Below are 236,133 nucleotides of genomic sequence, written 5' to 3' on the forward strand. Positions count from 1 at the left end.
AACAACAGCAACAAAAAATCCATTTCTGTACTCTCACCAGGATGAGTGCATCATCTGTTGTGTAGCATTACAACTACAAACTTCATACACAAGTCATGATAATAAACTGTGCTTCGACCTACTCTCCTTCCTGCTTTCTGTGCTTTGAGGGTTTTCAGCTTTGACTTGCTTTGTTCTAAAGTGCTTTCTTTCGTGGTGTCCCACAAGACTGTTCATTAGTTGGAATTGGTGGCATCCACCTTGTCTGACCAGGGAAGTGAGCCACCAGAAATGACAATGCATCACTGAACAAAGTCTCAGGGTAAAAAAGCACCACAAAAACAACACCTTGTCACACAATAAAACAATGAAAAAATTCACAGCCCTGCATGGACAAAAATGAGCCCTTGTAATTGAGGAGGTAATTGGTGCAGAGAGATGGGAGAACAGGCTTGTCTTTGAAAAATGATTGTGAGAGAAAGTAACAGGACCAGAGCAAAATATATATATTTTATTTTCCCAGTGAAGTATTGCTTATTCACTGCAGTTTGTTTCTCTAGGCAATAGAAAGAGAATGTAAAAAGGTTGCAGAAATACTCTGGTAGGATGTTTATGGACCTGTAGATGTTTCTAATAGATGAAATCCTGAATGTGCAGCACAGATGGAAAGTGATAAATGATTAAGATGTTATAGGATATAAATAATACTATGATGTTGTGTGTAGAGATATCAGCAAACGTATCTTCCAGCTTGATAAGCATCTTGTTTATGGATTGTCACAAATTGCACCGGTGCTGGTCCCTGCCCAAAGCATAAGTAGGTACATTTACCTTAGCGCACTGAGGGCTCCACCCGCCCTGACTGCCCAGCCTCCGAGGGCAGATCCAGCCCCACACAGAGCTAAATGCATTAGTGAGCATAGTGTCAGAAGGCTTGAGCATGAGCACACAGATATTGCTGGTAACACTGTCCCAGCCACTTACAGTAACTTATAAGTTATCTGCCAAAAGTGATTTAACCCCAGAATTTTGTTTTGCTCTGGTACCCTGGTAACTCCAGAAGAGTTATCTGCTGTTGTGGGTGTTACTTCAAAATTTTGTTCCTTGTTCTTAAGTCTAACAAACACAATAGTTTGAGATGAGTGATGGGGAAAAAAGAGAGCAGCATCCACACCATGCAAAACTTCACAGTCTAGCAAGATTTTTTTTTTTTTTGGTCCCAACTTCTTGCAAGCAGAGAGCTTTGCTAGAAGGGTCCTGCCCAGGCAGTCACATTTTCCAGTTCTGCCTGGCTGGGCCCAACTGTGGTCAAAATCGTTCAGGTGTGGGTTAGGTTTGCCTGGTGAAAGCTTAGTTGGGTTTGGCTTTTTGTCTCCATCTTTCCAAGTTAATGCCTGCCTTCTGCATCATTTTCTGCACAAGCAACACAGCTCCCTCAGGAGCTATGCTGATGCTTCCCTATCTATGCTTTGTATTTCTGAGAGATTCTGGTGAAGTTAATGCTGTCTCAAGCAAGAGAACATCAATTTGAATGATCACTAAGATATCTGTAATGTAAGGTAACATAAGGGACAATCTGCTCCAAAGTAGTCTTTATTGCTTATTCTTCAAATCCAGACACTTCCCAGTCTCATAGTCCCAAAGTGTTATATGCTAAGCAAATAGCTTTCTTCTGAAAAACCAACTTCCAGTATACAATTACCATAATTAGTATAGGTATTATACACTTCTATGGAGTAAGAACTTCATCTAATCAAAATTATCCCATAAACTGTATAAAGATAAACTCTTTAACAGCATTAAATGCAGACTGCATTCAAGAAAAGGTTTCTGAATGCATTATCTACACTATAAAATTACAAATAGCACCAGTCTGAATAACAGTCTCCTTTCACCCACATTTCATATCCACAACCAAGACAGTTAAAATGGGCAAAGAGAAAAGAAAGTTTAAACTTAGCATCCTAAATGTCCGATTTACAGCTGGGAGATGTTAAGAGACTCTTCTCTAACACCCCCCAGCAATCTTCCACGCTCTCAAAAGTACTCTGTCACCTCAAGGAAGCAGCCTGAGCAGCATCAGGTCTTCCTTGCAGCAACAAATAGACCAGAATGTCTCTCTCTTCACCTTTGGAGTTCTTTAACTAGAAAGTGTGTACAGTAGTGGAAAGCATAGTTGTGATGCATGGAAAACATATGTGGTGTTCCTTTAATAGAGTAGTAGTCCATCTGAGTATTTACTGTGCAGATCTTTTTTTTAGGGGTTATTTATTCATGAGGCTTTTACTGCATTAGAAATGAATAAACAAAATTAAAAATGAACTAGACAACTGAAGCTGAAGGCTGTCTTCTGAGCTCATATCCCTGAATACCTCCCCTTGCCCTCCTCCTCAGTTTCTAAAAAGAAAACTGTGAGGGCACGAACTTAAAAGCTCTGTAAAATGAGAGTAGAGTTAAGCACATGACCTTTGGGATTAGGTTCTATAGGTTGTGCCATTAGTCTATTTACATGAAGCCACAAAATGGAAGCAAACAGGGAAGATTTTTCATCCAAATTCAGGCTCATATAGAAAACAGGCTGAAAATGTTATATAAATTATTTGAGTGGCACATGCTAAATTGGATGGTAGAGGAGAGTAATATGAAAGAATGGTGTGCAAATTTGCTTCCTCTTGACAGTGGCTGGAATTTAGAGAAAAAAAAAGCCAGCGAGGAAATAAGATGTTCAGTTAGTCCAGGAGATCTAATAATAGATTTGAAAAAGCCATTTTCCTGTGATTTGAACACAATGCAAGGAAGACTAAGTGCAGGTACCATTTAGAAATCAGAAACACAATAGAATTAAGATGTTTCCTATGCAGCACTAGCAAGCGTCTGTTGAATTTAAATAATGACATGGAAATCAATCACTGCCCATTCCTGTAGTGACAGTTAGCAGCAGCTGTTAAATCAATTGAGCTGGTTTGAGGTAATTTATTGGGTTCTTATGTTTTTTCAGCTAAAGAAAGAAAAAGTGCAGTGAAGATGAAAAAGAGTCTTTTCAGAAACTGTTGCCAAGAAAGAGGAAAACAAAAACAAGTGCATGCTTTAGTTATCAAGATAATGTCCTCCAGAATAAAAATAAAATGATATACCATTAAAATAATATGTGCTCACATAATAGGCATATACAGATGATTTGAAAACCACAAGGCCACTTTACCTTAAACTCATCATTGTGAATATGCAGATGTTCTCTAAATAATACAACTAATTGATATTTAGAAAATTTCCTTTAAGTGAGTTCTCTTAATTCAGTGAAGCAAATATTGATTACCTAAATGCTTTTTGATTTATAGTATGATGGCAGAACACCTCAATCATGTATTCTTCCTGTCCCTTCATCCATCGTGAATTAAGTTTCTAGAGTCCCCTTATGAGTTATGATTAATAATCTATAAATACAATTTACACACATGAGGGTATTAGTGTTTCTGTGAGGAACCCACCTTCATACCCAACTCTAGTAACTATGTGCATATGAAACATCTGCCTCATGATCACTCCAAACTCTGGTAGTCACCTCTCTTTAGTCCCCAGGGCAAAGAAATCCCACTCCGTGGCAGGCCCAACACAATGCCAACTGGGCACTTGGCTGTCACTGGTGCTGCTTTGCCTGCTTCTCTTCCAATATGGCTATTTATACAGGTCTACCTCTAGTCAGCTGTGGACCTTCAAAACAGCTGAACAAATGTATATATCTTTGAGACTTTTTCAAATTTCAGTGATATTTTTTCCAGTTTCAGACTGAATAGTTACTGGTATTTGGGGGAGGAGGGTTACATCAGTAGGCAAACACAGCAGCTTTTATATGCTTAGACAAAAAAAGATAAAATGTTCTGTAATTAATAATATGTGAGGTTGAACAAAACTCTTTGGGTTTTGTTCAATGCTTCTGGCTTCCTTTTTTGATCATTTTCATTTCAAACCCCTGGATACAGACAGTAAGTTTTCCTAAAGAAAATAATGGATTTAGGTGCATCATTTTTCTTAATGTCCAACTCAAAGTATATGAGGGGATCTAAATTTCAGAGCATTGTTATTCCAGTGTTTACAGAAAATCAGGACCAGTTTATGTCTTGATAACTACATGTATGTTTTGCTCAACAAGAACAACAACAACAAAAATTGAACAGCAAAATGTGAAATCAAATATGCTTCTGGGCATAGGTGAATAATTTAAATTACAAGACTACAACGGTCAAACAAGCACTGTGAAGTTTCCAAATGGACAGGTTTGCTTGTTATCAACAGTTTCCAATGACATGTTAAAAAAGACAAATAACTTGTCTTCAGTTTATTTAGTTTTAGCATATTGATGTGTGTCCAGGCTTTTGGTTCTGTAGCTTTGCAGTTATTTAGTTAGTAAATATAGACTGCTTCAGCTTTGATTACAAAGAACTTCAGCAGGTCACCCAAGTCACCACCTGGTTCCTTCATTATTTATGATGTCCCTTCCAGAGGCAATGGCAAACAAACGTCTTCTGTGCTGTAACTTGAAAATTGCCCTAAAGTTGTATTACAAGTTCTAATATCTCAGCAACTTTACAGAGTGTACCCTTCCTGTTTTCAGCAACATCTTGATCCCCTCTGTAGCAGCATAGCATAGGGAGAAAAATGATTCCTACAGTAGGCAGCTCTTTGGACCTGTAGACCAACATCTAAAATGATCTAAAATGCCTTACCAAGACCTACAGGCTGCCACTGGACATCTCAGAGCAGTGGTGTAGCTTGGTCCCAAAGCTGCCCTCTTAGGGGGTGACTACCACTCTTTATCCAGGGGGAGGTCTGCCTGAGGAAGTGGTCTGCCTGAGACTACTCTCAGAGTTATGTAGAGTTAAGTTTTCAGCTCTAGTAATTTTCGAAGATGTGCTGTCAAAAAAGAGTATTCATTAGAACAGGAATTATACAACAAACTCTAACACAGTAGAGGATCACTGATCCTTTACAGGGATTTAAAGTACAGCTGAACTGTCATCAGTACCAACATGGTACTGCAGGGGTTATGAGGTACTTCAGAGAAGTACTTGAGCCAGAGTTAATCACAGCAGGATGAACTGCTGGGGTCTGGAATCCAAAAGCTCTGGGAAACCTGTATCAGTCATGAAAAAGGGAATTATATGAGGAGGATACGCAGGAGAGCAAAAATCGAAGTATGGTGTTTGAAGCTGTGTGACCTAATGCATGAACCAAATACAATCCATTACTCATAAGTGGACTGGAGAAATAAAGGAAATATCACCTAGTTAGAGAATGGGTAGCAAAAGGCAAATAGCTGATAGAAATGCAAGCCAGAAAACATTTGAATATACATAGTGAAACCATCATTCACAGTCAGTGCATTCAAGCATCACCTGGGCCTCATCCATGTCATCACCAATAGTGGTGTTATACTTGACATTTCTTATCCTACCTTAATGAAGACAATTTTGTGATAAATCCAATGTTAAGTATAGCTGCATAACTGGGCAAGAGTAAAAACGTCTGATTCTGGAGTAACTGGGATATGAAGCACCGTAAGGACCAATCAATTACAGCTCATGGCTAAGGAGACAGGTACCCCAGGTGAGGAGCAAGGACTTGGCATCCCTGAAATGGCAGTGGGCCTGTGAGACAGTGCAGGCACTTGACCAGAAAGAAATGGCAGAGAAAAAGCAATTAATGTGTCACCAAACCACAGCAGCACACTGTCAGGGAAGTGAAAGGAAAGAGAGTTATTACAATGATCCTAATAGATCTTGAAGTAATGAAATGCTTCCAGAAATGCTTTGCCTAGCTGGAAAGTCAAAGTGATAAAGTCTGTATGGAAATCCTGTTATCTAGGCAATTCCTCATGAGGGCTATAAATAAAAGAAGTACTTAAAAGAAACATATGTACTCAGATACTGTTCTTGTTTGTTTTTGACAGCAAAGAAGATGTCAGGACATGTAAACACTTAATAAGAACTGCTTTGTATTTTCTCTGAACAAGCATCTTATTTTGCAGTTGTGGTGCTTTAATGTATCAATTTTTTGAACAAATGAATCAAGCAGTTTGCAAATAATAAAGTTTGTACATCATACTTGGGTATCAGTTTCTTTATTCTGTAAGTTATGCTTAAAGTCACCTAATACAACTATGTATTAAAAATAAACACAGTATTGCCTAATATTTTGTCATGTTTCCTTCACTGAACCATTAGGTTCAGCCTAAAGCATGGGAAGCATGTAAACTGCACAGATATAAATATGTTGGCTACAGACAGCCATATGGATTTCATAAAAAAGCATAGCTGCTCCCCTTTCCTTTTCCTGGCAGGAGGTATTTTTCTACTGCTGCTTACAGGATATGGTGCATTTCTGATACCTCTTTCTCTCTGGTTCATCATAATATGAATCCAAAACATGTTTTCTTCAGCCTGTTAATCAATTCATTTGCTCTTCTCAATCCATAGTGTTCATACACTATGTTTTATGTAATGCAGGCAAGACCAATACAACCTCAGAGGAAAGCCATGACACCTCAGTCCATTTGAATCCACTCACATCTCTGTAGCTCACTCTGAGACACCCCTTTTCTTCTAAACTTTCTTCCTCTCTGTTCATTTACACCCATGTATAGTGAGAATGGATAACAGCAACCTGTCTGATGTCAGTGATTTTCAGGCATATTTTTCATCCGTTCTGAACAAATGTAAATGCATAAAGAAGGTAGGTGCAAGGTGGAAAATGAGATCATTTCAGTTAAAGGTCATCATAAACCCCAACCTATCTTTAAGGTTTTCCATTCTTACGTTTATTTGCTATTGCAAAGACTTCAAAAACAGGTACTTATGGAAGATGATAATGTCTCTTGTACACAGTGCTACGTAAGTGGGAATAGACTGTAAATGGCAAAAGCAACTGCCTGGGATAATCAGCCTAAGTCAGTGTACCAGTTTTGAACCATTCATTTTATTTATTTATTTATTTATTTATTATTTTTTGAGCATTAGATAGGTTCTTAAAAATGTGTCAGAGATTTCTTACACATGGTTTGATTGCTAAAATGACATTTGCAAAACCTCCATTGTTTCTTTAGTCAAGTGTAAAATGATCCTGTTTTGGGAAGACGGCTAGCCTTTTCTGTCTCTGACATTTGTGATTTTTAATGAGACTTTTTTCTTATCCCTTTTTTGTTATACGAAATATCTGGAAGGGAAATATGTGGTGAAATGAAAGACACAAATATCAGCTGGTAAATACAGAGCTGTTTTCTTCAGTGCTGACCATAGTTACTAGGGAATTTTCAGAAATTAGTACTCTGAGTGAACTTTTGCTCTTCTTGAGTTACTTTTTCCTTTTGTGACTTAATTTTTCAGTGTAAGCACTTACTGACCCACAGGTCCAGCCTGAAAGTCTGGGTGGCAGAAGGAACAGGAATGCCATTTTATCACTTGCACTGCAAAGACCTTCTTTCCATGTGCAGATTTTACCATTTTTTGTGGCACCAGATTGGATTCCTGCAGGTGGCTTTACGCAGAACTGTCCTTGAAAATCACTGAAAATTTCCAGCCTGCAGATGCTTTAACTGTCAGGCTTCTCACAAACAGAGCACTAAATTGTTCTCCATAGAGTACAGGGACTTCCAGATAAACTGTGTGCTCCATTTGTTAGTAGTCTAGCTCAGCAGATGCCTCTAGCTAACCCGAATTAACCCCATATTGCAAAGGTAGTTTCTCTCCCTTGATACTCACACAATGTAAGTCCCTATCTAGTGAGTCCTGCCAGAGAGATTCAGACTGACATTTCCAAATGTAGTGAGAGATTTGTATATTTTAAAAGGGGAGTCTGAAGCTCAGAAATGGTGGACCTCTGACTTTGGAATGCATTTTTCTCTTTGGCCTGTTGTAACACAAGCTTGCTGATATGCAGGACCCAGAACAGATTTATCTATTTGCTCAGGTTGTTTCTTAGTGGATTATTTCAGGGAAATCAGAGGATTTCAAGGCAAGAGAGCTTAATCAAAACTAATTAAGCCAGATAGAATTGGTGTGTGTAAGAATTTATTGTAAATATTGCTCAGCATTTTGGTCTAGAGGGCACCATAAGTACATTTTTGCAGTTAAGAAATAAATAAATACAGAGATGGCTTGGAACATTATCCAGGACTGAGTATCCAGCTTCCTTTGTGCTGGGGACGTTCATCTGGCTTCTCGTTCATTCATCGTGAGCATGTCCACAAGGACCAGAAGGACAAAATTCTTGAGATACCTGCACAACAGGGAGACCTAGGGCAGTCATGCAGCCTTTGGGGCATGTAGCTTTTCTTGTGGTGAAGGGAAAGGGGGTGCTTTTGGCTATCACATTTCATTGTTTGGATGGCACGTGTTCACGCTGAGAAACAATTTGAGAGGTGAGCTTCAGGAAAACCCAGGCCTCTTCCCTTCGAGAGCATGGTGGTGTGATCCCTCTCCTTGACAGTCTTCATGAAGAACTTTGGCTGAGAGGTGGTTTTTTTTTTTGTTTGTTTGTTTGTTTTGTTTTTGTTTTGTTTTGGTTTTTTTTTTTTTTTTTGATATGACCTTTTAAAGCAACCAATCATTTACTTAAAAATGCAAAAAGAATTGTTTTTGGTTTATTAACATTTCTGCTAGCCAGAGATTGAAACTGCTGAACGTACGAATAAATCTGGTCTGCTCATCACATCACGAAGCCTATAATCCTTAGAGTCTCAAAAATCTGCAAGACGTCTCCAAGTGCTGAGTTTTGCACTGATTTGGATCTCACACTTATTTGAAAGATGTTTGAAATCATAACCTCCTGACTAAATCTCTGAGGAGGTATTTTGGTTATTTTAAAAGGATGTGAAATCTTCTAAGCCCGTGAAATGTGCTCAGGATGCTGTGACTTGAGACAGGGGATAAGCAGGAGTTGGACGACTAGCAATGGAAGCTTTCATATATCTGGGAATCCTTGTGGTTGAGGGGTGTGTATGCCTGTCAAAAAAAAAAAAAAGAGCAGGGGACAGTAGCCCAATAAAAGTGCAGGTCTGTGTGGATGCTGTTTCTAGATTCTAAATATCACAGAAGTGAGACCTAAATTTCATGGGTTAATCCTACTTAATTTTAATGGATCTACTGGTACAAGGAACAGCTGAGCAATCAGACCTTTATGAAGCTCTGTATATACTGACATCGATCCTTTAATGTTCACTTCCTAGCAATTGAAGCAAATAAGGGTAAGTAATCAAACTGTTTAAAATGCCATTTCTTTGCATCTTAACAGAAAGGGTGACTTCATAGCTTAAATATAAGAAAGAGGGTAAAAATGGTGCTGTAGCTGGCACTTTTTTTTTTTTTTTTTAAAGTGGAACCAATGAGAAGCATTAGCTTTGCTAAGAGAAGAGGAGAAAACATGCTGAATATATTAGGAAGATTAAAATCCTTGTTTCTACAGAACGAGCCTGCCTGATGATTCTATGACTCTAAATCCTTGTTCACAAGCAAACACGATACTGAGATGAAATACTACAACAGAGGGATACCTGTGCATGTTTTGCATACATACTCTGTATATATAGTAGGTGGCTTGTGTAAATCATGAAAGGAAAGCCTTTGAGTGAGCAGAATGGAAAGGATTACTGAGAATTTATGACATAGCTAGTGTATATGTGTTAACTGACTTCAAACAGGAAAATATGAAAATTCCTCTTGTTTTCAAGGCAGAATAAAACCACATAATTTTAGAGGCACTGATCCTTGCAGAGTAGCTTTAAGTCTGCCCAGTAACGTTGCTGTAGAGTCTGCACAATTAAACAGTCAATCTGAATTGGTAGAAAGCAGAGGAGGGAGGACCAAAATGGGGTCTCAGCAAGCCAAGTTACCAAGTCCTTGCTACCCCAAACTAGTTGCCTTTCAAAATGTTTTCTACAATATGCTGGCCTTTCTCTTTACAGCTGACCAGAACTTTTCCTATAGATTCTCTGATGCAAAACACCCATGTTGCTAAAAAAGAAACGTTTAACAGGATTATGCCTGTTGCAGACAAAAATATATCTTTTGGAGAAATACTGGAAAAGAGCTTCCATTTTAAGCTGGTGATTGATTTCATTTGAAGTAAAAATAATGACACTCTGTGCTACGTAGTATAAAATGTTTAAACTGAAGCAAGAACAAAACACTTTTGATGCTATCAAAATAGAATATTTCAATCAACCTCCAAGTGATTTTCAAATTGTGTTTCATAGGAGACTGGAAATTGTTCACTTTTCCTCTGTTTCATGAACGAATAATATTCCACACCAGGTAGTTTTCCACAGAAAGTGAGTACTGCTTACAGCCCCTGCTCTGTTACTGCCCTGATCCTTCTCTCATCTGATGGCAGCTCATAGGTCTGCAAAAAATGCAGTGCCCCAAGGATGGTTACTGTATGGTGAATGTCCCGTGTGTTCAGAAATGTGGGGGGACAGTGAGATGAAGGGCACAGGCTGTTTGTGAGGGCAGAAGTGCTGGATCTGTGGGTAGTGACAGGGTCAGGGTGGCACAGGGTGACACCATGCAGACCAGAGCACCAACACCAGAAGGACAATACAGCCTGCTCTGCTAGTCTTCTGGGGACCCTGGGGCACACCAGGCTGCCTGCGAGGGTGGTGCCAGCAAGAAGAGGCAGACTGAGGCCCCTGCGGTCCCACTGCCCTGTTTGGGATCTGGGGAGCACTTCCCAAAGCCTCCACACACCCCAGGTGTCCTCACAGGAGCCCCAGACCCCCTCAGCTCCCCTCCCTGCTCCCACCCCACACAGCTCCGTGCCCCCAGGCCTGGTGCTGGTCGAGCTGCCCTGGGCTGGGACTGGGGGCCCTGTGGGAGCCTTGTGCTGAGTCTTCTGCAATGAGCGTTCCTCATGGATCAACACACGAGGCAGGCAAATAACTAGCTGCGTGACAGGAGAGAAAGCACAAATATTGACACAGGGAGAAGACACCCCTGAGGCAGCCTTCGCTGCAAACCCTTCGCTGAATGAGCAATAGTTAAATGTTTGTCCTTGCCTCTTTCTTTCAAAAGTAGGACAAATATCTATAGAGTTCCCAGCGGGGAGGTAATCTAACTTTAACTTTCGTACAGTCAAGTAAAACACCCGAGACCCGCGTGAGGGATGCAAGCAGGTCGTCTGAATTATGATTATTCAATCTGGTATTATTTTAATCTGACATGCCTCTCACGTGCTTCATTTAGCTTCATCTTGACCTGAAAACTGTAATCTCAATGCCTTTATCCTTACAGGTGATTTATCCCGATGCAATACCTTTTTGTATACATATATATGCATATAAATGTGTGTGTAAATATACGTGTGTTTGTTTGAATAGCGAAACAGTGCCTGAGAGGCAGCTCAGCACATTTTGCCATCTCGGGTCCCCCGAGCGTGGTCGGGGTCGCCTTCGAGGCCCCGTCCCTCGCCTTTGCTCTTTTTAACTGTGGCCAGCGGGTAATAAATAAAGAGCCTGGGGGGGGGGGGAGGAGAGACAGACCCCCCCTTGCAGCGGCTGCGTGCTCCGGGTGACGCTCCCTTGCTCGCTTGCGAGGCGAACGGGGGAAGAAATTAAGGAGGGGGAGAAAATGCCTGAGCCTTCCGTGTGAGATAATGGATGAGCCCGGGATGACCTGTTTTTTTCCTTGCGGTGGAGCGGCGCTGAAGACAGAGGGCACCAGCGCCCAGCCCACAGCCGTCGCCCCGCCGCCAGCGCGCCAGCTCGGGGCGCCCGGGGAGCCGCCGGTGCCTGCTCGGGGCGCCCGGGGAGCGGCCGCCCCACCGGGACAGGTACGGCCCGGCCCGGCACGGCCCGCACCGGCACCGGGCGGCGGCGGGGGGCTGCGGGCGGGGGGCTGCAGGCGGGGGAAGCCTCACCCCAAAGGGGCTGCCCGCCCGGCTGGACGAGCACCGGGACGGACAGGCTGCGTGCACCGGGGGGTGTGTGTCGGGGTGGCGGGGGTGTCGGGGTGTCCGTGTGTCCGTGTGTCGGTATGTCCGCGTGTCGGGGTGTCGGTGTGTCGGTATGTCCGTGTGTCGGGGTGTCGGGGTGTCCGTGTGTCGGGGTGTCAGGGTGTCGGTGCATGCGGGGGGACCGCGGCAGCAGAGGGGCAGAAGTTTGGGGGAAGCACCCAGGGGTGCTCGCGGCCGGGATGCGGGGCAGGGGCGGGGGCACCGGGAGCCGGGCGCTGTCCCGGGTGCTGACGGCGCCGCCGAGCAACAGGGACCCGGCCCGGCCGCGCTCCCCGCTCCCCGCTGCCGGCTCCCGGTGCCGGTGCCGGTCTCGCCGCCCGTCCCTCTCGAGGTCTCCGCTCGCCGCCGCCGGTCTCGCCGCCTCTCCCGGCCCGGAGCCTGGCTGCGAGGCAGGCGTGCCGGTAAAGCGCAGCGGGACTTTGCCCGCCGTTGCCGTAGTAACTAGCATGGATTTTCCCCCCCACCTCCCCATGGCATGTGTGTGTGTGTGTGTGTGTGTCCCCGGCTGCATTACGGGTTCGCCCCTTCCGCACGGAAAAGTTCAGGTAAACTGCAAAGGGGCTCCCTCCCGCTCCTTCCCTCCGCTGACCTTTAAATGACATTTCCCGGCGGCGGCGGGGCAGATTCCTCGGCTCTCTTCCCACCCCCTTGTCTCCCCTGGGAGAGGACCCCCCGAGCCGGGGAAAGACCCCTCCGGGGAGCCCCAAGGCGAGGAGGGCAGCGCCGCCTCCTGCCGCCAGGGCCGAGCGAGGCCGGGTGCCCGGGGAAACTTCCGAACTTGGGGGGAGCGGGGCAGAACCGGCAGGGGGGGGCTCGAAACGGGAGCATTGGCTGCAAACAGGAATGGGATCTCCCAGCCCCACGCGTGCTGGTGTGCCCGATGGCGTGCCGAGGGAAATAGGCTCACGCTTTGTTTCCATCTCCCTCCGGAAAGTTGCTCCCGGGAGCCTCGGATGAAGCGGGTTGAGCCGGGCGTCTGGGAGAGTGGCGGAGCGGGGATGTGCCGCCGGGCTGGGGTTTGAGAGCGCCCCCCGCTAGCGTGTTTTGTCCCCCGTTTCTGTGCCACCAGGTTGGAAGTCCCTAGGCTGACGGCTGCCTGGCGCTGCGAGAGAGACCTCGCTGTGATGCTGCTCGGAGCGAGCCGGGAGCCGGCGGGGGCGAGCGGATGCCATTTCCTACACGCCCTTAAGCCATGTGCAGGCAAAGAGAGCCCTTGAAATTCGTCGCCTGGGTCTGGACGACGTCGTGCAACAAAATGATCGGCGTGCTGCTGGTCTTCGTCCCCGCGCTGCTGCTGGAGGCGGAGGTGCTGCCCCGGGGCACGGGGCGCAGGGCGCTGCTCTCGGCCGCCTCCTCGCAGCGCTCGGTGGCCCGCATGGACGGCGATGTCATCATCGGAGCCCTCTTCTCCGTCCACCACCAGCCCCCGGCCGAGAAAGTGCCCGAGAGGAAGTGCGGGGAAATCCGCGAGCAGTACGGCATCCAGCGGGTGGAAGCCATGTTCCACACTTTGGATAAGATCAACGCCGACCCGGTCCTGCTGCCCAACATCACCCTGGGCAGCGAGATCCGGGACTCGTGCTGGCACTCCTCGGTGGCCCTGGAGCAGAGCATCGAGTTCATACGGGACTCCCTCATCTCCATCAGGGACGACAGGGACGGCGGCAGCCGCTGCCTTTCGGACTCGCAGCCCCAGCCCCAGAGCAGACTGAAAAAACCCATCGCGGGGGTCATCGGCCCGGGCTCCAGCTCGGTGGCCATCCAGGTGCAGAACCTGCTGCAGCTCTTCGACATCCCGCAGATCGCCTACTCGGCCACCAGCATCGACCTGAGCGACAAAACCCTCTACAAGTACTTCCTGCGGGTGGTCCCCTCCGACACGCTGCAAGCCCGGGCCATGCTCGACATCGTCAAGCGCTACAACTGGACCTACGTGTCCGCCGTCCACACGGAAGGTAGGTACGGGGCGGCCCCCCAGCTCCCCTCTGGGAGACACGCGAGACAGGGTCCCAAGTGGGCGAAAGCCGGGGTCGCGCAGCCCCACGCCCGCGGGAGGGTCCCCGGGGATCGGCGGCTCCGGGGCTGGGGGCGGCTCCAGCAGCCCCCAAACGAGGGTCCCAGCAGCCCCCAGCGGCGCTGCCCCCGTCCTGCCGCCGGCACCCAACAGGTCGCGGCCGCTCCGGGCGGCGAGAGGGGCGCCGAGGTTGAGGATGCTCGGAAAGGAGCCCGGGGGTTGCAGCCAGGCGAGCTGCACCGACGTAAAGTGAGGAATTCGACTTTTGGGGAAAGGCGAGCTCTCCTGATGTCTTTCTGTGGCATTTCTGTAGTCCAGCTATCGCCCTAAAAGGGGATTTTTTAAGTATGGATTTTTTAAACTTCAAAACTGGGGGTATTGCTGTTGCAATTGTGCACCTATTCGCTTTATCTGAGTGTATCTCTTTCCTGGGTTTGATTAACGATTCCCTCCTCTGCTTTCTGAGCTGACTCCACACCTTCTATCCTCACAGAGATGGCAAAGTAAGGAGTGCTAAGAACATACCCTGTTATGAATAAACAAGAGTCTCCACTAAGAGTTGTGTATACAACATGCAAAGGTGAAATGGATTAAACTGGACCCTTAAAAGGCAAAGTGCAGCAGTTCTGAAATGCCTATGCAAGAGAAGGAAGCAATGACCTGACATTTGCAGTTCATTTTCTGCCCTGTCACAGATGAGGAAAGGAACTGCTATAGAGTTGCATATATGAGCTGTTAAGGTTCCCTATTGCTGACAGATAGGATTAGATCTTGTGGCAGGCCAGGGTGAAGAATAAACATCAAAGGGGTAAATTCTTTGTGGATGTAAATTGCCACATCTCCCTTCAGTGCGCTTCCTGGGAGCTTTGCTAATTCACATTGTCTGAGGATCTGCCTTAAGGGATCTGCTCTTTCTTTCTCTCTCTGTAGATGTAACTATCATTAACACTAGTGGGATTTCTCTCTTTTGGAAAAGACAATAGATTATGAAAGTTATTTCTTCATTTTTTTTTAAGATCATTATACGTAGCAATTCTATTCACTGCTTGTGAGAAATTTTAATTCAATATCTGTTTTTACAAATAAGCTCCCAAGAGATGAAAAATGCTTGCTGCAAGATATTTTTGTAGGATTTAGAGTGATACTTTTGAAGATAGTGGATCAGTTCTACCCCACAAGGTAACAGTCTTCTCTTAGGAAGTGTCATCAGGATTTTGCAGATTATGCAGCTCAAGTTTCTCTCTCTCCCCCTCTCTCTCTCTTTTTGGTCTCTTAAAAAAAGCTGTATCTGCCATACCTTTATTGTTAGAGTCAAGATACTGATTCCACTGGTAATATATTTAATAAACTTCAACTTTTTTGTTCCTTTCAGGGAGATGTCATTAACCCCTGTTGCAATTGCTGTTGGGTGGATTTCAAGGACTTTTTTTTTTTTTCCCCCCATGTGAAGTGAAATTAGTACACATGAAAATCAGCGTGAATTATTCAATTTCTGTTGCCTGAATTTCTGTGCATGCACTGTGAGATTGCTGCTTGGTGGTGTGCTAAAGGTGGGCTCATGCTTCACAGATACCACAGAGCCACTCTGAATAGTAGCCTGTTTGCATCGGAGCTGCTCCAGCCATGCTATGTTTGGAAATACAGGAATAAAGTGTAGTTGGAAACATTCCTCCTCCACACTTACTCACAGGCCTCCATACTGTGAGCTGCAAAATGTGTTGGGAGGGATTCCAGGGTACCATGGGTTTGGAGCATCCAACCAGTCTCTCCACTCAGTCCCTCGTTCTCATGGGGTGGACAATCCTCAGCTCTTGTAGCCACCCAACCACAAGGGGATGCAATGAGACCACAAACTTTCCTACCTGTGTCAGCCAGCAGTGCTCCTCAGTCAACACTGACCCACGGCAGGGTCACAGAAATAATCCAGAGGTGATGAGCTCTTTCTCAGGCAGTCTGAACCATTCAACTCTTCCAGTCCCCTTCCTCTGATCCAACACTCTGGCTAGAGTTATCCGAATGCCCAGAACAAAACTAGTCTATAGAAATATGCTTCTAATGAAAGTCAGAAATAAATAGCACACTATTTGGTGCGTACATTTCTTAACATGGAGCCTACACATGCCACAAGAATCAGGACAGTAAAGTCACCCAATCTGTAGCATGATGTCTTTCAAGTAGTCCTCAGTATCCTTTGCATTTGGCGTGAAGGTTCATTCTTTTTGTGTTAATGCCATTATTGGTGACCACATTTAACAATATACACAATCTCCACATACTGTTACATGACATTGCATGGAGGTATACCATACCATTTCTTTTTCTTTTCACCATTGTTTATTAAGATACATAAACATTGCACTTGGTTAGAAACTTCTCAGTTAGTGAATAAAATCTGTTTTCAAAGGCCCACATAACTCCTTTTAGATTTAAACTTGGCACATAGAGCTCCACATTGGAGAAAAAAACAAAGTCAAGTTACTATGCTTGGTTGTTGTGTATCTCAGCTGAGCAGAGTTACACATCATGAGAGTGCATTTACTTCAGAGTAGGCAGCAGTCATGAAATGATGTGAGAAATCTGTGCGTCTGCCTGTGGAAGGCTGTGTGACAGAGTAGCTGCAAGGCATTTCCAAGACTACTATTTTTTTTAAGGAATCTTCAAAGGTCCTTCAGTATTGGAGCTATTGGCATGGGTACATCTTCTCAGCTCTTAGGCTTGGAAGGCATCCTTATCTAGAAATGCAGATAAGTGTATGTCTAATGCCAAGCCAAGGCATCCTGTGGAAATCAAAGGGATTAAAAGCACCTGCATGGAGCTAGGCACAATCCTAGGGGTGCTCCTGAATTCAGGTTGTATTCACACATAGCGGGTGTGATCAGGGCAGAAGGAGTCTTGCTTGCTAAGTGTTACTTGCTACATGAAATACCTTCAGAGACAGGTATTATTTTCACCTCACTGGACAGCCACTGTTTCTACATGTGGTAGAACTGGGAAGAATGATGGGGGCTACCTTCTTCCTTGGCCAGAGAACAGCCCCTCAGCTGTCCTGGGACAAGGCCAGAAATGCTGAGCAGAGATGGTGAACACCACCTCTGTGCTGTGTGACTCTGAAGGCACAGAAGGTAGCAGGGCTGTCTCCAGAAAGCAGAGAGCAGCTATGAGATTACGGTGCATTACACCACAATCCAAAACCACAAGACGCCTACACATTGGCTGGTAACCAGCACACAGTCTCCAGCAATTCCCTCACCTTTATTCCCTCACCTTTAAAGCAGGCAAGATGAGGGCGTAAGAAGTCCTTTTATCATCTCATTTTCCAAGGAGATCACCTCTGAAGAAACAAATAGAAATACTTCATGCCCGTGCCTCACTTTTCATTTCAATCATGGCATACATGTTGGCCTTATAAAATGTATGTAAGATTTTTTTAATTTTGCGAATGCAAAATACAGATTTGCAGAATAGATCTGTTTGACCACCATTGTCTATTTATGGACTATTCTTGCACTTTAGTGTACAAATACCCCTTTACAAATAAAATTTTAATTCTAGCAGATTGACATGTGGACTTTGTAGAAATATCTTTGTAAATGGACCATTAAAGTTAATTGCACCAAATTCTTATTATTTATAGATTAATTTTACTGTTAACACTGAGATGTTTCTGGTCATGATCAAATTTGCCAGATATGTATTACAAGGCTGTTCCTTTTGCTTGAGTAAAAGGCTTGAAATGAACTATGATGAAACAGATGGCACAACTGTAAAGGCTTTCAGCTCAAAGTAGACAGTAGGGTATTTAGTCATCTTCGTAATGATTTTTGATAATCTGACTGCCACACACTGCATTGTAGTAACATATAGGGAACTCATATGCATGGTCATATATGCTGGAATGAGAACGGCAGGATGTAAGCCTTGCACTTAATTGCAGTTTTCACAGGAAATAATTTCTTTTGGTAGGACTCACTAAAGTAGCTTTAGATGTGCTAGAAAATAATACTCCGGTTTAAAGATAAGTGGGGCAATATCCACCAGATGGTTCAAAGGAATAATTTTCATATAATAGGGCTGTGTTTAATTTCTCACAAGCTGTTCTTGCAGTTATTCCTAGCAATGGTACATTATTAATTCCATAGCATTACTGGCTGATTGATACTTTCTGATAAAATTATGGTCAGGCAATAGTGAACAGCAACTCCAATTCATATGCTTGAAATTTCAGAGTTTACAAGTGTTTCTATCAACAGCTATAAAAATTCTCTTAACCTCATAAAGTGTTGTGAACTGTGCCTGAGATGTGTGGTCACAAATGAATACCCCAATCTATTTCTTTCTCTGTTTAACTTGCTTCACCTACCTTCATCAGAAGCTTCAGGATAAGGAAAAAATGAGAGAGAAATGTCCTGAAGGGGATAGAAATTAATTTAAAAGCAAGTGGGGACTAGAGTATTCCCTGTATTGGACAAATTTATTGTATTTATTAGAAAGTGCTGGGAGAATCGTTTACATTGATTGATGTTGACAAAATTACTGCAGGTGGCAAATGTCATAGAGGAGCAAGAGAAATTTGTTCTGGAAAATATATTGCTTTGCAGTACTCTTAAATTCACAAATAATCGAACTTTTCAACTGCACAACTGGCAGCTGCATGAGTTAAATCACCTCAGAAGAATCATCTAACTTCGATGCCCGCCTTCTAGCAATATTATTAGAGTTCATATTTATCGGTAGATACCATATGTTCATTTGTGCTTCTATTTTTTTTTTTCATTATCTCCTTGTTTTCATATTTTTATGTCCCACATTTCTTGGAAACTCCTGCAGGGTACTTGTCACAGTGAATATTGTTTTAAGAAAATGAACTGTATTTTCTCAAAAGGCCACATAAAAATACCTCTATAGTATTGCTTTGAACTGTAGTTCATAATATGAAGGTGTTTGTTCTTAGGTTTCTCAGACAGAAAAACAAAAACTGTGTGATGTGTAATATGACTAGGAGTAGTGTCACCCATTGAGAAAGATTTTTCAGGGGTCTGATGAACCAGTGAGTTGGTAACTGTTGGAGACCAGAAGCATTGCACCTGCCACACAAAATCCAGAAAAGTAATGGTCAAAGTCATTATAACTGGTGCTCACTGGACCACATGAAACAAACCATCAATTTCAGTATATTTTCTGTGTGGCAGGTGTTCTCAGCATAAGCCACCATCACCCATGACACTAATTAACACCTGTGCTGACAGTCTGATCAAGAAGGCCTGAGACTGATCGGACATGAACTAGAACAGTTTTTCACTGAAGGAAACCATCCCTCCATCTCTTTGCTAAGCAATAACGCCAAAGGTGGGTGGGAAGATAAGCACAACAAATGAAAGCCATCCAGTGTATCACCAGATTGGTTTTGCTGGCTAACTTGTCAGACTGGATCTTTTCCCAAATCTGATATTGCATTTTTATTACTATTAATGTATAACTTAAAAAGGTTCTTTAAAAATAAACTGTCATTGGCTGAGGAGTCCGTTAACACATAGGGAAATATTAAAACTGCTGTACTGGTCCTTCAGTAGAGGGTGAATATTTAAAGGAGCAGGAGCAGGGAATGCACAGAGCACACTTTAACAGCTCCTGTTTGTAGGAACTTCCCAAATACCAGATTACCAGCCACCAATGGACCTTTCCTTTGTGAATTAGTCTCATCCTTTTTTTTGCACCTATTTATATTGCAGTCTCCCTAGTGTCATAACAGAGAACTCTATAACTTAATCGTATGTTGTATGAACAAGTGTTTCCTGTTATTCAGTTAAACCTTTTCCTTAACGCCTGCATTACATTCATATATTTGTACAAAATTTATCATAGTTTGTTAATCCTGATCATTATCCTGTTCTAATTTCAATAGGAAGTGTGAGCCAACAGAGCTGTATGCAGTGTTTGAGGCAGAGGTGCACTATGGTTAAACTCACTCATGACGTAATGTTTTGTATTGCTCTCAGACTTTTCCTGAGAAACTTCTAGCTGTCCATTACCTTTTTAGCTACCACAATGCACTGAACAGATGCCATCAGAAAAAACTTTAAGATTACCACAAAGACTTTCTCTTACATGGTAAAGCCTATATTAGAGGCCATCATATTCAGGAGTTTACTCATGTGCATTACTCTCCATATGTTAACACACAAGATATTTCCTACAGTTTTGTTCCTATCTGTTGGCCAATTATTAATCCATATCAGCACCTTCTGTCTTATTCTATATTACCTCTGCTTCTGTGAGAGTCAGGGACCTCATCAAAAGCTTTCTTAAATTGCAAGTGCTTTGTAAGTTTTGTATCATTCAATGGTTATCTGCTCCAGCAAACGAGACCAGTAATCTTCTGAGGCACGTATTTTCTCTGTAAAAGCTGTTTCGGTTCTTCCTGAATATGGCATAATTATTTATGTATGCATTAATACATTTTTTGTTATGGTTCTTACCAATTAGCTTTGGGCAGAAATGTCCCAAGTCTGTTGTTCATTGTTACCCCCCATGCCTATAAATGCTCTATAAATTCCATTAAATAATTAAAGCTGATATGTGAAAATATAAAATTACTTTTTCCACCTTATCATTGCCATCTGTTTTGGTATCAAGGCCAGTTTAATGGGTGGCAATGCATCACAGCAGAATTATGCTTTGAAAATTAGCTGGTATTGGCAATTTGTCAAATCCATGTTATGGATTTGTTATGAAATATTGACACTCTGAGACAACTGTTCAGACTTGTCTACAAAAGGAATGACCTTTCTATGAGAACCATCCTATCCCCCTTCACAGACAGTGCAGATCCAGAGAATTAATTTAACTTTTCTGCTATGGTTTTATCTTCCATGACTGCTCTTTTTATATATCTGATTATCACTGAATATCAGGCAAGTTTCCCATTTCTGGAATATTTACAGAATGGTGGATTATTATATTCTACATCTTTATGTCTCAAAATTGTTTCATATTGTTTTATTGTGGTTTTATATTTTATTTGACAAGGTATGCTCTGTTTTCTTTTCCTCATTAGTACACAAATTCCACTTTTTATTATTTTATTTTATTTTATTTTATTTTATTTTATTTTATTTTATTTTATTTTATTTTATTTTATTTTATTTTATTTTATTTTATTTTATTTTATTTTATTTTATTTTAATAGCTTTAGGAAATTTACTTTTCTGTTCTATCATGCTGGCTTTTTTCATCCTTTCAGAACTTTTTTTTTTTTTTTTTTTTGAGTGGTGGCTTATAAAAGTGCTCTTAGCCTCTTACATCTTAGTCTCTTATATTTCTAAGTATTTTCCATGTAATTTCATAGTATTTTATTTTTCTCTTTTTAACTTCCCTGAAATTAGGTTTCTCCTTTTTTATAATTTATTTTGTTTTCAATCAATCACAGAATTTTCTAGGTTGGAAGAGACCTCAAGATCATCGAGTCCAACCTCTGACCTAAAACTAACAGTCCCCACTAAACCATATCCCTAAGCTCTACATCTAAACGTCTTTTGAAGACTTCCAGGGATGGTGACTCCACCACCTCCCTGGGCAGCCCGTTCCAATGCCTCACAACCCTTTCAGTAAAGAAATTCTTCCTAACATCTAACCTAAAACTCCCCTGGCGTAACTTTAGCCCATTCCCCCTCGTCCTGTAAACACTACCGTAACTGATTTTTATTTCACTCACAGCTCTTTCAAAATATTAATAGAGACAGACTTACACTTTTTTTTTTTTTTTTTTTTTTTTTTAATACAGTTAGGTCTTAATAAGGCTTTGTATACTTCTCAAGACTAAATCAAGACTTGCTTACTCTTTTGTGAGTTCAGTGAGCAGATGAGTCAACACACACATTAAAAGTAAATCAATACACAACATGTAAGATTTGCCTTCATTTTCCATTAGCTAACCTACAGTTTTGCAGTACTGCATACGGATCCAGGGTGTGTTAATAGTGTTTTGTGACACGTGAGGTGCTTTTTAATGAAAAGTACTGTTTATCACAAGCTGTCCTTTCCTCTTGCTACCTGCCACTATCTGGATGGCTTGTGTCTATCAAGAACTGGCATGACAGATGTTTCATTTTACTGAAAAGTCATGATGTTTGTTATACAGTGCAGTGGTCCTCGTTTTGAACAATTTCCATTTGTATTCTCTGTTGAATGTTTTTGAACAAATGAATTACTTAAAGAATATCTGCATTATATTAACAGACAACAATGATTTATAAATCCCTTTGAAACGTGATAGAAATGTTGTAAGGAAAGGCATTTGACAGTTCTGCTAGACAAAGCAGAATACATTGTGTCCTGTGCTGGTGCAGAGAGTAAGTGCAACTTTAGGGCTCTTGATCCACTGCTCATTGAAGTTGGCTGATGGTCCTCTATTTGAGTTCAGTGGATCCTGAATGGGGCTTAACATCGCTATCATATATTATCTTTTCATGTTATGGAAGTGTCATTCCTCAGAGAGCACTAAAAATCCCCAGGGCTTGTGAATCCTCCAGTCAGAAGCATCTCATAGTTAAAGGAATGTAGTGTAAAACTGTGTGAAGACAAACAATTTACTGAATTTGCATAGATATTAAAAGACATTCATATACATATTTTTTTTTCCTTCCAACTGGAAGAAGGCTGAATCTAGTTCACTTTTAAATACAAATTCTCCAGTAAATTTAACTATTCTTTCTCTCTGCACATTGTTAGTGGGACAAACTTTCATTTTCTTAAATGCAGTCACAATTTGCAGTTGTTTGACTATCAACTTTCATCCTTATTCCTCAAACGTTTTTGTCAGACAAAACTCATCCAGGCAACAACAATAAGAACAAGGCATGAAAACTGCTGAAGTGATAGTCATTGGAAATCTGAATAGATATTCATAAATACTTCCTTAAAACATCTGGCTAGGCTCAACTGAACATTGAATGTTTGGTCCAATGTAGAGTAGAATATGAAAGATAATTATCATTAATTATGAGGAATTGAGGAAACATTTCATGCTTATTTATATATCTTACCCATATGGTGCTTGGTGGAGAGGCTTGAGTGCAAGGAAATTTGGCATATAGGCCACAGTAGCGATTTTGTTAAGTGCTGGATATTGAAAGATGGTAATTCTCCTAGTGAGAATGTATTTCTCTGACTGCAGGCTCCACATGTATAAATCTCTGTCTCTTGCCTGAGCAGCAAAAAAATGAAATATTGACAGCTCTGTAAAGGAATGCTATATTATCAGCATTGCTAAAGCTGGTAGGATGATGTGAGAGACTGGAAAGTTGAAATCCACTAATACTGAACTGGGTAGAATGGGTTACAGCCCTGGGCCAAAAATATTCTTTCAGAGAATGCCTTTATTTGCCAGGCCACAATTCCCTGGGAGCATGAACTCATATTCAGGATCAGATTAAAAAATCCATGTCTATGTGAAGTGAAGTGCTGTGCTGGGACAGTCAAATCACTATGCTGGAACAAAAGCGTTCAAGATTTTAAAAAGGGGAAGGAGCCAGGCAGGAGCCTTGGCAGCCTGGGTATCACTCAGCCACAGCTTACCAGTCAGTAGGTCCTTCAGCCTAAGCCATGTGCCTTTTCATTAGTCGTTTCTTGTTCCCTTCCTCTTTAAGACGCTAGGATCGTGGTCATCAAGTGTCACTGAATTACCTTGTAAATACAGCATTAGTCTTTCTCTTTTATGTGGATATCTGGCTGTGTCAAACCAATCTTTGTTCACTGCCAGATTTGGCCAGGAGTCCAACATCCAACTGCTTAGCTTGTGTGTGTTAAGTGACAGCACCAGTGTCAGTCACCCAGTGCAGAACCAGATTTCTTCCACCTTCCCAAGTGGCCGCCAACCCAAGTAGAGTTACAGAAATGATGGGAAGATTTTCCAGGATCTCCTTCTGGATTTGTCACTGACCTCAGAAAGAGACGGCTGATATTCTCTTAAATCTATCCCTAAACATGCCCATAATGATGTCCTCCAATGTTGGCATCCTGTGAAAAGGTAGGATGTAGTAAGTGTGAATCCGCAGCATAAGGAGAATGATGTCAAAAACTGATGTTATGAAGTTGAGAGAGGCAATGAATATTGATTTAATTATATTACAGAAAAGGCAAAAATGGATAGTGTTGAGTTGTGCCAAAAATCCCAAAGCAAAACTCAAGTGAGCTATCCCAGACAACTCTGGGTACCAAGACAGCGATCTTCAGAAAATAATAAGATGGTGATTCAGGATTCCAATGACAAAAATATATATATAATTAAATTATAGCCCATCAGTGTGACTCTGCAGAAAATAGGTATCACACCAACCTGATCTTGTTCTTTGATGAAAGTGCAGACTTGGTAACTAAAGGTAACTGTGCAGGTGGAGTATCTTGGATTTTTGGAATTAGTATCAAAGGATATTTTGATTAAAAACACACTATGAAATATCAGCAAAACAGACCACATAAATTAAAACTTAGCACATTGACCACAGTAAGTGGAGAGTGACCCCATCAAATGGGGTTATTTAAACTGCATTGCACAGAGATCAGCAGTGTCTAATGCCTCGCTGTCTTCATCAATGATGTAAAAAGCATAATTGCTGATAAGATATACAAGTTTGTGGGAAGATAAGTACTGGGGAGAAAAGGAAAGATTCATATCTCTTGGGAAGCTAGGCCCAGTCTAAGAAAAGACATGCTAATACAGTCAAATGCCAACCACATATGCAGGATTAAGGCACATGTGCCACTTGCACAGGAAAAGAATTGTGCCTCTGAAAGGAGTCTTAAATACAGTGTATGGTTACAGAGAAGCTGCATCAAAAATAAGACAAAACAACTTCAAGATTCAAAAAGCTAATATCATTCTTGAGAGAGAGGGAATTTGACCTCAATCTAAGGATTATTTTTATTAACCTTGCTATTCTCTGTTCAGTTCTGTTATCAATATTTTAGGAAGAAATAAAGTTAAATATTGGAAAGAGATAAGGATAAAATTCTCTAAATGATATGAGGGCTGAAAGAATGCCTTATAGAAGGAAACTAAAACCATTTATTCTATGATTTGCAAAAAAAAAAAAAAAAAAAAAAAAAAAGCAGCCTATTTTACCCCCCAAAATGTTTAATTTCCTCCAAACAAACAAAACCAGTAGGAACGAAAGGCTCTGTATCCTAATGGTTAAATGCATAGCAAGTGCCAAACGCTGGTAGGTGAACAACTTCAATTAGAAACAAGACAAACACTTGTGCTTTTGAAGATGATTAACCACTGTGACAAATGATTGAGGAAAATGATACATTTACAGTCTTCCAATGTTGTCTAACCAAAATGTGCTGCAGATGTTCGAGACCAGTTTTACTCAAATGCAAATCACTGGACAGAGCACAGTTCACGCAGAGTATAGCTGGTCAGGTATGATGAGCTGATGGTTCTTTCTAACACTAAATCCTATGCATTTATTGATACTTCTGATTATGTAAGCAGAGAGGAGAAACATTTAATTTAAAGAGTTCCTTAACATTCATGTGTTCACTAATTGTCTCAGCTGCCTTGGAAAATTAAAAGAATTCTGTGCTGTTAGTATTGATCCTATGGGAAAATAAATTTAGGACTAAACAACACCTTTAGTCAAAGTTAGTCCAGTGATCCAATTTCCATCCTTTATTTTGAGTCAATATTTGTTCATTTACGAGCAATTGGTGCTTTGTTATACATTTTACCCTCAGTTTACAGAGCCCTTTAGTTCTTACTGTTTTTGTTTGCTTGGTGGAAATTTCAGTTTTCATGCAAATTTTATACTGCCCTGTTCTCTTACCTATGACAGAATATTTCCCTTGTGAGAGAAAAAAACCAGCACGTTTTCTAAAAGGATGCAGTGACGTTTTTCTCATGGTCTCATGAATTCGAACACCACATTGAATCTAAAATGATATAATTCATCTGACAGCACATGCAAAGTAACACAGCAAAACAAAACACCATGGATGAAAACAAGAAACTGGTAGCTAGGACAATTAACATTTTTACCCAGCAGTTTTTCTAGAAAGGAATGCCGTAGTGAATTTTGTGAATATGTCCTGTAATTTTAACAGACAATACATAGGCATTATGCCTTCTGTTATTCCAGGATGTAAGTAGCATGTTATAGATGCTATCCCTTCATGCAAGGAGCATCTTAATGTGCTCTTACAAGGCAATTTCAAGTATAGTCATGCTTGAAATCTTAATGAGTTTGTCGTACCCACTTCTGTCTATTCTACTGAGTCCAAATGTATGTTAAAAAATGTATTCAACTTTTGTCATAGCTATGGTGTTGCCCGTAAAGTATGAAGCAGAAATGTGCTGGTGCCACAAATATCCTAAGACACATCACTGCTTTTTATAGTTCATATCCTGAGGACATATGAATAATAAAATGCTCTTTAAAATTCTGGCTATACATCTGTATTTACATTCAGACCTATGATTCTGCCTTAATGAAGTCAATGGGAGATTAGCTATTGACTGAAATTTAGCCATGCATCTGACTCTATGAGGAGAAACTTTAAGGTGCAAAACACTCTTGCTTGATCCAAAAAGGCATGTGAACACTGACTCAACTCCAAGTGCTTGAATTATGGAAGACAAGAATTAACCATATACTTACAGGACATGTTTTCTGAGTATTGGTCATATCACAGAAGTGTCCAGCGCTTTACAAACTTAGGCACTGGGTGCTTTATCTCACATTAAAGACAAGCTTTCTACAGATACAATTACTATTTAGAAACCTTGTTAATGTCTGTGTAGTAGGTTAGGCTAGAGGGAAACCAAATGGCCTCAGAATTCTGTGTTTCAGAGAATAATGAAAACAAATCTCTCTTCTTCAGTATTGTTCTTTCTTTCCAGGTTTTTATTGAAAAAACAAAGCAAAACAAACAAAGAAAAATATTATGTTAATTTAAACAGCCAGGTGTAAGCATCCCTGAACCATACAGAATTGATGTTCTATCATTAGTCATTAGGAAATATGTTTTCTTCTAACTAGGGAAAAAAATCCATCTGAGCTGACATACAAGCTTAGTTTTCAGGCAGGCAGAGGCAAAGAATTTGAGAATGGTTTAGTTTTCATTACAGTTAGATCATAATTAGCCTCATTATCATAAGATATTTTAAACTAAAAGTAGAAAAGTGCTTCAACCTGATTCCACTGTTGTAAATGGATTTGCCACTGATTTCTGTAGGAATTGGTTTGGGGTATAATTATTACACAATTCCAATGCAAATGTATGTCCCTATATATATTTGAGGGAAAACACTAAGAAAAAGAGGAAAACTAAGGGAAAGCCTGTATATCTGACTAATAGAAACAATATTTCATCAATCTGCCTTCCTCTTATGTAGAAGTATTCCCGGGTTGCATTATAAAAAATGTAAATCTTTACAAAGAATTTCTTCATGGCAATGCACATTTGAATTTCAGTCTCAGGTAAAATTGGTTTTATGCTGCTACTAATTATCTTTGTGGTGACAAAGGCTGTTGTTGCTTAGAATAAACGGAAAGGGTGTTTGATATATTGTAATCAAGAGCAGCAATAGACAAAGGCATACATTTTAATCAACAAGAGGGTGGGGATGATGCACACCTGCAAACACAGATGTTTTACCCTTAATTTCTACAACAGTAATTTTACTCAGAGCATATAAGTTATGCATCAAGGAGTTCTGCTTCACTGCTAATTAGGGAATAGATCTGGTAGAAAAGAAGGATCCAAGTATACTCAGTTATACGAGAGAAACAAAAAAGCGTGGACATTTTGCCCTAATCCTAATTCACCTTGAAAGGGTGATTGGCTCTGCTGTAGAGTCAGTGAATACATTCATTCATGTATTAATTGTGCAAAAAAGTGCTTTGGACTAGTGAAAATGAATTATTGCAGTATTAAAAATGTTTTATTCTGGGGTACTTTAAAAAAAAAAAAAAAGATAGGGAGGAAGGGAAACATTATCTCAGATCAGCCTAACTGGAGGAGATTCTGGGTCATTTTTTCCTCTGAGAAGACTGGAATATCATTCTGTGAAGCTTTACTGTCAAATATTACACTGCCGTGTTCTGCAAGATGTTTTAATGTGTACATTGGTCCATGTGCTGGGTTGACCCTTGACAGCAACCAGTCACGCACACAGCCACTCACTCACTCTTCTTCATCCCATGCCAACAGGACAGGAGGAGAAAATAAGAAGGAAAAAAATGAGAAAACTCTTGGGTCAAGATGAAGACAACTTAATAGATGCAAGAAAGTGAACAAACAAACAAACAAAAATAAACAAGCAAAACAAAGGAAATCTCTCACCACCTCAGGCAGTCAGACTTATGCCTTGCCAGTCTCCAAACTATAACCATCTTCTACCTTATTCAATGACCCGAACCCTCTTCTACCTCAGTTTGTATTGCTGAGCATGATAGCATGTAATATAATATGGAATATCCATTTCAGTGATTTCAGTGATTATGTCACTTTCCTGAGAGAAAGTCAAAAGTGAAGTGTATTGTCCACTTTGATGAGTGCTCTAAACTCTGAACTGCTTGACTTAAACTTTTATGTCTGCAGAGCCCTCATTGAATTTGTAATGTTGGCATACTGAAGCTTTCAAAACTAACCTGTTAGAGTTAGTAGCATCAACCTTACAGAATGTAGCTAGTCAAGTACTGAGAAGTGTAATATTTAATCTGGATTTACCACATAGAGCACTCTGTTGAACAGATCCCAGCTTGGATGTAGTAATCTGGATATTCATGTTAACAACTGTGCTGAGAAGTTATAGGTACATGTTATAGCTAAGGACATATTACATTTGCATCGAGAACTTCAAGTGTTTTGAAATAGGATACATATTTTAGGAATGCAGAGTAAAGGCAGAGGTCCAACTTTGGTGCCATTTGAGGTTTTGAAGATACAGTCCAACTCAAACTCATGCAATTATTCCCACATTTGCACAGAATTCCCACATGATATAATGAAGTGTGTATACTTAACCCATTTTAAAATCCAGCCTGGTAGGCTCCTTAATACCAATGCTTCTCTTGGAATGTTGTCCTAGAATTTCATTCTACCTACGGTTAAAAGCTGCTTAATGCTTTGTGTTCTTGTTTTGATCTGGATTGAATCCTGGAATAGCTTACTTTAAGTAACATCTTCCTCTCTTGCATTGTCTTGATGGGTACTCATTAAATCTTCACCAGTTTTCAATATCTTTTAGTACTGGATATTATTGCAGAAGCAGTCATACTGCTGCCAAATAGAATGAAGGTAGTATGATCTCTCTGTTGTTACAGTATTGTATTGTTTACATACATGAAAACAAAACAAAACAAAAACAAAACAAACAAACAAACAAAAAAACCCAACACAATTATCTCTCCATATATTTAGTCAGAGCATTATGTTTAGTGCTTATATATTATAATTCCCAAGCCAGTAATTTTGTCCCATGATGGGATGCAATATCTTTTGTGTACAGAATTTTAAGTTCCTGGGAGTTTATATGTATGTGTATTTATCTGCATAATTTTTTGGTCAAGCCTAGTTTAATGAATGACCTAGATCATGATGTATTAGTAACTTGTCTCCCAATCTTTGTAATTTGGGAGTGTTATTGATAATGTGCTTAAACTTTTTTTTTTTTTTCCTCCAGGTCACTGATTAATGTTAACAAGTAAAATCTAAGAACAGACTCTTGTGGGACACAATAAAAAGACAACCAGTCTATGAGTGTTCCTTCAATGCTAGTATATGTTGAAACTTAACATACAGACTTCAATCTATTTTATGCATGCAACATTGATTCCTATCATTTCAGGTCCATAGAAAATATGTAATGTAAAATAAAGTTAGATGTCCTGCATTATTACTTTTAATAGCCAAACTTGCAAATCCATGGATTAAAGATATTTTAGATAACCGAATTTGAAAAATCTGGTTTCCACATATACAAAATTGGCACCTCTTACATTATCATGTTCCCATTCTTATTTATTTTTATTTTTTATCACTGAAGTTCTGCATCAGCTGCTGAGTTATTTTGTCCAGAATGGATGTCAGGCTGACAGATCAGTAGTTACTCAGGTTAACTCACTTTTTCTTTTGAAGTATTGCACAACACTGCCTTTGTTGCAATCCTCTAGCACTTTAAGACTTCCAATAGCTATTGAGTGTCATTTCTAGTAGTTCAGAGAACTCATCAGCCTCTTCTTTCAGAAGTTATCTGAACATACGCATCTTAAAATGCCTGCTTTTTGGAGCTTCCACTTCATTTCCTTCTGAGCTGGGAAAGCAAATTATCTATTCATCATCACCATCAACACCATCATCATCTTTTGGTATGTATACACTGTCTGTGTCTTTCACAAAATACAGAACATAAAAACTTGCCAAATGCTTCTTCCTGTTCTGCAGAGTCCCTTCCAGCAGTGACACAACATCATAATCCTTTATCAGCATTCCCCCTTCCCTTCCCTTCCCTTCCCTTCCCTTCCCTTCCCTTCCCTTCCCTTCCCTTCCCTTCCCTTCCCTTCCCTTCCCTTCCCTTCCCTTCCCTTCCCTTCCCTTCCCTTCCCTTCCCTTCCCTTCCCTTCCCTTCCCTTCCCTTCCCTTCCCTTCCCTTCCCTTCCCTTCCCTTCCCTTCCCTTCCCTTCCCTTCCCTTCCCTTCCCTTCCCGTCCCGTCCCGTCCCGTCCCGTCCCGTCCCGTCCCGTCCCGTCCCGTCCCGTCCCGTCCCGTCCCGTCCCGTGTCCCTTCCTTTCAAGTCCCTTCCCTTCCCGTCCCTTCCCTTCCACAGAATCACAGAATTGTCTAGGTTGGAAGAGACCTCAAGATCATCAGGTCCAACCTCCCCTCCCCTTTTTTTGCCAGAAGAAGGCAAATGTCTCATGGCATCAACCAGAAAGGTTGCCCAGCCAACATTTGAGCCACTTCAATCACTAAGTGAAAAAAACAATGGGTGTTGCATTGAAGAAAAATATCTTTTGTTTCTCAGTGATAATAAGTACAGTAAACATCATGAAGGAAAGTGCTTATTCCCCATGTAGTATTATAATGAACCACAACTCCTGGAAAAAAAGGCAAATGGTCCTTTGTGATTAAATCAAAATTCTTCACAGCACACCATTAAGAAAAGACAATATAGTTCATCTTCTTTCTGTTGAATATACCCACATGAACATACTGAAATGCTTCAGATGTTTTTATTTACATATTGTTTTTTTGTTCATTAATATCTGCTAACATGGCTATCCACTCAAAATAAAGGTATTATTTAATAGGGGAGAAAAAAAAGCAACTAATCTACTTAAAATTAAGTAATCAAGATGAAAATAGCTTGCAGAGATCTCATGAAATGTTAAGAAAACCAGAATTATTTCTGCTTCTGACTTTCTTTAGATTTGCTAGATGAGAGAACAGGCATCATGTCAGAAGAGCAGCAGTGCTTCAGAAGGAGCATTTATCAAGTGCTAACAAGAGGATGAAGGAAAATTGAAAATGCATTACAATCTTATTCTTCATTAAAAGTGAAGTACTAAATTTTCCACTAATTCGTTTTGACAGATGATATTCTGACAGAGTTGACACCTATAACAAAATGTGACTAAAGTGGATGCAATTCAGGAAGCAACGCTTTAATTTTTTTTTCCTAGCTCTATGATGTCAGTGACATATATAATTCACATTTGGGTTTCTTTTCTTAAATCAATTTATTTTTTATCATTTTTTATAGGATAGATATCTACCTACAAAAGCGGTGAAAACAGTAGCTTCTTAGATTACACACAAAATTAAGTAATTAATTTGATTAACATTGCCAGAGAAAATAGAAATGTCTAACCTCTTTTCCTAGGCAATGTGTGAGGTGACATTTTAAAGCATGACTTTTGTTAACAGCCTTTTCTGTCTCAAGTTGGAGTCTTTGATTGGAGATACAAACATCTTATTATAAATGTTGATGAGATTTAACAAGATAGATTGCTATGAGGGGAACACTTGCAAGCCAGTTTCTTGTAAAACTTCAGTTACAGCTGTCTTTGAGATGCAGGGTTGAAAGCAAGGTTGGCAGATGTGTTCCAGCAAGATATTTCAGAGGTATTCCAGCAAAGTATTTTAGATCTAATTATCAGTCATGATGTTTTTTTTTGCTGGTTACTGATAAACTCTAATCTCTGCTGCAGCCAAGAAGTGCCCAGAAAGACTCATTGTACCAAAAAGATTTATGTCCTGATCAAGGTTCTGCCATTCCTGAGATTTTCTTTAGATGTTATGATGAAGCATCTCCAATAGTTATGAACTGAAAGTGTTTCCAAAGAAAGCATCAAACACAACTACTCTCAGCAAGCAGTACAGGGCAAAAAGCTGAACAGCCACTGCATCAGTTAGGGACCAATGAATGCCTTTATGAAGAGAGGTGATTCTCTTTGGGCATGTGTATTAGCAGTGTGCCACCACCAAAGATAGTCCTAGTTCCAATAAGTATTTGGCTACTCAGTTGTCTTTCTGAACATGTTTCCCCCTCCCCGCTGACATCTGAATGTATGAGTAATGATCTTAGTGAGCAGAGGACAGAAAGGAAAAAGAGTCATCAGATATGGTTCTTTTCACTACAGACCGCTATGCAAAAACATATTTATTTCAGAAAATCATAGAATCATAGAATATCCCAAGTTGGAAGGGACCCATAAGGATCATCAAGTCCTGTATATTAACTCAGTAAATTAATGATCTTCACAGAATCACAGAATCTCTAGGTTGGAAGAGACCTCAAGATCATCGAGTCCAACCTCTGACCTAACACTAACAGTCCCCACTAAACCATATCCCTAAGCTCTACATCTAAACATCTTTTGAAGACTTCCAGGGATGGTGACTCCACCACCTCCCTGGGCAGCCCGTTCCAGTGCCTAACAACCCTTTCAGTAAAGAAATTCTTCCTAACATCTAACCTAAAACTCCCCTGGCGTAACTTTAGCCCATTCCCCCTCGTCCTGTCACCAGGCACATGGGAGAACAGGCCAACCCCCACCTCGCTACAGCCTCCTTTAATGTATCTTCCTGTTTTTCCTTTTCTTTTTTTTATTTAAGTAAGCTGTCTGGTGTTTTCTTAAAAAACACTACCTTTAAATAGTACCTATAATAAAAAAGTTAAATTTACCTCTGGAAGAATCTAGTGGTTTACATTTTTTGTCAGATCCTGTTTTTATTATTATTATTATTATTATTATTATTATTATTATTATTATTATTATTATTATTATTATTATTATTATTATTATTTTATTTATCACCTCATTTCTTTCTAGCATGTCTTATTGGTTTGATATGCCTTCTTTGTAAGCTAAGGAAGATGCAATAAGATGGCTCAGAAATATTGCTATTCTATATTGTAAAAATACTCAGAGGTATTATGTAAACTAGTAACCCTCGATTTTATCAGCAATCATTTGCTTGAACCTCTGTTTTTGAAAATAAAATCCATAGAAATTCAGTTTCACAGAGTAGATTTTGTTCCTCACTGTATCATTTAATGTGCTTTCCAATGGCATATAAAAAGTCAAATTATAAAGCTGAAAACTGAGGTCTGCCTAAAGCATCTCCTTTTCATAATATGTTAATATGCATAACCATATGCTTTTCTGATTATATTAAAACCTGGACAGATGTATATGATAAGATTGTAGTTCCTTTGAAAATACCATAGCAATGCGGGAGATGTTTTTAAGGATAAAACTAATCTTAGACAGAAAATCTCATGCACATAAAATACAAAACTTAACCTAACCACTCTTATAAAGGAGATGAGACCACTGAAGAATATAACAAATGTTCGGAAGATATACATATTTATACAAATTCTGTCCATGATTTTGATATTCATTGTTGCCAAAGGTTTTGCAGGAAGGAGCTTGCTCACAGTTGTGCCAGTAATTCCTGTCAACAGGCTGATATTTCACGAGCAGCCTTCTGCATTTGTACTCACCCTCTCAAATGCAACAAAAACACATCAAAACCCTCTTTTGTGGGGTTGTTGTGGTGATGGAGGAGAAACCATTGCATCAAAAGGATAGAGTGAGGGTCAGATGGTTCTTGATGGGCACATTTCCTCTCTCTCCATACAGAAGAGTAACAGCATAGAATTAGTTGCTTTGCATTGCTTGTGGAAGTTGTGCACACTGTATACGTGATAGACTTTCTTATCTCCTTATTCTTCTGTGTAAGCATCCTAGAGGGTTATGAGCTGAATCCATAAGGGAAATATGCTGAAATCTGTGACCACAGTTTGTGTATAGTTTTCTTTATCAAGAGCTGTTAATATTTTACGTCTATGCAACCAGAAACAGTCTTGAACTGGATCCTGATGGCACCAAAGGAAATGAGCAGTGGCTAATTTCAGTATAACCTTCTGAGGCTCCAAACAGTTTCAAGGAAGATAAAGAAAGATTTGCATTCAGACTGCATTTTAAATAAAAACAGTTAGCTTTTCTATTGAATTCTATGGTGGAATTCATAGTAGCATTTTAGAAACAGTAGAAATCCTGCTGCTAATGTAATAGCTAAACAGTTTCTACATAGTTCCTTAGTATGAAAATGAGCTTTACTCAGTCCCTGAGTGTCTCTGCTCTTATATAATACAGGTTCACAGATGCCCTGAACTTCCCTATTCCAATCATCTGTGTTTTTGTTTCTATATAGAATCACATACTTAGAGAAACATCATAGGAGGTCTAATAGGAGAGTGTTCTTCAAAACAGCCTCTTTAAGGCAAATCTCATTTAATTAAAATTGCCCTGTAGGATCACTGCATTATGATCAGCTACTCAAATAGGAAAGTGCATGCAAACCACACAAACTACTCAGTTGCATGAAAAATAGTAATAAGAAAGAGAAAAATTAAAATCAATAAAAGGGACATATCAGTGCCAGACAAAATGGAATGAAATATGAAGAATCATCTTCTTTCTATAAAATGTGGGAAGCATACTTTTGTTCTCTTGGTGAAATCTTGATACTGTACTAAGAACCATAAAATCTAACTTAAATATCTTGCTTTTTTAAAATATCTTGCTTACTTTGGAGAAGAGGAGGTTATGTGAGACTCATACAAAGGACTACCAGGTCTTCACTTTAGTGCTGGATATACTTTGATGAGCAGAAAAGGAGTGTATGTGGCTCTTCAGTGGTATACAGAATTTGCAGTGATGATTTTTTTCTCTGAGACTTATTCTGCTTGTCCATATATCTATCACTATTATGAAACCTTCATGAGCTTTTTGTCATAAACAACCTGGTTGTTTATTTTGTTCTTTTAACAAAGAAAGAACGATAGAAAAAGAGAAAGATAGAAAGAAAGAGAAAGAAAATTGTCCAGTGTAATTAGCAACTAAAAATTTGTTTATTTTGGAACTCACATGTGTTTTGGTATCAGCTTCAATTTAGTCGATTATATTTGGATTAGATACAAGAGGCAGATGATATCTGGCCTGAAAACATTCTATGTGTCTGAGGAATTTGGTATCTTTTCACTCTGTGTTGCTTACATCTTGTCACAGAACATTATGTTATTTTATACCAGAGGCATGTTAACGATGCTGGGTTATACAATGTCAAAATAGAGTTTGAAGTCTCTATTTTTTTTGGGTCACATACCCGTGGTGTCCAGTCAGGACCTTGGGGACTGATTTTCTAATATTTGCAATTGTAGAAGCACATCCATTGAGATTCTGTATTCCTTTTTGTTAAAAGTAGGTCTTTCATTGCTAGATGAAAACACATAGAGTGTTTTAGTACCATGCTTGCACAGATTAGATCCACCAGACTCACTGTCACAAGAACAAGAAGCCTCTGCATGGACAGTTATTGATTCCACCAAGGCAGACACGTATGACACCCTGAAAAGCCCCATTGCCCCCCTACATCCTTGATGGAGACTCTTGTCAAAGATATCCCTCATGTGGGGCTGCCCTCCTTCACAGTGCCAGAGCAATGGCCTGGTCTTGCTGAGGAGTCTCACCAGAAAGAAGACAGGCGGGTACCATGTCTGCAGGCAGATTTCTTCTCATTCCCACGGCTGTGAGAGCTGTAGAGGCTGCACTGAAGCAGCCTGTCAGCTTTTACAGACAGCTGGCTCCTCTGCCAGAGCCTTGCTTCATGCTGCCAGTGGGGTGCCAGCGCTGAGGCTGGTAACAGCCCAGATCTGCTTTGCGGTCTGCCATCTCACTGCCTGCCCTGACAGTGGTTAATTACAGTCTTCCTGGAGAGCTCACATGCAGCGAGGGGTATGTGAATAGCTTGCCCTGCCCTCAGCAGCTGCTGTGCTTGGATGTGTTCAGCTTGTGCTTGGCATCAGCCTCTCTCCTCACATTTCTACCAGCCACCAGAGGCTCATCCTCACCAGGAACCTGCTGTCCAGGTTCACCCGCCTACCCAAGCCCTCCTTCTCTCCCCATTTTCCTCTCAGCTGAGTCACCATGCCAATTAACCAGATGAGGCCTAGCTGAGACACCCACCCCACTAGCAGCTGCCTCCAGGAAACAAGGCAGTAGGGCTGACAGGCTGCTGCCACACAAGCCTGAAGCCCATCTCGGGGCTCTGCCTTATCTCCAGGGCCTGGCAGTGGCGTCTCTGCCAGCCCTGTTCTCTAGTGCTTAGTTTCTCTGAGTGCTTCAGCCCCCATGGGTGTGATTTGGGAAAAGATGTGGCAGTGCGAGCACACAGGGCTATACCCTCCCTCCGTGGTGCCCACCACCCAGTGCAAGACTAAGGGGACTGCAGTCAGCTCATGGGACTTCAGCGGAGGGCTTCTTCATCTAGTGTCTCCTTCTGGGAACTTTTACCTGGAGGGTGAGCAGATGAAACTGTGCTTGAGTTATGTGTTTGGGTTCATGTTGTTTTAAACTGGAGTGAGGAGGCTGCGAGGGCCTTCTGGATAACAGCACTCCTTGTTGAGTACCAAGATGTCGTACCTCAAGAGCTGTCTGTAAGCCAAAGTGCTGTGAGTGTGGAGAAAGCAAATTCATGTTGTGTAGGGGAAAAAAAACAAACAAACAACTTTAATGTTTTGTTCATGCATTGTCTTCTGCCTTAAAACCTGGGAAAGAGTCTTTCCTTTCTCCCTCCAACCAGCTGTCTTATTGGTCTGCATAGCAGTGTTACATACATCTCTGTGAGACAGACAATGTGAGAAGGCATTCATAAGGCGTGCTGCAAAGGCCTCATCCCAGAAGCCTCTCCCCATCCAATTTGCAGAATAGAAGGTGCTGGAGGTGATCTGGGAGTGTCCTTGTGACCAGGTGCAGATGCCAGAGGACTTGTGTGGTCCAAGGTGTCCCTGCTGAAGCACAGTCTGATGAAGCCACTTGTATACAGGACCACTGCACTTCTAGGTTGGTATGCAAAGCTCTGGCAGGCAGCCTGTAGTTCCTGGCTGCCAGATTTGCATAACAGTCAGGTCATTTCATTATTTTTTCCAAGTTTTTCTTGGATCACTATTCTTTAAAACCTTTCCTTAGCATCTAGGGAAACTTGAATGAGAAATATCAGGGAAAGAAAGAGACTATGAATGAGGTAGGTATTTCTGATGTGAAAATAGTAAGTGTGAAAGCAGAAGAGGAGGAATAAAAACTATTTTTTCCTTTTTCGGGGGGGTAGGGGGGGTGGGTGGAGAGAGGTAAGGGGCACAACTAATAGGTTACAAGAAATCTATCAATAAAAATGCAGGAAAAGCCCTACCTCATACTTACTGAATTAAATAAGACAAGTATTTCATAAATCCACATTTAATCTCTCTTAATCTTTAATTTACATGTTTCTTGACTTTTTATTATCAATAGTAGTGTGCAAATAGAACAGCTAAGAGGCAGGATAAGGGCATAAAATAAAAGGTATCTGATTGTTCTGGAGCACCTGCTGAGGTGGCATCTCTCTTGTCTGTCTTCATGAAATTTGTGTATCTTTGTATTTTTTTCCAGCACAAAAAAGATTTCATTCTTCTCGTAAGACAGGAAAAAGCCAGGAGGGACTTGGCAATGTTGTTTTTTCTTCATTCACCTAGGGAATCAGTTCAAACAATTGCTTGGTACTTGCCTTAGTAAAAAAAAAAAGTCATGGGATAGCAGGTGTGTCTGGCTTCAAGAACTTCATGAATGACACATTTCTTTCAGCATTCAGAAATCAGAAATTGTGAATAACTGAAATGCTGTGTTGTTTTTTTCTTCCTCCCTCCCCCTCCCCCCCCCCACCCAAAGAGGTGTGTGCTAAAGAGTGAGATGCATTCTTGCAAGTGTCATAGGACTTCAGTGATGTTGATGCATCAAATCGTTATGCTGCTCACCTAGGATTTTCTTTCCCAGTTGAAATATTTTCCAGTACGGGAGAACTGGCACTGAAGGTTTTAAATTTACTTTGAAATTCCTGAATATTTATGTTTGTTATTCTGATCCTAATTAGCAATAACATGGTGATAAAGAGACAGAGATAAAAGCAAACCAGTCAAGAATGCAAGGCTGTCAGTCATAGAGTTTGTTGTTAATTTTCTGACAGTTGTGACAGTTTTGTTCTTTTAGGACTTGTCTAACTCAGTGCCTACGCTCAATCCCAGTTTATGCTTCCGTAGCTTAATGGCAATTCAGAGAAGAGAAGATGAACTGTTCATTTTTGCATTTAATTCACAAGTAGTATTTTAAGTTTCTATAATATTTCACATTTTCGGCTTTATAACTTTGTCCTAATTGCATTTAGCCAGTTTTTCTATCTCACAAGTGTGCCCTTCTGAAGCTCAGTCTTTTAAATTCACCACAGTGGGAGCTACACAAAGTAAACTAATAATTCTCTCCTTGTGGTTGTACATTCATTCCCTGTATGGGCTGCCTAGATTCTCAGCATTATTCACCTTTTCACCTGCAGATACTACAGTAGCCTGTAGAGAAAGATATTTCAAACATTTCATCAACCAGCATCAGAAACGCCTTTTAACATTGTGGAATTTAAACATTTACATTGTGTTAATCCTTGAGGTTATTAACTCAGTTGGAAATGTTGGCATCAATATCTTACCTCAGCTTTATTGATGGAAGAACTATTCAAAATTAGGATTTTATTTTTTTGTTTGTTTGTTTTCAATTTATTTCTGTTAGGCACAAATCTTACAAACACTTCTGCTATGTATTCGACTGTTCTGCTGTAAGTCTTTTAAAGCATTACTGTGAGTACTGGAATCACCATATGTGACAGTGTTTGCAGAACATGGATTTCAGCTTAGAGGTAATTGGAAATATTTTGACTAAATGTTTTATTTGGCGGGGGGTTGTTGCTGAAAAATATTTATGAAGTTAAATACAATCTTTTTGAAAATGTTGATTCTCTAAAAATGAAACACTTCTGTTTAGATAATTTTTATTTTTGCTTATGCAGTTCTCTTTTCCTAGGCCTTGTTCTTAAGTTATTAAAAATGTGGTTTTGCTCCTTATTTCTAGATTTCAGACTCAGCATCTAAACCTTTTTATGTTTCTTTGTTTCTTTTTGTATAAATCTAAGAGGCAGAATTACTAAATAAGTTATTCTGGGTTTCTTCCAGCTGTGCTGATATTTATTACAGATGATTAGTCATAGTAATCAAAGTCAAAAGTAGTCTTTGAGTGAGAGTAGATAGTTCAGATAATATTAGAAAATTATATTTATTTTCATCAAATTCTTTAATGGACATAATAGGCAAAGCAGTAACTTTCTTTCATAAGTGAGTTTAAATTAAAACACAATTATTTCTAAAATTACATAATCGTCTTCTGAATAATTATGTTACAGTATCAAGGGATTTGATTAAGCATGCATCAAAAAAGTCTTTCTTCTCATTTGCAATAAACCCCAGAAGTTTATTCCATCTACATGAACAATTTCTCTGGTGATGGATAAACTGTGATTAGGTACAGCTTCTTACACACAACACTAAGATTTATCACTTACATAGTATTCCAAAATTGACATAATTAACATCAGGAGGCGTGGCTCCCATAAACAGAAAATATAGGTGTTTAAAATAATATATAAGCCAAAATTGCTCTAAATCATAGAATATCCTGAGTTGGAAGGGACCCATAAGGATCAAGAAGTCCAACTCCTGGCACAGCACAAGTCTACCCAAAAGTTTAGACCATGTGACTAAGTGCACAGTCCAATTGCTTCTTAAATTCAGACAGGCTTGGTGCAGTGAATATTTACATATGGTATTATAGATGAGGTCAGTAGCTTTTTGGATATATTTTTTTCAATGTTAACAGACAGTAAGTAATAAAATTGAATAGTTTGTACCTCTTAAAAATTAATAATTTTTAATTAATAAACTGATTTCTCTGTGCCCTCAGATTCAGAAACTAGACAGCCAGTAGAAATGTCTCTTTATTTTATTTTTATTTATTTTTATTTTATTTTTAGTTTTCCATTAATTTTTTTATGTCCAAAGCTTCATTCATAGTAGGGTACATGTGTAATTTTTGATTGCTCAGGGTTGCCATCAGTATTTTAAATCTTGTGCTTGAAATGTAAGCTAAACTAATTGCATAATTGCCAAAGCATGAACAGAACTAAGCATTAATTTCATTCTTTCATTTTGAAACATCTGCTCATATTTAAAAATAAAATAAGAGAGAGAATACGGTTCTCCTACTTTGATGTGCCTTTTGAGTATTCTTTCCAGAAGTATTTTTGCAAATAACTTTACCAACTGTAATAATTACAGAGAGCTTTGAATAAACAATAGATTATTCATAGGAGAATGTTCTCACTGGAACTTATTCTGTGTTTACTTTCTTCTGTCTTATCAAGAAAGAGAAAACATCTGTGACCACTGTCCAATCATTGCCAAAGAACAGCCCTAACTAATGGTTAATGTTAGGGGTCGTTGGATTATTTTCAGTAAATTCTAAAGAAAACTGGAAGCTACTGATAACTCATGAACGACAACAAAAGAATAGGTTCAGTGAGTAAATTTTTTTTTACAAGTATTGTATATCAGGCAAGGATTTATCTGAAAAAGATCCATTAGAATATAAATAAATCTCTAAAGCTCCTTGTTATAAATGAAATAAATAAGCACTAGGAGTATCCTTTGAATAAATTTAGGGAAAAAAATAAAAACTCGGGGCATTTTTCTTGTTTTGGAAATGTTATTTAGCACTACTCTTACCACATCAAGACTGACTTCACCTGTGTTTCTATTTCTGACAAGAATATCAATTAGTTGTTCAAGATGATGCACGTGCCTCATACAAGATGAAGGTTTAAATATAACCATTTCATCTGACAGCAATGTTTTACCTATGTTTGGGTTTACTTTATGGAAATAATACATAGCTACGGTGAGCTGTTGGCAGAATGTGCATACTTTGTAATTAATGACAGAAGGTAACCTAGCATTTAATAAAATAATGGGAGTTTTCTTATCTGAAATATAGTTTTATTTCTCTGAAAAACTGAACTATGATAGGAATGCTGTATTATTTTATGGCTACAGCAATCATCAAACGCCAACCTCTCATTTACTGTTTTTATTTTCTCCCTTGTATTCAGTTTTATTTGAGTTCAGAAAATGAAAAGACTAGTCTTGACTCAACAGCTCCCTTTCTGCATTTCTACAAGGGCCTGAAGTTTGGAGGAAAATAGGCCATAAGCACAGATGGCAGAGTATTGTAGAGCACCAGAGATGACTCAGTTCATTCATTTAATGCATCTTTCTGGCTTTCATCGGGCTGGAGTACTGTTGGTTTGAAACCTATGGTAAGCACAGGAAACTTTGCCAAGGTACTTTAAAAGAATGTGGAGTGTTTACACCACTACATCAATTTCTGATAATGAGTTCCCCTCTGTCACTGAAAAGAGAGTGAGGCCTCCACACAATGCAAAATCTCTCAGGTGCTGTCAAAGAAAAATGAGCATGGAAACATGAGGGAAAGTCTGACTTCCACAGATTCATGAGTTGGCCTGGGATGCATACTGGTGGTAAGGAGGTCCCCAATACCCATTGCTAAAAGCAACTTTAGAACCAAGCAGCTGGGACATGAAATGAGTGAAAGGCACTCAGGGAGTAGTGGGCAATCCAGCTGGTCTCCAAACACCATTGTACTTAGAGAAATTGAAAGAGCTACTTTGGCATTATTTGTTGAAAAATTTGTTTCTTTGCTGATTTATTTGCGAGCTAGTTAGAATAAATAAGAGGTAGGATTTTCCTTTTAATCTTTGAGTGTTAGAGTGGGGTTTTAGGTTTACTGACTTTTTTTTTTTTTTTTTTTCTCTTTTGTTACTTTCTCCACTGTTCTGTTCTGACTGATATCAGAACTGGAGCTCATATCCATGCAGTGTTCTTATTGTAAAGTGGCTGATCCCTTAGGGTTTCTAAAGTACTCTCGTAGCCTAACTCTTCTGCTTTGAAGTTTCCTCTTAAAAACATGTGAGCTGAAATATACTCAGTGAAGAAAGTGGTGTTGAAAAAGCTATCTGAACTCTGAAAAGAAACTGTGGTAAAGGGCTTTAGGCATTGAAGTCAACATTAAGTGTAGAACGTTCCCTGAAAACGAAAGACAAATTCTATTTGGAATAACTGATAACTCATAAAATGTAGCCCCTTTGACAACAGTGTGATTTTAGCATTGAAAAAGATTTTCTAGGGAAAAATGTTTTAGTGTTTTATTTCTACCCTTTCCACAGTGACAGGGAAATCAGAGGGGGGCTGTGTTGGCACAATTGTCCTGGAAGCCCTGTGCCAACAGGGCTGCTTTTGCTTCCCCAGAAGAAGGTATTACTCTTGTTGTGAGTATAATACTTACACATCGGAAGTACAGAAATAAGATAGGTGGGCAGATCCATTCTTCAGCATCTCATTTTTTTGCCAATCTATTGCACTGATAGAATGGCTTTAGACTTAGGCTTTTATTTTTAACTCTGTAGATCAAAAGTGTCAAAAAATGGGTCTAAAGGGTTGAATTTCTACAGCTTAGAAACGGAGTGCTTATCAGCTGAGCCACATTAGCCAATGGTGTATACGTTCCCAGCCTATTGCAAACATGCTAATTTAAATCTGATTGTTGGCCTTTTTAATTTTAGTTTGCAATGGACTAGAAGTATGCACACGCTTATTTAATATGGTTTGACTGATAAGAAACATTAAAATGAGACAACTCAATCGTTTCTCATTAACTGACCCTATTCAAAGATACCCTGATGGTGAAAGGAAATAGTGGATTTTGTAGGGGAGAAAACTGACACTTAAAAAAAAAAACTTTATTTTAAATCTGTTAAGTGGTCTAAAACCTTCCAGGCATGTATTTGGAAACTGTACAGTTATTGTTATATTTAACATTGCCTCTAGATTTTTTTTTTTTTTTTTTTTTTTTGAAACAGCTATTGGAATATATTGGGAATATATTTCTGTAGCACAAATATGAGTGGTTCATGTTGCCTTATGCTGCCTCACAGATAATTGCTATCCTTGAATGAAATCAGCCATTGAAGGAAATGGGATGCTCTGTTTCGGTTATAACCCAATATAGAATATAGCCCCTTGGAAATGCAGCACTTTGTCACATGGCTCAGGTGGATCCATACTCTGTGCATCCCTCAGAAAGACAATATCCAGGATTCTCATAAACATCTGATTGTTAAGGCTACATTTCCGCTTCATTTCATACATGGAAAAAAAAAAAAACGTCTCTCTTGACAAAGAGAATGGAAGTAAAATTGCCAGACAACTCTAATAAAAAGGACAGTATAAACCTTTTAGATGAAGCTCCTGGGCTCAGCTCCCCACACTGCTGAAGTGCTAATACAAGTAAATAGTGTAACTTCCTTTGGCAGCTGTGACTTGAATGTCTCACAGGAGCATTTTATGAAGCTAAATTTTTGAATTATTTTAGGGGGCTTTGAAACAAAGAGTTATACAAGTTGATTGTTAAGTGAAAATGTCTTTTTTCTTTTCATTAGGCTGACATCTTTGATTTCTACTACAGCTTCATCTTCATATTTTTGTTATTTAACTGCATAAAACACAGAGATTTAGAATAATTCTCACTATGCATAGCTCTCACCAGCATCTTCAGGTACTTGGATCCTTCATCTGGAATAGCCTTATGTAGGATTCTTAGAGTGGTGAAGCAAAGCTGTCTGTCACTGAGAGGACAGTGCTCTTAGTACAATTGTAGTCATGATAGGGTTAGAATTTGCCTTTACAGTGCCATATGGACTCTACTTGAAGCATGAAAGGAGAATATCTCATTCTCTGAACAGGATACAAGTTGAATAGAACTTTTATTTTTTATTATTATTATATGAGGGGTTTTAAAACAAAACAGCAAATATTTTTAAAAAGTTAGCAAGGTACCATGGGGCTTAAAATATGTTCCTGGCACAGCTAGCATTTGGTTACAGTTCAGAATGAAACTTGGTTGTTTGTGGCCTTAAGATAATAAATACGTAGTCATTTCCCAATTTATTCTAGTAACAAAAAGGCAGTTATGAATGAGATTGAATTTTCGATTGCTCTTTCAAAGGAAAAATGACCCTCAGTCCATGGTGGTGTTGCAATTGTTGATCCTGTTGAAACTCTTCACTGACTGCCATCTTGTGCAGATTTTTTTCATTACATGTTTCCCTTCTCAGCTGTTGCATATGTTGATTGAAATTGATGTACCCAGCAAGCTGGTACAGATGGATATATTCTTGGCTGTTGCACAGAATTAATTAGTGTTTTCTGTTTTGTATATACCCTTACAGTGTGCTTTCCCCGGTAGCTGAGTGCACTGAACAATGCATCTAACATCTACCACATGTTCATTCTCTTCCTGGTCATTTCCCCTGGAGGAGGAAGGTGTGCAGTGTGCTGTCTTGCTTGGGGAGTGCAGGAAACAGGCTTCAAAAGGACCTGTTTCATCAAGTTTCATCTCCGTCTGTTGCAGACATCTACATTATGTAATGCTCTTGTGAGCTTACCAGCTCCATTCTAAAATAAGATGTCTTTCCTTGTACTGCTATTGGAAAGCTGTTTCACAACTTCAGAGAAAGGTTAGAAAGTTTTCGTTTCCAGCCTCAATTTTTTTTTTGCTTTGTTTTTGCTTTTTTGATCTTCTGTGTGCGTGGTTCTTGATCTTAATGAGCTTTTATACCTTTTAGGTTCTTAATTGCCTTTATTGAATGTATAGGCAACACTACTTCCTATTAGCCTAATTTTTGTACGCTGTTTTACTGTTAGTGCAGATGTGGCTGTGTGTTTGGGATGATTGTTATTCCATCAAATTAAAGCTGGAAAAAAGCATTCTAAGTGGATTTAATTTTGTATTTGTTGAAATCATTAGCTTCGGTTAGAACAGAGTTAGTGTTGTATTGATGTATGAGAAAATCCCATCCTACCCTTACATTTAGGGCATTATTAAATTAGGTAGGAAACTTATTATATTTGTTTTGTAATACACATTGCCTAAATATCTAAGAAGATTCAGTTTACTCCAGTGGCTCAGCTTAGGTAAGATTTTACTTTAGGAATAATCCCACTGACTTCAAATGAGTTTACTTGTTGCATGAAGTTCCACATGAAACTGGAGAGGGGGGGGGGGAGGGGAGGGATCCAATGATCTCTTGAGGTCCCTTCCAACCCCTACAGTACTGTGATTCTGTGAAACTGGGCATTATATTCCAATTTCTTTCCAAAGTATGAGGTGCTTGCTAATGCAAGTCGGCAGCAAGGCTGTCCTGCTGCAGCCTGGGGCCCGAGATAGGTCATAAAAACATTGTAGCTCAAACTGCCCAGCCTCAGGTCCTGCAGTAAATTCCTTGGTGACTGTGAGTTATGTCCTACAAATATATGGAAATACCTTGACAGTGTCTCCTCTGAGCATCCATCCCAGTGTGACAACCCCTGTGAGAGGCAATGGTGCTTCCCCAGGTACAGGGGCATGGGACAGGGCTGAGCACTGTGGGGCTGCTTGCTGGTGCATTCCCACCAGGCACAGCCCTTCCTCTCCTTTCCCCACAGCCGTGCAGGGCCATGGCTTTGCTCCCGTTCTGGAGTACGTCTGGTTCACAGGCAGCAGAGCAGACAGACCTGCGTGCTGTATCTGTCATTGAGTCACAGATTGGAAAAGAGGCCATGCCGCTGAGCTGCAAATTTGTGAGGAACTAGGTTAGCTCAGTGCAAAAGACTTTGAAACTTGCATTTTGTGCTTGAAAATAGATGTGGAAGGTTTGGCTATATCCTAGTACAATTATGACTATATGAAACTGCACAGTTTGTTGGACCTGCTGTAAAGAATCCAAATTTCTGGAAAAACTGTACTATCCTTGTTTGATTTATACAGAATGCCTGATCTATCTCTTGATGAATTTTCTGTCCTGTAGCTGTGCATTTTGGGGTGTTGTACATTTTTTCTGGTGAATGAATTTAGGCTGATTCAGAAGTGCTCCTCATTGCAATTTGCTATTTGAAACTGTCTCTGCAAAGAGGGGAGTTGCATCTCTTCAGTTACCACAGGTTTGGAAAGGTCTGTGTCTGGAAGTATTGAACATATTTGATGTTACTCCCTCAAGAAACCGAGCAAGTATTACAAATGTGGATAGTGAAAAAATTGGGCTTCTCTTTTTGAATGATCTCTTGTTGCTGTTAATAGACAATTTATTGTAATCCATCTGCTCTTCTTCTCTGATTGATGTTCATCATAAATCTTGTGCTCATGGCAGGCATAAAATATTCAAAGAAAATTTGAGATTTCACCTGTCTCCATAGCTGAAGGCAGTTTGAGTTTTACAAAGTTGTTTTAGGGATTCAAAAATATATGAAAAGAGAAGGAAAAAAAAAAAAAGAATTTTAGAATCAACTTGTGTATTATCTGAACCACAAAGTCAAAATTTTTCTGTATTAGAAAGAGCTGTTTTGGAAGTCCTTACAGATAGTCTCCTATTACAAGAGAAACATCAGGCCTAAATTTTAACTGTCATGAACACTGGTCAGTCAGATTGGTGCAAACGGCTTTTAAAATGTAACCAGATCAGGTTGTTTTATGTTTGCAATCATTTTTCATTCATTTTTACTACTGGGGAATACATGTGGTATGTAACAGATTAGAATGAAATAATTTTATTTTTTCTCTTTATTGTGACGGTTTTCCTGTAGTAGAACAGCTGTGATAATTGCAAGAAAAATGTTAATAGAATGTTAAATGTACTGTCTAAACTCTTTGTCCACTTTTCTACCTCTCCACACCTTATTTGTCTTTAATATCCACTGGTAAATCAATATAAGAAACCTTCAGTCTCCAGATCACTTAAGACCTGCTGATCCACAAGTATATCATTATTTCACCGAACTCTGAGCATGTTCACTTTGGAGGACCTCCTTTACTTTTTGTAGTTGATTTCCCACCCTTAATTGGGCAAATGCCTGATTTAATACCTTTTTTCCTTTTTCTTTAAAAACAGGAAATTATGGGGAAAGTGGAATGGAGGCCTTCAAAGAGCTGGCTGCCCAAGAGGGTCTCTGCATTGCTCATTCTGACAAAATCTACAGCAACGCTGGGGAAAAGAGCTTTGATCGTCTGCTCCGCAAACTACGAGAAAGGTTACCCAAGGCTAGAGTGGTGGTTTGCTTCTGTGAGGGAATGACAGTGAGGGGGATCCTCATTGCCATGAGACGCCTGGGAGTGCTTGGGGAGTTTCTGCTAATTGGAAGGTAAGGCTTTGAGTGGATTTCATCGCAGCTCTTCTCCATCTCATCCTGCAGGCAGTCCTTTGTTTCAGAACTCTGGAATACAGGCTACTCATAATTTTCGTATTTACTTTTCTAATGAATGAAAAGAAGTGGCAAGATGGTAGAGCAGATCTTGGTAAAAGGATATGAAGATGCCTGGCAACTTAATTGGTGTTGTTAACTTTTGCTGAAGTAAATGTTAATTATTATCTGTTTTTTATAGACATAAGATATTAGCATTTTTATGCTTCCACATGCTCTGGAGAAATATTTCATCTGCAGATTTTAGAAGCAAAATATGGGATGAAGAATTCTGATTTCAGAATGTGAGCTGGAAATGTGATACATGATAGCATTTCATGTGGTTTTACTAAGGAGGTACTGACTATCTTTTGGTAATTTGAGAAAACATAAATTTTCAAATGTTTTTGATTACTTGAACTTTTTTCACAGCCTTAAGGTTAGAAACTGGCATTTGGTGTTGTATACTTTATTCTGAGCTTTGCTGTTTAGAGCTAGGGCACTGAGATTACAAGGATTTCTTTATTTTTTAAAATATCAATCTTGTTGATGGCCAACTCAGTATATATGTTTGCACTTACAATACTGAACAATGCTGATGTGTATTGGACAGGCAAAGACTGACTTATTTCCTCTAGAATTTATCAGTTCTTTATTAGATATCCACTGGAATATGGTTATTTTATTTCTATCATATGTGATCTATCCACATTGCAAAAATCAAGGTACAAGTCAGAGAATCCTCAAAATAAGAGTTATCACAAAAATGGCAATGTCTTTATGTCTGGTTTTCCATTTCAGTGAATCTTGTTTTGATGATGAGGGCTGACATTTTCTGTCTTGTCTGTTAGATTGATAATGTCTTTTTTAATCCTTCTATTCACTCTTTGTATTTCTCTTATCTATTGTTTAAACACCATTCCTTCAAGGTCTTTGACAGTCTTAACTACTCAGCTTCTGTTTTCTTATTCTGTTGTCATTCTGATCTATCAAACTTTTTTGTCCCTTTCTCTCTCTGAAGTTTTTGTCTGTCAGTCTTGTGGCTGCAATGTCGTCCTTTAGCCCTGTATTATAATATTGCTCTTTTCTTGCATCACTCCTCAAAAATCACAATTGTGATTCCCATAAATCAGATAGCTAACTTTACCTAAGTAATCATCTGAAAGCAATCAATGGTTCTCCTTTCATTGTTCTTTTTTCATTACATTTTTTGATTCTAATCTGTTTAAAGCAGAGATTGTGTCTCTAGAAGAGTGTGTAGACAAGATGTAGCACATTTGGAAAGCCTTCAGCATTAAAATGAAAGCAGTATGGAAAATGATATTCTCTTTTAGATTTGTGCATGTGCTTTTCATCTGCATCATTCAATATGCAATGAATAAAGGAACCTTTCAGGACTGTTTCAGTGAGTTGAAGAACCTGACTATAATAAAATTAGTCTGGATCATGGCATCCCTGGTCATTCTGTAAACACCCTGGCAGCTTTAGACAGTGTACTGTATTCACGTGTTGTTGCTTTGTAGTGGTGTCTTATTATTCACCTGATTTTGGTGCTTTTCTCTGGCTCTACAAAAGAGACAAAGGAAATAAGTCTCTTACTTCAAGCACCCAAACTCAGTATGATGGTAGTACAAACATCAGTTTTTTATTAGGTCATTTACTTTATCCCCCTTATTTATGGATAATATATATTAATTATAAATATTATTATATTTATTAATTATAAATATTATTATAACATTTTAGCTTCAAAATTTGACTAAAAGCTTTTACAAAACATTATGATGCTCTGGTTTAATTGTTTTTCTTAGAATCTGCCCAAAAACATTGCTCTGCACTTTGTCAGAACCTCTCAACTATTAAATGTTAATAATAGAATTTCACAAATATGTTTTTCAGATAGGCTTCAACATAGTCTTATTTTATGCTGGTAATAGAGTATGGGAGAATCATTTTTAGGACTGGGTCAGATCTGCCTTTTTAGGTGATCTGGTTGTAAAACAGACTGGCTGTGCACAGTCCGGATAGTGCTCAACAGATGGTTGAAATAAAAAATATTATAGGGCTTGCACATGTTTTCTAAATGCTTGCAGAACTAAAAGAAAAGACATTTTCTTTGAATTGTTCTGATTAAGACATTAAAAAAATGGCAAATCTAGCAAACTTATTCACAAGTAAGTTGCAGTGAAACTGCAGTGCTATGAATTTGGTCATCTGTACACAAACAGGAACTGAGGCATGTATTAACATTGCTCTGACATGCTGTTTAGTCATTCTCACTCAAGTACCCAGCTAAGCAAAAAACCAAAAGCCTTTTAAGAGCATTCTTTTTATTGAGGGAAATGGGACTGAATGTGAAATCAAGACTTTTTGCAATAGTGAGCTAAACAAAGCCTTTAATTTGCCCACAGGTTCATTATCAGCTACACTATATCAACTCCATAATCTACTCTGACTCACTGTAAAGAGGAAGCCTTTACAAAAGGACACCTGGCTAAATAGTGCTCTTCCTGCTGTATCTTCAGTATTGCTATTGGTGAAAGCAGACAGGCATTGACAAACTCAACTAAATCCAAGGTATCAGAAAGGGAGCTGAGAACTAAATTTGACTTTAGTTTAAATTGGGAATGATACATTGGGAATTATAGAGGGTTACACTGAACTGGGACTGGTTTGTCAGATGTGGGGGAATTTTCCAGGATGTGTTGACTATTCTCAGGCATGGAGTTAGGAGCCTATTTGTGCCGTATCTAAGCAATTGTTCCTAAATTCAGATCAAAGGTCTGAGTAGAAGTTCAGTCTACTTTGCCACTGGAAAACACAGTCTGTTGTAAAGGGAATTTCTATTTCTGAATCTGGAAGGAAGCAAGGGTAAAACATGACCGGAGAAGGGATTATAATCCCACTTGAGGGAGAATAGCAGATGATTCTGAAACTAATACAGTGTCCAAATGTAGTGAAGAATCTAGAAAGAAAACTATTAAGCTATAAAATTAAGGACAAGAAAGCTGAAAAAACAACAGGTTGATAATATACAGGAAAGGAAGTAAAAAAAAACACAAATGGCTTTATTTAAAAACGGTGATTGCAACAGTATTGCTGTAATCAAAGGCAAAAATTCTATTAAGAAATTAAGCCCTCTCTTAAGGAAAATTCAGGTGATATGTCTTTTAACAGAGACTAGTTTTTATATGAAGTGACTACATAGAAAGATGCTCAACATTATGCTCAACATTATGTTTACATAGACCACTGGCTTCTATATTACTTAATAAGCATAAATTAGGCCTTGTGAGAATCTTTCAAGATGGATGAATCTGTACATCCTCTGAAATGATGCATCAAGTCAAAGCATGTAACTGACTTGCCAGCATCTGTGAGTAATGCAAAGCAAATGAAAGATGCAAACAAAATCCCAGAGTTCAATAGTTACTCTGTGATCAATGAAGAATTGACATGTTAGATAAACAGTTGGAAATCAAAATGCACTTTTGTAATTTCAAAATTTCTTAGACTCCTACACAAAATAGTTTGTGTAAATGTATGAGGAGTTTTAGGAAGAAAGAGAGACATTAGTGTACCTGCATTTTCAATATAACACCAAGTAGTGGAATATATATTGCTTTGTTTCCGTAGGCTTTCCGATGTTTTATGGTATTCATTTGTATTGCTCTATAGGCTGTTGTAGAACCATGAATTTTAAGTGCTGGTAGGGTGATGTCTTATGAAGATTTAAACGTTTGGCAGTGAAGATATGGTTGGCATCTCTGCTGTGAACTTAGTACATTTTCAGAGGGAAAAGTGAGTTCTTTTTCTACCTAATAAAGCTCTTTTAGCATAGGGTGACAAAGTTTTCAAGGTGGATGGTGTGATGAAATTTTCCTTGACTGCCCTCCCTTCATAAGGCAGTATTAATGATGGTATTTCTGGCATTTAACTGCACATTTTCTGAAATGTTGCTGAGGTTTTCAAGTTTAGCAGGGGAGAAAACAATTTCATGGTCACATATGACACCAGTGACCAGGGAAAATTTTCTGTTAGGACACAGAAATGGAGACTCTAACAACTAAGTCTTTGAAGTTTGGTCTCTGCATTTCATTAAATATGGAGACACTCAGAAACAACCAACAGTTTTCTGGTTTCTTGTGGAAGTGAATGCATCCTCAAGAAAATGTAATTTAGGAGATCTCACTAATTGCTATGCTGGACCCAATTCAATTTTACTTTGCAAGGCAAAACACCAGTGCAAAACTTATGAATGAATTGCTTTTGGTGCTGGCCAGATCAGATACAGCCTAGGTAATACTGGCCTATTATTAAATTTCTGTGATTGATAACAAAGTCCCGTTGACATGGCAGCATGCCCTGGTAGGATTTAAGAGATTTCTTAAGCTGGTTTCACTTATTTCTTCCCAGTGGGCATGATGGGCAGCTTCTCCTTCCCACAAAAGTCTTGAGGGCTCTATTCCGTCACCACTCCTGTTCATCAGCCCCCTGACAGCTTCGGGGAATATAATGAAATGACGTAGGTGGGTCTGGTGGGGATGTAGTTAACTTCACAGCAGCGTGTATGGTGCTGTGCTTTCATTTGTGGCTAAAACAGTGTGGATAACACCAATGTTTTGACTCTTGAGCAGTGTTTGTGCAGCATCAAGTAGTTCTCTCTTCCTCCCAAGCCCTCTCAGGTAGCAGGCTGGGAGTGGGCAATGCACTGGGAGGGGATGCAGCTGACCCAAACTGACCAAAGGAATAATCTATTCTGTATGACGAAGTGTTCAGCAGTACAAGCTCAGTGAAAAGAGAATGTAGGGGGGACATTTGCGGTTATGATGCTTCTGAAGCAACTTTTATGTGTGTTGATGCTTTACTTTTCAGCAAGTGACTGGACATCTGCCTGTCTATGGAGAGGAATTAATTCCTCTTTTCACTTTGCTTATACACTCAGCTTTTACTTGCCTTCTTAAACTCTCATTATTTTTATCCACAAATTTTTATTTTCCCTCTGTCTTGTGGGCGAGGGGATTTAGGTTGGCTGGGTGTTTGGCTGTTGGCCAGGGTCATCCCACCACAGTCATTTTTGGTGCCTAATGTGTGGCCTGAGATAACAACAGCTTTGATCCGATTGTGTGCTGTAGCTGTTGTGGCTGTTAATTGGCAGGATTCTGTGCTGGTCATGGAGTTTGCTTGTTTTACTGTATATTAAAAGCTAGAGGCTAGTGGTCACTTCTGGATTTTGCTGTTCTCTGGGCTGCTTATCACTCTATTTTGTTGTGCCTGTGACCATGTTGATAAAAAAAAAAAAAAAAGGCCATGCATTTGTGCTGGCATATGGCCCAGGCATGGATCATGTTCTTTTGCTGGATGAGCTATCTTGAGAATGAGGGATTACACCTCCCTTCTTGTTTCTGGCATTGGTGTCCCTAGCTCTGTTGCATGGGCTTCTGAGGTTTTTGTAGATCTGTACAAAGCTGTTTAGTCCCATTATCTTACTTTTGTTGGCTTTTCATTGGATATGTGGAACCTGATTTCATCAACCTGATATAAGAGTGAACAACTTGTTGGTGAGGCACATAGAAATGTGTCATTCGGAGCACAATCCCTGGGTGACAAGGTGTATGGGAGGATTTGACCAGGTATGCAGGGCAGTTATTGCCTTTGATAGTCTGCAATTTTATGGCTGAAGAGACATGTAATGCCATTGAAATTGGGAACCATTTGACAGACAGATGACTTGCCTACTCCATTGGGACCTACCAATTCATAGCACTGATTTGGGGCTTGGCCTGTGATTATTGAGCCTCCTTCCACCTCCATCACAAGAGCAGGGGAAGAAGGGCCTCAGCATCTGAAGACACCTCAGGTTAAGAGAAGGACACAAAACCTACCTACAGTAATCACTCCAGGAGTCAAAAAGAAAAAGTGGAAGCAGAGATTGACAGGTCCATACATTAGCAAGGGAAAAGGAGGAAGCGTCGAATTAGGAAGCTGGTCCTTTGGCAAGAAAATGGGAGGAGGAAGTGACAGAAGTCACCTAACAGTCAAAAAGCACCTGAGTGACCCTGAGTGAACTTTGGGATATGCAGAAAGATTACATTTGTTAGCCAGGTGAATGGATTGCTGCCTGGCTGCTTTGATATTGGGATACTGGGTATGACAATCAGAAATCAAAAGGTAAGCTTGCTATGGAATGGCAAGATGGACAAAAAAAAATGGTAGAGAGGCAACAATCCACAGCTTCTGGATGTATTTCTTGTCAAGTGTGATGGCGAAGTATCCCCTCATGGATCGTCATATAAATTAGTGATGGTAACAAATTGATTTAATTTGATCCAAGTTTTGTACATTTTGCCTGTGGTGGTAACAGTTAAACAATCTCCCTGTCTTTATCTTGACCGGTGAGTTTTTTTTTATATTCTATTTTCTACCCCAGTGCTGTTGAGAAGGGGAAGTTGACAAGTGGCTGTGAGTGGGCATTTAGCTGCTAGCCAAGGCTAACCCACCACAGATGACATGGACTGCACTGCCAGCAATGTAATGACAGGCAGTTCTTCTTTCTTTCTTTCGGTTCGAACATCAGAAATATCATAAAGATCATGAAGTATCATCAGTATCACCTTCTATATCTAGCCAAAAAGACTACTTGACTCTTCCCCAGAGATGAGTTTCTGGTGCTAGTGATTCATGCACTACCTACAAAGTGTCTGAGAATATACTACTGCTAGATTGGAAAGTTTTTCATAAAGATGACCATCTGAGTGTGCTACTGTTCGTTAAAGTTAGACTAGCTGAAAGAAACATTCTGTACTCTAATGCAGTGTCTTCATTTACTGCAGGGGCTGCCCCAAGTTTATGAAAAATCAGTGAGAAGGGTCGACCTTACCCGAAGGAGTTGAAATGTTTTGCAGGGCCAATGTTTTTAAATCCATTTCCCCCCAGAATATTGTCTCTTTTTAAGTATGTAAGTGATTAAAAAGAAATAAGTTATGGCTAACATTATGATGGCAATGGGGGAAAAATGCCTTGTGCAAGCCTAGCTTCTCTAGGATAGGTTTGAACCTTGTAAATCTGGTGAAAATAGATATAACAGTGTTGCTAATGCTAGTGCTTTCTGTCAACTTGCCATGAGTGGAAATGTGGTGTTAAGAAAATGGAGTAATCCAGCATAACAAAATGCATGTAATCCAAACCACTGGAATGCAATATGCTGTGGTGTTTTTTTTTTTTTTTTTTTTTTTTTTTTTTTTTTTTTTGAGGGAGAAAACTAGTAGTGGTTCAAAAGCTTAAAGCAAAGAAAACATGGCTGTTGCTTAGTGATGATGATATTGAATTAAGTATAAGTCTAAGTTTTAATTAGAAGACAATTAAGTACCTTGAAGTGTGGCACAAAATGCAAAGCTTAAAATTGACAATGGGAAAACTTGTGGGGAAAAAATTCTTGTTTCCAGATTTCTGGTAAAAACTTAGATGATTCCATAGCACTTCATGTTTCTTGCTTAGCAAAGGAAAGCTAAGACCAGGTTCAGTGGTTCCAGATGATTTTGGGATGGATTCCTCAGAAAGAGTTATCTATGCTAGTAACAAAATGCCAAGAAAGAACATCTCTGGTAGTAAATATATTTACCTTTACATTTTCTGAAAAATCTTCCAGTGCTGGAAAAGTGCAACAGCTCAACGTCTGCATTTTGTGTATGAATTAGTATGGACATTAGAATCATTGAGTTAATACGTATACATTGTGCTCTGTGTTGTTGATGGTTTATTTATAAGATAATGCATGTTTTACCAAACAGCTGTAGAAACCAATAGCTGGGTTGTTGTTGCTCACCTGGAAGAATATTTTGTAATTTTATGTGAATGAATGACACAGAATGATGTTACATCAAGGATCTTTGCATAATTTTCTAGAGGCCAAATGTTTTTCAGGCATGCCTCTGTAAGACTAGAATTCCTTATAAACGTTTAGGAAACTAAGCAGTTATATTTCTACTTGCAACAATTAAAACAAGATCCTAATGCCGTGACCTATGGAATTTCTGCAATTTACTTTCAGAGTTGTTTCAGTGCTCAGATAGAAATGTTTCTGACAGAGAAGGCAGAATAAAGAGCAGGCTACAATGTTGTGGGGAAAGACCACATATTTTCTGGTTTATTTTTATTTTTATTTATTTATTTGTCTATTGTTTTTTATGAATGCCCTCAGCCTAATGGCCTTGCAGGACAAACCTTCGTGCCTTTCCAAGGCTAGAAAACATGCCCAGCATTCAGCACTCAGAGAAGTGGAATTCCTGTGAATTCAGTCTAGTCATAACTCATTGGTATGAACTTACAAACTGGAAGTTTCAGATCATTCACATGTTGTAATCTTGCTGAGCAAAAAAGTGATTTTAAAGCTGAAATTAAACTGGAATGAAGGCTCACAGTGATAGATCCTTAGTCTCTTGTTTTTCTGCTGAAATTTTCGTCCAAGACAAATTCCTTCAATTTCTGTGATATGGTAATTCTTCAGGACCCAAAATGATGTCAAGAACTCACTTCAGAGTGAAAGCTGGCTCTTTCATGTTACTATTGCCTCTTCAGCACCACCAGTCTGTTTTGATGTAGGACTGAAACACTCCAGTTCTACTGAGTGGCCAACTCTTGCCCACAACCCACTTCAGTCATTATTCTCTGCATCTTAGTTCAGTTATTTGTATCTCAGAGAGGGAGGTAAAAAAAAAAAAAAAAAAAAAAAAAAAAAGAATTTTGTTTCAAAGCCTTGCAAATTCACTGCTGTCTGATAACTGACCTGGCACTTATTTTAACTGGCTTTAAGCCGTATGCATTATTCACTATGAGCTATTTGTGGGTAAGCTTTGGTACCTAGGGCTCATGCAGTTATTTTCCATGCTGGTGATTTGGCTGTATTTATCAGTGCTGTGGGGAGTAAGTGTAAGTTTTTCTCCTGTCCTTCTTTGCCTAAAGGACTTCAGGGATTCAATACAAGTCCAATTTAGCTAGAAAAACAACAACAACAAAAACCCTACTGTTATTTAGTTTGGCAGAAATGGAATGTGTTATACTTCTGCTTTAAATAAATTGCTTTAATACTATTTTTATATACTTTTTTAAATATACTTTTTTAATACTTTTTTTTTTTAACTTCTGTTTAATAAAAGTGAATTCTTTGATTTCTGATGAAGGCATCACAAGGAAGAGGCTGATTATCAGCTCTTTCATGTTAACATGAGGATTAGGAAGCCTTCATAATAGATCAGATTTAAATACTTCATATGCAGGAGTAACAACCTGTATGTGACTCCGGTTACAGTTTCAGCTGATTTCTCACAGAAGACTGAATCATTGTAAACTGCTATTTCTTATGGAAAATCTCTACATTTTCTCTGCTTTTCCCCTAATAAATCTCTGAATATGTGCTTTTACTCTGCCTCTTTATTGCTTTATGTTCTTTGCAAAAAAGAAAGACCTCCCCCCCAAAAAAAATATATATATATATATAAAAGAAAACAAAAAAAAAAGTAACTCTGCAGCTATGTAAGACCTTTTCCAACTGTTCTTGATGGGACCTTGTATCACTGTTGCCATGAGAAAAATATAGCATGAAGCCTTTACCATTTTAAGCACTATTGTCTTTACAGACCTGAAATGCTATATGGGTGGCTGGTCTCACACATTACTATAACATTTTAAAATGATTTTTTAGGATAGGCAATGGTATAAAGGGAAAGGCTAGACGGTTGTTCTGATTTTGCAGGCTGGCAGTTGATCATTTTCAGAGCTGCAAACTGAGTAAATGTGAGGACTCACTCAGAGGTATTATAATGTAAGCAAACAAATGAGATACTGCACGTTATTGAAAGTACCATTGCTAAGGCCAATGCCAAGGCTAGAACACCTAGAGTACAAAATTAGATGCGTTAATCTGCATGCATTTCAAATGAATTTGTCTCAGCAGTGTGATTACAATGTATGTTAAATGAACCCAGAAAGGGAATGGAGAGTTTAAAGCCTTCACAAGAAGCTTGCCACCATTTCTCTGGTAATCATGAGAACAGAAATAAAGGATGACAGAGCACAATAAAGTCTCTCTGGAGTTCTGTTGTTGAAATATGACCGATTTCTTTTTTCTGTTTGCCAGTGTGCTTTTTTGGAAAATTTTTTAGATGGGAAGCATAAACTTAAGTAATTGCACAAGCTACTACTCTAGCAGTGGTAAGAGTTGCAATCATAGAGAGAGGCAGACAGAATTGAAAAGTAGGAAAGATAAAAGGCTTAGAAAGGAGAAGAGGTGGTGATAAGATGAGAGAAAGAAAACACACAATGTAGGTAAGAAGGCAAATAGAATGTGCAAGTGGGAGAGGATAAATTACAGCATTCTGTAAGTAATGAGGAGATGGTGAGTGGTAGGGTTTTGGTTTCAGGCAAGGATTGTCAATGCTAATCAAACCTGAGATGTGTTAGATAAGTGAAACATGCTGAGTCTCTATAAATTACACTTCCGAGTAAGGGAAGCAGAATCATGACTCCAAACTGGAGAAAGCAGTGTGCTGTTAGCCCATCAGAATTCAATACAGGAACGCTGCTGTTGTTACTAGAGCTCTCTAGCACCAAGGGATGAATTCTGTTTTCATGATGCTGTGAATCATGAACAACTGTCTGGTCAGCAGTGCTGCTAAGGTGGGTGTGAATTGAGAATAACTTTCTGATACATAGTGCTCGCTTGTTAAGAGAGAAAATTGTCCATGTCTGCTAGGACTGTGTTTTTATCAGAGGTGAATATTCAGTGTTTCTGATTCAAAGGAAGATCTTTCACTTCCATTTTTTCTCCTTTGTGACAAAACATCTCCTGTGTATTTGCTGACTGGCTGATTTGTCTCAAGCCAGATGACTGACATACCTTATAATTTTCATCCTTGGTATGGAAATTAGAGATGACATGCTTGTTTGTTAATACCTGATTCTTGTTTAGAGCATCCCAAGCTATTTACTTCCACAAAAACTCAGTGGCGTCTGTGAGTTCCACACATTAGTCTGAATATAAGAGTATGTCCTCAGTGTACTTTACATTTGTTGGCTTTAAATTTAATCATGTCTTCCTAATGGGAAAGAGAACAGGAGTCTACTTGGATTTATTTTCATCGTTTGTTAGACATAACATCATGTTTGTCCTCGCATATCTTTGTGAGTAAATGCACTGTTTCAAAGGTTCTGCTAGGAAAGTGGAAAGGAAAATGTCTGTATTCTGTGGTACAGTCTTTCAGACTGTATGGGTGCACTGAGTAAAGCTTCAGTTTCTTTGACAGAACTCCAAAAACAGATACTGCAAAGTGACAGAGAACTACCTTATGTCATCCTCCTCCTTTCCCTGGCTTGAGCCAAGGAGAGATATAGTACAGAATCTACTCCTTCATCTTTTAAAAACTCAAGTTTTCCTTATTCCAGAATACTTCTGTTAGAGAAAACTATTTTTGAGTCAGTAGTAATATCCAGAGCTCTATGTAGTCTGACTTTGAGACCACGGTTCCCTGCAGAACTAGGCTTTACAATCTTAGAGTCACTGTTTCATTGCCAAGTATTTTACCAGATTCAAATTTACTTCTCTTGTTAACCCCAAATCACTTTCATGTGTCCCCAGGCAAGGAAAGCTTCATGTATCTGCCTTTTACCTGCCCAGATTCTCCAATGCTCCTGGCAGCCTCTAAAATAAACTTCATGCATTGTTAATGCCTAAGTCTGCAGCATGTTAAAAAGCTGAAATAGTGGAGATGTTGTTAGAATAAATTGAATTTAACATAAAAATAAGACATGAACTGTTGTATTGACTGCATTATCCCACGAATGTAACTTAATATAAAGCTCTGTGATTCATTTAAATGAAATTGCCACAATTTTTTAGTCTGGGAAGCAGGAGTCTCTCTGTGTAACTGAAATCCCCCCAGAAGGTAGGTAGAGATTTACATCCTTCTTGAAGGAGCCAGAGTCTATTGACTATTATGGAGTACAACGGGAGCTAAATGATGAGGGCAAACGTACAGTGGGACAAACTGCTGTATAGTACTCTAGGTATCTGCTTATCTTGGTTTTAAAATATAGGATCTCAATTTATGTGGCAGTGGGATAGTAGTCAAAGGAAAAGATGCCACACAACTAGGGTCCTTTAAAGGTCTACATCTCCAGTTTTGTTTGCTTGCTGTTTTTTTTTTTTTTTTGTTTGTTTTTTTTTTTTTTTGTCAAAGAGCTGTAGGAATGATGCATTTGATCTTTTTGAAAGTCTAGTGGCTGAACTAAACACTTTGGAGGTGATGCTTATAACAGTAAGTTGAAACAACTTTAAATGAATTTAATATTTTGTTTCCTTTTCCCAGCAGGAAGAATAATCTTATTCTTTGCCAACCTGAAACATTTTTGTTAAATCCAAAACAATGTTGTGTCAATTTCAAAACAAATATGCTATTTCAAAATAGAAAGTCAGAATGTTCCTATTTTGAAAATATTGAAACTATTTCTTCCAGAGAATGTCAAAATAAATTGTCATAATATTTAACCCTCCATGATTTCCAAATTGGTGAATAATTTTGATCTCCCCTCAAGTGTAATTTCTAGCAGATGTATTATTCATCCATTTCTTTGTAGTTTCAATAATGCTTTTGAAATCCCTGCTGATAGTGACTCCACATACCAAAATCTCCCACCATTTTCTGTAGTCTGAGACTCCATCGTGTTCCTGTGGATAATGATAGTAATATAAACCTTAAAATTTTTGCTTTATGAACTACTGCAACACAATGTAATTACACAGACTCAAGTCCTTATGAGTATGGGACACTGTGACACACTTCCTCAGCAGCGCAGGTTACCATGGGCACATCGAATCCATTGATCTATTTGCATTGACTTCCCACAGAATAGTGACTTGGCTTCAAAATCCTTACTGAAGGTCAGTTTCTCTTTATCCTTAAGGAACTTGATGATCTGTGACAAAGCTATCTACAAGGCATCCAGACCCTTTTGGGGTAAAACCAGTGGCCAGTGCCTTCACCCAAATGGCAGAAAAGTTTTTTCTGTAACAGTGTGAAGCAGTTTTGTGCAAAATGCAGCATGTCTGTCCGAGAATGGCCTTAAGATGTAGAGTGTAACATATATAACTTCAGTGTTGGCTTCTCTCATAAATATTGATAAAAATAGTGAATGCCCCCCTAAACAAACAACTCCATAGAAAGATTATATGTGTATATATATATATATGCACAGTACTCTATTGGAGACTGAATAGACTCAGAGGAGGTTGCTCAGGCCCACAGTCCTCCTGTTGGAGGTTCAGCTCTTTCCTGTACTACCTGATAAAGCAGTGCCTGTGAGCTCCCTACAGCTGTTGGAGCTGCTCCCTGAGGGCAGCTGTCTGTCTGTCCTTCCCTCTGTCTTCCTATTGCCACTCCACTGGTTACCAGGGAAACACGTATCCAAAGTTAAGCAAGAGAAAACCAGACTTCCAATTCCTACATCTGACATGGGGATTTGAAGATATTTATAGAATGGGGAAGAAAGAGGCTTCCCATGAAAGATTTCTGCCTGTCAGGGCAGGGAGGAATCCTGTGTCGACAGCAGCAGGTATGCTGCTGAGGAGGGAGGGAAGGTCCTCAGTGAGGAGGCAACAACCTAATTTCTCCCACCCTCTGTTACCAGAAGGGTCCCTTTTAAACCAGGTGTGAGCTGGAGATCATGTTTTGGTGTAGTTTTACTTGTTCTCTGTCACTTCAGTCTTCTGGGAAATGTGGTTGTTCGTCCCACGTGGACTTCCTATTTCTGTCCTTGCATTTCTTATTGGGGCTGTACAGGTTGGAGTAGGGGCAATGTTCTTGTTCTGAATAGCTTTTTTTTTTTTTTTTTTTTTTAAAAAAAAAGGCACTTAAACAACATGTCCAATTTTTGATTTTGCTGAATATTCCCATGCCCTATTTTACTTCCTTTTGTTGTCTGTTTGTATACTCTGTTGACTTGGTCTTTTTCACGTTGTTTTCTGACTCAGTGCTCTTTCACTAACCTATTTTTTCCCCAAGATTCTTTTATTTTACATCATATAAAACTCTTGTGTTACAGCTGCCTGCTTTTAACTCCATGGCTTCACTCCACTTCACAAAATCCAGATTATTAAGCCTGCATCCTGCATGCTAAACTTTCATGTTGATTCACACTTCAGTTCTGATATTATTACAGCCACTGCAGTGCAGAAACCTGTGAAGACTGTTGATAGACAGTGTCCTAGTTGTGTAATTCTTGCTTTCTTATGCCAGTGATGTTAAAATGATGTCAGACTGTATCCAGACTGAAATAGGATACAGAGCACTTTCATGGAGGTGCTGGTACTATGAACTTGTTCTTGCGTAGTCTTTGGCCCTTGGAAGGCTGGATGTACCAGTAACTGAATTTTGAATCCTCAAATGAAAATTGATTCTGTTTGCAGTTGTTTCAAAACAGCCTGTACATCATACTGACTTCTAAATTGCTGATATATATATATATATATATATATATATATATATATATATATATATATATATATATTTAAAAAGTAGAATAAAATGCTGAGGGATACTTCTCTGTGCAATGAAGATGCCAGCACCATTGGAAATACTTATTTCAAAAATATTGAAGCTGGAGAAAAAAACAACAAAAAAATACCTTTAAACCTGATCAAGGTTAAGGAGATGATATTGCTACTGACCAGAAAAACTCTCAGCTGTGCACTTGAAATTCCACAGAATAAAATTTTGGAAAATGTTTGTCTGGTTACTGTTGGGGGAAAAAAAAAGTGAGACCTTGATGGTGATTTAACTGAGATATTACAGAGCACACATGGTCTGTGTTTAATGCTGATTTTTTGAAAGGGTTTGTAAAGGCTAAGGTAAATAGAGAGCTTCAAGAAGTTGTGTGGTAATGATGAAAAGCATACACTTACAGTTTAACCTTATATTCTGGACTACTAATTAAGTTATTACAAGTATAAAATGTTAGCAATAAGATTGTTATAGTTTAAGAAGCAGCCTACAATAACAGTGGCTTAGCAAAGAGTGAGTAAAGGTTATGGCCAAAATACCTCTAGATTAGCTTTAATCATTCTAATTAAAGATGACTTGAAAACAAAGAAGGGCAGAAAAATTCAGAAACAAAAAACAAGCTGAGACATATCAGTCACAAAGGTCAGGAAATAAGTTTGATCAGAAAGCTAGCAGATGTGTTTGTAACAATTGTATGACATAAAATGAATTCTTGGTAGACATAGGTTTGTTAATTTATATATTCAAGGATAACTAAGTATTCATACAACAAAGTAGTCATGGAAGAGAGTGATGCAGTTTTATGTCAATGTTAAAAAGCGAAGAGGCTTCTGAAAACAGTATTCACTAGGTTATATTAGTAGAATTTGACTTTGGTCTAATCTTTTTCTTTCTCTTACAGTGTCTATATAATCATGTATTTCATACTGTTAAAATGTGTGATATACTTGTCACGACGACAAAAGTTATCTAATTGCTCTTTATTTATTCACCATTTACTGTGTTTAAGGTTTTATTTAAATTTCATTTTGTCTTATGATTTAAGAACTGAGTTTTCTGAGAGGTAAGTTCACTGAACTTTCAGCTTCTCTTCGTTTCTAGCATGTATCTTGTGGCTAAAAAATGTGATGATGTTTTCAGAGGAGAAGGGGATGTCTGTACATCAAAACATTTTTTTAGCAAGTGTATAAATTTATGTTAGAACAGCCAGTGCAGCCATGTTCTTCCTTGTCATTTTTTCCAGCCTTATACTTCATATTATCTACATTTTTATGTCTCTTCATAAAATGAGCTTAATGTTGGAAAAGATAAATATGTACAATTCACATACCTTCTTTGTCATATCTACAGTAGCACACACGCTCTTTATTGGTACGGAAACAGAGTTATAATGCTGAGACATTTTTGTCCTGATTAATGTTAAATTTAGTTGTGAGATGGGAGTATTTTGTTTCCAAAGGCATAAGAGTCTCAAGGTGATTAAGTTGTACTTGACAAACCCTGGGGAGGAGAAAAACTTTGAAACTGGGACTTACAGGAAAAGAAAAGCCTGAATTTGTCTCCAGTGAGTTTTTTGCTTGGCACAGTTAGGGTGAGGAGAGCTGGCCCAAGGGTGCTGGTTCAGACATGGGACTGTAGCTAAGGCCAACAGCATTGGAGGCTCTTCTGTCCTTGCAGAAGCTCAGGAGAGGGATCTCTGAGAGCTCTTTAAATCTCCGGGGCCTTGACAACTGCTTTGATACCTCTAGACTCCTTTTTTGTTTATGGTTTCCACTGAGTGTCACAGAACAACCAACTTCTCTTATGTACTAAAAGCTAGAGAGCTCCTTCAGCTTGCAAACCTATGGATATAGAACTTGTCACTGACATGGTGTGTTCAGCTTCCTTACAATTCAGTTTTCCTTGAAAAATTTTAGGCTTTTAATACTAGCTTCTAAAGTTTAGTGCTGGAAGTTTTTCAGAGCTAATGATTGCTATAAGTAACCTTGGGGCTATTTTAGACAGACAAGAAGACCTAATTTACATTTAGGTTTAAAGAGCGGGAGAGTATCATACAGGTTGGAAAAGACTTCTAAGATCATCAAGTCCAACCTTTAACTTAGCACTGCAAAGTCCGCCATTAAGTCATGTCTCTAAGTTCTATTTCTACACTTTTTCTGAAGACCTCCAGGGATGGCGACTCAACTACTTCCCTGGGCAGCTTGTTCCAACACTTCACAACCCTTTCAGTGAAGATTTTTTTTCCTAATATCCAACCAAAACCTCCCCTGGATCAACTTAAGGCCATTTCCTCTTATCATTTGGTGCCTGGGAGTTGAGACCAATCCCCACCTCGCTACAACCTCCTTTGATGTATCTTTAGAGTACAGTAAGGTCTACCCTGAGCCTCCTTTTCTCCAGGCTAAACAACCCCAGCTCCCTCAGCTGCTCCTTATAAGACTTGTTCTCTAGACTCTTCACCAGCTTTGTTGCCCTTTGGATATGCTTGAAGATTGAGTTCGTATTCGTGGTAATAGAAATGTAATTTGGCTTCATGTTGACAATCAACTGTGGTATGAAAACACATTTCAAATTACTTAACAAAACAGCGTCCTAACTTTTCAATTTAAAATATGACTAATTTCCTGAATCTATTGTTTGTATTAGAAAATTAGATGCACTTTTCATTTACACCAGCATGAAGACTGTATATTTGATGCAATTAATATAACTAGATGAAAGGCAGATATACTCTGATACAAAGGCAGATGTGAATCAGTGACTTTCTGTCATAAAAGGATGTAATTAAGTAATCTTCTGCTCTGACCTACAGGAGAAACTGAACCTTGGCTGCAACAAACAAGTAAATAGCAGCCCTTTATTTTGAGGAACAAAGGGTGATATTTACAGCAAAAGACAGCATATCATCAGAGTGATTATCTCTGTAGTTAGCAGCAACTGCTTCCGGTTTGTCCTTCAGAATTACAATTTCACCAAGCAAAATCTGGAAAACATTGCTGTTGTTTTCTTTCCTTTTTTTTTTTTTTTTTTCTTTTCTTTTTTTTTTTGTTTTCTTTTTGGGTACAGAAAGACTTTCACAGACAATGTATTAAAGTGTATTTCAAGCTGCCACTTGCATAAAAGCTGTCGATGCCATTTTAATTATCAGTGACTTGGCACTGTTGTCCAGGTACAACCTGTCCAGGTCCCACATCCCCAGGCAAGGTCCCCTTGCCCTGGGTTGGTATTCTCTGCAGGGTTCTCTCTGGTGTCAAAAAAGACATGTTTTTTGACTCCAGAGTCAAAAGGCATGTTTGCTAGGCACATATGGCTGGCTCACAAATACTTCAGAATAATTCTGTTCTACTTTGAGAAGGAAAGCCATCAGTTTTCCTTCCTTCACTTTCCATCTAACCCATGTCATGCTGGTCAGGATTTTAGCAGTGCAGGAAAGATTTCAGAACTGCTCAGCATTCCTAAACAAGGCTAGACTTTTCTCCGTGTGCTTAGTTCTTTTGAAAGTCTACCGTAACTCTTACACCGGGAACTGCTCTGCTCTGAGCAGGAAGATTAATAGTTATCAGAAAGGCCCAGAAGTAACCTGGTGCCTGGATACAGAGCACCAGGAACATTGTCCTAAAAGAAGCTGGGAACTATCTTGGCTACTATTATTGAATCTTTCAAGACTTCTGATCTACTGATGAGCAAGAATTTCTTTTCTCCTCTCTCTTCCTCCTCGGTTTGTCTCACACCAGACACCTCCCTTCTCTTCTGGAAATTAGTGCAAGAAAGAAAATCTTGCTAAGCACTTTCTTGATTACCAGCTGACACTCTCCATACTTGCATCAAAATGAAAAACCCTGTTCATCAACACATTGTGGCTGTAATATTTGATACAAGATTCTTACTGGCAGCTAATTTCATGCAGGTTTTGTTGTTGTTTTTGTTTTTAAAGTGTTATGAAGTTAGTCAAACTGAAAATAGTCAAATAACACCTCTCTATTGGGTATGTGTTAATTTATAAGGTGAATTAACACTTATTTTCAACTTCTTTTTTTCCTACATGCCAAGAAGAGTAGCAGGGAGAAAACCAGAGAGCGTACACTAATTAACATGTTCTAATAATGGAGCGAGCCTGTCAAGAATCTCAGGCACCGAGGTTTAGATAACTATCAGTTTCTTCCACAATTGTGATTATTACAGATGAGTTGTTCCCTAAATTTTCTTTTTCACCAGACCATCATGTATAAGCAGGACTTGATGCAAAGTTTGCTGAACCCAGATGATGTATTTGATGTGTCAGTGGATGTGGTGAAGGAGGGACTGCAGCGCTGTCCTGGGAGCACAGCTGCAGACTTGTTCTCCTGGTTGGTTATGACATGGTAAGGACTACTTACCGTGTTTCATAGACCAAAGTTAAGGAACAGCTACTGGCTATCCTGGATAATGCATGCTTGCTTCATAAAGAATCTTACTGCCTTGCAGTCTGGCAAGTGTTTCACTTATGGCAGCATAGACCATTCAACTATGCAATAGGGAACAAGTGCAATCAAATGTACTTTACAAAAAAAAAATACATTAGAACACACTTATTAGAGACTGGTCTTTATGGACATGTTCATGCTCTGTGGCTTCTACTTGTTTAAGAGGTGACTGACAAACAGGGGTAGTATTTTCTTTATATGAAACCAAGTCATGAGACACTTTGAATCCTGAATTTTGTGGTAAGGTGCCGCTGCATTACTAGGGAATGCTTTTTGAATCACTGCTTCACATTTCTGGCGTAGCTGACTTTCACAAAATCTAGGGTCATTAAAATTGGACATGAAAAATCATGAAGTAGGGGTTACCAAGAGAACAGAAAAGCATATTGAATTTCATACTGATCCCTGTCAGCACAAACACCTGCTCTTTGCTTTTTTTTTTTTTTTTCCCAGCACCTTTTAAAGCAGTAACCTTCAATGATTCTAATTTTCTAATTGTACCAGGATATGAGCTACAATACTGGCCCATATTTTCCAGGAAAAATTAGGATTGTACTGCTACTTCTATTTGACTAGTGTTATGGATTGCAGACTAGGAGCTGTATGTTATTTTCAGCTTAGAGAAGGGAGATAGTCATCTTTAGCTGAGGCTTGATATGAAGAAAACGCTGAGTTATTATTATTTCTGCTTTGTGGCCCTGCATAAATCACCCCTGTAAATGCCAGGTCTTTTTGCAGTCTGTGAAATGGGTCTAGTATTGCCTTCTTGTCTTTTCATATCCACAGGAATGATGAGAGAATTAATGTATTAATGATTTACTGTTGCTTTACAGATTAGAAGAGCTCTGTGTAATCAGGTGTTACCTATGAATACTGATTGCTCCTGTATATTTCTCTTGGTTGTCCTGAAGTAAAAACATGCTGAAAGTCAAATGACAATTTGGTTATATAAGGGAGATCACGGGGGATAAATGTGTGCTATCTAATCAAAATATATTAATTCCTTTTTCAAACTATTTCTGGAAAAAAGAAAAAAAGTGAAGATAGTTGTCACATGGGATACTAAAGGGAATCAGCAAGAAATCTTTCCTTTATGTACAAAACAGATATAGTGTAACACCTGACAAAGTAATGCTCAAAATTAAAGAGGACAACCACCTTTGGCTTTCTGTATGCTGACATCAATTGACGTCAGCTATGTCTGTGGTTCAACGGTACTCTTTTTCATTAAAAAATGGATTCACATCAGGAAACCTTCAGTAGCAGTCGCTGATATGGTGATCTACTCAACAAGTTTCTACTTCTCTACAGTAAGACTGAATATGACTGCTGAAAGAAAGCTTCACATCCCAATTCTGTAAACTATCTGGTTCTAATGGATATTGATTTTTTAAAGAAATTATTTGAAAGCACTAAGTTTACTTTGTCACCCACAACAATGTTCAAAGGTTTCCCAATCATATATTTTAAAATAAAAATATCTTTTTCATGAAAGGAAAAAAAATAAGGAGGGAGGAAAAAATATAGATATGCTACTTGTTTCTGAACTGAAGTGAGTGTCTCACATTAGCAAGAAATGTACCATTAGTCAGTAATAAGAAATACTCTGTGTGAAATAAAAAGGATATGACTCTTGAAGAAGGTGAGAGAGATACAAACAGAAACATAAACATTTGTAATTTATTTGTCTGTAAGAATAAAAAAGTATAATTAAGAAAACAGTTGACTGTGTCCTGGAGAAGCTTTAGAATCTGGGGCATTTCATTACCTAGACTTACTTAACATAAAATTCCCCTTCACAAGAAAAAAACTCAGAAATACTCTTGCATGCTTTTAAAATAATATATAGGATATTGTACGTATTTGCTTTACAGTTCTGCCAGCAAATGATACTACCGCTGCTCAACTGCTTTTTCCCTCAGCTGGAAATTATCACTACCACCATCCCCACACTGATATTCTCTTTAAAGGATTCGTCCAGTGCTTCATGCAAGCTCATATAGTGTAGGTTTGTGGAGAGAGATCTGCTGAATCTGAATACACTGAGAACAAAATCGATTGGCCCATCACCACAACTTTGCAGGCCTGCAGATTTACTGATGGAGCTGATAATTTGAATGCTTCCTGCTCTGTTTCATTGAAAGAATGTGGGTTTAGCTCCAGCAGAGTCTGTGACTAGCAGCAACTCCTTTTAACTCCTGTGGGTCAGGAAGGAGTGGTTAATAGAGTGGTTAATAGCATCTAGGAGAAGGTGGCAGACTGGAGGAAGAAGGGGTAGGTAATCTATTGACACAGGTATTTGCAGTGCCCATCCCTCTGTGCAGACACTGCCATTGCTTTGCTAGCAGTAGGTTAGCTCATGTTCAGATGAACCTTTCAAATGGAAGACATTGAGGGTAGGTTTTCTTTTACATTATGGAAAATCAAATGTAGTTACAAAATTTTAGCTAGAAAAGTGAATGTGAAAGGGAATTAATTCAGCTGAAATTCACTCTCTTTCTTGACCTAGCTTCTACAGATGAAAAAAGCTGGCTGATCAGGCCATCTGCCTGCCTACCAGGCAGCCTAGAATAAGTATTGAGCCTCCTGGCAGTTCCAAAGAGATTTGGCAGAGAAGTGGAGTTCGTCAGGATTTAAGTCCCTACCAGCCTGACCACAACCAGTATCCGTGCAGAGGGGAAATGCTGAAGCAGTGCCCTCACTGGAGGGAAGAACACAGTGGGAGCTCAGATAGCCACTTGTGCCCTCTAGCTCTCCAAGGATACCTTGTCCCTGGCCAGGCAGGTAGCATGGATGGGGCTTGGAAGCAGCACACAGTGCTGACCCCACTCCTTCCCAGCCAGTAGCCATGGGAGGAGCTGAAGAAACAAAGAAAGGGCTTAGTAAAGGTGGACCAGAGGTACTTCTGTTGAGTATGAGGTCACAGAAAAAAAGGAAGTAGCAGAAAATCTGCAGGTATTCCTTGGGGGAGCTGTCTAGGATTGCAGAACCCTGATAGGTAGGGAATTGATGCTCTGTTAGTTGTGATGCTTGTGGAACTGATTTGTTTCTGAAATAAATTTGTATAAATGAGTTAGTACTGCATATCCATTAAGAAAAGAGTTTTTCACTGCATAATCTGAAAAAAAAACACCACATGGAATTCTGGCATAAAGAGGATATAAGAAAAGATAAAATGGTATTGTTCTTTTAATGTAATGCAATTAGCATTGCAAATGGAGTTTGCTATTCCTTCAGCTTTCCAACATTTCATTTGCACTCCAAAAAAGTGGATACTGAGCTTGGTTGTAAACACTCTTAACCCTTCAAAAAATTGGAAAATTCTTTCTTTTTACAGTTATTAGTTAAATAGCTTAGCAAAGGCCACTAAACCTGAAGGAAACTCATTGGTGTATACACAGACTAAAATTAAGCACAGTCACAGTTTTGGCCAAAGTGAAGGTAGAGATGGATTATTTAGTTCACAGTAGAAAATGTGACCTTGGACACAATAAATGAGATTTGCTGACTGTTCAGAAATGGTATCTGCCCACTCTAGCATAAGTTTAAAATATGATTTAATAAAGCCAGTGGTTGATTACTCTCAAGAGGGCTTGCATCACAGAATTCCAGTTAAGGATTTGGCTAAATTGCAGAGCATAGTACAGAAGCAGAGTTTACCAGAAAGCTTGCTGTAGTGACTCTCCCTCCACTCCTTCTCTCTATTATGGATACTATACAGTTAGTGGAACTAAATGCCTTAGAGGAAAGTAAGTACTGAAAACAATGAAATGCCTGTTGTTGGTTTGCTTGCTTGTTTTCTCTGAAGATGTGTTGCTTTCACGTACTGCTTTCTCTTGCCAAGTGTCACAAACTATACCTTTTGCCAGTTTTCTTGGAGTGTTTACGTTACTGGAGTACTCTACACAGCAAATTCACATTATCTGCTTGATCTAATATGCTTTAGTAATGTATCAGTGAGGTGAAACATTTGCAGTGAATGAAAATGAGATAGACAGTTACTGGTGATATATGATGATCATGAGGTTACCTTTTGTGGCATTGATAATGCTTTCATTAAGAGTAGGTGGATAAGGACATGTAAAAAGCTACACCAGGGGTGTTTAGTTACTTCTGTAAAGAGGGTAGAAGATAGTTCTGGGATCCCTTTTACCAGCGTACTTGGACATGATAGATGCAGTTCACAGATTTAATTATCTGGCCATGCTCTGTCACAGTAGGTGGAACTCAGATGCTGGATTTTACTCTTACAGGTGCTTTCTCATTCACTGAGAAGAAAGGATAGTGACACAGCCTTTTGGACCATCCTTAAAAATGGTACAGTGTAGCTTCATTTAAGTGGGGTGCTGAATGCTCTCTGCTCATAGATGATGAATGTTTTTGGCTAAGGTCATCATGTGGGGAACATCAGATAGATGCCTGGGTGCCTTATACCAGTTTTTAATATTGTGCAGGGAGAATGAGCACATCTGCCTAAGCATCTGTCTGTATGTGCTCTTAGTACAGCTATAAGCAATAAAATGACTATTGCTCTTTAATGTAAGAGGGCTAAATCATACCTTTGGCAACATTTCTTCTAGCGAAGCATGTTCAGAACATGCATAGGCAAACTAGGCAGACAAAGTGGTACAAGAAGGAGCCAGCTCCCACGTGTCATGTATTTCAGAGAACGTCTAGATGAATCTTTTGCTTTATCATATCAAAAGGATTTTGGAAGTGAGGCTATAACTGAAGTTAATTTGAGATGAGGGCTGGTTTTCATAAATGCCTTTTTTGCTTGATACTTAAAATTACATCTTTGCATCTACAAGGTGCCTGTTTGTGCTGTATCTGATTTTATTTTATTTTTTTCATTCTACTGTCAAATTCCCCTGCTGTGAAACTTCAGAAACTGCACCAAAGGAAAGAGAAGGAAAAAAAAAAACACCACCACCAATACACAAGTTATGTTCACAAATGTGTATGATCAACTTATGTTATATGAGACTGGTCAGGAAACTGTTTTCCTAGTTGCTTTGGAGGGAATGGTAATCATTTACAATCATTATTTTAAAATATCTTTCTTTGGTATTTATTGTTTGGAAAATATGTAACAAGGAGCATCTGTCCTTAAAACTAATCAAATAACAGAGGCTTTAAGATGTATTTTTGTGGCATATCTCACACTACCAATTCTACCTTTGAACTATGAATGTTTTTGTTGCCATACCAACAGTTCGCTTGAAATTTCAAATATGCTAGACATAGATGTCTCAAATGTGAAGGACTTTTCCTTTGAATATTTTTGGCTTCCTGTTCCCTTTTCAGATCACCTTCTGTGAAGGTCTATATTATAAAGGACAATACCATAATGTGAAAATAAACTGTTTCTTTCAGATAGTGTGAATAGAATACGGAACAATTTGATATCAGGAAGTGGAACCTTTCACCGTGCACTCTTGCTCCTCCCCCCCCCCCCCCAAAAAAAAAAAAAAAAATTGTATTGAAACAGAAAGCTTTCATATAACTTTGAGCAAGTTATTCTTACCTTGCCACCTATAGGTTTCCTTCCCATAGGGAATACATCTTCCCTGAATCTTTCCTTCAGTCATACAGCATATAATGGAAAAGATGCTTCTTTGCTCACCAACTCGGTGGATATACAAATCATTGCTTCACTTTTTGGTTCCCATAGCATCTATGCAATATTCATAAAAGTTTTATTAAAAGACAAAGATTAAAATGGGATTGTTTTTAAAATTTAATGTGTAAACAGTGAAGATAGAGATGAACATAGATGGAAGGTGATGCAAACAGCAGAAAGGAAGCAATCACATACAGAAGTAGTCACATGATGGTATCAACAACATATAGTGATCAACATAAGAAAAGCCTTGCATGAGAAGTTGTGATCTTGCCTGTCACACTGTAGAATGAAAAATTTCCTATCACCCAGGTGACATCGTGCAGTGAAATGTGTTGGGTTTGTGGTGACCACGTAGGATTAAATAGAAGATTAGAACAGTGATGATCCTTAAAGATTTCTGAAGGCAGGGTTCAAAATCCTTTTGTAGATGTTTCCTTTGGGATTTGTTTGTTGGATTGTTTGGCTGAGCAGACAGGTCAGGAAGAACTAGGGAGAGACTAGGCATATACACATTATACATATGTGGCTTGTTACTCTGGGGTATAATACAGACAATTAAGCATATAAATATACTCTCCTGTGTATGTATATCTGTAAGCAGATAAAAGTCTTACCTTGTTTTCTGTATAACTCATAACTTCGGTAGACTTAACTTCAAGCATGTTATTCTGTCAGCTTTATCACATACGGTGTTCAAAGGTAGATTCCAGATCCATTTTTACTACAGGGAAAAACAAAAACAAAAAACTGTTGCTGATTTTTTTTTTCTCTGACCTAGAGACCATCAGCTAAGTTTACCTGTGTCCTTGATGATGACATACATAATGCTGTAGCTTAGTAAATGTGGTGATATTACAGGTTGTAAAGGGCCATAGGCTTCCTGCTAGGCTAAAGCACAAGGTTTTGCCAGATTTGCCTTGGCCTTCCTGGTGATATGTTTTAGCTTGCAGTTAAATCGAATTATCCAGTTATTTAATGACCAGGTGACTATTACCTACTTTGTTTAGCTTTTGTTTCGTTCTCTATGGTTGTGCAGTTGCAATGCTTCTTGTTATTTTTGCAGCTAACAGATAATTATTTGTTCTATGTGGAATGAAGTGCCTGTAAGTGTAGAATAAACTGCAGTGCAGAGCAGAAAAGCCACGGGGTGACAGCAGAGATCTTAAAGCACAGGCAGAGGTTGGTACTGGAGGCTCCAGAACTACAACTGGGAATTAACAAACCTGTAACTTGGAAGGGAGTGGGAAACACATAGCTATGGTGGACACCATATATCTCTTGGCACCCTCTGCACCTCAACATCCTTTTAACACTCTATTAAAAGGAAAAGCTAAGTGCCATGAGGAAGGTCACATCCCAAAGCATCACTGCATCAGAGTAGATCTTTGAGCTGTGTTGGATCTGAGTGGCTTCACTTGAGCTCCCTGCAGGCACAGGTGCTCTTATGCACGATTCACTGCTGGTTCAGTTAAGTAACCTCTGTCATAAATAAATTACCCACACAACCCTGTATAAATAAAAGATTTCAGTGTTAAATAAAACATGTGAACAATTAGAAAAATGGAAATGCTGGGATTAGGATGGTTATAATTAAAGTAGAGAGGAAACATGTTTTGCAAAAGGGTTTTGAATGGTGAATTATTTTTATTATTTATTATCTGCTGTTCTACTATACCGCTCCATCCTATTCATTTTGGGAGGCACCACTGCTTAAGTACCATAGCAGATACATGGATACACAGGCGCGGCATCACTGTAATTACATCAGAGTTAGTATTTTCTCTAAATCTTTTGTAGGCACTTGGAAAACATTTTTTGAAATCCTAGTGGACAAAATTTCTCATCTTCTGTGTATACACAGAAGTGGTTATATTGTTATATTCATAGTAGAAAAATCTGACAGAATATCAGACTTTATTCACAATAATGCAATAATAAAATGCAGTTTTTCCCTTAGTCATCTAGATGAACACTTCATTACTGAAGTGGTCATGATGACTTCAGTAGAAACGTTCATGTAATTGTTCAGTGAAAGAATAACAAATTATAACCAACAGAATTTAATATAGGATATATTTCTTTGCACAGTTTTATAAATGCTTATATAATCTCCTTAAGCAAGGGAAGTAATTACCTGATGCTTTTTGCAGAACAGCTTAAAGCTTGAGAGTCCTTAATAAACCATTGAACATTATTACTCTGGCATGCAAATCATACTGTAATAAGTTTTTTTTTTCTTTTTTTTTTTTTCTTTTTTCCATTTTAAAATGTTGATAAGCTGCTTTCTAGTAACAGTGATTAAAAGAAATGTGAAGTTGCTTGTTCAGTCCCAAGCGTGAGTGTCTATACTTGGTAATAAAAAGGAAATACAGCCTTTCCTTGAAACCTTTGTGAGCTAAGTAATGATAGTACAGGTATGCTAGGATGGCTGTTTTTTTTAATTGCTGAAAGTTTCCTGTGGGTTTAGGATTCATTTCTGGAACAGACAAATGCCAGTGTCTGTACTGGAATTCTACTTTTTCCTCAGAAAATAAATGTACTTTGGCAAGTCTGTTTAACATTTATTTTAGGAAAATAGTAAGTTTGAATAGTGTCAAGGCATAAAGGTTTGAAACATATAGTGCTTGATTTTCTTCCTTTTTAAACTAGTTTGAGCTGTGGAGGCAAATGAATGTTCCTAGGGTTGAAATGAGTTGGCCAGAGCTGTTATGGTGTGGATAAGGACAACAAGGCTCTCCAGTAGCTTGTTCATTGCATGATAAATTTCTTTAACAGTCCAGTTAGGCCCTCTTTTCGTTAAAGCCATCCACACTAAGTTTCCTCCTGTGTAGGAGGCTGCTTTTTCATGCACTTATACACAAGTTTTGCTTTTCCAAGTGAGAACACAATGCATTACTTTACCATTGCCCTCTTTATTGTGTTTATTTCAATATGGAAGGATTAAAATATTTTTTAAATATATGGTGGAGATGTACCTACAGATTGACATCTAAACTAAAGCAGCTCTGTGTAGGTGTCTGCCACTTGACTAAGTTCCCATTGTAGTTACTGGAGAACAAGTCGATACAGCCTAGAAACAGGTTCAGTCTCCCTAAAGCAGACATGTACTGCCTGGCTGTCTAAACCACTGCCTAGTCCGTGTTGTCTCCGTTTGATTGAATTTGCTTTGTTTGCAGTGACAGCTTTTGACACCTGCCTCACACACAGGCATATGAGTAAACATGCCTCCATGTACACTCATAAATTAGGCCTTCATACTGTGAGTCTGAATCCCAACCAGCATGTCTATTTTGAAAATTGTAGCAGTCAGTACAATGTAAGGAATTAAGTTTGCACTGTTTTTGATGAAAAGTGTTTTTGAAAGATTTTTCAAGAGGCTGATGGGGTGAAATGACAATTTTACACATTCTATGAAATCATGGACTCTTAGGTTTTCTTTTCAAAGCAACTATAAAAATGTAAATTACTGTTTACTACAAAATATCTAAACCAAAATTAAACATTATTTTATTGAAAAGAGAAAATTCAAAATGTTTTGTGTTTTTAAATTTAAAACCTACGTAGTTCAAAAGTAAACTGGGAAATCACCTGTATAATTGCCTCCTCTCACAGCTATGATTAGCATTGCTATGGTGAACCATGCAAGCATAAAAGTATGCTTTCATTTTTGAACATGTCTTACAAAGGGTCAATCCAGGTTTTCTCTCGAACTGCAAATACCAAATGTTGTATACTCCCAAAGTGTGTCATGCTCAGGGAATATAGCCTTGAAGAATATGCAATGTGAGCTTTGCAGAAATTCAGGGTATGGTGGCAGAGTCAAATTCACAAATGGTCTCTGAGGTACTTCCAATTTCATGGGAGATTTAAATAGGAGGATGTCTGTCTGAATGCTCACTTTTGGGCTTGGCATTTTTTTTTTGTTTTTTTTTACATTACAATGATAATGTAATAAACACAGCTAGTAACATCTAATGATGCAGTGGAGAGGTATAAGATAAGAACCATGACTTGGACTTTCCTGTTTAAGCCAGAGTGAGGATGCTTACATGTGAGATTGTTCTGCTTGCTTTGGGTACAATTCTTCCACAGCTGGAACTGTGGTCTGTTTATAGGGTTGAACTGCAAGAGAAACTTATCATTTAGCATCCGTCTTATCAAATCCACACTTCTTAGGATATAGATAACTTACTCTTCACTATTTCTATTCTCCAAAAAGTAAAAGGTATTAGACGTTAACGCTGTGACTGACAAGCCATTTATTAAAACCAAAAACAAGCACATCTCTAAAGCTTTTCAACTGCCTGGCCTGTGAAAAATCCAGTTGTGTTTCTATGGCAACCTCAGTGGACCAGTAATGATGTCATCATTCAACAACCAGCTAAAATGCAAATCACCTTATTGCAAATACTGGGTACAAACAAACATTGAATCATCTAATTGCTAGTATGAATAGTGCTCCCACCTTCCTTAACAATTTACTACACGGAAGAAAAGGGCTCATACCTGACTGGTCAAAATAGTAACCACACACAGTAATTTGGAAGAGGGGGAAATGTCTTCGTTGTCAAACTGTGTTCTTTTCAAGTATGTGCAATATAGAGAATTACTTTTTGTGTGTGTGTGTGTGTGTGTGTGTTTGTAGTCAACTTGAAAAACTTCCTGGGTTGCTATATATGTGAATTCTGGGAAGTATTCGTATCTTTAGCCAAAAAGGCCTATGAAAATAATTACTCAAACTAAATCATTTGCCACAGCAGCACCTGCCTGGCTTTTTAGAGTGGAGCTTTCCAAATGATGTGCAAGCACAGCACTGGACACAAGAGTTGATGCTTTATACTCTCCTTTGCCAGATACCCTTTAAGATCTCAGTTTATCCTCACATTTTGGAAAGAGATATTTTGCTTATGGAAGGTGAAACTATAATTCTCCTCTTATTATTGCCAAGTGGACAAGTGGAAAGAATCAGTCAAAATTTAGAACAACGTTTAACATGCTTTATTAACTTGGTAGCAAGATGATTGAACACTTTTCTGCTAAGTTTGTGTAGAAGAGCTGTGTAAGACTTTTATTAGGAATGCTTTCTTCTCTTCCTAAGTTATGGGTTTCATCTTTAATTTTCTCTCTCACCATTGGGTACAATTTCCAGCCACTTCTCATGCAACTGAGACTGGGCTAGAAATCTTTAAGCCTCTTCTTCTAAACAGACACTTCAAAAAAAAAGTTTAAATCTTTCTGGTAGATGTTCACTGCCATATACCTACACTTCTGTATCTGACATTATCATTCTTTTCTCAGCTCTTCCTATAAGTCTGGTAAGAAAAATCTTGGCATTTATGATCAAACCTGCTTGACTCTTCCTTTTGTGCTTTCATTTTGAGTAAATTAATTTGCTGATTAATCACTAGTACCCTCAGTATGCTCAGTGACTATAAATATTTGAAGAGATATGTGGCCCTTGGACAGACTTTTACTTCTCTGTCAAAGAATTCTGTTCCTTTCACAGTAGGGAAGGGTAAACACAAGCTCCTTAGTTGTCTTGCTGTGTTTTTGTTGAGTATCCCAGAGAAGGAGCTTCAGAGAGGCTGAAGTGTATAATGGTACATAGCTTTGCCTCTCACCACAGCAAGATATCTGTTCCCCTACTTTTTCTTCTTCCTTCTTTTCATTTTCAGTCTAAATTTCCTGATCTTGCTTTTTGTCTATTCTTGCCTTTGATCTCTCCTTTGAATTTGCTTCATCTCCATATCTCTTTGCTTGTGTTCTCATCCTAGTTGTAAGTCAGCAATTTTGTTCTGATGCAGCTTGGCTTTTCAGCATCTGTCTCTAGACCTGCCTTGGTTTCTTACTCTTAATACTGAATACAGCTACCCCACCTACACCCTAATCACCCTAATATTGTGATTCTGGACTTTTTTTCTATGACTACTTCAACCATAATAATTCCAATTATTGCATTAGTCTGGGAAGAGAATATAACCAAGAATGGAAAAGTGCAAATATAATGATGTGATCTTTGATATAAAGGGCTTATTAAAAGAGAAAAAATGATATAATAGAGAAAGCGACCAGAAGAATGGAGATGACACACAGATGTTATAGCTGTAAAATTTGGTTGCTTATCAAGGTCATGGAACAGTGGGAAGTATTTTTTTCCTGTATCCAGAAAATGTTATAATTTGCTGTATGCACTTGTCAAGCCATAAATGGGCCATTGTGAACACACATGAGTGGCAAAGGCAGCACACTTGCAGGAGGATAGTTAGAGTGAGCCTTGGGGAAAAAGCAGAGAAGAGGCTGTGGAAAAGTAAGTGTGGAGAAATCTGGTGGAGGGGAAAGAACTAGGTAATATGGCAAGGGACAGAAATGAAAATTGGCATAAGGAAAGTTAATGTAGAGGAACTAGAGAAAATTGATTAAATCAACTGACTAGAAAGGTTCTGTTGTATAGTTTTGATTGAATGGAGCAAACAAAAAGAAAAGCAACAGTCAGATCAAGACATGAGCTCTGCAAGCATACACAAACTCTACATTTAAGAATGTTATTGAAGCAGAAAAGTAAAGGGGAGAGTTGAAAATGAATACAGATTGGGAACTGGGGCTGCAAAGAAAGGGCTACTGGGGTCAAGAGTGATAGGAGGAATGAAGGGGAGCAGAAGGCTAGAAATCAATGCACTACATTTTGTTTAAACTTCTGGGGAAGTGTACAATTGAATTTCTAAGGAAACTGAGGTGTGGAAATGAATTGAAAGAATTATGTTGGGATCTAAGTGGTAGATTGGTAAATTATTGACATTGTTACAGGAGATGTGTAAAGAATGGAAGTAAAAAAGGAAATGAAAGAACAAAAGGAGAAATCCATGAGATAATCAGACAAAGAAGGAATCCCCACACTGCTGATTTTCACTTCCTTTTCATTCACTGCCTTCAGAAGGTTTAACTGTGTCTCATCAGCACTTGGTCATGCTCTCTGAGCAACAGCTACTGCTTATCAACTTCTGTTGCTGATACATGTTTATACTACTTTTAGCTGGCATCACAGTGCTATGGAAATCAAATTGGACTAACAATGTATTTGCAAATAGGTCCATTGCCTGCTCTTTCGTATTGGAGAATGAAGGGCAGGCAGGACAGGGCCTGGGTATGCTCACAGAGGCTCTTATGGTCAGTAACATTTTTTCATTTTATGACAACCCTCATGTCCTGCTGCTTCTTTTTTTTTTTTCTTTCTTTTTTTTTTTTTTTTTTTTTTTCTGTCCTTACTTTATACATGCTCCTGAGGATAACCTCAGGATCATGTTAGCAATAATACTGGTTGTATAGAAGAAAGAATACCACTACTTTTCTTCCCACACACTTTCTTAGGAATGTGAGCTTGGCCTAGGCTGAGCATGAGTTCTGTTAGTTACTAGATCTCATCACAAAATGTTTTTTATGAATGACTACTGTGGAAAACAAAGTTATCTGACAAGCATAGACCCAGTTCTTATCAGAAAACTTTGTGGATTGCTATTTTACACGTTTCAGTGACCCAGTGCTTTGATGATATATACCATCCTTTACAAAGAACAGAGCTCCTGTGGCAGAGCCTCCCTTCCTTACCTGCCAGGTAAAGTTTCCAAAGAGGTCCTAATTCATTTCAGGAAATGGGCATCCATGGATAACAGGTTTGTTTTGTTCTTAAACCAGCCTAAGAGGAGCTTGTGCTGTCCACAGGACAAACTTTTCTAGACATAAGCACTAAAATGGGAAAAATAACAAGGATTTTAAACTCAGAATGGTAGTGACTCTCAATCATATCATGTATATTTAGACTGATAGTCAACAATTTCATGTCTCAAAACAGAATTTTATATTCTTGTTTAACCTCATTTTGCAGTAGTGAAGACTGCCATTTTTTGTCATATTTTTCTGCTCATTAAAATCATGCATTGTACATTGAAGACCCAAGCAACCCATTGATATATGTTATAATTTTCTCAGTGTGTTAAAGAACCAGACACCTTCTAAATATTTAAAATCCAAACTGTAGCCTTACTTTTAAGTCTTACAGAATCACAAAAACTGCTGTTTACAGCATGTTGCAGACTGAAGCTCTGAGAGAAATATATTTAGTGTCATCTTTTACAGTATGTCTTATGTCTTTTACATCATCTCACTTTTTTTTTTTTTTTTTTTTTTAAAATATGAAACTGGGTGTTTTCCCTGTGTGAAATTCATCACACTTGTTTTTACCTTAAGCTGAAGATAGGTAACAGGCATATCCTTCTTAGTGCTGACATTTTAATTTAGTCCTCATAATTGCTTCAGCAAGTAGGGCAAATATTTCTCCTCTGGACAAGTATCAGACTCAGATGTTGGGAGAACAGGGAGCTTCAGGAGGAAGCTCATCATATCTTCTATATTAGATAGACAAGATATAAATTGTCCATACCGGCTTTACAATTTAAGCTCAGGCTATTATCTTACCTTAAGCAGATGCTTTATGTTTTTCTCTCTGTGAGATATCAGGGAGGTATACTATTATATATCCTCCCTCATTGCTGATACTATGCTCAAGATGAGTCTCTCTCTCTCATTGAAAGGCATATTACACTAAAAATCCCAGACTAAAAGTCTTCATGGATCTGAGCACAAACTCAGACAAGAAAAGTTTTCTGTGTTCCATTCTGAAGGTGAATTGATCATCTAGAGATTGGGCTTTTTGACCTCTGCCAAATTTTCTGTGTTTTCCAAATATTTTAGAAGCACATTGTTGTGCTTCTAAATCAGAGCAGGGTTTACCCAACTGGTAAAGTGAGAATGGTCTATGCTAATTGCTTCAGGTAATGAGTTTTCAGTATTTTGGGTTATATCACTTGTAGAAATACTTCTATGCAATTGTACTTTTGTGGACTGCGTTGCTTGAAGATACTGTTTTTCAGGTACATTTTCTTATTTTGTTCTCTGGTAAAATCTTGAGTAATCAAAAGCCACACAAGCCCATAGTGTGGCATTTCACATGTATTCCTAAATCAAAAAAAGCTAATTATTATGGCTTTGGTGACTCGTAATCTCCAGTGAAATCCTTAAATTCTTGCTTGTTCCAGAAATTCTCTTAGAATGAAAAATCACATGAAGTGAAAGCTCAGAACTTACACCATTACAGAACAGGATATAATAGAAGTGAAGATGAATACCATATTGAACAACAGCGACAAAAACTCAGAGAAAGTTGTGAAGAGGTAATAAGTTTCTACCATGTTTAAAACTGTACAAGAGAATTAAGAATAAAGGGTGTTTCAAAAACAAATGAACAAAACTGATAATGCAACAAAATTAATAAAAGGATGGTAGCGATAACCATATGATACATCATAATAGATTCAAAACTTCTTTCTTTTTCCAGGAAAATTATTAGAATTTTGGATATTTTCTTTTCTGTGTGTATTCATATGCTAAACATCAGCGTTTCTTAAAGCAGTGAGAGACCAGGCACGATTGTTGCCTGACACTTTATATTTTCAGATGCTATATTGCCATTAGTTATGTGAGATTGCCTTCTGACTACGAAACACAAGTTATAAATTTCTTCCGTATCATTTATTTATATGATGTTCCTTCTCATTAATTCAAATTTTTTCCTTTTATAATAATCATGGATTATCTTTCTAAGAGAAAAAAAAAATCTTATAAGGTCCCACATAACTTTAAAAGACAGCTATTTTTGTGAAGTTTAGAGTATATTCCACCAAGAATGATATAGCTTTGTTGCAGTTTGAAGAGCTGTAGATCTTATCATAGAACTTAGAGTTGAAAAATCTCTGTAAATCATGCAGTCCATTTTGTGGCTAGTGCAAGGAAATGTTGCTCACAGCACATTTTTATTATTTGCCAAACCTGGCTGAAGTATTGCAAGCAGCGGCTTTGCTGTTTTCTGCCATTTCCTTTGATCTGTTCCACAGCCAGATGAATTGAACTGTCCAATGCTCATGATACACATCTCGGACTTAATTTTAGCCAGTTCCTTTCCACTGCTCAGTATTGCCACAGGTTTTTAACTGAAATTATTGTTTAGAATATATGTGTATGTATGCATTAGGTACGTTCTTGAAACTTTCCAAACTGTAGCTATCTCTTAGTCTAGCTGTGTTCATATGTAATTATTTATTCTTTTATCATTAGTTATTTGCTTGTTTATTTTTCCATCTCTTTACATTATCCTCCAGTTCTCTGGTCTTTCTGATGATATGGTTAAATGCAGAGATCTGGGGATGGACCTCGTTAGAAATGAAGTCGTAGACTTATTATTTCCTGCTCATTAAACATTACATCCTTCTGCATTTAGTGCATTAATCCACTGGTAAATGACCCATTCTGTCTGTCTTACATCATACTCAGTTCATACTCAGTAAACTGTTTATCATTATTCTTTGGGTACTGTTCTTTATATTTCTACACATGACACATTCAATAGGTGTATGTATATGTTTACAGGAAATAATAAAGTATGGAGAGAAATACCTTCCTCATCTCTAGAATACGTTTTTCAGCATACTTTTCAATCATGTCTTCATCAGGAATGTGAGATTGGCAAAACTGATCAGATGTCACCTGTCAAAATAGTTTAAATAAACGATAGTTTCCCTTTCTCGACAACACACAAACAAAGCCCCTCCCAAAACCTCTTAATTTTGAAGAGATTGCTGTACTACCTTTAAATAGTCTTCAGTAAATATTCAAACCTGTTAGTGCAGAAGCTTTACTGAGCGTATAATGTTCCTGTATGTCAATGACATTTATTCTAATCTAGCATAATTTGATAGTTATATGAGCCTCAACATAGTGTCAGTCAATGCCTGTTCTGTATTCTCATGTAAATGCTCCTGTCAACAGGAAAAAACCTTGAAAAGAGAAGCAGCAGCATCATGTTCTTGAATGGCTCATCCTGACAGGGCAAAAAATACAGTTAAGAAAAACCTGTGTGGTCTTTTTTTAGTATTACCTTAACAGAACTTCTAACAATTAGCTTTACAATGGGGAACTGAAAGGGGAGAAATTCTGCTTGTCTGAGCCATTCAGCAGCTTTTTATTCCAGAGTGGAACAGAAAATGAGCAGCAGCTGTTTTCAGCGAAAGATGCTTCAGGTTGATCAAAGGCCCATGCTTTGCCTAGTATTTAATTTTCATTTAAATTCTTCTACAGACAGTTTCCTAATTTAGTTATTTTCACTCAGTCATACTGTTGTCCACTTGAGCAGTCTATGCTTTGTTGTTTATTCCTATTTTGCTAAGCATTGTACATGCTGTAAAAATTTCAGATGGGTAGGAGAGGAAGAAGAGGTGTTTGTATTTCATCCTGCTTGCTGCACTCTGGGCTGTGCTGAAATTCTGCAAATTCTGTGCTGAAATTCTCTGTGAGAGCCAAGCTTAGAGTTGAGAGGTGTCTGGATGTTCCCAAAGTCTGGGAGAACCAAATGGGATTGGGGTGTGTCTTCAGAGGGGAGAGCAAAGTTTCAAAAGGGAAGGAAGGGACCTTATTATGTAAAGGCTGGAAAGGGTCCCTGTAGTTTCTGCTTCTGATCCAGAAAGGAGGACTGCAAAAAGAACAGGCATCCACAAAAGAGAAAGTAATCAGAGAAGCTTCCTTTCAGGGCTGTCACAATTGGTCCAGAAGTTAGAAGTTTCCTCCTTTGCAGGGGCTATACCACTGTGACAGCGTCCTCCTTTGGTCTGATGAAACATCAGCCTGGAAGGCTGGAAACAGCTTCTTCTGGCTTATTTTTTCAAGATGAAGGAAAAAGGACTGGCTGCATTTCAAAGGGTCTGATTAGCTGAGGGGTGTGTCAGCCTTCTTTCCCTCTCTATCCCTGCAATCAGTATTTTGGAACCATACATACTGTAGATTATTGCTCAAGCATTGTGTTGACTCAAGCATCTTTCTTCATTATATGTATTTTTTCATTATCAACAGATAATGTCTCTTACTAACTTTTACTTAAACTGAAGTACAAATCCATGTTCAATATAGACTGTTACTGGAAAGATAATAAATACAGCTGCCTGCTTACAGACAGGGAAGATACCTCAATAAAAAATACCTAATTTAAAGTCTGAATGTCATCCAAAACTCAAAACAGTATCAAGACCTAAGATCTTTAAGCCTTGGATGGAATCAGTGAAACTGTACAGAATGTGTTTGCTAATAGATGTGCCTCCTATGGTAAGAAGGTTAAATTAACTGCAATTACTTAATAAATTTATATGAATGTTAATATGTTGGAGCTGGCACATAGCGCACATTGAGGTAATCTTTTAATTTCAAGGATGGTATTTTATAATTCTACTGCATCAGGTTAGCTGCAATCCTTAGAAATATGGAAGCCCCAGATATTGGCTGGTGGTGCCACTTGAGAAAAGAGTGTAGTTTTTGAGCAGAAATAAAACACCGTCCAATGAAAATATTTACAAAACAAAAACAAAGTACAAAGACCAGCAACTTTACCCCTATGTTACTGAAGAATAAGTTATTACCATTTTGTAATATTTTCTTTAATCTCAAAACACTTCTGGCTTAACAGGAAAGCAATGCGAAACAAAACAAAACAAACATACAAAAAAAAAAATATCTAAAGTAACTCATCAAGTCAGATTTATCATTTCAGGCAAGAGGAAAATTGAATTTCTGAAATTTTCTGTCCAAACACTTTCATCTTGCGCTCTGCACTTTTGCTTTGGGGACATGCTAACAGCAAAAGACGCACAAAAAAAGCCCCCCTGCCAGTGATTGGTTTGTGACATCCGAATGACCACTGCATCCAAGAGCTCGGTACTTAGGTCACTTGCTTTGTGTGTGGCAGATGCAGATTATTCTTTACCTGCTTGCATATTGAATCTTATACCCAGGCACATTTTCCACCTCCTAAAAATATGCCCTAAATCCCATGGTGTAGAGAGTTCCATAATTTATCTGATTTTCTCACTCTGCTTAACTGAATATGTAATTGTAATGTTCAACATGGAATACCTTTAATTAAGAATTTTGTGTCTTGTTTGTAAGAGGAAAACAAACAAACAAACAAACAGTAAAATAGAGTGCATAAGGAGTCCAGGAAAGAGAGATGGAAAGCTGAGAATCTTTCTTGCCCCTCACTCTATTAGCCCAGTTCCAGGAAACAGCCTCTGTTGCATGCTCTCATTTTTAGCTTCTTTTACAGACTTTGGTCTAGCTGAAGCTTCTAGCTGAAGCAGTTGAAGCTTCTAGCTGAAGCAATTGAATGTGCACATTGGCTTCACCAATGGCTTGATACACACCTGGAGAGAACAGCATTTAAGATATCCTTAGACTGAGAAACAACATGAACCTGGGTTTCTGTCACTACTTGCGTAAGTGGCTTTACCAGTAGGTTGATGCGGAAAGGTGGATGTTGTCCCTGCTCAGACCTAGTCCTGACCTCTAAAAGTGGTGCTGTGGGTCCTGCCCACCTGAGGAAGCCTGAAACAGGAGTCCTCTGAGAGGACCAGCCTGCCCATTCCTGGTCAGGATGAGTCAAGGAGCCTCCAACTGCCCAGCAGAGGTGTTCACACCTCTGTTTGACTGTATACAGTGTCTAACCTGTGCACTTAAAATTGCTCTGATTTTTTTCCTCTCCCTGCATAACAGAATTTGAATGACCAGATAAGTGCTCTGAATTTGGCCCACATTATAAAGTACATGTGTTATAAAGAGCTGAGCAGTCTGAAGAGATACATATTTACTGTAATTCCAGCACTGGGAAGGAACTCTGTAACTTGCTGGAGCCAATTCTGGCAGCCTGAAATACAAATTGCTTTCTGAAAAAGTAACTACTGCACATATTATGTTTTGCCTAATGTTATTGACAGTTTTATGAGGAAAAAAACTGTCTGGAGACTAAGGTGCCTGCCATCTGATTGACTGACACTAGGATCACAGCGATGAAGCACTGCTGGCTTTATTGGAGTCAGTTATGACTTGCACAGAAGGAAAAGCAGTTTATTACTTCTCACCACAGTCCCTCATGCACCTCTCTTGCATATTGCTTTAGATTAAAACAAAATTGAATTGAAACGTCCTTGTAACTTTACCACTGCTGTGTTTAGAGGGCTGGCAGCTAGCCAGCTGCTCAGTTGCCCATCTGATGCGTATGCACTGCTACATTTTGCTAATGTCTGGTATAATCATTAAGTCCTTACAAGACACCCCAACAAATTAAAAGTTGGCAATGATGATTGCAGATTCCGCACTATTAACAGGGGCAGCAAAGAGCTGTTCTAGTAATATTACTTCTGGTTGTCACTGGTGGGGCACTGAAGAGGTTGTGAAGGACCAAAGCTATATAACTTCATGCAGCTACCTTTCCTGTTATTTCTTGTAGTCATGTGAAACATTTTTTCTGAGAAAAGAATTATAGAAAATATACCTCTGAATGACAAGCCACAACAAAAACAAAAACAAAACAACAACAAAACACAACAAAACAAAAATCCCACCCTCCTGGAATAAAAGTACATGTTTGATGTCACTTTAATAGTGCTGTTGGACTTCCTTTACATTTTTCATAAAATAGGCAAATCTCTAAGGTCATTGATTTAAGAACTTTTTCTAGTGTATATCAGAGAACATGTTCTTTCTTCTACTGTTGGAACCAGATCAGGAAAGACATTTAATATAATCCTTTTTCTGAGGTGAGAACATCTTAATTCCCCTCTGCAGGAGTAAATTTTATCCTAAAATGTCATCTCAAAATCTGGTTTGAGAATATAATACATGGGAATCAGGCTCTGGTTTGGTGTTCATCAGACACGACAGAATATTTAGGATAGATAGCATCTAGATAGATAGATAGATAGCCTCTAGAAGTGCATTCTTACACAGGAAAAGTTATTGGAAAAAGGATAAATGAAGATAAATCCTCATGCAGTCAAAGTGACCTATGCTGCAGTGGCCCAGCTTTAGAATTGAGAATGATACAGGTCCGTCGCTTGAATACAAATTTTCTCTGGTGCAACACAATCAGTATACTTTGTAATGTAAAGTATTCAGACAGGCCTAATTGATGAGTCTTGGCCTTTGTATCGACTTCTACCTATGCCTCCATTATTACACATTTTTTCTTGCTAGGTAGCAGATATTAAAATTCACCGTGTGCAAAGCTTTCTAGGTAGATTAAATGAAATCTGCAAACTCTAGTCATACAGTGTTTTCAAGTGACTCAATCTTTCAGAAGACTAGCTGAGCTAGTTGTTGCATTTTGACTTGGGAACTCTCACCGTCTGCAGGGTATTCTTAACAAAAAGCTGATTGTTATTAACCTCCAGTCATCTGTCAGTATTACAAGAATATTAAGCTGCTGTATATTCCATCTTCTTGCTAGTTTATTTAAGAGCTGTAGCCCACAAATTTAAAGCTTTCTAACATACATATTAATTTTATCAGCAATTCTCCGCCTTGCTATCTGTTGTGCAGAAACATTCAGATAGCTGATTGTTGCTTGCTTGTTCAGAGTAGACAAAACAAACAAACACATATACATCCTTGTGTTGAAGACCACTTGAAGTCATGTATGTACCTAGAGTGCTTTCTTTAGAAAAGTTAAACTCTTTTGTCTGAACTGGACCTCTACCCTACAACAATATTTGTCCAAAATAATTGTGTTTTCTTTATGAACTGCACATTCTGTCATGCCACACTGCAATCCAAACTGAGTATTTCAAGCAAATCTGCAAATATCTTATTTTAATATCTTCATGGTCTCTTCAGCATGCCTCTTTTCTGTAAATTATCTGTCTTTTTACACAATGAAGTGATAACCCATAGTAGTGCTATTAAGATGTAATATAATGCTCATTGAGCAATGAGAAGTCATGCAAAATTCAGCTAAGGCATTTTCAAGATGTCATTTACTTGCTAAGGAGGAAAAGGGAGGCAGATGGAAATTGTGGAGCCTACAGACATGCAACATGTTTGTCTTGAGCAGTCATTGATAATTTGTTTTTGTGGGCTTCAATTTCAAGTGGCATTTGTTGGGCATAACCTGAGCACAAGGAATATGAGAAAGAATCAGGCTTCACACATTCTCCAGCATCATTGCAGCAGTGATCAAAGTATGACACAATAGCAGGGTCTTTCTCGTGACCAACAACAGAATTCATTTTTCAGTTGTTCAAATAATCGTGATGCTGTTAGGCCTGGTACAAACCATGAGTGGTAGAGCTGTACCACTGCCAGTCTCCTCTAGGGTTCAGCAAATTATAAGCTGAATAGGAAAGCATGGTTTCAGTCATTGCAAAATTAATTTAGGCTTGATTCAAGTTTTGTGAGCTAAATTTGATCGATAATTTCAGGTTGACTGAAATGTTTGGGGAGTTAGCTACCATTCAAGAGCCAGCCAGGGAGAACTGAGAAGGCTTCTTGTAACCCAGTCGTTAGATCAGTCACCTAAGGCTAACCAGGCTACCTCTACACATGTCAGAGAGAGACAAGACATGTCAGAGCCAGAAAGGGGTGTAAACCAAATTTCCCACTTTTCTTGTACTGGGGCATTGTGCTCTTTTCAGGGATGAAGTCCAGCCGTGCTTATGAAATCCAAGCAGAAACTTGCATGTTTTGTCTTACAGGCAATGAGATGGCCTGCCCTCTTGCTTTCTCCCAATGAAGTTGTTTCACTTCATGTAAACTATAAAAAAACATGATATCTTGCCACAATTACCAGGCTTTATGGCAAATCTCATTTACTCAGTGAGCATTTACTTGTAATGTTCAACTGCACATTAGAAACAGCATGAATTAACACAAAAAGAAAAAAAGACCAGCATGGTGATGAAGTTTCTTTCTGCACATGGAAGCATCCCAAATATCACATCAGATTCCTGCTGTGCATTGGGTGGGGGGTGATATTCTGAATTGTAGCCTTGCTATGGCAAGTAAGGAAGTAAAGTAAACATATAAAAGGATCTTGGTAATATTACCTATACCCTCTTTTGCATGCAATATTTTGCTTTTACCAAGAAGATTCAGAAACGAGTAATGTTTTACTCTTTTTAAGTTTTATTATATTCCTGCAAATATATATATATTATTTGCATATTTTTTTTTTTCTTCTTGATGTCGAGTACAATTAGAACAGATCCTTGTCAGTTATTGCTTGCAAAAGTAAGAAGTGCAGTGAGCTCTAAGGAATTAATATTTATAGAAAAGGCCAAAGAAGGAGTAAAGACAAAAGATCACTTTAGTGGAAGTATTTTAAAAAATACTTGTATTTTAGTGTTTTTCCACTATTTTTTAGAATATCACATATGCCAAAACCCATGTACAGTCTTTGGATTATTTTGATGAGAAGTCAGAGAGTTATCCATCTATTACATTTTAAATCAAGTTAGGAGCTCCTATTGCTGCTGTCAGATGATGGCTTGAGGCAGGCAACATAGGTGGATACTGGGATTTGATGTACAACTGGTAGCTGCTGCTCCATTAAATGCATTACTTCCATACTGGTTGTATCTGTTGTGACAGGGTTAGGGCCATCTCCACCACAAGGCTTGGAGGAGAGAAGAGTCAATGCTTTAGATCTCTTACGCTTGGGGTATTTTTATGACATAGAAACAGATGTGTAGATAGGCATGGATAGAAGGATGTGTGAAAGCCTGGGAAAGCTTTCTGGATGAGGGGTGTCCTCCTTGGAGAGCCCGGGGCTGTCCTGCCTCTCGTAATGCTGCTGCAGGGAGTACCTGTGTCAGGCCTGCGTACGCTGTGCCGGAGGACGCTCCTGTCTACAATGGCCTCATCCTAACTCTGCTGCTGCATCCAGCCCATGAGCCCTGTGGGCCCAGTGTTAGAGCAATGCTGAGCATGCTGCTAATTCATTGTTTTTTCTAAATTGGGGAAATTAACCATTGAGTGGAGGCATTGAGGACTGGGGGGAGCTGCAGCTTTTCCAGAAGCAGTTCCTAGCAAGCATGTTAAAAAAAAAAGAATTTTGAACAGATCTGACCAATGATCTCTCAATATATCATCTCTCAATATATCAGCTTGCATGTAATATATTTTTTCTGACTTGCTGTGAGATATCAGTTTCACTTGACTGCACTTCTTGTAAAAACAACTTCTTTGCTGCAGGTTCTCTGTTGGAAATCATATCATGGTAACAAGGAAGACCTTGCACATCACTACCATGTGTGCATAATGGAGCCTTTTACACTATTATTTGGTGAAGTAATTACCTTATTCCTTTTTTCTTTTTCTGAGACTTTTTTTTTTTTTTTTTCTTTCTTTCTTGTATGTTTTTGTTTTAAAAGGAAAGAAATAACAGCTTGTCTCTTTGAGAGCAAATAACACTCGTTATAGCAGTTGCCAAGCAACCCCTGTTTACAGTTTTGGTGGGTGCTGCATTTGTACGAAGCTCTAAACAGCAACGAGCCCTCCCCTTCCAGCCCCCAAAATAAAGTTGAAATACCGGAGATACAGAAGACTAGTTATTGTAGTTCTCAATAAATTTTTGGTACCACAGAGTGTCTCTCTTACAGTGCTACACATTGTGGAGCAGCCTGTTAATGCCATGGAACAACAAGTTCAGTCCAACGAAGGAGGATTATTTTCTCTTCATAAATTCACTTGTTTACGACAAGTTGGAGAGTGGAAGCAGCAAAACTACTGATTTTTTTTTTTTTCCAGTCAAATGCACAGAAGATAAAAATTGCATGCCAGTGCCCAAGAAATGCTGTGAATCATGACTGCTTCTGGGAGCTGTAAGTGCTGGTAGGCTCTGAGCAGTTTTCAGCACTTGAGCTTGTATCTCTGGGTCACGTATTTTTCCCCATCACCAAACCCAAGCACCTTGTGCACTCTGGGATGCTTCAAAGGAGCTGGCTGGGTGCTGTCGATGGTAGAGAATGCTTCTTCCATAGAGTTGGATGTTTTTGGCATGGGAAGCCTTTCAGAAGAGCTCTAGACAAAAACATAAATATGTGAGATGTAAATAATGTGAGAAAAGAGCTTGACTATGGCACTTCCAGGAGAACCCGTGTACTCCAGCACAAAAATTCTTGATGTAGATGTGAGTGTATGTGGACAGTTCTTGTATCCAGTCTTGTAATTGTGGTGACTCAACCCTACGTATTGCAAAGACATCAGAATATGAGAAGCAAATGTTAGTCTGTGAGATTTTGCCTTTCCAAAGGGCAGAGCAGGACAAAATTCATTTATTTTCTGCCTATGTGTATTCCATTGGCTGATGAGCACTCTTTGACGTACTTTTCAGCTGTTTAATAACCTGGCTTAGTAAAATTCCCACCCTGCACGTCTTCATTGCCAAATCATTGTGAATCTTGCAGACTTAAATTTTGAAATTTAATGTCAGACGGAGCACAGCCCCTAGAGCTCATTTCTCACCTGTGCTCAGTGTTCATTAGGCTTTTTTTTTTTTCCCTCCCCTCATTTATTTATTTATTTATTTATTTATTTATTTTGATCCTGTAGTTCTGAAAGCAACATAACCTTACAGGACAACTTAGGCTGTGTCTAAGCTGGTGGCCTACACCTGCTAAGGTCCATGCTCATCCCCACTATTGAGCAGGACACGAGCTGCACATTGACCCGAGCCCAAGAGCTTGAAGGCACTCCTGGATCTTGCAGTTCAGGTGGAGCTTTAAGTGTCCCAGATTTATGCTCTGATCTGCAGTTTTTCTGCTGTTCCTTGCAGAGTGAAACAAGCCTGTACAGAGCCTATAGAGTCTTCTTTGAACCCACTACCTGAATCTGAACTTTTTGTGTAGCTATATTGAACGTCTTTAGAATTTTGTTATTGAGTGTAATTTTCCTTCTCTGTTTTCTCTATTTAAACTGCTGTGTACTGCTTCTGTGTATGACTAAAAGCTGTCTACTGCATCTACTTAAAGTATATTTCAGCTGGGAGGGAGCTTATTACAGGTCCTGGCAAGTTTTTAGCCATTCTGGACTGATTTAACAATGAGCTATTCAACAAGGATGGTTGTCAAGGCCTTGAGTCTTCAAATTAGTAGAAAGAAAACAATGAAATATAAGGACCGTAGAGGAGTAAAAGGATCTAGTTTCCTTTGGCTGCACAGTGCTTTCTATTGATGTCAGCAGTGCTATGTTGAAAAATTCCTTTCTTAATTTCATTTTACTGTCAGCCCCCTCTGCTTTCCTTTCCACAAGAGGAAGCCACACAGAATGGCACAATTCTTTGTTGGATTGCACTTGTCCCATCTCTCAGCACTGAAACTGAGGGACTTGCCTGGCATATTTTAAGACTAACAAAACTTTAGGCCAGAGGGACCAGATGGACGTTGCTCATTGCTTTTCTTTCTTTTGAGACAGGTTTTTGTCTGTAGAATACAAGAAGCAAAAGCTCATTACTGTCTTGGTGCCTCCTTTTGTTTCAGTCATAAGATTTTTTGCAGTCATTTCAAGGTGAACTGCACTTTGCACAAAGCCCTCATTGATGCCTTCTCCAAATGACTTCTCTGAGTGGCTTGCTAGTACTTCTGGAGTAGTTCCTAATCTAAACATGACAAATAACAACAAGAAGATCATCCAGATGTGAGCCTGAGAGACTATTCAAGCTTACTTGACAATCTGGTGGAGGGGTTTCTTGGAGCACTCAGAAAGCACTGTGCTGACACGCCTCCTGCTGTCAGTGCAAAAGCAACTTAAGAGACTGAGGAGTCATTCCATATTGTTTATAGCATCTGTAGGTTTAGACTGCTTTCTGCTTAGCGAAAAAGGACATGAAATAGTATTCAAAGGCTGAATTTGTATTGCATGAATAAGTTTTTGTCTAATAATTTATTTCAGAAAAGTTTAGTCAAATATTCATGGATAAAGAGGGGAGTAGGAGTAACAAGAAACTCAAGACCTACCACAGAATCAAACTCATACTGGCTAAGGTTGGCAGGGGCCTCTGGAGATCCTCTGGTCCTACCCTTTTCTCGAGCAGGGACACCCAGAGCAGGCTGTCCAGCACCACATCCAAGTGGCTTTTGAAGATCTTCAAGAAGGGTGATGCCATAGCCTCTCTGTGGCAATACTCAGTCACTCCTATAGAGAACAACTCAGTGATAAGTTTGTTAAAAACTTCACAGTTGCACCATTGAAAATGATATGCATCTTGTTAATGCAAAGGTTTGGAAATACTGACAGTCTCTCAGAATTTATTGTATCAATTATTTAGTTTCTTCCTATGTGTTAGAACAATACTTATGAAAAATAAACACAAGTCTTCTGGGAAGTTAATTCACATAGATAAGGCAAATAAATTCATATTAGTTGTTTGACAAATATTTCTTCTGTGCCTATATAAACTATCTATTCAATACTGATGCATTCACAGAAAGGTCAAAATAATTTTATTTATTTATTTTTTTTTAAAAAAAAAGACTTTCAATGTTGCTAGTTTTATGTCTAAAATAATTTGTGGATATGGAGCTTCAGCTGTCTTTCTGAGAATTAAATCTGCCATTTATATCTAAGTTTCCAGCCACTGGTACTGATTTTAACATGGTTAAGGTTTTCTACAGTTGTGGTAGGGCTGCCACAGGAGGAAGCAGGCTGCCCCAAGCAAGGGAGGATTCCTGTTCCCTGAGTGGTGCCAGTGCACAGCTAGGTACTGCCTCAGGCCCTTGCATGGGAGAAGAGAGCCTGGACTTTGTATGGCTTCACTTCTGCTATTAATGCTGTTTAAGAGAAACCAAGGTTTTTCCCTCTGCTGCAAGTGTAATATTGGCTAGAAAACCTGGTCTCTTAATGACTTCTCAGCTGTACCTGCAGACTGCAAAACTGGTAATTAACTCTGTTCAAGCTTGCAGGGGAAAGGTATTCATCTTGTGTAATGATAGGGACTGTGTCCTTTGCAACGTCTGCATGCTGTTCCCTATTTTGCAAACATCGAAGCACATTGTCTTATGTATAAATACGTTCAGTAACCTCAAAAAATATGATTTTGTCTTCAACATTGCAACAATATTATGTACAGATTTTACACAAAGCTACCTGTCTGTTCTGGAGAAGGGGAAAAGAGCAATTGCAGACACCCACACAGCAACAGATGAGGAGACTCTGGTGGGGTCTGCTTCTGGCTGCTGGTCAGCATGTATGGTATGGGGTCTCTTGTCTCACCCAGATACAGTTGTTGCCCTAGTTCATTCCAACACAAGCAAGAGAAACAAGAAGATAACCTGCATTCAGCATTAACTAGTTATGGGCCGTAGCTGCTTTTAAATGAGTTTATCCGGCTATTTCTACTGTTTCACATTCTACGTTAGTGTTGTAACAGTAGCAGGCAAGTTGTAGTACTGTTTATTACTCACTGCTGCAATTACAACTACAGCTGACATACCACTGAAACACAATCAAAATGCTAACATTATAAATGACTTTATAGAACTAAAAAGACACATTGAAATGCTGATAGCAATTTTAGAAGTCCACAGAACTATTTCACTGGGAAGTTTGTGGCAAGAAAAGAGATGAAAATGGTCTTTGCTATGTGTTGTGACTGATGCAGCTGATTTTTGTAGAGACTTCAACTATCATTACATAGAGGAGTATAACTGCTTTTGACATTCTGAACAAAGAACTTTATTTATTTATTTATTTATTTATTTATACTCTGATTACATGGCTGTTTCATTCAATTTTTAACTGAATCATATTAAAATCAAAGACTCTTTCATTTTGAGTGGTTTGCAGATTATTTGTTTTGAAAAATTCTTGTATTTTTTGGTCTGTCTTTCCAAAGCTCATTCTATTTCACAAACTGATGCAGCATCCTTATCCCCTGGCTACAATCCAATTGTATTAAAAATATATAAACCACAAAATAAATATTGTGGTATTTTATGTATCTTCCACTTCCCTTATCAACAGAAATAATGATGTTTTCTTTCAACCTCTAGGTTTGGAGGTGCATATTTTATTTTAAATAAATTACATGGGTATATTTATTCTACCAACCTTTCAGAAAGTGTTCAAGTTAAAAATTGAAAAGAGATTTATTTTTATTCAGTATTTAACTAATTGTAGGCAATGGTTTCAAGTTAGCACTTCTGATCTTACTGTGTTTTCTGCCTCAGATATTCAGCTCTCAGAACGCTTACTCTAATTTAAAACCAGAGCAAATCACCATTGAATCAGCTTAAAGAATCATATTTTATGAGTTTCTTAGCTATTTGTATGCACATTTGTCTAAATTAATTTTGGGGCTAGCTAGACAGTGAAAATTGGTGGGTCATCTTTCCATTTGTTTCTAGCAAATTTGTCAATGTAATAGAAAGTGTGGTCATGCTGAATTCCTGTGAAAACCACCATAGAAATGCTCTATTAGACTAATGCTTTCAATAAATATCTTGAATAGTAAAGACATAAATATATTAGGTCAAATATCATCTAATATTTTTTTTAACCAAATGCAACATTATTAGCAGTATGAGTCACAGTATCAATAAATATTACATATTACTAGCTGCAGAAAAGAAACACAATGTGCTGGCGTATACACACAATGCCCCAGCCGAGACATCTACCCACAATCAGTAAAGCATTTAAGTCAAATTGATTCTGGAGGGGCTTGAGTCCATGCCTAAAGGTAAGTGCTCTGATGAACAAGTACGGATTTAAGTGTGGTCTTAAATATTCTGCTGAACAGAGACCTGAACTTGTAATGTAATAATGATCTATTGAATTGGCCTGTAGAGAAACCACTGAAATCAGCGAGTCTGTGCAGGACCATAAAGGTTTGTGTGGATTTTTTTTTGCAGGATTAGACCAATATCAGTAGTAGTAGTATCTTTAAAACTCCTCAGTTAGGTGTAAATACATATATGCCTTAGTACTCGTACTTAGAAATGTTAAATGTTTTATATTTGCTGTAGGAATAAATAGCTATACTTGGAGCAAATGTTGTAATGAGAATTCCTTAGAAATATGCACACATAGAATCATAGAATCATAGAATATCCTGAGTTGGAAGGGACCCTTAAGGATCATCAAGTCCAACTCTTGACACCGCACAGGTCTACCCAAAAGTTCAGACCATGTGACTAAGTGCACAGTCCAATCTCTTCTTAAATTCAGTCAGGCTCGGTGCAGTGACCACTTCCCTGGGGAGCCCGTTCCAGTGTGCAACCACCCTCTCTGTGAAGAACCCCCTCCTTATGTCAAGCCTAAATTTCCCCTGCCTCAGCTTAACCCCGTTCCCGCGGGTCCTGTCGCTGGTGTTAATGGAGAAAAGGTCTCCTGCCTCTCGACACCCCCTTACGAGGAAGTTGTAGACTGTTGTATTCCTACTACAAACACACACTCCCATAGCAGGAAAATATTTGTGAGAAAGTGTGTTATTTATTTAGATCTTGCTTTCTAGAGTAGTTTTTGGAAATGGAGTAACACTGCCCTCATCACGAGGTCAAACCCTAACTCTTCTTGCCATCTGGTCCCACCTCAAACCATTTGGCAGCTGCCCAGCCCCTCCTCTGTCTGGCACTCCACACAAGTGTCTCCTGAAACACACCGACCCCAACCTGCAGGTTTATTTCATTGTCCTCTTCAAAGATGCCTCACTGAAAACAGTTACTCATTTTCCTCTTCTACTTTTTATTCCTCCCTCCTCTGTATATGCACATATACAAATATGCGGGCAGGAACCAGAAACACAACGTACTCAGCGTATTCCATTGAGATGCCCTCCTCTGAAGTGTTGTAATGACCTCTATATTTCTGATATGCAAACCCAATGACACATTTATAATCTACGCGCATATACACATAAACCACAATCTTTATCGATAACCTTTAACTAAGAGATTTATTAATAAAAGCCTTATCTCTAAGGGAGTGATACATACATTCTCAGGCACAGTTGCACAGAAAACTCGATTGTTTCTTCCAAATCTACTGAAGAAGAAGGGGCAAACTTAGCTGCTCTTGAAATGAGACATTTACATTTAAACTGGTTGAGTGCAACTGGGCAGTAGTTGAGGCTTCCCGTTTTTCTGTACATGCTAATATTTTCTGACTCTTAAATTTGTTGCTGTAGGGTAGGTACCAGTTGCAGCTGTGGCATGTTGTGATTCAGCAGAGATCCCTGTTTTTAATATCCTGCTTTTAGTTTTTGCATTCAACAACTGCTAAAAGAGGGAAAATCTGGTGTATCGCGAACTGTATTGTTTACAATTGTATAACTATTATTGGTAGTTTTTTTTATTATTATTATTATTATTATTTTACCCTTCTTTTTCAAATTTCCTTGCTGTTGCTTCTTTTACTTCATTCCATGCACTTTACCAGCAGCTCCATAATGTGGATGTCACTTTCTATTCATTAGTTCTAGGTTGCTTCTGGTTTCTCAAGCTGATCCAGACCTCTCTGAGATCACCAGAAAAAAACATACGCACTTTGAATCAAGTTCAACATTTTCATGTTCTTGAGCATTTGCCCCTGATTAGATACTACTGTTGCATTATGATTTCTCCAACTATACATTGTTGCTAGTTAATTTAAAAAAAATCTTGACTTGTATAAATTAGGGAAGAATGTACATCCAAAAGAGATATCTAATATTCCCTTGGTGAGAAAGGTCTAGAATATGGCTATTTAAGCCACATTATTTATAGACTCCAGCATTTCAGTGATTAATACTTTAAAAAGGCTAATAGAAAGTCTCAGTTCTTTGTGGAGCAGTCAGAAAGGGCATAATTATTCTTCTTAAAATATTGCAGAACTTTACCCAGGTGTATTATTTGTTTTTTGGTACATAGCACTTTCAAACCTTGTGCAAGGTGTGTTTTGTAGGTGCACTGTTTTTTTATTATAAGTTTTGTTATTGTTCATTATTGCATATTCCTCACATATTATAGTGTGCCAGCATACAGAGTGAGAGTATTTCAAGGGAGAAGCAATCTCTTTCACAACTGTAGAATCATCTCAGTATTAAGAATGTCCAAACTGAAACAGGAGATATTACAGGCTTCTTTCTCTTTCATCCGCAGAAAGTAATTTCTAGTTTTTCATGTGAGAAATATTTGCAAGGCTAAGTCCTTCTTGGAGAACTCTCTAATGGTTCCTGGGACTTCATTTTCAATTTATTCTTTCCCCATATAAAGAAAGGAATAACTAGCAATAAATATCTCTCTGTACTGGTATTGTCCAGAAACCATTTTCATCAGCTGGACAATTCTATACACTTATCCCATTTGATAAATTGATTCTGGCTCACAAAGACCACTGCAGAGAGTACAACAGTGCTACGTGTTTTAGTCATTTGATTGCTGAGTGGTTCACAGAGTTCACAGAGAAGAGAGTTCATATACTTGGGATCGTCCTGAAAGCTAATTTTGTGGGATGGCTATTGCAGTGGGTGATCTCCAATTTTACCCATTGTAATTTACTGTTGAGAGAACCCATGCTGTCTCAATTATGCTGAAATCCAGATCCCTTGCCAGATATCAGCAGTACCCTCTCAATTGATTCTCACCCTGACATTTTGAAAACAGTGCCCAAGGTTTTAGCTCTTTGACTCCTGGTGATTTTAATGGAAGTACAATAGCTTAATTTTTCTTTATTTTCCACGTGTTATTTTGAAAACCCATCCCTACAGACTGAGTGGTAAACATAGGAGGAAACCAATTTGCTAGACAATAGGATATATTCAAATTACCAGTTCTTGTGACTCTTGTTATCAAGAGTGGATTTATGCCCATTATCATGAGAAAAAGAGAAGGTCAGTGAGAGAAAAAAAAAAAAATCAAAACATAAGCTCTGTTCTGAGTGGTACATAAGCAGTTCATCCTTGCAATCATATCCTTCCCTGACTTTTATCCATTCTAAATGTTTCCTAAAACTAAAAAATATGCATATTTTCACTGTTAAGGATTGAATGTGTCATCAGATACTGTCCACATTTTGGTTTAGGAAAAAGTTAAGGAGGTGCTGAAGCTGCTGCTTGGATGCTGAAATAGTACAAGCCACCATTTAGCATACTGAAACTACTTGGATTTTTTAAACTTTGGTTTACAGTGAGCAGAAGAAAGCAATAAATTGTGTGTGTGTGTTGCTATTTTTAATGAGTTAGACTGTTCACTTACAGATCTCACCTGAGCATCAGTTTCTTTATCATAGCCATAAGCAGTAAGTCAAAGGTGTTCATTTATCAGCTGTAATTTCCTGTTGGATCCCTTCCTTAAATATCTAAGTATTGATGAAAGAAGCTGGAATTTGATTTTCTTCTCACAATATTACTGTGAGTTAAGGCCAGCAGCTTTAAATTTGTGCTGAGGAGGCGGAAGAACATAGCAACAAAGTCATGCAAACAGCCTCTAGTAGTCAAACCACACAAATGGAAAAATATTTCTGGACATTGCCACTTAATACATATTTAATACGAATTTGCAAAATTAGCATGCAAATTTATCAGCCTAATCGTAATATCTATTTTGCAGTCATTTACTAAAGTGATCATTTCACTCATTCCTTAAAAAAAGATACTCATTTAGGACACACAAAGCAGCAGAAAATGCTGGTAAAGCCTCAGCAGACATTGTACAGAAAAATCTGAAAGCAAATTTGCTAATCTCAGTGAGTATTCCAGTGCCTATGTCCTATTAAAAAGAAGAATCTGCTCATTAACCTCTGTGGTAGTCAGACTTGATCTGAAAACAATAGGCCCCCACTGCATTATCAGCTCTGAGCTGATAAAAAAAGACTTTAACCTACATCAAGGATTGAAATGGATTTTCTTTTTTCTTCCTTACTGTGCACTGAAGAAAATGGCTGTTTAATTTTTTAATGAGAATCAAGATTCAACAATGAAAAGGAAGTCAAAAGAAAAAAACAAATAAAACTCAATGCTATTCTTTTCCTAATTGCTATACCCTGAGCAATACTTTCTTTCCTCCGTCTTTCTCACATGTATAATTAGAATCAACATTTTTCTAAACTGTGTAGATTTTGAGGAAAAAAAACAACAGTCTTTCTTGAGAATTTTATTGTCTAACTCAGAACATGAAACTAAACCTCCTGAGTTTAAGACCTGAGATTTACTTCTACATAGCACTATTTTCCCATTTCATTTTGCATATTTTTTCCAAGCTAATGCTTTCCTGTCCTCAGTGGCAGTGAACTTTTCCTTCACACTGTACTGTTGAGAGTTTTGAAGATATCTTCTGGTATGAACAATAAATAAATAAATAATAAAAAAGGATTAGATCTGAGAATAGTGGATGCCCTTAGACTGATAATAGGGAACAATAAACATCCACCTTGTAATGGCAGAGAAGAAATATTATGTCACTGACATAAAGCATAAAGAGCATACTAGACTATGTTAGAACCTGCATTTATCATAGAATCATAGAATCATAGAATATCCTGAGTTGGAAGGGACCCTTAAGGATCATCAAGTCCAACTCTTGACACCGCACAGGTCTACCCAAGTTCAGACCATGTGACTAAGTGCACAGTCCAATCTCTTCTTAAATTCAGTCAGGCTCGGTGCAGTGACCACTTCCCTGGGGAGCCTGTTCCAGTGTGCAACCACTCTCTCTGTGAAGAACCCCCTCCTGATGTCAAGCCTAAACTTCCCCTGCCTCAGCTTAACCCCGTTCCCGCGGGTCCTGTCACTGGTGTTAATGGAGAAAAGGTCTCCTGCCTCTCGACACCCCCTTACGAGGAAGTTGTAGACTGCGATGAGGTCTCCCCTCAGCCTCCTCTTCTCCAGGCTGAACAGGCCCAGTGCCCTCAGCCGTTCCTCGTACGTCTTCCCCTCCAGGCCTTTCACCATCTTCGTAGCCCTCCTCTGGACACTCTCCAACAGTTTCATGTCCTTTTTATACTGTGGTGCCCAGAACTGCACACAGTACTCGAGGTGAGGCCGCACCAGCGCAGAGTAGAGCGGGACAATCACCTCCCTCGATCTACTAGCGATGCCGTGCTTGATGCACCCCAGGACACGGTTGGCCCTCCTGGCTGCCAGGGCACACTGCTGGCTCATATTCAACTTGTTGTCTACCACGACCCCCAGATCCCTCTCTTCTAGGCTGCTCTCCAGCGTCTCATCGCCCAGTCTGTACGTGCAGCCAGGGTTTCCCCGTCCCAGGTGCAGGACCCGGCACTTGCTCTTATTGAACTTCATGCAGTTGGCAATCGCCCAGCTCTCCAACCTATCCAGATCCCTCTGCAAGGCCTTTCCACCCTCATTCGAGTCCACAACTCCTCCAAGTTTGGTGTCATCAGCAAACTTGCTCAAAATGCCTTCTATTCCTACATCCAGATCGTTTATAAAAATATTGAAAAGTACCGGCCCTAAAATGGAGCCTTGAGGGACCCCACTGGTGACCGCCCGCCAGCCTGACGCAGCCCCATTCACCATAACCCTTTGGGCCCTGCCCGTTAGCCAATTGCTCACCCATCGTATGATGTTTTTATTTAGGTAGGATCTGTCTTCCTAGAGGGACTGTATTTCACTTCTAGGCAGGCAGTGTATTCAAGGCTAGGAAGAATCCTTAGGAGGCCCCATATGGCCATGCTACTAAGACCATATTAGTGCATTTATAGAAGTGTATTAATACTCAGTTAATAATGCTAGCATGGAGCAATCTCTGACAATCAAATGCCCCATGGTTAATAAAAAACAAAGCAAAAACAAACCTAACATTATCTCCTTGCTGGCCTGTGAGCAGATGCTATCCAAAAAGATAGGGATTAACTACCACCTACACCTTCCCCCAGGCATATCAGTACCTGTCAGGACCTCTGGAGGCATCTCATTCATGCAAAAAAGAGATTATTATTTGATCCTGATAGACATTTTTACAGTTCACGTGCTTTCCATTTTAATTTTTCTAAACTGTCAAAACTGATGTTGTTCACCAAATGATTATATTTACAGATCAAATGGATTCCCCATGGAATATGGGGCAAAATCTACATATTCAATGCCATACACTTATTTATGCTGGTCTGCATATACTTGGCCTGATTCCTTGTTATGAGGATCATTCCTTATTTTGTAAAAATAATGAAAACAAGAAAAGGATTTTGAACATAACTGTGCAGGAATGGAAAGATGCATGAATCATCAAAGCAGTGTTCAAATCCTTAATTTTTTTCTTGCTTGATACGGTTTCAGAAGGGGAGATAACATACAGCTAGTTAAGTGCTATTATATAGTGTTGTTGGAAAATGCTTCCTTAAAAAGAAAGGAAATAATTGGTAGAAAAGGACATCCATAATGTGCACACAGGCACACACACAGATGCACCCACGGGGAATTAATTTAAAAGTTTATTCCTGAAGTTATGACGTTAATCACCTTGAAGTTAAGAAGTGCCAGCATTAAGGCTGTCTACACATGTGCAATGAAGCAATACTGAATTACTTAACCACAAGGTTCTTTTTCCATAAGAGGCTGCCTTATTCAGTACATGCTGCAGACCTCTGCTGGGGACAGGCAAGGCTATGTCAGAAGGCAAGTGCTGTTGGGAATAACTCTGCCTCAGGGGACATGGAGGAAAATATCAGGTATGTAGTAAATAAAAAAGAGGAAAATAGGACAAGGACGGAGAGTCTGTTGCTTTCAACAGTTCAGTGACAGTATTAAAGATAAGGGTCATCACTTTTCCATATGATGCTGACCAAGTAATTTAGAATAAGATTTTAGTAGGTGGCCACGCACCGAACTCTTAGAATGAGATTTTTGAAAAGTGCTGAGTGCATTCAATTATAATCAAAATCAATGGAAAACACATACAGAACTTTTTTTTTTAAATACACTATTCTATGTAGTTTGAAAGATCATGTCCTAGGTGTCTATACCAGATGCCTGAATTACTTTGTACTTACTGTCTTACTGTCTCATGTTTTAACTCAGCTTCTATTAAGAAGTGATAACTGAACCCTCTCCTCTTGCAAGGGTGTTGTGAAGATAAATTCACTGTTAAGAAATTCCTCATATTCTGTAGTTACACAATGGGAAAAATGCATAGGTAGTATTGGAAGGCCCTTTTTATAGTGAAGCTGGCATTTTGGGGGAATCAAAAACAAAAATTTGTGAAGATTTGATGAATACTCTCGACACAACTGACAAATGCTTTTTTTTTTTTTTTTTCTCCAATGCCCAACTGCTGGAAAAGTCATCATTTTGTCTTCAGAGCAGCATTTCAGTTGTGCACCCTGAAATGGGCAGTGATGTCTTTAAGAGTTTATAACTCGTTATCTAATGGATGCATTGATATTGCTGTTCTTTTAAAAATTCTTTTCATGGGAGAAGGGGATTTAATTCTTATGTGTTAGTAAACCAACAAACCCCAGAAGCAGCAATGCCACCCCACATAAAAATAACATGGATGCTTGTGGAGGTCACTGTTGGAACTAGAAGCCTATTGATGTGGCACAGAAATCCAGCCCTGATCGTAGAGCTTCTTCTTCCCATGAGATTCAGGCAGGTCTGACCTCAGAGCTGGCCCTGTTTTGAGCAGCGTACCCCCAGTAGCATTTTTGCAGTGTACCCCCTTGAAAATTTCAAGGTGAAGTTTGCAAGAGTTTTTCAGAAGGTCATAAGAGAATTTTTGCAAAGCCAAAACTATCTGTTTCCCCAGCCATTATCCTAGAAACTACAAAACTGTTCTGGATGACGTTTTAAAAAGTATTTAAAAAAGGAGAGCTGGAGGAAAACAGCAGGAAAGGAGAGTTTCCATCCACACAGGTATTTTTGCAAGTTACAAATTACTGTAAACAAAATCTTACCCTAGGAAGTAACAGGCAATTTTAGTAATAAGCGGAGAAATCAGCCCAAGTTTTAGTAAACATTCAGGATGTGCAAGCTGAGCAAAAGGATTTGCTGGAAGCCGTTTCCAGTGGGATTAAAAAGTGTAAGATAATTCAAGCAATCTGCATGCTTTAATGGTTGTCATTTTGGTAGGTCTGAGTCCAGATGTGTTGGTCAGTTGGTTTATTTACCAATTTTCATTCAATCTCCTTACTTGGACTGCTTGTAGATTTTTCATTTAAGGTTGCTCAAAATGAGATCTTGTTGAATGGGAAAAGTTACTGGTGCCTGATCCAGAGGGAAAATGAGCTCGGCATTTATGAGAGAGGTGTCGGGAATGAGAGCCTGAATACAAACCAACAGGTTGAGTAAAGCTTGGCTCCCAATACCAGTACAAATGCTCATGTGATTAGGTGAAATTGCCAGGAGATGCAGACAGGAAAACCTCTGAAGTGTGTAACCATAAGAACTTTATCATGAATACAGCTTGATAAATTCAGCAAATGTTGTTATGCTTCTCTGTTCCACTAGTTAGCCACCTTCCCACACACACTGGTTACAGCAGATCTAGGTATGTATACACATACAACACTGCATGAATCCCCAGGGACACTTACCCTGGCAGGCATACTGGAGAGGGAAGACTTCTTTCATAAGCTTTTATTGAAATGAACATTGAAGACAATAAAGAACATCAAATGACCTGAAGCATAAAAGATGTGGGATTTTTTTTTTTTCTGTAAATTGAAAATACGTCATTATGTTAAAAAGCAGACAAGACTCTTTTACTTTGGATTCTTCTTTCCCTCAGTAGGTAATGTGATGGAAAGTTTCTTGTTCTCCACTGCTGCTAGGTGGCATTTTTTATATGTCTGTAGACCATTCCTTTTATAATCCAGTGTCATTATGGTTTATTTGCATCTTTTGTATTTCATGGGCTTGAAATGGTTGGATGCATCTCAAGTTCTGAGATCCCTGTTTTACTTTGCAGCTTGCCAGAAAGGTTATGTCCTTCTATTTAGCTCCTGTATTTTCTGTATTCTGCTACCAGATTCAGCTATGCAGCATTAAAAATAGCAATTAACGTCACAACTTCTCTGCTCTGTCACATTAAGACTTATTATGATGTATTTGGATGGTGAGCTTTCATTGTGCTAAACTATGTGTGTCCCACAATTTTGTAAATTTATAACAGAAATAAGATTACACATCTCTGACTATATATGAGGATTTTTCTCTAGAGCTCTTCTCTATGCATGATTTCATATGTTACTGCTGTAATCATATTTTGCTGACTGTGAATCTACCAGTTCAGGTTTACTATTCTCTGTGATATGAAGGGTTGCAGAACCAAACTGAAATACCCAGTGGTTAAAAACGACATTGTGAGCCAGTTAAGAGCTCTGTTTTTTCAAAGGTTAGACTCAGAAAAATCTGTTTTTACGTGGTCTTTGTGATCATGTTTATAAAATACTGTTTATAAAAAGTGACAGTATTTGAAAATCTTAGTGGCACTTTACTGTCCTAACACATTACCACCATTTAAAAATCTTTACCTTGATTTGATGTGAAATATCATACTGAGCATATGCTAGAAAAAGACCTCTAGTAGTTATGCTCCAAAAAAGCTGACTGGATTTTATCACCTCAGACCTGAGGACACCTGCTTTGTGTTGTTTGCAGAGATATCTCTTTCTCAGCTGTTTTGTGTTACCTTCTGTTAGCTTCTTGGATCTGGAGAGTTGTTTTTTATTTGCTTGTTTGTTTCTCTAAAAAAGAAATTTAGAGGATACATTTGCTATTGATTTTTGAGTAGGGATTGGTAAAATAGTTCAGCTTAAATATTGATTACACATTTTTGTCCTTACAAAGTTGGAAATATTTTTAAGTTTTAAATGATGCATTATTTGCATGTCTCTGCAATACTGCTTATAATCAGAACATGTCTGAAAAAGAACTGTAACTTTGCTATATTTTTAATCAAATTTATAAAAGGATGTTCTGGGAAAGTTCAGTTTCCTCTGATAAGATTTTGAGACCCTGTCTACAAGATTTGCATTACTGTGGTAAACTTTAATCCAAGGAAATACATGTGACTATTTTTTATCATACACCTACCAGAGATTTTAATGAACCGCTATGTATATCATTTGTGTTCTACCTGGTCCTTAGCACTGTCAAATAGGGCTTTATTTTTAACTATAAATTAATGCAGCCTTGAAAATTGTAGCAATTCCCTTTATTACTCAACAAAGTTCTTACTAACAGCTTTTCAGAAAAGAGTTTGGTGTAAACGTGTTCTGGAATAAATGAAGGGAGGAAGTAGAAGGAACAATGACGCTGTCTCTATCCAGATCTCACACATTTACTTTCTGGGAATTTAGTTCCATTTAAAGATGAAAACATAAATAATCATATAGTGCCCTAACACCTTTGAAAAACTGTATGGGTGCTCTACATGTTTTCAATTCATTTAGTCAAACATGTATAACCAGTAACATGCACATATTCAGTACTTACTCCAGGCTATTTTAATGTTAATGTCAAGAAGGCTCTTCTTCTCGAGTAAGCTTTCTATTCAATTTCACATTTCAGTGGCTAGATTAAGTACATATGCTGTGCTTCATAACCTAATGTGATGCTTCCTAGGACTGGGCAGGACACACTAGATCATTACACATTGTAATGTTCTCTCCTCTCAGTGGTTGTGTTTTTACTTCCTTTCTGTGGACTTCCTGCTGAGAAGACATAAAGTAACTGTGTTTTAAGTCCTTTAATTCCAGACTTAATGATGAGATGATTATAATATGCAGCCTTCTCCAGGTTAAAACTGCGAGGCCTCCTTGACACCACAATTAGGATTTTGGTGAGTCTTCAAACTCCTGCCGACCTCTGGAAACACTTTCAGTTTAATGATAGGAGCATAGACACCACTGAGATAGCAAAGTTAGCACTGTTCCTTGAAAAGCAGCAGAACTGGATTAAGCAAGCTGTTTCAGGTACAGACTCCACAGGCTACAGAAGATCCAGCTGAAAGAGGGACCAGGGTTGAGCATTTGCTGACCAGATTGTCATACTCCGGAAGAAAATCAAAAACTAGGAGAAGCACATGTATCTATGTAAAGTCTGAAAGTAGAACTAACTCTAAATACAGTTGTTTCTGAATTTCTTTTAGTTTTAATCCACTATCAGATTTATTTATTATTTTATTTTTAATTTGTCCCCTTTCATATGATGCTACAGCCTTTATTGGATCTTAAATGGGCCAAACTATCTTTGAATTCTATTTCATATTTCATAATTCTATTTCATAACCTTATTTCATATGGGAATAAAAATTTCCCTTAATTTACTGTGTTTGTTATCTAGCTTTAAATATAGTATCACATTATAGATATTCTACCTGTTGCTGCTGCCCTTTCACATCTGAAGCTTATTAAATGGATTATGACTTATTCTGTAACTTTCCTCAGTCATATATTTTCAGATCCTTAGTCCTGTACATGCTCAGTTATAGTTACATGCTGTCTTCCTAATCTTCAGCTTCCTATGCTAAAATCTTAGTAATTCATCCTACAGGTCACTTTCAGAAAAGTGGGACACTTATTCCTGTAAGGTTATCCTGCTATTTTCAACCTCTGGGAAATGTTTTTTTTTTTTTTTTTTTTTTTTAAATACTGATCTTTTCTTTTATGAAGACTGGGTGAGGATTTTTTATTTTTTATTTTTTTGACATTTACTCATTCTGACACTGCCCAATAAAGCTTTTTCTACCTCTCTTCCTTTTTGTATGTCTAGCTGCTATTTTTCATGATGCCACAAGTAACATGGGTAGATTCTTTTCTTGGCTTAAGGTTACAGTCTTCCATATTCTCAGGTCTTTCTCTATTTATCATCTCACTTTTTACTCTTTTCTTCTTTGAGACTTAATATACTTCTTCAGGATAGTAAAAGACATTTTCTCAAGAGAGCATGATTGTATATCTGCTCTTCTACACATTTTTGCATGAACACAATATCCCCCGATAACCTACGCATATATTCTCCACAAAGGAAATGTCATGTTTATGGGAAAAGGTGTTTTTAAATGCCTGATCAGGCCAAAAGGACACACTAACAGTAGCCATCAACAGTAGCCCATCTCAGTTTATTGTCTTTGAATACCAGCTTGCTGTACTGTGTTATGTCTTGGCTCTGGGCTATCATGAGCAGAGGCAGACCAGAGAGCAGGTTAATCCTGAGTGCAGCTGAATGCTAGGGACTAATACCATCCCGGTGTATTGCTTCACTGTCATCTCAAGAAGCTTTTGAAAGTCTAAATTAAAAAAAAAACAACAAAAGTCCAATTATGAAGATAGATGTAAATCCTGGTGAAACTTTTTACACTACATTGTCCTGTGTCCCGATTGGTTTCAATGGCTCTAGGGTAACTGTAGTCTTAGCGAGGTGAGAATTCACTTTCCATGTTGGACACAGAGTTCACAGAGTTAAAATGGTTCTACAGATAATGAGAAGTTTCAATTTCCTAGTATTTTTGAATGAGAACCAACTGCATAATTATTGCAGATTTTTTTTTTTTTTTAATCCAACCAGCTTCACATTTCCACAGCTGTCTTATACCATCCAGTAATATCACATCAGTGTAGCTCGAGGTACCCCAAGAAATCTTTGTTGTACTCTGGTATTGGGGAAGTTATTGATGTGGCTACAATTGTTCTGGCTGCTGGGGAGCCAGACATCTACTTGCAACTATGGCTCTGCAACTGTAGCTGTATTCAAAATTATACTCTTCTATTACAAGTAGCAAGCATATTCACTCTTGGTGTTTTTGATGTCCTATATACATAAAGCAAAAGACATTCAGACCAGCTTTGTCTGCCATTGTATTTTTGATTAAGCTCTTGATTTTTCTGTTAAACAAAACCTTAACTAATGATAGATCATTTTAGAGATGTTGTTCATACACTCATCAGCAGTAAGCATATATCTGTCAAAGAGCTGCTTGGGAAAACCTTTTACCTACATTAATATTGTTTTCCACTAGACCATTCAGTTTAGGGTGTTTGGGAATTGATATGTTATGTGTTGAAATCCATAATCCTCTGTGACTGTTCCATCCATTGAGCAGTGGACCATGATGAGATAAAACAATTTCTAGGATTCTGTGTCTGACAAATACAGATTTAATGATTTAATGCTTCCCCTGATAATTTTTGATACAAATTTCTCCATGTAGCCTTATGGTACCACAAATAATAATCCAACTGTATAGTTTCTGAGGTGGACTTTATTTACCATTCCCATATGCGTAATACTCCATTATGAACTAATCCATCACTAGGTAATATCTATCAGTATTGTTCCTGGTATACGCTATATTAGCAAATATACTGAAGACGCTCCCCTCAATCCCCGCCCCCTTCTGTTTTGCAGTTATAACTAGTGCCACCCTTGCTATGGGCACAAATGTTATGTGACTAGTTCCTGCAATTGATACATTTCCATAAGTGAATATGTGAAACTTCTTACACCTACTCTTTTTCTCTCTGCTAATGCATAGGGACATTGCAATTTGGTGAATGTCTGGTATTCTGCGTATTCTGTAGGAATCCTATCATTTAACTGTTTTCCAAAGTATCTGAAAAAGGTCTGTGTACTGGTAACAAAATACTTGAAGATAGGAACTTTATTAATGCTGTAAGATTTGAAAGTCTCTGTCCAACTTGACATTTGAGTTCCATTGTATGGTCTTCTTTACAAGCACTTGACAACTACTAATAAAGACTGTCAAGTTTCATACAATTTTTTTTTTTTTTTTCACAGATTCTACCATCCCTCCCATTTTGCATGCTCCTTTGCCTTTCAATTTTTGAAGTCTGGAATAGCCTGGAGTTGACACTCTTCTTTGTACCATCTTCTTTAGCCCTTCTTGCAAACATTTTCTAGAACCTGAAGGTTTACATTTGTTCTATACTTTGGGTATTATTCCACAGTCCTGTCAAATGCACTTTTTTGTCTGTTATGATGTTCTGCTGCTGTTTTTTCACGTCAGAACATCATCAATACATTTCATTAGATAGATTCAATTACTTTAGATAATATGTAGTGAAAATTCTCAGGACTATATTTAAGTCCAATGGAAGCTTTGAAAGTACCACATCCTGCATAGTGTATTGAAAGTGGCTTGCCTTGAACTCCTCTTATCCATGGAGATTTGTAAGAGCAAGGCAGATATATTTAATGTAGTTAAAAGATTAACACGTCATTCAGGGAAAAAAGTTTAATAACCTATTTAGTTATCTTAGATCTAAACACAAACTGAGTAATGCAGACTTTCTTTCAATATTAATAGTAGATGTTCAACAATATTAATAGTAGATGTTCAATGGTCTTTTCTATTCTCTTCACTTGTTAACTAAACAGTCGAGTCTGTCTTTGAGTTTGTCTCATGACTAGAAGACTATTTCTGGCTTAGAGGTTTCTAAATGAACAGGATCAAGGACCAATATACACATGCTGATAAGGATAACTGGTCTTCTACGTTACCATTTCTTGGTTCTTTCACCACATACAGCCTCTGCTGGCTGCAACATATTTTAAAATATAAAATTGGTTTTAGACCAAAATATTTGTTCCCACTGATCTTATAGTTGAATCAGTTTAATTTTGACTCTCAGTTAAAGACCATACAGTTTCTCTTTTTAGCTTCCCATTATAATCTCTCAGTTTTACTGGATTTCCTACTAGGTATTTTGGTTTCTTATTCTGTTTTTTTTTTTTTTTTTTTTTTTTTTTTTGTTTTGTTTTGTTTTGTTTTGTTTTTTCCTTTTTTTTTTTCTTTTTTTCCTCCCTTTCTCTTTTTTTCCCCCACTTTCTCTTTTTATAACCTTTTCATACAATGCCTGAAGTTTATTGGGTTTATTACCAATTCCAACTCTTTCTCCTGTTACAAACACTGGCCCACAGACACCATCCCATTAAAAAGTCCCTACAAGCACCTTCCAGTAGTCCTTACAAGTAGTTTCCCAAGTACTTTGGGGGCAAGAGCAAATATCTGACAAGGAGCAGGACTGGGAATGTCATGAGGAAGCCTTGGGGTCCACACACTTAAGAACAGCCCATCCAAAAGCCACACCAGATAACCAGTACATGTGGCAATACATACATTCAAAAGACACTGTAGGCAAAATCTGTAATATTTTGGAGTTCACTGATTTAGACTCCTGATATACACACATCTACCTAGCAGCCAACCTTGTTACAGCTGGAGATGTCAGGATGCAGGTGTAACCAGGGCCCTATGCTCACTTGTCCTAATAATGTTTCTACCACACATGGCTGCTGCTCACTTGGGTCTGACACGTACTTTTTTTTTTTGGTATAAGGATATACAAAACTTTGTATACTTTTGCTAAGTATAAAATGTATACTTTTGCTAAGTATAAAAGATCTATACCATCCACAGCCAGCTACGTATAAGGACACAAGCTCTTCACTAGAGAAAGGTAAACAGGAATGGATCTTGTTTGGGTAATTCCTTTGCCCAAGACCGTATCCCCTGCCACTACCCAGTGCCATTTTCTCCCCTTCTCTTCATTTCTGAGTTTCTCTGCTTAAATGCCATAGAGAGGCAAGATAAGCTGGAACCCCACAACTCAGCCAGCCCAGTCTGATTTCTGTCTTTCTCAGGAAAGAAACAGAGAAAGGGTATGGGTTCCTCCTGAGCACAGCGCTATCCTAATAATTTTTTTTTCAGCTCAGTGACCAAAGTTCTGAAGAGAAAATATTCAAAGCCAGTCACTTCATTTTTCAAAGCTATTTAACACTAGCAAAGAACTGATTTCACTCAATCCACAGGAATCCACAGGCAGCCATTTCCCAGTTCCCATGCACAGTACCTCTTCAAGCAAAGTGCCCGCATAGGAACATTCAGTCCAGAGCTTTTTTGCCTTCCCTTACTCCTTTCCCTGTGAGCCCACACATCTCTTCATGCATGGATGAATTTAATGTAAATTTTGAGTAGAAGGGTTTATTTAACCGAGAAGGTTAAAAGTCTGTAGCTTTGGCTGGAGCATGGTGTGTGTTGGAAATGGACTAGCTGCCAGAAATCATGTCCTGTAGTTCCTCCTTTGGTCTCCTAGGCAAGAGCAGGTCCATTTGTGCCTGGTGTAAGCCGAGCAGCATGTGTGCTGGCGACTCTTCCAGGGCATGTACTGGGTGAGCTCCAGGAGGAGCAGAGCTGAGTGAAGAGGGAAGGCCAGCAACATCTCTGTGCAGGTGGGGGATATAGGGGCTGTTCTGAAATGAGTGGCAATAGTAAGTAGGTAACACATTTTCATTTTTTTTTAAATTAAATATAGGTGCATAGAAATATGTAGTCCAAACGCATAAAAAATACACAGAAACAGGAATACAAAAATTCTTAGATCCTCTCAAGACCAATACTTAATCTGCTCCTAGAGCTGTTGTACTCATCTTTCCCACCCCGTCAAGTACTAAGTAATATACATGTCTGAAGATTAAATATGTATTAGAAGCGTTGCTTCTGATTTGCATTATTTCAAATTAAATACTGAAATTTCAAAGACAGAGATTTTTTCTATTCTCAGAAATTGCAGTATAAATTACAAGAGCAATTATTTCAAAATGTATATAAGAAATGCATATCAACAAGGTACTACGTGTTCTGCAGAATAAGACTTGTTCAGCCTAGCTATTTGAGCATTCTTGTTTTCTGCCAAGTGGAAGGATATGACAGTAAGCCAAACAAGAACAATGAGCAAAGAAAGGAAATTGCAACACATATAGAAGGAGATAGCTACTGTGTTAAGAGAAATCAGAGAGGCTTATAAAATTACAATGAGGAAAAATAAAAAGCAGGAAGGAAATAAACTCATGAATAAAGATAGAAAATAATGAGTTTAAAATGACTAAACTAGCTGCTGTTTAAATTTTTCTCAAGAGAAATGAAGATGAGGCACACAGGCATCTAAAAGTATTGAAGGGCATTTCAAATATAGCTGTTGATGTAAGGGAAAAAAATGAAATATAGAAATGAACAAATAGGCAAATGTCAAGGATGTAAACTGTTAGGCAGGAGAAGGAGAGATGAAAATTTACGTTTTGTGTATAAAAACATTAAAAAACATATAGTGAAGGAGATAATTTGAGGATAGAATACATATAAAGATAGCATGAGAAGAATTTTAAATGCATTTCTACATGAATGTGAGGCTTGAAATCAACAAAAATCTTTCAGCATAAACTTTACATCATGCAGCATTTTTTGAAGAGTAAAAATGATCACTAACAATATTTTCTTCTCCTTTTGTGTTCCTGCATACTCCTTAGATGTCAGATCTCACATGCACTCTTGGTTCCAAAGAATTTTTCTGAAACAAGAAAAAAACTGTGATGAGTCTGTAGGACCAGTCTGAGAAGCCAAGTTGCTTTGCTCTATGAAGATGCAAATCTAAGTTAAATTTAGAATGAATTTATATTATGAGTACAGGTCAGCAGATATATCTTCCATGAATATTTTCTACTATTTGTGAATAGATTTTCTGGAAAATAGACTTGAACAAACTGTGGAATAAAACACTCTAGTTTTTCCTAGCCCTAGTGTTGTGTGTCTGCACTTTGCTTATTAAGTATGCCTCTTTGCTCTTGGTAGGAGGAGCAGAGCTACTTTGTATGTGTGATTTATAGATTATTTTATATTTCTATTCAGGTCTAGTTCCTGAAAGCATGGAACAGTGTAAGAAACTTGATTTCTATTTAACTTAAAATAATTGTTTAACTCATATGTTTTCAAAGAAAGCTTCAAAGAATGAAATATGTAAATCATGAGGTTCTAAAAAGTCTCTGAAAATATTGTATATTTTAATATCTCCTAATTTGTGAACACCTTGCAATTTTATAGTCTACTCATCAAATATTTAGGTTAATGGCAATGCAAAAATCACAGGGACAATATACTTGAATAAGATGTGAAGAGTTGACAATAAACAGGCTTTATATCCTATTCTGTATACAACATTTATAAGGATGAATCAGTGTGTCTTTGGGTACTGTACATTGGATCAGAGACAGAAGTTATTGTTGTGTCACAGGTAGGAAATACCCTTATCTCAATTTCTGAGGCAGTAAAAAAGAGGATTTTTTCCTGATTTCATATGGATTTAATAAATGAGAAAATAGAATATTTGCAAAACAGCTAACAACCAATGCGATGGATGGTTTATGTTGATGAGATGGTCTGGGAGAAGGATAAAGGAGCAACAGTATCCCTTTCCATCACTGTTAAACCGCCTTTTATGTTTCAAATACAGCTTATGTTTCAATACAACAAACAACAGGTTTGGTTAATTATACCCTGGGATTTTACTAAAAAATATAAGAAGAGAGAAAAACAAATCTGTCCCTATTGAGCTTCATTATTTTATTTTCTTTTAAGAAAAAAAAAAAAAATCTACAGAAAAGGCTGTCAAATTAACATTGGTATGTGCTTCTCTAAGGATTTCCTGAATATACAATTTTAAAAGGTTATCTTATTAAACCAATTCCCATCAGACACTTCCCTGTCAAACCTTCCCTGCAAAATAATCCTTGCTATTTTTCTGGCCATTGATTAGACAGGCACATAACAAAGAAATGCCTCTTCTTTCTTTGGATATTAGAAAATGTGTTCCCAAGCCTGAATTCATTGATGCCTGTAGATTTTGAGTCCTGAGGTAGAGACTTCCCCAAAAGGGCAATGAAAACATAGCTAGCAAATATTGCTTTCATTATCTGCTAATGTCATTGCTTTTTCCCCAGACCCTTTCTTATTTTCCTGTTTTCTTGCCTAGCAGAATTACTTGGCACACATATATAATATATATACATGACTATAATATGACAGAAGGGTGTCTTTTTTTGGGAATGGTATTTCAGTTCCATTTTGATGACATAGTTCCAATTTTCCTTCTATTCTCTGTGCAAAAAATATGGTTTCCAAGTCCTAACTGAGTTCTCAGTGAAAGTGTTATGATGTTCTATCACTCATATTTTAGAGAGTTCAAGCATCTTCTAGAGTAGTGGATCAAATTCTAATTTTGTTAAACAGATGTATTTACATTGTTTAAATTTAGAATGCAAATGTGTATTTATTATAAGACCAATCTTAGCAATAGGCAAATGTAAAATTAATAAATTTGTTGGAGTTCGTGCATCTTGTAGTGCAGTTAATGTTACTGTATCAAATGAAATAAATAACATTCTTGTAGTGATCTCATTCTTTATACTTAGTCAGTCTTCCAGGAACAGTTCTATTCTTCCTGTGCCAAAACTACATAGTTATCATTAATACAATGCCACTCCTTCACAGATACTCTTTCACAGATAATTCTTTTTAAGTGATATGGCATATTTCAACTTTATTGTATTTCAGTGGGGACTAAAACATAGTTTCCAACATGCAGTCATTGGCTGTGCATATAGAGATGTCATATAAAAAATAGTAACTAATAAAAAATGTTCTTTTCTTCATACTTGGTGAAGTTTTATGTTTCTCAATCACTTACATTATGGCAATATCCAGGGGGGTTCTTCAAAGGAAGCCCCATTAGCTGGACAATGTGAAATGTTGGAGGTTGTGCAGTGCAGAAAAGATGAGTAAATGGGGAGATAACAGACAAGCAGATGGGAAAGAGAAAAGAATGGGGTGAGAAGGGGTTGCTTGGCCACAGCAGGAGTCATGATGCAGAAGACAGCCAGCCTGATATCACAGCATGGGAAAGTGTCCTTCTAAGTGAGAAGGCAAGTTTCCTCAAGTGTCACATGAGGAAAACTGACTGGCAAATAGAGTTAATTCCCATTCATGTGAATTCCCCTTTGGCTTATATCTGTGGCTACTACAGGTTTTGTATTTGCACAGCTACCCTTCTCTTGCCAGTAAAAACTACAGAGTGAAGTTCACTGCTAAAGTTTGAAAATATACAACTATTTCTAGTTGATTAGTAAACATATTCTGATTTTAAATCAGGTTTTATTTGCGGAAGAGTTACATTTCTACTCTAATGTAAGTAAAACAAAACAAAACTAAAACTTCTGCATTTCAATAAGATATTGAAAAAAAAAACACTAACAAAACACAAAACACCACAAACAAAACACCGATTTTCTGTTCTTTTCATCAACATTATTTCCTAAATGTTGTCAAAATGGTCATTGGGCTAAATAATTTTCATTTCTTAACACCAGAAATAAGATTAATACCTATTGGATAGATTATGAGTTGTTTTTATTTCAAAGAGCATTGACTGTCCTGTAGTAATTTACTTCCTTTCTTCCCTTCTCCTTCTCCTCCATTACTTTTAAAGTCTTTTGGGAAATTATGGTTTTGCCAATGTCCTTATATATCTGATTGTTACATTCTTCCTAAAAACTCTCCGAATGTCTTCTCATCCACATCTTTTATCAACAGTTGTGTGTTCTGCCTGTGATGGATTTTCCAAAAGCTAAATGGCAAAATTATCTTCATATGCGTATCTTTCTCTAATTGACCAATATTTATTAACGCTGAGCAATATCTTTCATTTTTAATTGTATCACACAGACAAGTGCTACTAGACCACAGTTAGAGGAGAAATAGCTGATCCCTCAAACAGAAAGGACTCAGGCTACTATAAGACTCCTCCATCTTCACTCATTTTACATGTATACATTAAGCCTACCCACACTTCAGTTCCCAGTGGGGTGCAAAACAAGGAGTTTTAAAGCACCAGGATTCAAGTACACAGAAAAGTAGAAGACTAAGCACAGTGTGTAATCAAGAGAAGGTTAAAGGAACCTTGAAAAACTTAAACAATTTTCCTTCCTAACACAGCTGGAAGCAGCTGCAAACACTGTGCCTGTTTAGTTTTTAATCACATCCCAGGCTTCTCCTGTTAGTGCCAACCATGCAAACTCATAGAAAATAATACACAAAATGTGTAGAACTCTTTATTTGGCTCTGTCCTCTCCATATTTTTTCTTCCCTCAGCTCTTCTATCTTTTTTGTGAACATGAGTCCTTGTATCCAAACTACTAAAAAATTCAGACTGCTGTTCTTACATTAGCCCCACAACAGTATTTTTTGGTGAAGAAGACATTTTACTTTCTTTATTCCACTGTTCATTTTTTTAAAAATACACCTGCGACTTCTCTTTAGGACTGTAGATTTTACTGGTTTTCCAATGGATAAATACAAAAATACAAAAAAAAGCTTTTTATTTTAAATGTTTCTCAAGAATTAACTGCTTATTTCCAGTTCCCATGTATAAACATGGATTTTAAATATTGCTTTTAGATTTTGTTGATGCAGATAGACTATGTTTATTTCCTTTGAGATATATTCTTACATGCTATTCAGACATAAAGGAAAAGGAAATAATGACAATGGGGACTTATAAACTCCTCCATGGTTTTGAATTCTCTTTTCTTTCTGATCACTAGAAAATGGCATTTGGTCCAATGTGTTGTTGTGGGATCATTCTCTCTTCTGTCTGCACATGTTGCATGTTTGTCATGACTTATGGCAATTTTGTATTTGTGGAAGAGAAATATTGAGAAAGCTTATTTCCTGTTTCTATTTAAGAGATTTAAAAAGTCTCTAAATAAAAGCTGAAAACAGAAAGGAAGGTTTCACTGTAGGATCTTGGATTAATACCCTCAGATGCTCTGCCCAGTGATCTCATCTCTTGGCTGAGCACAACCATGACCATTGGTTCTCCTTGGCTGCCCTCACTTGGGCACAGTCAGCCCTGTTTTGGGGCCCTGCCCAGCCTGGGGATGTCCCTTGGCTTTCACTCTTCCACCTTTCCTTGCATGTAAGGAAAGCAGTTTTACTGCCCAGCAGTAAAGTTTACTAAAATTAAAGTTTAAGTCCCAGCAGTTTTACTGAAGGGAAGTTTCTGCACTGTGTCTTTCAGATTTATTTATTTATTTTTTTTATATCTCCCCACTACTGCATGAAACAATTATTTATTTTATCTGGATCCACACCCATCCCTCTTCTCTGCCTGGGAAAGCTATATATGATTGAAATGTTCATGAGTAGAAAAGGTAAAATATTTAAACCTCACTGTGTCATGTAAGAGGAAAGGCTGTGCACATGCTCTTTCCCCATTGTGCCTGTGGACAAAAGCTGGAAAAAAACCAGGTTCTATTTTGAAAAAGCTTACTTCAGTTTTCCATTAGTAAGTTGTGGCATCATCATTATTAAAATTTGGTCCTAGGAGTTCTTTACTTGTTTCATGCTCAATAGGTTAAAAAAAATGTAAAAGAAGTTTTGGCTCCCTAATTAAAAGCATAGAGCTTAAGTTATAGTAGCAGATTTGTTGTCTCCTTTGTTACGTGACTCACATTTTCTACAAAGACCTACAGACAATGACAGGAGTGAGCCAAATTACTTGAAGGGAGATTACATGGACCATATAGCTTGATGAAATGTAATGTCTCTAAGTATCTCTTCCAACCTAAAGCATTCCATGATTCCATAAATAAAGTACAATAGCATAGCCCCACATTAGAAGCAAAGCTCCCATCCCTTTCTTGGTAAAGATGAGCATCAAGAGGAGGTAAAACACTCCAACTACCTCTTAAATCAAATGGTTTGAGACCAGGCTTTCTGAAGCACCAAGTATGGGGATCAGTGGCTGTAGGAACATACATATATCATAAAAAATGGAAGCTCCAGAACAGAAAATGAGCTTTTTATCCTCATTCTGTCTGCTTGGAAGACCATAGCATTTGTTCTGCCAGTGTGTACAGAATTTGTCTGTCTGTAGGAAAACAGTATTGTCAGTTGCTCACTAAAGCTAAAACCTGAACTTCTACATCTGTCATTTAAAACAAGGGATACCCTTAAGATTCAGTTATGTTGCCAGTGACTATGTGTTTCTAATTCTCTTTTTAATCAGGCTTTTGATGCTCTACGGATTGTTTGTGTGAGTGAGAGAGGAAAGGAAGAATTACTGTAGCTTTAGTGAGATTTTAAACCCATAGTAATCAGAAGAAAAGCTGTGACAAATACACTTTGTACTGAGGGACTAGCCAGTGTGATTTCATGGCCCCGCTTGGCCACCCTCTCTGAGGACACCATGCTGTCTGGGCCTACCTGATGGTTCAGCCATGCCTGAGGGCCTAATGAAGGCCAACATCATGGCCATGGGCACACCCCTGTTGGCCTCTGTCAGCATGGGCTCAAAGACAGTTTAGGGAGGGCACAGCTGAGAGTGGACTTCCTCAGTGGCCTGGGGATGCATGCTCACAGGCCCTGGTCTGACTGGTCTCCTGGGGGCACATCCAGGCAGAGCTGCTCCTGGTATCTCCCAATGCTGTCCTGACTGGCCACAGACCCACAGCCTGTCCCAGCTTCAGCCTGTCCCTGTCCCCAGGGAGATGCCTGGTGCCAGGGCTGGTGCTGCCCTGGTGCCCCTACTGCCCTGCTCCTGGTGGGGTGAGGAGATGGGACAAGCTGCCAGGCCCTGCCCTGATGTACCCACGGGCAGCTCCAACACCCCCAGGGAGCTGCTGGTCCCCATGGTGCCCTGGTGTTCAGGCTGAAATACCTGGAGGTCCTTGAGGCAATGTCAGAGTCAGAACTGCCTCAATAAATACCGAAAGTAATTGTTGAACCACATTATAGGTATTTAAGAGTACATATACAATGCATGTTGCATTTTTAGTTCAAATCTTGTGCAGTTTTTTTAACCATTATATTGTGAACATTCAACCAGGCAAGTGTCTGTTAAAATCCCACAAATATTTGCAGAAGGCCCAGGGGATTGGTGTGATACATAGGATGGAGTTTGTACATGTAAACCAAGTACTTCCAGATTGCAGAAACAGAACTTGCTAATTGTAGATGTTCTGGATTTTGCAGTTAAAGTATTTCAATTTTTCCCCAAATTCATATTAAAGGAAGCATGCAAAAGTAAAGAAGAATGTTTGTCCAGTAAGAAACTGGCTGAGGACAGCTTAGAAAGTGGCAGATTAAGAAAATCTGTCACCAAGACAATATGGGTAGGCAAGATGGTAGAAGGGGATATTTACTGTATGTGAAGTTTGGGACACTTTCGTATATCACAGAAGCACCCCAGCCCCACAGCATGAGGTAACCCCTGAGTTATGGAGGGTGAAATGTGGGTACAAACTACTCATGGATTGGTTACTCAGTGATTCAAGGATTTAAATAAAATCACACGGCACTCTTGGTACCATAAAGAGAACATCTAATACTGGAAAAGATATCTGTAATGATTGCCCAGAGGTCTTCCAATTCAAACACAAGATGAGATCTTGAAGGAAAAAAGCTGCCCTCACAATCTCCAGTACAGAAATAGCAAAGAATATATCTCCAGTATACTTTCCTGATTAATATAACTTACAATGAAACCTACAACTTTTAGAAAACATAATTTTCTCTCAAGCACTTGGATAGGTCTGCACAGTAGTCTTTTTTTTTTTTTTAAATATATTTATTATTATTATTTTTAACATAGAATAAAATGATTCAATGAGTGCTTTTCCTAATTCCTAGATAGCCAGACTGGTAAGGTGGTATTGCTGTATCCAAAGTTTGTATTTAAGCACTCACCTCGTTACAGCTATTCTGTGCCCCTGATGCTACAAAATGAGGTTACTGTGGGATGCACTGTGATAATATTCAGCTACCACATGCTAGCAGGATTCTGTTTGAACCTTTTCCTTACATCAGAGACTATATGTCACCCTAGCTCTCAATGCCAGCATGATACATAGAATGAGTCACGCTTGAACAATATGAACAGCAGTAAATAAGTAACATTTAAGCAAGACGGTGCATTTCAGTGGTTCCTCCAAGCAAAATACCTGATCATTTCCAGATGTATTCTGGGCGTATTTTGTTTTAATATGGATTGGATACCATACACCTAAATACCTAAAAAGCTGCTAGCATCCTACTGTACATCTGCTTGATAAGGCAAATGCTCTTAAGGAGTAGAGGTTAGCTGGTGATATTGAGCTAAGTTTGGTGCATTGTACTTAGGTTGTACTTAGATTTCTTATTTCACATTTGTGTAGCTACATGAATAAACATTTATTTTTAAGCATTAAGTGCAGAAAAGTAAATCCATAATGCCTTTATAATGCTTTTATATATACTGAAAATATAATAGCTGCTTTGGGTCAATTATAACAGTATTGCCTAAGCAAAGTGGGTTACTCAAAAAAATATTATTCAAGATATTACACCTATTTTTATGTTCAGTTACCATTTTTGAATAGATTGCTTGATTTTCAGGTGAATTCTTTATTCACATTTTTCACCAGTTTCTTGGTTTGCAAATGGTTCATTTGCTGTTCGTTGCAGACACAGTGCAATGCTGTGCTAGCAGGCTACCCAAAACTAATGATTTTGCTTTATTCATTCTGTAAAAACCTTAAAGTATTGATTCTCTCTCTGGAAAGGTTTAGATGCCTAGGTGGCTCACTGGTATAGTATAAATTGGATATTTTACTTATGAATATATAACTTCAAATGAACAAGTTTTGAATATGTGAGTGAAGAATATCTTATTTATAAACAATCATGCTAACCTGAGCATTCAAGTATCCATGAAAGGTGAAGAAGGAAGGATTGCAGATGAGGACAAATTTAAAACAACTTTTGTAGAAAAATCTGTTGCGGAAATATCCTTCTAATATTTGTTTAGCTTTGTTGTAGTATTTGTTTCTGATATATATTTGGCTTTGATTAACAGCTTCACAACTGTTGTGATTCTATCACGTTTCATAATATTTCAGCTTTTGTTTTCCACTTTATTCGATTTGATATTTCAAAGCCCATAGCAGTATGCTTTGGTACGGAGCAGATAGTATGCTTTTATCTACACTACCGGTTCTTCTATATAAATTATTTCAATTAAGAGCTACCAAAACAACGAGAAGTTCTTGCATAAAAGTGTTTAAAGGTTTGGTTTTCACACAAGTGCAGAAATAACATTCCAGAAACCTTGTACAGGTATTGAAATAGGACATATGTGAACCAGTAGTAGCAACTTGATGTAAGATGTAGGCTGTCCTCTTTAGATCTGTGTATTTGAAATTTGATTTGGAAAAAGGACTATAAACTCCATATGTATTTCTCTTAAGCCTTGTTATATGAGAGGGTTACATTAAGGAATACCTTGAGGGAATCATAAGAATATAAGCCACTGAAGGAAAATTCTGGACTATCCTATGAAAGTCACCCTCTTGGGGAAAGCTTAAGGCTGGAATTCAAGGTATTTTTTAGTTCAGCACAGTTTGTCTGAAAAACAGAGAAGAAAATATGATTCTAAGATACTTCCTATTTCCCTGTTCCTCAGCATCTCAAAACAGAAAACAAGGAGAGAAGGAGGGAAATATTTCTACTTTTACTGCTTGTGGTTAAGGAAGATATCTATGGTAATCTTGTAGGAAGCACAACAGAATCACATCCCAACATTCAGTAAGATCTACTGGAGTGGGATTCAGTAAGATCTACTGGAGTGGGATTAAGTAGTCAGGGCCATGTCTTCACCTGTTCTCATTCTTGTATATATTCCTATATATTTCCATGAATTTCTAGGCCATGAATTTCTCTCCATAAAGGATCTCTCTTTCCAATTCTTCAGATCTAGCCCTGAGACTTGAGTAGTTTGTAGGTGACTGGAGCACTGGCAGGAACCACTCTACTATTCCCCTTTATGTTTTGCACAGTTGGACAGAAAAAAAACTTCAGTCTATAAGACTTTCAAACAGAATGGAAGTCTTACCAGGAATATTACTATTCTCCCTGAAAATGAGCTACAGTTGAGTTCTGCCTAGCAGGAACTACCCCTTACTATCAGTATTCGTTCTGCAATTGAGCCTCATTGAATGTAATTTTCAGTACAGCAGCACCAAGGGGATAAAAAAGAAATCCGGAGGAACTAGTACAGAGAATAAAAGAAATATCTCTCTATTTTCAGATTGGGGTGTATTAATGAATTGTTAAAAATCTTGGATTTAGTTGCACATATTAGAGCCCAGGATCACCTTATGTGATGCACAATGCTAAGATTACGGCTTCCTAAATTTGTGTATTTGTTTAAAATTGGACTGTCTCCCCCTACCTTCCCATATGCTTTGACTTGGAAAAGATACTGTGCACTCATATTGCCTCATGTTGTGAATTTCAAACATGCAGAGCAAGGATTCAATCCTCTTGACAGTCTGGGGTGGAAGCATATGTACACCTTCTGAAAATCAGCTATTACCTTAGAGAATTTATGTATGGTTGCTGATTTTCCAAGATATGCACCATTGTGCACCCTTGAGAATGGTAAAACCTTTCCTGCATAAAAGCAGCCACTACATTTACAAAAAGGTGTACATGCCAACCATGTCACAAATCTTCACAGCAATGACTCCCCAAGATAGATGCCTGCATGATAGACAGTTAAATTTCATTATGTAAATGACATGTAAATATATGCACTGCATATGATAATTAAAACCTTCCTAAATACATATTTACAAAATAGACAATCCGCCATGGTCCATGAGGTTATAATCTACATTTTAAAAATGAATGGTGCAAAAACTCTTAAAATTCACACAGAAGTGGATGATAATCATGTGAAACATAATGACATATCATTTATCAACTTTGGTTCTGTACAGAGTCTCATTCATTCAAAAAATCCACTGATTCACTAAATAAAAATTGGAAGCTCCTACCAACAGTTTGTGCTGGTGTAAAAGATAAGAAGTAATGTGCTACTACAACTGTGCAGCATCAGTTATAACGGACAGGAAGTGAAAAATTGTATATGCAGTGTTATGAAATGAAACTGGCAAGAACAGAAAATTTACTAAGAATTATGACTAAATGCTTAAAGAAAGTGGCCCTGGAGATTTTTTTAGACCTCATCTTTCAATTTCACTCAGAAAATAGTACCTCCTGTGGGGTGTCAGAGTTCAGACCCTGATAGGTAACCCATACTCAAAGGCATCAAAGTTAATGGATAAATCACACTGGGCTCTTCCTGAGTCACATTGGTGCTCTCTAGAGATATCTTTCAAGTCCTGACCAAGTTTGGTATGTTCTTCAGTTAATAGTCCATGACAAGATTACAACCTCAGGTGGCATATTAGCACCATGTGAATTATGAGTCTAAAATTGGTAACTGCAGTCTGGCACCTAATGATCCTTAATTGCTCCTCTTGTACCTTCTCTTGTGCATGGAGGAGATTGTCAAGGCAGTGATCTTCTCTCTCCCTTTTACTTTCCATTGCTCTCCAAGAAGATGCTTCAGTGGTTTTCTTGTCCTGTTTCCAGTTTGCAGAGCTGATATTCTCACAATGCTTTCAGCTGATTTGAGTCTGGACTGACCTGTGAAGGTCAACATCTAGGAAAAATCTAAAGGCTGGAATTTAAGGTACATTTCAGCCCAATACAGCTTGTGGAAAGGGACTGGGTACAAATCCCACAGTACCTTCTGATGCATTCTGTAAAAGGCAGGCAGTTTGGGAAAGTGGTGCCTCCTGCCCACCTCCATCTATGCTTGCAGAAGCAAAAGTACTGACCTATTTACCCTGTTTTTTTCTTCCAGTTGACAAGAGGTAGTGAATTTGATTCTTCTCGTTTTGAGGTCAGACAATGCTCAGCAACACCGGATTATAGCATGATAACAGACAGCCTTTCAGTCTGATCTTGCAGCAGCGAGATACAAGCTTCACTGTAGCCATTGGACTAATCTACAAGATTGTCAGGACTCATCAAACATGTAAAAGTAAGATTATGTTTAAGAGTTTATAATTTTGCAACTGAGGAAAGCTCCCACCTTCCAATACATGTATGTAGTACCGCTGAATTAGCTGAATGAATGAGTGCAAAAAAATGGCCTTTTGCTTCTCAGGCTTGACCTAATACTTATTAACAGTAATGCTCAGCACCTTCCAGCTAATATTGGTGACCAGTGGGATTGACTCACAATGCATAAGCTGAAGGAAGAAGATCACTTTGCTAGCTGCTGACTTGTGAATATTGGGTAGTTTCCATGTTCTTCATGTGACATCTTCTGAGTCTTGTTACATAAACACTGAGTATCTCAGATAGAGCTCCTTATTGCCAGAGAATAATTTCATCCTCCTTCACAATAAGCTATTTTTTTTTTCTTTCCAGTACATCTGGCTGGCAAAATTAAGATTTTTTGTTTGTTTGTTTGTTTGTTTGTTTGTTTTGAAGTCTATTCCCAGAAGAGGGCAGCTGAGTAGCCAGTTGCAATGCTGTTTGCAAATTACTCTGGGCCTGATTCTGCCACCTTTGCTCATATCAAATCAACACTGACTTTTTGGTGGAAGAGCATGTGAAATTACCCCACCTGACACACTGGTACTCCCTGGACTGCTCTTATGCTGAGCTCTACATTTCCTTATGTTCTTCCAGAAAAGCACACAGAGGCTGTTAGGATCATATTCCTGCAGCCAAAGGTGAGAATCTGTGCTGGATTTTCCACTAGGGCACTATCAGAAGAGATTTTTATAATGAGATAGAGAAACACAATTTGTAGGCTTCTGGGTCTGACCACCCACCGAGAGGATTGGCATTTATCAGAACCAAGTTACAAATTATTTAAACTCCACTTATCACTATTTGGAGGTTTGTAACATTTTGAAATGCCTCTAAGTAAGTTGTGTCTGAAAATCTAAACAAGTGGTGTTTGTTCACAACATAGAACGATAGTGTGCAAAAAGCACTTTCCAAATAAAGCATCAAAATGTTGCAGCATATAATGATTTTCATTAAAAATAAAGTTATTGACATAAATAACAAAATGGCCATGGCACTTTATTGAGTGTTGAATTCTTTAAGTGGTGCTGTCCTCATATTTAAACCTATTAGAAGTTTAACATAGCAGCAGGCCAGCTGGCAGCCTTGAGAGCAATGGTAAAAAGGCATTTAGAAACGTGCCCTGTAAGGCTGTGTATTGACATTATAAGGAGAGTATATTGACATGTGCTTTAGTTTTGTGGAAAGGAGAGAAAGGCAAGAATACAGACTCTGACCATTTGTGTGACAGTTATGGTTGGTTACCTGAGACTGCCATACCTGAGAGGGATATCTGCTTCATTTCATTTTATAATAACAAGAATATCTGTCCCAGACAGAAGGATTATTGCAGAAAATAGTTTATTTGACATTTATAAAGGGCTTCGTGCTCTTAATTTCTTTAATTTATTTTATATGACTTGTCCAACACAACAGGAAAAAAAAAGTTATGAATGCAGACTTAAGAAAACATCACCTACACCAATGCAAATGGCGTTGACAAAGCTGTCAACAATGCCATACTCCAGACACAAGAGCACACCTCAGTTGCCCTCTATGCCTTTGGTGCATCAAATCAAGCCCTATAAAGGTGCAGGGTTCAAAGTCCCAGTCAGTTTCCATGACAGACAAATGTGTTATTTTCCTTTCCTGTGAAAGGATGCTACCTCCCACAAAAATCAAAGAACAACTTCCAAGTAGTTTTCATAAGCAATAGCATGTTTCTTTTCTGTGTACTTATTTGCCTATTTGGAAAAAGCATCTGGAACAGTAATGCTCTGAGTACTGTGCTGGGAAGCAGAGTTGAACTGCTGCATCATGGTTTAAGAGTTAAGTCCTGGGGAGACAAAAATAGAGTGCTTGATTGCTGGTTGTCTCATCAGCCCTTGTGAAAAGCAGCTGATGGTGTTCATGATTGGAAGAGAAGGGAAACGGGAAATCCATTACATTTCTCCTGGTATTTCAGTCACAAGAATATACATGACTTCAGTTCAACAATTCAACTTAAGCCACAATTCATAAATGTCCATTATAATACAGTAATAGCATGGTAAGTTAACTAAGAAAAAAATAGCTTTGTTTCATAGAAGCATAGAATCACAGATTGGTTTGTGTTGGAATGGACCTCAAAGATCACTCAGTTCCAACCTTCTTGCCATGGGCAGGGACACCTCCCATTACACCAGGTTGCTCAAAGCCCTGTCCATCCCTTAAAAAACTTCCAGGGATGGGACATCCACAACTTCTCTGGGCACCCTGTTCTAGTGCTTCACTACCCTCAGAGTAAATAATTTCTTCCTTATATCTAATCTAAATCTACTCTCTTTTAGTTTAAAGCCATTGCCCCTTGTCCTATCACTATATGCCCTTATAAAAAGACCCTCTCCAACTTTCCTTGTAGGCTCCTTTTAGGCACTGGAAGACTGCCATAAGGTCTTCCTGGAGTTTTCTCTTCCCCAGACTGACAGACTGAACAACCCCAATTCCCTTAGCCTGTCTTCGTAGGGGAGGTGCTCCAGCCCTTTGAGCATCTTTGTGACTCTCTTCTGGACTTGTTCTAACACACTTCCATGTCCATCTTGCGCTCTGGGCCTCAGAGCTAAATGCAGAATTGAGGAGCAGAATCCCCTCCCTCACCCTGCTGGCCATTATTCTTTTAATGCAGCCCAGGCTTTTGGGCTGCAAGCACACATTGCTGACTCATGTTGAGCTTCTCATCAACCAATACCCCAAAGTCCTTTACATCAGGGCCGCTTTCAATCCATTCTCCACCCAGCCTCTATTTGTGTTTGAGGTTGCCCCAGCCTATATACAGGACCTTGTACTTGGCCTTGGTGAATTTCATGAGGTTCACACTTGCCCACCTCTCAAGCCTGCCTAGGTCCCTCTGGATGACATTCCTTCCCTTCTGAGTTTCTTCAAACTCAGTCTGTGGTAGTGGGAAATAGGACTTCCAAAGCTAGACAGAGTAACTGTTTTTTTTCCCAGAAGCTGATTTTTTTGGGGGGTGGGCGTGACTGAATGCTGAAATTTGGATTTGGCATCATGAATATTGACCTCTGGAATGGGACTCAGACTGAGTAGCTTGTGAAATATTAGTGGCCATTTCAATTGTGATATACACCTCAAAACTGAAAAAAAAAAAAAAAGCATTTTTTTTTTTCCTCATAACAGTGAACAGAGTGGTTTGAAACCCACACTTTTCTGTCCCTCACTGTTTATGTCTTCATGCTTTAAACTCTTTCACAGAGCTTCTGATTAACTGTTGCACAGGACACCTGACAGTCACACAATAGCCACAGTGGACAGTCCCAGGGGCAGGCAGTTTGGGTGAAGGACATTGGGCCACATCCTGAAATCTGCAGTAGAGGCACACAGGAGAGATGCATTGGTAACACATAGTGCTACTTTGTACTCAGCAGGATAAAAAAGGAACGTAGGTGGAAAATACTGGATTCTGACAATAAAAAAGTAGCATGCACTGCTTTTTTTTTTTTTTTTTTTTAACATTGCCTTCTGCAGTACTGCCCATTTATTCATACAGCATCTTTATGCACAGTTTCCAGACATTTTTTTCTATTTGTTTCTTTTTCACAGTAAAAAGGAATTTAATTAGAGACTGAAAAAAGGCCTTAGGTCTCTGATAATCCTCCTCCCACTGCTGCTGATTGGGCTGCATGGCCCCCCTGGGGCACTTTTCGGCACAGCCAGCCAGGATGGCAGGGGTGCCCTCAGAGACCAGAGGACTCCTTTTTGCTTTCTTGACTTTACTGAAAGTAGAGCAAAGCTCCTGTATGATATCCAACACATATGAACTTTTATCTCTGATTCCAGTGCCTTTTCTTCACATTTGGTTCAGAACAAAAACTTATCAGAGAGATTTAATAATTTGAGGAAGTTGAAGAAAGAACAAAAAACATTTGAGGCTAGGAAGAGAGAAAGAAATATTAGGTGACAATCCATGTTCCAATTTAGGGGAACTTTTCCATCAGCTGCACTTAAAGATCTTGAAATACACTTTCTTTTGCCTTTGCAGAATTTCTCTGCTTTGCCTTCAGAGTGTGGCATTTTTCCAAGGCAAACTTGGAGGGGAGAGAAAATAAATCACTTGTAATGTTTGGCTGGTAGGAGTCCAACCACTAGTGAAGCTACCTCCTTTCTAGAAAATCTTGTAAAAAATGTCCTGATTTACTTAATCTTTTTTGACTCAGTAATGTTTTTGCCTGAGTCTAGAGTTTGCAAGCCATAAACATTGTGACAAATAATGAAGTAATCATGCAATTAGGACTCAGTAACTTATGCTGTAAGAGTGACCTCTTGCTTGTTTTTCCCCCGCATAAAAATAAATAACGTGTCTTTTTCTTCTCTTTGGTGCTAATTGCTGGCTTGAATTATGTGAAATTCTGCAAGCTTGGTCTCCTGGTTTTACCTTTACCTGTTTGTTATCTAGACTGTGTCCTGCTATGAGGTAGTAAGGGGGCACACTGTACATTTTACTAGCTGCACTGAGCATGTGAACAAGTGAGGAGTGGCTGAGCTGTGGTTTCTTTCCCTCTCCAAATCTCAAGACAAGCTAGTGGGGCAGGATGCAGAAATGGGCAATTTGTGGCTTTTGAACTCTTGTGCACTTCCACAACATTCAAAGGCAGCCGTCAGGCCCAGGCCATGCCACGTGGTTATCCCTAGGGTTGTGCTGGTATGAAGGGACCCAGGCAACCCACAGGCTGAAGGAGGAAGTTACCCAGCAGGTGCTGCTGGCTTCAGCCTGCAGGAAGGATGGTCTCTGAGGTTCAGTCTCATGCCCACCGCCATTTCATAAAGGGACTCATAAGCCATTGCTGCCTCCTTCCCATGAACCGCTCCCTGTGCCTTCTCCTGCTCTCTGATCTCATTCTGCATATGAGATACAATATGCATACTATGTATGTATCTTATGCTGCTTGGCTGTAAGAGGATTTTGGTCAGTGGTAGGTAAGTCCAGAAATTTTGTCCAGTTCTACTGCAAGGCCTTGGCAAATGGTGAAACAAAGAAGAAATCTTGGCTCAAAGGAGCCGTGTAGTGCTGTATTCAAGTGTGGCAACTCCCAGCCCAGGTAGAAAGGAATGTGTTGATCACTCACTAAGAGTGCTGCCAGATGTCCCTATCTTAAATTATTTCCTGTAATAAAGGCTTGGGTCTTGTGTTCTGTGTGAAAATCACTCAGTACGTGGGTTTTCCTATATTTCCATGGAGAGATGCTATTTTTTTTCCAGATGCCTGCAGCCCAGCCACTTAAACCATGCATATGCTCAGTTTGGTGGCTAGGGACCAAAGACTCCCACATGACCAATGCGTAGTCACTCTACATTTGTTTGATGAGGACTGTGACAGAATTTGCTACTTCATATCTTGTCTGTTTTCCATTTAGGACTCCCAGTCACATCCATGCCAGGTGCCTCATAAAAGCCCTTGGTTGGTGTGTTGTGCATTCTGATGCTCTTCTCAACGCTTTGCCCAAGAGCCTCCTAACATTTTTTTTTTCTGCCTGGAGTGCAGGATGCAGAGACACTTTTGAGTGAAAGAAGGGCATTTCTCTTAGTAGTCAGTCATATTTTTCATGCTGAAAGTGCTTCATCTATCTGATTTTCACAGCAGCAGTGCTGCTGTTTCGATTCTGACCAGAAACAGATAGATCTGAGATGCCAGAGTAATATATTTCCCTAATGACATGTCCAGTGTGTGAAAACTAAGCAATGGCTGACATGTTTGCACTTAAATTAGACCATAATACCGCTATTCTTAGGGGACCCTAATAAGAATGGGAGAATGACACTAAATCAATGGACTTCTAGTTAAAAGAACTAACTAAAACTCAAATGTTAAACAAAATTGACTTTTGTTTAAACCTGTTAAAATAGATGTTCCATGGAATAATGTTTTCAAGAAAGTGTTTTATCTTCAGATTTTGAGGAATGTCTCTAAGTGAATAAACAGAGAAGTAAAATTGAAAGCCATTGTTTATAATAATAATATTAATAATAAAGAGTAAAAAAGAAAGAAAAAAAGAAAGAACATTATCACATCCCTACACAGTATGAGAATAGCGTGTGGTTTTCTTTTTAGTTTGTTCAACTTTATCAAGTATTCTTGATAAATAGAGTATTCAATTCTCTTCCAACACAATATATTCCTCACTTTATGTTTAATTTCAATTACTCTCCTAGGTGTACAATCCATACATGTTCAGATCTCTTCTGCAAAACACCCAGGATCCTGGTTTAGTTTCCTTTCCATTGACGTTAATTCTTTCATTCTACCTTCACAGGATAGCCTAAATAAGGCAAAGAGATTCAGTCATAAAAAGATCACACTAGAAGCTATGCCCAAAAAGCTTTCCAGAGGGACAAGACTAAATCCTCTTCATTTCAGATGAGTTAATGAGGGCTTGGCATGAAGTCAGTCAGACTGCTCATTACAAGTCTGTATCGCTGTGCTTTCTTCTTTCCCACTCAGTCTGAATTTTAGATATGCCATTAAATTCCTCCTGAATTGCTTGTTTCCGGGGGTGCTGGCCTGCCTTTGGCTAGTTACTTTTTCAAAACAAGTTTCCTGTTTCTGGATAATAAAGCTTTTTTTGCCTCTTTTCAGTGATGGTTGGGCAGACAGAGATGAAGTCATTGAAGGCTATGAACCTGAAGCAAATGGAGGCATCACTATCAAACTGCAATCTCCAGAGGTCTTGTCTTTTGATGACTACTATCTGAAGCTGCGCCTGGACACCAACACCCGCAACCCCTGGTTTCCTGAGTTCTGGCAACACAGATTTCAGTGTCGCATCCCAGGGCACCCACTAGAGAATCCCAACTTCCAGAAGAACTGCACTGGTAACCTGTCAATTGTTTTTCTATTTGAATCTGTGGTCAGGCAAAAATTTGCCTTTGCTTTGTTTGTTTTTAAATAACCAGTGAAAAGTAACAGTCCCAAATTGTGCAGATATGAATCTGAACTCTGGTACGAATATGTCTGGCACAGCCTCCTCTCAATATAGATCTGCTCTGTCATAAAGCAAGTTGTTCCCCTTTCAGGTTTTAGAGCTATGTTGAGACTGAGAAGAGTGTAATATGGCTACCTGGTCACAACTGAGATAAAATAAGTAACAGTTACATTCTAACAAAAATCGGAACAAATATAAACCTTTAGTTTGTAATTTGTAAATATTTCATTTCTAGTCAAAAAGGTACATTTTGATAGTAAGGAAGTTACCCATGATAAACAAAAATAATGAAGTCTGGCTTCCCCTGGATTTTCGTCCTGTTCTTTCCATCTCCATCCCCTTTATGTGATGACATTAATCTCCATCGGTATTCATGTGCTCCCTGAGCTGACTGCCCACAGTATTTCTAGTTCTTCTCTTCTCCATCAGCGGCACTTTTTAACAACACCTTCCACATTACCTTTAGTTTCCCCTCAGTTCTCTTATTACAGTTGAGTCATATCAAAAATATTGTGGCTGACTCAAAATTGGTCTGACATGCTGACTGGCTGGCACATCTGAGTGCTTAGAGGCTAGTGGTAAGGCATACTGGCTAAGTAATTATTGAGTTTGCACTGATATTTTTTCCCTCAAAGGAATAATTAATTTCATATTATACCAAAATGTTCCTTCATGTTATATATATTTCATTGTTTTTGAGACTGCTTCACTTCAGACAAAGAAGCTAATATAGGCCAACAAGGGCAGAAGTTGCAAAGGGGAGACTGAACGATGGACACACAATGCAAATACATGGCCTTCTTTCTTAAGAAATTACTTCTAAAATTGCTTTGTTTTGGTCACTCCATTAACAAAAATAAGTTTCAAGCTGATATCCTACAAAAACGTCTGTTTTTTTTTGAGGAATCTCAGTGGCTGTTGTAAGCACAGGTAGTTTTGCAGCTTCTGGTTATAAAACTATGAACTTTAGTCAGAATCAGCGTGGTCATTTTTCATCCACTTCATCAAAGGCAAATACTAGGTGCCAAGTTCAAACTGGACTAAATGGGGTACTTCTTCACAGAACATGCAAATGAGTTGTTAGACATGGGTTGCTATAGACTCTAAATTTGTACTGGAGACAAAAAGCAGTTAAATAATTTCATGAAAAAACAAACAAACAAACAAAACCAATAAGGGCTGTTTTATGAAAAACAAACAAATGAATAAGGGTTGTTTTATGTGAGAAAAAACAATAACACACCAATCTGTCTGAGGACATGTCAGGGCTGAAGGCAGTGGACATTGGAGAGGTTGCTGCAGAAGTATCATATGCCTGCCCTAGTGTTTTGTCCTTCTCAAGACAACAGGTATCAGAGGCAGGAAGGGTTTAATTTGGATAATACTACAGAAATACAAAAGGATTGGTAAACTCTGACAGTTAATAGTCATAATTCAGGCACTCAAAAATCTTTCCAGGCTCTGGGCAGCCTGCTGTAGTGGTTGGCAACCCTGCCAAGAGCAGGGGGGTTGAAACTAGATGATCTTTAGGGTCCTTTTCAACGCAGGCCATTCTATGATCCTGATTCCCTCCTCTAAGAAGCTGTAAGTTTTTGCGTGAAACTTCAAAAGGTGATACTTAGGCTTTTCTGAAAAGCATGCAATTCAATTGGGGATGAACCACTGATAACCCTCAGGCTTATCACATAGAACAGAGAAATTCATAAATGTCTCAGATCACAAAAGGGAAACACTACAAGGCATCTATTCTTAATAACAGTATATCTACAGAACCAGGAGACATGCATGTCCCCAGCGAGTATGGGATCAATACAATGTTTTTTTTTTGTATTTTTCTTTAACTGCACAGAGCAGACTGGTGACTGTCTGGTACCACCAGTTTTCTACACACATACCTTTGCCTAACCTTTCTGTGGGGTTGAGTGCTACTCCAAATACTAGCAGCTCCAATGTTTGCTGATGAAGCCTTAATCTCCAAGGTCTACTATGGCAGCACCAAGAAACTGCCTTCTGTACCTATCACAGGTTTGGAGACAGGCCTCTTCACAAGTTATCTGGAAAAAAAAAAAAAAGTCTGAATTGCCTCTTCTGTCCTTCAAAAAGAAGTCTCCATGCACAGATTTGAAGGAGAGAATCCATATTGCTCAATAAATAATAAACAGTAGAATTTGAAATCCATTAAAAGTACCAACAGACTAAGTTCTGACTTCCTTGTTGTACTACAAATTAAAGTCCTACTCCATCACCCCAGGAAAGTTATCAATATTGAACACTAGTATCGAGCTCCTCAACTCCATTATATTTGAGAGCTTTCACTCTCATCTCACAGTATGCCATCAGTATTCCTTTAACAAGTTACATAGGGTCCTGCATTATGGAAAAAGCTGAGTCCCCTGTACTCCCAGAACTCCATGTACATTATTAGCATACATCGTGATTATGTCTGGTCCTGATCTGTTCTGTATTCCAGAAGTGCACTGGTAGTCATTACTGAGAACACAGCACACCTGCACTTTTGTATAAACAGGAATTGATTCAAAGGTAGTAGATTCATCTTCAGGCACTGGAGAGTTATCATGTCAGGAAGCTACCTAGTGTAAAAGAAAACCAAGGGCAAAAGATACTTTTGTTGTCTAAGAGATCATAGTGTATTTGTAGCTACCCATCAGTGGGATCCCTAGGAGCAACCACAAACAAAAAAAAGAGATGAGAGTGTCTTTCTCCAACTACCTTATTCAAAAAGATTCAAAACCCTTGGATCTATACAGTTTGAAAATATAATTATGAAGTTTGTGGTTGAATGTCTTCAATTACTGCTTGCCCAGTATAATTTTCTCATATACAACCTAATCACTTTATTGGGTAATTTATTCAGAATTGCCACTGAAATGTGGAGTTCAATTTCTAACATTTATGGATAGGCAAGGACTTCAAGCAATTACAGCTGCTGCATTTGCAAGTTCTCACACACCATTACTGACAAGTCAGCACTAGCTTGGGATTGCAGGCTTTCTAGGAAGCAAGGAAAAAGAAGTTCCTAGAAATCGCCCTTCCCTGATGACAGGAATTACTACTTGAATTCTCTCACTCAGTCCCTGAGAAAACTGATGTTCTCCTTCAGGAATTCTCATGTTGCAATTAACTCTGTACATGCAATTTTTTTTTTTTTTTTTAGGGAAAAAAAAAGTCTATGTGGGCTAAGAATTACTGGAAGGAAGTAAATCCAAATGCCTTCTATTTATGAAGTCTGAGGGCTGACTAAAAATTGACCATATTTTCAAAATATTTTATCTGGATATACTAGTACTATGTAGTAGTAGCAGCACAAGTTCTTGGGAAGAGAAGACAACCTGCTCCTTTGGATCATTCCTTTCTTTTGTATAATAATAATAATGATAATAATAAAAAAAAAAAAAAAAAGAAAACAACCAGCAAAAACAACAACACACTACTTTTCCCATTTGGGTGGCAGCCAAATGAGTGGGAGCTATTTTTGACTCATTCTTTGTTAATGTTATAGCCAAATGCCTCTCATAAGTGTCTACCTGTCTGTCTCTCTCTTTCTCATGGCTATAGAAGATACTCTTCTCAACACAACAAGATTCAAGCCTAGAATTTTTCTTGTAAATAGAAAATAGATTTTTGTATGACCTTCTCTTGTAGATTCTTTGATTTCTAGAAGGCCAAAACCACTTCCAGTACCAAGTTACTTTTCTTCAACTGTTTATGCCACTAATGTATTTTCACTGTTTTCCACTTAGTAACTACATTCTTCAGGAAACCAAGCATGTCCTGCATCTTTGTATGGACCACTGACTCAATGGGAGGTTTAGAACTTCACAATATTCTTCATACCCTTCAGATGAAAAGTCAGAACAGAGTAGTCCATTTTAACATGAACAGAAAAAAGCTGCTTTTGAATTTGAGATGCTAAGACGCTACCTAGCTCAGGATGGACCTGACACTGAGTTCCCTTAGTGCTCAACCTCAGGCATTGCTCCAAGCAGCAGTCACAACTTGTCTCAGTTCATCAAACTCAGCCATTTCAACGTTTTGAAGGTTGTATGCTGACAATGAAATTAGGTGATAGACTGTACCTATCAAGTGACAAACACCCTTCCAACAGATCTTTAGGATGTTTTCTGCTCTCTGATCTGGTAGAAATAACCTGAATAGAAGTCCTTTCCTCCCCACAAAACTACAGTGACAAATGTTTCTCTGCTGGACTTGGCGAGCCCACATAGACTAGAGTTAAATGCAATTCTCACATACATGGAAAGGATGTAGAACTCACTACAGTTCAAACACTTGTGTGGAGGTCTAACTGCTGATTTACAAAATGCCTGCTCACCTCTTGGCAGATAATACAATGGCTGCCATTTGTGTGAACTGGGTGGGATGAGTACTCCTCTGCACCACAGGAGACAGTTATGAAATCGGTTATGGAACTGATGCAAACATCAGATTATGCTCACAGCAGTTCATCTGCTGGGACAACAAAATACATTGGCAGGCAATCAGCACAGACATTTTTCGACAGAGTGAAGTGGAACAAAGTGGGCAATTCATGATTCATTCATTGATTCAATTGATCTTTGAGGAGAAGGATTATTTGTCTGTGAACCTATTTGTGGCAGACAAGAACAAGAAATGTAGATTTTTTTTTTATTCCAGAGGAGATTGCAGGCCAAGTTCCCTTGGATGATTACTCATACCTTGGACATGCCAAAAGGATTGCTTTATCTGCTAATTCTTGTCTGGGTACAAGAGAAAGACAAGCAATCAGATTGAGTGCAGCCAAAGTCACAGAATTACATAATCACTCAGGCTGGAAGGTAGCTCAGGAACTTCAGAACTTGTCTTCATCATGAACTTTTTCTCAAGACCAATTTTAGTTTTGATTATTTTATATGAGATGGCATGGAGCCCTCATTTTCTCATATCAGTTAGCAAAACACTTCGGGCTATGTACTTGATTGTTTCTATCCTTTGCAGAAAGCATGAATGCTTTTCTACTGAGAGCTGATGTGAATAATTTTCAGAACGTCTAAGGCTATGTTGTGTACTGGGCAAATTAAATCCAGCAGATGTTATTAGAACTCATTCTGCTGTGTCAGAGGTGTCCATAGGTGCTTCTCTGAGAAAATTCCTTTAATCCTATAAAGCTCTCTCACAGAGTACCTCATATAGCAATAGAATCAAGCTATTGACATATCATAACTTCTTCAAGATCTATTGTACTTTATGTATCCTGACTCACCCTTCCTAACCACTGCTTTGGATTTCTATCATACTTTTATACTCTGGAGTAGAGAAGCAGCTGAAGTTCTTTTTTTATGTTCTCAGTATAAGGCAGGAGATCTAAGCTTCATCACACAGAAGGGGTCAAAACTCTCTGATCTCAATCTCTTGGGTACCTATAATGAAGCATATTAAGGACAACTTATCTGAAAGAACTATGGCTGCTACACTTTTTAGTCAAGGCTTTTTTAAAGCAGATAAGACAGGAGAGCTGGAGGCTTATTTTATTTCCCAGACAAAGTAACAGATGGCTTTTAAGGTTTAAAGAGGAGGAAGTTTAATAATGTCCATATATGTGATAAATCATAGGCATAATTAAGAGAAGACATTACCTGAAGTCAGGTTTTTGTTCACTTGCTCCCAGCTTATTTTTTGAAGAAAGTAGCTTCATTTATCCAATATTCTATATTTCTAAAAAATTTAACCAGGCTGTCAATCAAAATACAATCACAATATCTATTTTTCTTTGTTTGGAATCCATAAAAAAATGAGATCATTATCAAATAAAGGAAAAGAGTAGTATATATATGCCACTGTAACAGTACAGAAGACAGTTTACAGAACATATTTGTACTGTAGTGGGATATCACAAAAGTTTTCTCACTCTAATATTTACATGTACATTTCCCATTGTGGATTTTAACAGTCAAAGTTCCCACTTCTGGGATTAAAACAGTCCTCAGGTAGGCTTGTGACATTCAGCCTTCTCCATTACATGAGTAAACTGATGGAGCTGCAAAGAAACAGGACATATGAATCATGTTCCCTGGTGCCTCCTCTGTGCTCTTGTCTGCTGTGCCTGAAGAGTGACAGGGGCACTCCTGGCTGCTCAGACTGTCACAGATGCTTTGAACTTGTATCTGCAGTGTCGGGAGGACAAAAGGGCGCAATTAAAATTAATTGACTTTTTCCTAGAAATCAATTTTTTTGTGCAGTTCACACATCAGACCAATTACCCTAGATATAAGCATTTAACCAAATCTGTAAATAAACCTGATGAAATAATAACAGTAACTGATCAGAAAACAAGGCCAGCTGCCTTCTGTCAGCCCTCCTGGTATTTTATTAGATTGTTTCTTCCCTTTTCTCATTTACCTGGAGGTGGAAAGTTGTTAAACTCAGCTAGCAGTTTTACAGGTTTTCATTACTGGCATTCATTACCCCATAAATACTGGTGCAAAGGAGATACGGCAGGATCTAATGTGTAGGTGTGCACCCATCCACTCACACGTCTGGCTGCAGCCCAGAGAGACTCTTTGTGCACAAGGATATTTGCTAAAAAATAGGCAATAGAATTCTTAAAATGAACAAGGTCCTCTTAATAGCTCTTGAGTGAACTGTGGTGTAAAGAACAGTAAATTATGAGCTGGAGTACTAAAACGTGAACCATAAAAATTACAAATCTTCCTAGTAGAATAAACTATACTCATATCCATAAGGAGAATAATCTGATGGAAGATGCATGCTCCAAAGAGTAGGACTGCCAGAACAACCTGCTGCTTTTCCACTCATACTGGGAGGACCTGGGAAGTGAAGAACTCTGCCAGTGTGGAACTAGGGAAAAATAATGAAAACAGCTTCTTGAGCTAGGCTGGCTACTGACTGAGCCAGAGAGGGCTACTGCAGCACAGCAAGGTGTGAGATGATGATTTCCAGAGGTATCTTTCAGCTTGGATTTTTATGATTTGTATAGTAGAAAGTAACTTTGGAGGAACCTGCAAGTTCAAACCTTTAATTTAGTTTTGGTTCAAACTTAGCTTTACAGGGACAGAAACAGGGCTATTCCCTTCAAAGCAAAAGTACTCTATGCAGCATGCTATGCAGTGTATCGTCTACTTTCTGCAAAAGCCAGTTTGTTCTGCCTAGTTTTCCAGGCTTATTTTGTCTAGGAGTTCACATCATGAGGACCAGTTTTCTTATGAAATGCCAGGTACTTTAGTAATTTGGGTTTGGCTGGGCTAGATAGACCTTTTTTGCTGCATTGTCATGTCTGACTACACTGAGGAAAAAAGGAGGTGCACTAAAATAAATGCTTTTGAAATTCTTTCAGATCTGAAAGACCAGCTTCTGTTTTTTTTTTAAATGCATGAATAAAGATTAGGCCCACTTATTTTGTCTTCTGATTTGCTTAGCTCTAGTTCGCTACTAATCAGTGCTGCATTGTCCTTGTGCAGACGTCACTCAGAAGCTTCTAATCTTAGCTTTTCTTTAAAATGAATTTTTTTCTGTGATACGGTACTTAAACACAACTCTGGGCATATGTCCAGTCGGCTTGTTAAGGGGAAAATATAGTGGATCTTTGCGATCTGTGCATGTGTGACTAATGCACTGCATATTGCAAGAGTTGCAAGGAAATATCTGGATATCTCTACCAAGCATTTGAAACCCACCCTTAATTTAAAAAGAAAACTGTGAGTGTGCTCTGCTAAATTATAATATGATCCAGCTAGGTTCTGGTTAGGGTAGCTGAGCCCACTTTGTTCATCCCCAGTGCCAGAGCAGCTGCAGCAGCTGCCTGTGATCGCAGGAAACAAGAGCAGTCTCTGAGAGCAACTGTGGCTGCAGGGCTGCAGCCTTGTCTGGGTGGGCAGCAGTTACTTAGCACATGTGAAGTCCACCCATCAGCATGCAACTGTGTGGTCCTAGGAAGCCAGTCCCACAAACAAGAGGTTTCTTGTGTGAGGAAATGGTGTATTTAAAATAAAATAAAAAAATAATCAGTAAATGCGGGGAATTTAGTGATACACATTGGTGTTCACATTAATTTATTCATGGTAAGTTAATGATGGTGTTCTTAATACCACCTTAATGTTAAGAACAGAAATGAGGAAAAAGTGTTTTTTTTTTCTTCATGGTAATAATAAAAGAAAAAAGAAAACCACTAGTACTGGCTAATGAGAGATATGCTGTGGGAAAGGGGAAGAAAATACAATGGAAAGGGCTCAGGGGTTGAGATAAGGACAGGGAGATCACTCAACAATTATTGTGACAGGCAAAATGGACAGAGCAGAGGGAAATTAATATAATTTATTACTATCAAGCTAGAGCAGTGAGAAACAAAAAACAACCAGAAACACTGTCGCCCATCCACCCTCCTCTACCTCCTCTACTTGAGCGGCACAGGGGAATGGGGAATGGCGGCTGTGATCAGTCCCTAACACTGATAAATATTAGGTACCTCTCCTGACTGTTTTTCAGACTCACACAGAACCACTGGAATTTACATTCGGAAAAGATCTGTTAGGCCAGCCACTCTGTGCCTGCCAGCCACAGAGTCTCCTACCATGTATGAAGTACTTCGCCCAATGTTAACATGGATTATTGACCCACACCTTTGACAGTCTTAGGATCTCATGCCCATATACTGACAACTGGAAACTAAAACTTAGTTATTTACAGGTCTAGATCAATGAACTCAGAATAGTTTGTGCATTTTTTTTTCTGTTTTGCCATCTCCATGTCAGATTGGAGCAGAGATCTTCAGAGAGAATAGGCTAAAGAATAACATGTATTTCATTATTTCATCATATTTTTCTACCCTAATGTAAAGACTGTGATTAGTAGTTTGTGTGTTGTACTGGTGTAGAATATTTAACATATAATGATACTGGATTCTTGTTTACTTCTTTGCCCTGTTCAGTGGTAATATCTTCTATGCTTTATATGAAAGTTGCTTGTTTTCTGCTCTGAGTCTGCATTTTCTGATGAACATGCTCAAAATTAGGCTCCTGAAGTGCACACTGAGACCTAGATAAATTGGCCTGATTTTGAAGGTTCTGATCTCCTGTAATTCCCACAGAAATCAACAGCAACTAGAGAAGTTCAGGTATTAATCACATCAATTAATTAGTTGCCTGAGTATGTATTCAGGTTCCTAATTTAAGTATCCAGGATGGTTAATGTTCTGAAAGCTGCAGCACAATTACTGAGTTTTGTCTTCCTCTTGCAGATAAAGTCTCAGGCTTTGTATGAATAGCATGACACTTGAAATTTAATCAGTCCTGCTTCCTGTCCTTTTCAATTGCTCCTTCTCTGTATTCTATAATAGGATATCTGTAAGGGCATCTGACTCAACAATTTCATTTATTAATGATGAAAATCATGATTGAGCTAGCCAAATAACATCAAAATCTGCAAATATTTCTTTAGATTTCTAAATGACTTAGATTTTGTGTGCTCATTCCTGCCTCCTGTAAGAGTAGCAGCAACTCATTATCTGCTAGACTTGTTCCAAATAACAGACCTGTTAAGAATAGTAGTTCTAAATATGTCTTTAATGGAGTATGCAAGTAAGGCAGCAAGGTTACATAGTTACATAGTTACCTGAGGGAGAAGGGAAAACTGAAGGTTGTTTTTTCCTTTTTTTTTTTTTTTTTTTAGTCGTTTCTCCATAGGTCTTTTAGAAAATGTTCTCTGTAGAATCCTGCCTGTGTCAGGATCCAGGATGGCAATAGAGGAAGAAGTTAGCTGAGCAATTTGTAAAGAAAGCAAGAAAAGCAGATGCATTCAAGGTCTCTGTGATAATAACTAATCATATTAAAATGGTGCCTGAGGCTTTGAGTGCATATTGAGGGCATTCGTGGAACCCTGCAGAGTCTGAAAAAGGGGCTCAGAGACAGGTTGTGGTTGGACTGGGAATGACAGAAGCAACTATAGAATATGCAGTAGGAGTAAAAAATTGAATTGCTGTCAAGAAACAGGACATAAGAAAATAAAAGAATTAAAACAAACAAATGAACAAACAAAAAGCAGTCAAAGAATGTCTTGGGATGGGGGGACTGGGATGCCTGATCAGAGTATGGTCTGTTTTGGATCAGATGGGGTAAATGGCCTCCTTTCCATTCATACTGTTTGTGAATCTTCTGTTAAAACAATTGTTATTGCATATGTCCTATAAAATCATAGGTTGAGCTTGGCTGCTAAAATATCTTTGTCAGCATTAAATTTTAGTCAGTTAGTGAAATAATAAGATGGATTTCAAATGCTATAGCTGGATTTGAAATCAGTGTCTTTGCTGATTGCATGTACAAACCATTCAATCAAGGAACAACAACAACAAAAATCTGCTTGCATATATTATTCCTGCTTATAAGATGAAATATTCATTTCTAATTAAAATAGGAGCTGAGAAATAATGACTTGCTGTAGAAGTTAAATAATAATCTTGAATAAATAATAGAACATGCTGTGGTCATTTTGCAGGCAGTTTGTATGCAGTCCAGCTTTTAAGAAAAACAAATTAATCATAATAATTATTTGTCAAGCTCTGATAATAATTACTGTCTGTCTCTAAGAAAGGCACTGGAATTACTTCAGTTTATCTCCTATGTTGCCTATTTCTCTAATAAACATGTCAATTAGTGTTATTAACAAGCACGGTGTTAATGTCCTAACTATCTGCATTAGAGTAGATTTTTTTTTTTAAGCCTAAACTGCTTCTAACTTGCTGAATTCCCCAAGATCAGAATTGAAAGTTTTATTGATTTCTAGTTTTAAGGCTTGAATCTGATCATTCACTACATTTGGGGTTTGACCGTAGGTACTAATAAGCCACTGTAATTTCATGCCAGATTTCTTGACAATTCCATGAGTCTTCCAATAGTTGATCACAGTATTTCATTTGGTGATGAATGACCAGAAGGTAGAAGGGCCACATATAGATGTTTTTCTAACCATTGAATAGATTAAGTATCTACAGCTCACTCTGTTCATGATAGAATTAATTCCAATCATCATCACTAGAAAATGCATAAAAATGAAAGTTCATTATTTTATATTTATTGTAGCAATTGTATGTATTGTCTCAATTTGGCTCATAAGGCAGCCACAAAAAAGGTAGCACATAAATACAAAGTAATATTTCTTTTCAAACCATTTGAACTGATGCTAAAAAATCTGACTTGTGTTTACCTAGGAGTCCAAGATACAGAAATTGATTTATCTCAAATAAATACAAGTATTTTCTTCTGTTGTTTTCCAGTCTATTAATTCCAAAGTACTAGAATTAAGATAATAGCCTAAATGGGATAATCAATAACCTTAAAAATTAACCTTCTTGTCAATTTTTGGTAATGTTCCTTCACTACTGGACATTATGTGAATTGAATTTCTCAAGCTGATTGCCTCGCAAGAACACACTCAAAGGTCATGAGCATGGATCCTTTTTATTTGGGGGGGTTGGCGGGGGGGGGGGCTAAGGGAGCCTGTTTTTCTTTTTCCCTTCACTGAGCTATACTCTGTACATCTATCAGTCTGTTTCATTAAATAAAACAATCATCACTGCAGAGCTATTTCATGATGGTCATTCTACTAAAAGCTAGGAACAAAGAGAAGCAGTGCAAAGATTTCCTGCTAGGTCTTTGACAGCTTATAGGAGTGGATAAGTACAGTCGTGTCAGAAGAGGTTTCAAACACTGCCTTGCAGATGTGTTTAGAGGAGAAAGAATCTTAGCAAGTCATCCTCATATGGCCATATACCCTAATTTTTTTCTTCAGTAAAATTCTTAACATCAACGGAATTTTAGCCCAGAAGGAAGAAACAGAGAGGCTTTGGGCCATACTGTCATCCCCAGCAGAAGCTTTATTAGGCTGTTGAGCTTCTCTCAAGCCATCTGGTGTAAGGATTTATCTCCAGACCTGTATTTAACACCACGTGCTATATTCATTAACTTGTAGAGAAAGTTATTTTTCTCTCTCTCTCTTTTTTTTTTTTTTTTTTTTTTTGGTGTGTGTGACCAGTGTGACCAGGTTCTTTTAGCTCTTACTGGTAGCAACAACCTTGCCGGGGGCAGACCTCTCCTGGTGTGGCTGCCATACAGGCAGCTCTGCTGTTAGCATGGCCCTTAGGTAGCACAATATATTTCCTTTTGAGCCCTCTCTTTTCTGCTAGCCAACACAAGAGAGGGGGCAGGCAATGCAGATTTATGGAGAAAGGGAAAAGGATCTTTTTCTCTACTGCAGGCCTGTTTTTCACTCCCCTGCCTCCCTCTCCAGTGACGCAGTGCTGGCACATTCATGCTGCTAGCTGCTCAGAGGTCTCCAGCTTCCCCCTAGCCTCTCCCAAAGCCAGAGAAAGGCTGTAGTGCTGCACATCATCTGGAAGTGTCAGTGAATGTATAATATCTCACCCAGGCATGCTTGCCTGCTCACCCGAGCACTGTCACGTCAGACATCAGGCATGGCCCTGCTTCCTCTTTGCGTGAAGCTGCAGCCAGCCTTTGGGAAATGAGTCTCATCTTCTGCCTAGCTTGTGTGGGTCAGTAAAGAGGAGATGTAAAAGGAAAGTTCTCTCTGCTCTCTTGGGCACAGGCACATTGGAGCACGGGTTTGTCATCTCCCACAGTGTGAGCATGAGTTATGTGCATTGTCACTTGGTGTTTACATCTTAACTCTGCTTTTCCTGGAGTGATATGGCTGTGTGAGAGTCTGGATGTCCATAGAGAGAGGCAGAAAAGGCAGGGAGGGGAAGGGAGCTTCAGGCTCCTGTGCCTGCTTAGCAAAGTTTGCAGACTGTGGAAGACAAACGCAGTTAGGAGATCTGTTTCCTTTTGTTTTGCTCCTAAGTTGTGTTGTGTATGGGCTGGACCTGTGAGTTCAGCATCAGCTCAGGGCTGGCAGCGCTGCTCAGTCCCCTGCCCAGAGCCTAGTGACTCTGAGACTCTCCTGCATCTGATTAATGAGTGAGTCAGCAGCTTGTGCAGACATTTCCCCTCATAACATTTCAGCTTCACTGTGGCACTGTTGTATTTGTGTATGCCAGCTTCATTCTAGAGTGTTTGACACTAAGCTCTTAAAGCCCTGATGTGCTTACATAACGTGATATAGAGAACCAAGAAAGTAAATTTAATTAAAAATTTCCCTATTGCTTCTAACACACAGGGAGAGACAAAAGGAAGACACGTCTTTTTGAACACTGAAGGATAATGTGGCATCCTCACAAAAACAGGCAGGGAAGCTGAAGACACCAATGGTGTATAGTGTGTCTAAAAACAGGACTGATCTTTTAAAGTTTAAGTGTTAGACATCTGCACCAAAGAGGAACCTGCACCTCTTGATGGCTGAATTCTTATTTTGGTTTTCTTTAGTGACTGAGTTGATATCCGTGAAAGATACATAGGTGAAAGTAAGGAAAAAGAGACCCTCATATATTCATCAGATCAGCTTTATTCCAGGAGAAGAAAAAGGTTATTAGTTATTTGTCTAACTTTGCTAGTGAAAATATGTAACTACTTGCACACAAATATTGCTGCAGTCAGCATCCAGTTAATGCCTTGGCCTTTGAATTCTTTTCACTTCTCTGTAGTTTTATCTAAAAAAAAGGTAATACACCAATCCCAATTAGAAGGCAACATTCACCAGGTGTAGCAGTAGTATCTGGGAGACCTGTAGGTTTCCTTGTGCTCAGAAAGAAAATAGCAGGATATCTCAACTGGTAACTAATCGTATCCTAGCTTTTCAGGGAAAGAAAAAATACATCAAATATAATTGCATGAACAGAATCTCTTTGCTTGGGGAAATAAAAAACATTTGGAGAATGGAAGAGAAACCCTTCTGATTTAATGACAGCCTGAAAATGAAGTCTGCAACCCTGTGAACTCCATTTATTGCTTCACGAGTACTGTAAAATTTCCAATGTTTATTGGTGTGTTTTCAAATCAAACCCTCACATTGTAAGATATTCCCCCTCTTTTACCTGGTGAAAGCTTCCTGTACTCTTGCCAAACGGCAGAGCCACTTGCTATTCTATTGAGAGCACTGCAGTGTTTTGTATAGATTGGTGACAGGAGGCAGTTAGGGAAAGATCCATTTTCTTAAATAATACTTCCTTCCTGACCCTTACCTGACAAGTAGTAGAGTTTCATCCAGTCAAACAAATAGTTTACATTACAATAGGAATCAATTACCTGTTTTATCTTGTGTCTTTTTGATAGCTCTTCTACCATCCTTCCTGTGTGTCCTATCAGGCAGGACCCTCTCATCTCTCTGTATTTAGCTGCTTCTAGAACTTGCCTCCCTGCTGCAAACACACGGACATCAACGTGGGAAGTGACCATTACACATATGGTCCGCTTTTGTTTGAAAACAATAAAAGAGCTGCTTTCTGGGGCAGAAACCATACTTGAAACGATAATTTACTCTGATAGGATTATCTGTTGTAGGTTACACGAAACATTTATTATGGTCCGTGGCAAATTTTTCAGTCTATTATTCTGTCTCATGAAAATTGCAAGTAATTTTTAAATTCATATTGAAACAAAGCCTTTTATTTTCTTATCCTATTTTTGGTTGGTGAAACAAACAAACAAAATCAGTTTTCCACAAATTTCCAGCAGTCGCATTAGCTTGTACATAGAGCCACCAAGGTCATTGAGACAGTCCATTACAATTATCTAAGCAAAGCCTGCAGCCCTGATCCACAATTACTTGTTCTGATCACTCACTAACATTTACTGGCCTCCCCTTCTCAGGCAGGCAGCTACAGCTGGAATTGCCTGGATAACAGGCAGTTACTTTTGAAAACAACTTCAGATTTTTTTTTTTTGTAGCTGCTTATTTGATTGTGGGCTGAAACATATGGGCATTTGGATGTTTTTGTATACAAGAAATAACTTTTATGAATCTGACTTCTTAGCTCTGACTACATTTGGACTTAATGAGAGCAGTGGAGTCAACAAATTCCTCTCTATACCATCAATAGATGAAGATTTTATTCAGATTCCATTGCCATATAATATTAATGAACAGAATGCATTTGTTTTTAAAAAGATGATATGCAGAGAAAGCCATTTAGTGTGCAGGTTGCGAACACATCATCTCTATACTAATTACATTTAGAGGCATTATAATCTTTAGTACCCATTTTGCAATGCCTTAAGGTGAATTTTGTTAAACAATTATATTGTTATCTTTGTTGTTAGATAACATAAGAGATGTTATAAATAGAATGTGAGAAAGAAAGAACTGGCAATATTTGTAAAATACCTGAACCCATAATGCCAAATGAGCTTAAATAAAAGAAGCCTTTTGCAAAAGTTATTTAATAGAATCTTAATTTGTCTCTTAATAACCTGATAAAGAACAAGATAAAATCATCCCAATAAAGAAAAAGAAAAAATATTCAGGGAATAGGTGACAAAAGAGAAATGTAGAGTTAATAGCTTTTTCTCTCCTATATGTCCAAAGATAAAGCTCTAATTAGACAGTTATGCATCCAAATAAGAGTGCTCTAATTTTTCCAAGGAGACAAATATCCTAAAATTCATAAAAAAAAAAAAAAAAAAAAAAAAGCCACAGCCAACAACACTGAGCTAAGTCTGTTCATCACCTTTCATGTGCCGTTTAGTTGACAAAATAATATGTAGCTGCTGCTGTTGGGGTCCCAGATTTGAAATGACCTAACTTTTCAGTATGTTGGCCTTCTGCCCTGCTCCCTGCAAGATCCTATGGCACAAATTTGGTGTGGTCCAAGTTTGTCAGGTCTTCTCTTATGAGACACTGCAAGATATGTGACTTCTGTTATTTGCCAAGGGCAAGTTATGTCACTCAGAGACTTGTACAGAGCCAGATGGTCATGTTTGCTTGGAGTCATTGGTAAGGCAGTGTATGTTGGGACTGAAAGAGAGGATGGGAAATCTGCCTCCACAATTTCTCCAACACATGGGGACATTTGCTGCAAACCTGGGTACCACTCTACCAGATCATGGAGTTACCATGATCTGCTGCCTGGCATCTTGTCGGGAAAGCACTCTTCAGTCTTTGGCGTGGCTTTGTGCCAGGTTGTTTTGCACACAGCCCAAGTACGGCAGATTTATTTTTTTCATCTTCCCAGGGAACTTTAGCCCTGGTTGTACTTCCAAAATAATTTCTTTGCTTAAATGAGCACTCATATTGAATGTAGCCCCCCACCATGCAACTGGCAATAAAGCTAAAATCTCATATGGTTTACCCACAAAACATTTCAGTCCTGGGAAGGACCACTACAATTGAAGAACGCAGTGTATACCATCTATAAGATATTCAGCCCTCTGTCATGACTGCCAGAAAAGATGATAGCTTTGATAATAGATAATAACTGGACTAAGAGAACAAAATATATTTTTATATGATATTAAATATTCAGCATTTGACAGTTCGTTTTGGAGTCTGAAACAAACTATAAAAATATCTGCTTATTCCAGATCAAACATTAGCATTTATAACAATTTTATTCAACAGATTTTGGCTTTTTACTCTAATCAAGAGTCATCTGTGAACAGACTGTGTTCTTTATCAAATGTGCATATTTGTTCAAAATTTACCAACTGGCTAGGTATTGATCCGATTCTCCAACCAAAATGTTTTTACATTTCTTTCCATCCCAAATTCCTTCCTGCCCTAACCTTTCTGAGGACCACAAACAAATAATCATTCGTGCTTAATTTCTTGTTGAATATTAGTATAGGCTTTTCCTGTCTTTACCTTCTACCTTAAAGTTTACGTCACATTTAGCCCTCATTTGATAGTATATTTTTTCTTAATTTCAGTGTATCAAATGAGATTGTATGAGTACTCTCTCTGCTCTCGAGAATACCAATAGTCCCACATCTACTACACAGCAAAGGCACTAGACTATATTCATGGTTGTTTTACATTCAGCTCCTCATAAGTACCTAGTATATGAAGATAATATTAGTTACATTTGAGGCACATTACAATAAAAGGAAAGACTCACAATTTGTTTCTGGGAACCGTTTAAAGGAAATTATTAAAGAAAGATTTGCATTGTATCCAATACAAAAATAAGTGTGAAATTCAGGACAGCTGAATGCTTCAATGTCATTCAAAAAGGTAATGTCCTAATTCAAGTGATTCAATTAATCTGGTACTAACATGACTTACAATTTTCCTTTGCTTAGTAAAAACTAATGTCCCTTGAAAAAATAAATAAATAAGAAAAGTAACAAAATACTTTTATATTTTTAATGTTAATTCACCCTAGTGTTCAGGTTAGTTTTTGCAGATCAGTGATACTTTTGAGAGAGGAGAAGTTAAAGTGAAAGTTTCACAGTCCAGAATTCTGCTTTGCTCTTTTCAAAGATACATTAGGGGAAAAATAGAAACTTTATAGATAAGGCCCATAACAAACAATATATATTTCTCGCATTTCTTAAAAAGCTGCCCCGTGAAAGTGTAATTGATCATTGATTATCTCTGGCTAAACATAATTACATGATCTCACTTTCTTAAAAAAGCAGTTCTTACTTATTGTCATAAGTGAATTTTTACAAGCCCAAATACATGAGTATATCAATAACTTGTAATGGTGAAAATGAAATAAATTGGATTTTGCCAGCAGGAAGTTAAATTTAGATAAAGCATGACTTCTCACGGTGGATTTACTGTGAAACAGCTTATTTGCACATAGGGAATTTTATATTACTGATCTGTGGACAATTCATTACCAGATGAGGTTTCTTATGTTACTTTCCACTAGAGTGCAACTTTTTCTGCAAGTGCAGAAAGGCAGTCACCTGTGCAGTGTGGGGCTACGTTTCAAGCCTCAATGCAAGCTATTCACTCCTACTTAGTCAAAAGCAAATCCTTCCACCATCAAATATTTATTCTCTTAGGAGGTATGTATATTATAACGAAATACGAGAAACCAAATCTGTGGTTTGCTGAGGTCATACATACTTGAGGAAAATAGTCTCATTTTAAAACATTTCTACCTCTGGCAGCCATCTGAATGCTCGTCTCAGGAAAAGTATATGGATACTGCCATTATCTCTTGAAAGGGTCACTGAAGTGTATGTTTCTATACTTTTCTCATTTATTGAGAAATTAGGAAGGCATCTCAGATAAACTCTCAGGTAGAAAACCATTGCTACCTATCGGTCGTTTTGTGATCTCTTCAGCTGCTGGCCATCAAGAGGCTACCATGGCAGAGAACTGAAGTGCTGAGTTCAGGGGCTTTTCACCTCTCTTTCATGTCAGGATGGAGAACACATTCATTTTTCTACATTCATTTTCCTCTACAAGAAGGCAGAAGCAGTGGTAAATTCACACTGTGTTAGTCCTAAGGGACTAATCAGCAGATAAATCACACCTGGAGATAATATATTCAGGCCACACATAAACTAGTTTGGGGAACAAATGTCTAGACTATGTCATACGTACTGTAAGTGAGTAGTACATGCAGTGCCATAATGTTTGTTTCCCTGGTTAAATATTCTGTCAGTGTACATATAAGGTTTCTATTCTCACTGTGTTCTATAACATGGTTCTGAATGGGGTGTGATTTGAATGGGAGTTACGAATCTTTTCCTGCTAGGAAAGTGGCAGATATGTTACCTCTGGGAAATATTTATCTGGCTGCTCCTTGTTTGGTGGTACTGGCAGCGAGTGCATCTCAGTGTGAGGAGCATACAAACCCAGTCAGTCAGATTATGTGTATTTTCACAATGCTTTCTTTCTTCACCATCACAACTGCTTGCTATGCTCTGCTCATCTGGAAAATAGCTACTGAAGCAGGACTTCCTTGCCCAGTTGCAACCAATGTCCTGCACAAGGGAAACCCAGTGAACAAAACCTAGAAATCCCTTTCTCCAGAATCTGTGCTAATCCCCAGATGACCTTTCTGGCAAACAAATGGAGAAGACCTCCCAAATCAGAGTCTTTTCCAAGGATGAATGTAAGGATTGTCTTGATTACCTGCTTTGAAAGCCATACAATATCTACATTGGGAGAAGGAACTGTTTTTTAACTTGAAAGTTTCAGTGAACTTGTAGTTTTTCCTCTTTTCTTCATATGAAAATGACAGCTACCTTCTCCAACCTGGCTTTGAGAAGTGTCAGTTAACACCTAGTCTCTCACACATCCTACTTTCCTAGCACAGACAAGGTGTTACTTAGACAAAGTACCAGAGACTGGGTTGCAAACGCCTGTTAACACTGCGTAACGTGGGAGGCCTACAGATGACAGCATCTTGCAGTTTTGAGCATATTGAAATAGGATGACTCAGGGGAAAGGAAACAAAGCAGGGAGGTTTCTTACGCCCGCAGGACCCATGCGGTTCAGGTCCTCCGTGACTCAGGGTTGGCACTGGCAGCGTCCAGCAGCTCGTGACGGGAAACCTGGGGACAGCCCGGCCTCGGCGGGCCCTGGCTTGGAATACAGCCACAAATGGCACCCTCTGGCAGGGCCTGAATGTCAGCAGATTGGGGCTGAAAAGGGAAAGCCTTCACTGCCACATTGTTCCTAATCAATGGACAGAGACATCAATGCCAGCTCAGGCCGGATCTTCTAAGCCGCAGTTACATAAAATGTCTCTTAGTGTGACCAACCTTGTATGGCTTTCTGTAGCAATCCCAAATTGGTGCGCCTACTACTACTGTTATCTACCATGATTATTTCTGATAACTTGAGAAGTGATGCTGATTTACATTGTTTGCTTGCTTACACTGAAATAGACACTGCTGTCTTAGCCCTAATAATAATAATAATAAAAAAAAAAACAACATTCAAATGTGCCAAAAAATCAAACTTTAAGCAAATTTCTTACAAAAATTGTACCAGATTACCAGATTACATGTGTTATTCTGATGCTGGGCTGTTTAACCCTTTTATGCATAAATAACATTGTGGAATGACAAGCAAAAAATTCCAGAATGAACAAATTAAAGCTGACAATTTGATTAAAATGGGGTTTTCTGAAGAGCCAATTTCACTTTATTTCATTTTTTAATTACTGTTTTAATTCCTTGCTGGCACCTTGTTTATGTTTTTTAAATATCTAAAACTTTATAAGAGAAATAAGATATCCCTTTTTTATTTCTCACTGTTTTTTCATATTTCCTGTTATTTCACATTCCTTTTTTGTTTAAAACTTCTTTTTTTACAAACATAGGCAATGAAAGTCTAGAAGAAAACTATGTTCAGGACAGTAAAATGGGATTTGTCATCAATGCTATATATGCTATGGCTCACGGACTCCAAAATATGCATCATTCCCTTTGTCCTGGACACGTTGGGCTGTGTGATGCTATGAAGCCAATTGACGGCAGCAAGCTGTTGGAGTTTCTCCTGAAGTCCACATTCATCGGTGTTTCTGGAGAAGAAGTTTGGTTTGATGAAAAGGGAGATGCCCCTGGAAGGTAAAGAGATTTTTTATCTCAATTATTTGCACCAAACGTTAGGAAGGAGGCAATGTTCCTGGATTTGGTGGTGGAGATTTCTCTGGCTGCTTTGCTAAAAGCATGCATATTGTGAGACAGAAACAGAGTTATCTGGGTTAGTCTTACTAGCAGGTAGGAATAACACTGGTAACACATAATGCATTGATAGCTACAGCTTGTACTGACACAGGAGTTATAATAAACCCTGTAACATTTCTAGTGTTTTGGGAGAGGACGGACCATGTATCTCACAGACTTTTGGTGTCTATGCTAGCACTGGGGCTCACCACCAGGGCTTTATTACATAAAAGACCTAATGCAATTTTTTGGAATTTAACGAAGCATTTGCTTGCTGAGGTTTTGAAGGTAGGGCCGTAGAACACATCCTTTTCCAACTGGATCTCAGCTGCTCCAAGTGCCCCGGGAGACAGCTGTACATCTGTGCCAGACAGTATTTAGTCTTGCTTGCTGAACTCCTGTGTGCTTTCCTTATCCTGCCTCAAATAAGCTCAGCTGTCCCAGAGTTCAAAGATAGGTCACAACAGAACAGGATAAGTAATAGTGTTTGCCAGAAGGTACAGTGTTTCACTCATTTGGGGTCCAGTAAATTCCAGCTTTGTTAGTTGCTACTGTCTACCCCTCCCTAGAAGACACAATATGTACCCAAGCAAGGAGAGAGACAACAATTTGGTGAACTTGGACATCACCTTTGTTTCTCTTAAGGGAGCCAGCTGATAAATCTTTTCCTCTTCATTTAGGTCTGTGGACTCTGTCCAATTCTTTTAAGTGAGGCATCTCCCAGATGAATTTATTTATTTATTTGTTTTAAATAAATTTAATTCAGCTGCTGGTGTACATGATTCATTATTAACTGAATCCTACTCAGGGGTTACTTCATTTAAGCTAGTTTTGTTACTGAGTTATTAAAGTGTTATAAAAGACTCTCTCACTCCATCTTTGGGCTTATTGCATAAATGCATCTGAGTGCCAACACTGCACAAAGAGAGAGCTCTGGAATAAACAAGAGTGTGCAGCCTGGTGTATGCCTTCAAAGAGTATTTGCAAGACATGGTGGCCTTAAAGCAACTCTTACTCCTCTTGCTATCTTTTGTTATCAAAAATGACCAACTTTTTTACCATTTTCTATTTACATTTCTTGTTATATTAACACAGCATATACATTTAATCAGCTCATTACATTTAAAATAAGAAAAACGTGGTCAGTTTGGTCTTGTTTCTCATAAAGTGCTGCATACAGTATTTTTTTTAGTCAAAGGTATAAATGAGCTAGGTCAGACTTTGAAACTAGAGGCAAGCAATTCCCTTACATTCTTGCACATACTTATTAACACAAAAGTATAAATCAGATATTTGTACATATAGTTTAGATAATATTGAGAAAATACTGTTTAGCATATCTTTAAAATTTTTATGCACTATTTATCTCCATAAAAGCATTACTCAAGCTTTGCATATGCTGCATTATCTAGTTTTTAGCTATGTAGTTTGATGTTTATGTGTCATTTTCCAATTTTGTCCCATATTATACATTATCTTGTAACCTGAGACTCTCATCAACTCTCATCAGTATAAATTCCAGAATTAGAACAAACACTTCCTGAATTCAAAATATAGGAGGGTTTATATCAGGATATTTTCCAGAGTAGGTCAGGATGATAAAATTTCTCCCTTCTATAATTTTGGTCTGTAGCAAGGTTCATTTCTCTTGCTTTCCTGGCCTATTTAGAATTTGATGAGTTATTTTTGGTAGAGGTGTTTTTTTTTTTTTTAATATATTTTCACAGCTGGAAAGTTAACATTGGTTTGGGCAAGAGAATTCAGACAATCTTTTTGTTATTCATGCTGTAATCCTTGTATCAGTCTGTGGCATTTATATCTGTACAGCTGGTGAGGTCTTTGTACACCAGCAGTAGTTAAGCCCATGTAGAACTGTATGTATCAGTATGTCACTCTAGAATCATCCTAGTGTTTCTAGTGTCCCACACAGAAAAGCTCTTTGTGGGTAAGTGAATGTGCCACACCACTCTATGAATACCCCAAAGAACTTGTGTACCTCAGCTAAATGAAAAACTATACACCACATATGACACCTAAATAAAGCAGAGAGAGACAGATGTGGTTTGTTGGCTTTTCTATGCCAGTGAAAGAATGCATCATAAATATGCACAGTTTTTCAGTGTTTTGTTACCATATAATGTAAACAAATCAGCTTCACAAGATGGAATAAGGCAATGTTCCTTCTTAAAAGCCTGGAGTTACTTGCAAGATCAGTAAGGTTCTTTGAGCAATAGATCTTCATAACCCCCTGTTTATGCTTGTCGTGGGTAGATCAGGTAGAGATGCCTGTAGTTATACTTGGCAGACACTCATAAAATTTTGTTTTGAATCCCTTACAGCTTTGTCAACATTTGACTTTCATAGAGTACATCCCATTTGCTTGCTCAGTATTAATCATATCACCCAAATTCCAAGAAATGGCTGGAGAAGCTGTGAGGGATGAAGAAGTCTACACCACATCCTTCTTTGGGCCTATGCAACGGGCAGAGGACAGCCATGTATTTCAGGACAGAACATCTCAAGTTCTTGTCTGGTGTAGAGTAACTGCTTACTTTTACCTTATGGCTAGTAGGAGGAAGCTTACGCCTCAAGGACAAACAATGTGCTTAGGCCTCTGACTGTAAAATACTACGGGTCAACTGACAGGAGCTGTCAGTGTCCAGCACCAATGCTTGAACTTTCATGTGTGGAGAAATGCTCGTGTTCACAAGCTAATAGAAGTGTTGTTGTTCATTTTACCCTAACTAAACTTAGATATAGACTCATGTAACTCTACCCAGTAGCTGTTCTGGCTTCAAATCTGGTGACTTAATCAACTGTTACGCTTTGTGTAAATTATTAATGCATAGTGCAGAGACTTAAAACACATGGTATATAAAGAACTGTGAGGCAAATATACATGCTTGTTCTGGAGTTTGGCTCCATGGGTAGTTGTTTTGTCAAGTTACATCCCAGCATGGTTCAGCAATCTTGTTTGCTATTCTGCCTTCCAGGATATCGAACTTACTGCCAGCTCTGTGTTACAGCTGTGGAGAAAGGTAACTTCAGCTATTTCAGGCTAACCAGCACTTACCTCAGGATATGAGTGTGTCTGTGACCAGCTGGATCACAGTTTGGCTCACGAGTAACTTGTTCATATGACCTCAATGACTTGGTCATAACATTTCCGAATATACATTAGAGCTTATCCTTACATTAAAATAAAGTTTTATTTTCTTATGTGCAGAATGTTTTCATAGCTTCTGTAAATGCTGCTGTATGCGTGTAGCTTCCAGCTGCCTCCACAGTCCTCACTTTCTTGGAGCTTCACAACTCTCGTCAAATTCACTTATTTTGGGATAATCATTTGTAGCTTGGACGCAGCCCCAAACTGTTAAAGTTGTATATGTGTAGCTGGGGGAATGGTGACAGGGAGTTATTGAAGCACTGAATTTGTCCTTACTCAAAGATGGAATTTTTCATTTAAGAAAAGAAGGAAAGGATAAAGAACTTATGCATGCCTCCATGCCGAGTATATTTGTTAGATCACATTTTTCCACTTAAAATTCAAGCTGCATATCAAAGCTGCAAGTATTGTACTACATCTTGTCATATGCAAGACTGTGTTAAGATCTTTTAGACTGCATACTTTATTCTTTGATGGTTAACTGATAGAAAAGGGAACAGTGTTATAGGAAAACATAAGAATGGCTTCCAACCTAAAATAAAATCATATTCCTGAATTTGCCAGCTCTTGAATGATATTAAATTAATGACCATTTGTGCCTTATAATATATTTTTGCAAAAATTAAAACAATCTGTGTAGGCTAGAAAGTTCCATTAAGGAAATATGAAGTTTTAGTAATCTTTTATTCCCCTTCCTGAATTCATTTTCCAGCCCATTTTAACTGATTTTGTATTGGTCTAATTCAACATCACACTAAAAAACAATTAGGTTCTGCTTGCTAGCAAGAAGCATGTACACCCCTGCTCAATTTTACTCCTGTTTGTTGAATCTACATTATAAAGTGCCCTGCTGTTACTGCTTCTTGCTATTCTGACTCTTCATAATGCTGAAAAAAAGAATGACTTTTTATGTTATTCCTTTGTAAGAGATGTGAAATGAGAATTGTTTCCTGGTGACTTTGAAATTAACCCCTTTCCATAACAACTCCTCAGTTAAGACCCAGTTGATAACCATGGAGCTATAGAGCTGCTTTTTAAGCACCTGCTTGGAGCTCCATTGAAGTCAATGGCAAGAGCCCCATTTCCTACATGGTTCAGTGGAGCCATGCAGTGGCACTGACATCGTCTGAGCATGCACATTGGCAAGACTGAGATCTAAATACAGTTGTAAGTAAGCACTTCATTAAACTATCTTTCACTAGAGAGATCTCAAAGATTCAATTACCAAAACTAGGCATCTAGAGAGTAGTTTGAGCACCTTTCCTCTGTGAACTGCAGATTTAAATTTTGCATTTTTGAATCTCAATAAGGGAAAAGATATTTCTCCCACTTTGCCTGCAAACAAGCATCCTGGTTTTATTTACAGCTCATGTTTTTCTTGCCTTTCATTCCTAGTGTGCATACAGATTAGCAACACTCATTATTACCTAAAGAATTTTTTGTCCAGAGACTGAGACAATCCAGTAGAGAAAAACAAGGTAGTAACTAATTCCCAGGCTTGTAAAACAGAAGACGCTTTGTTATTTTCAGCACCAATACTGATTTCTGGTTTGCAATCCTCTTTTTCTAAAGCCCTCCCACACGTACCTGTCACCTACCTTCTCGTCTGAAGAGGCCAGCCTGTAGGTCCATCTTTTTTTTTTTTTTTTTTTTTTTTCCCTCTCTCCACTATTCATTTTCCCATTCTTGCTTATTTCCTATTATGAAATTACCATAGTTAATTACTGCTTTGCACAAGGCACATTCTGTAGGTAAAAGAAGGAGACAAACACTTAGCAGTAAGGGATGTGCACACATCAGGTACATCACATGGAGGACAATGATGGAAGTAGGGAAATTGAATGCTTTTGTAACAGTGTTTTATGGTTCTTTTATATTAGCCTTGGGAAATTCTATGCTGTGTGCCTAGGGCGAGGAAGTAAATATTGTTTCTGGGCTGCTAACTTTTCCTGACAGTTTCACTGAGTTAGGTAAGGAAAATAGTGAACTAGTGCTTACAGTTAACTTATGGCATACCAGTTTAGTTAGTTCAAATATTTATACTGGATGATTACTTCACGGTTGTCAGCAGAAGCAATACTGCAACCAACCTATATGTAGGCACCAAGTGTATGTTAAAGTTCTGAAAAATGGCCAGACTGCACATCATCCAAACAGTGCTTATATATGTATGTGAATCTTCAGCAGAGCTTGCTTTCTTTGGTATACGTTTCTTCCTGGACACACAACTTTTTACGCACAGTTTTATGTGAATGGGGCAGTCGATCAGTAATTATGTGACAATCAGAGTTGTTATTTACCATGATTTTACTGCAAATCTCACAGTATTTGCTGACAATGTGAAACCCTAGTCCATAGGGAGTTTTATCCTTTCTATCGCAGGTCAGTGACTAGCTTCCTATTTTTTCCCTTTCAGGTATGACATCATGAACCTGCAGTACATAGAGCCCAACCGCTATGACTATGTCCTCATCGGAACCTGGCACGAGGGTGTGCTCAACATTGATGACTACAGGATTCAGATGAACAAGAGTGGGATGGTCCGATCAGTGTGCAGTGAGCCTTGCTTGAAGGGGCAAATTAAGGTTTGCATCAGATCCTTTGTTCCATAGAAATGTGAATAACCAGGCAGTGCTTTTTCACTAAATCCAAGCGATCTTCTTTCAAGCCAAGGGAAACAGAGGGTGTCACTTAGAACATTCTTTTCTGCAGGAAAGCCGAAATTATAGAAAGACTCCTAGATCAACATTTTATTCTTAAAATCCCATATAAAGGCCCATGCTTTCTAAAATTGCCATTGATGCAGAATATTTCAGTATGACAAGATTTGAATTAAATTTCACTTTATGTGAGAAAGAACAAGATTTTCACTTAGTCATTGCCTACACTGATCAGTGGCTGGGATTCACTCAGGGGCCTTAAAATAATGTAACCCATGGGAATCCAGTATTTTGTTCCAAAAATAGCACCTGTGAGAAAAAAAATAATAATTAAAAAGCACATTTATATCTCATGTTCACAACAGGAGGTATGGAAAAACAAATGAAATCACTCTTTGTTTACCAAACAGTAGAACTTGTATCAAGCTACAAGTAGTTTGCCACCTGCCATATCTGGATGACATAAAGACATGTTCTACCACTATTAAAATGCTATGGACACAGTAAGTTTAAAATATCAAGAAGCCCATTCAGGAATATCACCTTAAAAAAGATTCTCCTTTCTAATTTCACTTAATAAACGTATCTGCAGCTTTTAAATTGTATATTGCTACTATGAGCCATAGATGATTGATGATTTGGCAAAGGCTTAGTGACATACTCCAGCAGTCTTGGAGGGGAAACAGTACTGGTATTTACTGCCCTCCAAAATATCTTTTCTGTTTTTGAGATTGTGCAGTTTGTGTATGTGTGTATATGTAAACAACATGCATACAAAATGCCAGCTTCATCTCCCATTGAAGTCTATTGGACTCTTTCCACAGAATGCTGGAGGAAATGCTAACCAAAAATATATATACATCATTCAATAAAAAAAAAAAACAATTTGTATTTTTCTTAGCTCTGCATATAGATGGATAGGAAGATTCTGGAGAGAAGGCTGGATTCTTCCTTTCTGACAGAGACAGAATCTAATTTACAATTTTTATTGTAAATTAGAAATTATGTGCTTGTGCGTATATATATATATAATATATACATAATATATAAAATATATTAAATAATATTATAAAATATACATGTAAATGCATGAATCAGTCTTCATTCTAATATTTGACTTTGTTTACTGCTTTTTACTATTCAACAGATATTAAGTGTGAGCTGAAGGACTTTGTCCCAACCTGAGTCATCTCTCAGACTAAACCTCTTCTCAAGTTTGATTGAAAATATAACACTTATGTGACACTGTACTAAAAGGGAAAATGGTTTTGCACTTTCAACTCAGGAAAATAAATAAATAAATTGTCCTAAGAGATTATCTTTGAACTTGTAAGCACAATTTTTAATACAAAGGGGTAAACATAAATCCAGGACACATTTTTTAATTGTTTGCAATGTCCCATATGCAGGAATCCTGTCATTTAAACAATGCAGGTGGTGCCTGTTTGCTGTGGGGGGTTCTGTGTTCTCTTATAGAGGCTCATTGCTGAGGATATGTTTTGCATTACAGGTGATCAGGAAAGGAGAAGTGAGCTGCTGCTGGATTTGCACTGCTTGCAAGGAGAATGAATTTGTTCAGGATGAATTCACCTGTAAAGCCTGTGAGCTTGGCTGGTGGCCGAATGCTGAACTGACAGGTAGGGATGTGTCCCTCCAAATGCATTCCCATTTGACAGGGCACAACGAGAATTAAGTGACCTGTTCAACGAGAACAGGGCATGTGGTGGAGAGTAAGGTGATAGTATGCAAAGATAGTAAAGGGACATATTTAAGCACACATCCCAGTGTAGGTTAGGGTGAAAGGTGCTACATGTTTTGGTTCAGTTCAACAGCAGTGAAAATAAAGACAGTGAAATTTTACCAAGAAGAAATGACATATTTTGTCTGTTCCTCCCCTTTAGGTAGCAAAAGCATTAATAAAGCTGCTAAAACTACCAATGAACTTAGCGGTATTTGCTGCAATTTTAGCAGTGAATATCACAAGAGCTCGGTGCATCTTTGTCAGTTTGGCATGATACTCTTTCCTCTTGTTCTATCTTGCAATTAGTAATAATTTATTTGGGATTTCTAGGCTTGCAGTAATTATCAGAATTTCCTTTTGTATAAAGATCATTCTTTCTACATCCACCAGCAAAAGGAACATCAACAAAATCTTAAAAAAGGCTGGCAGAAGAAAGGAAAAATTTGGAAAGGGAAAATTAGAATTTGTCTCCCCTGTGAATATGCTTTGAATGAGTTGTATGCTATGGCATCCTTCTGATCTTTTCTACCTATCAAGGTCAACTGCTCACACCTGCTCTGGGCTTTACAGTAACTATTACCTCAAGACAATACACATAATGCATTCAGAAGCACCACCTTGACCTTGGGGTTTACTTTGTATCTATGAAAGACCTTGCCTCATGCTGCATCTGCAAAATTTTGCTGCCAGTATTCAGCAGAGTATAGTCAGAGAAACGATTTCACTACCTAGCTGACGATCAACTATACAACTTACCACATCATGGTCCTTCAATATAACTGGGGGGCAACTGGATGTTTCCACAGCATCAAACACATAGCTAGTCACTGAAGCCAAGTGAACTTTCAGGGGTTTTCTTTTGGGAGGGAAAGCTGGCCACTTTACCAGATAAAAAGTGTATTATTAATCACAACAAAATGGAAAATTTGACTTTTTTTTTTTTTTTTTTGAATGGAAAATAAGCTCTCCAAGTTCCCATATGTGTGTCTGTACCCCATACCTCTGACTCCAACAGTCTCCTTCCCTCTTTTTCTGTGGTGTGCAATGGAACCTATTTCAAACATATTTTTCAGGATACAGAGATCTCAACGATCATTCGGTTCCTTTAAGTTTCATGTAAATGGGTTGAAAGAAGAGGAATTTTTAATTAACACCTCCATAAGGGCCCCAGTTGTGGAAAAACATATTGTTTTTCTAGACACTAGAAAATCTACAACATCCTTTATAAATGTCCTGATCACTGGAAAAGCTCAGATTCAACCCCCACTTTCTGGGATACCAATGTCTGCTAATATTAAAGCAGATATCCACAGAGAACCACATTCTTGGAGGTTCACAGAATTGTTTGTATCTACTATTCAGGGAAGAAAACTAGGACTTCTTTTTAATCAATAAGGCAGAACAAGAACATAGTGAGAGATCAATGTGCACTTGAGCGAATATGGTTCAGTGCTACTAGCTGCCCAAAATAGCTCAAAAGGGGGCATGTCAAAATGACAGACACTGCCGAAAGGAGTTGAAGAAAGCATGAGTGCTGGAAAAAATCTCAGGGGCATGTTGCAATCTATTAACTTTTAATGAAATCAGTAAGTGACCTGCTGATTTGTGTTTCTTCTCAGCAAGGAGACTGGGCTGCTGCTATTCTAAAATCAGTGGCATCAGTCAAATGACAGCATAGCCATCGACTGATTTCCTAGAGAACATCAAAATGGCAGTCTGTTTCAGTATAGCTTCTTCATTCCTTCTAATCGAGGAGAAAGATTCTTTTTCAACCCTTATATCAGGGTTTCAACCCTTATATTTTTTAACCCTTATATCAGGGTTACAGAAAGGGAAATTGAGCTAGACAAACTCTGACTTTTGGGCTTTGCTTGAGTCACTGTTGGTGATATTTAGTATGAAATTCTTTTTCCTTGCCAGTATTTCCCCCATCAAATATGTTTTTATAATTTGGTTTTGTGTGTTGTATTCATACCCTGCCAGTCACTGTAGCATCTAGACACAGACGTTAACATCTCGCATTCCAGATTGTTTTTCCCTTTACTTTAAGGCATAAATGCTACACGTGTGCAATTTTAGTCTTATTTTCCATCACAGATGGAGGTTTTAAAATCCTTAGTCCTTTTAAGAAACATGGATTGCATACTAACCTATTTCCTAAGACTTTTCAAGATGTTCATTTTCTCCATTTGAAATCAGTCTCTGCTGCTCAGCAACCCTTTCCAGAGGTTTAAATGTTAGTTTTAAATATAAAATATTTTTTAGATTACATCTGCTAAATATGCATTCAGTGAAGTGGAGTCAGCAGGCACAAAGAAATTTCTCACCATAAATGATGTAAGCTGTACATTTAAACTGATCTGGCAAATCATCACTAAAACTAGTGTCTTAAGGTCTTGTGCAAAGAAGAAGAGAGATCTTTTATAGTAATAGAAGTTGTATAAGAGCAATGAATGTCAAGCTAGTAAACCCACTTTTCTCCATCTTAAACAAGCACTAAAACAAGATAAGAGAAGAAGTTTTATAGACCTATTATGAAACGAATTACAAAGGTTTGGGGCTATCAGCTACCTGGGATGTGTTAATGACCTCAGAAAATATCTTGGAGTGTCTTATTGGCCTTGAAGTATGAACATAATATAAAAATAAAATTTAAAAAAGAAAAATTGATTAGCCTTCTGCTCTGGGAAATGACTCATGGTTAAAGTGCAATAGAAGATGAAAACTACCAAAAAGCTTTTTACTAGAAACTTTTAACTGTGAAGTTTTTGCCAATGATTCTCTCTCTTTTTAAATTGTTATTATTATTATTTATTTTATTTTTATTTCATGTATGCAACTTGTAAGTACACTGTTTCCTGAGCATCCTCCCCCTATCTTGACAAGCTTCCTGAGCCTACTGTCTCTTAGCTGGGAAACGACCCACCTTCACAGATGCTGACAACCAACAACTGTTTGCTGATATAAGCAGTGCAGGCTGTTTTTTGCAATGTTTGTAGCATATGTGGCTCTTGGGGCTTGACAGTGCGCAGGAATTGCACCGATATAACAAAACAGGTTTCTAAAACCTTGCACAGGATAAGCTTAAAGCGATCAATAGACTTACCTACATGCTGAATCAGGGCAAAGTTTTCAAACACGTTAAGATAGAATAATATGAGTATGGCTTATGTTGCTAAGCTTAAAACACACATTAAAACTGAAGCCTTCCAGCAACCACAGACCTTCTTCTGGTTTAAGAAAAGAGCTCTGCATGTATTAATCAAAGAACAGTAGCTTCTGACTGTTAGTCCACTATTAAATGAAAATAATAGCTAATTCCTGCTCAGGGCTGCTGCAGCTAATGGCCAGAGGCTCCTACTTCTAATAAAAAGCTTTTTCTTAATTACATTTCACCAGAAACATACTGATTGGAAGAACAGTTTTTCCTCACCCGTCTGAGTCTTGAACAGATCTTTCTGAGCAAAAGAGAATCCCTTGCCTTTATAAAATAAGACATCCAGATGCACACACTATTATTCCTGTTGTTTTTGATGTTACAGACGATAGCATTACCTGTAGTTAAGTCAACCTGGCACTCTTAGATAAAATGAGTACAGAATTATAAGGCATTGTTTCAGTTCGTATGACATTGGAAGACATTAAAAGTTCGTGCAGAAATTTTCCATGTCAGGACTTTGCCTCAGGCTTACTCTTTTTTTTTTTTTTTTTTTTTTTTTTTTTAATTTAAACAAAAAAAAATTTTTTTCTTTCTCATGGTGGGGTTACAGCAAAACTCTGTTTGCTCAGCCTTGATCCATACCTCTGCTTACTTATTCTGTATTTAGAAGGGAGGAGTTTACATTTTGTTATAAGTATTGATTGGTAATTTTTTGTCAACATGTGGAATATATATTCAGATTGGACAGAATTCTGGGCCTCAGAAGCTCTTAGCTCATACAGGATGATTTCTGAAGATATACTCCATATTGAAGAGAAAAAGGCTGAGCATGACTCTTGCTCATCACAATACTGGGACACTTGCTAAGATTCAGCAATGAAACTGAGTTAAAAAGTGTTTCTCTTGCAAGGTAAATACCACCACCTTTAGTCTGGTGGCTTGACATCCCCAGCTCTGCCAATGGCTCATGGAGGTACTGATCTCTTGTTCATTCTGGTTTTATTTTAAACTTCAGAAAATAACCATAAAACATGTTAACACTGCTAAGTCAAGAACAGAAATCAGGAAATGCCAGAATGAAAGTTCAGAGTAGCTCAGCTTCCCAACCTCAACATCCCATTAACATAAAGGATTTTATTTGCTATGTAATATTTTCTGATGATATTATATCTCCAGCACAGATTCCTTTATGTGGTGAGAGGTGTGGGAGAGAGCCCTTACAGTTAAGGACCATTTTAACTGATACTTATACTTGCACATCTGTACTAGTCATAAAGGAGTCCTTTTCCATTTATTTTCTAAAGGCAGAGAGGTTTTGTGGGTTCGACTTTTCCATAAGAAATGAATTACATTATTTAATAGAGCTGATGAAAGGAGTGTAGATGAAAAACAAAGAGCAGAGGGTTTGAAAAAGTGAAAATAAGGTAATGTTAAGGAAAAAAAGAAAAGAAGCAGAAATATACGAGAAGGTATGGTATCCATGGTGCAGTTTCATTATGACTTTGGATTTATGATTTTTCTGCCTGTAACAGATATTTAAATACTCTATTTTCTTTATAAAATCACCTCAGAAAAATGTAGCGGGTGTTTATTCTTGTTTTGATGCAGATTAAAATAAATTAATCTGAAGAGGTTAAAAAGCTGCCATTCTGACTTGAAATAATCCCATCCATGCTGAAATGAAATGGTGTTGGGTTCTGCCTTTGATTTGCTGGGCTTGTCAGCAGTCCTTCCAACATGAATAAGAAGATATTTTCTAAATCTCATTTCCCTTTGTAGCATCATAAGCAAATGTTTGGGTCACCCAAAATTGATGGCTATGTTTTTGAGCATATTTCATCTAAACCTTTTCATGCTGCAGTTCATCCATTTGTAAAATGGTTTTAATAATTGATGGCACATAAGCATAAGCTAATATTTAGATTATATTGGAAGCCAGAAACAAAATATGTTATTTCTTCAAGCAGATACTTTTCTAACACTCTGTTTCTTTTCTGTACACTGCAGGCTGTGAACCCATCCCTGTAAAGTACCTCCAGTGGAGCAATATAGAGTCTATTGTGGCTGTGGTCTTTTCCTGCCTGGGGATCCTGGTCACCATGTTTGTCACCCTTATCTTTGTGCTCTACAGGGACACCCCTGTTGTCAAATCCTCCAGCCGGGAGCTCTGCTACATAATCCTTGCTGGCATCTTTCTGGGTTACGTCTGCCCTTTCACCCTTATAGCTAAACCCACCACAACATCCTGCTACCTCCAGCGCCTTCTGGTGGGTCTCTCCTCTGCCATGTGTTATTCTGCCCTTGTGACCAAAACCAACCGCATTGCACGCATTCTGGCAGGCAGCAAAAAGAAGATCTGTACCCGCAAGCCACGTTTCATGAGTGCGTGGGCCCAAGTGGTCATTGCCTCCATTTTGATCAGTGTGCAGCTGACACTGGTGGTCACGCTGATCATCCTGGAGCCCCCGATGCCCATCCTCTCCTACCCCAGTATTAAGGAAGTTTACCTTATCTGCAACACCAGCAACCTAGGAGTTGTGGCTCCTGTGGGCTACAATGGACTCCTCATCATGAGCTGCACATACTATGCCTTCAAGACTCGCAATGTGCCTGCCAATTTCAATGAGGCCAAGTACATTGCATTCACCATGTACACCACTTGTATCATCTGGCTGGCCTTTGTGCCTATCTATTTTGGGAGCAACTACAAGATTATCACCACTTGTTTCGCAGTGAGCCTGAGTGTGACAGTGGCCCTGGGGTGCATGTTCACTCCTAAGATGTACATCATCATAGCCAAGCCCGAGAGGAATGTCCGCAGTGCCTTCACCACCTCAGACGTGGTGCGTATGCATGTCGGGGACGGCAAGGCACCTTGCAAGTCCAACACTTTCCTCAACATATTCCGGAGAAAGAAACCAGGGGCTGGAAATCCAAAGTAAGTGATTGACTGCAGGTACAGATCTATCTGTATTTTATGTCCCTCTCTTTGCCATCCTCTCTTGGTTGACCATAGTTTGCTGAATAGTAAGGTATGTAAAGTTTTTTCATCTCACATGTAGCAGAAAAGGTAGAAGTGATCCTTTAGTTCTAAATCTCAGATGGATGTTGACATGTTGCTTCTCATTTTCTCTCCTGCTCTAAAGGCAGCCCTGTACACAACCCCTTCTACCTCTGGGGTGACTCAGGCGGGTTACGCTGCAGAGTAACCAAGTTCCAATTCCATCTTCTCCCATCTCTCTTCATGAGACAGGGGTCACAAACCCCTATGAGCAGATGCTCTGCATTACTCTCCAAACTGAAGTACAAACATAGCCTTTTGGGAAAGGGGAGCAGAAATCTGTGTCTGAGTGGTTGTAAATCACATGTACTTGTCTGAGACCATTGGGATCTGTGTGTGAAAGCTGGGATTTGAACATTAGTTTGTAAGGTAGTGTTTTGTTACAGTCCTCGTGATTGTCATACAAAAGCACCCTTCATACTATGCCTGTGCTCTATTTAATATTCAGAATTATGAACAAGTCTCTTAATCATCAGCAGTGTAAACTTGTCCATGTTCCCAAACCCAGTGTTGGTGTGAAAAGTTGTAGAGGTCAACTGAAGGTGAACATGAGCTTGCATCCACATCTGTTGAGCCTGTTATTCTCCTTGTTAAAGAATAAAAACAACCATGCTGCAGCAGAGGGGGAGAGAGAACTTTAAACATCATCTCCCTCTGAGCAGCTGTCAGAATGTTTGCAATCTTTATTATCTTATTGCTTCTTAATCTTTAAAGAAGCACCATGGGGCTAGACATAAGCTTAGATTATTTTTGTCACAACTTGAAAAAACTTATCAAAATAATGAAGAACCAGTGAGTTTCCTGACAGAATTAAAATTTGGTTAATTTCCATCTCTTTAGGATCTGTAGGTTTCTCTGAGTCACTTGAGAATTGGTTTTGATTCAGTTTGCATAAGAACTGTTTTCATATGTCCTGGAGATGAAAAGGATAAGGATGAAGGTAATACCATACAGAACTGATAATACCATACAGAACTGATGCTGTAATTAACTTTTACTTTATGCTACTTCAGTACATTTTATTTTGTTACCAGAAAAGGGGTTGGAAAAAAAATGAACGGAGACATAAGTAACCCAAATATGCAACTCAGTGTGCCATGGAGTCCTCACTGTTCTTTTACCTTCCTGAAAACAAACAACAACAACAAAAAAACACAAACAATAATAATAATAATAATAATAATAATAATAATAATAATAATAATAATAATAATAATAATAAAACACCCTCTGCTTAAAAATATCTAAATCTAGTAAATTTCAAACACAGTTCACAATATAAGAAAAGATTTCTTCTACTTGAAAAAACAGCTTCCCCTAAGCATTGTCACCTTCATAAAACAAGGGAGCTTTCCTGAGCTTTTTATCAAATTCTTTGTTGCATAATTTTTATAGGCATTTCTTGGCCTCTGGTGAGCACCAGTGAGTGGAACAGAGACAGAAAGCCAATACAGAGTTTTACGGTACTCTTTTCAACTCAAAACTCAAAACCTAGTTACTATGAATTTTGCTTTTTAGTCTCAGGTCAAGCAGCCAGCTGTTTTACAAAGCCAAATGTTAATCTGTGATCTAAACCTCTTGCACAGTTACTGCTATATTCCTCACCTAAACCAACACAGAGGTAGGGGCATGCTAGGCTTGCTTATGAGGAAGGATGGCATACCTCTCCATACATGGTCATGAAGAAGTACAAAAGGTCATTTTAGGGTTTTGGAGGATATTTTAGCTCCTAACAGAGTCTATTGCAAAGTTTCTAAGGACATTGTGCTGACAGGCACAGAACTGGGAGCCACTGAGGAAACCAAGAAGGAAAAGGTAGAATTTGTTGGAGCTTTGCAAACACTTAGCTAACTAAAATGTGTGCTAAGGTCCTTCCTAAAACAGGGTTTGAAAGAACTGAAACATGCTTAATGCCAACAGGAATGGCCTGCAGACTGATTTTCAATGTTTTTATTTTCCTATTGAAATTTGGGATTTGTTTTTTAGTTTTCCTTCAATAAGTCAGATCCCTGAGTGTGGTGATGTTTCTTGATACTGTAATTGTCCGTCCATATAGCCACATGTCCCTCCCTGTAAATGGCTATCAGTTTCACATAAAGGATCTGTTTTCCAGCTGTTTTTCACAAACTTTCAATTTTCTTGTCATCTCTTCCTTCTCTTGCCAGATTGTTTTTCTTTTACTACTCCTCAATTTTCACCCTTCTCTTCTGTCTGCATTGAACCTCTCCTCTGCTAATCTAGTGAATTCCATTTCTTTCCTCTAAACAGAGAAGTGGCATCCATTTAAATTACATTAGTGTGCAGATATAGAGTTAAATTGAGTTAACTTTAATAGAGGAAGCTAGTTTATATTTACAAGGGCAAATCAAACTTATGCAAACCTTGTTAAAAGACAAGGTTTGTGTTTAATGTTGTGTTTTGAGTTTAACTACTAGCTTTAGAAGTAGAGCCAGCCAACCTGCTCTTCCTTTCTCCTTTGTAAAGTAGAGCAGAAGAATTAACTAGGGAAATCCATTAACATAGGATCTGTTAGTCAATAGAAAACTTTCAGCTATATCTGGTGCTGTTACAGAGGTCAACTTGGAAAATGGCTGTCCCAGCTGAACTACCAACACCATTTCAATGAAAATAAATTGTTCGGTAACATTGGTCTTTACATAAACAACAAAGTGTGCTGCTTTTATTATCTGTGGCACTCTGAAGATGCTGTGTGCAATCATGAAGGTGTGAACTCTCTCTTACTTGGCTGAGTTGAACTGTGAGCGATTACAGACAACACTGTTTTAAATAGAGCTTGCTGGGAACTTTCCAGTAGGGTATGTTTCCCATCAGAAAATTCTAGCCTCTCAAAATGTTTCATAGAATTGTATTTTGATGGGAAAGATCCTCTCTGGGCCAGGATGACTTTTTTTCCCCATGTAGGGATGAAGGAATTGGTAAGGTGTGAGGGATCTTTACCCCAACAGACACTAGTTAAGGTATTCACTTAGGGTAAGAACATCTTCTTCACATTCCAGATGAATGTCCTATAGCTGGACAACACATTGCTCCAGGGCAAGTCTCCCCCTTTCTCTCTGTTTTTGACCAGGATTGTGTCCTGGAAAAGAGGAAAAAAAATCCCAATGCAAACCCTAGAGAAATACTCTGTAATATTCTGTGAGACAACTCAAATCTGGGGCTGAGAGATCCCTTGTGAATGTCTTCAGTACTAAGATATTGTCAGTCTCTTCCTCTTGTCAAATGAATATTTAAATGTTTATAAAAAATAGAACAGCTCCATCAGGAGAGATCGAGAGAGTGATCTCTGCTGCATTTATTGAGGCTGGGGGCGGGGCAGTTATTGTTAGAGTGTGCAGCTTGGTGGCATTATAAGATCTTGGCTGTTACAGGATGATGACATAGCAGCATTTTTAGGAGAGCCTTTTTCATCTCTTTTTTTCCAGCTGTGAGATTGGAACTTTCTAATATGGGTCTTGCTGTGATCATTAGCCTAGTACTTGACCATGAATCGTACTTTGGTCTATGAGGCTCAATCAGCTTGAAGAGTAGCACTCTGAGAAAATGCCTGTAAGATATCAAGGGCAGATATAAGGGAGGAAGGGCTGAGGTGGGATGCAGCCCTGCCTGGTGTGTCTCTCACTCTGTAGTGAGCTCCCTCCACCCTCATCATAACTGCTTCTAGCCTACAACATGTCTCCCCAAGGAAGCAGTGCTCCTTTCTGGGCTACATGCAGAAAAAAATAGCCAGTGATTTTGAAGATACTGATCTTCTCCAGCCTTTTCCAGCCACTGCTTCAAATGGACACTGGTCAGGTACAGGAGGCTGGAGTAGGGTTTCTTGCATGGCTTTTCTGTAGTCCACACATGCATGTCAGGTAGAGCTTGAGACACTCAGCAAGACCTGAGACTTCTTGTGGGTTGCACAAGAGAAGGATCAGTGGAGGAGGATTGCTGAGGAGGACATAGGAGTTAAGTTCTTTGTGCGCCTTTGAGTAATTAGCTGCCATTTTGGTGGTAATGCTGAGCTACTGCCTCAGTCCTCACACATAAATTATTTTAAATTTTTGGTAAAGAGCCCAGGTCTGGACACCATTTTAATGCATTTTGAATCAGAATAAGCAAGGATTTAACTGTCAGCATAAGTCGTGTGGCAAAATTTGAGGTGATGGGAAGGCCAACTAGCAAGACTCACTTTGTGGCCAGGACTCCACATTAGTGCTTGAGCCACCTGTATACCCTTGTATACCCTTTAAATACACTTGCATTCAGTTATTTTTCCTCCAGCTGCCTGCACTGAGAAATGAATGGTTGTTTTTAAATATTTCTAAGCCCATACTTTTTATTTATGCTTTTGACTTGTTTTGGCTGTCCATGCCTCTAGTCTGCTCACCCAGGCATCTCTAAACAGTGTCCAGGCAGTTACTTGGGCCAAAAGTCTTTCAAAGTGGCTGTATTTTATTCCAATAAAAGGGAGTCAGGCAACCCAGCATCTCCTAGTACATTCTCTCTGGTTTTCTATACATGAGCCTGTTCCTGTTCTTCATCCTTTTTTTGTGTGTACTGGGAAATTTAGCTGGGAAATATGTTTCTCAGCTACCTCTAGTAACTCGTGTACTCCCTTACCAGGACTTAGAAACCATCTGCTTTTTTGTCTTGCTAGTTATAAAATTCTCTCCAGGTATTCTTAAATTACCCCTTCTCTTTAAACTGACTTGCTGAGTTTCCATTTCATCTTGAGCAAGCTGTGCTGACATGCCACGTTTTTCTGGGACGCATTTCACTTGGCGACTCACAGTCCAAAAAGGCTTTTGGGCTCTTCAGCTCCTTCCGTTTCAAAGCCTCCCACAGAAAAGCAGTGAGGGGAATCTTAGCATAAGTATGGCCAGAAGGTAGGACATTTTGTTTCACTGTTTTTATGGTGGTGGGAGGAGGCAACTGCACTGTGCAGCATGGCAGGAGTTGGAGCTTCCAGAAACAGAGAGTAAATGTTCAGCATGTTCAGTTGCAGTCATACAAATGCAGATCTTTCACAGCCTCTCACTTGATCCAACTGGAGCACCTCATCACAGGAGGAGATGTCTGGGAGTATTCCCTTTTCTCATTCTCAGGTTACTACTCCATGCAGCCAATACACTATCTTTAAGTAGGGTATTACGGAAGCAAAGGGGCAGCAGAGAGAAGTGTGAACAGAAGATGAAAAAACTTTTAATGTAAGGAAAACAATGGCTTTTGTTCTGACCTCTGCAGGCTAAAATGTGTGAAATCAAATAAAAAACAATCTCAACTTGGCACAGCTGTACAGAGAGAATTTCACTCTGTCTGGTTGAAATGCATCAAAAGATCTGAAATAAGGATTTAGTGGAAAGTGCAAGAAGGACTAATAATAAGCATTGTACCTTCTCCTACAAAAAAAAAAATAATATATATATATATATATATATATATATTTCTAAACTTCTGCACTCTAGGACGTGAGCCCAATCTGAGATGTCTGCAATACAGAGTTTTTTCTTTGGTCCTAAACTGCAACTCCTAGCCTGTAAGAATTATCTTTAAATATTTGTTGTACAGATAACTTATGTTGTAATTTTACCTTCTTATCATACAGCTGGTCTGTACAGAGACAATCACTGAATCTAAAAGGAAATGGTACGCCAGCTTGCTTTGCAGTTCAGAGAATTAAATTGATGCTGTGGGTAAACTTTCCATATACTGTGATAGTATTGCATGCACAATACAACAGCCTTTTTTTTTTCTTTTTTTCTTTTTTTTGACCATTACAGACCTTGGAATACACTGCATTCCAAGGCATTTACAAGAAAGTCTTTAAATGTGCTGTGTCTGCACAGCCATCCTGCTAAGGTTTACCCAGAGGAGTAAGGCAGATTATGGAAGAGAGTTTTGAAACAGAAGAGGCTGTAAGCTCCTGCAAGTGGGAAATAATACAGAGATAAAAACAAACAAACAAAAACCACTATGTAGTCCAGGCCCAGTTTTTGGTGCAGGGCTGCTCCATGGCAGCATGCATGTGGCTGTGTGGCCCCTGTCTCCCTGTCAGGACACAGGGCACCATGCCTCGTCCCATCCAGGCAATATCACAGAGCAGTCCACTTCCTTCACAGCACTGATGAAGGTGTGGCAGCTCTTGTCTGGTTCCCTGGTGCCACAGTTGTCCCAGGGAAGGAAGGCAGCACCCATTGCAGGCCAACTTGCACCCATTGCTGCACTCACTGCAGCCCTCCCCAGTGATCATCTAGATTCTTATGCAGTTGAGTCCTTCTCCCTTTTCTGAGGTCACAGAGCCTTTTTGGGAAAGCATCTTTCAGGCTCACAGGGATAATTGAAGGTTTTTAATGCCAAACCTCTCTCTCAGCAGTTGGTATGTTTCCTGGCTTTGCTGGGCTATTTACTAGGATTAAACCATTAATGATTTTGTGGACACACAGCACTGTGACAGGTAACAGCCCTTACCCTGTTCTCTCTTGTATGTGATGTGAATTTCAAATAAGAAAATTCAACAAACTCAGTCAAGCTGTTCAGTCCTTGTCAGTGTATTGATTTAAGTGAATATTTAAAACTCCCAGAAGACAGTTACCTATTTCCAAGGGACTCTTACAATTGATGTGAAAGAATTGGAAAGAAACACAGAATAAGGGAATTTGAAACTTAATAATCCAACAGCAATCTCTTCTAGCCTTGCTAAAACATTGTTTATTAAATTTGAGCTATATAGTTATATCTAACATTGTGCTAGGTAGCTTGAATTTGCATTTGCTTTAATAGACATGATGTAATTCTATCCCAAGCATCTGAAAAAACATAAAATTGGTGATAAATAAGTCAGAGATGTGTCTTCCACACTTACATTTTTTTTCCTAGTGATTTAAATAAATACTAAAAATCATATTTATTTAAAAATCAGACATGCCAAATGTGTATACCAAATTATATACCAAGCTATGTACCTGCTTATATATATGTAATATAGGCGGTATGAAGATAGAGAATTTATCTTTTCCTTCTAATGACAAATAAGGGGGAGGCTGAGTAAGTCACTCTAAGTATTCCGTGCAAGTTATCCCAGCTAAAGAACATCCCAACACATGCACAATTACAAGTCACTCCTAAGACAAGCTGAGGAGAGGGGACAGGATCTGATATCCAACACCATTGGAACAGTTGTGCTTACATGCAGTGCAGCACAAGGGTTCTGGTGATCTAGGCTTATTCCTCTGGGTTTACTTCTGTGATCAAGCAAAAGCTAGCCAAGACTATATTTTAGAGAAATAGAAAAATTATGAGGTTCTGCAGTGGCCTCCCAGTAAGGGCAGTGAGGATAGCCTCCCCACTCTGCCCAGCCTCAGACAAAACCCAAGATATATTATTCAGTGTACTGGGCACAGAACCTGTACCCTGGGCTCCCATCCAGCATTCCGCTTCTTCATCACCAGTCAGAACTACATTTTATTTGGTCAGTTCCCTCAGGTGAAAGGACTGTTGTGTAAGATTTTCTGTGATTTCCTCCTTTTCTCAGAAGTACTTGTCCCAGGCAGCTTTGCCACTTTCTTTTCATGGATATTCACTACTCTGTTCTCCCAGGGGCCTTTGACAGGAGATAGACCTAAGGAATGGTCTCTGAATACAGCCTGGTTCTTATCAAAGGAGTTGTGGAGAATTTCACTTTACAGCTTGTCTCATTTTGCTGCACTCAAAATGCTGAATCATAAAATGTTGTTTTACTTATGGGCACTGCTGTAGCACCAGACAGCCTTGTATAATGAATTTTACTATCCAAACACAATGATGCATAGATGCACAATTATATCAGAGGGGAGCTTTGCAGCTATGTACCACTTTCTCTGCTTCCTGTTGTAAGAGGAGCAAACACACTACTGCAGAAAGCCTGAGGGAGGCTAGTATCTTTTTTGGAATAAAACACAGGAATAGGAACATCACTTGTAATTTAATTTCTTGCTTGACTGGATCACTTATTACATTTCCTTGTATTTTTGTATTTGTATGTATTATTTATTGGTTTTTTATTCTGAAATGCAGTCATAACAATCCAGTTTGGATGCTGTAAAAATGCACCAACTCAGTAGTAAGTGATACAAACAATTGCCTTCACTTGTAGGTATAAGCAAATGCTGTTCATCTGTTTAGCACCATAATCTCACATCGTTTTGGTTAGAATTTTCTCTGTGAGAATAATAAGGAAGGAATATTCTCCTGTTCAGAGCATCAGGTAAATAAATTGGTGTTGCAGGTTGCATCTTGGTAAGTACATAAAACCCTAGATATTTCCTTGTATTACATATATCAGACTCTAACTCCCATAAGCACATACTAAGGGGAAAAAAAAAAAAAAGAAAAAAAAAAAGATATTTGGGGGGGTGACTAAAATATCACTTTAAAAAGCATAAGAGGTTTATTCATTTAATTCAGCATGTTAAAATGGAAACAGCATAAAGAACTAAAATGAAAAGTCTCCTAGAATCTAATTTTAAGATTTTAAGATTAAGTCAAGATTGCATTTTACCTCCTTCATATCCTCAAAGGTGTGATGTTTCAGCCCTGGGCTTTAGTTATTCACCTTTCCTCAGCAGAAGGAAATTGAGCTGTGACTTTTCGTGGACACATGATAATTCATGTACAAATACTTGCTAGAATAAACACATAGGATATTCTGTAAGTGTTTATTCTGTGGGGATCTCTGAGACACTTTGCAATTTCATACATCTTTGAGCTAATGTAGAGGTGAACAAAAATTCAGGTAGTGAAGGATAGAGTTGCTATCTCTAATACTCTCTGGATGAAGATAAAGCTATAAAGCATAGGCACTATACATAACTGTCTAGAGTAAATACAATTTTTGTTGTTGTTGTTATTTTGTTTTTTGTTTTTTTTCCCCTGAAGTTAAGATGTAGTCTGAAAAATATTCTTGATTCATTCCAACAATTTAGTGCAAAGTTGCTAGTGTGAAATGCAGAACTGCTGCTAATTTATTTAATCCTTTTTAGTGCTTGTGGATACATGAGCATGAGAGCCCACAAAGAGGACCACATCTCATGTCACCTGTTCCACCTCTTCCACTGATGTAAAAAGGCATCTCATATTCTGTCCACCAAACATATACCTGCCGGCAATGAGCATCCCTCTTAGTGCAGGACTCCCTCACATAGCTAAATGCTGCAAACCAAACTACAGCATGTTTTTGCAACATCTGACAGAGCACCTGATTTTTATAAAGCCCTTGTAATGCATAGTTGAATCGCAGCCCTGGAGAGAGAAGACGGTCTACCTCTGCTAAGGGACTGTAGAGTTCCCTGGTCAGGCATGTATGGTTTACCACACTATTAGAAATGAAATCTGAGCAGGGTTTAATCCTGATAATAAAGAATTAGTCTCAGCACCATATCACTCTATATTTTATTAAAGAAATTTCTTTGAAGACCTTGGTGGAAGAAACCAGCACATACATTTTGTTGGCTGCAATAAAGAGGTCCACACTTCGATCTGTCAGTTGATCAGTAATGTATTTGGGAGCAAATTTTTCAGGATGATGCCCACTGTTACCAAGACACAAAAACCTGTCTACCCTGACTTAGGTCATCAGTGTAAATTTAAGATGTTCTCCAAGGCTCTTCCATATCTCAGGGAAGGTTTTGAAAAAAATTCTCACCAGCAGTAGCACAGCCCCTGTCCCACATGGTACTCTCAGAGCTACAAGTATTTATGGCAAAGGGAGTATTACTAAACCTTGGAAACAAACGCCAATTAGTCTCAGCTTACATATGTCCCAGCAGTACAAACCACTGCCAATTGCACCAGCTTTTGTGAGACCACAACCTCCAAACATTTGTGCCTTATCATTATCAGCTGAATTCCAGCTATTGCAGGGCATTATCTCGGTACCTGCAGAAGCTCATTTTTTTCTAAAATACTTCAAAACACAGACACATTTATTTACAGATAACTGTACTACCTCCGCTGACATTTTATGCCATCCAAAAGTTTTACATTCTTCATTTTATTTTCATTGAACACAGAAGAAGATGCAGAGATTTGTGCTGGTTATGATGCATGGCAAAGCAGAGGCTAACTCCGGGTGCACTATTCAGCCTAAAATCGGGATGCAGTCTTTGCTAAAGTGCCTGTCCTACTGCTGTTTGTAATAGAGAAGTTTTGTTGGCTGTAGATTTTTTTTTTTCGTGGTGATTTAAGAGTTTGTAAGCAGAATAGCAAGGAATTATAAAACTTCCATCTTCACTTTCTGCTTGACTTTGATACTTTTTCTAGACAATAAGGTTTGTTTTCCACCCATCTGATACAGTTTTCTATCAGTACCAAGTGCACACAGTACCATTTACACCCAGAGCAGAGATATGACCATGTTCTTCTGTGTTCTCCTGGTTATTAGATTTGCATCCTGAGGACTCTGAATGGGCAAAATTAGTACTAGCAGATATTTCCTTGGGGTTTCCAGACCCGAGTCTGGAAGCCTGCAGAACAGACATTATGTTAATAATATTATTAACATAATATATTATGTTATATATTATTATATATTATATATTAAATATATTATATTATTAACATAATATAATAAAATTATGTTAATAATAATAATGGACATATTTAATGTCCACACAGAAGGACATCCACTATCAAAACATGACTAATGATTGTGGCCAACAACATGGGTTATGTTCTCTCAGAGACCTAAAGGACTTTAAGAAACCACTTTAAGTAAGGCTGAAATTGAAAGCAAAGTATATTGCATCAATAGAACATCTGCCTCCACATTAGAGTTGTTAAGGAGTATTTAATTTTGAAATAACAAGTCAGCTAATTCTTCAAAGCATATATGTGCTCTGGCATTCAGCCTCCCACACCTGACAAGCACAGGTTAAAAGGCATTATCACTATAAACAGCGAACAATTGTGCAGGCTAGAAGTAATCACACAATTTGTCACTTAAAAGCCCACTTGAGAAAGAAAAGCTCCAGGATCCTTATTGCTGCATTACAAACAATTTACCATTTCTAGCTTACTGCTTCAGTTATCTCTTCTTAAGTCATTTCCCCTTCTCTGTTGTGTGGTTCTTTTGTGGCGTGCAGGATGTATTTTTCTGCCACCTTGCAAAATTAACTTTACAGAAGAAAAAAACGTGAGTCAAGTGAGTCATTGCCAGGAAGTTTGTCCTTGAGCCCGATCTCCTCAGGGTTAGATAAGCATTAATGTCAGCAACAGAGAGGCTGTCCCTGCTGCCCCTGGTTTGGGTAACATGGGTGAGAGTTGTCCCTTTCAGCAGCAAACCAGTAGGTTAGCTCAGCTCTGTTGCAGCACCACAGCTGGAGATGTCAACACTGACCTTACCCTCCAGCAAAACAAGTGCCCCAGCTCTGATTCTGGCAGCCTTTCACTGGCCAGTGGTTTGTTGGTATTCACAATTTCACTCCATTCAGTCCCAGGTATCCCCAGAGAATCACAGATTCGGTGTAAATGACCATCCAGGAGCCACCTTCCATCCAGAACACCATCCTCCTTTCAACCCAGAGCTGTCTGTAAAATATTAATCTTTCCATATCCTTGGGGTGTGTTAAAGGCAGGAATTTCTGCTCTTGTCACTTTCTTCAAGCTCAGGACAGTAGTCTTCCACTCTACTTCTGTAGAAAATACTCTTCCTTTTGTGTTCTCTTATGTCCATTTCTTTTCATGGCATAACCTAGGGCCCTTCAGATGGTTTGGTCCAGCTAGTTTGGGCTGATTTACAAGCCCTACATTCCCAGATCTAGGATGGCTTGGAAACTGGAACTTGCTCCACATTATCCCTTTTGTACATCCCAAAGCCCCCAAACCAGCCAAGGAAACCCAGCAGCAAAATACCTTCAAACCATCCACCACCACCACCAAAAACCAGACACATCCCAGAGTCTGAGTAACCTCCTGTGAAGGGATTAGCTACCTTGAGCAGACTTGGGAGCAATAACAAGGGGTGCTATGCTTGAAAGTATACACAGCAGCACAGATGACTGCAGGAAGAGCCCTGTGAGCTCTTGGCTCGTGGGTGCTGTCACCAGTTTTTGTGCCCTGGTGGCAGGCTAATGCCATGGGTGTGCAGGGACAGGCCAGCAGCTCCGCAAGGGTCCTTGAAACTCATGTGTGCACAGCAGGGGCTTGCCTCTGTGCCCTGGGACCTTGTGGAGGGGAAGTGTAGGCTCAGGCAGGTGCAATGTATGGCCCCAGGGATATCTGTAGTCAACAGGAAGTTTGGATTTTCTTTACTTTCTAATATTCTCTGAAACGTCCATTATACACATTGCTCAGTCTTCAGTTTTATATCTTACCTCAGAAATCTCTCCTGCTGCCATCCTGGACAGCCGAGAGATTTGCCTGCAGCTGCTTTGGACTATCATAGCCTATAAATCCACAAATGCTTTAAGCTGCCCTAAGCCAGAAATGACACCCAAAGCCTTCCTTACCCCGTGCTGCCCCTTCACTTACACAGAGACAAGTGCCTGGATGCTGTTAACTGGAGCAGGGAACTCATCTTTCCCCCACTCCCCCCTTCTTTTTTTTTGGTTTAGTTGCAACCCACATTTGTTGTCCCCATCATACCCTGCCAGTTCATTGAGCAATCACACCCAGGGCTGTGCTGGCATGGAGGGCTGGATGCTTCCCTGGGCACACAGCTGGCTCGTGCTGGCCTGGGGTGACACGAGGTGCAGCTTTAGCTCTGCGCTGAGTCTTTCTGAGCATCTCACTAGGACTGTGTTCAGCCCAGTGACCCCTCTGTCCTCTTCAGCAGATGCCCACCCTTCAACAGAGAAAATGCATTGCAAAAATCTCTCCTGCTCCTCTGTCCTCCATGGGTAGTAACTACCCGTGTGCCTCACCCTGCCTGGCAAGGGCAAATGACAATGTAGCCTCCCTCCTACTTACAGCTCTCTCTGCTCTGCAGCTGTTAATGAGTTCTTTCTTTCCAAAAACTGCCACTGTCCAATTGATTAGCATAATTAAGTTAAAACTCAGAGCAATTATTTCTAACCTTCACTTGGTTAGAAGGCAGGGTTTGTGTTTTAAAAAGGAATCTGTACTGAAAACCAGTTTATCTTCCCAACTTTATCTATTGCTTTAAATATTGCAGAAATCTTCTATCAGATTCTGGTTCCTGCAAAAGGTATTGAAATTCAACTCCTCTTCTTACAGGAGAAGGACCTGGGCTTGCTTCTTTTATAATGGATAGCTTTTGATCCAGCTATGACAACTATACATAAAACCTGAACTTTAAAGGACACAAACATCAGAAGCTGATGCTTCTGCTTCAGAAGATGTTAGATTTAGATTGGCAAGAGAATTGGGGGTGGGTGTTCTGTTGAGCACTTTACTGATCTGATTCTACATGCAAAGTATGCATACCTCCCCAGTCACCTCATAGGCTGCTAAAGAGTCCAGGAAGTAGACAGCAGGCTGGAAAGTTTGTGTTGTTGCAGAGCTGCCCCTTTGGGGTGAGGAGGGCAGTCAGTCTGAATGCTAGAGCAGGCAATAGTCCAGGCTGTGATGGTAGTCTACACAGGGCAGGTGGCACAAGCCTTCTCCCTCCCTCTACTGAAGTTAAAGGTTACATATAAATTAATAAAAAAAAATAAAAACTAGGAAATGATTCAGGGCAATCATGCCACTGTAAGTATCAGCGTGATGCCACCATCACTTCTCTTTAATTCTGTCCACTTACTATCTTCCTAATGTAATCAATGCTCAGTTGTTTCAAATTAGGTTGTGTTAAACCTGGGGCTGTGTTTTCTTGTATATTTTTGACTATGAATCAGATGTGAAAGTCTTTCTTACGGCTCAGACAACATCTAGTGTGGAAGATCTTTTACTGGCTTCAGATGATAGGTAACACAGCATCCCGCATTTATATTATCTTGGATACCAGACAGATTCATTCAGTCTGTGTCTGTGTGGAGAGTCTGGATGGACAGAGAGAGTAATTCCAGGGCAGAAGGTGAATGTTTCATAGTTATTCGGATAGAAAGCACTATAGATAGCAATTTTACACTTTCCTACAATCCTGACACAGCTCTTTGCCTCATGGGATGATTCATTTACACTTAAGAGAAAACATAGTGGCAAGAGTGACTTTTCCCTCAGACCCTTTACTTTCCTCACTGCAGATTTCTACAGCCCTGCTCCCTAGCCTGAGTTTTGACCAACTGTCTAGAAGCATGTTTCTGCTTCAAAGAATGTAAAGTAATTAATCCTCTTCCTTCAGGACCCTTCTGCACTGTCACCCTGCTTTCCCTGGCAGGCTCCCTGTTACTGCACCCAGGATTTCATCAGAAAGCAGTTTATATGCTTTTGCTATGGTATGGCAACTCCTCATTCAAACACACAGAAGATCCATCCTGCCTCTGAGCTCAGGAAACAAATAAGTGTCATTGACTCAATGGGAATTACCTTTATTGTTTAGAAGACAGCCCCCCAAAATGGCCCTTTAAACAGAATTTTTAAAGGTGGGCAGGCTATCTAAATTTTGGTAACCAGAGGAATGTGTGAAATGTCATCACTGCCTGCAAAGCCAGGAGGAAGAAGGGAGGAGATACATCCTAATTAGAAATAGGATGAAAAAAAAGTAAAGAGAGTATTGCCACACACAACTAGTAAGAGCAAGCAAGCCTATGAGGATACTTCAAACTGAATATTTCAAGAGCATTTATTATTACTTATGCAGCTGACAATGGTTAATTACGGCAAAATAGTTCACTGAAGTATAATTAGCACGTGCACTGAATTTCCCACAACACTATATATCTAAATTTCACTCTAAATCCAAATCCAAATTCTACTGAAGTGTGAACCTTGGGATTATGATTTCTGTAGTGCATATCCTGTGTATCACCATGTGGGGATGCCCCTGACTTTGACCGACAGGCAAACCACTGCTTTGGTGGAGCATGGCAGCACTTCAAACAGCAGTCTCCCACCAAATGCAAACTTGACAAGGCATTTAGGAGGTTGCATGCTGCTACATATGTAACATATGTGTTTGATTTTGGCTGAGGAGCACATCTGCAATGACAGTAAGAAAATAATTCACTGTGTTTTGAATGGTAGGAAGCATTTTGGACTAAGGAAGCAGGATTCTTTCTTCCTTTCACACAGCAGGATTTCAAAACAAGACCTACAGAAGCCCAGAGCTTGGAGAACAAAATGCTCTGGGCTCACTCTGGGGATGTATCTGCATAAAAAGTACAGGGTGGGAAACAAGGAATGCAGCTAAAGAAGCCAGAAGTGGCAGCATATGGCACTAGCTGAAGAACAGTGACTGGTAAAGCATGTTGCCTCACAAAGACCCAGGTTCAGAGAAGTACTCTGAAACAGAAGTTTTCCACCTTTTCCAAGGTCCTTGAGCAAGGTTGTCTGTGGCTGTGTGCCCTCTGTTGTGCATACGGCATGTGTGTATATGTGAAATATGTTCAGAATCGTATTTTTCTCTTGGATAATCAATCTCATCTTGCTACATGTTTTGTAAAATTATCTCCTGTGATTGAATAAACTACTAATTTCAACTTTTTACAAACCAACCACAGAAAGTAGGAAGCTCTTGTTCTGTCAATAGGTGAAGAAAAGCAAAGGTCTGTAGTTATGTTGGATGTTCTGTTTAATCAGAAATTTAATAATCTCTGTAACTTCAATAGGATGTAGGAGAGAGTACAGTAGATAAGTTCCTAATTAGTATCTCCTTTAAACTGTTAAATCTCAGAGATGTCATTACTCCTGGTAAAGAATTTAATTATTCTAGAAGCTTCAAAGTGAGTAGGTTTACAAAATTGCTCAGCAGTATGTCTTATTTGTGTTTTATTCATAATAGTTCAGAAGTCATCTCAAGGCATCTACCTCTCCAAAATGGGTATGCATGTATTCTGTGTACATCACGCTGTGCTCCTGTGCTTTAGTATGTGGTGAAAAGAATGGCTTTTTTGGCTTATTGGCAGCTGTACTGAGTATGTAGTACGTGCACATACCATCCATGAATCTGTTGTTTTGAGGTAAACAGAAGTCTGGCAAGCATGCACAATGATTATTTGTTTGATGGGGAGAAATGCTGAGTTTTATTTGCATTTTATTTGCAATACAATGACAACTTTTTTTTTTTTCTTTTTCAGAAATTCATTGACACATTTCATGTGCAAAAATACCTGACATTTTTGTTAAAGCACGCGCGTGTTAATATATTTTTATTGATACTGGGGAACATAAATGAGAGCTTGCATCCGCTTTATAGGGCAAGGGAGAGGAGAAAATATAGTGGAAATTGTCTTACATTAATGTCCAAAACTGAAATCTGCAATCCTTTTTAGAATTATCTTCAGAAATAGAGTGGCTGGGAGACTTCATTTCACGTCTACCTCAAAAAGGCCAATGTGTCAATAGGAAAAAAGAAACATACGATGAAATCACATATAATGAAACCTAGTGACTAGGTTTAACTAGAGCTAAACAAAACAAAACCAAACAAAACAAACAAACAAAAAAATCCAAACAGTTAGAAAACCATATTGTGGGAATAAGAGACACAGAGAAAAATCAGGAGCTGTATATATTAAAAACTACACCAACAAAAAATTTGTTGATGCTTTTGTAGATAAGATGAGAAATGCAGATGGTCCTTTTTCATCATTTAACCCTGTGTTGAGAATACCAGGGGAGAATTCCCACTGACAGCTGAGTGCACAGCAGCCCTTGCCATCTGGGCATAAAGTGCATCAGGGCTCAGCAGACAAAATGGGGTCAACCACCATGAGAACCCATTTTACACAATACCATGCTGGAGCCAAGGAGAAACCTATATGGAGGTTGAGGTGACTGGCCCAAGGAAGAAGAAAAAATACGGGAAGGACCACAGTGAGCCTTAGACGTAGGTCAGGGACAGGCACCCTATTGAGTGGTAAAACCACCATGTGTGCACATGTGTATAACCACTCACTGGGTGTCTTTTTCTTTTCAATCTTCAGGAAGAGGCAGCCAGAGTTCTCGCCCACCAGCCAGTGTCCGTCGGCACATGTGCAGCTTTGAAAAATCCCACACTGCAGTGAATGTGTAAGAGAAGCTGCATGACAAAGAGTGGTTTTACCCCTTGCTTTCTCTTTCTCATTGGTTTATCATGTCTAATGATGGGACAAATGTGGTGCATGCCATTAAAGATGGGAAATTTGCTTATGTCCCCTGTTTCACACAATGCCTTAATCTGATTGTCCAGATGTGATGAAGAGGACACTCAACATTTTTTTTGCAGCTTTTACTTAAAAGAAAAAAAAAAAAAAAAGAAAAGAAAAAAAAAAGCCTTCACTTTTATTTGTAAATGCTTGCAACTTTGCAAATACATCCTTTTTTGTACTAATTGTATCTTCTTTTTTCCATTTAGCCAACTTTTTTTTTTTCTTTACAGTTTTGCATGGAGATGACATTATTCTGCGTGCTTTAAACAAAAATCCAGTGGCTGTTTCATAGCAAGATACCTTTGCTGTGCACAGCTCTCACTAACTGCTCTCGTTAGTGAACTGCTGCTCCAAAGCCAGCAGAGGGAACACAGAAAACGCTGGTTTGGTGGCATTCACTGAGTAGGGAAATGATGTGCAGTAAATAAAAACTGCAGAATCTGACACAGGAACAAAGAGCTGCCCTAGCATATCTCTAAAGAATAGCAGAGAAAATTTTACTGTTACAGTTCTTGAAAGACGTACAGCTTGTGAATATTCTCCATTCAGTGAACAGGAACAAAGTTCAGCTGTTCAAAAATAAAAGTGCAAATACTGCCTTCTCTTAAGCATACACAAACTCAGTGGAGAAAACATGCTTGCTCTTGCAGAAACGGAAAGGCCTTGCCTCCTTTTTTTCCAGGACAGATTTATGATCTTTTCCATCTGATAAACTGCAGATGTGAAGCAGTCCTGCTCCCTGCCCCAGGGAAGGTTGTGTGGTGATGAGGTGGAAATCTGCCTCTGAGGCACTTACCCAGCATTTTGAGCAGCACAGTCCCTGTGCAGCCCAAGCTGCCATTCAGCTCCTATAATCAGCCACAAAACATTCCAGCCTCTGGAATGCACAGGCTGTGCAACTTGTGGGCAGGTAGCAGTGATGTTAATTCAACCAAATCTGCCCCTCTGACTCGCAGATCAGAAGAAATAGAGTTAGTCTACATCATAGACTTGTTGCAGCAGTGATGGTTATGCAGGGCCTGGGCAGCAACCAGATTTGCCTCCCTGAAACAAAAATTTTGCAAAGCCAGTGTAAGGAGAAGTACAAACATTTTGTTATTAACTTCTGTCTAACAATGCTTCCTTCTTTTCTTGTGTAGAGCTAATGCTGCAGATTTGAAGGGCACAGATTGCCAACTGTATATCTGGAGACAGAAATGGGTGATGAAATGGGAATCTGACCATTAGGAATCAAAGAAAGGCAAATGCAACAACAGATTATATTCAAAAAGCATGGATACAAAGAATAAAATTCCTGAGCATGGGGAAGGCTGAAGCTCATGCTCTTTGCATGACAGTGCTTGGGATTTCTTTTTTTTTTCTTTTAAGTTTGTAAAAAAAAAAAATCCTCATTCACATGATCTCCTGAGAAGCACCTCTGGTGCAATGCCAAGCAGTCCATGGGACTTCAAACACTTGTGGCAGCAGCACAGATAAGAAAGGCTTTAAAAAGCAGCTGAGCTTTTCAGACCTCCTGAGCATGAAGCTTGCTATTTTGGCTTCTTCCGCCTCCCCTGCCCCTCAGGCTCCCCTCTCCCTCCAGCAGAATCAGTGCTTTCAGAGGCCCAGCAGTGCTGCACTGCAGCCAGGGGAAGGAGCATCCTCCTCTGGCAACCCATGGCCTGGCGGCCAGGCTGAGCTGCACAAAGTCAGGCATCCGCCATCTCACTGGATGTCCATCACCACCTCCTGGCCTCATGCCCAGGCCTCAGCCAGTAAAACCGCAGCAGTCAGCCAGTCTGGATTTCGCCGGGGAAGCCTCACTTTGCTGCCCCAACATGCTAGAAATCACCAAGGCTGTTACGTTTTCCCTCACCTTCCAGTTACAGGCAGATAGCTGGAGGGGCCCCAAACTCTTTTGTGTTTGATGTACGCAATACTTAGCATTAGTTGTTGTGCTAACATTGATCTCCATTTTCCGTGTGATCCCGGAGATGGCCAAAAATGCAGAGCCATGAAAATATAGAATAATAAAAACTGATTGTCATCTTAATAAACTCAGAAACATCAGCTTTGAGCTTCAGGGCTCTTTTCTCCTGAAGCTGCACGTTCGTTGCCATGGAAATGTCCAGATACACCCAGAAAAGCCACAGCCCTTGCTCGCTGGTTTATCTCCTGCAGCATATTAGAGCTAGATCTATTAAAAACGGGGTGCCTCATGACTAAGCTTCCTGTGGCAACTGGGTTAAGGCTGCATTCGAAACGCTGGCCCTCCCACCAGCAGCATGTTACAACAAGTCTGGTGTCTCTTTGAGTGCTGTTTAAACTGATGGGAGTTTATTTTATTCACAAATATACCAGAGAATCTGCCAAGTTATGGTGAAGAAAGACCTCATTTACTGCTATAAAACTGCTGCACACTTTTTGGCAACAAATATCCAGAGCAACCATTAGGAATTTATTCCTGTCATGATACAGCTATTGGCTAGGAAATATTCTGGATTTTCAGAATAATTTTCCCTTTTGTAACTTCACCTAGGGTTCTCAGCTGTGCATCTACTCATTATGTGGAATATCTTCCATTCTCCGTGTTAATGCCGTTCAGATGTTTGAAATCTGTTACTGAGCTCTTTCATCAGACTGAACGTATTCAGTTAGTTCAGCTTTCTCTCATGAATTTTCTCTGTTCCCGATGGGGCTTTTTATTGCTGTTCTCTATATGGCATCCCATTTGCCAATATCTTTCTGGTTAAAAATGTGGTGTCCACAGAACCACAGAGGAATTAAAGAAAGCAAGGAAAAATCTACCATAATCTTAATTAATATTAATCTGCATTTATAGGAAAGGTCTTCCCTACACATTCCTAAAGGAATCTCTGTACCATGGTATGGTGCTTTTGAGTGGGGAACACAAAATTTGTCAACTATTTTGTGGCTTGTTTGTATACGAAACCCATTAATTTCTGATCCAACAGCAGCTCTAGATCTTTTTTCTGCAATACTTCTTTTAAAATAATGTATTTGAAGGTTGTTGATCTTTATAGCTTTATAGTTCTACAGCCTATTTTGTCTTAGTTATTGCTGCCTACGCTTTTCCTAAATTAATTTAATTCTATCATTTTCTTCCCGTGTTCCTCAGCTTTCCAGGTTCCTTTGCTCAACACATTGTAATTTTCAGTTTTCAGGTTGCATTAGCTGTGTTCCTTTTCAAGCCTATCTGAAAAAAAAATGTTTCAGTTAAGGTATTGTCAATGACTACACTGCTGTATACATTTATTCAAGTGTGCAGCATGAGGCACATCTTCAGGTAATACAAATGTGCTTCTCCATTGATAGAGGTTCCACAGAGAATCTGTGATGATTTACACCACGCATTTCTTGTGCACTAACTTTGAAAACCTTAAAACAATACAATGGTCATCCTGTAGGATGTACTCATTCTGAATATTGGCTGTTTTTTAAATTATCATTAACAACAAAATAAACAGATTTCATTATTATTATTTTTTTCAATAATAAGATTACTTTTTTAAATTCATTTTGATTTGCAGGTTTTTGATCTTCATTTCTTGAACACTGGAAGAATTTGCCTGCTGTTTAGGACAAACTGTTCATTATCCTGAACTTTGTATTATCTGTTATAATAAGTTGTTTTCTCCAAGCAACACATATTTATTTAGTAGCTACTTGTTATTCTTCTCAAAATACTTAATGAACAGTTTGCAAGCTGCAACCTGCTTTGCAATTTGGGGACATTTTAATAATGTCATAGCTATCAGATCAGGAGTACTTTGCAAGTTCTGCAGATATATTTCTCCAAATTATTTGCAGTAACTTATTTTTAATCATTTCTGTGTAGCAAAACATACTGTTGAACCAAAAGTTTTGTCTTTAATAATTAGATAGATGACTGAAGTGTGACATAGCTTCTGCATTTTCAGATGAGACTAAAAATTAATACTAGCAATTATAATTACATTTGCTGGTATTATCAGTGAATTATTCTCTGAAATTATTCTCTGAAATGTTATTATGAAAGTAACATTTACCTCTTGCAGTGGAGTAACAAGGAATAACTAGGTTAGATTTACTTGACACAAGCCTGTGGCAAGGCAGAGGATTAGAAAGGTGGCTCTGGGCTTGTGCTCACCCACTGCAACACCAGGTCTCATCAGGCTCTGCCCCTGTGGTATAGTGGGACAGCGTTATGTTTTCCTGCAGTTTGTGTATACCTGTTTTTTGTGTAGCTGCTTCCATGGTACATTTAAAATAGCTCTCTAATTTACATAGAACGTTGTGTCCCATGTGCAAGGCAAGCAATTTGTTTTGTCCTGAAGGAAGGGAGGGGAACGACACAGAAAAGTTAGTTCAGTAATCTGAATTTCCAGAAACACCAGTGGGAGGTTAAACTTTGCTCTAATTATACAGCACCACAGAAAGAGTTGGAGTCACGCTGTGAGAACTGTTGTAAGATCCTCTTATCACTGAAGCAGAGATTGCATTGTAGATGGACTAACACTGAAGTTGTTTTGTGATTATTATTATTTTTTTTAGGTGATAAAAAGTGATATTTATCAGCAAAAATCCTGAGCATACACCAGATTGTGTATGCTTAGACTGTGTATGCCCAGAGTGTGGTGGGAGGGTGATGGGCCCCTCACTCTAGGGTGAGCCACAGAGAGGTTAAACCTGGGTTAGTAAAAAAGATAAGCCCTTGGAAGGAATGCTTTTAAAAATCAGGCTTGCAGGAACATGTTAACCAACATGCCCTGCTCTGCTAACGAGTGGCGGGGCTGGCTGCTCCCACTGGCTTAAAGGCCCGAAGGAGAGGGTCCTCCTTAGCACAGGGAGATATCCCTAAGCTGGATGAAAGCCAGTTCACTCCCTAAGTCAAATTTCATGCCACAGCGGCCTTACTGCAGTGGATACTATGATGGAGGAGACCTTGGAGACAGAAGCGAAACACTGCAGTGTGCTGCAGTGCAGGTACTAGCCTTAAATCTTAAACTATTTAGCTTGGGTCCTGGGAGCGGTGAGGCTGCAGTGGGACAGAGCTCTGCTTGGGCTCATTACTGCTGCTTACATGGCTGCAGAGTTGAAGAAAGCTTGTCAATGGCTACTTGCCTTTCTGTAGGCAGTGCAGAAATTCCCCTGCCTAGGAGGGTAATCTGTGAAGGGGAGAGCATCATTTGTTGACTGGGCAGCACTTGACACTGGCCTTATCTGGTTGCTGATCAGATAGTTTAGGGTTTGGTTTGGACCTAATTTTTGTTTACAAAATTGACAGCCCCTTGCATTTATTGTTCATTCCTAAAATTTTAGTTTCACACTAGGTTATCCCAATGCCTCCTACCAGCAGTGGCATTTCAAACAGTTACTATAGTGATTATGAGGAGGTAGGTTTGACCAAAACATCAGTCTGACAATGAAAGAAAGGGAACTTCTTTCTTCTGTAATCTTTTCTGCTGATTGATTGCCACTGCTGCTTAAGAAACAAACAAACAAACAAACAAACAATTCTATATATTTGCCCTCTAAAGGTAACCAAACAAAGCTCTTGTATCTCAAAAGGAAACAAGGAATTAAATCTAGCATTTCCTGAAATGTCCCTTCTTTTTCATCCTCAAGCACTATGCCTAACTGCATCCCCAGCTGTTTCACTCTGGCAGTGACAAACACTACATCAGATGAGGAGCCATTTCTCAATATCATATAGGTTCCTAAAGCTAACCTCATTGAAGCAACCTGGGAATATCACTGTTTAACTCTTCCTTATGGTGTCATTTAAGGATATTTATGCACAAAAAAATCAAGGCAAAAAGGACAAAGGTTCAAGCACAGGGGATGGAAAGTTCACCAAATTCTTTATGCTCTGGGTCTCAGGCTATAACTTCACTGGCAAAATGTAATAGGATCAGAGAGTTGTACAGACTAGTTTACTATATACCACTGGTATTTGGAGACGGGCCAACCATCTTCTACCTCAGGAACATTCGGTCTCTAAAATATGAAGAAACCTTTGCCATCCAATGTCTGAACTAAGACATCTTCAGGACCATGCTGTATGAGGAAGAACTAACTGTTGCAGGGTTCCCAGGTTTCACTCCAAGGAAGCCAACAAGGTCGAATACCCTAGACACTATCAGGGGCAGGACTCTCGTCTTTGACTGTGATGGAACTTCAGACTGAGGCAGTCCTGGTCACAAGCAGGAGCAAGATTTTGGGCATATGGAGACCCTTAACAAAAAACAGTGAACCACCTAAAAAGCTGTAGGCATGTCCTCAGCTGAGGAATGGCTGGGCAGGGATATTTTGGATTGCTGTTTCAGATTTGGGCACATCATTTCTTTTAAAGACTTTCTGTAAGTAACTATTAAGGTTTGAAATTGTTTTCTGGCTTGTTTAGTGTCTATAATCATCAGCTGGAAATATGTGAAAGTGACTAGCCCAGAGTCGTGCAGTGAAAACATTGTAAAAATTGGTACATTTATTAAAAATAGCACTTTGAATTACTGAGGAAAAATAACAATAGATTTGCTGATGGAACTCACACACATAACACAAACTCACACCAGTAATGTACTTGTGCCTATTCCCCTAAAATACAAAAGCTCTAGACAAAGCTGTGAAGAAAGTTCAGAAACTGCAGCGAAAATCCATATATGTTGCTGCCTAGTGAAACCAAACCCATCTTATGTGTTAAAAGGGTATCCAAGGGCCTATCTAGACATCTAGGCTAGATACAAAGATATGAAGAAATAGTTATGCTGGATAAACATGACTATAAACCTTAATGTCACTTGAGACTCCAAGAAGTTCACTGCCAAGCACTGTGTGTGAAGTCTAAACTCTGTAGGAAATTTTATAATGGAGAGAGAAAGTTAGGAAAGGCAAATAAATACCTGCATAGGCATCTCTTATTGACAAAAGCAAGAAGACACCAGTTTTCACTGAGCAGAGAGTATCATGTTTCCTATATGCCATGACACTGTCCTTTGTGTTGAAAAGAATCCTTTCCCCCATTATGAAAGATAATTTTGATTTTAACCTTCTCCCATTGGTGCAGACTTCAAAAAAAGTGTGATGATCACTTAGCAAATGGTGACCATGCAGTTAGGACTGCCACATTGCTTTGCACATGTGAGCTGATTCATGTCCAGCCAATATTCACTTCTGGTCAGAGCTTTTCCAGCCCCATCTTTACTTTTTGCCTAAGTGTCAATTAATACCATTCAGGGTGACTAGTCTTTGTTTCAGGATAGCAGGCTTTTTTTTTTCTTGTATGTTAATTGTTAATTCTGCCTAAATGCACCAACTGCATGACTGCCTGCCTGCTGCCCAGCAAGATAGAGCCCAGGTACTGCCATGACAATCTCCTGACTCCATCTCAAATACAACTCATTGACAGGCTCATGGTGCACAGACACAGCAAGCAGAGTAAGTTGAGGGAAAGAGCCAGAACAAAAGACTGAGGAGAGTCATAACAGAAAGAGGTTTTCCTGGTGGAAATCACCTGAATGACCCCGTGAAGAGCCACTGCGGCTCTAAAGCTATTTGTCACAAGGCTATTGGAGGCCTGGCAGGTGGAGGCAAGGTGCCAGCAGCACCAGCTTTCCCTGTAGAGCAAGTTGGTAACAGATGAAACCTGATTAAGTGGTTTGTTCACGGGTGGGTATTGTAGTCCCAGCACAGTTTGATTTAAGTACGGCTGTTGACTTGGGCTCAATTAAGTATGTTATGGAGAGTGCTACAGAAGAAAGAAGTCAGGAGAGCAGGATTTGAGAGTGAGGGGGAGGAAAATGAACTGAATAGGAGGAAGATCTGAAGGCAGAGGTAGTGAGCTCCTTAAAATAACAGCGCTTGCCTTTGATGTAAAATACAAGATCTTGGGAACAAAGTAAGATAGATACTAAACAGATGGTGTGAGGAGGGATTCGAAAGTGTGATGATGCACCAGAGCTAGATATGAAGAAGTAAATGATGCAGAAGTGGACTTAGCATAAGAGACAGCAGATAATCATCATGTTTTTCCAGAAAAGCCTTTTGCAGTACTTGTAAGCAATAGCATCAGCAAAAATACAATGAGAGCGGTTGACTTATTTTCCTCTCTACAAGAACAGACTTGTTTTGAACTCAAAGCAGACAAAATGTTTCTGTGTGAAGAGTTTGCAAATCTCTATATTTTAAAACATTACTTTAAAAATCTTTCACACCCAACAGCTATAGTCATTTGCTTATCTCTATAGCACTTCAAAAAATTGTCGTATCAGACCTCATTTTGATCAAAAATGTGTGCTTCTAAACCTTCATTCTTATCTTTTCATTAATAACTATAAAGAGGTTTCATTCTAGCCAGTTGGGAACTCATCTACTTTGTTTTTCTCCATGTTAAAGCTCTAAATCCAAACATCTCCAGGTCCTAGCAGCTACGTGCTTGGGGGAGTTATGAATTTTTTAGATTGGCCTCTTCTGGTGAACCAGTTCCTACCAAGATAATGAGTCATAGGTCCAGAGTCTGGAGTTGGAGATGAACCTCACTGCTTGGATCCTGCACAAATTCTCTTTTTCTCTAGGAATATTTACTGCTAAGCAGAAAAGTGCCATGTTATTATGTACATTTCTTTCCCCTTTGCCAGTTTTTCATTATCTGTGTTGTACCAATTTCTCCCAGTTACGACAAAGTTAGCCAACAATATTTTCACAAAATTCAACCGGTAATTATTTACTCCCTGAGAAAGAGAAGTGCAAGAAAAAGCAAAATACTCAGAAAAATATTGCAGGCTGTATGTAAGGGAAGTGATCTCCCCTGGTGTGTGCAGCACCACGAGGCAGCACTGCTGTGCCAGCCTCCCACCCCTGCCTCCCACCTGCACTGCAATCACAGGGCCTGAATTTTAATCCTTTGTTTACTTCTGCCCCCTGAGGGATGAAACCCTGAGATAAGGCTGCTTCATACACATAATCTCAGAATTTCTCTCTAGTCTTTGGTTTCCACCCAGGTGATGCATATTGTAATTTATGAATAATCTCCACTGCCTGACCTGCAATTAAACAATTGCTTGGTCCTCTGAAGCTCAGCTCCCCGTTCCACCAGCTGCTAATGAGGTATCACTGTTTTGAGTGCTGCTCTTTGCAAGGCCAAGGGAGCTGTAAAAACACTGTCACTCCTCAGCTACGGATCTGACCCTTCAGTTTCCCCTCAGCCAAACATCCAAACACTGGGATCTAGCCCACATGAGGAGTCAGAGGGTTCGACTCACTGTGATCGTGTTGCTGCATGTTCCTCCCACTGCCCACACAAACCGACTGTTTTCAGTCCCAACATTTTATCCTGGTTTGTAAATAGTGGTCACTGGGCAATAACTGTGTTCTGTCTGTCCTGACTGCCAGCAAGGGGTCCCTGCAGTGTCAGCACGTCCCTAAGTAGGGGGCATTGTCTTGGGCTTTATTTGGACATGGGAAGGTGAAAAAGGGCTGACACATGGGATGGGCAGGCGGAGGAACTGGGCATGCTTTTGCCTTCTACCTGAAGGAGGCCCTGGTGAGTGCCTGTCATTTCTGTGATAGCTAATGTGTTCCCAAGTGTGGCGGGGAGTAGGGAATAAAAAGAGGGGTTATTAATGCTTCCTCCTGCTATATAGGGTGCCAAAGGCTAAGGCTGTGGGATGTTTATCTTTCAGCAGTTTGAAAATGTTTCCTATAAGCTGTAAATCAGGCTTAATTAAAGCTCTTCCTGTGATGTTATTTTTCTTTTTCTCTTTCCCCTGCAAGGTGCAGTCAGCAAACCTAGATAAAAAATGAAAAGGCTAAGGGTCCTCAAAACCACAGCCAGTCTTCCCCAGAGCCCTTTCCATAGGCTGGGCTTTCCAGGATGGCCATGGGGCACATAACCATTGTGGAGTAATTTCCTTTGGATGAAAATTGCTGTAACTGCTGCTGTTAAAAGATGCTGTTGTTTCCTTCTGTAGTATTTCTGGGAGGATATGAAGAACTGGGAGGGGGCGGGGGTTGGGGAGCATGTTAAAGAGGCAAAACAATTGGGATTTATGTAGGCTTGTTTGCTATATTGCCCATGTCTGTGTAATGTAAATGCAAATAAACCCATCTTTATTTTATTCATAGTTCTAATGGAAAGTCTGTGTCATGGTCTGAACCAGGTGGAAGACAAGCTCCCAAGGGCGAGCACATGTGGCACAGACTCTCAGTGCATGTGAAGAGCCAGGAGACAGGGTGCAATCAGACAGCCGTGATCAAACCCCTCACTAAAAGCTACCACGGCCAAACCAAGAGCCTGACTTTTACCGATATGAGTAGCAAGACTCTGTACAATGTGGTGGAGGAAGAAGAGAGAGAGCCCGTCCGCCTCAACCAACCAGGCAGCCCCTCAATGGTGGTGCACAGGCGGGTGGCAACGACACCCCCACTGCAGGCCTCGGCGGAGGAGACCCACCTCTTCTTGCCCGACCAGTCCCCCAAGACCCTGCCCCTGCAGCCTCGATCTCTCATGGAGCAGCTGCAAGGGGTGGTCAACAAGTTGGCCACTGGCATCCCCGACTTCAACGCCATGCTCCCCACGCCTGGCTCAGGGAATGGCGTGCGGCCTCCTCAGCAGCCGCCCCTGCCACCTCTCCAGGCATCCTCCTTCAGTGGGGAGCCCCTGTCTCCCCCGTCTGAGGAAGCAGAAAGTGAGAAGCTGAAGCTCATTCAGGGATATGTTTATGAGAAGAACCCAGAGGACGAGGAGGAGGAGGAGCCGGCCACCAGCAAGCTCACCCTGGAAGACTCACCGGCGCTGACGCCCCCGTCCCCTTTCCGGGATTCGGTGGCTTCGGGCAGCTCCGTGCCCAGCTCCCCCGTGTCAGAGTCGGTGCTCTGCACCCCCCCAGACATGACCTATGCCTCTGTCATCCTGAGGGATTATAAGCAAAGCTCGTCCACCCTGTAGAGCACAGACACTGCGAGAGACGTGATGGGAAGGATGTTGGCAGCTGCCTGCTGTTAGGTCCTGGGGAGATGTATTCCCCGGAGGCAGTGGAGGGAGAGGAGAGCAAAGTCACATATGACAGGGCAAAAACTTTATCCTGCACTTAAAGAATAAATAAAGAAAAAAAAATCCATTCTGAGGGCTCAAAATTCTCTAGCTGTTAAAAATACTGTACTTTGAGAAAATGACAGGAAATAACAAAGCACAAACCCAAAAGACAACTTCTATAGCAAAAAATTAATAAATACATTGGGAAAAAAAAAATCACACTTAGACACACCCTCTCTTGACAATGCTTGAATAGGACTCTGGGAATTGTGACCTGGGAGAAGTCCCTAGTGCATCTCATGACTGCAGCCTTCCTGCTACAGCACCAGTTGGTCCAGGAGCTGGAAGGGCGGAGTGCGGAGAGGAGGAAAAAAGCTCCTTGTATACAACACATATATGCATACATCATCTTTTTCTGATTTCTGCAGGTGGTATGCATGCATAACGTGTTAGGGAGAGGGAAGCTGAGATAATGTGAAAGCACATGGCTCTTAAAGACATTTGTTGGAACAATTTATTCTTCATTCTAGGCTGCTTTTTGGGGGATTTGGGCTTTTTTTTTTTAAGGCTGATTGTGAACAAAGGGAGGAATATCACCAACACTTGAGAGGTTTCTGATGAAAGCCCTTGCTGTAGTACTTGTAATATGATAAGGACTTAGAAAAACTGCCCTTTTGTATACAATTGCGAACCATGTTGGCTAAACTGTTACACAACATTTACTGTAGCAGAACAATATTTATTGACTAACTTTTCATAATACATCATATTTGCCATGTGAGTACATCATTCCTTTGTGTTACTTTGGAATCAAATGCATTGGAAAATAGCTGTATACTTAGAGCAAAAACTATTATTCTGAAAGAAAGGCCATTCTTCATTGGGGGCTATAGAGTCAGTCTTGAAGCAAGAGTGAGCGTATGTGTCTCTGTATGCGTGTGTACAGTATGTGTGAAACGTAATGTCCAATAACTACCACTGGAAGATTGTCTTATAAATATACTATGAATATTTTTATGTTTCAATCATGTTTTATATCTCATTGTTACAAATATTCAATAGATATTTGGAGGTTTGTATGCTGTGCTAACACATTTTTTTCATATACAAGCTGAGACAGTTGTTACCCTTATAATAGGGTGCTTTATTTTGCAGATATTTTATGAAGTAGACCTACAGTATTTATAACCAGTGCATTGAGAACTTGTTACTTTATGTGTTTGTAGCAAGTGTGGTTAACAAAGGAAAAAAAGAAAAAGCAAAAAGTCTGTTTTAGGAATCTTGCACTTAACAGTATAAGTCTATAAAGGTGAGAAAGGAAAAGTACTTAAAATATTTTTGTTGCTTCAGATAATTAAAAATTAAATCATGTCTGGACAGGAACTTTCATCGGTGCTTAATGTGTGCATAAATTCCCAGGGTTTGTTCTAAATCATTCTTTTAATCTGTTGTGTTCAGCTTTGTGCTCTTTCTATACATGTTCACTTCTATTTAATATACAATCTTGTATCTTAAAGGTGACTTTGAGGGAGCTGTACTCTGCCATTCGTTCCTCCTTCTCTATCCTTCATATATTTTCCTAGAGATGGACCTAATCCAAAGTTCCCTAATGGTTGGCATGTTCAAAGTCTGGATCTAACTGCTGCAGCTTGAATTTAATCATAATTATTATTACCCAATTTATAAATGTACATATTAAATATATTCAGGACAGAATTTTAGCTGCTATGAACTTTGTGATCTTGAATTTACCTGAGTATATGTTCCATAATTCTATAATTTACTTCCAAAGATATTTTAAAGGAATATTTTAAAACATGTTTATTGTAAGTATTCCAACCTTTTTTCCCTAAATTCATCATATTTCTACTCTTTTTCTTTCTTTTCACTTGAATTTTAATAAGTCCTGCTGCCAGTCTTCAATTCTTCTCTTAAAATCCAAATCTCTTTACTTTGACCTAGTATAATAGTGGTACTGGATTTGGCTGATTCTCAAAATGGGATGGATTCTTTTTTTCCTCATCCTCTTTTCACAGTGTTTGCTCCTTTCAATATGACTAGTGGCCATTTGCTGTCATCAACCCTATGTGGAAAGTATGAATTGACTTTGCCCAAAGGCACAGTTATGTCTTTGTCAGTAGATTGATGTCTCTACTTTATTATGAACTATAGACACCTGAGGGTCAGCTGGTTGATTTTTGTCTGCTTGGAGCTTTTAGGGGGATTATTTTTTTGTGTGTCTCTGTGTGTGTGTTATTGTTGTTTCTTTTTTATTTTATTTTATTTTATTTTATTTTATTTTATTTTATTTTATTTTATTTTATTTTATTTTATTTTATTTTATTTTATTTATTTTTATTTAATGCACATTACTTATGAAAACAATGAGAAGAATGCTGTATTTTCTTTGCTGATCACTGCACTGGCAATGAATTCTGTCTTCTTACAATCTTAGTATAAGATTTCTTGTGCTATTTCCAAGAACATATGTTGTCAGTAGCACAGGGATAGTAATAGGAAGCCAATCTTTGAATAAATGTTATATATGAGAAAAAGAAACATAAAAGGCTCAGATAGGTGAGGAGATGGTAACATGGCAAAGTATTATGGTTTTCATATCTGTCTACTTTGAACATATTAAGCACTGATTTTATTACTGCAATGTAACTATATCATGAGTAGGAGTTTTCTTGAAATTCAGTATATTAGCTTTTAGTTTGTAACTGTTGAAACTGGAAACATACACATACATAAATATATCTACAGAGCAAGAACTCACCTTGTGTATGTAGTTGTATGAGCTATGAAGCTTTCTGTAAAAGTTCTTTCTTTTGGTCTGTCAAATGCTTGATGAAAACTGCCTTTTTGTCAAAATGATCTTGAAAATGCTGTAAAATAAATATTTTCTATTTATTATTTAAAAATAGAATGCCAAGATTGTTAATTTTTGCTTCCAAAGTATAAAATAGAAATGTCTAGTCAAAGTATAGAATAGAAATTTCATTACTACAATGTAGTAATACATTGTTCCAGGGCTTTTCAGCATCCTGTGAGAGAGACGGTGGGATGCTCAAATGGAGGTAGGTATTGATTAGATTATGACATGTAGGTGAGACAGTGGAGGGTTGGGGGATTTTTGTTTAGAAAACAACAACAAAACCAGCTGTTTGGCTTCCTCATAAAAAGCAGGAGCAACAGAGGTACACATTTGGGCTGACAAGTTGTGGAAGACAATTCAATGGGAAATGACAGGAAATTTTGCTTCCCAAGGACGTAGAGAAATATCAGCCCTTTGCTGGAAGTCCTCTATGTATGTTTGACTCTGTGTGATGTCTGCTCCCATTAGAGAAGCTTGAATATGCTTTTTTGACAGCTATAAGTGATAGGCATTGACCCATCCCAGACATCTTGTACCTCCTTTAGTGACACTGTTTAGAGCAAAGTACTGGGACTCTTGACTCCTTCCTGCTCTGCAACACACACAATGTGGCATTTTGGTGACCCCTGAACTGCAATATACCCCATCTAGGGGCTCGCTAAAATGGGAGTATAAAAGCTTTTTCTGGAGCACAACTGAGATTTTTTAGGCCCAATTGACTAAACAGAAAATCTAGCTCTTTTTCTCTTTAGGCTTGCGACTAGGCATTTTTGTAGAGGTTCCCTGTTTTGGATCTGGCCTTGCAGAAGCCCACATCTGAGGAGTCAGTCCACCTATGACTACTGCACTGCTGGAGTATGGAGAATGACATTAGACTCAGCGGTAAGTGCCAACAAGTTTGGTCTCTTCACATAGAGGTTTTGAATTTTTTGCTTTGTTTTGCTTTAATTTCTTTCCCCCATTTTATTTATTTAAGAGTAGGCAATCTATTTCTTAGTAAAGGTTCTGATGATCAAGTGGATTTAGCCACTCCCTTCCAGAGCACCCAGTCTGCTGCCAGCACCACCCTTGCAACCAGTTGCAGTTTGGGGGAGCCAGCTTACAGCAGCTGATCCTGTCCATGCTGCATGTATAAGTATTCACCTGCAGCATTTGGGGGAGGCTGTTCCTGCGTAGCTGTTTAATCACAGGGGCTGTAGGTGACATCCCTCAGGATGGGATCCCAACAACACTCCTTGCACGCTATTCCTACTCACAGGCAAGTGTGGGCTGGGGACAGAGACTTGTGCTGGGCTGAAGTTCCTGGGCAGGAGCAGAGAGGGCTGGGGGGGTGGCCACAGGCTGCAGTACCCACAGGGTGAAGCCCCCCTGCAGACTGCAATTATCTGTGGTGAAGCAGCAACCAGTCCCACAGCCTTTGCTCCTTCTAGCAAAAAAAGTATGCTTCCTGCAATGCATTTCTGGAAAATATGTGAAACATAGCCTAATAGTGAAGATGCACATCTTTGGTTTTGCTGGTTTATGCTTCATCTTGCTTTTATCTCACCTTGTCTATGCTAAAACTCTTAAAACCTAATTCAGTACTGATTACCATATGTGACATAGAGATCTGGTATTGGAATCAGCTCTTCAGTTCTTTGTACTTGCTAAGGTCCTAATACTTTTAATATACAACAGAGTATTATCCGTGAGAAAAACTACTGTAGAAATGCCTATGAAAATGAACAGAACTATATACTTACACTTCTACATTAGAATATAACATTTTTCAAATATAAGTTGCTTTATTAGGAGCAGGAGTTTTTGTTGCAGTTTTCCCCTCCCTCCCTTTCTTCCTATTTCCTTTCCTTCCCTCCTCCTCTCCTCTCCTCTCCTCTCCTCTCCTCTCCTCTCTCCTCTCCTCTCCTCTCCTCTCCTCTCCCTCTCCTCTCTCTCCTCTCCTCTCCTCTCCTCTCCTCTCCTCTCCTCTCCTCTCCTCTCCTCTCCTCTCCTCTCCTCTCCTTCCTCTCCTCTCCTCTCCTCTCTCTCTCCTCTCCTCTCCTCTCCTCTCCTCTCTCTCCTCTCCTCTCCTCTCCTCTCCTCTCTCCTCTCCTCTCCTCTCCTCTCCTCTCCTCTCCTCTCTCTCCTCCTCTCCTCTCCTCTCCTCTTCCTCTCCTCTCCTCTCCTCTCCTCTCCTCTCCCTCTCCTCTTCCTCTCCTCTCCTCTCCTCTCCCTCTCCTCTCCTCTCCTCCTCTCAATATATATGTATTTTAAAAAACAGCCTGAAATCATGGGCCTAATCCTTTTTCACTTACCTAGAGGAATGTTAAATTGTACTCATTCTGTCACTAGATCAACATCCAGAGTAAACCCAGTACAATGAATGCAGGAATAACCATGATGGTAACATCTGAGATTATCTAAGAAATATTATAACAATTGTTATCTGGTCTCTAACTAGCTACACATATGCTGTGCAAATGATTTCATTTTCAAATTGCAGTATTCTCATAGGAGGTTAGTACTAATTGTTTTATGCATGGGCTTTCCAAACAGCCTGACTAGTGTAATGAGCCCAGCAAGTCTTACTTTTTTCAACAGTTTCAGTTTTTGTATTGTTGTGCTTTGAGCCTCCAGCATGGATGAGGATCATTTCAGTTGAAGTCATTTTAGACCACATAAATATTTCAGCTCATATTCTCTCTTTCTCTCTCCCTCTCTCTCATTTTTATTATTATTTTTTTAATTTTTCCACATAAACATACAACGATATGAACATTACCAGAAAGAGCAGATTGGGCAAAATCTATGTAAACAGACTCCAGCAGATATGAGCAAACAACAGTTGGTGGAAGTGCTAAGGGAAAATATGTAGAAGGCCAGATGCTCTAGCCTGCTAAAGCTGCTTTATTAGGCTCTAGATTTCCAGAACAGTTCTAAATGTGCTTTAGTCTGACAAAGAAAAGGACTACTCTGGTGCTACATAGTATTTCCAAAGTCCTTTGACCCCAGCCTCAATGGCAGGTGATGTGACTGGTGGAAAGGCAACAGAGTTACATGCCTTCAAACCGCACTTCTCTTAATCTAAACTAAGAAAAGGCGTAATGAAATACAAGGACTGGGGAGACACAAATCTGAAAGCTTTCAATTAGAAATAAGCAAATCTGAATTGTCAAGATAATTGGGCAACTGCAGCAGATGGCTAGGAGATTTTAGCAAAGTTCCTTCAAGTTTCAAACTAAGGAAGAATTCACAGAGTATACTTGCTAGGCTTCTGCTATGCAGGGGGGGGGGTCAGATGAAATGGACACAATATTCACAAGCTGCCAAAAAAGCTCATCTAAAAAAGGTTTGCACTGAGCAAATGGATCATCGTCCAGGACCATGGAGCAGCAAAGCAGCTTAGCATGTTTCTGCTTTAGTCTCAGCCTCCTGTCAAGCACAGTGTGTTGGAGTCTCCACCAGATAGGCCCACATGACTTCAGCTCCTGTTGGTAAGCTGGGTCACTGGGCCCAGGATAAGGTGTGTTGCCTCCACTTCTCACAAAAAGGCTACCAGCAGCAAATGGCAATGGGAATTTGGACTCTGGAGTTGTGTTTGTCACTCTGTAGGGAAGAAGAGAGAAGCAGGTTGCTAATAGCTGTCCTGCCCAAGGTCTGGGCGGGCTGTGGAAAATGTTTCTTACATGAGAGTGGGAGAAGCGTGGTTTTGCAGATTGTATTGTTGTGGTGGTTTTCTTTCCAAATAAATGAGTCACTAGACACTTGGCAAGTACCTGTCTGTAAATCACTTGGAAGAAGAAGCAGACTCTTTAGTGAATATCAAGGCCTATTTTTATCTGCACAAGATTTTCAAAAGGGATATTAGCAAAAATGGAGACGGGTTGTCATGCAGCTAGGCGCGTGGTACTGCCACAGGCCCCATGGCTGGCCCTGAGCCCATGTTTTGGCAAATGCTACGAGATTCCAAACAGTGGATGAGATTCCAAATGGTGGATGAGAGCAGGAGTGACTGGTTGCCATTTCCAGAGCTACAACTCCAAAACTGCTGTGGTTTAACATGGCAGGCAATGCAGCACCACACAGCTGTTTGCTCAGTGCCCCCAGTGGGATGAGAGAGAGAATCAAAAAAATGGTGAAAACTCGTGGGTTGAGAAAAAAACACTTTAACAGAACAGAAAAGGATGGGCAAATAATAGCAATAAATAATAATGACAATGATAAAAGAATATACAAATCAAGTGATGCACAATGTAATTGCTCACCACCCTCCAACTGAAACCCAGCATGTCCCTGAGAAATGCCTTCCTCTCCCAGGCAACCCCCCTAGATTTATTGCTCAGCATGATGCCACATGGCATGGGATATCCCTCTGGACAGCCTGGGTTGGCTGTCCTGGTTCTGTCCCCTCCCAGCTCCTAGTGCACCCCCAGACTCCTTGTGGGCAGGGCAGCACAAGGAGCTAAAAAGTCCTCGGCTCTGTGTGAGCATGGCTCTGCAGCAACTAAAACATCAGTGTGTTGTCAGCAATATTTTTATTCTAAATCCAAAACGCAGAACATACCAGCCCTTATGAAGAAAATTAACTGTATCCCAGCTGAAACCAGAACAATACCCACCCCTTATTCAGTGCCATCTACATCATGCTCTAGACCCTTTTTTGTTTGACTTTCCAATACATCCCAATTAATCACCACCATGTTTTCTGTCTTTTGATATATGCACACACATATCGTTCCCCTAGTCTATGGGCCACCCCCCTAAAATGTCTGTTGAATTGACTTTGAGCTCCATTTGTCATAACAGTCTTTCAGGGCAGGAGAGAAGGTATGTGGTGTTGGATTGTTGAATGCTGAAGCCAGTTCTGGTTCCATCACTGCTGCACTTTTCCAGTTCTGTTAAAATTCATTTTTCATTAATCTGGGTGATTCTTACTGCAGTACTGTTGGTATGGCATATAACAACCATAGTAGTGATGACATACAGTATTACGTAGCACTTAACTTCATACAATTCAAATCATGGGCTATTCTCACCCAATATCAAACCCCCTTGAAGTACACATTGGACTTCTCTATCCTTTAGCATTACCCACCAAGTGCACCAAGGTCCTTTAACAAAAACAATCCCCTGGATGGGTTTATCTTTGCATGAGGCAGGAATAAATCAAGCTGTCTTCCTCGGCATGTTATTTATGTGCACTGTAGGGACTTTTTTCCCTTCTACAGTACATAAGAGTTTTGATTGGGTAGTACATAAGAGTTTTGATTGGGTAAGGCCAGCTCAATTGGTAGATCCCCTAGTGTTAACTAGTTAACCAGGTGTCTTTTGCTGAAACGTGTATCCCAATGTTTGAATGTCCCCACACCCATTGCTCTCAGTGTAGTGTAGTTGCTGTAACAGTCCACTGTATCATTTGATTTTTACAGAGGCTGGTGCATGATAAGGAATGTGATATACCCACTCAGTGCCATGCTGTCTGGCCCAGCTGTCCATGAATTTTTTTCAGAAATGAATCCTGTTTGACTTGATCCTTTCCAGAGTGCCATGTCGCCGTAGGACTTGCTCTAGGACATGTTTTAATATCATGAATAACCTGTCCAATAGTGTTCATGGTTAGGTCCACCCCTCAGTCACGACCCCATCTATATGTTGCTTCTCTGACTTGATGACCTGAGGTGTCATGGGCCTATTGAGCTATAAATAATTCACCCTTATGTTGCCAGTGTATGTCCTCCTGACTCACTTCAGTCTTAGCAGCCTGATCCACTTGCTGGTTGTTTTGCTGTTCTTTAGTGTCCCAGACTCTTGTGTAGGACTCCATACAGCACCCTTCTACTTCCAATGCTTTCCCACAGTATGATTGGACTTGTTGCCATTTCCAGTGCTACAGGTAAATCCTATCCAACTCAATAAGCAAGCAAAGTATTCTTTGTCTTTGCTAATTTGGCTTCCAGTTTCCAGTAAATCACTCAGAAAAGGACTGCTCCAACCTGAGAAAGCAGGTCACGGGTACCAAGAAAGAGCATCTGTTATCTACTGAATTGTAAGGGTGGGCGTAAACAGTGTATCTCTACAGAAGTAAAATATCATTGTGAGTTGTGGGTTTCCATAACCAGAAGGCCTCTAGGTAGGTGGAGAAGCAGCTGGCACAGATACCAGTGCAGACAGATAAGAGTTTAGGAGTGGTATGCATCTATGACATTCAATCCACCTACTTATTTATTGCACACCATGCAATGTGTAGGTGGCATGAGATCCATCCCCCACCCACGCCACGGTATGGTGTGTGGGACTCCTAGCGCCCTGTGCTGCTCTGCATCTGTGTTGGGGTAGGGCCCCAGGGGACCTCCTCCCCGGAGAGGTGGCCTGCCCAGGAGATTGGCTGGCATGGAGGAAGCTCTGGTCCACTCCTTTGATGCACTGTTTTCAGTACACATCTTTGCAATGCACCAAGAGTGTATTCTCTTTGCAGGCACCATGTATGATGGGGGATTCAGTGCTGCGGAGGGCCTCAAAAGAAGACAATATCTGACCAAGAGCTGTTTCCCCAGCTCCCTTCGACAGAGTCCATGAAGACTGAGGTGAGACCAGTCTCCCCCACTGCAGCCGAGCAGACCTGTCTGCCCCTCTCCTCATTAGGGGGTGATGGACCATCACCTTCCTGAATGCCCAGCAGCACAGGCTGCCACATAAATGCCTGTGGCATGTGCACAGATCCTGCACCTGCACTCGATGGGAATGTCACGCCTGCTGCCTTCTGAGCTGCCAGCGCTGGGAGGTCTGAGCAGCCCAGAGGGCTACCTGTAGCCTTCACCCTCCTTAATGGGAAAGGAGAATAGAGGGAACCAGAGCGTATGCCTAAAGGTTCAGCTAGGTCCTACAATCTGACAAAATCCCCTGTGCTGCTGTGACTCGTGTTCAGACAGATCTGAAGAGGTGGCCCTTGTGCCTGCCCTTGCTAGCTAACACTCAGATGGACAGACTACATAACTACTAAAGCAAATGTGTAAAAAACACCTCTGGGAGTAGCAGCTGTCATGGGAGCTGAATGAGAAAGTTTTGCCCTTCCATGGTCCCTGACAGCAGGATTTGCACAGAACCATTAGTATGGTGCTAATATATGGCAGCAGCCGTGCTGCTGGGGACAAATTTGGTGCATCACTGCCTGGCCACAAGCTCTGTCCCCATTAGAGCCGTTGACTCATTTAATGACTTCAGGACATCCATCCATCCACAGAGAGGTATTTCAAAGCTGAACAAGGGAGCTGGATGGCAGTTTAAAAATAATACAAGTAAAAGCTGGGTATGGAAATCCTTTAGACACCTGTGAGAAATCATCCACTGTCTTTCCCTCCGTTTCATGTCCAGATGCAAGAGAGGGGTGTATAAAGACATTAGGGTTTCCATAGCCCTTTTATTCTCTTTCACAGCTTCATCTGAATGCTACTTCAATTTTTCTCATTCTTAGTTACCTTTTCCAGCCTTTTTCAACAGCATGTATAGCATGGCTGCAGAACTCGTACCACCTAGTTCAATAGTTTTGGCTGGACGTCAGATCCCTCACTTTCATTCATGTTTCCAGTTACCTCATGATCAATGTTAAAGCAAGACGCTGGAGGTCTGTGAAGACTTGTGGAATAAAAAGGCCACACCAAGCAAAACACAGCAGATGTATCAGCTAGGGCTGGCTCAGGTGCTGCAGCTATATAAATAATCAAATAAAGCCACAACCCACAGCACAGTTAACTCCCAAGAGGACAGAAAAGGCAGTAGGTATAAGAGAAGTAATTTTCCCTGTGAGAACTAGGCTTTGAGCCCCAGCTCCAGCCCAGACAGCATAACTCTGCATTGCCAGCTGCAATAGCACCACTTGCAAAACACTCAGAGCTTTTTTGTTCTCCTTACTGTTTTTTGAGACAGTTGTCATCTCCTGCAAGGTAGGGCACACTCTGTTCGCAAGAGACTGGGCCCTGCGCAGCCTGGGAGCAGGACCCAAGGAGAGAACAAGCTGCCTTGCACAGCACACTGTACTGAGAAATTTGTGTTGTGCACATTTTCCTCCAACATCTGGAGCCCTCTAAGCTCTGCTGGCAGCTGGGAGCCTCAGCACCTCTGCTCACAACAGCATGAAAAACAGGCAGCTGGCAGAAAACACTGCAGCCAGCAATATTTACCTTTTAACCTCAATTCCCTAGTACAATTGCTTGGACTTTCCCTTACCTCTGTGTCATCTTTCTGTCACAAATAACTTCACCTATAACACAAAGAAGCTAGCCTAAATGAAAAAACAGGGAATAGAGAAGATACGCTGTGCAGAGACGTCTTCTCAGTACTTAAGGATGGGTGGCACAGGAACACTGTTTTACAGAAGTGCAACCCATCCCTCAGGAGGGTTCCCCATGCCCACAGGAGCCCAAGCAGCTCCTGAGGTCTCTGTGGCTTCTCCTCTGCCCTGGGTGAAGATGCCTGGTTATTTTGTTTGCTCCAGGGGTCTCTGCTGATGCATTATCTGGCCAAAATGCAACTAACATTTCTAACCAAAACACAAACCAAAATCAAAAGTGCTGCTTGCCCCTGAGGTCACAAGAGGCAGTGGGTGGTCTGCTGTCACTGTCCCAGCTGAGAATAGAGAGCAATGGTGCTGGCTACTATGTGGGTGTTGTAGTGACAGCACAAAGGTGGAAACAAAGGGAGAGAGGTTGTATGTGCTGCATGAAAGGCCACTCCAAGTTGTTTCACTTTGGCGTGTATTAAAACAGGGCTACATCATGAATATTTAGAGTTTGGACTAGGTTGCATGGGTGAAGGGGTGCACTCTGTCCATCAGACATTTCTGTCTTGTCCCTGATGGGCTGAGCTCAGATGGCCCTGTCAGTGGGGATTTTCTTTGAGTTAGTACCCACTGTTGTGGTGGATCACATTGGAAATGACAACAAAACACAAAAGGAGAAGAAGCCCTATCAGTGTAAGCAGTGCATCTCTTGCCTAGAAGACCTAATTCTTAAAAGGGACCATATCAGATACTGAACTCATTAGCTGAAGAGTTACGTTTTTTGTTTGTTTGTTTGTTTGTTTTGTTTTGTTTTGTTTGTTTGTTTTTCAAGATTCTCCTCCTAGCGCTTTAGGTTCAGTCCAGAAAACAAAACAAAACAAAACAAAACAAAAACTACGAGCAACGTTTAGCAGGGTATCAAGGAACAAGAAATCTCATATTTGTTTTGCAATAGCACTGTGTTGAGGATTTCTTCATCTTTGTCACTTTTGAGGAAATCTGAACTTTTTTCTTTTTTTTTTTTTTTGAGTGGTACTCAAACCCCCAGGTTTCAAAGGGGTTATTAATGTGAAGTGGCCAGGACAGTGGCATCAGGATCCAGTTTCTAATATGAAAGTTATAGAATGATAGTGGCAAAAAGTCTTTTTCTTCTTTAACCTAAATATGAAAGCACCACTGCATCTGTAGAATACTTCAAAGGAAACTTGTATCACTCCCTATTTGGAAAGGTTCTCTCAAGCACTGAGATGCTTATTTTATTAATAGTTTACATGTTGCAAAACTAAGCCTCCTGAAGATCATCAGGTATGTACAGAAATTGTTTCACAGCTCTTACATCAGGTGTTGGTCACCTGTTCTGTACTGCTTGACTTAAAGGAGAAAATGGAGATGATTCTCCGCTTGTATTTTTCCTGAGGCCCTTGGTAATATTTGACTCTCTACTAAAACAACTCCATTTAAAGATGCAGTCTGCAGTCTTTCTGTGCTGCCTGGCTGAGGTTGAACACCTGATGTAGTGAGTTAATGCCTGGTGTGAATCACCCAGTCAGGCCGGTTTTGCTAACTTTCCCCAAAGGTAGCTCCTTTTCTGGCAACTCATAACTGTCACGAGTGGCTGATATGCATTGAAACAGGTTCAGACAAGGAAAAATAGTCCTTAACAGAAGAGTAGGTTTGATTTATTTCCTTTATTTCAAGAGGACTGCTGTGTGTAAGCCCATGGAAAAATTACACACCCTGCTGCATCTTTTCCTACAAATATGCTCAATGTTTGTCAGCAACAGACCACCTCCAAGACAACTTTGCTCTACAGAAAGAAAAAGGGTAAAGCTGATTCCCTGGGGGGAAAGAGAGATTTTGCATTCTAGTAAGAAAGCCTGACATTTACAAGACAATATTCAGTTGCTAATGGTTGAACCGGTCAGTCTTCATCATCGACATTCCCATCAAGCCATGCAGAAAATGTAGTTACTGGTCTTAATTAATCACTAAGACACATGAGCCCACCTTTTGGTTGTCAGTAAGCAGCACTTTTATTGGAAAACATAAGAGGGAGCAAAAATATTTACCCAGTATTTACCATCATGTCCAGTGAAACACTGAAGTTACTCAAGACAGATTTAAGCCTCATAAATATCTACATTTTCTCTCACAAATGCATTGAAGATTTTTTCAACTGACCACTTCGTATCTTCCAAAATATTGTGTTCACGTATAAGCAGCTTAGTCACAGGTCTTTTCTGCCTCTGAGATCTATGTCATTATTCAGCCTTGAAGAACATCTTAGACTTGTGCTCCTCAAAGACTGGATGTCCACAAGCGCTCCTCTCCTACAGATTTACAGAGCATAAATAATCATGGATTCAGTCTGTCTGCAATGTAGCATGCTTGTGTGGGATGTAGCACTGTCCTCCCCATTTGGCAGGTGAGGAGGCTGATGCATCACATACTAACACCAACATTTGCAAATATTTTCCTAAAGCTAAGCACTAAATTCTTATTTTGACATTTAAAGAAAAAAAATAATAATACTGTTTCAGTCGTCGTCTTCTCCTGGAGTTAATGGCAGCAGCAGATATTAAGCACATGCATAAAATTTTTGTTGTTGATCTAGGTTCAAATAGATTTAGATGCTTCTCAGAGCAAATATGTCAAACTACTGCCCCAACAGAAGGATCCAGTAGCACAAATGGGGACCTATAGCATAGCAGAAACAGGAGTGATTCTCCTCTTTCATCTTGTGGATGATTATTTATCAATATTGGTCTTGAAAATTAAAAGCTACAGTAATGTAGCTTGGTACCATCTAGCCCCACAGCTAGCATTCTATAATAAGATGTGCCCAAAGTCAGACTGCTTACTCACCTATAGTTCTGATTTCTTTTCAGACATTCACTGGGACAAAGCCTTTAATTACGTCACCACATAACCAGCTGATTTTTACAGGATCTCTCTTTCATTGCAGGATTTGGACTGTGCTCAGATAGTGAATAGCTTCTCAATATTTTCTTGCTCTTCACTGTTGAGAATGTGAGCAAGCTTTCTTTACTATGCATCATTCAAATTAACCAAATGAATTTTATTTCAGAACTCTCCTGTAAGACACAAGGACACTTTTAGTCCCAAAAAGCTGTATGTAAAGTGGAGACAGAGGGTAAGAAAGGTCAAACCATTAACTTTAGGTCCTCAGTTTGGCCAGCCTACTTCAATTTACATCACATTATAATGTTATATAGAAGTCATACATAAAAGCACAGCTTCCAGTTACTTCAGTACTTCATATGACTGCCCAAAGCTGGAAAATCAAGCCTAGTATTTCAAGTTGATGAAAGAAAGTCTTTCTGTCTACCTTAAACTCCCTCATCATTTAGTGCACGCATTTCATTTACCACATGAACCTTATTCATTCCTAAAACAAGTTCATCCTGTTATTGAATAGAAAGTAGCCCATGGGAAAATAGTGTCTGCTCCATCTTTTAAAGCTGTCTTCACATGTATGTGCAAAGGAAGCAAAAAAATGTTATGCATTTTAAGAGTTTAATTTTGCAGATGGTCCATGTTAATGTTGTTCCTATGGACAGAATTTACCATCTTTTTCAATCCACAGCACAGCCTGCAGTTTGCACCCAGCAGCAGAGCAGTGACAGCCTCAGAGGCTGCTGCTTGTGACCTGGAATATGCTGGTTCATTGTAGAACTCTCACAGTAACCAGGTGGCAAAAAGGGGTTCTCACCCCAGTAACTAAAGGTAGTGGGACACTTGATCAGGGAGTTTGCAGGCATGTGTTGAGGTCTCTGGCTCCCTCTGGAAGAATTAATCTCCCTGACACATCTGTCACCTTCCCCACTGACCTCCTAAAACTTCCCTGCTTAGGGGAGAGGGTCCTAGTCTCCATCTCCATTATGTCCTATCCCTGTGGCACACACTTTGCAGGCCTGGTCTCCATAGTCAATGCAGACTGAATTTCAGCTCTTGTTAAAGAAGCTGCTGGACTTTCTTTTTAACTGACAAAATGAAATATTTTATTCTGCCTTTTAAAATTTTAGTAAATTAGAATTGGGCTGTTGGAAAATCTCAGCCCAAACAGTTCAAAAAAAATTCAAGCAGCAGCAAGCAAAGCCTTATATCACTAGATGCCGTAAAGCTTTCAGTGTCAGGGCAGCAGTCCTCAGTGACACGTGTTGGGGTGGACTGTCAGCCAGACTCAGAAGTGTAGAAAAGCACCTTTGCTGTTCTGATTTCTGTTCAGCAGTATATTTCTTGCAGTTCTAAGCCACTGTCAAGAAGCCTGTCTTGCTGAAAATCTAGATGCATCCATTATCCCCTGACATTTATTGTGACTGTGTGCTATTTAGATGAAAGAAAAGTTTTTCATCAAGGAATCATTTGACAATATAAATGGTGTTATTTGGGACTTTTGTTGCCACTACAATTAATCAAATGAGAGACAATCACATTTTTTTTTCTTATGCTATAGTTCATCTAAGAAATCTGGCAACTTCCTTTGGTAGGCAGTGCTAATTTTGATACTCTGTTCCATTATAAGGTCACTTCTCACCAAGTTAGCAAAGACAATTCCATAGCAGCTTTTAATTGTGTCACCTACCCAGACACAATATACAAGACACAAAACAAAGGACATACAAAAAACATGCAGCGAAGACTGAGAAAGCTTATTCTATCCCGCATCTCCCCACACATACTATCGGGGCACCTATGTAGCCCCATTCCATATCACAGAATCACATAATGGTTTGGGTAGGAAGGAACCTTAAAGATTATCTCGTTCCTACCCCCTGCCATGGGCAAGGGCACCTCCCACAAGAGCAGGTTGCTCAAAGCCCCATCCAACCTGGCCTTGAACACCTCCAGGGATGAGGCATCCACAGCTTCTCTGGGCAGCCCGTGCAGTGCCTTACCACAATCGTAGTAAATAATTTCCTCATAACCTCTAATATAAATCTCCGCTCTTTTAGTTTAAAACCATTACTTCTTGTCCTATCACTACATCCCCTGACAAAGAGTCCCTCTTCTGCTTTGCTGTAGGTGCCCTTTACATACTGGAAGGCTGCAGTAAGGTCTCCCCAGAGTCTTCTCTTTTCCAGGCTGAACAACCTCTGCTCCCCCAGCCTGTCTTCATGGGAGAGGTGCTCCAGGATTCCAGTCATACATGTGGCCCTTCTTTGGACTAATTCTAATACTCCATATTCTTGTGCTGGAGGCCCCAGAGCTGAACACAACACTCCAGGTGGGGTCTCACAAGACCAGAGTAGAGGGGTCTTGTGAGACCCCCTCCCTCACCCTGTTGTCCATGCTTCTTTGAATTCATGCAGCCCAGGGTACGGTTGGCTTTCTGGGCTGCAAGCGCACATTGCTGGCTCATGTTGAACTTCTCATCTACCAACACCCCAAAGTCCTTTACATCAGGGCTGCTCTCAATCCATTCTCCTCCCAGCCTGTATTTGTGCTTGGGATTGCCCCAACCTAGGTGCAGGACCTTGCACTTGGCCTAGTTGAACTTCATGAGGCTGGCACAAGCCCCCCTCTCAAGCCTGTCCAGGTCACTCTGGATGGCATCCCTTCTCTCCAGTGTGCTGACTGCGCTACATAACTTCACATCATTGGGAAACTTGCTCAGGGTGCACTCCATCCCACTGTCCACGTCACTGACAAAGACATTAAACAATGCTGGTCCCAAGACTGACCCCTGAGGAGCACCACTCGTCACTGATCTCCACCTGGACATTGAGCCGTTGACCACAACTCTTTGAGTGAGATCACCCAGCCAATTTTCTTACCCACTGCATGTCCATCCATCAAATCCATGTCTTTCCAATTTAGACACAAGGATATTGTGTGGGACAGTGTCATATATCTGGTGCCAGGTCCGTTTATTTTTTAAATCTGTACTTGTGTGGTGGGGGCCTAGTTTTCTGAGTACATCTCTGTGGAAAGGAGCATAAACTGCTGTGGGTGGCAGGGGGGAAGGAGCCACAGAGGGGCTGTTGGGTCTCCGGTGTCTGTGTGGGGGTGGAATAAAAGGCAGATTTATGAGGACATCAAAAAGCTCTAATATTTTAACCCTTAATTCACATTATTTGTGAGGGTGTGCTTCTTATCTAATGCAGATAGATGTAACGTGATATAAGAGTCCGTAATGAATCATTTATGAATGACAAATAATTAGTGTTGCCAGCTCTATCTTTTCTCACAACCAGAATAATATTCAGTGAGCTTCTCCATGGCAAATGAAAATTCTTTCCATCTGCAATCTGAAAACAAGGAAAATCCAAGTACATTTTTCTTCTGGTCAAAAGTGGGATAAATCACGTCCTGTGTTTGTTAAGACAGACAAGCATCTGTCTGGAAAAAAAAAAATAATAATAATTAGAAAAGTCTGGTATTTTAGGCCATTTCCTTATAGCTTTAGCAACCTATTTGAAATAAGACACGAAGATCAGGAGTTTGAAAGTATTTTAATTAAATCTTTCATGAGCTTATAATTATTCTAACTCTCCCTTGGTTTATATGTTTGAAGTTAAAAAGATGCATATATCATCTAATAGGAAGAAATTAAATAGTGTCGCCCCTGTGCCTCCCCCCTATTAAAAAAAAAAAATAAAGAAAGAAAAGAAAAGAAAAGAAAAGAAAAGAAAAGAAAAGAAAAGAAAAGAAAAGAAAAGAAAAGAAAAGAAAAGAAAAGAAAAGAAAAGAAAAGAAAAGAAAAGAAAAGAAAAGAAAAGAAAAGAAAAGAAAAGAAAAGAAAAAGCATTTAATGTAATTAGTAAGAACACAGCAAGCAGCACCAGGAGCAACAGAGAAGTCTAGCAGTAATCAGAAAGAACCAGAACGTGAGCTTCTGCCATTTGCTTAAGTGTTGCTTCCCTTCTTTTCTCCTCCCTGAAACACAAGTTTTCATCCCATAGACAGAGAAGATTTTTGATTTCATAAATGCATAGCTCATTCCTGCACAAATAATTGAGCTTGCTGGTGTTGGAAGATAGAAGGCCAAGTCTGTTGCACAAATCCACTTTAGCTGATGTCTCATCTCTGGGTCTACAGGGTCAGTGGGAGATGCAGGTAAATCACTGACATTCAATAATCTTAATAAAAAAAGGTCATCTATCAGGTGCTCTGGTGTTGTAACATCATTAAAGAAGCTACTCTTCTATTATCCTGCAATGATACACACAGATACCAGTCATCTATAAGGAGTCCTTGAAAATGTCCTCTCTGTAGGATGCCAAAGTACACACTCAGTTTAATGCCAGACGTCTTTACATCTGGGTTTGTTCACAAAGCGTGCTTGGTGATATATAATGCAAAGCTGACAAGGCTGCCAGTATCCTTTAAAAAATAAGAGAAAGAAAGAAAAGATAGTCTGAGGTGAAATATACATATATATATATATATATATAACTGTGAAAAAAAAAAAAAAATATATATATATATATATATATTTTTTTTTTTTTTCACAGTTCTGAAGAGAAGGAGAACTTCAAAAACATTTCAGAAAGTATTATCTTGGCTGCGCTCCAAAGCACTTTAGAGTTTACTGCCAAAGGATTAAGTCTCTGGTAGGATAAAAATATCTGTATACATAGACAAATATCCAATGTATATCTAAAAACCTATTCAAGTAATATTAAATGATTCAAACTGACACAACTGTGAAGACTACAGAGAGGATGTCAATCCCACAATAGCAGTGTTGCTTTGCCCTGGTATCTGAGGTCCATAGAAACTTTGCCGAAGTGAGGATACCCAATGTCTGTAAACACCAAAGCTCTGAGCACATCTCCTGTGATACTACCACAGCACTGGAGATATCTCTTCCAGCAAGGCTTGTAAGTGCTTTGCAGATTTAGGCCAACATGTACCCTGCAATAGCTTATCTCTCACAGCGGTAAGGAGACTGCAAACACACGTGAGCCTACTTTTCAGCTATTAGGTTTTAATAATTCTGGAAAAATGCTCCGAGTTTATTTATTAATTATTTTTGATTTGCTACGTATGTTCTGAAGTCACTTGTTGCTTTTACCATTACTCAGTTTCCAGTGCCATTTTACTATGACACCTCTGAAAAATCCTGTTTTCCTGAAAAGGGAGTCAACACCACAGATGTCTGACAAAGGGATACTGTTTAAAGGCATGAGTGGTTCTTCCATTCATAAAAATGATACTAGGCAGCATGAGCAAGTGTGGTTGTGGTAACTAATCAAAATCGGTCTTTGTCTGGGACACACAGCTGCCCAGCTTGGCAAGCTGCCGAGTAATGGCAGCCCATTAGCATCATACTACCTAGTTCTTTATTAGATTGCTGTCCTCTACACTTACGAGAGAGAGATCATGGATTTAGCAAAGAAGGGTGGGAGCTGGGACTGAAAAGGCAATAGCTTTTCCTTCCAATTAAATACTTCATTAAAAGCTCCATGCGCTTCAGTCACTTGCAAGTCACATGATGATTTAATAAAATTCAGAAACTTGATGGGAACATTGGTGCTAACTAGCAAAATAACTTGCACAGAGTGACTGAGAAGGAACGAGTAAGAGTTGAATTTCATCATGTGACATTTCAGAATTATAAAAGAATAATTATTCCTGTAGGTGGGCATTATTAGTAGCCAACAATATCCTGAATATTCAGCAACAGGCAGTATTCTTAATTGAGCCTAGAGGCTTGAGCTCTCCTCTGTTGTTAAGCACAGTGACTAACTTGAAAGAGGCTGCTGGTAAAACCAGCACAGCTAGATCTTTGCACTGGTAGGCACCTTTTGTCAAAAGAACACAATAGACATTTCCACAGCTGCATGTGGAGTAACAGCTGAAGGAAAGAGATGGTTTTCTAGGGATTTTGAGCTGCTGTTTTTTTCCAGTAATCAAAGTTATTCCAAATAATTAAGTTGTGTAGATATTCTATGCAAAGCATCATAGAAAGATTATTGGAGTAATTCTGTCAGGGTCAGACTGAAGACGAAAAATTAAATGTGAACTTAGTACAGCTGATAGAGTTTCTATTGGTGAAGACTGGATCAAGGTCTGTGATTGAAATATACACAAATAGAAAATGGACCTTCCTGTTTGGATGCCTTTGTAACCCTGAGAGGTGAAAGAACATATTCAAGGGAAGATTAAGAGCAGTCCGTGAAATGATAACACTTGGAGGTACCACTGTAGTACTATACCACTTTCTTATGAGATAGGACTGAATAATACTGAATAACTGAATACTGATAACTGAAAATATATATATATATACAATAATGAAAGGATAAGTAAATCAGAGAATGCTCCAGGCCAAGCAGACCACTAGCTGCTCCATTAAAATGTTTAATTGTAAAAATTCATGCATATGTCCAGACTTTGCACAGGGTACACAGAGTGCACAGGGGAGTGTCTGTGAGTAGAGCTGCTGAGAACAGTACACCTTGATTAATTTGAGGAAAATGAATTTTCAGTGCAATTAAAATTGTCCATGTGGAATATTCCTCGGTACTGAGGAGCTATCTCTCATCACTTTCCATGGAAAAACTATCAGAGTGCTTCATTTTAGAGGGGTTTTGCTATTAGTCTGCATCTGTCTGTACCTGACGAGATCTGTAGTTTGCATGCTTTGAGCTTTCTGTATTCTCTACAGGCAAAGCCTCATAGCTAGACCTGAACCTTCCTGATAAGCCACAATTTCCTTTCCCCACTTTTTAGGTAACATAAAGGAGGTATCTTCCATCTCTCCCCCAACATCTGCTGCTGTTTTTGAGCAGCCCATGGAGGCTACATGGATTTAGCAGAAAATAAAATTCAGCAAAGATCTGTGGGATGTAAGAATCTGAAAGATGGTCTTTGTGTAAACTCTTGGAAATTGGTATTTATAATGACACTATTGACAGAGTATTATATAGAATACCTGTTGAGAACAAACAAGATAAATGGCCAATCTAGCCTGAATATGAGGCAGAAATGATGGATGATCTTATTGCTTTTGGAGATTAATCTAACTGGAACCCTCAGCTACCATCGGTCATATTTACTAAATTACCATGTGATCCTGATGGTGAGATACTGAGGCAAATATTACACATCCTGTCTACAAACTGCATAACGAGTAGAGAGAAATAAATTTCACATTCTTTTTTTAGTTTAACAAATGAAGTTTCAAAACATTGATGTAATTTAAATTAAATAATTTTAAAAAATCTGTAAAAGAATAGAAATTATTAGCATTCTAATTTTCAATGCTAGTCTTACTAAAGGTGAGTGTGTTTTAATTATGTGCTCTAATTTAGACAACAATTCAAGCATTCAATTTTTGATTCAACCATTATTTTTGTGTTCAGATTAGTAAAACAAAATAAAACAAAACAAGACACAACAAAAAAAAGGAAGAAGTCAGAATTCAGCTTCTGCTAGCTATAAGACAATTAATTTCACAGAAGGATTGAAAAAAGGCACAGATCTCATTGGATTCTTAATAAAACACCGTTTCATTTGAATCCAAGCTGAACAAAATCAGCTGTCAAAAGCTTTTGTCTTTGCAATGTCAGTTCAATAGATTGTAATACTAATATGAAAATGTCGAAGATCAAAGCGCATAATTAATAGTGGCATCTGAACTACCATTTTTATTAATGGTGTTAGTATCCCCTGAATGCTGATTCCAAATATGGGCACAGAAACAATTTATAACGTGATTCAAAAAGCATAGGATGACAAATCAAACATTTTTTTTAATTTTATTTTTTATAGAAAAAGGGTCATTAGCTTTTACACACCGACTGCTTTCATAAGCCTACCAGAGTTATGAAGAATCTGATTTCACATGTGTTCTTAGTCATGTTTCTTCCCTCTACATTACCCTATAGGACAATTTCTTCTTGCACTTGGAAAATGAGTTTTCAGTTTTGCCCTTGTGTTTGGGTGAGGAGAAAGTCTGTCTCAGGCAAGAGGGTGGCATTTCCTGAATCAGCGTCATAGAGCTCAGGAGACAATGTGAGTCTGATCTTGCTTCTTCCCAAGTGCCCAAGGTTGACCACTTCTAGTGGACTTGCTTTTGGTGTAGGTGGCACCATACAACCTCTCAAATTCATTTCATCCTCACTACAGTCACCACACAGAACCAGTCAGCAGCTTTCAGAGCATGCTGTCTGAAACCAGGCAGCACAGGTGACCACTGCATTCACTAGGTCCAAGTGTCAGAGAGCAGCACATAGCAGGCAAACATTCTCTGCCCTGCAAGAAGGGATGCAGGGGTGCTTAATGACCTGACTCAGACCTAAACTCCAGCCCCACAGCTAAAGTCCCTTACTCTCCATAATGAAGGAGCTGCACTCAGGTTGTCTTGGGGAATGGTTCCTGGATGGTGCTGACCCATGCCCCATGCTCAGGGATAGCTTGAGGAATGCCTTTGCCTTGGTCTGCACCACCATGCTCGAGGAGGGGATGAAGGCAGAGATCTCAGCCTTCCCAGGTACAGGCTCATCTGCCACAGCTTGGCACTACTCTCTCCTGCTCCAAGCCAGGATGTTCCTGGACTTTTGTCTTTGTCCCCTCCTCCCCTTTCCCTTATCCAGGATGGCCACACCAGTTTTTCTTTTTAATGCCTCAGCACAGGCTGCATCACAGGAAGCTCAGCCCCAGTCAGAGCCTGTTGAAAGCCATGTCCTGCTGGGAAAAAAAAAGTTACTGAAGCATTTGCTGATGCCCAGTAATGCCAAGAAGTAATTCCAGATGTAAGGCGTTGTCTGTCGGTTTTAAAAGTGCCAAGTGAGCCATGGAAGCCAGGATTTAAAGGTGTGCAGAGTAAAATACATCGCAGATTACTTTCAGAAACTCTCACAGTAGATTGAAAGAATTGTAGCCCTGCCAGAGCCTGCTATACAGAATATTTGAGCTGGTTGAAAAGTGCTGTGAAGAACAAATTTCAAAGGGAAATAAAGTCTTTCTGATGCTGAAAAGCAATGGGAAACTATTTAATTTACACTGCTCAATATTTGAAAAACAAAATATTCTTAAAATTCCCAGAGGCTCTCATATTAAATGTTGAAATGATTTCTTCCTTAATTTCTTTTCTTAAGAAAAAAAAAATAAAAATGACCAAACCAACTGATGGTGTTCTTTATTCCTTTAAATTAGTTGGTTTGAGCTTGGAAAACCAAGGAAATGCAAAAATCACTGAAGCAAACTGAGCAAAGGACTGCGCCTGAATGGTGGTAGGAACATGATGCTCTCTACTTTGCTGTGTTTTTAGTGTCATGAACAAAATCAAAATTTAATTCTGCTTAATCACTGGCCTTTTTTAAAGGATACATGACAATAGGTATCAGCTGCAGCGAAAAATTCAGTGAAAGCTTGCTGGAAACCACAGCAGATAGCAACACCAATCCATAGATTAGCATTTCAGAGTTATTATTCTTCAGGCTGTGCAGATGGTGGTTTGTTAGTGCCTGCTTTATTCTGGCCCTAGTTTCAGGCACTATCTATGCCTTATCTCATTTGCATCATTTTCATTCAGAATAATGGCATTTACATTTCACAATATTTTCAAGCTCAAGGGTGCCAGCAGGACCTAGATAGTGGCAGACATCTGGACAAAAAAAAAAAAAGGAGACAGCTGGAAATGCTATAGATTATGCTTACTCAAGCTCTGAGCTATCCAGGCCTCTCTCTTTTAACACTTTCTTCTCTCCTTAGTGGAGATATATTTTAGCACTTTTCCACACTTCCAAATCAATTGGTGTCAAGAGCAAAGCAGTTTATTTTCTGAACCAGTCAAAATTGGTTACTGAGCTTGATACTGAAAAGCTACTACGACCTGGGGATGCTACACAAGGACCAGATTAGTTGATCAGATACTCTCCATCGTCCTGAAAGTCTATAAATCTGTTAATGCATGGACATTGCTGCTTAGATATATTTTTTATTGGCACTGCAGGCATTCAAGGTTTGTTAAGAGGTTGAAGTTCTGGAAAAAAAAATAAATAAGAAAAAAAAAAAAAGTGGCCAGCTTGATACAAATCTCCTAGACATAGGAGAAATTGGAGGTATGAAAGGGAGGCAGGTGCAGGAAAGAAAACCTGGTGTAAGGGACATATTATCCATGTATGACCAGGATACAGGGACAGGAGGTGGCACAGCCAGGAGAGCAGTGGTGTCCAGCAGCAGAGGCCTGGTGCACACACAGGCCTCACAATTAGATACTCCTGTTTTTGACTCTGCTTGGATAAAACACTCTGAACATTCCTCATTGGTGATTTTGCAAAAAGTGATCCCCCCCTATCAGCTTTTACCCTAAAACTAAATCAGAGCCTGTCCGCCCTTTGTGAAGTTACGAGCTGAAGTCTGTGACTGTGCATGGAGGCAGGTGCAATGTTTACAAGTTACCTCTTACCCCAGGGCCCACAGCCCAGGCACCTGAGTCATGAGGCCAAGGCCTGAGGTTCAGCATGGGGGCTATTTTTGTCCTTTGGCCTCAAAAGGTGTGGATTTTCAGCAAAAACTACCCATACTAGTTTGTTTGTTTGTTTCTATAGCAAAACTCTATCTGCTCCTTTTCCAAGAGGTAGAGGTCAAAGACATGTGAATGTCTCTCAGTGTTCAAAGATAGTGTGCATTTGGAGCAGCCCACAGAAAGCATCTCTAGAGACTTTTCTCAAGTTAAATGAGCCCTACAAGATACTTGGATTAGAAGTCAACAAGCAGGGGCATTAAGTTGAAATTCATTGCAACAACTCTTTCCCTCTGAGCCATATCATGCAATGGGCTGTATGGCTTTGTACTTGCAGTTAGTGCTCAACAGTCCAGCGCTTACCAATGGCCAAATTCATTGTGTTTTCTCATGTGCACATTTTTGAAGTTTCCTTATTACATTTAAGATGAAACAATATTTTTTAAAAAATCATCAAACAACAACAACAACAAAAAAAAAAAAAAAAAAAAAAAACACTTCTGGTTACAGTGACAGGACAACTGCAAGACATATGCGACCAATACCAGTAGACAAGGAAACCTCTGTCTTTCCTATCTTTAGTTACTTGGTTACTGATTTTTTTTTTTACACAAAATTATACTCATCCCCAGGCGAGTCCTTGGCTAACATTCATCATGTGATAATAAGCTGTGCAGGATCTTCAGTCAAGGCCCTGTTACAGATCAAGGGGATCTTCTTCATATTATGCTGCCTATACCTAATCCCTGGCAATTATATATCAGTGATATTATTCTGATTTTTGACAGAAAAGCTACCCCCAGGCTTGACTATTTTCTTCAAGCTACCCCCAGGCTTGACTATTTTCTTTTCTTTCTAAGTTTCACCAAAAGTATTTAATCAACTTACAGTTACATCTAATTAGTTTCCAACTACAACGCTTTTCTTAAATATGTTCTCAATCAGTGCTATCTAAAAATGAATATTATCAAGATCCAGGAAATATATACATAAACTTCAGAATTTGCTGAAAGACCATGTTTGTAAGACATCCTTGAACTTGAAGGTCAATACGGCATTCAGCTCCTAGCACTGAAGTTTATCTCTTGTTCATAAATAAACACACTTTTGATGTGAAATTGTTTGATTTGGGTACATATCCATGTTATATAAGCATATATGGGTTTAACTAGTTTACTATTTGCTCCAAGAAAAAGAAGCAAATAGTAGGAAAGAAAAAAACATTTTACATAATGTATTTTAAGAAGAAAATTTATTATCTAACTGTTAGAACTTTCTCTTAATTTTCTGATAGTTAAATAGTCTGACTTTCTGATATTAAGATATTTTCCCTAAATTATCTTCTACTTAATTTTCTAAATGTTCATAATACTCTTTTTTTCTTCTTTCCTTTTTTTTTGGTTTTGCTTTGTTTTTGTTTGTTTTGTTTTTTAATCTTCATATTTTTATTTTGCTGGAAAACATTTTTTCAATTCGTCCAAACTTTAAGTGAATTTAATATCTTTTTCTTTTTTTTTTTTTTCTTTTTTTTTTTTCTGGTGAGGGCTGGTTTTCTGCAAACAATGTGATCTGACTTTCAGTTCTTCATATCAAACGAGAACAACAATCCTGACTTGTAACCCTTGGTCTGTCTTTGCTGGAGAGACTCCTCCTCATTATTCCCAGGTATCACACTTGGCACAGTGGGATGCCCATCTTGCAAGTGGTATTGGACTATATATAATAATAAATTTAGTATCATTCAAGTGGAGAAAAACAGACAAAAAAACAAACGAAAAAAAGCCTTTCTCTTTTGCTTAATAATTACGGTAATTATGAGAACCTAAAATTTGATCTGGCAAATGTAATTTCATAGAGATTCTCAGTATGTTTAAAACTGAATAAAGCTTTCATTTTTTCTCCTGCGACAGCCATTCCAAACTAAAGCTACTTTCTATTGACCTTATTTTCATAATGCAGTTAAGACTTTGTCATATAGGTTTTCATTAAACCACATGGAGTCTTCACTTTATTAAACTGATTCCCTTAGGTTAAGAGATACAAGTATCACAATGGCACGAACAATATTTCCATGGTAAACTTATTTCTTTGTGCTTAGAGCAATATTTAATTATTTAATAATTTTAAGATTCTCTCCACTGATAAGAAATACAGTTTCTTAATGCCACTCATGCCTATAAGCTCTAGCAGTAAACAACTTATGGAAATAAAAGCAGCAATATTAAAAAGTACCAGAAGGCATACACACAAAGCTCACCTGAAGACACAAGCACTGCCTATCCTTGGATCCTCTTGTGATTATCCAGTGGTTATAACATGGGGCTGTGTCCTGCTCCCATATTTTCTTTACACTTGCTCTGTATTTTGAATACCAATCTATTCACATGTGAAAGGGTAAGACTGATTAAATCTGGTTATCATCATTTGTGAAGTTCTGTATTTATTGACTGTCTCTGAGACCTTCTTTAAGGTGCCCATTGCAGTGCCATAAGTGTCTATAGACTAGAATGGACTTTGTGGATTCTTGGTAAGATATGCACAGTGTGCTGCTAAATAAACTCCAGCGGTATACAGGACATTGCTGGGTTACCTTATTCACTAAGTGGATCAAAATGCCTGTGGAAAAGAAGAAAGAAAGGGGGAAAAAAAAAAAAAAAAAAAAGAGAAAAAAGAAAAAGAGGAAAAAAAAAGAAAAAAGATAAAAGAGGAAAAAGAAAAAAGAGGAAAAAAGGAAAAAAAAAGGAAAAAGAAAAAGAAGGTGACTTGGTGACTTGGTTCACAATTTCTCTCTTTGGACATGGTACAAAGCTGATCTAGCTTAGTGCAAAGACTGCATAGGTTTAGTGCAAAGACCATAGATTGTACTCTGCATCTTAGCTGAACATTTTCAACCACTCCCTTCTTTCAGACAATTTCAACTTCATTTGTTCAGTACTTGTTTCTTGCTGTACCTTAGCTCCCTCTTTTCTTTCCAACTGCTTGTGGCAAGTTGTCTCCTTATTAGCTTCAGAAATTACTTCCATTATACCCTCAGAGTCCAGGAACCTCCTAAATAATACCTAAGTTGGACTGTTTAAGAATAAGAAAGTTCAAATATTTATTCTCGCAGGAAGCGGTATGCAATTTTATTCACAAAGTTTAAATAATAATAGAGCCAATAACAAAAGCAATGACCCAAAATGCTAAGTCATGGATTTTCATCTTCGTGTAGCTCAGCCTCACCTGAAAAGTGCCTTTGTCAAAAATCTTTGCCACCCAGGGCCCGGCTCCTGCCTCATTCCCACATGGGCTACTTTCTTGTCTTTTTGAAGCTCCCCACCAGATGTGCTGCACAGAGTTGACTGAGCTGTTGCTCATCCCTCAGATCTTGGGAATAGTGTGGCAAGGATCTCTTGCTCACACTACAGAGTTCCTTCTGCTATAACTAATTTGCATTGTGGGAAGTCAGATGACAAATGAATGTCAGCATGATAGAGAAAAGAGGGTAATATTATAAATAAAGATAGTCATAACCTTGTCTTGCTCTGAGTTGACACAGGTGAAAAAAAAAAAAAAAAGATCAGAACAGATGGCTTGATGTATACAAACAATACTTTGTGAATATGTAATTAGACATGACAATCCTTGTTGTTTCACACACACAGATTTTGATGGGAGAAGCAGTACCAAAATTTTTGAATTGTGAGCAAGACTTTCTGCAACGCCCCTGAGAGGAAACAGAGCATATATGAATAGCTTTCCTGCTGATCTGGTTGTATCAGCTACACAAACACAAGTAGAGCTGACAAAAACTCCCTTCTGTGCATCTGCCAGGAGAGGCTGGCTGCATAGGGTTATCCAGCAAGGTGGTATAACTGCAACACCAGCTGACACTGCTGTCCTGTGCAGCTCACACTAGACCTGCCCTGCCAAAAAGCTGCATTCAGTCTGGACATATCTCTCTGCATCCGCAGGATTAAGACACATCTTTAACCTTGGTAGTTCACAGCAAAGAAGTAAGTCAGCCTATAAAACCAGCAACCATAAATGATTAGTTATTCTCAAAATCATTGTTACGTATTTGACCTGACTGCTGTGAAACTAGAACTTACCCCATAAAAAAACCCAAAAGTTTTGTTCAAATCCTGTGTTCAAATACATCAATAGGAAGAGCTGTTTAGCACAGCAGTGGCTGACCTAGCTTCAGCAGATCCTTTTCCTGTTTTAGCCAATAGGAAAAAATGTAGTGAGGTGAGAGGAAGCAAAATAATAGTTTAGAAAAGATTTTCATTGATCAAACAGAAATGCTGGTATCCCTTTCTTCAAAACTGATACTGTGTGAATAAAGCCAAAGAAATGATGGTTAAAAAAACACAGGATGAAGAACACTTTTTTTCTGATATGTACAATAGAAAGTTATAAATCAGTTTTGCTATGATTGGTCATAAAACTGGAACCATGCCCCTGTCTGAAGATCTTGTGTCTTTTTGGTGTGTGGTCAAGGGGAAAACCCTCTGTGTATATTGTCAATAAGTAGGAAAAAGAATCTGAGCTAGAGACTCAGTGTATCTCAAAATAGTCTAGAAAAATAAAAACTTTTACACTATTTTCAGAAGTAAAGATGGGAAAATGGAAGAAAACCGGTGCATAGTTAATGCTGCCATTGCCTTTTGCAGTAACATTGTCTTGCTGTCAGGGAAAAAAAAAAATCGCAGAAATGGGAAGTATAAATTATAAAATGTTGTTAGAGTGAAAATAGATTCTAATTTATTATATTCCATTATGATTAGGCACAAGTTTGTTTCCACCTGTTTTAGATATATTAAAAATTATAATAGCCTGACAGCTTCCATATGGAAAAAAATTAATTGATGGCTCTCCTGGCCTAGATCTTGACTAGAGCTCAAGAGTTGGATGTATGCACATAGACTTTGAACACAGGTAATGAAATGACAATGTGCTATGATAACATGATAATTAGATATGTCACTGGTGCTTCAGTCTTCTGTAAGTTAGGTCACAGGAAGAAAATATCAGATTACCAGAAAGAATTTGTGACAATAAGAATCCTGAGCCTTACAATGATTCGCCTGTGCAATTAGACATGATATCCTTATTAATCCATGCTCTTTAGTGTAAAATGTAGTGTAAGTACTTTAAATTATGAACAAGGTTTATCATCACTCTTTAGAATTGAAGAAGTAACTGATTCATTCAAATAACTACAGCTACCTCTTCTAACAAGTAAAAAAAAAAAAAAATGTGATTAGTTTACAGAGAGGAACTAAAATGTAAGAAAGATTTACACTCTTTGTAGACTTATACCTTATGAGACTCATCTATATCAGATCATTATTAAATAGAAATAGGTCCCTGCAGGCTTGTTTTTAATTTCAGGGTGACAAAGATGAGAAACATGGTGTACAAGCAAAAGCTTGCAGAGTTGAAATGAATGATTACATAAAGGAATTAGATCTTCTGGTGTGAAGTTTCATATCTGCACAGTCTGCTCATTACATTTCACAGGAACCCTACAATTCAAGAAACCCATTGTCAAGCAAGGAATAACGTCAAGCAAGCTCCGTAATTCAGCAAAAGTCATTCCTTGTCCTAACAGTCATTGCTAGCTGAAAGGAGAGGTGAAAAGAAAGGACAACCACATCTTGCTCATTAGGTTCAGAATGGATTTATTTCATTGCAAATAGTCAGAGTTGTCAAGGAACAACAACCTATCTGCATGTCATGCTGTGTGATAATTATTTTAAATGCTTCCTTGTGCATTGTACAATCTCTCTTCAAATAATACTCTGCTTAAGTTCTTTGGGAACATTTCCTCTTTAGAATTCCCTTTTTACTATTATATCCATGAGTCTCCATTAAGGGAGTGAGTTTTTATTACTTTGCAAAACACAGAACAAAGCAAAATAGATTATAATAGATGATGTGCTTTATGTAAAAATCATTTTGTAGTTCCTCTTTGCTTGTGCATTGGCCTTGTTTAGATTTTGGACTTTGTACTGTGGGACATTTGCCTTCCTTGCTGTCTTCTCTATGCGCAAGCATGCGGCATGTTCTTGGCAGATACAATGGCAAGCAATTTCCCCTTGCAACTGAAAATATTTCCACTGCTGCGAGGTGTTTCTCCACTGAGAACTTAGTGGGTGTCACTAAAGAGGTTTAATTATATGTCACACATATGCTACAGTCTCTAGTTCCACTCTTTGTACACAGGCTGCAGGTACTTAAAAAATAATGATTTAGATGTGTCATTTTGGGACTGTTTAAAATACTGTAGCAGATACCAGTAGCCCCAAAATTATTGTTCTCACAGCTGTTCAGAGTTCTTGTGTGAGAAATGAAAAATGAAAAATACTAAAGTAAGACAGTGATAGCTTAAGGCAAACAGAGTTATCATCCAAACTTTGAGCAATATCTAATGGCACATGAAGCACTTAAATTCAGAATCCAATTCCATGATTATTCAGTGGCAAGTTTTGATCATAATGAACTATTTGGAAGAGCAGTGACCATGGCATGAGACAGACAGCAAATGAACCTGTTAGTCAGTGATAAACAGGGAGAAGATCCAGATGACTTCACTTCTTGTTATATCTTTCAGCCAGAATTGGTCTTGAGTGTTGCCGGTCTCCACTAAAGCTTCCTTTTATGTAACCGTTACGGCTACTAAAAATGTGTGGAAATCAAAGCACATATGATCTGATTTTGAGTTTTAATGTCTCATCTGAAAAATCTCTCAGGCATATACCACATCAAACCCAATTATCTGCTTCCAGAAAGATGAAGGGTTGACTAATTTTCTGGCTGAGCTCTTATGCCATGAACATGTAAATTCTAGACAAGCCCAGGAAATGTGTTGACTGTCTGAAAATCCTTTGAAAAATATGAACTCTAATCACACTGGGGAACACATTTTAGCAAAAAAATGCAGGGTCACTGTACAGTTATCATACAGAGATTATCATAGGAAATTTTATATTTATTTTTTTAACAAAGCTTAACTGAACTATATTATAAGAATCAAAAGGAATATTTTATCAGAAATTCTAAAGTTAAAAAACTGCATGACATCAGTCATAGGTACTAAAGTATAGAGCTTTTGGTTTCTAGACCTTTTTTTTTTTTTTTAAGACCAATTTATATCATTTTATTATGTCTGAAAACAACACTCTATTGTCTAGGTTGGCAACATAAGACTTGAAAGAAAACTACTTTTATTTTTCTACCCCAAAACATTATAGTGTTGTTATCCCTGCAAGTACCTGGGCAGCCTCCATGTAAAGAAGGCAGAAAGAAAAAAATCTCTTTATGTGACTGCAGATATTTTTGCCTTCTCAGGGCTAGAAACTCTTACTGTAGATTTTTATTTATTTATTTATTTTTGGTAAGAAATTGATATCGCTTCTGGCTTGCTACAGAAAGACATCTAATGTGTTTACATTGTATATGTATTCATTTGCTCATGGTGTTGAACATGCTAGGTGTTGAACAAGCTGGCTCATTTTAGTTTTATGGAAATGAAGAAAAGGGAAGTGACATTACAGGGGTAAGTCCTGAAAAGTCACATGGAAGTCAGGAACTGTATTCAGAGTACATGCCCAAGATGCAAAAAAATAAAAATAAAAATAATTAAAAGCAGATGATGGTCATCAACCCCTCATTCAGTTTGTCAGTGGTGTGCCACATCTGCTCTGGCCTGAGAGCACAAGTGTAGTTCTCTGCCAGCCCTAGCACATGTGGTTTCTTCCCCAGCAGTCACACTGCAGGAATCACAAGGAAGAACTGCATTTTTTGAAATGAGAATAGGGAATCATTATGACAATGACAACAACAACATAGAACTTAAACGAGTTTCGTCAGTTCATTGAAAAAACTTGCTTAGTCTAAGTATTTATTATTGCTCAGGTACAAATTTACCTGTTAGGGCTTTTATTTTCTGGTCAACCTTTTTCAAATTACCAGTGCTGTGAGCATGAATAGGCTCACAAATGCTCAAAACTGCAAAGTCAATGAGAGCTGAGGCTTCTTGGCAGTTCCTAGAGCAAAGTGGTTTGATCCAGGAAAACAAGCACTGGATTGGGCCCTCTATTGTGGTTCCAGTTCTGCTATTGATTCCCTGCATGGCCGCCAGAGAGGGATTTTTTTTCCACTTCCACAGACTGTAAATAGAGATAAAATGCATTTCATCTCATAGAAGAGATATAATCATTAAAGTTTATGATTCACTTGGGCACTATTGTGAAGAATGCTCTAGAAAGGATTACAACGAGTGGAATAATTCTGCATTCATTATATGGTGTAGCCACTAGTTAAGCGATATGGATAAAAACACTGAACAGATGCAGGACTTTCTAAGCACAGCCTACTACAGTGAATGAAGTTGGGAATAGGGGAAGGTAGGGAAGGAAGTGGTTGTGTTATTAAAGACTATATTATAATGTACGTATATGGTTCCAAATTCAGGTTGGATGAACAGCCTCATTTTTCAAAACTTTGAAAGCTTTACTTTTCAAATGAAACCTTATTTCTTAATTAAAGTTTTTTGGTGGATTTTCTATATAAAAAAAATAAAAAATAAAAAAATAATAATAAAAAATCACAAATGAGTTTCAGTCAATTGTACTGTGCATCAAAGTCCACTGAAGAATACCCACTAAAGTGACAACAATTGGTTAGAATTTGCATTAAGTATAATTGGCACTACTTAATGGCATATTCAACAAAGAGGTGAAGACATCGCTGAATGAAAGATTCTTAAATCCAGAAAATGAGTAAAATGGGAGAAAAACCCATTGCTGTATGTGGTCTAACTGTAGGCTTTGCTCTTTCAGAGGTCATTTGATAAAGCACTTAAATACATGTAAACTTCGAGGCATGAGTCTCAAGCACCACCTCAGCTTACCTGAATAACTAAATAGCTAAATACCTAGCTTATGGAAACATATTGTTTGATCAAGACTAGCCTTTGTTAGCCTTGTGGTTTTCAAAAACTATTGAATTTGCTCCAGCCATATTTTTGAATAGATCTTCACAGTAGTTGATAGATATTAACTGAAAAATCACTGGAATTAAAATAAGGAATCTCAAAATACATTGTAATTTTCAAAAATCAAAATTACTATTAGGTTAAACATTTCAAATATGTTGGGTATTTCTCTGGAGAGAAGAAACAGAATAGTAGGTCAGTTGAAAACCAAACCAAACCAAACCAAACAAGAAGACTTAAAAAAGAAGAAAGAAAGAAAGAAAAAAAAAAGGCATCTTGGCTGGTATCTAGTGTCATGTGACAATGTGCTACGTGAAAAGACTTTTTATGGCTGTTAAGACTTCATACATATCTGAGAAACTATTTTTGAAGAAGGGCTCTCTGATCTGCAAGGCACGTGTAAGCAAATAAGAAAGAAACCATTTGCTAGGTCCAGCAAAAGGAAGTAATTCTGAGTGCAGCTCTGGGCCATTTAAAATAAACACCTTTAGTAATAAATGGAACTTTTGTATAGAAAGCAAAAAACTGAGCAAGTTTCTTTCTGCCAAGAACCAGATTCTTTTATGTTTTACACCTGTTTCTTTGTTAAGAAACTGCAAAAGTATTTAAGAAAGGTTGATACCTGAGATTAACAAGCAGCCAGCTTGTTGTCAGGAGGAAAATAAATGTATGTCATCTGGAAGCCATGTGCAAAGATTTTAGTATCTCCATCACAGAGACAAGTCTTAGACACAAAGCATGGAAAGGACTGGGTTTGTGCTTTGCAGCATAAAATACTTTGTCCCACTGATTTTTCTGTGTGCTGTTGGGAAGTTTTTCTTTGACAAAAGTGGTTAGATGCCCTTAAAACTGAGATCAATACCAGCAGTTAGAAGAGTAGATTAAACAAACTAGGGAACAAACCACAGACACCGCACAATTTCTGCAGTATTCCAGAACTTCTTGTTTCTGTAAATTAAATGTCAGACTAATTGATAGTGGCTGAAAATAAAATACTAAACAAGATTCTGGGTTTGACATTTCACACTGTGGTGGCTTCCTAGAAATGAGAGATTATTAAGGACTGAGAGCCAGGCAAACATCATGATAACTTTTTTTTTTTTTTTTTTTAAATCTGTGATGAGTTACACTAAGTGACAGAAAAATCTTGTTCTCTTTCTACTTTCTTTGGGAACCTGGTACAATTGTCTCTGTCTCTTTTGTGGTTTTGATTTCTGTGTTCAATTTGTGTGTTTTGGGTCCCTCTTCACAATATGATACCTTTCTGAAATTGAAGATTATGAGATTAGGAATAAGTGTGCATCTTATCTTATTTTGCTCTCCCTTGTCTGTCTTTCTTCCCTTGATTTTCTTGAAAACTGCCAGTAACTGAATATATTCCATTTCTACCATATTTGTTTGCAGTGTTGGTTGGTCCAAATTTAGGAATTCATCATATTTGCTATCTTTTCAAATTTTGCTAGGCCTTTAAACTGCCCTAGGTTTATCCTGAAGTACTATGGGATGAAAGGTTCTTCCCCCATCAAAAGAGCTCTAGGAAAACACCGTCTTCCAGATTCCTAGGCTAAAAGGCAATTGCTGTCTCCTTAATAAAGAGTGATCAGTCTCCTCTAGTAAACCTAGAGACAAATGTGTGTTGGAAATCTTGCAGCGAATCAAAAGCTTGTTCATAGGCTGCTAGGGAACCATTATGATTGAACTGTGAGATGGCTGTGCTGAATTTATTGCTTGTGAATTATGTAAAGTGTAAAGCCTGAGAACATTATCTCAGACATAAACTGACTGTATTCACAAAACAAAGTATTTGCAAGTAAAGAGATTTGCTACATAATTAATCTTATTATTGTGAGATGGAAAGCAAGGTCAGGATTCTAATTGTCCAGTTGGAATCCTAAAATCGAACAATGTAACTTGGCAGTTTTACATACTGTCTTGATGGTAGTTTGAAAACCAGCATAAATAATCAGTCATTAATAATCTGTAATATAACTTCATAACAAACAATAAACCAGATGCCTTTTTCCTTGCTCATTGCTGCTCATGGGTTTAGCAACATTTACATCCTAATGTTTGTTCTTACATAACTGTTATTCAGCTTCCAAAAATTAGGCTTAATAATTTGTTTAATTAGTTCTTTCACCTTCTAGTTGATGAGTTCAATAAATTAAACAATAAAAGAAAGGCAAGCAAAAAAATAAAAATAAAAAAATAATGAACCAGAGTTTTTGAAAACTTAGGTATGGAAAAGTGTACAACTATTATTAAAAATAATAATAATAAAATCCTGCAGTTACCTTTTAGAAGAATATATTGTAAACGAATATATTGTAAACATTAAACACAGGTTTCCGGTTGCCAAAACTTCTGCCTAGAGTAAATTCTTTATTTTCTGTTATGTTCAGACAGTTCAGGAATGCATAGGCAATGAGTTATCCACAAAATAAGTAAGAAGTTGAGGGAACAGTACTGCACCTTAGGCAGGCTGAAATGATGGTAGCTTAAATGTAACTATCTGTTGTATCAATGCAGATGAAAGGCAGCACTGTCTGGGATAGTTCCCACAAATGAAAGTAATATTATGGAAAAATGATAAGTATCTATAGTGAGAAGGAACAAAATGTAGATAGGTCAGCAGTACAGTATGAAAGTTGTCAGGGATCCAAGAGTCATGCCAGTCTGAAGGACAAGAATGTCTTGGGAACCAACCAGATAAACTATTGTCTTTGTCCCTCAGCTGATCAGCCAGCTGGCAGAAGCTCCCAGCCCCAGTTCCTGTCTTCCAGCTCTCCATGGACTGAGTGGCACTGCTCCTCAGGAAGGATCTGCCAAGCAAGGCACTTATGGCTGGGGGCAAGTCAAGAACTGGAGCACTGTGATGCATTATGCACTCAAGAAAAGAAAAAAAATATGGCTTCAAGGACACTCTAACCCTGCACAGAAAAGAAAAATAAACATACAAACAAACTAACTAAAAGTGCTTTATTCAGTGAATGTTATAGAGCCTGTAGACTGCTCTGTCTCCAAATACATGTAGAGCAACTGGGGAGTTAAACCCAGCTTCATTCTCACAGTCACACACTTTATTTATATTCCAAATATATTATTTCCACACTTAAAAAATGCTGAATGTAAAATTAATATGACGACATTTTGCTAATGTAGATACATCAGTCCTGGAGGTCTTTGAAGAAGAAAGAATAACAGATAGAATATTTGGATGCAATATGGAAACAGGTAAGTTGTGGTTGTTTCATCTCTATATATGTATATATATGGGAGTGGTGACACACCTACAAAACCACTATCCAAATACCTACAACCCTGAGAAGCAGTGGATTTAAGGTGACATGGTGTTGCAGAGGAAGCTACTGGCTTTCCCAATGATGAAAGCTGGCAATCTTCATTACTGCTGTGTAGGCTGAATGAAAGTTAAGCAAGCTTTATCCATGTTAGGTGTCAGCCTCAGGCTGAAAACCTCTAGAACTTGTCAGCAAGACCTGTTCAACCATTTCAATTAGAGGAAAAAAATGACTGTCCCAAGTTAAGGAAAAATCAACAACACAAAAATAAAAACAAAACCTTTCTTTTTACTGGAAAGGTTTGAACTCCCACACTCAGCAGCAGGATCTTGAACACTGACACAGAGGTAGTATAAATTGAATTTAACATCTCTATTAAAAAAAATATATCAAAATTGGTCAGATGCTTCTTAGACACCTCAGTCTGAACATTTATTTTAGCGATTGGCAGTTAAAATCGGTCATAAGAAGGGGAAACAGTTACAACCTAACTTCCATCATAATCTTTATATAAATTACATTGAAACTATTTTATACCTCAGTCATACATCTTCATTCCTCCTATCATAGCTGTGAAACTGTGTAGCAAAGGATGCAGAGGAAAGCACCCACATTTTCTGCTGAATCCATGATGAGTAAATATGATGTATATTTATGCTTACATGTGTATTAGCTATATTTGCAGGTCTGGTTTATGTAATATTGATCTTCTTTATTCTCTGGTGTTTCACCACAAAAAACAAGAAGCTGGCTGCATGTGATGAATGTCATGCACATGAATAACCTCTAAAAAGTGGAGCTTATGGGATGACTCACAGCGTCGGAAGTGTTACATGTGCTTAGATGTGCAAGCAGAATGGGGAGTTAGCTTAACATAGTTTACATACTTTTCATTTCAATTTTTCTATTTTGGTCTACATGTAATACATAACAAATTCTGCTGCTTTAGAGGGTTGTTACAAGTGAAATAAGTTTTAACAAATTACAATTAAAAATGTGTACCAATATGTATTTCCAATATGTATGTATAGTAGAGTCTGGTTTTCATTCTTGTTGCATTAATTATGGTTGTGGTTTGTTATCTGTGTATCGAAGTCATAGCTTACTTCCGTCATACTTCTACAGTTGCAGATATTGTTCAGTGCAGTACAGGAAAAGTACACTTAGCAACCAAGAAGAGCTAAGAATGATAAGGATTTTAGATAAGATTGACACAAAACATTATGGCGACTCATCAATGTAAACATAATAATTGGGAGTTTCTACTGCTTTCTGGTAACTCAAATATCAGAGCTGGTTTAAAACGTATGAAAAGTGTTTGCCTAGGGCAGTTCATGTCTGGTTGGTGCCTACTGCAGAGCCCTCCATTGCACAGCTGGATATGTTACCAGTGCTGCTAGGGTAAATCTCCTCACCTCACCCCACCTTTGGCTACTTGCAGCCATGGTATTTGGCTGTAAGTCCCATTAGTCACCATCAGGTAGGCCATTGTCTAGTGTTCTGTGTTGAAAAGAGATCAAAATGACCCTGACTTTGTGGAGGAGACCAGGAAGAGGCATTGTGGATGGAAAGTAAGGGCCTTGCATGGAAGAACTTCTGTTCTCTTCCCAGCACATGGCTTGGCAGTACTGAGGACAAACATGTGTTATGACTAGTGAAGACTGGAAAAGGTATTGGGGGAATTTGGGGAAATAAGATCCCCGTACAAACTGAAGGGAACAGTTAGTATGGGAAGAGGTTTCTGCCCCTACAAACAATATTTCCCTCAGTATTTCATAAATTATTCCGTCTTGCTTCTCTGAACTCCATTCAATTGCTTTCCTCCTTCTCGGTCCTCAGTCTTCAGCCCTGCAGTAATAATCTGCAAGTACTCCAATTTTGCCATAAATCTGCCTGTTAATGACATTTGGGGACCATTACACTGGTTCAACAATGGAGGATTGAACCACTAACTTTTTCAGAGTGCTGTAATGAAAGCAAAGGATGCAAAGAGGAAAAAAATGCAGTAGAGAGAATTCAAAATCTGTTTCTCTTATTCTGTTGTCTACCTTGACTTAAATTTACCAAAAGAAGGCAAGGAAAACCAGCAGATACTAACATTTTCGTTGTTGCCTATCCCAACAGCAACAGAAGCAGTCACAGCAAGAAGACTAGACAGTCTCTCAGTCTCTTTTCGAGCCCCAGTAGTACTGTATCCATTCAAATTACTATTACAAAAGGCTGTCTCAAAGAGCAGACTTCATGGTAAAACAAACATAACCCAAAACCTGATTACCAGGAGGCCTGTAAGTGGGGAACAAGCACACTCAACCGCCATGGCAGTCCAAGATCTGCACCATTTATTTGCACAGATTGCAAAGGAGTTGGTCTCAATGACAATATCCTGTCCACTTTGGAAGACCATCAGGCCTCTCTCCAGAGGTTTACCAAGGACTGTGCTTGACACGGCTTCCTCGTGGCTGGCTTCTCTTCCTCTTCCAGACAAAAGCACTCATCTGTTACTTCGGCGTATAGCCCATTTTATGGGTTTTAACAAAAGCTTAATATTTTTATTCTTCTAGATTTTCCAGTATACATTTAAGATTGTCTAATAATAGTTTCACCTGCAGGCATCCAAGCTACATTCTATAACTGACAGAGATATGGCATCTGTGTTACCACAGTCACATCATTCAAGTATAGGTAGAATTGTCCTATATACGTAGGCTGTGTGCTCATTACAAGTTCAAGTCTACATAATACAGTTACATTTGTGGTCAGGAGATGATAGTATATCATATTAACATGCAGGAAGTGAAGTCCCAGAGAGGCTAACACTTACATATAATCTTAGCTTTATGTTCATGGGTGCTCTCTGATAACTGAAGGAGAATATTTTCAGTGGACAAAACCTAACTATGTGTTTGTAGATTGTAAACTCATACGTAATTTTCATGTAACTTCAATCCTCTTGTGTGTATGCTTTAGTCATATTATTACCGGACACAGTATTTTTCTGACCAACCCCCAGCTTTGTGTGCCTTTTTTTTTTTTGATTTCTGCTGTTTGTATGTTACTATCACTAAGAGTAGTACTTTGGGTTATTTTCCTAGAAAAGCACAGTTAAAAGAAAACATTGTCACCTACACTGCTCCAGGCAGTACAATCTGTCTCTTATAGCAATATTATTTTACAACACATTCTTTTTCTTTTTTCTTCCTCTCCTCTCCTCTCCTCTCCTCTCCTCTCCTCTCCTCTCCTCTCCTCTCCTCTCCTCTCCTCTCCTCTCCTCTCCTCTCCTCTCCTCTCCTCTCCTCTCCTCTCCTCTCCTCTCCTCTCCTCTCCTCTCCTCTCCTCTCCTCTCCTCTCCTCTCCTCTCCTCTCCTCTCCTCTCCTCTCCTCTCCTCTCCTCTCCTCTCCTCTCCTCTCCTCTCCTCTCCTCTCCTCTCCTCTCCTCTCCTCTCCTCTCCTCTCCTCTCCTCTCCTCTCCTCTCCTCTCCTCATGACTGTTGGGAAATCTACACAGAAAAGAGAAAGTATGTTCTACCTGGTCAAAGAAGCACATGGAGACCTATAATGTTATGTGCAAGTCTGCCCAGTCTTCAAACCCAAGCAGCTGTGTTTCCTTGTCTGGACATGGAGAAATCTTCCTTGCACTGTATGCCCAAAGTTTCCACTTTTCAAGCTCCTAACCACCCCTTCAGCTACAAATTTCACTTCTAATGCAACGACGGGAGAGAGTAATCAAAATGCATCCCTCCACTTCAGGTAATAAAGCACTTCCTGCAGCTCTCTTGACCTGGCTGGCTGAACCTGCTATCCTTTCCTCACTGCAGTCTGACACAAAGAAATATGGAGAAGCCCTTATTCACCTCAGGGAATAAAAAGCTCAGAAGAACAGGAAGGTGAGTATGAAAGGGAGAAATCATGAAACAGAAAATTAAAAAATTAAAGGGTTAAACTGAGGTGAGGTTTAAGGGAACATTTAAGGGAAAAGGAAATATAAATAGAAAACAGCAACAACAAAGACAAAGTAGGAAGATATTGAAGAATTACTGTTGGTATGATGAAAATAGAAGGTTGATAAGGCAAAATGATGTTGTGGAGCAAGTAGAGGATAGACTAACATATCTGGGAAAGATTAGAAGAGGCTGTCTTGAAGGAAGAGAGATTCAAAAAAAAAAACAAAAACAAAAAACAAACAAACAACAACAACAAAAAAACAACATTGAGGATCAAAAAATAAAAATAAAAAAGGAGGCCAAAATGTCTTATTACAAGTAAAGCTATTTTACCAGTCCTTTGGTATTCATCATGTAATGATCATTAGGTTACTAAAAGTCTGAAAAATTTTCCATTGTGCATCCAACTCCTCAAACCCCACTGCGTTGGGAAGACAGTATTCTGAAATGGGGATAAACTGATAATTTAGCAAATAACTTCAGTGGATGGGAAGGCTAATTCAGAAAACAGTAAGGGTAGAAAAAATAGCTATTTTTTATTCAGACTGGCCTTCAGTGTTAAAGTTGAGAATATACCAAAAGCCTGTTTTGTAAGATTTATGTTTCTTCTTCCTCATTTTTGACATCTTCAGTGCATGGAAAAGAGAAGAAAAAAAAATAAAAGAAAGAAAGAAAAAAGCAGTTTTTACAATTGCTATTTGAAATATGAAGCCTTACTTAAAGGCAACCAGCTATCTAAGCTAGTTAAAATGGCACGATAATAACCTTGTCTGCCAGTGTAGGCAACTGA

At 38.9% G+C, this 236,133-nt stretch overlaps 1 protein-coding gene across 6 annotated transcripts; it reads left to right on the top strand.

The window, feature by feature from the left end:
- The first annotated feature begins 8,570 nt into the window (after nucleotides 1-8,570).
- On the top strand, nucleotides 8,571-197,476 carry GRM1 (glutamate metabotropic receptor 1). 6 transcript variants are annotated; one of them, XM_068677026.1, is made up of 11 exons: nucleotides 8,571-11,796; nucleotides 13,049-13,934; nucleotides 47,476-47,725; nucleotides 131,647-131,882; nucleotides 152,178-152,424; nucleotides 158,106-158,274; nucleotides 159,860-159,986; nucleotides 165,258-166,188; nucleotides 182,189-182,227; nucleotides 183,333-183,417; nucleotides 193,673-193,811. In XM_068677026.1, the coding sequence occupies exons 2-10, from the start codon at nucleotides 13,172-13,174 to the stop codon at nucleotides 183,391-183,393; spliced, it is 2,823 nt and encodes a 940-aa protein (XP_068533127.1). In that variant the 5' UTR covers nucleotides 8,571-11,796; nucleotides 13,049-13,171; the 3' UTR covers nucleotides 183,394-183,417; nucleotides 193,673-193,811. The 6 variants fall into 6 exon arrangements, with proteins under 6 accessions (XP_068533127.1, XP_068533126.1, XP_068533125.1 ...); XM_068677025.1 differs by having other exon boundaries at nucleotides 193,638-193,774; XM_068677028.1 differs by lacking the exon at nucleotides 182,189-182,227 and having other exon boundaries at nucleotides 9,307-11,796.
- Nucleotides 197,477-236,133: the final 38,657 nt, after the last annotated feature.

The sequence above is a fragment of the Anas acuta genome, chromosome 3, assembly GCF_963932015.1.
Source record: "Anas acuta chromosome 3, bAnaAcu1.1, whole genome shotgun sequence".
Classification (NCBI taxonomy): domain Eukaryota; kingdom Metazoa; phylum Chordata; class Aves; order Anseriformes; family Anatidae; genus Anas; species Anas acuta.

Coding starts and splice junctions, on each gene's coding strand:
- GRM1 (XM_068677023.1), top strand. CDS start 13,172: ATGTGCAGGCAAAGAGAGCCCTTGAAATTCGTCGCCTGGGTCTGGACG. Junction 131,883..152,177: donor CTTCCAGAAGAACTGCACTG/GTAACCTGTCAA, acceptor TTACAAACATAG/GCAATGAAAGTCTAGAAGAA. Junction 158,275..159,859: donor GCTTGAAGGGGCAAATTAAG/GTTTGCATCAGA, acceptor TTTGCATTACAG/GTGATCAGGAAAGGAGAAGT.